At 50.8% G+C, this 286,891-nt stretch overlaps 3 protein-coding genes across 3 annotated transcripts in view; 1 reads left to right on the top strand and 2 right to left on the bottom strand.

The window, feature by feature from the left end:
- The window catches only part of LOC130482585 (cytochrome P450 26B1), a 22,780-nt gene extending 7,345 nt beyond the window's left edge, over positions 1–15,435 (bottom strand). The window contains exons 1-4 of the mRNA XM_056855367.1: positions 15,232–15,435; positions 10,646–10,870; positions 619–894; positions 208–363 (exon numbers count right to left, since the gene is read on the bottom strand). Coding sequence (XP_056711345.1) covers positions 208–363; positions 619–894; positions 10,646–10,870; positions 15,232–15,435 — 861 coding nt within the window. The remainder of the gene's footprint in view (positions 1–207; positions 364–618; positions 895–10,645; positions 10,871–15,231) is intronic.
- A 35,872-nt stretch (positions 15,436–51,307) lies between these two features.
- EXOC6B (exocyst complex component 6B) lies at positions 51,308–261,686 on the bottom strand. The gene is made up of 23 exons (XM_056855368.1): positions 261,585–261,686; positions 235,706–235,871; positions 234,478–234,525; positions 233,607–233,697; positions 233,405–233,450; positions 227,346–227,550; positions 165,757–165,925; positions 164,881–164,885; positions 162,945–163,013; positions 151,866–151,949; positions 151,714–151,760; positions 151,107–151,227; positions 150,090–150,161; positions 149,238–149,335; positions 146,918–147,023; positions 146,509–146,618; positions 142,293–142,404; positions 140,635–140,769; positions 139,726–139,905; positions 121,088–121,229; positions 113,420–113,493; positions 60,028–60,140; positions 51,308–51,444 (listed from the first exon to the last, which is right to left on the bottom strand). Exons 1-23 carry the CDS (start codon positions 261,680–261,682, stop codon positions 51,318–51,320), a joined length of 2,418 nt encoding a protein of 805 aa, XP_056711346.1. The 5' UTR covers positions 261,683–261,686; the 3' UTR covers positions 51,308–51,317.
- Positions 261,687–265,106: 3,420 nt separating this feature from the next.
- SPR (sepiapterin reductase) lies at positions 265,107–267,986 on the top strand. The gene is made up of 3 exons (XM_056855737.1): positions 265,107–265,422; positions 267,429–267,719; positions 267,796–267,986. Exons 1-3 carry the CDS (start codon positions 265,107–265,109, stop codon positions 267,984–267,986), a joined length of 798 nt encoding a protein of 265 aa, XP_056711715.1.
- The last annotated feature ends 18,905 nt before the right edge of the window (positions 267,987–286,891 follow it).

The raw sequence follows: 286,891 nt of genomic DNA, 5'->3' as shown, positions 1-286,891 counted from the left end.
AAGGCTCAGCAGGCAGAGAAGGCCCAAAGGGGAGTGAAGAGCTGCCGCTCAGCCGAAAGGGCTGCCCACAACTGCAGGGGAGGCTGCCTGAAAAGTCCCGCCACTGAATTCATCCCACGACAGTTCTTGCCCTGTAGGCACTAATGACTGAGTCTCGTTTCCCCTCCCCACCCTGCACCAGGGACTCTCGGCCTCCCGTCCCCGCACCTTCAGCTCTTGCATGGTCAGCTCCTTCCCGTGCTCCTTGCCGCTTTCAATCAGCAGGTCCAGGGCATCCGAGTAGTCCTTGCCCTGTGTGTTCTGCAGCTTTTCCCGGATGGCTCTCTCCAGACCCTTCTGCAACGCTTCCCGGGCACGAATCCCCTGCAGGAGACAAATGGAGGAGAGATGCTGCTCAGCCAAAACCTGGGAGAGATGCTGCCCAGCCAAGACCAGGGCACTTTCCCAGTCACCTGTTCCTATGGCTGAAGAACAGGTGGCAGCAGAAGCCTTCCCCCCCCCCCGCCCCCCGCTCATGGAGACTGCTGGCAGGGGAAGGGCCAACCACCCCAGAGCCCTGAAGCCAGAGTGACCTTCTCCGGCTCCACCCAGGGGCCCCTCGACCAAGCCAGCTCTTACCTTCCGGTAGCCACTGAAAGGCAGGTCCAAAGGCAAGGAGAAGACGTTCTCCACAAACTGCTGGAAGACCTCAAAGAGGTGGCTGAGCTCTTCGTCCGGGATGCGGAAGCCCAGCAGGACTCGGATGGCCATGCGGAAGGTGAGCTTCTGCGCCTCGTAGTAGACGTTGATGGGCTCCGGGTTGCTGCTCCAGGCCCGCAATGTGTCTTGGATCACCAGCTGGATCTTCGGGAGGTAGCTCTGCAGGGCTTCGTGGCTGAATATTTTGGAGAGCACCTGGAAAGAAGAAGGTCGCCGGGATCAGGAGAGCTGCAAACAGAGATGTGGACAGAACCCAACCATCACTAGAGATGAGGCATGGAAGAGCCTCGGGGGCCAGGGACGCTCTCAACGGAGGCAGAGGGAGCAGCGGGGCAGGGGCAGCAAGAGCATCTGGGGCTTCTGAGAAGCAGGTCTGCAGTCCAATCAGACACCCAGGTTCCCTCACAACAACACAGAGCAGGAAGCCGTGCCCTTCTCAGGAAGCTGCCTTCGGCTGACTCAGACCCCCCTGGGTCCATCCAAGTCAGTATTGACTCCTCAGGCTGGCAGCGGCTCTCCAGGGATCTCAGGCAGAAAAGGGTCTTTCACATCACCCACTACCTCATCCAGATGCCGGGGATTGAACCTGGGACCTTCTGCATGCCGAGGGGATGCACTGCCACTGAGCCACCACATAGCAGTGTGGTCAACGGAATTCATGAAGCCAGAAGTGAGCATAGACACACACACACACACACACACACACTACCGCTCGCAGCCTCCACATTTAAGGTAGCCAGAGACTGGAGATCAGGGCCAGCACCAAGGGCAGGAAGCGCCATGGGACTCACGGACCAGCTATGAAAACACTCCAGCTAAAGATCAAGCCAGGCAGCACACCAAGGAACTACTCGGAAGGGGGGTTATTCACAGGCCGATGCGCCCCCCTGCCCCAGCACCTCCAGCCCCAGCCGTCTCAGGGGTGCATGCAACAGTGTGCAGCTTCCATGGAGCACCAAGCGTGCAGCAGCCCCCATGCGAGCCCCAGCAGGCAGGGCCAACGTCAACAGACCCTGGGGTGGGGCAGCTGCCAAAGCCCAGGTCTTCCGGTGGGGCCCACTGCTGCCAGCGCCCACCCACTCACCTCCCCTGCTGCCCACCTGCTTGTGGCGAGACCTCCTGCCAGCCATGCAGGGCCCAGTGCAGTCAGGGAAAGGCGGCCCCACACTGGCAGGGCCTGGAAAAGGAGCACGTGGCGGGGGGATGACAGAGGGCTAAGGCAGTGGAGGAGGGGAACCCAGGCAGGTGGGCAGGAATCGGGGCCCACGATGGCACGCAGAGGAGGGGAGGGGGACCCAGACACTCTCTGCCCATGGAAACCTGGAAGCGGCCCTGCCAGGGGATCCTGGGACCTCCAGCTCACATTGCCCCAGCAAACATCTCAAACGGTGGTTTCTGGCCAACGGAGCCTGGCAAAGGGCATCATCAGTGGCAGGCCTCAGCAATGCCACATCCAAGCGGCAGGAAAGCACTGGCGAGATCTGCTCTGCAGCTCATGTTGCAAGTCTGTGCCCCACAGTGCCCCTTCCAGCAGGATTGAGTCAAAGGAGACAGTCTGCTTACTTTTTATTAGTGGACATGGGCGCTGCCATGCTCCAGGCCTGGCGGCCCTCACAGCAGAGGGCACATGCCAAGGTAAAGGTCAGACACAAGTCTAATCACATCTGGCTCATGTCGGGGAAGCGGGAGGGGTGGAGAGGCTTGAATTTGGGAGGGCAAAGGGAGACCCAGGCTCCATTTCCAGCCTGGGAAGCATCTCTGCCACAGCACCCCTTCCAGGCAGCAAATGTGGGAATCCCCCCCCACTTGCCCCACCATCAGTACCAGTGCAGGAAGAGAACCGTTTCCTAGACACAGAATAGACCGAAAGTCTGGGGGAGCCTTAAGAACGAACATTTATTTCAATATGAGTTCCCGTGAGTCGTGGCTCGCTTGAATACATGCAGCTGCTTTCTACTGAATCAGCCCACCGGTCCATGAATAGGTAAAGTTGTACTACGGAAAATAATACTTACTCTAAAGTGGAAAGATAAGCAGGAGGACCTAAAGGCCACTCTCTAAAAACGAAAATATAAGCTGGGCATCTCCAGGCCCTGCCTGGAGGCTGGCAACCCTCCTGAACAGCCGAGGCCTGGCCACAGCCGAAGCACCCCCGGGGATCTGGGCAGCCCCTCCGCCCCCAAACCAGAGCCACACCGAGGCACTTTTCAGAGAGAAGGAAGGAGCAGGAGAGGCGCGAGGCCAGGGCCTGGGCCAGAGCATCCATTTCACACATCCAAAGGCCATTTCCTGCGTTCTATTTTAAGGCCGTGCAAGAGGCCTTTGCTCCGTTCCAGCAGACTTGTGTGCCGGCCGTGCGTGTGTGTGTGTGTGTGTGTGTGCAAGAGAGAGAGAGCAGCGTAGGGGTTTTTCCAAGCTGTCGCTATAAAATCTGACAACAGCCCCGCCTTGCCAAGCCTGGCTGCCTTTTCCCGCCGGAGCTCCTAATGAGGGGCACGGCCTCTTTCCACACACGCCCAACCCACCCAGAACCACCTGGGGAGGAGCAGGAGGGGGAGGCACGGAGAGCTGCGCGCCAGGCGAGTGCGCTCGGGAGCCAGGAAGGAGGCAGTTCCCTGGCAGGCGGGAGGGTCAGGTCCGGTGCCAACGACAGCCGCTGCCACCGGTGATTTTTGGCACCCAGGCTCCAGCGTGGCAGGGCTGCTGCTCAGAGGAATTTTGCTGCCTCTGTAAGGCGGGGGGAAAAGAGGCAAGACGCCGGAAACTCTGCAAACACCTCGCCTTCCGAGGGTGGATTCGGAGACGCATGTGGCACCGGTGGTGATCCAGCCTGCATATTTTGGGTTCCTGTTCTTTGAATGACAACCAAAGCACAGAAGATTCTGTGCCATTCTTCAGCGGGGGCCTCCGTAACCATGCACAAGGCCAAGCACCAGCCTCCCCCCCCCAGGACAGCAAGAGTGGCTCTGGAGGGGAAAGGGCAGATCTCAAAACACATGGCAGGCCAGCCAGCAACCACAGTATCGTGATCAGTCCCTGCCACACCAGACCCCACCAGAAGTGTACGTGTGAAATCTGGAATGTTGTTGCCACAAACTAAGTCACTTTACACTCACATGAAACCTCCTTTGCCGTGCTTGCACCCACTCACCCAGGCGGAAGGGGCCCAAACAAGTTGCGCAAGCATGCGCCAAACCCAAACCAAGTAAGCCTTACTGGCAAAATGTAAAACTTACATCCTGAATAAATTTCAGCCCTTGCCCTGATGGCAATCAGGCCACTGAGAGTCTGTTTGATTTGGAAAGGGGGGTGGCATGCCAGCTCGGCAGGTCCCAAATTCAATCCCTGACGTCTTCATAAAAGGCTGCATGCGCAGGGGAAAGACGGCACTGAGCTAAATGGACCCCTGGCTCAGCCTGGGCCAAGACAGCTTCACGGGTTCTGCTTGCAAATGCCTTGCCAGGCTCACCTGCTGTGTCTATCATGCCCTCAAGGGCATGATGCTACTCCCAGGGTAGAAAACAAGCCAGGCACTGATGAGCTTCCAGTTGTGTGGAAACTTTGAGATGTGTGGCCGAATTCTGTGCTGCTATCTATAAGGCCCGAAAGGATGTAATGTACAAATAGGTACAATTTGATAGATAAACGTTTTAGAAGCTAGTTTGCTTACCTTTTTAGAGATGGGATTTTATTGATATATTTTATTCTGTGGACTTTTCGATTGTCTGATATTGTTTTATTACGAATTTATGTTGCTGTTGATTAGATGTTCTACTTTTGGTCAAATGACCGTAAAATAAAGATTGATTGATGAGCTTCCAGAATTACAACTGACCTCCGGAGAGCAGTTTCCCTGGAGAAAATGGCATCTGTAGAGGGGGGAACCGATAGCACTTTACCAATCTGAAGTCCCTCCCCCTGCCAAGCTCCCCCTCCCAAACCTCCAGGAATTTCCCAACCAGGAGTTGGCAACCGTATGCAAGAGACTGACAGGTCCAGCAGAGCCTCCGGCCAGCCCTTCTTCAAGCCACCAGACTGAGGCAGCACGGGCAACTGAGCCCAGCCGCCGGTCCCTTTCCTGCTCCCACGCCTGCCTCCACCATCGGTGGTCTCCCTTTCATCCACCTGCTGGAAGCCCGGCTTCTTTTCGGCTTCTCTCGAGCCCCCTGTGCCCTCTAGCGGGCATTCCCTGAATAGCTCTCCCCAGAATCCACAGAGGTGGGCACGGAAGAGCCCAGGCAGGGCAGACTGGCCCTTTCACCCCACTGGGGACCTCTTTGGTGGGCTGCTGCCCCCGAGGGCCACTGGGGGCCAAGAAACCATTCCCTGAAATGCAGGTGGGGGCACTGCTGCATGACTTCCTCTGCTTTATCAGGGAAAGAGAGGTGAGCTCAGCTGAAATTTGCTTTGGATTAACCGAGCTCCGTGGCACCATTTGTGATCCAATAGCAACCCAGGATGTGTGGAAGGTTACAGCTGGGCTGTGAGTCTCTGTCTCAACAAAACAAAATGTGCTTTACTCATCCCATGTGTGTGGGGGGGTAAGGGGGTCCAATGGACTCCCGTCATAAAAACTAAGAAAAATCTGGGGATTTGTTTCAGCGTGCCACCAACAAGAAGTCTGAAAAACCTCTGGCAGGGGCGAAGGCACCAAGCAGCAAGAGAGAGGAGCAAAAGGAATCCTCGACATGACACAAAGCGCTGGACATGACACACGTCTCCGCAGCACTGGAACACTGCAAGGTACCCTGGGAGGCCACTGCTTGAGGCAACCTCCAAGGATGGTAGTTGCACTCATGCAACTAGGTCATAACAACTGGCTCAGCAAAGACTCATCATTAAAAAAATGAGAGAAGCGTGTGCATTTCAAGTCCCATTGAATACATTCAGACAGTTTTGGGATTCATTAAGGAAGGACCTGGTCTGGCTAGCCTGATCTCATAAAATCTTGGAAGCTGAAGAGGGTGGGCCCTGGTTAGTACTTGCCTGGGAGACCACCGAGGAAGCCCAAGGCTGCTACACAGACGTAGACAATGGCAAACCCCCTCCGAACATCTCTTGCCTTGAAATCCCTACGGGGGTTGCCACTTGAGGGCCCCGTCCACCACCAGCAAAGAAGAATAATGTTGAAAATGGGCTCATCCTATCCTAATGTCGTGGGTAAAATCTGATTCGTACCAGACAATCATTTGGTAGTGGCTAAACTTTGTGGTTGGACTTTGGATCCTGGTATTCTCGAGGGGGCCTGATCAGTCTCAAGTATGTGTTCTCAGAAGCAAGTCCTACTAAGCATAAAGGATCTGAGTTTAGGATAAAAGAAGAAGAAAAAGAGTTGGCTTTTATATGCCGACTTTCTGTACCACTTAAGGGAGACGCAAACTGGCTTACAATCACCTTCCCTTTTCGTCCCCACAACAGACACCCTATGAGGTAGGTAGGGCTGAGAGAGCTCTAAGAGAGCTGTGACTAGCCCAAGGTCTCCCAGCTGGCTTCATGTGGAGGAGAGGGGAAACCAACCCAGTTCACCAGATTAGCGTCCGCCGCTCATAGGGGGGAGTGGGGAATCAAACCCGGTTCTCTAGATCAGAGCTCACCGCTCCAAACCACCGCTCTTAACCACTATACCACGCTGGCAGTCCAAAGCCATGTTGAATGTATGGAACTGCGGGGCTGAGGCAGACAAGTGGCTGAAAGGATGACTTGTGATCCAGGATGTCCCTGTTTCGAATCCTGCCTCTGGCACAAGCTCATGAGGTGACCACAGGCAAGCTATTCTCTCGCCGGTTCAGCCCCCCTGACTGCAACGTGGTTGGAATACTGGCCTAACCCACAGGGCCATTGTAAGGGTTGCTATGATGAGTGTCAAGTGTACCACCAGGCATTACAGAGATGATAAATAAGATGTGTTATTATGCTCTGAAGGAAGAAGCAGCAGGCGGCTCTTTGGGGCACCAGAGCAGCAATATACGGGGCCGTTCTTTCAAAACAAAGGAAACCTGGCCAGCCCCAAGCTGACCCCAAGCACACACCACAAAGAGGTGTGTGGGTGGGGGGGGAGCCCACTAAGAACAGAGACTGAATGATCTTGACTGTAAACGTCCAACTCAGCCACTGCCTGGAATGAAAACAGGATATTTCAAGCTTTACGGTTTTCCTTAGGCAGAAAATTCTTGCCCTGGGTGTCTCGGCAGCAGGATGTACCGAGCACTCCAGGTATGCGCAATGCTGAGCCGCGGTCCCTGGGAACCTCAGAGCCTCGTTTCTGTTTGGAAGAAGGGCAGACGGCATCATGGCCGTTGGGCCTCGGAGGGAGAATCTCCCACCCAGACTGGCACCGCGCAAATCCCCTCTCAGAGTTGCCAGACACAATCTTCTTGAAACTATTCCACCTAGCAGCACAGGAGACTTTGTTAAATGGGGACGCCGGCATGCCAGCCCAGCGGCATGATCAGCGACCCTCCAATGAGGACTGAACTCGCAGCAGCCTCTGATCTGTTTACACGCTCCGGAGGTGAATCCAGGGCGACAGTGAGGTGGCAGAGAACCGGCAGCTGTGGCAAGGTCACAGACTCTTCCCTCGCCTCTCGTACACCCTGGGACCAGTGAATAGCAACCAGGTGGTTATTGCTAGTGGGACGCTTTGCAGGGCACCTTTGTGGCAGCCTGGATTTCCTGGCACATGTCCCCGAGAGCCCAGAGCCCTCAACTCCAAAGAAGCCCTCAATGGGCAAGAAACAAACAAATGCACCAACAATCGCATGCTGCAGCACATAAGCAATTTGAGAATACACCAACACGTTAAATCTCCATGCCGAAGATTTGCCAAGCCCTACAAGGACGAGAGAGAGGTTGGTTTTCAAATGTGCCAGAAAGAAGAAAGAGTAAGTCTGCCCGAAAAGCCACGGCGCAAGGAGCTTAAACTGGAGAACTGAGTTTAGGTTCAAAGGCAGCCAGGAAAATCTGGGCTCTACGAGCGCCGTATCTGCTAACACGCCAGCCAGCTCCCAGCCATGGTGCTGCAGTGCAGTGGCCCCTCCAGAGCCGCCGGCGCTGACTATTACTCGAGACATGATACCCAGCTTGATGGTTCAGTGGTCTTGCCAATCTTATGCACCAATGGTTTTGGTTCCTGCAGCAGAGCTCAGAAGCCGGAGCCGGTCTCAGAACCGCCAGCTCCAGAACTGGAGGAGCCAACCCAGCAAGGGCTTCAGGGTCAGGCACTTGGCCCAGTAGCCAGGAAGGGAAGAGAACAAAAAGTCCTCTGGATGTTCCTTTGTACCAGGGAGGCTGACTGACAAAACTGGGACCAGGGCTGAGAAAGGCTGAGCCCCAGAACTGAATGAGGCCATCGGGGGAGACCCTCCCAAGAGCAGAAGTGCTTAATGAGGAAGGTTCGGCTGAGAAACCCTCCCAACAACAGACTGGGAGCAAAGGTGGTGGGAGCCAGTCACAAGTCAAGAGCTCCCAGCATTTGGGCCACAGCCACACCAGGCAGACGGTTGACAGGGAGGACCGGGGCTCTTGGCTCAGGCTGACTGACCTGACACCGCTGGGAAAGGCTCACCTGTCCTGACGCTGGCAGTGCGAGAGGAGGGAGAGTTAAATTGACAGGAGGCATAGTTAAATTGTGGAACTCCCTGCCCCAGGATGTGGTGGTGGCTGCCAGCTTGGAGGGCTTTAAGAGGGGAGTGGACATGTTCATGGAGGAAAAGGGTATCCGTGGCTAATAGTCAAAATGGATGCTAGTCATGATGCATGCCTATTCTCTCTAGTATCAGAGGAGCATGCCTATTATATCAGGTGCTGTGGAACACAGGCAGGATGGTGCTGCTGCAGTCAAAGTCTTGTTTGGGGGCTTCCTGGAGGCCCCTGGTTGGCCACTGTGTGAACAGACTGCTGGACTTGATGGGCCTGGGTCTGATCCAGCAGGGCCTTTCCTATGTTCTTATGAGAGCTCTCAGTACACCCAGCGAGGTTTCGAAGGCTGTGAGGATTCAAAGGAAAATGGGCCAACCAACCCTGCATTCCTCAGGTCTACAGGTGGGAAACTGACCACATTTCCGACGTGAGCGGAGCTGGAGCTCCTCTAGGCTGTGGCTCCTCTCAAGAGGCACCCTCACCTGGAGATGGGCAAGGGCCAGGCCATGCTCAGAGGCACATGCAGCACCTTCCACAGCTGCTCACAGCTGGAAAACATTCAAGCGGTGCACTCCCTCTCCACCCCAGAGGAAAATGGAAAAAGACGCCAAGGTCCCTAAAGCCACCGGCCACACGAAACTGGAGCATCGCTGAAGCCGAAGGCTTTCCTTGAGAGAGCCAGCGTGGTGTAGTGGTTAAGAGTGGTGGTTGGTACTGGTGGACTCTAATCTGGTGAACTGGATTGGTTTCCCCACTCCTACAAATGAAGGCAGATGGTGTCCTTGGGCTAGTCACAGCTCTCTTAGAGCTCTCTCAGCCCCACCTACCTCCCAGGGTGTCTGTTGTGGGGAGGGGAAGGGAAGGCGATTGTAAGCTGGCTTGTTTCTTCCTTAAGCGGCAGAGAAAGTCGGCATATAAAAACCAACCCTTCTTATCGACACAGTGCCTGATTGCTCCCCCCACCCACCCCGGCCTGGGACCTTCACCAGAGAATCGTTTTGTTGTTTTTGCTAATCCTGCCCGGCACAGCAACTGCAAGACATGGGCCCGATTCCAGCCAGAGACCAAATGGTCAGCTCTCTGGCTCTGGAGAACGGCTCCAGGCCAAGCTTCACTGACGGCACAGCTCAAAGAACCACAAAGCTAACCTGTGTTGCCCCGGGGCTGTCCACGCCACTGGCCTTCAGCACGCGCGGGAGGTGGGGGGAATCCACAATCAAATCTACAGCAAGTCACCAGCGTGTCCCCTTTGGGCACAGGGAAAGAAGCAGCAAGGACCAGACGGAGAAGGCGAGGCTCCCAAGCCAGGAAAGCTGAGGCCAGGCAACAAGAGAGCTCTTTTCCTGCAGAAAGGAGCCACCTACTCTCGAGTGGAGCTGTGCCCCAGTGGAGCTGGGCCTGCATTGACGCCTGTCCTTCATGGCCAGGAGGGCATCTTTAAAAGTGACTTGGGTTTCTGAAATGTGTGTGTGTGTGTAAAGTGTTGCAAAGCGCAGCTGACATATGGTGACCCCTTTCAAGGCAAGAGGCATACAGAGGAGGTTTGTCTTTTCTTGCCTCTGCAAAGCAACCCTGGGCTTCCTTGGTGGTCTCCCATCCAAATACTGACCAGGGCCGACCCTGCTGAGCTCCTGAGAGCTGAGGAGATTGGGCTAGCTGGAGCTTTCCAGGTCAGAGCTTTCTAAAACTATATGAGCTTTCTAAAACAGAGCTTTCTAAAACTTTCTAAAACTTCTCCACCGAGAAGACAGCGCTCAGCAAAGAAAGCGGGCAGTGCTATTCTGAAGAATGGCTTCGGAGGGGGTAACTCTGTTTCGGGGGGCCCTGAGGACCTCCACCAGAAGGCCCCACCCTCTCTCGCAGGGCAGGGATAAGGGGATGCCTTTGATTCAAGCAGCTCAGCAGAAGCCCTCCAGTTTCCTTGAAACAGCCCTGAGAATCCGGGTCCCCCCCACCCAACGGAGGGGCCCCCATTCCTCACGAATTCGGGCAGCCTTCAGGATCCGGCTTTCCGTGGCCCTGCCCTTCCCTGCGGGCGACCCAGCGGCACCCTGCCCACCCAAGCGACCTGCCCCGGACCAGGGCTGGACGCTGGGCGGCGGGGTGGGGGCTGGGGGGTTAGTCTCTGGGGCAGAATCGGAACCGGTGGCCAGAGGCGAGTCTGCCAGCCCAGCGCTGCCCCCCACTGCACACGCTCAGAGGCACCCCCGCTCTCTGCGCGTGCTTGGCAACAGCGCAGGCTGAAGCCCCGCCGCCCCGGAGCAGCAGGCGCCACGTGGAGGGAGCCCCGCGGGCGCCGGGCGCTTACCTTCCTCTTGTGGCGGTGGATGTCCCCGATGGAGTTGGCGACGGTGTTGGGTCCGAGGAGCATGCGGGTGCTGCGCGGCCACTCGGTGCTGACCAGGCTGTGCTCGCCCATCAGGATCTTGCGCACGTTCTCGGCGCCGGTCACGCGCACCAGCGGCCGGCCCAGCAGGTGCGTCTTGAAGACCGGCCCGTACTTCTCCCGCCGCGACGACTGGAAGTAGGAGCCCTGCAACACGCCGGCGGACAGCGGCTCAGCCCGGGAGCCCTGGCGCGCGCGACCCCCACCCGCCCACGCCCCCCACCCCGGCTCGTGCGCGCGCGGCTGCTCTCCCCGCAGGAAGCCTCTGAGCGCGGACAGAGGGTCTTTCTCGTTCCTCTCGCTAGCATTCTCCTTGCTGTTCGCCCACGTTGCTTCGCCACCCCCCTTGGGGCTCAAAGCGACTTTCAGAAGGTGCTTCTCCCCTCCTCCTTTTCCCAGCCCTGTTGCTGTGTTTGGGATGGGCCACCCAGCAAGCCAGAAGGGGGGATTCGAGCCCAGATCGCCCAGGGGCCCCAGGCCACCTGTTGATCTGCTACACCAAACGGGCTCTCTCGCACCTGGGCATCTGGGGCTGGGGAGGGTTGGGGGGCCCTCGGTGTTCCCTCATTCGGGAGGTTTAAAAGCATCCAAGAGACACCCCCCCCCCAGTTTGATGTGGTCAACATTTCAGTGCACACTGATGCATGAGAAACAGTGGGGGAGCTCGACTCTGAACATGGCAAAAAAGGATCTGATGAGAGGGATGCTTCAGGAGCGCCCAGGAGTGAGTGGCCCTGTGCATTTGGGACAATGCACCTCACTCCCAAACACACACACACAAAGACTTATCCGCCCGACTGACTTTTCTCGCCCCCTTCCAGGATTGGCATCTATTTGCCTCCCGTCCTGCCAACTCTTCCAGGAAAGACTCCTCCAGCCCAGTGCAATTTTGTCCATTTAGAAAGGAGCTATCGAATGCCCAGGCTTCCTGCATATGTCCAGCCTTCACCTTCCCTGCTGTGAAACTCTCTAATTCACCTCCTCAGTTGTCAGTGCCTGACCTACCCACTCATTGCACACAGTGGGGGGGGGGGGCAATTCCAGATCAGGCCCTGATCCGAGGCTGGAGCTAGGGGTGTACAGGGAGGAGCACGGGGTTCTCCTCCACACCCGGAGGGCAGGAGCACCCAGCAGTTTGCCTTGGAGAAATCCCCTCTCGCTAGAGATGCTTGGGAAATGGAGGCGCCTGGGGCTGGACCCTTGACAGGAGGGGGGATAAAGTCTCCATTGGAGGAATTCTACCCCCTCCCTTGCTGCCCAGGGGAATGGAGTATGGAAGACCCAAGGCCAGCCATCTTAGAGCACAGCCCCCTCTCCAGCCCCTCACCCCAACAAGAGCCCCCATCTGCTAATACTTCCAGAGAAAATGAAGGGATACATACTGTACATAACACCTAATGTAGAGGAAGGGTATGTCTTGGCCCCAGAGGGCCATGGCCAGTACAATCCCTTGTCTGGGCGTAAATGGGCATAAGAATGTCTGAGGAGGGGTCTCCCACACTGTGAAGAGGAAGAGGCTGGGCTGCTCAAGCCCTGGGAGGCTCGCTCCAGATGTGGAGCCATGGCAGTGATGATAAAGGACCCCCGTGCATACTCAGAGTTGTCCTTTTGTTCCACAGTTGGTGATGGGGGAAAGCGCCATCAAGGCACAGCTGAATTATGGTGACCTTATAAAATTGTCAGGGCAAGAGATGTTCAGAGTTGATTCTTCTGCCTCTGCTGAGTAGCCCTGGACTTCCTCAGCAGTCTCCCATTCAAATACTGACCAGGGCTGATCCTGCTGAACTTCGGAGATCTGCTGAGATTGGGCTCGCCTGAGCCATCCAGGTCAAGGCAAGAGGCGTTCAGAGGGGTTTCGCCATTGCCTGCCTCTGCACAGCAACCCTGGCTGGACTTCCCTGGTGGTCTCCCATCCAAGTACTAACCGGGCCGACCCTGCTTAGCTTCTGACATCTGATGAGATGGGGCCAGCCTGGGGCCATCTAGGTCAGAGTTTCTTTTTACAGGGTTTTCAAAGCAAGGGACCAACAGGGACCTCTGAATAGCAACCCTGGACTTCCTCGGTGGTCTCCCATCCAAATAATAACCAGGGCCGACCCTGCTTAGCTTCCAGCATCCGATGAGATAGGGCCACATCTAGGTCAGTGCTCCACAGCTCAGCCTGCCTCCAGAAGAGGTTGGGGCCAAGTCACCTGGAGCCCTTCAAAAAGCCCCACAAGAGATTGTCAGGCCCCATTCAGCACACAGAAGGCAGGGTGTGGGACTCAATCCCAGACTGGCCGACTTCCTGCTTATGCCAGGGAGGGTCGCTGGAACATTGGGAGGGGCTTGTCAGGGTTTCCTCACTCCTGAAATGCTGAGGGACTCCAATCCATGGGTGCTCTTGGCCGGAGCACTTGGATTGGAGGACTGGAAGGGAGACCCAGGAAGCAGCATGTCTCTTCAGGGCACGGGGTACAATGTAAGAACATAAGAAAGGCCCTGCTGGATCAGACCAAGGCCCATCAAGTCAATGTATGGCCGAGGAGCTTCAAATCCCCCCCACGTGACCCCCAACCATCAAATATTGCCATCTCTGTGACTTGCTGCAGGCCCCCAGCTCAGCTTTCCCCCCCCCCAATTTAGGCTGGATTGTTTCCCATCAGGGCAGATGAACTCCCTACACATCCAGGAGAGAGAAACTGACCTGTCCTGGGTTTTTCCGGCTGTTCTCCAGCTTCCCCCCCCCCCCCAATAAGAGAAGCTGCTCCCCCCTGCCGGTCCCCTTGGCTTCCCCCTCCCCAAAAAAGAACTTGCCTTCTCGCAAAGTATGTGCATTTTTGCAAAAGGGGAAAGCAAGAGAATGACCGATTCAATAATCTTTGGGCAGAGTCTGGGATTTCTAATGACTTTCCCACATGCTGGTCAGAGCCATCCATGAGAAGGGGGGAAGCCGAGAAGGGGAGCCGCCAAGAGAGCCCTGCGGTGCGGGGCAGCCGCCTCTTTCCTTGCCCCTTTAAGTGTCGGCTTTGGGAAGGAGGCTGAGCTCCCAACTTTCCCCTTAACCATTGCAAGCCTCAAAGTTGAGGGTGGGTGGGTTTGGAGGTCGGGTTTTTTTAAAACAAAAGCACAGTTGTGAAGTTCAGATGTTCAGGTGACCCTGGTTCTTGATCTGCGTAAATATAATTAAAGTACTTTTTGTGGCATTAATAAAGGGTTATTTGTACAACATTTCCATGGCTGCACAAAGGACACCTTTATGTGGCAAAGAGTTTTCAAGCAGAGTCCAACTTATACAAAAAAAATTGTATTTTTAGCTCTGGACTCTGTTTGGATGGAGCCTTGTGGAAAAGGGAGAACCCTTTCTCGGTCCCCCTGTAAAAATCTGATAAATTTCTTTTAAAAATAAAGCCCTATTGAGTGAGGGCTATTAACCCTTTGGCTGCTGGCAGGGAGCCCCCCTCCCAAAGCCTGGAATCTCTTCTGGGTATCCCACTGTGAGTTCTGGTTATTGCAAAAAGTGAGGGAGCAGAGATGGACACCCCCCACCCCACCCCACCCCGCTTTGTTTCTACTCTGAAATGTCAACTGCGGGCGGGTGGGGGGTCTGGGGGACCTGCAGACGCGTCCTCCGGATGCGAACCCCTGCCTGCCCGTTCACACGGGCATCCCACTGGCACCGAGCGCGCGGCTGCAGCCGGCTGGGCCGCCAGTCAGCCAATCAAACGCGCCGTCGGCTGCTGACAGACGCGCCGAAAGGAGACATTAGTGCGGGGGGGGGGGGGAGAGGGAGTCCCCTTCCCATTCTGGAGCAGTTCAAACATGCGCACGTGCGGGGGGGGGGCGAGAGCAGGGCGGGAGAAAGTTGCCTTTTTCTGCCTCCACGTGCGGCATTTCCCCCCCCCCCTATTTCCCCACCGGAGCCGGCTCCGGAGGGCGGGCGAGTAAGCCGGGGGTGGGGGTGGGGGTGGGGGTGGGGGGCAGGCGCTGGCTCCGCTCGGGCTCGGACTTGGTGGCGGTTCCTCTCTGGCAGGGAAACCCCCGCCGGTCGGGAAGGAATTCCTCGAAGTTGTTCTGCACTTGGGAAGGTTAATCCCGGGTTAATCCCCCGACATGGCGGGGGGGGAGCGCTTGCCCGGCGGAGGGCGCGCACACTGGCGGGGATTCCTGCCTGGGGGGGGGGGTCGGCTTAAAAAAAAACCCTCCGGGCACTGGGCTGGTTGCGGGGAGCGAACTCGGGAGTGGACCGGCCGGAACTTTTCGAGCCCTTTGGGGCAGTTGGCCCTGCCTCGTGCCCGGGTTGGCTGGCTGCCCCCGTGGGCCTTACTTCCGAGTAGACGCACCTCCGAGCTTGACTTGGGTCTCCCCCCGCCCCGCTAGACTTTCCCCAGGTCTCCGCCCCAGGCGCGCGCGCCCCCCGTGCCTGCTCCGGCGAGCCGCGCTCCGACGGCCGGACGGGACCCGCGGGGCGCTGTCCAGCCGGCGCCCAGGCTGCCGCCCCCCCCCTCGGGCCCGGCGGGGCGCCTTACCTGCAGGAGCCAGTGGCAGGTCTCTCCGACGAGCGGGAAGCCCATGGAGCCCTTGGGGATGGGCAGCTTGCAGGCCTTGTCGCGGGTGGCGGCCCAGCGCAGCTGCCACAGCTGCTGCGAGACGGCCAGCAGCAGCGTCACCGACACCAGGCAGGCGACCACGGTGGCCAGCGCAGACACCACGTCGAAGGGCGGGAACAGCATCTTGCCGCCAGCTGCCGTCGGGGAGAGAAGCGCGGCGAGGCGAGGCGAGGCTCAGCGGCCGAGCCCGCCCCCCGCCCCCCGCCCCCCGCCCCGCAGGGCGCCCCGGCCGCCGGGGCCAAGAGCCGCGCGCCCCGCCTGGCCTCGCCTTCGCCCCCCGACGACCCCGAGCCCAAGCGGCCCAGCCTCGCCGGCCGGCCGGCCGGGCTCCGCGCTGCCCGCCTGCCCGCCGGACGGGTGCGCCGGCGCCGGCGGAGAGGGAGCGGGAGCGGCGAGAGGAGCGCCCCGACGGCCAACTGGGGCCCCCCGGAGCGGCGGCCGGCGGGCGGGCGGGCGGGCGGGCTGGCGGGGAGGAGGAGCCGCGGTGCGCCGCGCCGCTTTGCGGGCGAAGACAGCCCCGGCGCGCTTTATATAGAGGCGGCGCGGCCCGCGGGCGGCCATCGGGCGGGCGGGCGAGCGGGGGGGCAGCCCCTCCCCGTCTCCCCTCCCTCCCCTCCCCGTCTCCCCTCCTCCTGCCCCCTCCCTCGGCGGGGCGGGGGCCGGGCGTCGGAGCGTGCCAGCCCTGGCCCAGGGCCCGCGCCGGCCCGCGAACATCCCCCGCCGGCTCCGCGGCCGCCCGGCAGGGAGGCGGCGGCCACCTCACCTGGGCGCTTCTCGAAATGGGGGGGGGGGGCTTCTCGCCTGCAGACGGCTGCAGACTTTTGCAAGCCCGACGGGAAAAAAGAGACACCCTCCCCCCACCCCACCCCCCAAAAAGTTACAGCAGCTCACCGTCCCGGCTAGGAAAGGGGCGCAAGACGCAGAGGGAGGCAGGAGGGGGGAGATGGTCTTCCCTATTTTCCCAGTCCGGAGGTGCAACGGGGGGGGGGGCTCATGCCGCCCCGGCCCCTCCCCACTGCTCAGGCCCCGGAGCCAGAGCCCCTCAGCCGCCGGACAGCAGCAGCCCTTAGGAAGGGAGCAGCGAGTATTTCCCCACTGCTCCTTCCCCATGGCAGAGATGGCTTAGGGACTTTGCCCTGAGGGGCCGTCTCTCTCAGCCCATCTGCACTGGGGTTGTTTTTTTTTTGGGGGGGGGGGTTTCCAAGGAACCGACCAGATGCATTTATTTGTTTGGATTTATTTATTCATATGCCCATAGTTGGGACCCAAAGCAGCCTTACACAGCTGTTCTCCCCTCCTCCATTTTCTCAGGACAACCCTGTGAAGCAGGCCCTTCTGAGAGTGTGTGACTGGCCCAAGGTCACCCAGCCAGCTTCCAGGGCAGGAGTGGGGATTCGAACCCGGGTTTCCCAGTTCCTAGTTCCACACTTTAACCACTCCCCCACACTGGCTCCCTTGAAAATGTACAGTTGTGGAGTCTGCAGCAGTGCTGGATTTCCCGTTCAGAATCCTCCTCTGGGAATCAAACCTGTTCAGATATCCCCAGTTTGACAATTTGACTCTCTCCACTACCCCACACTGGTGGTAAGCTTTGGGAAGGCCCTGCCCAGGGGCTGCTTTGGGGGGTCTCTCTGCTGCTGGGGAGTGCCCCTCATCTCTCTCAGCCCTGCGCAGAAACGGCCAGAGGCATTGGGGGTACCCGCTGGAAAGAGGCGCCCAAAGAGCTGCCCACATTCAACTCCAGCAATGGCTCGGAGCAGGAGTCCAGCAGCGGCACCTGAGAGCCACACACAGGAGCTTTGGGGAGTCCGAGCAAAAGCAGGGCTGGAATTAATGCTGCAGCCCTGTCGAACACTGCTTGAAGGGAAGTCCCTTTGTGGCCCCAGAAAACCGCCTCGGCTCTCTTCCTCGCAGACAGAAAAGCAAACGCTCTTGCAGCTTTTGGGGAGGAAGGAACGACTCAGGACCCCTCAAGAGCAGACGGAGCCACGCAAGAGGGGCCTGGGGCCCATTAAGCGGCTGGGGGGGGGGCAGCCTAGGCATTTCCATACTCCCAATGGCTGCTGACCTCAAGTTCTGGTGCAGTACACCGAGCTTGCTACCCAGGTTGCTTGTGCCCCCGGAGAGCGGCTCAGTTGCCATCACTGGGACAGAAACACAGTCCAAAGGGGGGGGGGGAATCACCTTGTTCATGTAGATGGGCTGCCAAGGAATGTGTGTGGCTGTGGGAAACCTCCCCACCCCCACCCGAATGGGCTGGGGCAGGAGAGGTCCCAAGAACACCAGGAGAGCCCCGCTGGGTCAGGCCAGGAAGGGCGCCTCTAGGCCCCCGTCCTGTCTCACACGGCAGGTGGCCAACCACTCCCTCTGAATGGTGTAGAGACCGAGGCCTTCTCTGAAGTGGCCTCCCGGCACTGGTGGTATTCACAGGCTGACTGCCTCTGAATGTGGAGGTTCCCTTGGGTCACTATGGCTACTGATAGATCTTTCCTCCACGAAGCTGTCTAATCTCCTATTAAAGCTGTCTATGCCTGCGGTCATCACCGCATCCTCTGGCAGTGAATTCCACATCTTAATCACTCGCTGCGTAAGGAAGTATTTCCGTTTGCCCAACCTGAATACACTGCCCATCAGCTTCATTGGATGGCCTTGTGTTCTAGTATTTTGGGAGAGGGAGAAAAAGTCCTCTCTGTCCACTTTCTTCACCCCATGCATAATTTCATGAACCTCTATCACATTCCCCCTTAGGTAGGTAAAGGTAGTCCCCTGTGCAAGCACCGGGTCATTCCTGACCCATGAGGTGACATCACATCTCGACGTTTACTAGGCGGACTGTGTTTATGGGGTGGTTTGCCAGTACCTGCCCCAGTCATCCCTTAGTTGGCTCTTTCCTAAACTGAAAAATCCCAGACTCTTGAAAAGACTGGCTTGTATGTGAAACAAGCAAGGCAAAGCGCTTCCCTTCCCTGGGCAACTTTGCATGGCCATGCCCTGCGTTTGCACACTGATGTGCAACTGACACTCCTGCAGCAGCGTTGCATAGATCGTGGTTCAGTTTAAACAAGGCCCTGAGCCCGGGGAAAGTTGCACAGGGAAGATCTTTTGCCTTGCCAGCCTCAGACTGAAAGCGAGCATAAGCTGGACTGCTAACTGCCAAGCATGCCAAGGAGATGCTTGTGGCAACCCACTCTCAATGCGCCAAGTCCACTTGGTAGTGCAGCCAGGGGCATGCTTAAATCTTGCTGAAATTGGACATTGATGCTTGCATCATGCTGAAAATGGGAATTAAAGCTTAAAATGCTATTTAGAACTGTGTTTGCTTAAATCAGGTCTTAATTGCGCTGTTATTAACATTTGCATTGTCAAGGGAGATTTAAACATCCCTGGATTTATGCAAATAGGCCCTGATCCAGAAAAGTGCCTCCCTGCGTGGGAAGGTTGATGTAGCGGGCTTTTCAGTTCCTCCGATTCCTCCCCCCTTCAGAATGACAAAGTTAAGTTTGGTTTTGTCCATATGGGCCAATCCAGAGAGAGGGACATTGGTTTGCATATGCATGCTTGAACCCAAGAGCTCTGCATGTGAGACCCTTTTCCCATTTTTATTCACAGCTTTTGATTCATTCTTCTGCCTGGCAGTTTTAAATTATTGATTTTAATGTATTTTATTATTATTTACATTGTAAGTGGCCTTAAGTTTCTATAAGGTAGACAGGAAGCTGATAATTTTTTTTTAAATGAAGGAAGGAAGGGCCTGTGGGCCCCTGCTGAATTGGGGGGAGCGATTTTAAGGGCTTGCAGATTGTCGGGTTTTGCCTTGGATGCAGGAAGGGCCCCTTGGGGAGGAAAGCAAGCACACACACACCCGCTTACTCTCTCATCTGTTTTCAACCCTTGTCTCAGGCCTTCCCTGAAATGCTAATGGCCTCCACCGCATATCTGGGACATTATTTTATCTGAATTGCTCCCAGTTCTCCCTCTGTAGCCAAAGAGACAGCCCCCTCCCCCTTCTCCAGGCCAATCAGGAGCAACACGCAGGCTGGTCCAAACGGTATTTGCTCCAGATTGCCAGGAAGCAGAAGAGCTGCTTATACTGGGCATGATCCAGTGGGAAGTGGCCCTGTGCGAGCCCCCATGGAGTGGAAGTATGCGGGAGCCCCTTCACTGCAGCATAAACCTGCATGAACAGCTGCCTTCATATTGAATCAGACCCTTGGTCCATCAGTTTCAGTATTGCCTGCTCAGACTGGCAGCAGCTGTCCAGGGTCTCAGGTGGAGGTCTTTTACGCATCTCCTACCTGGAGATGCCAGGGATTGAACCAGGGATCTTCTGCATGCCAAGCACAGGCTCTTCCACTGAGCCACGGCCCCTGACACCTTCAGGACTAAGTGACCTGCTGCGGCAAAGGTGAGTTTGTGCAGCCTGAAGGGGCGTCAGAGCTTGCCTCGCCGCCACCGTGCAGAGGGACTGGAGATTTTCTGGGCTGAGTCTGTCCCTTCCCCCTCTGACAGTGTTTCAAAGATAGCTAACGGGTTTCCTTTTATTCTTCAGAACAGACTCCAGAAGGGAGAAGACTGCTTTTTTGAAGGGGGACAAGAAGACCCCAGTCGCAGCGCAGTCCTCCTGGGGTTGAGCCGTGGATGCTGGAGCAGGGAGCCGGCCAGGGAGGGAGGCTCACTCTTTGCCCTGCAACTCCACCTCGTGGACAGCCTGGGCTGTGCCGCCGCCTGCCAGAAACCCCGCCGCTGAACTCGGACGCTCTGGGGGCTGGTCCCAGTTTCGGGACTGGCTTTGGGTGCAGCGGCCAAGCAGCGAGGCCTTCTTTTCCCAGTCACCCTCCCTCATCGTTACGAGCCAGCGTAGTGTAGTGGTTAGTGTCAGACTAGGATCAGGTTCGAATCCCCATTCTGCCTGCCATGGAAGCTTGCTGGGTGACCTTGGGCCAGTCATAAGAACATAAGAAAGGCCCTGCTGGATCAGACCCAGGCCCATCAAGTCCAGCAGTCTGTTTGCACAGTGGCCAACCAGGGGCCTCCAGGAAGCCACAAACAAGACGAGTGCAGCAGCACCATCCTGCCTGTGTTCCACCTCATAGAATAGGCCTGCTCCTCTGATCATGGAGAGAACAGTGACTAGTATCCATTTTTTACTAGTAGCAATGGATAGCCCTCTCCTCCATGAACTTGTCCACTCCCCTCTTAAAGTCTTCCAAATTGGCAGCCATCACCACATCCTGGGGCAGGGAGTTCCACAATTTAACTATGCTCTCTGCCTAGCCTACACCACAGGGTTGTTGTGAGGATAAAATGGAGGACAGAATTCTGTAAGCCACCATGGGTCCTCTTTAGGGGGAAAGGTGGGATATAATTTTTTAAAAATTATTTGCCAGCACATCTCTTTCTTGCTGCTGGATTGGGAGGGGGGATCTTCCCTTGGACCAACACCCGCAATGAGCCCTCCCCTCGGTTCCCCTTCACACCATGTGAACAAATGTGCCTGGCTTTGCAGAAACGAGCCAGCATGCATAGTGGGCAGAGCAAAGGGGCTGGAATCTGAACCGTCCCTGGTTCAAATCTCCCCTCTCACTAGTTGCCTTTAGGAGAGAGACTCTCAGCCTCAGCCCACCCCAATATGGGAGGGATGGCATAGGCCTACCTTAAAGGGCTGTTTTGAGTACTACAAAATAATATATGGGTTGCTTTGAACACTGAAAGAACTACAGAAATAATAATAACAATAGTAATAACAATACAAACAAACTTCATTGTAACCATGGGAAGAACAGGGGAAGGAGGAAACAAAGGGGGGTTTAAACAGAAATCCAGGGGCTGTTGGTGAAAACGGAAGGTTGGTTTTCTGCCTTTCCTCGGCAGAGATAAGGGGGAAATGAAAGGCAAGTTTAAGGTGGAGAAGCCAACTCAGTGCTGAGGAGAAGCCACAGCCAGCAGCAGCAGCCGCCGGGCTTGTACTGGCAGCCATGGCATCTCTCATTTCCATCACGGTCACTGTGAGGCTGGGGTTCCTCTGCTTCGCTCTGCCTGGGCTCAATGGGTGCCATTTATTTATTTATTTATTTATTTATTTATTTATTTATTTATTTATTTATTTATTTATTTATTACAAACCCTTCCTAGCCACCTTTCTACCATGTGGAACTCAAGGCAGCTCACCACATAAGTCAAACAGCAATGATACAATACACATAAAAGACCACAGTTTAAAATCGCCAGTCAGGACCGCCAAGAAATTTGACTCAATTGGTCAAAGGCAGTCCTAGATAAAACTGTCTTCAGCTGCCTCCTGAAGATTGGGAGGGGGCCAGACACTCCTCCCTGGGGAGGTTGCTCCATAATTGTGAGGCTGCCACCGAAAAGGCCCTCTCTCGTGTGCCCTCCCAATGAGCTGTTTTGATTGGTGGTGCGGTCAGGAGAGCCCTAGTCTGCTGCATTGGCGCTTGTGTCTCTTGTGGCCAGGAATCCCAGCCTGGGCAACTGGGATAGAAATATAATAATAAATAAACTGGTGTTAGCATAGTGAACACGATCATGTTAGCCACTATGGAGCCAATCACACTTGGCTCCATAAAACTGCTGAAGGCGGCAAAGTCAAGCAGAGGCGTTGCTTCCTGGGGCACCACTTTGATTTGTGAAGGTTGCTCCAAAAGGGGGCATTTTTTGAATGCCCTGAAAATGTTTGAAAATCAACCGCACTGTTTTGGCATAGCTGCACTCCAACTGCATCGGAGCCATAACTGACCAAGAGCACACACACCAGCTGCTCTTTTTTAAAATTATTGGAGTTGTAAGAGGGCAGCTCGTGGTTGTTTCGCAGCCCACGAATACTGTGTGAGAACACGTACATGCTCTCTGTTTACTTTCCATGGTGGAAATGCCGTCAAGTCACCGCCGACTTATGGCAACCCACAGGGTTTTCAAGGCAAGAGATGAACGGAGGTGTTTTGCTATTGCCTGCCTCTGTGGAGCGGCCTTGGACTTTCCTGGTGGTCTCCCATCCAAGTACTGACCAGGGCCGACCCGGCTTAGCTGCAGAGATGGCCGTCCAGGTCAGGGCAGGTTTTCTGCTCTGGGGGTTTCATGAAAGACTTTGCTGCCCATGGAAGTGACCTGACTCGGCTGTCATCACCGTTTGGAAATGTTTGGCATTCCGCTCTATGGATACATCTTAATATGCAACTGGCATAACAACGTTCAGGTCCAGCCTGCTCGGAAGCTCTGTTGTACTTGGCCAGAAACAGTCAACGGGAAAAGCAGCAGCATGCCAGGGTTGGCCAGGGGCTACCTTTTCTTAACAGCTTCTGCAAAGCCAGTGAGTTTTTCCTATTTTTTCCACAGGACTGTCTGCTGTCAGAGCTGCTTTGGGAAACTTGCGCACCGTCCAGTGGGTGGGAAGCTCTGCTGAAGAAATCCCACCACACAGAAGCCCTAGGCTTGCCGTTTAAGTTGCAAGGGAGAAGAACTCTCACCCAAACCCTCCGTTTTCTCTGTGATTTGGTCTGCGTTTCCCATCATTCCATGGCCCCGTGAGCCTGCCGTTGGTTTCTTCCCCGGCCTGTTACATAAATGACTCTGCCTGGTGAGGAATCCCTCATTGCATTGGAAGAATCAGGCTCCCTTCCATCAAAGTTTATGCCGGACTAAGATTGTATTTGTCTTTAAAGTGCCACCGAACTCCTGTTTGGATTAGAAGAAGGTAACCCTTTTTGCCTTGGTTGTTTCTGTAAGCACCCTGGGGCATTCTTCCAACAGAAAGCAGGATATACATTCTCAAAAGAAATATGGGCAATAACTTTGAAGCATGATATACATGCTTATTATTGTATGGGAATCCCACTAATAGACCAAATGGATTGCAACATGGGACCAAAGAAGCATTTACTGGGATTTGGGTTTTTAAAAATGCGTGCCCTCATAAACCACCATCTTCCTGACCCAGGGAACTGTGAGGTGAGCATGAGGTGGGAATTCCACACCCTGCAGTATTCATGAGGAAAGTTCAAGCCCTGTCTTGTAGGAACCTCAGTGAGGAAATCCTGGGGGGCGGGGGGTCATGCCTGCTGCAGAAGACTTTTCACTCCTTTCTAGATCTACCTTCATGAGCCTGTTTTTCCACATCAGCTACCTTATTGAATGATGTGATTATCTTTTATGTTTCAAGGCATAGTCTAGCCATGCTAACAAGTCCCGTCCATTTCTGTAGGCAACTCTCAGACACATGTCCCTGTCTGCATTCATTTGCTAGGGCTGCAAAGTGTTTGACTCTGGCTGGATTATGCCCCAGAGTTTGTCATGTTATCACATTGGAAATCTGCTCTCAGCTCCTCTGACTGATTCACAAAATTACATTTGCCCGCCCGCCCCCCACCCCCACCCCCCCAGTCGCTGAGCTCTAATTCTTGCCCTAGTGGGAGAGCAACACAGACCTCCGTTTACTGCTGAGGTTTTGGAGGCAGCAAGAAGGCAGCTTCCGACTGCGGGTCTCCTTACCCGGCATCTTGTGCCACCTGCCCATTTGAAACCGTGGTCCATATTCCACCTGTATCAGGGTGGCATACAACAAATGGCTATTTGCGTGTTAGAGCTCAAGGAATGAGTCAATTACTACTAATACGAATGTCATGTTATTTCAAAGCCATTCATGTTTTCTCTCCCAATAGCACCAGATTTTTGATCCAGTATTATAGCATCCCAGTGGAAATTGAACAGCCAACAGGTCTTTAGAAATTAATTGTTTAGAAGACAATTTAATGTCTATGCTTAAACTCTTACCTAGGCTCAATTGATCAATTCAGTTTCAGAAGTCTGAATCATCCTTGCTAACTTAAGGCTCTTATAATCAAATGTGCAGAGCTTCTGGAAACATTTAATTATTGGTATAGGGGGTTTTTTAATGCCTTATTTTTTTACAAAAACAAATAAGCAAATGATTTGGAAATATTCAGAGGAAGAAAGGAACGGCTGGTGATTCCAGCAAGAAGCCAGTGCTGCTAAGTGGAATGAAAAATCGCTCCCAACTTACCAAATCCGGAAAAGCCCTTCCAGAGAGTCCAAGGCGCAACCTCACCCTGGGGAGTGTTCGGTCGCCTCTTCGGCACTCTCACTGGGAAGAACTTTTATAGACTCAGCAGTGGCCTGATTCCGCCCACTAGGCAACCCCAAGGAAGATTCATAAGTGTTTAAAAGTTAGGGGAATGGATGATATGCTGAACCTTCCCCACACAACCAGACTACACAGACCACCGGCTGCTGTCGCCAACAAATTTACACATTGCAGATCAGAAACGGGCTATTTCCCCCCTCCCCAGCTAGTTTTTTTTTTTTTTTGAATGTTCAATTGAGCAAATATCAAATATCTCACCCCTTTCCCCCTTTCTCTTTCCCCGGTCTGTAACAGGTTCTGAAAAGAATCGGAAACCCGTGTGTTTCTGCAAGGAGTTTATCAAATTACATTTCGTGACAAAGAGATAGAGTGCATTTTCTTGATGGCTCAACAATTGGAGATCCATCAAGGAAATGAAAAGAATGACAGAAAACCAGGGGCTTTTGTCAAATGCGGAGGACACCCCCTCGGAAAAGCTCTTTAGGCACACTCGGCATATCCCTTGCTTGTGCAGAGGCTGGTTTTGATACATGCCCCCCTCCCTCCCCTTTTTGAAGTTTGGGAGGCCTGGAGTGGGGCTGGAGGGCTGGGACAGTTGGGGGGTGTACGTGGGCATTTTTTTTTTAATTTAAAAAGGAACACAGAACACCTGACCATCTCCCGCGGAACAAGATGGCAGTGTCTAAAGAGGCTCTTTAGAAATGTGAGGCATCCCGGATAACGACCCCGATGCTCCCAAGATTGTCTGGGAACAGGTGATTTTCTTCCCCTTTCCTTGCCTCTCCTTTGTTTCCTATGGATACCAAAGAGAGAAAGGAGCCAGATCGTTCTGATATTCGCTTTGTGGCCGCATTGTGATTTTGCTTGAGAAAATTGCTTCTTGGGCAGCATCCAGACTTTATTAGAGGCGATGCCGGTCGAGCCGGATCGCCTCTGGCCTCTGGCTTTTAAAATCATTTTTAAAGGCTTATTTGAAACTTCAGGGGTGCTTTGAAGAGGCTGGCGAGGACAGCGGCTTTTTCCTGGGGGTATTCCCACTGACGCATTTACCCAGATTGCTCCCCTCGTGCTCTGGCCCATGTTGCAGGGGAGCACAGCTTCCACCCAGCCAGCCCCCCCCCAAACTAGCCACAGGCAGATTCGTTGTCTCCAAGGAAATCACAGATGGACAAAACGACAGCCAAGCCTGGTTGGGTGAGTGGGACAGCCTGAACTGGGTCAGTCGAGTGGCACACCCAGGCCAACAGGTGATCCCAAGGGCTTCAAAACAGGCCCATGCACAGAGCACGTGTGTGTGATGCATTTTGTGTGTTTGCTGACTTCATTCATACGCCCACCTTTCTCCCCAACAGGGACAGAAAGCGGCTTACATCCTTCTCCTCTCCTCCATTTTATGCTCACAACCCTGTGAGGTAGGTTAGGCTAAAAGGCTGGTACACCCCCCCCCCAAAGAGTGCTACGCTCTGCTGATCAAAATCTGTTGGTGGTCCTCAGCCCTAAGAGCATACAGCTGTCCTGGACGAGAGCCAGGGCTTTCTCGGCCCTGGCTCTGGCCTGGTGGAAGACTCTGCGTGGTAACGTCTGGGCCCTGCGGGACCTGAAAGAGTGCCACAAGGCCTGTAAGACAGAGCTCTTCCACCAGGCCTGCAACTGAGGACAGCCGCAGGTGAGATCAGTGCTGGCCTTAAGAATATAAAAAAGGCCCTGCTGGATCAGACCAAGGCCCATCAAATCCAGCAGTCTGTTCACACAGTGGCCAACCAGGGGCCTCTAGCAAGCCCACTAGCAAGACGACAGCAGCAGCACCATCCTGCCTGTGTTCCACCGCACCCAAAACAATAGGCCTGCTCCTCTGATACTAGAGAGAATAGGTATGCAGCATGACTAGTATCCATTCTAACTAACAGCCATGAATACCCCTCTCCTCCATGAATATGTCCACTCCCCTCTTAAAGCTCTCCAAGCTGGCAGCCATCACCACATCCTGGGGCAGGAAGTTCCACAGTTTAACTATGCGTTGTGTGAAAAAACCTTCCTTTTATCTGTTTTGAATCTCTCACCCTCCAGCTTTAGCAGATGACCCCGTGTTCTAGTATTATGGGAGAGGGAGAAAAACATCTCCCTGTCTACTCTCTCCAAACCATGCATAATTTTATAGACCTCTATCATGTCTCCCCTCAACCGCCTTCTATCCAAGCTAAACAGCCCTAAGTGTCCTAACTGCTCCCCATAGGACAGTTGCTCTAGTCCCATAATCCCTCCCCCTCTAGTCCTACTCCCTCCCCCCTTTATTTACAACTATTGTGTTACTAATTTTAGAAATGATATTTTATTGGTTTTAATGTATTTTATCGTTATAATGTTGTTTTAATGTTGTTACCCACCCTGAACCTGGCCTGGGCCGGGGAGGGCGGGTTATAAATTTAACAAACAAACAAATAAATAAATAAAGTGACTGGCCCATGTAGGCACAAAGAGAGCCATGTTCTGGACATTTGCGCAGGAGCAATATGGGGGTTGGACACTGCTTTTCCAGGCAATGCTGTTTCCTTTCTGTGCCCAAAATTGCACCCCCACATGTGGAACACGCTTGTGGGAATGACCCCCCATTCACACACACACACACACACACACACACACACACACACACACACACTGTTTTATGGCTGAAGGCCAGCCTGGTGGAAAGCAGCTGGCAGCTTCCAATCTGTAGTCCTTCTGTCATCAGTCTGTGGCACCCTGAGTTTTGCACTCCGACAACACACCGGAGAAGCGATGCCATACCGGCAGGGAAGAGGGCTATGAATGCAACGGGGCCAAACACAGTGTAATATTCGCAACGTGCACTTCGAGCACTTCCCAAAAAAAACTTGGCCTGGTGCATCAAGGAGGGTTTGCTCAGGAGCCGTGTCGGACTGTGCAGCAGCTAAAATAGGGTGGGAATTGCAGGACTTTTCTTGGCCAACAGGAACATTCGGTGGGGAAAGTGCTGGAGAAGAGCAACTTGGTTTCCTTTCTGGGATAATAGAGGAAGAAGCCACAGGGGTCTTGCCTGCCCCAAACCCTAGCGGAGATCTATCGGCATATTGTTAATCACTGCACTGGTTTTCCCAGCTTTGGAGGACATGGCTTTTCAGTGCCCCCCCCCCCAAAGTGTAGGCTTCCACAGCTTGCTTGCTTCTCTCTCTCTCTCTCTCTCTCTCTTTTTCTGTCTTTCTGGGAGGAATCAATCGTTTTTATGCCTTAAAGTAACCCATATGAAAAGAAATCTGTGGTTAAATCAGGGCAAATGTTTCCCCATGTTCCTGCAAAAATGAAAGTTAGGTGATATGGATTTGGCATTGAAGCAGGACGGGTTTGCTCTGTTGTATACCTTCATTTGGCTATTTAGATCACTTCATCTACCGTTTGTATTTTAGTATAAGTAAGTTTTCCTAGGAAATACACGGGTGTGTTTTTTTTAGAACAAACCTGCCGTTTTCAACCGTACTTTTGAAGTCTCTGTAGATGTTTAATGAAGGCCCACCCCTTTCTTATAAGAAATGCCTGCCTGTTTTGAGCGCTCTCCTATTTCAGCATTTGCGCGAGGGTCTGTCGCCGTCGGGGGCCTTCCTTCCCCCCCCCCAAGGCTTCTTGCCTGGTTGCAAGCATGCTGCCCCCCCCCCACACACACACACACACACTTCTGCTGCACCTTTGCTGGCCCTCGAGACCCCCCCTGGGACCCAGCGGGCCGCGGAGAGGTGGGGCGCGTTTGCCCGGCCGGCGGCGAAAGCCGGGGGGGGGGGGTTGCGGAGACGGCTTTTGGGGGGGGGGGGGGTCGCGGCCAGCGCTCCCGAAGGCTCCTGCTGGCGAAGCCGGCTTGGTGGGGAGGAGACCTTTGCATTTGCAGCCGGCGGGGGCGGCGAAGGGTTGGTGGCCCGTGCGCTGGCTGAGGCGCTCCGTGGGCCACCGGGGGGGGGGCGGGGGGGGGGCTCGCGGGGCAGGGCCCGGGGGCGGAAGGCCGAGAGGTCTCTCCCCCCCCCCAGCCCCCTTTGTTAAGCCTTTGGACAACTGAGCTCGGCTGTCCGGTGGTCTCTATTGGCTGGAGGACGTTTTGCAAAAAGTGGGGCGGGGGGAGCGCCTGCCTCTCTTCTGTATACTGGGGCCGGGGGGGGGCAGAGCCCCCCCCCGGCCCCAGTATACAGAAGAGAGGCAGGCGCTCCCCCCGCCCCACTTTTTGCAAAACGTCCCACAAATGGAGAGCCGCCGGGGCCGCGGTCCTGCGGTTGGCTCCGCCTGCGACCCCGGCCGGAGGCTTGCCGCTGTCCAGCAGCCCTGGGCTTCGCTGCCCGTTTGCCCCGGGCCGCTGCAGCGCAGCGCGGAGGGAGGCCGGCAGGCAGGCAGGCGGCGCGGGGCTTGGGCGCCTCCCTCCGACGGCCGGAGCAGGACGGCCCGCCCGGCCCGGCTCCGTCCCGGGAGGGGCCACCCCCAGGGAGGTCGAGGCCGGCCACGGGCGGCCCCCCGACTCCGGCTTCTCCCCGGGCTGGCCTCAAGCCGCTGCCGCCGCCGCCCCCCTCTCGCCCCGCACAGAGCGCCTATAGGGCGTTGCAACGGCCCACCCAATGGACATACGGATACGACGCAGTAAGACATACAAGAGCGCAACTAGACTCCGGCCATACACCTTTCAGCCAGGCCAGGCCCAAAAGCGTATGGCCAGAGTCGAATTGTGCTCTTTTATGTCTTACTGAGTCATATCAAAAAGGGCCAGAGTCCAGTAGCACCTTAAAGACTAACAAAAATATTTTCTGGTAGGGTACGAGCTTTCGTGAGCCACAGCTCACTTCTTCAGATACGTCATATCAGTATGTCCATTGGGTGGGCCGTTGCAACGCCCTATAGGTGTTCTGTGGGGGATTAGATTTTATCCTGAAATAAAGGTATACATATTTTGACCTTGCATAATTTTTAGAGCGTATGACCTTGGGCCTTGGTTTTTTACTTTTATATTTTCTTGACCTTTTGGGTACTTAATTCTGGTGTTCAGGGTTCTGGTTTCCCCCCCCCCCTTTGTTGCTGGGGGGAAAACTTAGTTTGTTTCCCCCTTTGTTGCTGGGGGAAAAACTCATCACTTCTTGGAAGCCAAGCAGGGTCAGCCCCGTCAGTGTTTGGGTGAGAGACTTGGATTTTTACTTTTATATTTTCTTGACCTTTTGGGTACTTAATTCTGGTGTTCAGGGTTCAGATTCCCCCCCCCCTTTGTTGCTGGGCGAAAAACTCATCACTTCTTGGAAGCCAAGCAGGGTCAGCCCCATCAGTGTTTGGGTGAGAGACCACCAAGTTGCAGGGGCAGGCAATGGCAGACCCCTCTGAACGGCTGCTGCAACTGGATGGCAAAAATAAACTCGTGCATCAATAAAGCAGATACTTCTTGGTTCAGAAAGGGCCCCCGCCAGCCCCTGGGCCCGTGTGAACTGAGGCCCCTGGGGGCTGAATGAACGCTCTGAAGTCATCCAAGGGAGGTGGGGGGGAGAGAATGGGGGGGGCAGAGGGCCTTTTGATCCCCGCTGATTAGCTGCAATCAACTCCGGTGTGTCTGAGATGAAGAGGAGAGGAAATCAAGAGTTAGTCCTGTACAAATGGGAGGAAGCAGAGAACCAGATGTGTGCAAGACCTACACAGGGAAGAAAGAAACACAACCTGGAAAGGGAATCTTCATCTCCTACAGTGTAGGTTTGTTTCAAGGATATATGTGGGGTGGGATCCTCAGCCAGTTTTCACAGTTTTTACCAAGGAGATTTCTTTTAGTACCTACTGGGCAGATTTTTTGTTAGCTTCTCTCTATTAAAATGCACATCAAGCATTCCCATTAGCACTTATGTTATTGCATGACCGTACCACTGTGCAGCTCATGAAGCTGCTTCCATACTGACTCAGACCCTTGGTCCATCAAGGTCAGTATTGTCTACTCAGACTGGCAGAGGCCCTCCAGGGTCTCAGGCAGAGGTCTTTCACATCACCTACTTGCCTATGCTGGAATATCTATTGTGGGGATATTCCGGTATTTAGCAGAGTGCCTTAAGCTTAGCAGCAGCAGAAGCTACACGTGCGTGCGTGTGTGTGTGAAAATAAAAGGAGCATCAGTCGTTTGCTCTAATCAAACTAAAGTACATTTATTGTTGAAATACACATTGGATAGGAAAGGACAAACAAGGGTCCCCCATCCTGATCTGCCTTGCTAATTCTCTAGGTATAAAAGGGTATCTGAATTCCACTCCATCTTTGGGGTGGGAAGGCCTGGACGCGCGGAATGCCCGGCTCTAATCTTGCTTGGATGATGGGCAAAGGGAAAGAGAGGGGGGGGGGAGTTTCCCTGACAATACATCCTCTAAACATCAAAGGGGCAGGAAATGAGGGCAAGGTGTAACTAGAGATGACCTCCCCCTGTCCTGTCTATCTATCTGACTCTGTGGTCAGTTCCCCCTCTCAATGTGCAGGCAAGTGACACCATCCTAGAAGGGCAGATTTTCCAACAGCCTACTCCTTTCAACGAGATGCTGGGGATTGAACCGGGGACCTTCTGCATACCATGCAGAGGCTCTTCCACTGAGCCACGGCCCTCCCCAGGTCCCCCATAACCCATGTGTCCCACTCCCACCTAGAGAACATGTAGGGTTAACCCAGTTCCACAAGATAAGGATGATTTCCACAACAGTCTTCATTTTTTAAATTAATTTAATTTTATCCTCTTCATTTATACCCCACCTTTCTCCCCATCATGCTCTTCTCCATTTTATCCTCACAACAACCCTGTGAGGTAAGCTACTTTCATCAAAAGGAGTTAGATTAAATGCAGAAATAAACTCCAACCAGGGAACTAAAGGCGGTTTTCAAAGAGGGGAGGGAGGAGAAACGACTTGACACACAGGTATTTCTAAGTTCTTTCTAATTACTACATCCCCTGACATTTTTAAATTGCCTGTTGCATTTTTTTCAAGTTATCCAAACACTGCTTCTACCTGGAGGTTTTTCTCTGGATTGGCATTCAAACCAGAGTGGGTTGGGGGGGATTATCCACATGACACTCCCCAATTTGTGGTGATCTTTCCCAAACCTGGTTTTGTATGGTCTTATTGGAAAGATCACATCCAGTGCAACTTTGGATGCTTCATAGACAGGAAGGCATGCATTTTCACAAGCCTTGCCCAAGTTAGAGCTGTTTTCCTTTACACCCATTCCCTAACTACTGAAGGGCTTTTTAGGTGCCTTAAATAAAATGCAATGTTCCTATTAAAGACTGGGGAAATGAAGCATAAATTGTGAAAAGATTAATCTATGAAAATTGGTCAAAATTTATTTATTTATGTGGGCAATTTATATGCCATCTCCAGAGTTGTCCTTGAGGTGGCTTAAAGTAAAAATGATTCCATAAAATTATAGCTAGAGATAAGTCCAGTAGAACCTTAGAGATAGGGTTGCCCATATCAATATACCCAAACTGAAAATAAATCTGAAATTAGCCATTTCAGCAATATTCGAGTTGACCGAATACCAAAACCTGGGAACCTGCCCAAAGTCGAATAGGCGATTCCTAAAAAAGCCAAATAGATATTCGGCTTTTTTGGGTTTCGACTATTTGCCTTTGCTCAGATGCACGGCTCTGTGCTTTCTCCCCTTTTCTATCTTTGACTGGTTTTGCTAGGGCCCCATTGTTGGGGCCCTTTTGAGGTAGGGGTCTATGCCCTGTTGTTGGCCCTCCAGAGGAACTGGTTGACCACTGTGTGAGACAAGATGTGTGGACTAGATGGACCCTCACCGATGGGATCCAGCAGGGCTCTTCGTATGTTCGCATGGATGCAACAGTGGTAGAGAAGCCACCACCATCACCACAGAGTAAACATGATCCTGGGTTCTCAGCCGTGTTTGGTCACATTCACTTTGGATTTTCCTACGCTTGCATCCGAACGTCTGCCCAAGGCCCTCAGTAATCCAGCAGGCATCACAGGCTCCCTAGGCAGGAAAGAAGAGGGCTCTCTGGAGCAATTTTGCCCACAGCTGGGGTCATCTCTGTCTTCTGTCAATCACCCAGAGCTGCAACAGGAGCACCAACCCCACTGACCAGAAGACCGCCAAGAGAAGGCAGGATCCATCCCCATCCCACCACCGTGCTGCACGCATGGCCCTTCATCCCGATCTGCTTTGCATGAGCAAGTGCGAACACTGCCCCCCCCCCATACACACACACTTTTCCCAGCCCAAATTTGACATGGGAGATGCACAGAAGCAGCCTGCAGCTCCTTAATGAAGACAGATGGGCCGCCTGTCACTCCCCAGCACAGCCCCTCTCCCACTTTATGGATGAGGCTGGGGGCAAAAGGCCAGGAAGCGAATGCAAAGCGAGGCGGATGCTTCCAGGAGTCGGGGTGCAAAAACGGACCGCCAGCCTGGCTTCCCCCATCCATCATTCCCACCAGGCTTTAGTGAATGCAGAATCCTGTGAAGTCTCTGCGTAATGGAGAAGAGACTGTTGGAGCACGGTCCGCTTTCTAAAGAGGTTCCCGTCTGCCTCATTCCAAGCTGTGTATCAAAAAACCATCCAGTTGCCAACTCTGGCTCAGGAAATCACTTGGGGTGGTGCCTGGGGAGGGCAGAGTGGGGGAAGGGAGCCCAGCGGGGGTGTGAAGCCATAGAGCCCCACACACCAGAGCAGCCCTTTTCTCCAGGGGAACTGATCTCTATAGTCTGGAGATTAGTTGTCATGCCAGGAGATCTGCAGGCCCCACCTGGAGGTTGGCAACTTAACCACACCAGAAGAAGACGAAGAACAGTTGGTTTTCATATGCCGACTTTCTCTACCACTTTGTTTATTTATTTATTTATTCCATTTATTACCCCGCTCTCCCCGGCCAAAGCCGGGCTCAGAGAGGCTTACAAAATATAAAGCACAATAGTCTCGCTACATCAACTGAGTCATCTTCTTGCAGCTTTAGATCACCTTTTTAAAAACAGAAAAGGCTTTGCTGCAAGGACTGAGCCAGTGTGGTGTAGTCACTGGATTGTTGGCCTAGGATCTGGGAGTCCTGGGTTCCAAACTCCACCACCACCATGTAACTCGCTGGGTGATCTTTGGTCAGTAACATTCTCTGGACTTAAATAAGATTACAGGCTTGTTGCAAAGATAAAAGAAGAAGAGTTGGTTTTTTAAGGAAGAATCAATCGCCTTCCCTTCCCCTCCCCTCCCCACAACAGACACTGTGTGAGGTAGGTGGGACTGAGAGAGCTTGAAGAGAGCTGTGACTAGCACAAGGTCACCCAGCTGGCTTCATGTGGAGGAGTGGGGAAACCAACCTGGTTCACCAGATTAACCTCCACCGCTCATGTGGAGGAGTGGGGAATCAAACCCGGTTCTCCAGATCAGAGTCCACAGATTAGAGTACAGACACACACACACCCAGGACAGCTGCAGTTCACAAGAAAACCCCAACTATTCCAGAGAGCAGCCAGCTAATACCTGACAACAGCCATGGAGTGTGTGTGTGTGTGGGGTGGCACTAATAACATCCATCCACGTTGAGGCCACAACTTGACGAGTCCTGGGCTCTCCTCCACACCCACCCAGCACCCTGGCTGACTGGAGGCTTGGGGGTTAATGTATAGGGAGGGTGGAGTTTGGGGAGAAGAGTATGGTTGCCAACTTTGGGTTGGAAAATTCCTGGAGATTTTGGGGCAGAACCTGGGGAGAGCAGAAATTTGGAAGGGGAGGGATGTCAGTGGTATATAATGCTGTAGAGTCCAGACTCCAAAGCAGCCATTTTCTCCAGGGGAACTAATCACCAGGCCTTACCTGGAGGTTGGCAACTCTAGAGATGGAGCTCATTGGGGATGTGATGCCATAGAGCTGATCTCTGTAGGCTGGAGATCCGTTGTCATTATGGGAGTACTCCACCTGGAGGTTGGTATCCCTGGGCCAAGGCTCCCAGAATGGTGAGCTTTATGCCTCGCCAGCCACTCCAGAGCGGGCATCTTTGGCTCTTTTTTCGGCCACATCTTGATACAACATGTGCCTTCAACGTGCAAGAAGAAACATGCTCCAAAACTGCCAGGGGAACAGGGTGTGGGTGGGATTGCATGGGGGAGGTCTTTTCACCAGCGCTGTGAAAGGAAGGGGGAGTGGTGGAACTAAGGCAGAAACAGACCTCTGAGTGGAGCCTTTCCCAGGGAAACTGTCCCTTTGGGACTCAGCGTGGCTATTCATTTCCCAGTGATTACCCCGCCCTACTTGAGCTAATAGGGAGTTTCCGACACCCAGGAGTTCATTCCTTTGCCATTTATCTTCCATTGTTTGCTGACACGCCTCCTGCAAGAGCCAGTGAATGTAGTCCTCTCAAGGCCCATTTGACCACAAGGGGACCTTTGGAGCAGGGCTCTGGACATGCCCCAAAGTTCCCACTTCCCCCACAAGCTGTGAGATTTGGACATAAAATAGCCAGAATCTTCTGCTTTTCACTTTTAACCAGGGGAGACCAGTCCTCGATGTTGGACACTGGAGAGAGAGGAGCAAGGCTGAATGTGGAGAAACCCAACATTTCATAATGGCCAAAGAAGGCATGCGAGGAAGTCATGCGGCAGTCCAATGGGTTGCCCTGCAACAAGCCTGGTGGTGGTGGTGGTGGGGGAGTGCCGTCGAATCTTAGCTGACTTATGGCGACCCTGTGGGGTTTTCAAGGCAAGAGACATTCAGTTGGGTTTTGCCATTGCCTGCCTCTGCACAGCAACCCTGGACTTCCTTAGTGGAGAGAGGCGGTGTGAAATGGAAATGGTACATTGCTGACTCCCAGCAATCTCCTGCCCAAACGATATAGCTATTTGAATATCTCTGAATATATCTCACAGCCTAGGGACAGTGTCCTGACTAGGATGGTCCAGGCTAGCCTAGTCGTGTCAGATCTCAGAAGCTAAGCAGGGTAAGCCCTGGCTAGTGCTTGGATGGGAGACCACCAAGAAAGTCTAAGAGTTGCTGTGTGTGTGTGTAAAGTGCCGTCAAGCTGCAGCCGACTTATGGCGACCCCTTTTTTGGGGTTTTCATGGCAAGAGACTAACAGAGGTGGTTTGCCAGTGCCTTCCTCTGCACAGCAACCCTGGTATTCCTTGGTGGTCTCCCATCCAAATACTAACCAGGGCTGACCCTGCTTAGCTTCTGAGATCTGACGAGATCAGTCTAGCCTGGGACATCCAGGTCAGGGCAAGAGTTGCTACACCGAGGTAAATAAACCCCATCTGAATGTCCCTTGCCTTCAGAACCCTATACGGGGTTGCCATATATCAGCTGCGACTTGACAGCACTGTCCACCAGTGCTGCTTCAGAACATGGAAGATCCATTTCGTCATCATGTCTAATAGCCACTGATGGACCTCTCTTCCATGAATCTGACTAGTCCAGCTACAGCAAGTGGCCATCGCTGCATCCAGTGAGTTCTGCAAATTACTCTTGGAAGAAATACTTCCTTTTGCCCACCCTGAGTTTACTGCCCATCAACTTCATTGGCTGTCCCCAGCTTCTAATAATATCTTGCCACCTTGCGGCATACAATTACAGACAGGTACTCATTAGTTGTGGAGGGTGCATAGCTCAGTGGTATAATAGCCAATATTATAATGTATTGAGCTATGGGGTGGCCTTGCTTGGAAGTCTGAGTCCAGTGCTGTTTGCTAGACCTCAAAAAAGTCAAGCACCTTTGTGGCAGATCTAAGACACTATGGCAGTGTTCAAAAGTGCCTTCTCAGGTGCTAGAAGGAAAAAACTGAACCGAGTCCTGAAGACAGAGCAGAGCTGCCTCGCTCAGAGCACTGCCAGACAGAAGGCAACCTTTCGCTCACCGGCAGCACACCCACAACAGGAGGCAGCAAGGAGGCAGCGGCGACCAGCCCCAGCTCTCTGGAGGCTGCGCTGGCTGGGAAGAGCCCTGGCGGAGACAGGAGAGGCTGGAGGTAGCAGAGGCTTCGGAGCAGCAGGCAAGGAAACTGGGCAACTTGGCAGGGACTGAGGGTGGGTGGGCAGGAACAGGCCAGGAAAGTGCAACCCAGGCCAGGGAGGAAGGAAGGACTGTGCATGTAGGGTGGGGCAGAGAGAGAGAGAGAGAGAGAGCTAGGGTGAGCCAGTTCTGGGAAGGAAGAGGAACTGGGTGCTGGTGGGAACCCCCTCTCCTTTCCATTCTGAGGCCTGTGGTGGAGCTCACTCAGAGGGCGGTTGGACCACCAAGGAGAGTGAGGAGCCCCACAAGGACCTTTCCCTTCACTGCCCAAGACTCATGAATTCCCAGCCCATCCACTTCTCTCAATGATGTTCGATGCCAAACCAGAGGGCACTGGCCGGCCTGCTCTCAAAAGGTCAGGCTGGGTGAGGTCCCCTTTCCTGGGCAATGGGGAGCCTCCCAGCTGGGGCAGAGCAAGCGGCCCTGAGACTGCCTAGGCGAGCTCCCTTGGGCTGCTGCTCTGGAGGGCCGCAGGTGGCCAGAAGGCTGAGTTAAGTAAGCCTTGTGGTGCTGATGCAGCGGCAGGATCCACTGGGCTTGGAACACAGCTGCCATGATGAAGCCCTGCCCCGGGGGAGGCATCACCCATTAACATCCCATAAGGCTGGATGTGAGCTGCAGGGCTTTTGTGACGCTGCACACACTGCAGGGCCCCTGGCTCAGCTTGCCCTAGGGATGTTTTAGTACCCCCCTTGGGCATGTGCAGGTGGGCTCACAATCAAGTAGGCATTCTGGGCCGATCGGAACCATCGTAATGTGGCAGCATCCTGGGGGTGCTCGCTTCAACCATGGGCAACTGGGCTAGGACCAAGAGCAGGATGCTTCTTCATGGTCTCCTGTGTATGGCCAACATTGGAGGGGAGGCTGAGAGCCCAAACTGGGACACACACACACACACACACACACCCCAAGAACGTAGCTTGTGTGTGGAAGAGCAGCTTGACAAGTGCGGCACCAGCAGCCTAACCGAAACAAACGAGCTCGGCCTGCCCTACCAGGGGGGTCATTAACACCTCTCTTTGTCAGGGTGACACTGAGCGATGGCCTCGCACTGTTCCACTCCCGGCGAGATGCAATAACTCGTCCCATCCGCACAGAGATGGATGGGATGGTCGGAGGGGACAGAACGGCGACAATTTGTCATCCCCGTCATGGCTTAACCTCTGGCGAGGAAATGTGATCAGAGCCCAGCGGGCCTCTCCCTAGGCTGGAACAGCAACTCCCGGTACGGCAGCCGTCCGACCGGGAGCGCAGGGGTGATTTACAGCCGCTTGGTCCTAATTGTGTTCTGCCCAGCAGAAAAATGGATGGACGGATCCTTCTGATGGATGGCTCTCGAGAAGCGTCATTCAGTTAGTGTGGTTTAATAAGTGTAGCTCCTTAGGAAGAGATGGGCAGATGGAGCGCTTGTCAAAAGGAGAGAATCTGTCTAGACCCTCAGAGGAAAGAGCGCCACAGGGTTGTTACAGGATGTGATGGGAAGCAGAAGGGCGAGGGAAAGAAGGTGGACTTTGACAGCGGGCCTGCTGAGCGCTGGGGACAGAAAGTCCTGCACCTGTCCCAAAACAGCCAGTCGGTTTCACAAGCTCTGAACAAGGAACGAGGTTCTTTTAATGGTCATTGCTAACAGCCACTGATGGGCCATGGATTTCTGACTCAGGCTGGGTCTTGTGATAAGTTAGGGGTCAATCATAGGAAGGGCACACCAAAGTCAACATAAAGGCAATAGTTTATTGCCCAACAAACATGGTATTCTCATTGTTTCCCTGAGGACTCTCTCCTTTTGGCTGCCTGCAGCTATTCTGCCCTGGCTTGGGTGGCCCGGGCCAGCCCCATCTCCTCAAATCTCAGAAGCAAAGCAGGGTCAGGCTTTGGGTTGGCCTTGGATGGGAGGCCACCAAGGAAGTCCAGGGTCCCTCCACAGAGGCAGGCAATGGTAAACCCCCTCTGAATGTCTCTTGCATTGAAACCCCCATGGGGTCGCCATAAATTGGATGCCACTTGTCTGCACTTTTCACCATCATAAGAACATAAGAACATCATGCTCTTCCTCTCTGGCCAGGAGGGATCCTCCATGTGCTCCCACCCTCTATACTCCTTATAAGGAGGTGTAGGGGGTGTTGGAATGTGCGTAGTTGCATATTCCTAATATTTAGCAGAGTGCCTTAAGCTTAGCAGCAGCAGAAGCTACACATGCGTGTGTGAAAATAAAAGGAGCAGTCGTTTGCTCTAATCAAACTAAATACATTTATTGTGGAAATACACTTTGGATAGGAAAGGACATACAGGGTCCCCTATCCTAATCTATCTAGCTAATTCCTTAGATATAAAAGAAGTTGCCTGCCTTCCACTCCATCTCTGGAGTGGCAAGGCCTGAGCTCATGAAGAGCCCGGCTCCTAGGGCTTGCTTCGATGAGGGTGAGGGGGAAGAGAGTAGGAAGAGGATATTGTCCCTGACAATATAGCTCTAAACATCAAAGGGCAGGAAACGAAGGGAGAGGTGCAACTGCTAACAACCTCCCATTTATCTATCTGACTATCTGGTCAGTTCCCCCCACCCACCCCTTTTGAGTGTGGAGGCAAGTGTCACCATTAGGGAGAGCCCAATTTCCAACAGGGGGAAACTGCTGGCTGTGAGCCGTCTAGGAAGCTCAAAGCACCTGCTTCTTTAAAGAAAGCCTGTCCTGGCACCCTGGGCCTGTTTACCTCACCTGCAGGCCCCTCTTGCGCTTGTTATGTCAACCACAGCTGGTGCAGAGGTAGGGGTGCTTGGTGGGAGCCGGGCAGCTCCTAGCCTGTTGCTTCCAGCTTGTGGCCATATCAATTGATGAAGGCTGGGGGGGGGGGGGATCCTTGTGTTGCTGTGATTGAGCAAGTGATGCAGGTGGAACATCTGCTGGGCACATGGAAGGGGGAGAGCTAATCTTTTTCTTTCTTTCTTTCTTTCTTTCTTTCTTTCTTTCTTTCTTTCTTTCTTTCTTTCTTTCTTTCTTTCTTTCTTTCTAATTTAACTTCTTTAAAAAAAAGAGAGAAAAAAGAAGAGGGGGGAAGCCCCTTCAAATCCAGCAACTAAATAAGAGTTTTCAAGGGAAAAGAGAACAGAGGTGTTTCACCATTGCCTGACTCTGCGTAGTGACCCTGGACTTCCTTGGTGGTCTCCTATCCAAGTACTAACCAGGGCCAATCCTGCTTAGCTTCCAAGATGATGATGATGAAGAAGAGTTGGTTTTTATATGCCGACTTTCTCTACCACTTGAGACTCAAACCCCTTTGAAAAAACAGCCCCCCGATCTTACTGTTCCCCCCCCGCCCCGCCCCAGTATGTTGTTCTTGCAAAACAGTGACCTGGACACCTGAGTCCGGTTTAAAAGACCCTTCCTTTTTCCTTTTATTTCAGGCTCTTTTGACCAAAGGTCTTAAGCAGAAATACATAAATTAAAACAATTTAAATACGATAGTATACAAATTTAAAATAGACAACAGGAGTAATTTAGGATTCTTAAAATACTTAATCAAGATCGCTTGACCAAAATTTTAAATTATTCTACAGACACAGCAGAGACTGCAATAGTACTCATGTCGCTCTACAGATACAACAGCAACTACAATGGTAAACATAACGCGGTAACAATGATTTTAATCTTGTCGTCCCTTTAGAGAGATTACTGTTACCAAATATTTCACAACAGATTTAGTTATCCCTGGATCAACATCACTCATCAGATATGAGGCCACCCAGGATTCAGCAGGGAGATGGCATCTTGATAAAATAGGTGCGATCCAGGTGGCCCTGGGTATAGCCCACAGATCACAGAGTAGCAAAAGGTGGTCTATTGACTCAATTGCTCCTGATGCACAGGAGCAAAGCCTATCTGAGAATGGGATTTTATTAAATCAGCCGCTCAGTTCAGCTGTTGGAAGGACGTTCAGTCTGGCGAGCATAAATGCTTGTCTGTGGCTGGGAGTTGTGAGAAGTTTTAGATACGATGGGAGGGTGGTAGGTGGAGATTCCTAGGGCAGCAGTGGAGCACACTCGCCTTGCCCTCCTCCGTGGACTCACACGATCAAGGTCTGCCACCCTTGTGCTGAGTAGCTTCATCACTTCCTGGGTACCCATGTTATTGGTTTGTGAAAGGCCCAGGGCTTCAATCCTGCTATCCACACATCTCATCCATTCACTCCTAAAGTGAGCTCCCCAGTTTCATCCGCAACCCAAGCCAGAAGTCCCTACGGTTGTGGGGGGGGGGGGAGAAGTGCATCTTGAAGTTTCGAAAGTGTTGGATTCAAAACTGAAAAAGGGAAAGTTGTTCTATTTGGTCCGTTGGAAACATCTGAGCCCTGCTCAGGATGAATGGGTGGCGGCCCCCCATGTGGCAGCTCCCCGATTGGTACAAGAGTTCCATACCGCTTATCCCCACAAACCACGGCCCGACGAGACGGGGGTAGGGGGGCCTTAAGGGGGGCAGAATGTGAGGAACTGCTCTGGTTCTTGTCCTGGTCTGCCCATACAAGCGGCAGGTCAGACCCTTGTTGGGACTTTGGTTCAGGCTTGGCTAGAATATTCCCCTGCGTAGGCCTCTGCTGGAATGCATCGCTCTCACTCCTCTCGAGGTGCCCTCCTCCCTTCCCTGACCTTGGCTTGCAGAGTTGTATTAACGAGCTTCTGGATGTCTTTGATGTCTGCCCAGTAGTCTGGCTTGGTAATGTTATCGGCCCATTCCCAAAACATGTACTGACACCTGCGTGGTAGAACTGTTTATAATCTCACTCTTTTGTAAATGCAAGCACTTGCAACTTGGACCGTGTAAGGGCCTAGATATTCCTGATGCCTTTCAATAAACTTACCTGCTTCTGATGGTCGTCTGAGCGAGTGATTTTATGGAAGTTGCCCAGGGAGGCTGGAAAGCCTTACATTGATGTAGGAACCCACCCTGAATATTTGGCACTGCAAATAAGACCTTCATTCTTAATTTGAAAGCGGCAGCCCAAGCCCTGGACTCAAATGAGCGTTGCGCAAGCTCCACCCTAAGGGCAGTTCTTGCCACGCAGTTGGGTACCCCAGCCAGCTTCCGTAAGAATTGTATGGGTGTACTACCCAAGTTTTCAGTGACTCCGGTTATCCACACACCTGCCCCAAACAAAACCTGGGGGATTATTTTGGCATTAAAGGCCTCCAAGGCTGCAGGTATATATTGCCCACCTTTAGAGTGGAAAAACCTTAAGAGTGCATTTGCACTTATCTTAGCCACTTCAGTTACTAGGCGGGCATGGGGTTTCCATTTTAGGTTATAGCGGAACGTAAGCCCTAGATATTTAAAACTTTGCCCTTGCTCAATTTTCCCTCCCTTGAGTTTCCAGGCTTTCTGCCCTGTTTTGGATCCAGAAAAAACCCACTTTAGATTTATTGTAATTTATTGATAGACCTTTCCAGAAGCAATAGTCAATAAACATGTTTAGAGCTCTGCAGAGTCCAATTTCGGTTCTTGATAGTAAGACAGTGTCATCTGCATAGAGCAGTACCGAGATTTCACGGACGGCCAATATAGGTGCATGGAAAGATGGTTTTTGTAAATAAGGGATCATATCATTCAAATAAAGATTGAAGAGTAGTAAAAGACACTCCTCTGCTCCTTGTGCTTCCAGGGGCGGGCGCTCCTCCTCTGCGTCTCAGCCACGTCATGCCTTCTTGCTGTGAGGATACTCTGGTGCAGTTGCAACGGGACCGGCATGCCCACCCATTCTCACCCCCTGGGGAAGGGCAACCAGACCCGCCTCCTCCCCCCTTAAAGAGCAAGGCCTCCTTCCTGAAGGCGGGACCCATGCAGCAGCTGGGTCTCCTGAAGGAGGGGGCTGAGGCTCAGAAACCTCTGCCTCCTCCCTCCCACGCTTTTGGCCAGGCTGCCATCAGCTGTGAGGAGCTCGAAAGCTTCCATACAGCCCCACCTGCCTCACAAGGTGCCTGTGGTGGGGAGGGGAAGGCGATGGGAAGCCGGTTTGAGACTCCTTAAAAGGTAGAGAAAGCTGGCACATAAAAACCAACTCTTCTTTTTATGTGCCCTTCGGTGGGCCCTAATGAAAGGTACTGTGTAGGCTGTGCTCAAAGACAGACATGCTCTGCTCTGAGTTGGGTGGAGTGTGCGCACAGACACACACCTTATTTTATCTGGACAGATTTTACTGCTCACGTGTAGGTCTTTAGAATGAACCTGTCTGGGGCCTGGGACTGCACACACACACCCAGTTTTAAGTGCATTCTGCTGAAAGTCCATCAACAGCAGTCCCTGATCTAGTAATGCCACAACTGGAAAGACAACCCGCTTCTACCCTCCTGTCTTTTGTCTTTTAAAATGACTTTTCTTGGTGTGGCCCAGACCTGTCTGAGGCCTCGGGTGATTGCCGGTGGGCACTCTGCCTACAAAGACTCATGAGAAGCAATTCCCAAAAGGAGAGAAACAGTGGGGGCCTTCTGGTCTTCCATTTGACTACCTTTCCCCAACTGGTAAGCTTCATGCATGTGGCCAGCCGCAACAAGCCCCTGAAACACCAAGACCACAGCAGCCTCAGTCCAAATCCGCAGGCTGTCCAATCAATAGAAGGCCCTTTGAAACAGAATCATATGAACATAAGAACGGCCATGGTGAGTCAGACCCAGGCCCATCAAGTCCAGCAGTCTGTTCACACAGTGGCCAACCAGGTGCCTCCAGGAAGCCCACAAGCAAGACGACTGCAGCAGCAGCATCCTGCCTGTGTTCCACGGCGTCTAATATAATAGGCCTGCTCCTCTGATCCAGGAGAGAATAGGGATGCATCATGACCAGTATCCATTTTGACTAGCAGCCATGAATAGCCCTCCCCTCCATGAACATGTCCACTCCCCTCTTAAAGCCTTCCAAGTTGGCAGCCGTCACCACATCCTGGGGCAGGGAGTTCCACAATTTAACTAGGTGTTGTGTGAAGAAATACTTCATCAGTTTTGAATCTCTGTTTTTAATCCTTTTGCATGCTCTCAGAAATGCAGGGGGTGAGGGGGGCCGCTGCCTCCTCTGCTGGCAGCCCTTTCCAGAGCATCTGAATACCCATGCATGGACAGTCCACACAACGGACGGAAGTGAGCAGCAGGGCCCCACAGGGACCGGCACTGGGGCCGGTGCTATTTCATTTGCCCACAAATGATCTGGGGCTGGGGGTGAGTAGCGTAGGGGCCAAGTCTGCAGATAATACAAAATTATTCCAGATGGTGAAAACCAAGGATGACAGTGAAGACCTCCAGGAAGACCTCCATAAACTGGGCGAATGGGCAACGATGTGGCAAATGAAGTTCAATTTTGGTTAGTGTCAGGTGATTCACAGTAGAACAAAAAATCCCAACATTCATTCATTATTTAAGAAAAGAATCAGGGCTTCAATTAAGAAAGTGATAAGGGTTGCAACTGCGCTAGAGGAAGGAGAGAAGTGATGTATATTCTTTTCCCCCTTTCCCATATTTTTCTTTTCTGTACCCTGGAACATTTAATAATTTTTTTTTAAAATCCCAACATCAAGTATAGGCCAACGGAGCCTGAACTTGCTGAGACGGAGAGGGAAAGAGACCTTGGGGTCATTGTGGATAGCTCAATGAAAGAGTCAAGCCAGTTATGTTGCAGCAAAGAAAAAGGAAAACTCTCTGCTGTGGATTATTAGGGAAAGGACTGCAAATAAAACAGACAATTTAATAGATCTATGGTGTGACCTCCTTTGGAATACTGTGTGCCGTTCTGGTCACTATATCTCAGAAAGAACATTACAGAACTGGAAAAGTACAGAAGAGGGCAACCAAGATGATGGGGGGGGGGGTTTGGGGCACATTTCCTATGAGGCAGCACTCGAGAGTCTGGAACTTTTCAGTTTAGAAAAGAGAAGATTAACTTGGGACATAACAGAGGTTTATTCATAATGCCCGGGGTAGAGAGAGTAGACAGAGATACCTTTCTCTCTCTCTCTCTCTCTCTCTCTCTCTCTCTCAACATACGAGAACTCAAGGGCATCAACTGAAGCTGATGGGCAGTAGATTCAGGATGGACAAAAGGAAATACTCCTTTACACAGAGATTAAAATGTGGAATTCACTGTGGGTATGTGGTGATGGCCATGGGAATAGACAGATTTAAAAAGGGATCAGGTAGATTGATGGAGGAGAGGTCTATCAGTGGCTACTGGCCATGGTGACTAAAGGGAACCTCCACTTTCAGAGGCAGTCAACCTCTGAATCCCAGAGCCAGGAGGCAACATCAGGGGAAGGCCTCAGCCTCTGTGCCCTGCCGTTGGACTGCCAAAGGAATTGATTGGCCATTGCGTGAGACAGGATGCTGGACTAGACGGACCCTCACTGGTCTGATCCAGCAGGGCTGTTCTGGTGTTCTTATCTTTACCCAACATAAGTGGAAGACGGCGGTTTTATGATCAGCCCCAACCTACCTACCCGTAGGGTCCAGAATCATCCCTAAGCTCACAGCAGTCTGCCAAATGTAGCACTTCCCCCCCCATCCAAGGTGGGCAGCACATTTGCCCCCAAACTATCACACTCTCCCAGCAGCACCACCTCTGCCTCGTCTGGATTCCACGTCAGCTTGCTCTCCCGTACCCACTGGGCCATGGCATCCAGGCAGTGAGCCTGGGCAGAAATAGCTGCTTCTGAGGCCTGGTGCCTGTTTGATTATGGATAGTTTTTCCATTGGTTTTATTTTAAATATTTTTTTAACCTAGGGCGCCATTTCAAGAAGGTCTTTGGAGGGGAGGAGCACATGTTGTCAAGATAAATGGAAAACAAGATATACAGCTGAAGTTTCAATTCAGCTGTGCACTGCTTCTCCAAAATCTCTTTCCGCTTTTCAGACCCCACCAGCATGTCCAAAATGCATAACTTTGTACTTACCCAGAATCTCATTTGCCATGCTTTTGCCCGTTGGTCCACGTCTTCCACAACAAAGGCCCATGCAAATAACTTACGTGGTTTTGCTGCAATTTCCCTATCCTCCATTAGCAATCCTTTCATGCCTTTGGCATCCCGAAAGCCCCACCCCCTCACTGGCCAGTTTCCTGCCACTGATATATTTAAAGAGAGCCACCCCGACCATTCTGTGGACTTATTTTGCCCAAATTTGTGCTAGTTCTTGTCCTTCCATTTGCTAAGGCACTTAAATAAAAACACACATTGAAACAGATCGGTGATATGGTTTTAATAAAAGTTACAGATGGATAATAAATGTACAGTTCAACTCAACATGCTAATATCTACTGCAGTTTCCTCTGTAAACCTCATGCAGCCCCATTACCTCGCCGCTAGAAACAGCTTTGCTAGGACCAAAGAAATAAAAAAGTGCTCCCTTTCATATTAACACTTCCTAAGAATTTCCCTTTGTTGTGCAATGATGTGTGTGCAAAAGAAGCTCCTTTCACCATACTAATTTATAAAATACACTAAAAAAACCAAGCCCAGAAAATAAATCAATAAACACAATCAATAAACATATTAGGTTTGTGTTGGACGTGGTTGTGATGCCAGCAGAAAACGGAGGATCTAAACCCTTTTGGGCTGTTCGCTCCTGCCAGGCTCCTGCCATGGTCCTCTTACATTCAGAAGTCCTGGGTTTGAGTCTAACCAGCATTCACCTCTTGGGTACGCAGCGGTTTCTCTCATGATGTGTTCAACACAGGCTAACTCTTCCGAGTAGTTTTAGTGTGGGAAGTAGTCTGGCAAATGCTCCCAACAAGCGGAAGGGCTCAACTCCAGCAGGGCCTCTTTCGACCCTCTTTTCAAAGCATTTATGGCAACTAAGGTTGCAACCACATGGATGCAGCTTTCAGAAGACCGCTTCGAAGTCCCACGACTTCCAGTGTGGCAAGAACTGGATGTCGCAAGGCAGATCTCTACAGCGCAAGTTACAGACTGGTCCATGGGTGAAGTGCTAAACAGGAGCGACGGACGGACGTCCACCCCTGGGCCCCCGCAAAAGGAACAGGAGCAGAGGAGGACGCGAGTGTTTGCCAGCTTCTGACTGGCTGCCATCCCGTCTCCCTGCGCTGCAGCACCAAAGCCCCTGCTCCCAGACCTACCTGCAAGCCTTCTTTCAACTAGCCAGAGAGGCTCTCCTTTGAAAGGCATGGACAGAAATCATTTCTAAGCGACAGGAATAGGAATAAATTCATGAAAAAATAGTTTTGCTTAAAAAAAAACCCCATAAAAATAAAACATACACAAGACAACAGATAGTTTCCCTCATGAAAACAGACAGTGGGGGCAGATCTAACTCAAGTGCAAAATAGCGAAGAACTTTTGCTTTCTGATCTCCTGCAAAAGGGCTACATGAAGGATGCTGCCAGGAGAAACCCCCCACCCCCCCATGCAGACGAGCTCAGAGCCTTTGGCCCTGAAGAGCAGCCCCCCCCCCCATGCCCAAGAAGTCCCTCTCCAAGGGAGGTTCACAGAGGATTTTGCCAGCATTCCCCAGGGCTGCCTCTTTGAAACCTCACAGCAAGGGAACACGAGGGCTTTATCCTAGTCAGGGCAGCGAGGCCCAGAGGGGAAGGGGCAACAGAGTTCTGCCACCCAAGTGGCTGCAAGGAAGCACAGAAAGTTTATTGGGGGGGTGGTCCTTCTCATCACAACAATACCCCCTCCCTCTGTCTGCATCAAACTATTCACAGCAGAGGATGTAAGTCCTTCAGGAGAGCCGAAAGGCATTTAGATGGGTGGGGGAAGATCGTCCATTGTGTGTGTGTGTGTGTGTGCGTGGCACAACTTTTATTTCTTCAGAAAAGCACTCTGTTGAAATGATTAATTTCCTTTTGAAGGGATAGGACTGCACGGTTTGGAACAAAATGTTAATTAGGAACAGAGCACCAAAATTCCATTTTTCACCCCCATTGTGTGACTTGTGGTTTGGAGCCCCGACTCTGCTGAAGCCGGGCACTGTCAGAATGAACCTCCCACATGCCAAAGACGGGGGCTCGCTGGCTCCAGAGTATTTGCATGTGCCAGCCAGTCCACTCACAGGATCAGGGCCAAGACGGTTACATTTTAGATGTTCCCAGGAGAAACTGGTCCTACCCGTGTTTGGCAATTCTCCTGTGCTCCTCTTTAAATCTAGTATCTTAGACTCTCGAAGGAGGGCCCATTTGGAGGTCACGGAACATTTCTGGCTGGCTGAAGCCTTTTAGTCAAGAATGGCCTGGCTTTTCTTGATAAGACGACTCAACAGAACACCGTTTGCTACAAAACCACCGGCTGCATGCTGAACCAGCTGCCTGGAGAACGGAGAAGGTTCTGTGGTGCAGGCTCAGTGGTTCTTTGGCTTTCCCTTCTCAGCCTAATAACTGTGTCCAGCTGAGCTGATGTGACAACACCCCAGCGGTAGCAAGTGCTATTCTCTTTGCTTCAATGTGGAGACACAGAAACCATCAGCAGAAAATACAGCCAAATTGCCAGCTGACACATGAAACTAAAAATGGGACTGGCCAGGCCACGAGCCACCTCAGACGAAGCTCTGCCTTGCCCGTCATCAGCAGAGGTGGAAACAGCCCTCTGTGTCCTGGCCAGGTCTCATCCACTGTCCTTGGTTGCTTCCAGGTGGGGTGCCCAGCAGAAGCCAACCCCAGTGGCCATTGACAGGTAAATGTTGCAAGAGAGGTGGCCCAGAATTCCTTGCAATGTCACAAGGGATGCCATTTTGACTTGAGAAACAGGCCCTCTTGCCTGGTGGCTCTGTGTACGTTCTTTCCATGCATGAAGAAAAAGAGGTTCAACATTCAAAAGGAATTTGAACCAGAGGTGGTTGTTGAGCCCCACGTTAGCTTCTGCGACTTGGTTGTTGAAGCCACCCAACGGCCGGAGGGAGACCGCAGGGAAGCATCTCCATTAGGAATGTGAGACTGGCTCCTTCCATCCTCGGCAGCCTTTGGGAGGTTCTCATCACAAGACGAGCTTTGATATCTAAGTTGGGACATCAAGTATACGCCACACTGCAGAAACAGGGCCTGGCTCACCCCACTGGCAGTGACCCACCACGTATATACCTAAATTAACTAAGATGCAAAGGCAAACAAATGGCAACCAGGTGAATGGCAACCTTCACTAGGCAGTCCTCCATCATGAATTTTTGGCAGCTACTGCCTGCACCCTCTAGGTTCACCACCACCGACATCACAACACACGTTGGTCACTTCGCTAACAAACACAAATACGACCATGCCCAGGTAAACAGTGGACTGGGTTTGGCAGACCTCTGTAGGTCATGGATGCTGCACCCTCACTGGTATCCTCTAAGGTACTGATGAAGTTGCCCCAGGCAAGGATTCGGGTCACCAGGTTTCCAAGAACATTCACCCCAATCCAGCCGGCCTTGCAGAAAGATTTCCCTTGCACTGAGACCCCCCCTGGTGATCCTCTAAGGTACTGATGAAGTTGCCCCAGGCAAGGATTCGGGTCACCAGGTTTCCAAGAACATTCACCCCAATCCAGCCGGCCTTGCAGAAAGATTTCCCTTGAACTGAGACCCCCCCAACATCACCCCCCTGGTGATGTTGGGCATGGACGGAGTGGCCAACAAGACCACTTGACCAAGACCACAGCCTGCCCAAGTGCCCCTGGAGTGAGCAGCAGCTGCGTGGGGATGCTGCAGAACTCTTGTGCGACAATGGGAGGTGTCCCGTCCTATCAACTACCAACAACGGAGCCCTTCAGAGGGGCTGGGATAACCGCCAGCAAAAGACCCATCAGCTACCTTCCTCGCCTGGCCATTTCCCATGGTCCTGTTGAGCACATCCTTGACTTAGCCCAGGACCAACTGGAATTGCTGCCCTGCTCTTTCTTTAGCTAAGGAAAGCAGAAACATGGAGCCCAGCAGAGGAGGAAGGGGGCACAGGAACGGAGGAGGTTGAGATCTTGCCGGCAGCAAGCCATGCCCCATTTTCAAGCCCTGGTCCCCACACTTGACCTATAAAGACAACTTTCTTGGCACAACGATGCCCTCCTGGGCAGCAGCCATAGATCCCTTTATGCCCTGGACCCTTGCCCTGGCTATGGCACGCATGGAAGTCCAACTGCACCCCTCAGCTAGCTGGCCCTTTCCCAAGCTATCTGAAATCTCTCGGGGAGCACATGGGGTAGTTCCTTGCAATCTTCAAACACACTGGCTTTCCCCTCGGGCGTGATCTACCTTGAAGTCTTACGGTACAGGCCTCAGGGAGATGTGTGGGAGCAGAGCAAGAGAACAGCTACCTCTCAGTGGAATCTGCTCCTACATGATCTACCCCAGCCAAGCAGCAGAATCAACTGGGATCTCTCCTGAGAGAAGAGAAGCAAACTTTAGCTGGAGTGAGGAGACCATGAGCCCAGAAAACCAAAACAGGCCTCTTTTTCTGGCTCTGCTCTTTCCCCTCTTTAAAAGCTTTTTTAGTGAATTGAAAAGTAAGGTCCTGGCACCGTGCTCCCCACAGATATTAAACAAAGGCCTCTGTATCCCTGAGAACATCTAGGAAAGGAAGGTTCTCCCATAAACGAACAGCTTACAAATATGGCCACAAACACTGGCAAATCCTAGTTACAAAAATGCACTGCTGAGAAAAAAATTGCTGAGGCCACACAGAGCTGCCCGTCAGAAGAAGTCAAGAACACAAGAGAAGCACATTCAGGAGACGCCACCAGTCCAGATGGACACACAAGCTGTAGTCCCAGAGCCCTTTGGCAGAAATGGCCCCACGGCTCCGGTGGAAGGCTGAGAAAAACAAGCCGGCTCTCCAACAAACCCAAATGCACCGACCTTGGTGTGAAAGCAAGGCGCAAACCAGGGGATTTGGCCCATGGGACTGCAGAATCGTGAAAGGCTTGTCTCGGTGGCCTCCGGCACCAAAGGCCTCTCATGTCATGACTGGAGTAGAGGGGAGTTGGAGTGACCGGGGACCTTCTTCCATCTCCCAAAACCCCACACGCCTTCTGCTTACTGATTGCTCCAGGAGGCCAAAGGCTTTCCAGGCCGGTCAAGGGGGAGAGGGGGTGCCCTTACCAAGGGGCTTTGGGCAGAACCCCCTGCTGTTCCAGAATCACACTGTGGAGATCTCAGCCTCCCTTTTTTTTTTTTTTGCTGTCGATCCAAAACAGTTGAGGTACAAAAACCTCAGCGTGCCAGGGCCAAGACTGAAGGGGGCCTGTCCTCTTCCTGGCCAGCTCAGGGCCTCATTTTTACAGGGAGGAGCTTCTGTTGGCTGCTCTTGTGGGGATGGAAAGCTGTCTCCCAAAGGCTCCAGTGTGCAGAGCTCTATAAGGCCTCCAACAAGGTGTAGGAGGGAGGCCCCGAGAAGGCCCACGTTCACACTGAGAAGCCCAAGTATGGAGAGCTTCAGAGACACAGCCACACCGTCACCCCCCCCATAACTACACACCTCACATCCCAATCCACATGACAGGCAGTTAACAGGCTTCTTTACAGCAGTGCCCCTGGGAGCTCGGAGTGCCAACACCAGCCTGGAAGCCCCCCGCACATTTTCAAAATGGCACTTTGGCGAGACCAAACCCACAGGCTTGCTGGCCTTCGCCTGACAAGCCGTTCTTTAACTGCTTGGGTGGGATCCGGGCTTCTTCACAAGCAGGCTCCAAGCCCCCGTCCAAGAGAGGCCATTATTGCAGATACAACAGATGCCTCCAAAGCAGCCCCCTCCCCAGCATCACCACCCCCTTCCATTAAGCAGCAGCGGGCCAGTGCAAGAAGTCTGCGGCAACACAGAAGGCTCGGGAAGGGGGAGTCCCCACCCCCTCATCCCTTCCGGGTGTCCAGAGGCTGCTGCTGAACACAGACCCCTCCTGAGCACGCTTACAGACCCCCTGCCCGGGTGCCCCCGCCCCCCTCAGGAGTGGTGGCCGCTGACGAGGCTGCGCAGCTGCTTGGCCACCCCCTCCAGCAGCTTCTGCTTGTCCCGCTCATTCTTCCGGAACTGGGCGAAGACGTTGTTCTTGCGGCTGCTGTCCTTCATCCTATGACAAGGGCGAGAAGACCCTGGTTAGCTCTCCGATCCCGTAAGAATCTGCTGCCGCGGGGTTCGGAGGTCTCCAAGTGGGAAGGCATCAGGGCGAAGAGAAGGGAAAGGATGCCTTACCAGGCACCACTTCCTTGAGTGACAAACCAATCTCCTCTCGTGCAGAGGATACCCCTGTGGGAATGGGCAGGGGGGGCAGACTTTTGGTACTGGAAGTTTCAACCATTACGAGTGTATTTATTTCTTTGACAAAATCTATACGCCACCCTTCTGCCTTTATAAGGGCCACAAGGCAGCCAATATATACAATAAAACCATTAAAACCACCATAAAACACATCATTTAACACCAAAGTTAAAATACATATGGAAACCTAAAAACAACAATCAAAACACTGGGCAGGAAGGAGGAATAGAGAGAAAAACAGTGCTGCGCTTACCTGTATGTTGTTCGTTGAGTGGTTTTCTGTGCAGTCCCACACGGGACTGCGCAGGCACAGGCCAGCCACGGGAGATTAAAAAGCTTCTAGAAGAGTTCTGCTCCCTCGGAGCACTCCCCTCCCCCCTGTCCGCGACCAAGCCTTAACGGCTTTTCCATTCACCGCCGCAAGCAGAAAACACACAGCGGTGACAGCCCACAGCTGGGACAGAGGGAGGGACGTGTGCCTGCACAGAAGACCACTCAACGAGCAATAGTTACAGGTAAGTGCAACACTGTTTTTCGTTTTCGTGACTTCTGTGCAGTCCCACATGGGAGAATAGCAAGCTTACAACGTAGGTGGTGGGGATGTGCTGTCAACGAAATAATGATTTCAACACTGCTTTCCCCACAGATGCTTCTGATCGAGAATCAGCATCGATGGTGTAGTGTCTGATGAAGGTCATCGGAGTGGACCATGTTGCTGCTTTGCAGATCTCCTGTATATTGTGGATATAGAAGAATGCTGCTGAAGCAGCCATTGCTCAAGTGGAGTGAGCGTGCAGTTACAACGGGCACTCCACCCCTGCTGCTTCATAAGCCAGCTTGATAGCTGAGACCACCCACCTGGACATAGTCTGAGTAGAGACTGATTTACCCTTGTTGGGGCCTTTAAAACAAATAGAGATTATTTTCCAACCTCAATGGTTTAGTTCTTTCTAAATAAAAAAGTAATGCTCTACGCACATCCAACGTGTGCAATTGTTTATCTGCGATTGACTGAGGATTCTGGAAGAAAACAGGTAAAGAGATGTCCTGCGAGAGATTAAATTTAGAAACCACCTTCAGCAGGCAAGTTATGCTTGGCCTTAGAACTACCCTGTTAGGAAAGGACTTCGTGAACGGTGGATCATACCTCAGGGCCCTGAGGTCACCAACCCTTTGAGCGGACGTGATCGCCACCAGGAAAGCTGTTTTATACGACAGTGATGCAAGATCACAAGTGGCCATGGGTTCGAAAGGGCCTGACATTAACAGTGACAGGACCAGGGACAAGCTCCACTGTTGGAGTGGTTTTTTAACAGGAGGAAATAGATTATTCAAACCCTTTAGGAACTTTTTACATAATTTGCTAGAAAAAAAGGGATGATGTACCAAATCCATTATGGTATGCAGAAATGGCTGCCAAATGAGTTTTAACCGAGGAATTCGACAGGTTATTATCCTTCAAAAATAGGAGGTATTCAAAAACCATTGGGAGTGGACAGCTCTGGAGTGGTAGTCCCTTTTCTGAGGCCCACGTAACAAATCTGTTCCATTTTAAATTATACGAACGTCTGGTGGACAGTTTTCTAGAGGCCAAAACTACTCCCGCCACCCTATCTGACCATTCTGTTAATGAGCTATTCTCCAAGCTGTTAGGTGGAGGGTTTGCAGATTGTGGTGTAGCACCTGCTCCCTATGCAGAAGGTAGGCTGACCTCGGGAACCTGATGTGATTGCCCTGGGCTAGTGACTATAGTACTGGGAACCATGTCCTTTGGCCAAAAGGGCGTGATGAGAATGATGTTTGCCCTGTCTGCCATGACCTTCTCTATCATCCTTAGGATGAGGGGGATTGGGGAAAAAGAGTACACCAGTTGCCCTTTCCTCTGGCATCTTAATGATGTGGCAAACAGATCTATCACAGGCCATCCCCACAAGTGGAAGATAAGTTGTAGGAAAATTAGGTGGATGGACCACTCGTGGTCTATAGATAAATCTCTGCTTAGAGCATATGCCTTGCAGTTGGAGATGCCCGCCACATGAATTGCTGTGATGTTTACATGGTGACTTATAGCCCATTCCCACATACGGGATGCTTCTTGGCACAACGCTAGGGAGTTTGTGCCCCCTTGTTAGTTGATGTAGAACTTTGCGGTTATGTTGTCTGTGGCGATGAGGACCGATTTGTGCTGAAGAATGTCTGAAAAAGAAATAAGTGCATTTCTAATCGCTTCCATTTCCAATATATTAATACGTTTGGATGCTTGACTATGGGTCCATCTACCCTTAGCTACTAGTCCTCTGCAGTGTGCACCCCAACCCCCTAGTGAGGCATCTGTATATACTTGCACATGGTGCATGTGAACTCCAAAACTGATCCCTTTTAGTAGGTTATCTTCCTGCCCCCACCAGGAAAGTGATCTAATGACCGATCTGGGTATGGACACTTTCTTCCATTGCGAGTCTACATTGATGAGGAACGACCTAATGAACAAGTTTTGCAGCGGTCGCATACGCAGTCTGGCCTATGGCACTACTGCTGTAGTCGAGGCCATCAGGCCCAGCAACTTTTGAATCGTTACCGCCTTCTGAAAGCGCTATGCGCTGAATAGGTGTACCATCTTTTGCAGGGCCCTGACTCTGGTTAAAGGGAGGAAAGCAGCCCCTCTGTTAGCATCCAGGACTGCACCTATGAAGTCTGTAACCTTCATAGGGGTCAATCTAGACTTTTCATAGTTGATGATTAGACCTAGTTCCTGTAGGGTTCCCGTCACCATCTCTACTGACTGATAGAGGTGATGCTCAGAGTGACCCACTATAAGCCAGTCATTGAGATATGGAAAAATGGTGCATCCCTTGGTCGCCAAGAATCCTATGACACTACCTTAGTGAACACTCTGGGGGCTGTAGCTAGACCAAAAGGGAGTACATTGAATTCATATAGCCCTCCGTTACACATGAACCTCAGAAATGTCCTACATTCTCTATGGATTGACATTCTCTATGGCATATGAAAATATGCGTCCTTTAGATCCAGCACTGCAAACCACATTTGCTGATACAGTAAGGGTAGGATCTCCCCTATCAACAGCATTCGGAATTTTCTGATTCTGACACACTTGTTCAGGGCCCTGAGGTCCAGTATTGGCCTCTTGCCACCCCCCTTCTTGTCTATCAAGAAGTATCTAGAATAAAATCCCAATTGAGAATCAGAGGGCTGGACAGCCTGAATTGCTCCCTTCTGGAGTAAGTTGTCTATTTCTGCTAAGAGTTCCCTAGGTTCTCGACCTCTGCCCGTCGGGGGTAGAGAACATGCCAGCATTGATGTAAATTCAATAAAATAGCCATGGAGTATAACATTCAACACCCATGAGTCAGATGAAATGTATAACCACTTACTGAAGAACTGGCACAGTCTCTCAAAAAACACAGGTACATCATATTGAACAACAAGTAATGCTGCTCCTTTCTTTGGAGCCTGATCATTGGGGAAGTAGCCCCCCTTTTCCCCTTTATTCTTGACAGTATATTTCCTCCCTTGACCATTGTTGGAGTATGGGCTTGTCTGGGATTGCTGGTACCCCCAAGGACTGGCCTTCTGGAACCTGTTTGGAAATACCCCTGGGGTTGTCTGTAATATGGCCTGGTCTTATAAGAAGGTCCTGATTGTTGGATCACTCCTAGAGACTTAGCTGTTGCCTTTTGCTTGCGTAAGTTGTGCAATATCTCATCTGTTCGAAAAACAGAGCTTTCATGTCAAAAGGCAGGTACTCCACCCTTGCCTTAACATCTGGTGTTAGGGAGGATGACCTTAGCCACAAATGTCTCCTAAAGACAATGCTAAAGGCTATGGCCCTGCCTGAGCAGTCTGCCATATGCCTTGCAGTCGCAATTTGGTGCCTGCCTAGTTTTTGACCCTCTGATTTGATAGATTTTAGAAGTGATCTCTTATCCTCCGGTAGAGATTCTAAAACCTCTGACGCCCTCTCCCATAGGGTCATTTGATACCGGCCCATCAGAGTGCTAAAATTCGCCATACGCACCCCTAGCGCTGCAGAGGAGTAAAACTTCCGGCCCAGGCCATCCAATTTACGACCTTCCTTATCTAACGGATAAGCCCCTAATCTAACGGGGCTGAATGTACCTGACTTGTATTTTGCAGACAGGACCTCTGTAACTATAGAGTTTGCCTGTGGGTGTTTCTACAGGAACTCACAGTTGTCCTCTGCAACCTTATAAAGATTCTCAATCTTTTTTATTGAGGCTAAGACTGAGGCAGGTTTTGCCATCCCACCACGGCCACCTCTTGGATCCCCTGTACCAGTGGGAGTTTTGGTGGCCCTGTATCCGTGCTATACAGTACACCCATAATAGGGTCTTCAGGTCTAGGGTCAGACTGCACAGCTGAAATCCCTAGTGACTTAGCCATATGAAGTATCAACTCCACAAACATCGTCGGGCATTACGAAGGGCTCCTACCCTGTTCACTTGGGGATGCGGCTCAATTAGCCTCCGACGATTTCCGTGGAGAGGGTGACCTCTTTCGAGGAGATGTAGGACTCCTCCTAGAAGGGGATCGACGTCTAGGTGACAGGGCCTTCCTCGGCTCCATGCCCACAGCCCCTGTCTGTTCCCCTCCTTTTGTTGGGGAGGTCTGACGGGGTGAAGATCGACCCCGATTAGACATCGACTGTTCCGACTTCGAGCATCTCGCTTCCGACGTCTTTCATGTTCCGGTGCTGGGCGACTTATCTTTTTTCTTTAAGTCAGGGGAGGAGGACAAGTGCTTCTTCTTAGACTTATGTTTTTCTTGAGGGTGGTTCAGAAGCAGCTCTAGTTTCCTTCAGGGGTTCCCGAAGAGCTCTTTTGGCTTGAGAGCTCGATGAAGCCGGGGAACCCACTGATTTTGCCCTGTCTCCTATTCGTTCCAGGTATAGAGGTTTTTCATATAACGTCACTTTAAGCTTTCTGGCTCTATCTTGTCTCAATTTCTGGGTGAAAAGCGCACATTCTCTGCATGAGGAGACTATATGCCCCTCCCCCAAGCAGATGAGGCAATCCATATGACCGTCTACTGTGGCCCTTTTTGTGCTGCATGAGCAGCATTTTTTAAACAATGCCATCTTTATTTACTAAAACCTTAGCAGGTTCAAGGAAAAAAAAAACTTTAAAACGAACCAACCGTCACCGATAGGAAAAAATACCGACGCAGTTAACAAAGCTCTGTGTTCCCCCCGCGGCAGCAGAAAGAGAACTGAGGGAAGAGTACTCCCCTGCCCCCCTGTCACGTGATCCCTGGGCGGGAAAAGCCATTAAGGCTTGTTCACGGACAGGGGGGAGGGGAGTGCTCCAAGGGAGCAAAACTCTTCTAGAAGCTTTCTAATCTCCCATGGCTGGCCTGTGCCTGCGCAGTCCCATGTGGGACTGCACAGAAGTCACGAAAATGAACAGGGTCTGTGACAAGCGTTTGGACTGCGTGGCGACTTGCCTACCTGGTCAAAGAGTTGAGAATATCATGTGCTGCCGAGACAGGCTGGTAGCTAGGGAAGTAATCAGGGGCCATAATGCATGCTGGCACCCATGACATTGGGAAATGTGGCCATGTGGTTGTGGAGGGGCATTCAGGTCACCAGGCAGGAGGTTAAAATCCAGGGCCCCAAAGGTAGCCGTCTCAGGATTTCTACCTGTTCCACGTGCAGCACCAGCCAGGCAGGCAGAAGTGTGCGTGGAGTAGCAAGTGGTTCTGGGAAAAACCTAGATAACTACTCCAGACTTTAAGACTACTTTGTGACTGTGAGCTGTTGATGTTTTATTTATGGCTATAATTTTCATTTGTAAGGAAGCGTTAAACAGAGGAAGAAGTTTTGCAGTTTTAAATATTAATTGTGATCCTGCAAACACAACACACATATAGTCACAAAGATTTTTAGTAATTTGATGTATATTTTTCAGTCTGGTGATTGTTTCGGCCACTGAAGAAGGCAGTATGGCCGAAACATGTATGGTCCGAGTTTGTATGATTCTATGTCTAATTGTGTTATATGAGTATATTTATTTGGTAGGCTTTTACAGGGCCGTAAATGAGTTATACGTGTGATTAGATTTTAACCTGTAATAAATTTATATAGATATGGTGTACTGACTTAACCTTTTAATTGTTCAACTTTTAATTGTATAACTTTTGGCCTTGTATGTTTCTTTCTTCTTTCTTGACCTTTTGGGTACTTAATTCTGGGGGGAAAGGTTCATATTTGTTAGGCTCTGGGGAACTTTATAGGATGAGCCCACTCTGTACAACAGAGATGGGATTCACCTAATCTCAACACTGGTGGCACTGGTATTAATCAAAAAGGTGTCAGGGCAGCTTTAAAACAAATTCCTGAGGGAAAGCTGACAGGAACTGGGGAGCCTCTGGGCCAAGACGGCTAAAAGATGATGTAGGAAACACTCCAAGTACTACTGGCGGAAGCAGGCTAGAATGCCTTACACTGAATCAGACCACGGGTCCATCCAAGTCAGTGCTGTATATCGTGCTACAGATAACAGTGCAGGCAGGAGGAAGTCAGTAGCTAAGCCCCTCCACCAAATATCCATCAAGCTGACCCACACTTTGTGCTCCATCTATAAGCAGAAAGAGCAGCCAGGAGCAGAAGAACTCCATTTGGCAGCGGATAACAGACCAGCGATAATAAAAATTACTGGGGGAAACCGCCTCCTAGAGCCCTTGGCCTTTTGATCACTGATTTCTCCAGTTCAATTGCACCGTCAAAGGATTCATTGCAAAGGAAATCAAAGATGCCCAGGATGAGCCACATACTTACTCTCGTGATATCCTGCATTGAGGGAGTGAATAGGGAGGAAAAAAAATAAACCATGACAACTGGTTAAGCAGTGGCGCCTGTTGCTGCGGGGCCTTCCTGGCAAATCTGCCCCAATGCATTCTGGTTCTGGTGGTGTATGTTGGGGGAGGTTTTGCACAATGTGCCCCGAGAAGCTGCCACTGGGCCCTGGACCTCTCCTCTCCCCAAAGTAGGGAGCTGGTGGTGGGGCGTGTGCTGGCTGCTCAAGAGCCAACCGCCATCACCAACGTGCAGGACGTATCCCTTCCTGATCATTTTTGTCTCTTGCGAATGCAGCTGGCAGTGCTGCTTTTTCAAGGAGGGAAGTGTGTGTGTGTGTGGGGGGGTTCTCTTTAACCCTTTCCTCCCCTGCCACCCCAAGTAGCTTTCAATTCCATTGGGGGATCATCCACTCAACAACTGCGAAGTAGTTTAGGCTGAGAGAAAGTGACTGGCTCAAGGTCACCCCACGTGTTTCCATGGTGGAGTGGGGATTTGAACCTGGGTCTTCCAGAACCTGCTGTGCCTTGCCATCTCACACCTATCTACTGAGAAGTTGAGAAGCAAATTGTATTATGGATGCAGTTTCATGCATCCAGACATCCTTCCTGTCATGATCAAGCAAAGGAGAAAAGAATCCCCTGCCCCAAAATCCAGGGGCTGGAGAGGAGGGCTACTTCCTGAAGTTAGATTTAAATCCCGTAGCATCTTAGAGACCAACAAGATTTTGGGGGTATGAGCTTTTGAGAGTCAAAGCTCCCTTCGTCAGATAACTTTGACTCTCGAGAGCTCATACCCCTGACAATCTGGTTGGTGTCTCGGGTGCTCCTGGACTCCGACCCAGCTGTTCTACTGCAGACCAGCATGGCTGCCCTATGGAAGAATCTTCCTGAACTTAATGAGCCAAACCATAGGAAAAGGCAAACATCCGCTACCTGTGCGTTTGACAAGAAGAAATATGAACAACAAAATCTGGTGATTGTAGACCACAACGAAACCACAAACGAGGAATTTTGCCATTTTGCCTGGTCAAGAAGCAGCATCTCCAAGCAATGTATGGAGCATGGGTGCAAGTGGGCAATGGAAGGATGTGTGGGCATGGGTCAGGCAGGCAGCACATGTCATCATTATGGAGGCGATGCAGATTACCCAGGCCACGTTCAATCAAGTCAACATGATCCGATAGCCACTGGCAATGATCCCATACACAGAATCCCCCATAAGAGTGTCCAGCTGCACATATGTGCCATGCTCGCGCATGAACTGACACTGTTTTAGCAGCCTTTGCCGGTCAACTCACACGAGGCTCCGCTCGCAGGAGCAAACTACTCACAAGCAGCGTGGCAGGAGGGGGGAGCAGAACAGGTCAGGCGGCACGAAGAAGCCATGCCCATGGCAAGCGGCTCCCCTGCACACGACACCAGGCGAGCAGGCAGCTACTCCGCTCCCCCCACCAAAGCACAGACAGTGGAATGAACGCATGGCAGGGAATGCTTGTGCTTGTTAAAGCAAGCACAGGAGCCAGGAAGCCATCGGAGGAATGTCTCAGTCAGCACTCACTTCTCCAGCAAGACCAGCGCCGTCGCTGGGTTCACACGAAGGTATTTGCAGGTTGGCTGTCCGTAATCGGCCAAATACGTGGACCAGTCCCACTGGAGAAACAAATCTAAGAGCTGCAAAAAAGGAAAGAAAAGAACAAAGTAGATGATGATGTCTAAACACAAAGTGGATGGAAGGGTGCAATTTGCAGTGGAGTCCAGAGTCTGCAGGGGATGGAATGCGGCCATCGATCTGGGTTCAAGACCCACCTCAGCCATGGACTTTCTGGCTGGCCTCAGAGGCGCTATTAGCACTGCTCCGTCTTGTCTGCAAAATAGGAAGCACAGTGGCCTCCCCTACAGGTCTGTTAGGAGGGTGAACACCAAGACTACTGTTCCCTTGGGCAGGAAAAGGGTCTTGCTTTAAGGAAAAGTGTCTCCTCTCTTGGGAATTATTATTTTTATTTATTTACTTATTTATCTTGTTTATAGCCTGCTTTTCTCGCTGGGACTTAAGGCAGATTACACAGTGTTAGGTCAATGGATGCGACATCCAATAAGAAGTATAATAGGATTAGGACAGCAGAAGTCGACACAGCTGAGACAAAGCATAAGTATTAACAGGGCAAATTCAGCAGTGCAGAAATTACACAGTAGGATCATGCATACGGCAACAGATAATACATACCATACACAGTCACTTTCCATTTCTTAAAACATCTTTCTGAATCCTTCCATTATATTATAGCCCTATTATCAAGTTCTGCAGATGTGCAGGGGCTTTCCTGACCTCCTCAGACAGGTCATTCGTTCCACAAGGTGATGAACACACCAGAGAAGGCACGTGTATGGGCAGTGGGCGATCTTGCCCATTTACAGGGCGGAGGCACCTGCGTAAGGCCTTGCGCAGATGAGCAAAGCTGTCATGGCACAGTATAAGGACAGAAGCGTTCCTGCAAACAGGAGGCCCCAAGGCCACGGAGGAGGTGAAAACATGCGCTTTATTTGGAGGTTTGTGTGGTAGAACACTCCCCACCCTGAGTTTTAAAAATTTTCTCTCTCTTGGCAGAAGTCAGGCAGAAAGGGGGAAGTCACCTGCTCCCAAGCCTTGAAAATTCCCAACCATCAGGAGCTCTGGAAATGGTATTGGCCACCTGGCTGGAGACAATGAAAATGGTCCCTTCACACCTTTAACTGGGTCTCTGACAACCTATAATGGACACAGAGCCTTAGGGGTGCAAAGGGCTAGAATGCATTTTTCTAGAGATATAGAATCATAGAATAATGGAAGGGAACACCAGGGTCATCTAGTCCAACCCCCTGCCCAGAAGATGGCCAAAATGCCCTCCCTCTCATGATCTGCCTATGGTTATAGAATCAGCATTGCTGACAGATGGCCAACCAGCCTCTGCTTAAAAACCTCCAGAGAAGGAGAGCTTACCACCTCCTGAGGAAGCCTGTTCCACTGAGGAACTGCTCTAACTTAGAAAATTCTTCCTAATGTCTAGATAGAAACTCTTTTGATTTAATTTCAACCCGTTGCTTCTGGTCCGACCTTCTGGGGCAACAGGAAACAACTCGGCACCATCCTCTCTATGACAGCCTTTCAAGTACTTGAAGATGGTTATCATATCCCCTCTCAGTCTTCTCCTCTTCAGGCTAAACATACCCAGCTCCTTCAACCTTTCCTCATAGGACTTGGTCTCCAGACCCCTCACCATCCTTGTTGCCCTCCTCTGGACACGTTCCAGCTTGTCTACATCTTTCTTAAATTGCGATGCCCAAAACTGAACACAGTACTCTAGGTGAGGACTAACCAGAGAAGAGTAAAGTGATACCATCACTTCACGTGATCTGGACACTATATCAGGAGAAGATTCTTCAAACCATGAGGGGGTGGGAAAACAGAGGAGGTAAAATCCCTTGGCCTGGAGGGAGAGAATCATTCTGCAGGCCCACCTTGGCTGATTACCTCTGGAGGGAGCGGCTTTCAACCCTGAACTCCACCTTTTTTTTTGAAACTGCATTAATTTGTTTCTTCAGCACTAATGTTTGGTCCAGTATAACCCCAAAGCTCAACTGAGATGGGTATGGTCAGTTGAACCCCACTGAAAGTGGGCAGCATAATGTCCTTCAAGATTTTTGCCTTCCCAGCCAGCATTACCTCTGTCTTGTCAGGACTTAGTTTCAGTCTGTTCACCCTTTGCCATTTAACCACAGCAGACAGGATATTTACCGCATCACCAGGAGATTTGGATAAGGAGATATAAAGTTGGGTACCATCAGAATACTGATGACAGCCAACCCCAAAACAATGAATGATTTGTCCTAAGGGCTTTACATAGAGCTTGCATAGCATAGAGTACAGGACTGTACTCTGTAGAACCCCACAGGACAAGTCCCACACTGATGATGACAGGTCTCCAATGACCCTTGGAGTCCAGTATGAGAGGAATGATCTGAACCAGTCCAGCACACATCCTGATGCCTACTTCTGTCTCCAAATGCCTCAATCAGATGGCCTGGTCCTCTGTATCAAAGGCTGTCCAGCTGGAGTAACAAAGAGGGACGGCCTTTGGCGACATTCAGACGGAAGTCACCAACTAAAGCCACCAGGGCCGTCTCTGTCCCATAGTCCGGCCTGAAGCCAGACTGAAAAGGGTCTCAGAGCAGATGAGTTATCCAAGAAGACCTGGAGTTGGTCCATTACTACTCTCTCAATCACTTTACCCAGAAAGGGCAGATTAGAGACTAATGATGGGCAGGTCATTGAACGGAATCTACCAGGGGTGTGTGTGATCCATCCATCCTTAAGCATGCTGCAGTTTTTCAGTTTCTTAAAGAAGCACGTCTGCCAGAGAGACAAAGGGTCTTTAGCAGACATGAACTTCCATTCATTTAGAACTTCTGTTCATTTAGTCTTGCAATGCAGACAGGCTGGCCTGGACCCTGCTCCACAGGGCTGGAAGAAAGACATGCTGACTTGCTCCAACTTGCACAGCAAGTCACTGGTGAAGCCAGTAAGAGGAAAAGATGATGCAGAAAGCAGAGGCAAGACTGGGGGCAGAAGTGGCAAGCCCGACTCATCGTTTGGCCCTTGAGAAAGAAGACAGCTTCAAGTCATCCTCTGCCCAGATGTTGATGCTCTCAAGGAGATCTATGGCAATCTGCAGTCTTCAAAATGCATCACCCAAAGCGGCATTCCGTGTCCCAGAGAATTTATTCGCTTGTCTACATATGAGCCTAGAAGGGCCACAACCTGTGAACCTAAAGAAGATGCAGCTGAACAGCTGCCAGAGTTGTAGGGGTATATTTTGAGAAAGGGGTGAACCCTTCGTGGTGTCAAGAGAGTTTTCCAAGGTGGAGTGTGTGGTAGGAGACTGGTAGGGGGAAGGGAAGCAGCGTGTGCAAGGGAGAAAGGGGGGGCTGGAGCTGATCACCACTTTGGGCCGTGGGGCAAAGGCTTCCCGGCACCCACCCACTTAGGGGGACTCCAACCAGAAGTCCCATTTGGGATGCCTGGCCACCGAGAACCTGGGGTCTGGTTGTGAAGCCCCCACCCCACCCCGCCCGCCCAAGACTCCGGCAGAGCAGGTGGAAGAGGCAGGCTAATTTGTTGCTCTGCCATTTAGGTGTCCCCCATTCTATCTGAGCAGCTCCGCCACCTTACAGCCCCAGGACGGAGCAGAGCCCAGCCTCCTCTCAGCAAGAGCCAGGGGGAGAGAGGGTGATGGATGTTCTGTGTGTTTTACAACCGTTTAGCCCGATCAATCTTGTGGACACGAGGCCTGGCCGGGGAGGCCTGGGCAGGCCGCCTCTGGCTTCCTCCCTCACAGCAGCAGCGCAAGGCGCTCGATCTGCACAGAGACACCGCGGCGTGCTGGAGCACTGGAGGGAGGGAAGCTCTTTCCCGAAGAGCCTGGCAACGCAAGGCGATTTATCTGTCACATAAATGTGGCTTTATTGGTTTTACTGTTTAAACTTTTCACCTCTGCAACTAAATTGGAGGAGGGGGGAGGCCTTTCAGAAGGACATCTCTCATGCACCAGCTCCGAATCCAGCCGCTGCCTTCTGGGGCAGATTCCAAAACAAAAATATGCAAATACCATTAATTCTTCAAGATGAAGAGTCGACTGTGCAGGCCCATAAATCAAAGCTGACAGCACGCGCAAGGGGGGGGGACAGCAGCTCATGAATTCGGCTGGGGGGGACGGTAAACGCTGCGGTGCCCTGAGACGTGCTGCGTGACCCACGCGTGGAAACCTGGTGCATGTCAGGGGAGCCAGGTGGGGACTGGGGAGCCATCTCCCCCACCCCATTGCTGGGGCTAGATCCCTGATGGGGAAGGCAGAGGAAGTCCTAGAGAGTTCTACCCATCGGAGTCTCTAGAGCGTCCTTTAGAGCCTACCCCAACCTAGAAGGAAGAAAGTCCTGCAAGCCCACCCCTCCTCCCTGCAGTGCCCGAGCCGGGCCTTCCCTCACACTCTTTCACCAACCCAACCCCCACCGGGGCCAGCACACCGGCTCTCTGTACAGGACCACAGCAATAAATACGTTATAGGGCATGGGCACAATGTTGTCCACCGACACTTTTCCTGGTGCCCGCCAAGTGTTTTTAGAAATTAGGCAAAGCCAGCTGGGGCTTTTCTTTAGCAAGGCTTCTGACTGGCCATGCACATTTAAAAGAAATATTGCTCTGGCAGCAGCTGCCACCACAGCACAAGGATCTTCACGTGTAACCAAAAGTAAGCTTGCAGCAGCCATTTCATGACTGGTTCTGCCTCACGCCCTGCCAGAATCCCAAAGTGAGAGATCCCTACAATAGGGGGAGTGAGGACACGCGTGGCCCCAATCCAAAGCAGCTTCTCCACACAGCTCCAGGTTCCAGGGCCTGGCCTCCCATCTGTCCCTCCAGGAAGGGCAAAGCAGACAACCCTGGCAACCAGACTTGTCCCCAAAGCCCTGCTCTTGGGCAGGGGTGGCTCACGGAGGCCAGAACACACCTAAAAATCCCTTTAAGCAGAATTCAATTAAACAACATCAAGCTTCACTTTCCATCAGGCTCACATTTTTTCCCCAAGGTCTGTGCCCATTTTGCCAAATCTGCCCTTAACAGCAGGGCTACCCGGTGCTGGCGCAGTTAGACGTTCTGGAAGCAGAGCTGTTGGCTTCAGTCTCCTGCAGAGGGGGAAACGTGGGGAATTCGGGGTGGTGTCTCGGTAACGCTGGCTTTATATACCGCTATCAAAGAGCAGAAGAGGCGGCAAAGAGACACCCCACCAAATGCACGCCTATATAGTATTAATATTAAATATGTCCCTGTAATCTTTTTAATTACCTCTGAGGATCTCGGCTTGTCTCTCCCTACCACTGTGGACTCTGAGATGGCCCTTGTGAATCCAGGGCGAGGGGAAGGGTTTGCCAGCCAGACACAGACCACTGTGCAAGCTTCAGGATCACTTCTTCTGAGGCTGGACGTTCCAAGATAAATGCTTGCCTGCACTGAGAATTTATTCCAAGTTGAACTATAGCGTTGCAGAGTGGTTCGAACCTCCCCCACGCTACGTTTTCTACTTGCAAGGAGTTTTGCCTGATGGGCGGCATGCCCCATTCTGCCACCTCATCCAGCTGCATATGCTAACCCAGCCTCATATACAGAGCTCTTGTTTCTTCACATGCTTGTCATAACCACCACAGACAAGTCATGTTGTCTTTTAAAAATGATACTGTTAGTTTAGGGCCTGTACTGATGGTGAAATTATCCCAGTTGCTAAAGAGCTCCTCCTATCTTTCCCTTCCCAGGACTAGGGTTGCCAGGTCCCTCTTCGCCACAGGTGGGAGGTTTCTGGGGCAGAGTCTGAGGAGGGTGGGGTTTGGGGAGGGGAGGGACTTCAATGCCATAGAGTCCAATTGCCAAAGCGGCCAATTCCTCCAGGTGAGCTGATCTCTATCGACTGGAGATCAGTTGTAATAGCAGGAGAGCTCCAGCTAGTACCTGGAGGTTGGCAACCCTAGGAAGGACATTCAACTGGTAAGGTGCCACCACAGCAAAAGCCCTGTTTATGGTCACCACCCACTGCACCTCTGTGGGGGCAGGGGCGGGGGGGATGACAACACACAGAGCAGGGCTTGGGAGGAGGGTCTTAAATGTCCATCACCCTTTTCTAATCTTTGGTATACTTTTCTTTATGCTCCTACGAAGTTAAATGATTTCCATGCATCTTGAGAGTATCCTCCCATTCAGCTTCCTTTTGACTAATCCCCTCATTTTTATAAATTTCCTCTTCTAAAGTCAGTGCTGGTGTGTTCTTTGCAAACCCAAAGGGGTGCCGGTGAAAGGTATCCTAGACAGTTACATTTAAAGTTGACAGACTGCGGCCAAGGACATCTGTTTCTGTCCTCAAACAATCCACAAAAGATTCCAAAGTGAAATTTGGACCGATTCAAGTAGGAGAGAAGGCATTTTAAAAGCACAAAATCCTCAGACCCCACCACGCCCATCTCTCTCCGGCCTGCATTATTTTTGGATGCAATTCTGTGCCTGTTTTCAGACTTCTGTCTTTATTAAATTAGGTTTCCAGTGGACAGAGGCCAGAAATCTTCACATCTGCACTTGCTGCAGATCAGCCGGTTTGTTTTTTCCATCCATAAATGTTCATAATTTATTCCCGGGAATCTCTGTTTCCATTAACTCTGAAGTTTTATTGCGCAAAGACTACCTGAAGGCTACTTCTGCCTGCTCTCATTTCTGGGCCTTGGAGGGTCACTGAAGACGGTGTTAGACTCAGCATCTTCTGCCTTCCAGGAGTAGCCAGCCAGACACCCCTCTTCTCAAACTCTGCTGAGTGATGTTTGCCAGGTGAGCCCCACAAAGTGGATGCCGGGAGCCGTTAACACCCCCCCTACAAAGGCTGCATGCCAATCATGGAGGAGAGGGGCTGTGGCTCAGGGGCGGAGCGCTTTCTTTGCCTGCAGAGGACTCGGTGCTGGGCTCGATGCCTGAGGGGTTCAGGCTCCGTCAAAGGCAGATCCACAAGAGACCCCCATGCTCACCAACACCTTCTTGGAAACCTTAATATGGCCGGTGACGTAACCCCCTCCCCCGGTCCAGTCCCCAGCTGGAAGCAGAACGCTGGAGCTGGGCTTCCAGAGGTCAGAACTGCTGGCCCCAGACACAACCGGGAGAGGGCCAAAGAGAAGAACAGTACAAACTACCTTAAGACCCAGGAGTGGGGAAATAACCCGAAGAGAGGATTTTCTCTCTCCCTCTCATACTTCACATTTTTGTCTCCAGACTTCAGGAGCCAAGGCGTTCTTTGAATCTGTCGCCGGCCTCTGCAGCTCAGCACCTGCAGCTGATAGCCAGCAGTCGAATTCCAGGTGGGATGGAGGGCTGGGGGCCGGGGCTCAGCTGTTTAGCCCTCTCGTCCTGGCAGCGGCCCGGCCAGTTCCGCCACGGTCTGCAGTGGCCGAGCGCCTCCCTGCAAGAAAGCCAAAGCGCATCGCCCTGCCGCCCTCCAGAGGGCCCTCGCCCCAAAGAACACCCATAGGGATCAGATTCAGGGGCAGGAAGAGGAGGAAGAAGAGTTGGCTTTTATATGCCGACTTTCTCTACCTTTTAAGGAGAATCAAAGCGGCTTACAATTGCCTTCTTTTCCCCTCCCCACAACAGATACCTTGTGGGGCTGAGAGAGTTTGGAGAGAACTGTGACTGGCCCAAGGCCACCCAGCTGGCTTTGTGTGGAGGAGTGGGGAATCAAACCCGGTCCCCCAGATTAGAGTCCGCTACTCATGCGGAGGAGTGGGGAATCGAACCCGGTTCTCCAGATCAGAGTCCACCGCTCTTAACCACTATGCCATGCATGTCATCTGGCCTCTCATGCAGAATGCCATTCTCCATTGTCCTTGATTGCTGACAGGGGCTGTATTGGCACTTCCACAAAGAGCAGAAAGAGCTGGAATAGGCTTCTGCACACACACGCACCCCCCCAAGACTCCCTGTAGGATTCCCTGTGCTACCTACCCACTGTATCACTCAGCCTCACAGCTCTTCCGGGTTACGCACAACTTGTACGTGGATCACACTCTTGCGCCTGAAATTCCCTAACTTCCTCTGCCTGGAGAGAAGGAGGGTCGAGGCAGGTGGCCGAGTAATCTCCTCTCTCCTGGCTGTAGCTGGGGATGTTTTAACTATTATTGTAACCCCCCTTGAACCAAGAGCAAAGGTGGGATATAAATGTTTTAATTAACAAAAATAAATGCAATGGTATGACAGCCACACCAGGGGGAGGCTGATGTCTCTTTTCCCCTCTTCCTCCCTTAAGCCTCCTTGAGGCTGGTGAACTGGCGGGCCAGTCAGACTTGGGCTCCTGGCAGCACCCTGCAACCGCTCTTGCTAAATTGCAGCTGCAATGGTCGGACACTGAGGGTGCCACAAAACCCCTGCTCCTCCATTGCCTCTCTGCAGAAGGCACCTCGGGTGACCTGTGGCAGCAAGTTGCATCTCTGCTTTCTGTTCCCCACCCTCAGAGCCCAAAGGCCTGGTGCTTCAGGGGCTCACGGTATTCTCACCTCCCCTACTCTCCAGGTACAGACTGTCCCTCATGGCCCGGCCCTGGCAGTAGCTCTGCCCTTCGGCAAAACCATCACATACATTTATGCACTGTCTCATGATCCGAAAGGCAGAGGGAGGGGCATCTTCAAGGAAACCATCGGCCACATTCTCAGAGCAGGGAAGAGCACAGCGGCAGCGTCTTTGAGCGCCCCTGCCAAGTGCCCGCACGGGCTGCCGCTCTTCCCACCCTCGCCTGCCCACTGTGGCATGTGCTTTGCAAGTGGCAGGTTCTTTCTGTTTACCCACAGAGGGCGGGGTGGAGGAGGAAGAGATGACCTCTTGCTCACCCCGTCTGCATGGAGCCGCCACCTCCCCATGAACTTGCAGAGAATCATGGAAGAGCTTCACCTTACCTTGAACTCGCTCCCTGCTCTCCAGCGCATCGTCACGTAGCCCCGTGCTGAATGGCTATCAGCTCTGCAAACATGAGTGCGCGGGTGGGGTGCGGGGGATTGCTCAGTCTCAGAAATGTTTGTAAAGCACAATTGGATGGCGTGTGCTGGGGAAGCCCGGGAGACAAGCTCTTGTTTAGCCTTGTGCAATATAACCAACTGGCACAGGCATGGCCACACGGCACAGCGAGGTGTTGCTGTGAGAACCACCAGAAGGGATGGGCAGCACACTCTGCACACACGCTGGGGGAAAGTGTTCAGACACCTCCCTCTGGCAATGAGGGCCACTTCCTGGCTGTGCAGACAAGGCCAATGTTGCCTCTAGGTTCAAGCCAGGCGCAATGGCAACCTGTTAAGCCCAACGTGGTGCAATGGTTAAGAGCGGTAGTTTGGAGCATTGGACTCTGATCTGGAGAATTGGGTTTGATTCCCCGCTCCTCCACATGAGCGGCAGAGGCCAATCTGGTGAACTGGATTGGTTTCCCCACTCCTACACACGAAGCCAGCTGGGTGGCCTTAGGCTAGTCACAGCTCTCTCAGCCCGACCTACCTCACAGAGTGTCTGTTGTGGGGAGGGGAAGGGAAGGAGATTGCAAGCCGGTTTGACTCTGCCTTAAGTGGTAGAGAAAGTTGTCATATAAAAAACAACTCTTCTTCTTCAACTGTCTATCAAGCAGAGTGTGGGAATGCTCCTGGCTCTCCAAAACATTATTTTCCAGGCAATATCACTTGGAACCTTGGAGCTAAGGAGAACAGCACCCAGGGCAGGGGATGGCGGGAAATGGGCAGAGAGAAAGAGCACCTTGACAGAAGCCATAGGAATGGAGAGTATAGAAGGACTATGTTTTAGAGGGCAGCCATGTTGGTCTCCAGTAAAAGAATGAGGTTTGAGCCCAGTAGCATCATAGAGACAAACAAGATTTTTGGGGCAGAAGTATTTACGAGTCAGAGTTCTCCTCGTCAAAAGTATTGTGTGCTTGACAGATAAATTGAGTGGGAGTGGGGAGGAGAGCCTAAGATGAAAGCAAATGTGGGGTCAATATTCCATGGGGGGGGCAACAGCAAAAACTGGATGGGCCAGGTTAGGAGCCTGGAACCCCGACAGTGACAGGCCTGCCTCCCTTCTGAGCCTCCTCCCAATTTAGGGGACTTCCATTACCATGTCAGAAAACTGCCGGGTCTAAATGTTCTGCTGTTGAATGCCAGGATGGGGAGGAATCAGACCTGGATGAACACAGTGATCTGGCGTGCAGAGCCCTGGCCAGATGAGGAGGGTGTGTGTGTGTGTGTATCCAAATGGTGCCTGCCAGCACAACAGCAGGCAAGATCTGGCAGATGGGGAGGTGCCGTACATTGCTACAGCCTACTCCATACTGGCTTCCTCATCAGCTAATCTAGGAATCTCCACGTTTTGAGCCTCATATGAGCCTCATGCTGGACAGGATGTGTTTTTGTAGCATCTGATCCTTTCCTCTGCCCAACAGGCTTCCTGTGTGTGTTGATCATGTTAGTCTTGGCAGCTGGTTGGCTTCTGTGTGAACAGGCTGCTTGACTTTGGTCTGATCCAGCAGCACTCTTCTTGTGTTCTTATTGAGGTCCCCTCATTTATAGTGGGGACTTCAACATCCATGCCAAAGCTTTGCTGTCTGGTTCAACTCGAGATGGCCTGACAACCAGGGGCATGCCTCAGGCAATAATGAGCCCTACATGTGTGATGCCGAGACCTGGACAGCCCAGGATAGCCCCATCTCAGAAGCTAAGCAGGGTCGGCTCTGGTTAGTACTTGGATGGGAGACCATCAAGAAAATCCAGCCAGGGTTGCTTTGCAGAGGCAGGCGATGGCAAACCACCTCTGAACATCTCCTGCCTTGAAAACCTTGATGGTTCTTCCTACCACCACCACCATATGTGTAAAGGGTTATGACCTTGACCTGGTATTTTATGCTGGGGAGCAGCATCGTATTTTATGTTGGAAACAGAACTTTGTTGTGACGGACAGACTGCCTCTTGAGGAGGCTTAAACTAGAGGGTACAGAATCATGACAGGACAGGGGCCCCCAATTAGGATGGTCATAGAATCATAGAGTTGGAAGAGTCATCTAGTCCCACCCCCCGCACAATGCAGGAAATTCACAACTACCTCCCCCACACACCCCCAGTGACCCCTACTCCTTGCCCAGAAGATGGCCAAGATGCCCTCCCTCTCATCATCTGCCCAAGGTCACAGAATCAGCATTGCTGACAGGTGGCCATCTAGCCTCTGCTTAAAAACCTCCAGGGAAGGAGCACTCATCACCTCCCGAGGAAGCCTGTTTCACTGAGGAAACGCTCTGTTAGAAAATTCTTCTTAATGCCACAAAGGAAATATGGATCCAAATGGTTTCCTGATAGCCCTGGTATATTTTTCTCCTGACATAGTGGCAGTTCTGTTGAAGCTTTGGCTGGCCTCTGGGATGAGAAGGCATCCTTGGCAGCAGACAGGATTGCTTGGAAGCTCCCTTTCCTGTGTGAGAGAGCCTCCCTGGCTCCTGAGTTTTCAGTGTGGCTCAGGGCAATAAAACAGCTAGGATGGAGGCTACAGAGGCAACGGACGGTTACTCTTTGTTGAAGGCAACGGAGAACAGGCTGGAGCTCACTTCAAGAGGACATAAGAAACGTAAGAAGAGCCCTGCTGTATCTGACCAGTGACCCATCTAGTCCAGTTTCCTGTTTCACGCAGTAGCCAACCATCCAGTGCCTGTGGAGGGTCAACAAACAGGGCCTGGAGGCCAACCCCTGATGCTGCCACTCAACACTGGAATTCAGAGGTATTTGGGGGCTTCCTTTGGTCACCATGGTAGCCATTCATGGAGGGCTCCTCCAGGACTCCCTCTAACCTCATTGTAAAGCCGTCTATACTCCCAGCCGTCATATCATCCACTGGCAGCGAATTCTGCAACCTAATTACTCTTTGATTAAAGAAGTACTTCCTTTTGTCTCTCCTGAAGCTACTGCCCATGAACTTCATTGGGTGCCCCCAAATTCCAGTATTATGGAAGAGGAAGAAAAAGTTCCCTCTATCCACTTTCTCTACCACATGCATCATTTTATAAACCTCTCTCTTGTCCTCTCTTAGCCATCTTAGATCCTACTCTGAACAGAGATGGTGGCAAAGAAAATTCACTTTTCTGACATCCTTGCATTGCATCCCCTCAAGACAATGGTCTTTATAGTTAGGGACTTACAATGCCAGGGTCCTCCCCAAAAAGAACAGAGCCTTGGCAACTCACTAGACTTAGTTTGCAAAGCACTTTGTCCATCAAATCAATCATTCCTGCTCCAAGTGGGACCCCATTTTAATTGCAGAAGTGATGAGTGTTCACACAGCTCCAGCTAGTCAATACCACATGGCCAAGACTCACTCTGCGCAGCCCAAGGTAGTGGGCAGAACCCTCCGACACCCAGGCTCATTCAACCCTTGCCTATCATGGCTAGTTAGATCTGGCAGGGGAGGCCCGGTCCATCTGAAGGCAGAGACGATCATCGTTTCCCTCGGGAAAAAGCCCATGCCGTCAGAGTAAAGGCTTTGCTAGACAACTGTTACACAAGATAATAGCCTGGGTTCTAGAGCTCTTGAGAGGGTGGAAAAAGCCAGAAGTGGCTGAAAAGGTGGATTTGCCTGCAGTAGTTCCCAAACTTGGACTCATCCTGCAGGCTCAGAAACCAAAGATAAAGTTGTCATTGTTGGAGTGACTGAGGAACCATTCTGTTAGAAAATTCTTCCTAATGTCTAGACGGAAACTCTTTTGATTTAATTTCAACTCGTTGGTTCTGGTCCGACCTCCTAGGGCAACAGAAAACAACTCGGCACCATCCTCCACATGACAGCCCTTCAAGGACTTGAAGATGGTTATCATATCCCCTCTCAGTCTTCTCCTTTTCAGGCTAAACACATCTAATACTAGCCCAAGTTAATCTGGGAATTAGGGTTGCCATCTTCCAGGTACTAGCTGGCAATCTCCTGCTATTACAACTGATCTCCAGCTGTCAGAGATCAGTTCCCCTGGAGAAAATGGCCGCTTTGGCAACTGGACTCTATGGCATTGAAGTCCCTCGCCTCCCCAAACCCCACCCTCCTCAGGCTCCACTCCAAAAATCTCCCACCAGTGACAAAGAGGGACTTGGCAACCCTATCTGGAACCCAGATCACCTTCAGGAAAGGTGGGACACAGCCTTCCCCTGGGGCCTCTCTCCTGCTCCCCCCCCCTGCCCGCTCCCTACATGATTCAGGAGGCTGGGATGCAGATGAGCCCCAGGTGGGCTCTGGATGGGCTGCCGGCTGCCCAGCATGCCTTTGCTCAACCAGAGTGGAGGGAGGCACTGGCACCGGGCCATGCCATTCTCACCTGCCAGGGGCAAGGCCCATGGCAGAACCAGCCTGCTGCACTGCCCACATTCTGCACTAAGGGCCGGCACCAGGCAGAAGCTCAATGGGGTGAAGCCTCACAGTCAGAATTGCCAACTCTGGGTTGGGAAATGCCTGGAGATTTGGGGGTTGAGGCTGGGGAGGGCAGGGTTTGCAGAGGGGAGGAACCTCAGCAGGGTATAATGCCTTGAAGTCTACCCTCCAAAGCAGCCATTTTCTCCAGGGGAACCAATCTCTGACATCTGGAGATCAGCTGTAAATCTGGGAGATCTCCAGACCCCATCTGGAGGTTGGCAACCGTGCTCACCGTTCCAACTATGGAACCAAGTGAAGCCTCTGAGTGCACTCAGCACAAAGAGAACCCCATCAGCCCCCAAATCTCGCAAACCACCCTAGACGGCAAAGCTCCCGGAACAGCACTCCAGGTGAGTTTGGGCTGGAGCCACGTGAGCATCTGCAAGGCACATAAGCCAGATGCTGCATCCGCCAGGGCTTGTTGCAGCAACAGCTGGTGCAAGGAGATAGCAGGATTTATGGCTGTTTGCTGCAGATTAAGGACGAAGCTGAAGCAAGAGCCTTGGCCCGCCGAGATGTCACTCTGACCCCTGGATGGCCCCGCTGCACTGTTTTTGTATTCTTGGAAACTGCTTCCCAGGCCATGAATCAGGGCGATCTGACCAAGAGGCCAAGCGTTTGTTCCAGCCATGGCTCCGGATGGGACGGCTTCGTGAGCAACTGCAGGTGACCAACAATTAGACCACCTTTATGCATTTGTCTGGCACAAATAGAGTTACAGCTCGAAGCGGCAATCACAAAGGAAGAAGGCGAATCCACAGGCACAAATGGAGGGCACTTTTAGGAATCCAGGCTGTGGTTCAAAACAGATGCTTTATCCCCACGTAGTGCTGTGAGTGCTGGATGTGGTGTAGTGGTTAGAGCACCGGACCAGGATGTGGGACAACTGGGTCCAAATCCCTTGCTTGACCATGGAAGCCCCTGCCAGGTGATCTGGGGCCCGTCACAATCTCCCAGACTGACCTGTCCTCACAAGGTTGTTGTTGTGAGGATTAAGTGGAGGTAGGGAGAATGATGTGAGAAGGCGCTTTGAGCCCAACCAGAGAGAAAAGCGGGACACAAATCCAAATTAGCAAAATTAGCAACTGGCATGTTGCGCTACCTCGCTGCAGAATGGCATCCAAAATTCAGACATGCAATAGAAGAACGCTTGGGTGATGCATCACACTACAGGAAGCTTATGCAGGAAGTTTAAAATTCCAATTTACACCAGGTCCTTGCAAGGCAGACCACAGCTGCTCCTGGAGGAGTCCATAGCTGGGGGCTGACAGTTGCGGAGCCCCTCACAAAGATGATTTGCCGAGAAAACCTTCTGCTCTCACAATGAGACTGAGCCGTCTCCAGCCACATGAGCCTGCGCTCCTAGTGAGAGATTCAAAACAGATAAAAGGAAGTATTTTTTCACACAACGCATAGTTAAATTGTGGAACTCCCTGCCCCAAAATGTGGCTGCCAACTTGGAAGGCTTTAAGAAGGGAGTGGACATGTTCATGGAGGAAAGGGCTATTCATGGCTACTAGTTAAAATGGATACTGGTCATGATGCAGACCTATTCTCTCCAGGATCAGAGGAGCATGCCTATTATCTTGGGTGCTGTGGAACACAGGCAGGATGGTGCTGTTGCAGTCATCTTGTTTGGGGGCTTCCTAGAGGCACCTGGCTGGCCACTGTGTGAGCAGACTGCTGGACTTGATGGGCCTTGGTCTGATCCAGCAGGGCTTTTCTTATGTTCTTATCAATTTTGGATCATGCACCTCTTCCTCTCTCTTTCCCATCAGTTGGGCTGTGCTTGTGGAAGACACAGAAGATGTTTCCCCCTTCCTGCTCTTCCCTGCCCTGCCCTGTGCAAGGCTTATTCCCGTGAGGAAGGGCCGGGAATGATCTGTACAGAGATTGGAAGGGGCGACAGGCAATGAGCAGAATGTGAGGAAATCCACATTCCATGCACACGTGGTTGAGAACCAGCCACTAACATGTAGGAAGGATTTTCAAGCAAAAGAGCGTTCAGGTGCTGGGCAAGTGTGCCCATGGGATATCTCTTGGCATCAAAGGCCAACACCAAGATGGAAAATAAAAAATATAAATTTTTTAAAAAGGCCAACTCCAAGGTGAAGTACAATTGGCCTTTGGCACCTGGGATGACAGGCAGAACGCTGAGGCTCTTCCGTTCCAAAGAGCTGGCCTGCTCCATTGTGTGGTGGGGGTGTCAGAGGGTGGAATGGGTCCGTGGGGGTTGTGTGGCAGCAGCAGAAGCTCCAGCAGCCAGGATGATCGGGCATCCACAGAGGGCTGGGTTCCCTGCCCCCCATTCACTTCTGCCCCACCCCTCTGGGGCTGAGAGGGAGATAACACATCCCCCTCTCCTCATGACAGACATTCGTGGTGTTGAATGTACTGCTGGATGCCAAGACATGAACCTCAGGGGAATCCATCCATCTAACAGTGAGAGCGGCTCCTCAGTGGAACAGGCTTCCTCGGGAGGTGGTAAGCTCTCCTTCCCTGGAGGTTTTAAAGAAGAGGTTAGATGGCCATCAGTCAGCAATGCTGATTCTGTGACCTTAGGCAGATGATGAGAGGGAGGGCATCTTGGCCATCTTCTGGGCATGGAGTAGGGGTCACTGGGTGTGTGTAAGGGGGAGGTAGTTGTGAATTTCCTGCATTGTGCAGGGGGTTGGACTAGATGACCCTGGTAGTCCCTTCCAACTCTATGATTCTATGCTTCAGAGAACCCACGATGCTACGCTGCTGAGCTCAGGCTGTTCCCTGGAGCTGAGCAAAGGTGTTCCAAGAAGGGTGCACACAGGGCCGCATCACGCCACTGACTCACAGCATTTAAAACTTTGTTTGCTATTGTCTGGAACACAGAGTGGGCTGCCCTCCCCCATCTTAGCACCCAAAGTTCTAAATGGGGGGATGAGTTTCTCTTTCTTTTGGTGTAACCCCCCCCCCCCGGAGGTCATGAACTCCTTAAAACAACAAGAGCTGAGGTCATTGTTAGTGGGAAGGAAGACAACATATTAAGCACTGGCCAGGATGGCGGAGGAGAGGCCGGCTCTTAAAAGCTAATGAAATACCTCATTAATCACCGGGATGCAGGAACTTGGAAGGGCGGAACAACAAAGTGCACCGATCCAGCTTGTGCCTGGCCAGCCCCTCGTCTCCACCCCACCGCCTGGGAGCTCAGCACCAAGGGCAGCATCCTGTGCTTGGACAAGGCAGTGCTTGGTCTGGGGAGGGCCTCTGCTTGCAATCCCAGAGGGGGCTGTCCTGGGCCTTGAGGCCAAAGATGCTTCGACTCCACTCTTGAGGTTTTTACTGATCTAGAGCTCTGATTGAAAATTCAGAGTGATATTGGGGTGGCACCTCTTTTGTACACAGCTGGATGAAAGGGCAAATTGGCTCCCCCCCCCCCATTAAATAACTGGCACAAATATCAGAGCTGGGAGCACAAAGCCAGCTTTAAGAGAAGACTAACGGCCTGACTGCATATGGGGCTTTTTCGTTGGTTCTGGCCGCGCACACTGCTTGTTTATCCCAATTTCCACACATATTGCACACATATCCCAATTTTCCACACATATTCCAGACATATTTCCACACCATTCTCCCCCACCCTCGGTTCTTTTGAGACCACTTTTACCCTGATGCTTTCCTGGGAGCTGGTTCTGCACCACCTTTTTCCTTGTGCATAACGTTTTTTTGTCCCAATCACTCCCACCCATCTCTAGCCCACATTTTGATGATTGGACTGTCATGGTTCAGCCATTCCCTGTCTTGCTTCCCCGCCCCCCAAATGAGCGGTTTTGTTTTCTTTTTAAGAAAAATTTACTAAAACATTGATATATTGCTAGAGCACTGATATATTGCTAGAGCATTATAGGCTTAGTGGGTTCTCTAAATACCCAGCTTTCTTTCTTTCTTTTTTTAAAGCAAGTCTCTAGACCCTTTCCTTGCAACGACATAAGGAAAAAGGTGAACTTTGCAAGGGAAAAGATCAAAGACTTTTTAAAAAATTGAGCTGAGAATACAGAGAACTTGCTAAGCCTATTGCTACAACATTCTAGCAATATACTGATATTTTAGTGCCATCCTTTAAAACCGAGGGGTGTGCTGTGACGCCACCAATGACCCTTCCTTGGAAATCCTCATTATTGAAGGCATGTGCCCAAGAGAATAAACTGTCCACAACTGTGACAATGCAGAGGGAGGGCAGACGTGTGGAAGAACCATGCCCAAACTGATGCCAATGTTTGTAAATCGACTGCCAAGAAAATCAGGAGTAAGTCAAGCATGTGGGGAAAGCCCTAAGATCTTTTTTTTTTTTTAACAGGCAGTTCAAAGTTTTCATTCTTACTTGGAAGCCCTCCAGGAGCTGGGCCCCCTGATACTAAAAGGACTCTCTTCCCCTGTACGACTTGTGATCAGATCTGCCACAGTCTGATCGGGGGCATTTCTGGTGGTGGCACCGTCTCTCTGGAACAGCCTTCCCAAAGAGGTCAGAGAGGCTCCTACCTTGCCAAACTTTAAGAAAGGTTGCAGGAGGTCCTGGGGGGGGGGGGGCAGATTTAGTCAGGTGGCCATGTGACTAGTACTTAGTAGGGCTGCCATCCTCCAGGTGGGGCCTGGGGACCTCTTTGCATTACAACTCATCTGCAGATGAGAGAGATCAGTTCCCCTGGAGGAAATGGCTGCTCTGGAGGGTGGACTTTTAGAAAACCCACCCCACAAATTGGTAAGATCAACAGCTGCCCATACCTGAGCATTCTCTGCTATGGCTCCTACCTGGTGGAACCTGGTATCATTCTACAGAGTGTGTAAAACAGAGTTGTTAGGCAGGGCACTTTTATAAAAGGAAGCAGGGTCACCGCTTATTGCACTGTTTATGGTATGCGTTATCTTGTTTTTATTGCCCTGTTTTCCAATTTTGTAACCTACTCAACCTGCTCTTGTTGCATCGTTTACTATATGTCTTAAGCTGTTTTATTTCATTGTTGTTAAATTTTGTAACTTGCCTTGAGTTTCAGCGAAAAGGTGGACTATAAATGAAGCAAGGAAGAAAAACTGTAAGAACATTTTGCAAAACTTTCCTGACCGAAGCTGCCTAGGCAGAGGCTGCTCCATCTAGCTCAGGGGTCCCCAACAGCTGACACCTTTCCTGCTGCCTGCCAAATATTTTTAGAAGTAGGCGGGGCCAGGCGGGGCGTCAGATCGGCTGTGCAGGTTTTTTAAAAGTTGATTCGGCAGTAGCTGCCACCACAGTGAAAGGATCTTCACGGCATGGCTGAAAGTAAGCTGTGTGCATGTAAGAAAATATTTTAAAACAGTAAGTTCATTTTAAAAGGCGTCCTGCCAGAGCGAGCTTCTGCCTGAAATGTTGAAGACTTATTTTTAGTTATGCATGACCTCACTCGCTGACATTTTGAGACTGGCTCCACTTCCTGCAGTGGCCATCTTGTGGTTGGGTCCACCACCTTGGGTCAGAATTCCAAAGGTGCCCACAGGCTCAGAGAGGTTGGGGACAGTAGTGACGGGTGAAAGCCTGGACTGATTTCCACATGATGGCCCTAAGTAGGGCTGTGCAAAAAAAAGAAAAAAAAAGAAAAAAAAGTTGGTAAATTTCAGGTTCGGGTTTATTGGGCCCAATTTTTGGGGGGAGAAACCTAAAATAAGTTGAATACCCATACTAGTAAATATGGGCATTCAGCTTATTTTTGGGTTTCCTGAAAAAATTCAGCCCTGGGAGGGGTCATTTTTGGAGGTAGAGCCCCCAAATTCACAGTGTACCTTGAAGGGACTCTCCTTGCATGACCTCCAAAGTTTGGTGAAGATTGGGTAAGGGGGTCCAATTTTATGGGGTTTGGAAGGGGTCACCCCCTCCTCCATAGACAATCATTGCAAAGTTTGCAATGATTGTCAGAACAGAACAGAAACATTTATTGCGGCATTACGCCAATAAAAATTTAGAACATAACAATGTTACCGCGGGTACATTGATATTATTTAAAATTTGTGTCATGTTAATTTAAAAGGATATATATAGTTAAAATGTTTTACAGCATAGACAAAAAATAAACATTTTGCCACCCATTCAGAAAAAAATTTTAACTTCGTTTTTCATTTTTTCTTTGAACTTTATTTTACTACACTTTGACCAAGTTTATAAATTGCTGCGCAGAATTTGGCAACCTCAATGATTTGTTGGGGAATTTCATCCGAGAGGAGCTTCCTAATCTGAAGTTTTTCAGAATAGTCCAAGATTTTCTCAAACAAGGACTGGTTAACTTAGAGCGGGCAACCTTGTAGAATGAGCATCTGAAAAACATGTGTTCCAGTGTTTCTATTTCCCCAGAATTGCATGGACAGAGTCCCTCTGCTCTTGGGATCTTGTTATACCTCCCCTGTAATACCGCGGAGGGTAGAGCTGAACACCTAGCTAAAGTGAAAGCCCTTCTGTGGGTGTGGATTTCGAGGATGGAAAGGTAGGCAGCTGGGGCTGGGATGTATCTGGTCGTAGGGGCAGACATAAATGCGGGTACCCTCATCAAGTCAGACTGCCGTTCAATATCATTAACTCTCTGGATTATAATTTTCTTTGCTTGATCTCTATCCACCTTCAGCAAAGCCTGGGGGGAGAGATCCAAACTCTCCAACTTACTTTTCACAGCCTTCTGCCATTTGGATTCAAAGTTGTCAATTAAAGTCAGGGGAAGAAGACCATGGGGGGTGAGTTTTGTTTTTAGCCATAGAAGGAAGGATGATATGCTCACTCTTGCTTCTACTCTTAACATACCTGTTTCTAGACGTGCCAAGGGGTTTGATACACATCTGGGGACTTGGAGGGCCAGTCTAAGAAACTTAGACTGGACTCGTTCCAGTGGTGCAAAGCAGGAAGAGGGAGGTCCAAGATGTGTTCCGTAAAGCATTTGTGCCAATGTTTTGGCCTGATATAGTTAGCTGCTGGGATGAAGTGCGCCCCCTTTGTGCAGAGGAATTTGGTTATACTATAGGCTGATATAACTCCCAGGCTGGCCACATATTTACTATGGGCGAGCTTAGAGCCTGAGGCCTGTAGGACTACACCCAAATACTTAAAGCTGTTCACCTGCTTCAGTCTATGTCCTTTTAGGTTCCAGGCTCTGAGTTTTGGGCATTTGCCAAAGGCCATTATCTTTGTTTTCTGAAAATTGATGGTTAATTTTTCATTATCGCAATATAAGGCAAATCTAGCAAGAGCTCTTTTAAGTCCTATAGGGGTTCTGGATAATATAACGGTGTCATCAGCATACAGTAGGACTGAAATATGCCGATGTGCCAGTTTTGGGGGATGCAGATCAGCTCTGTTTAGGCAATTGAGGATGCTGTTAATGTAATAGATAAATAATGCAGGGGCTAAGAGGCAACCCTGCCTGACTCCCTTATACGTGTTGACTGGGTCTGTGAGGTGTCCTTCTCTACTGCATCTTACTCTTAGAGTCGTCTGATTATGTAAGGCACATATGAGGAAGAGAAGCCTCCTTCTGATGGAGGAAGATTCCAATTTAGCCCATAGAAGGGGTGCAATGGTTGTCTATGGGGGGGGGCAGCCCCTTCTGAATCCCATAAAATCAGACCCCCCGACCCAATCTTCACCAAACTTTGGGGTTTGTGCAAGGACAGTCCATTCAAGCTACGCTGTGAATTTGGGGGATCTACCTCCAAAAAGGACCCCCCCAAAAAATTTCCCGGAATTGCCTATTCGGCTTCAGCTTTCTCTCCAGGTTTGTGCATTCGGTAAACTTGAACTGGAAATTTACCGAAATGGCTAATTTGGGTTTATTTTCGATTTGGGTTTATCGATACGCACACACCTAGCACAGAATCAATGGGCAGAACAGCGCCTACCTCAGAGAATGTGCTGCAACTCCCTCCAACAGTTCCAAACCTCTCGACTAATATATCTCTACTACATATCCCCTAATCCATCTGCCTAGAGTAGAAATCAAAGGAGGAATTCCTGAATAGTACAAACGACCATTCCCCTGGACAGAGGGAGGGCCCTTCGACAATCCAGGCCATGCCACCCCCATTCTCAGGCATGAGCCAGATTAGCCCATCATTGGGGCCATCAAAGTCCACTGACCCTGCCTGCAGCGATGGGAAGGGCTTTCCTTAACAGCTGAAGACAGCATCACCCTGAACCACTAGAGAACTCTACTTCCAGTCTCCCTCAGCCCAGTGTGATGAGAGACCAAGAGAAGGTGGCCGCCACACCGCATGATAGCTAGCCCGCAGCTTTGTTAGGATGGAACTCACATGAAGCCGACACGGGAGATGTTCCCTACAGCCGATCCCAGTTACAAAGCTAGCTGCTACATTCTGAACCAAGCAGAGCATCCAGACATTCTCCCAAGGCAGTCCCACACACAGCACTTGACAGTGCCCCATCCTGGACGTTATCAAGGCCTGCCTCGCGGTAGCCAGATCTGCTTCCTCCAAGGAAGGATGCAGCTGGCAAGCTAAAGAGATGCAGGCACAGAGGAAAGTGACCCCAACAGATCAGTGGGAGCAGAAGTCACCCCCCCAGCATTAGTAAGAGCTCAGCCCCAGCATGGAATCTGCTTTCCCGACTGCTGGGAGTGACCAGCACGAAGGTCTTCTGCACATCCTCGCAGGCCCCAGGAAGGAAGATCTTGCTCGAGGAGTAGGAAAAGCACTCTACTGGTAAGAGGGTTCAGCAATGAAACCCCTTGCCTAGGAAGGTGGTAGGCCTCCTGTGGCTAGAAGTCTCCAAGCAGAGTCTGGAGAACAGTCTCTTCAGGAAGCTCCAGGCTGGGATTTCCAGCACTGAGCAGGGAGTTGGACTATGTGAACTTTATTTATTAATTAAAACATTTATAGCCCACCTTTCTTCTTGGTTCAAGGCAGCTTACAATAACACCAAAAACCTACAAGGTCCCTTCCAAATCGAGCCTTCTTTTGACCTTGGCCACTCCTGCCTGTTTTGGGGCAGCTCCACTCATGGCTCCCCCCACCCTTTGTTGGCCACCCCTCCTTTGTGTTTGGGCAACCTGGTTTCTGCATTCGCCAGGCCTCTGCATTCTCCATCCATCTGCCCTGATGAATTATGATCCACCATTTGGAGACTTGGATCCCTTCCAGCTCTCCCATTTGGAACTGATGCGCTGCTCATCTAGGATTCCTGGCTGGGAAGCTCAGCATTCTCGTGGGCCACCCAATCCTTCCTTTCCCTCCGTGGCCTTTCTCCTGCAAAGGATCCGTTCACACCCAGAGGAGGGAGAGAGTCTGGCCTGGAACGGCTATGAAAATCCCCTTGACATGCGAACGAGTAACTACGCTGCTGCTGGAGGGTTGCAGTCGCTTGCTGAACAAACCTGACCGTGAGGTGCTTTCTTTCGACATTTCTGCAGCAGGGAACAGAAAACACATGGGAATCGTGTTCTCTCCATCTCTGCCAAATACCATGCTAATTCTGAAAAGACTTTTTTCATTAGATGATCTATACACAAGGGCTGCAGATTACAAAAGCAGAAAATTAAATTGTGAACTGTACAGCGATGCCTCGAAGAGAGGAGGAGAGCGCGTACGCATGGAGGCGAATAATGAGAGGCGACAACCCCACCTCTTGCCCTCTCTGCGCCTGAGCTGCGTGTGGAAGGAGAGCCAGAGAAGGCAACAAGGGTTGCACAATCCAGAAATGGCCAAGGATGGGTTAGATCTTTATCACTTTTAAACTGTCACTCGGCCCTAACTAAAATTCCCAGAGTCCGCTTCATCTTAGAGGAAGGAAGGGCTTTAAAAGGAATTCAAGGGGTTGATTTTTTGCCCCCTTCCCCCAACCACCTAGTTGCATGTTCCAGAAAGTATCCCTGCCCAGCTACATGCAAAGGGGCTCATCCAGGTTAAGCGCAGAGCTGGGGCTTCCATTCCAATATTTCTCAAGGGGGGAAAAGTGACAGTTAGTGCAGAAGCACACTATTCCCTACAATCTGACTGAGAAACCTGATGGTTGACAGATGGATCCCAAGACGGAGTCCACAATCTGTGAGCTGTCCACCTTCCTTCCACCCCATAGCCATCCTCTCATTCAGATATTTTAGACCCCCACGGTGCTGGCCTTCTCTCCCACCCTGTGGCCTCCACCCAGCATTCATCCTCCTTGAACTTCATGTCAAGGTTCTCGATGGCCAGATGGGTACCTCTGTGCAAGACCCTCATACAAATTTAAGGTGCACTGGCAAGTCAGCTGGAGGACTATTAGACCATAAGAAAGGCCTGCTGGATCAGACCAAGGCCCATCAAGTCCAGCAGTCTGTTCACACAGTGGCCAATCAGGTGCCTCTAGGAAGCCCAAAAACAAGATGGCTGCAGCAGCATTCACCCTGCCTGTGTTCCACAGCACTATTATTTTGCTTGAGGGAAGTTGCTGTGTGCTACAAACAGAATCTCCTTCCTGGAGGCAGAGACGGCTTTAAAAGGCAATTAGACAGGTTCGTGGAGGATTGGTCTATCAGTGGCTACTAGCCACAGTGGCTAAAGAAAACCTCCATGTTCAGAGGCAGTCACTCTCTGAATCCCAGTGCCAGGAGGCAACCTCAAGGGAAGGCCTCGGCCTCTGTGCCCTGTTGTTGGACCTCCAGAGGGACTAGTTGGCCTCTGTGTGAGACGGGATGCTTGACTGGGTGGACCCTCACTGGTCTGATCCAGCAGGGCTATTTCTGATGTTCTTATGAGACGGGCTGATCTTTTACTGAAAACAGCTTTTCTGGGGGCTTCTTGAACAGCTATCAAAGAAGCACCCACAATCCCCAGGTGCACCACCTGATCCCAAGCCAAGCTGCAGATCCCTGGGCACAGCTGTATACAGATGTATACAGCTGTGCATGATCCCTCCTTGGCAATCCTGCAAGAGATGCTGAGGTTCACCGTTTGTGCTCCCCGGAGAGGCAGAATGTCTTGGGACAGCGCAGCCTAGCAGCCCTGATGTGGGGGCAGAAGGATCAGCCCAGATGCCTCCACGGATCCTGTCCACCATCACTTTTCACTCTGCCCCTGAAAGATACGGTCACGGTCACCTTTGGGTCCTGGGCCTGCCTGAGGGTCACTGCTTCTCCCCACCTGGAGCCTGCCTTTCACACCAAGGCCAAAGGAAGCCTGTGTGACTTCCAGAGAGGAGGGGAGCCAAGGGAACTTCAGACTACGCGGAGATGCAAGCGATGAAGCCGGCCTCTCCTCTGCAGAGACTTTCCACGCGGCAGCTCAGTAAGCAGAGAGCGGTACGATTCCATCATTTCCTTGATTTTATCAGCGCTGGATATTCAAACTCGGTTTGGCAATTTTTCCCGGCCCCCAAGACAATTCCTGTGCTGGCTCTGACCTCGTGCTAGGGCAGGCTCTTCCAAGGTGCTGACCTCAAGACCGGCTGCTTGGGAGCTGGAAGGGGTGGAGGATGGTAAGGAAAGCTGCCACCCGTTTTTCTGCCACGGCAATCCTGTAACTCTGTTCACTGCAATTCATTAATTGCTCTCCTAACGTCCTTAGAATATTATGTAACGAGGGACTGGAGGGGAGTTATGCAGAGGCCGTTCCAGAGAGCCTGCAACTTCACTCTCTCCCTGCAGCAGCAGAGCAGAACGCACACCCAGGGCTGCAGGGCCAGGGCCCAGGCAGACAGTTCCCAGGGCCCCCCTCCCCTCCCAGGGGTCTGCTGATGCTGGCCCTGCCACTGGAATGAACCTGCTGCTGGGCCACAGCGTGAGAGCCAGCCCACGCAGAGGGCAGCCAGCAAAACAAGGCGGTGGGCCTGGCTAGCCGTGGGCTGACCGGACATCTGAGGCCTGAAGCAGGCAGCTCCGAGAAGCATTGCAAGCGTCCATCTGAGAGCCAGCGTGATGTCAGACTTGGATCGGGGAGACCCTCACTTGAACCCCCGCTCTGCCAGGGAAGCTCGCTGGGTGACCTTGGGCCAGTCACATGCTCTCAGCATAGCCTACCTCATAGGGTTGTTTCCGTGAGGATAAAAGGGAGAAGGGGAGAATGGTGATGTGAGCAATTTTGGGCCCCTGACAGGAAAAAAAGCATGGTTTAAATATATAAACAAGTAAAGTATTTGCCCTCCTCCAGGCATGCTGCCCTGTGAGACTGGAGGGAGGGGCAGACAAAGGTACCCCCACGGAATCTGCTGCAGAAACAATCCGGGTTGCCTCCTCCGCCAGCCAGTCTCCCTTCTCTTTGTTCCATGATGATCACCCCTTTCCTTAAAAGCCCTAAGGGAGAGGTGGATCCATCCATGTCATAAACATTTTTTACCTCCCCCAACTTGCTGTGGTGCAAATACTCAGAAGAAGCATTTTTAAAATAAAGATATAAACCCAGAAGAGCACGTTTTTAATAAAAATCCAGCTTGGTTTCCTTGCAGCCTCAAAGTAATGGCATAAAATTAGTATGAGTTTGCATCTGTAGGCTGGGGATACAGGACCCTGATGGTTTACTACATTTCCACCTTGAACTCCCCTTCCAAGGAGTCCTGAACCAGCAGGCCTGGTTCTCTCTCCTCCATTCTATCCCCCAAACACCCTACAAAGTCAGTGAGACTGAGAAGGACCTACTGGCCAAAGAAGGGTGGGGCTGGACAGCAAGGGTCTCTCAGACCCCAGCTTGGTACTCCAGGCTTTGCCACCACGCAGGCTCACCCACAGGAAGTCCACAGTCATTGCCCCATAAAAGGCAACATTCTCGATGCGGAAATGGGCTGCCCCCTCCAATATTTTACCATTAAGAGCTTCGTTGGCCCTTTCCCATATCAAAAGCCGATTATTCTATCTCCCACTCATCCTGTGAGCCAAGTTGCTCATTACAAGGGCTAAGAGGCGGCCAACAATTATTTATTTACTTAAAGTCTATCTCTCTTCCCAGACTATTTCCTCTTCCCCTCCTCGTGGCAACCTACATCTCCTTTCCCTGATTCTTTCTTTCCTTTCCACCCACCAACAAACCTACCTACCTTTTATCTCCCCCCATCTTCAGCTACATTTATTATTTATTTACGTCATTTATATCCCACACTTTCTCCCCAATGGGGACCCAAAGCAGTTTACAGCATCTTTCTCCTGTCCACTATTTTATCCTCACCACAACCCTGTGAGGTAGGTCAGGCTGAGAGTGTGTGACTGGCCCAAGGCCACCCACAGAACTTCCATGGCAGGAGTGGGGATTCAAACCTGGGTCTCCCAGAGATCCTATCTCACTACACTGGCTCTCAGTCAATGTTCCTTAGAATCATAGAATCATAGAGTTGGAAGGGACCACCAGAGTCATCTAGTCCAACCCCCTGACCAATGCAGGAAATTAACAACTACCTCCCCCCACATCCCCAGTGACCCCAACCCTCCCCCCACCATGCAGGATCCCACAATCAAAGCACTTCCGACAGATGGCCATTCAGCCTCTGCTTAAAGACCTCCAAAGACGGGGACTCCACCACCCTCCGAGGCAGCGCATTCCACCGTTGAACAGCCCTCACCGTCAGAAAGTTCTTCCTAATGTTTAGGTGGAATCACTTTTCTCTTAGTTTAAATCCATTACTCTGTGTCCTAGTCTCTGGAGCAACAGAGAACAAGCTAGTTCCCTCATCAACATGACATCCCTTCAAATATTTAAACATGGCTATCATGTCTCCCCTCAACCTTCTCTTCTCCAAACTAAACAAACCCAACTCCCTAAGTCTCTCCTCATAGGGCATGGATTCCAGACCTCTGACCATTCTGGTCGCCCTCCTCTGGACACGCTCCAACTTGTCAACATCCTTCTTAAATTGTGGAATCCAAAACTGGACAAGGTATTCCAAGTGAGGTCTGACCAATGCAGAATACAGTGGTAGTATTACTTCCCTTGATCTAGACGCAATACTTTGATTGATGCAGCCCAGAATTTCTTTGGCCTTCTTAGCCGCCATATCACACTGTTGACTCATGTTCAGTTTGTGGTCCACTAAGACTCCCAGATCTCTTTCACATATACTGTTGTCAAGCCAACTATCTCCCATCCTGTACCTGTGCCTTATGTTGTTTCTGCCTAGGTTAAGTACCATACACTTCTCCCTATTGAAATCCATTTTATTACTTATGCCCAGCTCTCCAGTCTATCAAGGTCATTCTGAACTCTGACCCTATCCTCCTGGGTATTAACTACCCCTCCTAACTTGGTGTCATCTGCAAATTTGATTAGCATGCTCTCTATCCCATCATCCAAGTCATTTCATAGAATGATAGAATCATAGAATCATAGAGTTGGAAGGGACCACCAGGGTCATCTAGTCCAACCCCCTGCACAATGCAGAACATTCACAGCTACCTCCCCCCACCCCACAGACCCAGTGACCAGAAGATGGCCAAGATGCCTTCCCTCTCATCATCTGTCTAAGGTCACAGAATCAGCATTGCTGACAAAAGGCCATCTAACCTCTTCTTAAAAACTTCCAGGGAAGGAGAGCTTACCACCTCCCGAGGAAGCCTGTTCCACTGAGGAACTGCTCTAACTGTTAGAAAATTCTTCCTAATGTCTAGACGGAAACCGTTTCAATTTAATTTCAACCTGTTGGTTCTGGTCCAACCTCCTGGGGCAACAGAAAACAACTCGGCACCATCCTCTCTATGACAGCCTTTCAACTTCTTGAAGATGGTTATCATATCCCCTCTCAGTCTTCTCCTCTTCAGGCTAAACATACCCAGCTCCTTCAACCTTTCCTCATAGGACTTAGTCTCCAGACCCCTCACCATCCTCGTTGCCTTCCTCTGGACACGTTCCAGCTTGTCTACATCTTTCTTAAATTGCGGTGCCCAAAACTGAACACAGTACTCTAGGTGAGGTCTAGCCAGAGCAGAGTAAAGCAATACCATCACTTCGCGTGATCTGGACACTATACTTCTGTTGATGCAGCCCAAGACCGCATTTGCCTTTTTAGCTATCGCATCACACTGCTGACACACATTCAGTGTTTGGTCTACTAAGACCCCAAGATCCTTTTCGCACACACTACTGCTCAGACAAGTCTCCCCCATCCTATAATTACGCATTTGATTTTTCCTACCTAAATGCAGAACTTTACATTTGTCTTTGTTGAAGTGCATTTTATTAGTTTTAGCCCAATTCTCCAGCCTGTCAAGATCATCCTGTATCTTGGCTCTGTCTTCTACCGAATTTGCTACCCCTCTCAATTTAGTATCATCTGCAAATTTAATAAGCATCCCCTCTATACCTTCACCCAAATCATTTATAAATATGTTGAACAACACAGGGCCCAGCACAGATCCCTGAGGAACTCCACTAGTCACTTCTCTCCAAGTGGATGAGGAACCATTAACTAGTACTCTTTGGGTGTGATCTGTCAACCAGTTACAGATCTACCTAACAGTAATAGGATCTAAACCACATTTTCCCAATTTGTCAACTAGAATACTATGTGGAACCTTATTAAAAGCCTTACTGAAATAAACTATGTCTACAGCATTTCCCTGATCCAGCAAGGTAGTAACTTTCTCAAAAAAGGAGATAAGATCAGTCTGGCATGACTTATTCTTGAGAAACCCATGCTGCTCTTAGTGATCAGATCCATCCTTTCTAAATGCTAAAGGACTGATTGTTTGATGATTTGTTCAAAAACTTTTCCCGGTATAGAAGTCAAGCTGATGGGTCGGTAGTTACCCGGATCTTCCTTTTTCCCCTTCTTGAAGATGGGGACAACATTTGCCCGTCTCCAATCTTCTGGCACCTCACCTGTTTGCCAAGACTTTTCTAAAACAATAGACAGAGGCTCAGAAATTACATCTGCAAGTTCTTTGAGTATCCTTGGATGCAATTCATCTGGCCCAGAGGATTTTGTTTCATTTAAAGAAACTAGGTGTTTGTGCACTACCCCAATACCAATCTAGGCTGCAAATCCCTTCCCTCATCACATGTTCTGTTTAAGCCATGTTGAGCACCGCTTCCCTTGCAAGAAAAGACTGAGGACAAGTAGGAATTGAAGAGTTCTGTCCTCTCTTCATCTCCTGTTACAATGTCACTTTCCAATCCCCACAATGGACTTATCTTGTTCTTATTCTTTATAAAAATATTAAATAGTACCGGTCCCAGGAAAGACCCCTGTGGCACCCCACTGGTCACTCCTCTCCAGGATGAAGTTGTGCCATTAATGAGAACCCTTTGGGTTCGGTTGGTCAACCAATTACCAATCCACCTAACAGTAGCAGTGTCCAGCCCACATTTTACTACCTGTGTTTCAAGAAGATCATGGGGGACTTTATCAAAGGCTTTACTGAAATCAAGGTACACTACATCTACAGCATTCCCTTCATCTTCCATACTTGTCACTCTATCAAAAAAAAAGATATGAGATTAGTTTGGCATGACCTATTTTTGAGAAACCCATGTTGACTGTCAGTGATCACAGCATTTCTTTCTAAGTGCTTACAGACCGTCTGTTTAATTATCTGCTCTAGTATTTTACCTGGTATTGATGTATAATTGTTTGGGATTTCTTTTTTCCCCTTTTTAAAGAATTTGTGCAGCATACTGGGCTCAGTTTCTGGAGCAAACTTCAAATCCAGAGTCCACCACAAAGTTCATTGGGGCCTTGGCCTAACGTGACATGTAAGGTCGTGAAGGCGAGGGAGAAGTACTGGGAGGATCAGGAAGGAAAACCACACTTCAGATAACCAGGATACTGAGCCTGGTATGGGGTTGCCAACCTCCAGGTGGAACCTGGACATCTCCCAAAATTACAGCTCATCTCCAGAGAGCACAGAGATCAGGTGCCCTGGAGAAAATGGCTGCCTTGGAAGGTGGACTCTATGGCATCACACACCCACCAAGGACCCTCTCTTCCCCAAACCCTGCCCTCCCCAAGCTCCACCCCCAAATCTCCAGGAATTTCCCATCCTGCAGCTGGCAACCCTAGTCTGGCCGGAGGTGCCACAAACTGCCCGCCAGCCAGAGGCAGGAACCCCCCAGGGCTGCCCTTTTCTTTGCTGCCTGGAGTTGTCAAGTCTGGAAGACAGGAGACATGAAGCTGCAAATTGCAGCTCTTTCTCAAAAGCCCACAAATTGCAAATTGCAGCTCTTTCTCAAAAGCTCAAAAGCCTGCAAATGGAGCAAGAAACAGCCTGCCCGGTCACCGCGTATAGAAAAGTTCAACACTCCTCCCCTCTGCCCGGTCACTTTGGGAGCATGAAGCATGGAAATCTAATCTGATTTTAACGGTCTCATATACCAAGCAAATTTCTCTGCGGTTCTAGGCTCAATCATTTTGGCCTTAAACATGTCTTGGCTTTTCTCCCTATCATATTTATTGATCCTGTCACTGTGATAGGGTGGCAGCAGCATGGATAACTCAAGCAATTAACCTAGAGGTGAACTCTGGAGTGTGGAACAACCTCCATGCAACGCCCCAAGCTGATTGGGTGGGAATGTTCTTGGCTACATGCGACCCAGCGGCACTGTGGTGTAAACAGCCGGCAGAATTCAGCAGGGAGACGTAAGGGCTTCCTGTTGTTGCAACAGGGGAATACGCTCCACTTGGAGACGGACCGCTGCCAACACCAACTGTGGTCATTCTGTTTCCCTAACACTTTTTCATTAATTAAGAAGATAAGAACACAAGAAAGGCCCTGCTTTATCAGACCCTGGCCCATCAAGTCCAACAGTCTGTTCACACAGTGGCCAACCAGGTGCCTCTAGGAAGCCCACAAACAATACAAAAGCAGCAGCATTATTCCTGCCTGTGTTCCATGGCACCTAATATAATAGGCCTGCTCCTTTGATCCTGGAGAGGATAGGGATGCATCATGACTAGTATCCATTTTGGCTAGTAGCCATGGATAGCCCTCTCCTCCATGAAAATTTCCACTCCCCTCTTAAAGCCTTCCAAGTTGGCAGCCATCACCACATCTTGGGGCAGGGAGTTCCACAATTGTGCGTCACACACCATTTATTCACTTAGATTTATCACCTGGTTTTCTCTCCAGTGAGGACCCCAAATGGCTTAGAACGGGGGTTCCCAGCCTTTTTGAGCCTGCAGGCACCTTTGGTATTCAGACACAGGTCAGTGGGCACAATCACAGAATGGCTGTTGCAGGAGATGGAACCAACCAGAAAGTCATGGGCTAATACTGATACAAGTGATTTTGTGAATACTATATAGTAAATTTAATACAAACACAAAATTAATATAAATATAAACAACTTGTATGTAGCCCTGTTCTAGCCTCCATGTATCTGTGCTGAACATGCCAAATGAACATAAAAATACAAAAATACAACAGTTTAACAATATACCCAAACAATATCACAGCTCAGACCAAACACGTTTCGGCTGTGAAGCCTTCTTCAGTGGTCTGAATAATACAATTCTATGCCATTTTGAAAGGGCATGAATGTATAAGAAAATTGCAGTCCTTAGACTGAGAAAGCTGACATGTGTAAATTGTAGAGTCTAAAAATTGTTTATGTATATTTCATCCAGAGTTGCCTTTATAATGTTAGGCTCCTATAGAAGTATACCTTTCACAGTACTCAGTCAAGATATATTGAATTGTTTTTTTAAGTGCCGTCAAATCACTTCCAACTTATGGCGACCCTATTAATCAATGTCCTCCCAAATATCCTATCATTAATGGCCCTGTTCAGGTCTTGCAAACGGAGAGTTGTGGATGAAGTCAATCCTTCTATGTACTATGAGGAAAGGTTGAAGGAGCTGGGTATGTTTAGCCTGCGGAGGAGAAGACTGAGAGGGGATATGATAACCATCTTCAAGTACTTGAAGGGCTGTCATACAAAGGAGGGTGCCGAGTTGTTTTCTGTTGCCCCAGGTCGGACCAGAACCAATGGGCTGAAATTAAATCAAAAGAGTTTCCGTCTAGACATTAGGAAGAATTTTCTAACAGTTAGTGCGGTTCCTCAGTGGAACAGGCTTCCTTGGGAGGTGGTGAGCTCTCCTTCTCTAGAGGTTTTTAAGTAGAGGCTAGATGGCCATCTGTCAGCAATGCTGATCCTGTGACCTTGGGCAGATCATGAGGGGGAGGGCATCTTGGCCATCTTGTATGGAGTAGGGGTCACTGCGGGTGTGGGGGGGAGGTAGTTGTGAATTTTCTGCATAGTGCAGGGGGTTGGACTAGATGACCCTGGTGGTCCCTTCCAACTCTATGATTCTATGATCTCAGAAAAGAGGCCCAAGCACCAAAATGGTTAGGTGATCAGGGTGTCAGACTGGGACTCAGGAGACCCGGGTTCACATCTTCCCTCAGTTATAAACCTGCCTGTGTGACCTTGGGCAAGTCACTTTCAGTGTGGGCCACCTTGCATGCTTGGGCATAAAAAGGAAAAAGAGAGAGTTAACACCCCCCCACACACACCCCAATAAAAATGGAATCGCCGACCAGGCAGGGGGGTGGGTGGGGGGGAGAATGGCTTTGCAAGTTTAATCAGAAGGGGCCACGCCCCAAATGGCTTGATGTGGACCGATTATGCTCCAGGAAAAATGGAGTGCTGAGAGTCAAATACTGCAGAAAGGGCATCAGAGAGATTAGAGAATCACAGAGGAGGAGATTGGTGGAGTGGGCTGGGATGGCCAAATTGCTGCCGCCCCCCTCCCTGCACAATTTCTCCTTGCAGCAGTAGTAACAGCAACAATTCTGGTAGGAGTTGCCCCTCCCCTCTGAGATTGGGCTGGCCAAATGTCCAGCTAATTAAATAAGCCTCAGTTACAAATCATTTATACAGAACTGCTGAAACTGGCCCAGAGCTAGAAGCCACATCTGCAAAAGCTATAATCCTGCTATTTTATACAAATTTTTCAGGGTGACGCCAAGTCTGGTCAAGAAAGCGGCCACACCGACACGGCTCATGTTCAAAGACAGGAGCCCACTCGCCTTGAGCAAGTCCAAGTCACAGCCCAATTAAAGCGGCTGGTTTTAACCACTCGCTGCCTGGGTTCACAATAAAAAATGGTTGTCTCTCCCCCTGAATGAACATGTATGAAGCCGCCTTACATTGAATCAGACCCTGGGTCTATCAAGGTCAGTACTGTCTACTCAGAATGGCAGCGGCTCTCCAAGGTCTCAGACAGAGATCTTCCCCATCACCTACAGCCTGGTCCTTTGAACTGGAGATGCTGGGGATTGAAGCAGGGACCTTCTGCATGCCAAGCAGATGAATCCTTCCGGTGCCTCAGACGACCTTCATGGAAGGTCTGCATCATGACCTGTACTACTTCCCACTGCCCTGCCTCTGCTTCCTGCCTGGAAACATGCAGTACTGGGTGGCCTGGTTCTTCGTTATCAAGGAAAGCAGAGAAAAGCAATATCGGAATCCCTCAGCAGCGGCAGGCAAACGCTGCCCCGTCCTAAACAGGGGGAGTTGACTGTTGCTCTTGTCAAAAGCCAGGGCGAGCCCCTGCCCCGGGAGCACCCTTCCAGGGCTTCTGGAAAGAGTCATAATCAGACAGTCCTTACTTATTGAGAAAATGTAGAGGCTGCCTCCCCAAGAGGACCTGCCCTTTTACATACTTTTAAATGTGTGGTGGCATCCAGAAAACAAACAAGCAACAAATAAGCAGCTCCCATTGCATGCCTGCTCCTGATGTGTGTGTGTTTTTTAATTCAGTTTTTGGAAATTCCATTTTTCAAAATCCCCTGTGTGGCTTAGAGCCAACATAAATTAAGGACTGCCTACTCCCATTTGAAAGTTTCGGTCCCTTCCGGCCATCTTCGAAGGCCCTGCTTCACATGCCCCATCCATCTGAGGTCAGACAGGTGGCCAGCTGAGAAAGGGCCTTCTCAGTCATGGCACCAGAATTTTGGAACTCCCTCCCCAGGGAGATTCATCTGTCTCCCTTGGACATTGTCTTCTGCCTGCAGGTGAAGCCTTTTTTGTTTGGTTTGGTGTTCCGTTACTAACATTTATCAGCCCTCCTCCCTGTTTGTGTTTTTATGTGTCTATATTATTTTAAAAAATTGTTTTAAGTATTTGTTATATATTTGTATTTTAAGTGCTTCTTAACGTTTGGAATGATTTAAAGATTGGGGATCCTGAATGGGGTGGCAAGGCGGGATAGAGAAGTTTTAAATCAAGCAATCAGTAGACCAGCAAGACGTTTCATTGGCAGCTGCCTTTTTGGAGACCCAGGCCTAGAGGAGGCCGTTCCGAGCCACCAGGCAGAGCAACCCCCCCCCCCAACGAGAAGAGAGGCAGACCCCTGAGCTTGTTCGCCTCTGGTAGGCACCAGAGGAGGAGAGTTCCATGTCGAGAGCCGTACCCATCCGCTGGCTGCACACTGTCTGCCTCTTGGAAGTGCCAAGTGACACGGTAGGTAGGCAAGACAATGGCGGGGGGGGGGGGCAGGGCCGGGCTTCACGCTGAGCTTTTCTCTGACTTGGTCGGCTGCCAAGGTCGGCAAGGGGTCAAGCAAACTTTGTGGTTTTGCCTCTCCCCCCCCCCCCACATATGCACACAATGATAGGGCTCTCCATCCAAACCTCCATGGTTTTATCAGGGGACTTTTCCCTCCCTGTTTTATCAGCCCCAGAGTTCAAGGAGAGCAGGAAAGGAGGGTCAGGTGCAGGTCAGGGCGTGGCCCGGCCCCGCTGCCTTATCAGCAGCCGAAGAAAGCGAATCCACCTGGTTTGTTTCTGGCTGTTAAGTACGGTGGGGTCAGCCAGCGTACCAGGAGGTCAGGCAGAGTTCACTCTTCCTCGGCCTCGGTTATCGGCAGCCTTCAGTTCATCAGCTTTTCCACCTTGCAAGGAACGATTTCCCCCCCAATCTTAGCAGACAAGCCTGGCGCATAATTTGCTTGCTCACAATGCGCCCCCAGTGCTCCTGGGATGACAGCCCCTGTTAGCAAAGCTCCACTTCCTCCCATTTGCCTCGCTGACATCCCCCCCCCCCCCCAGGGCAAGGCGGTGCAGCTCTGGAGAAAAGGGCGTTCTCCTGCTGAAGCGGCACCAGTTGTTTAATCTGCCTGGGGTGGAGCTCAGGGCTACTTGAGTGTATGGGGCTGACAGGACTGAGAGCAGGGCCCATCTCCAAGAAATCTGGGCCCCCGCCCTTCCTCGGCTGGGGACTTCCAGGCTCTCGGGCAGATGGATCACCATCTCTCGGCTGAAGCTCCTCCAACTGAAAAACGGGAACCGGAGACTTACTTCACAGAGGTATTGTGAAGAAAACACAGGTTAAATATCATGAAGTCAGTGCAAGTACTTCCAAATTTACGAACATAATCAGTTTCAGAGGGTAGCCCTGTTGGTCTGCAGTAGAACAGCTAGATTTGAGTTTAGTAGCAACTAAACCAACAAGATTTTCGGGGCAACATAATTAGTTGCTAAATAATGTGTGCTGAAGTCTAGAACTCCGAGAGAATACAAGTGGGACCCCTACTCTCTCCACCAACACTCAGGGAATTAAAAGATGCTTCTGGCTTGATAGCATTTTTGGTGGAAGCTGTTAAGGTCTGACCTCCAATTACTATTACACAGAAGACCGTAATAGTTTTAGAGAGCTCGATACTCAGTTTTTGGGATTTGCCTGGCAGTTCTCCTGGGAAAGCACTGAACACCCTTGCAAGAGAACTGTCTCCTACTTTTCATTTTGAGGACTGCAACATGTACCGGTAGGGTTTCACAGATTTTTTCCTTGGGGGACGGGAGTTGTTTTCATCTTCTGCACAAATATATGTTGCATAGCATCTTTGCACTGGATCACTGGAGGCCAAAAGTTGGCTTTTGTAATAAGCCTCAGACCTTTGGTGTCCTTTTGCGTCTGTGTCAACCGAGAGAACCCTGGTTCAGCAACTTTGTAAAGTTTCCTTTACTGTGTGATCCCAGCCAATCAGGGGTCACATGATGATGCTGGCGATCACACAATGATGCTCCCTCCCTTGCCAGCTCTGCAAGGCACTGACCCCAACGTGTGCTCCACTGCGAGCAACAACAGGGGTCTGACATGGAAACCATCTATTCGGCAGCATTTCCAGTCGAATAATCAATTACATGTGATTGGAGTGGGGCAAAGGAGCATTGGCTCAGCTGCTGTGGCGACAGGCCCTTTGCAAACACCCTTTTTTTGCCTTTCTGATAGGGGTGTGGGAAAGCATCTAAAAGGAATGTGCTTTTCACAAGACGCCTCCCTCCCCATTTCAAGGTCTACATTAGGGTGTCAAACATACGGCCCGTGGACTGGATCTGGCCCCTTCAGAGCTCTTACCCGGCCCGCGAACCAGCCACCCCTCCACTCTCGATCTGGGCTGGTAAGCCTGCTACGGACTCGCCAGCTGAGACCACCACCACCACCCCAAGTCCCAATCTGGGGTGGCGAGGTATGGCCCGGTCCCACCAAATGACATTTATGTCATATCTGGCCCTCGTAACAAATGAGTCCGACACCCCTGGTCTACATCTTATCCTGCACTTGTTGGGATTTCTCCAGCGAGGTCTATGGAGAATTTAATGTCACCCAGCTAACAGTGAGGAGTGCGTGCAGCACGCTGCAACTCTCACCGAGAAATTCCAAGATCCAAATAGATAAAATACTACTCTTCTCAGTGCTTCGCGCTTAGCTGAGCCACTGGCGTTGGGAATCAAGTCAGTGCCTGCTTGCGGGGAGGGGGAGTCGTTTTCTCCTCTGCTTTTAACAAATTGCCGTTGCTTGTCCCGCTGGTGGCACGAGCCAGAGGCCGTTTGCATTTGCTGATTAGCACAGCTCAATTAAATTCCTCTTCTCGCTGGCTGAGAGCTAATCTGCTCCGGACAGGCAGGAAGCTCCCTTCCCTGTGTGAAAACCAGTCCCGGATTTTAACTGCGATTTCCACCTGTTTGGGGTCCTGCTACGCTCGGGCAAGGTGAGTTCAGCCAGAGTGCCAAGGGACCAGGCGGAGTTCAGGCTAACACCTCTGCCATCAGCAGGTTAATTATAATTTCATTCTCAAACATACACACACTGCTTGCTTCAACTCCCCGTGACCTTACCTACTTAATTTTTTTTACATCTGTGGAGTAAATTTCTGTCAGCAAAACTGAAAGGCCAAGCAGAGTTCAAGGTAACAATTCACTTTTTTTTTTTCAAATAGGTTGCCCAGAACTAAATCCCAGCCTGAAATAGCAAACCTCCCATAAAACACACAGTAGCTTGTGAGGAGCACTGCCGTTTTCCTAGAACTGCAAAAAACAACTGAGCGCAGCACCTGCCAAGCCGCTCTCTCCAGAAAGACGCAGCGAAGGAAGCCAGCGGAGATCACCCTGGCTACCGCCGATGCCTTTCTCACTAGGGAACCCCGACACACCGCAAGTCCCGGCAGCCTCACTCAATCCCAGGGTGTGCCCAGACAGCAGCTTCTGGCAACCTCAGGCTTCCTGAGCTAACTGCTCCTAACAGAAAGTACATTCAAGCTCTTCCTTGACCAGCTGGCTCTGAAAGGTTGTGATGGGGGGGGGGGCTGCTGCTCACCCCCATGGCATTTATGTTACGGGGTCCTTCGGGCTCCCTCTGATCCTCCGACCTTTTTAGATATCTACATCAGTGGTTCCCAAACATTTTGAGTCATAGAGCACTTTTCAGGAAAGAAATTCGTCACGGAGCTCTAATTTTCACCTAGCACCTATATACTAAACCGAATTACAGTAATATTTTTCTTTCCAATCTCTTCATAGAGCACTAGATGTGCGCACAGCACCAAATGCTCCATGGAGCACACAAAGGAATCAACTTTCTTCCTGTCAGATTTCTTCACTGTCCAACTTTCACACGCATACATAGTAATAGGGAATACTACGGTGTGAGTTATGTTGATCTTGGTCACCAGCGACACGTCCTTACACTGAAGAGTCTTTTCCAGCTCCTCCATGGCTGCCCTTCCCATGGGATAGGCTCCCACTTTCTCAGCAAGGGTATTTATTTCCTTTGAAGAAGATGTTTTGATAGCAGAATATTGTGTGTGTGTGTGTGGGGGGGGGGATGACCAAGCCACAGAACCTATCAACAGCAGCTGTGCTGACTTTTGAACATTCCATGACTGGCCCACCCCCAGAAAAACGAGGCCATCTGTGCCCATTCCAGGACAATGAACTTCTCTCGCTGGCTGGGGCAAGGTGTGGAGGACACTCACGTGGGTCAGCCACCAGGCATCCAACCATAGACATATATATATAAACGGCAGAGCAAAGAGGTGTGCACTACTGGCCTGGTGGAGCCAGCATGGTGTAGTGGTTAAGAGCGGTGGTTTGGAGCGGTGGACTCTGATCTGGAGAACCGGGGGTTTGATTTCCCACTCCTCCACATGAGTGGAGGAGGTTAACCTGGTGAATCTGGATTTGTTTCCCCACTCCTCCGCATGAAGCCAGCTGGGCTGGTCACAGCTCCCTCAGCCCCACAGGGTGTCTGTTGTGGGGAGGAGGAAGGGAAGGTGATTGTAAGCTGGTTTGATTCTTCCTTAAGTGGGAGAGAAAGTTGGCATGTAAAAACCAACTCTTCTTCTTCTTCTCCCAAGTAACATCAGGCCCCTGAGGGACCTAACTGAGTTCCACAGGGCCTGCTAAACGGAGCTGTTCCGCCAGGCCTACAACTGAGGGCAGCCGCAAGTTCCTCTCCATTATCACCGTTGCTGGCCTCCCCATCCTCCCCCCAACCTGGTTTGGGGAGGAGGTCCAACGCCTGGCCAGGTTTCTCAAGTGCCGGTGATTGTATCCTATGTTAGTGCCATCTTGCTTCATTGTATTTGTATTGTATTGCATTGTATTGGTTTGGAGTTTATAATTCTAAAGTATGTTTTAGAGTATGTTTTAACTGATGTTTTCTGAATTTTAGTGTTGTGACCCGCTCTGAGCCCAGCTTGCTGGGAATGAGAGCGGGCTATAAACGCAATAAGCAAACAAACAAACAAACAAATAAATACAAGCATGCAAATGACACACAAACTGGCAGCAGGTCTGTTTGACAGCGACAATCAGAACCGACTCCTGCCCTGTTTTAACAAGATGACCAACAATGTCTCCCGCTCCCCTGAAGCAATGGGAATGTCTTTCAAGGAAAAACAAAGGCCAGCTGCTGCTTTAGGAGTGACTGGCATGGGGGGACAGGGCTTCGGGTGTCACTCTCAGGCTTCAGAGCAGCTGGGGAAATTGCCGGCCAGATATGATGCTGCAGCCACATTTCAGCAGATCCGCGCTGGCTGTGTTCCCAAGTGCGCACACAGAGAGAGGTGCTGAGTTGTGATGCTCTAGGAGGGCTTAGTGGTGGCAATTTCACTAGACAGCAATCTGAAGAAGTGAGCTGTGGCTCGCGAAAGCTCCATTCCCTGCCAGAAATTTTGTTAGTCTTTAAGGCACTACTGGACTCCGGCTCTTTTCTACTGCTATTAGACAGCAAGGCACACCCCTCACAAGGCAAGACAACTTTTCTTCTTCCATCTCATAATTGCCGGCTTTCACATTAGTCAGCAAACAGAAACTGATCATTCTTGAATCTAAGAGTGATCACTGGAATCACGCAAAACATTGCAAGTTTTCTGCAGGGCTGAGATAGGGTTTTTTTATGCAAGCAGAGATTAATTTCTATTTTGCTTCTTTAAAGTTCTTTTTTGAACCCAGATTGGAGGCTATTTCCCAAGTCAAATGTTATCCTCTGAAGAACACACACAGTGGACTACTTATGGAAAACAGGGCCAGAATGTAGAAGGATGTCAGAAAGAAATCTACAAGCAAGCCACTTCATTCCTGTCCATTACCACAACTGCACAAACAACGCAAGCATCTGTTTGGAGCAACAACAACGCAGTACGCAGTCACACATGAGCCAGTCGTTACACACCAATATCCCATGTCAGCCTGCAAGAGATCCAGCAACACACATCTCAATCCACAAGGAAGCTCAGAAGAAGCCAAGGGAAGGCAGAGATGCTCTCCAAGTAATGCCTACCATCCCTCACACCCGTGTCAGAATACAAGATGCTGTGGTCAGTGTCCGGGGTCTCTCCTGCTGATGTGAAAATCTTGGTGCAAAATATGCACAAGCCTGTATTGGGGCAGGCGGCAGGGTATTCTCCACAAGGCATGCTTGGGGCAGAAAATACAGGCTTGTATTTCTGCACCAAGATGTAAACTTACAGACCCCAAATTCCAGAACAAGGAATGGCAAAGTCAGTAGCCAGAACAACTGCATGCAAATTAAGAACATTTGCGTACATTTTGTACAATGCGTTCTGCTTTCGAGATCTGACTTCTGTGGTTCAGAGGGGAAATGAAAAGCAGGAACACCGCAGAGCAGAGTGTCAAGTGGTGCATCAGGGCAGAGATGTTCGCTTCTAAACCCCACCTCCTTTGCCACAAAGCCAACAGTCCTCCCATTCCCTAACCACAGAGGCTAGGATAAGGCAGATGCTGAAAATTAAGGAACCCACCCCCCAATCATTGGCTTGTGCTAGAGTGCCCCTCCCATCAGGCTTCCTGCTATCTACCAGCCAATCCGCTTGGGAGTGAGTCCAGAGGCAGTGGAGAAAGAGTACAAACGTCAGCAATGGCCAGAAGTTAAAACCTGGCAGGACACAACCCCCCCCCCCCCACACACACACACACACAAACACACTAGCAGCTCCAGCCAGGCATCAGAGAGCAAGGAAGGGCAAAATTTCTGAAGGGAGATTCGCATCCCCCGAAGTTTTGTTTCCATTTGATGAGGAGTGCCGCAAGCAGCCCCACACCAAACATTGGGGGCTGGGGGGGGGGGAGGCGCTCAGCCCAGAGATGCAGCTTGGTTGCAGGGGGGGCTGCCAAACCTTTGCCAAAGGGCAGAATGTTCCTCTGCTGCGGATCCAGTTGGGCAAATACTTTGCACGCGTCTCTCAAAGCCACCCAACCAAGAGCCCCTGCAGCTTAAACTCAAAACGTGCCCTTGGAATGAAGAGGCAGAAGGGCAGTTTTCAGACCTGGAACTCGAGCCCATTTGGCTGCTAAGACTGGCTGGAGGCCTTTAAATTCTGCGACAAAATGCGGACCTCCCCACCCACCCCCGAAAGAGCCTGAGCCAGTCCCTGCTCCCACAGCACCCTCTACTGACTCCCCAGGGCCAGAACGCCTGAGTGCTGCCCGGGGAGGTGTGTGTGTATGTGTGTGTGTGGGGGGGGGGAACACACTCTGCCCGGGCCAGTTCTGGGAAGGGAGGGCAGCCCCGCCACACCCGGGAAATAGAGGCTCAGGCAAGCCACCCCTCCCTCATTCCCCTGCTGCCTGCACCCCTATAGACTACTGGCCGCTGCCTCTGATGTGCAAAGCCTTCGCTCTACTAAAGACGGCTGCAGCTGTACTGGGGAACGAAGGCCAGCCCTAGGGCTCCCAACCCCAGGCTGAGACATTCAAGGAGGTTTGGGGGTGGAGCCTAGGGAAGCCAGGGTTTGGGGAGATCAGCTGTAATTCTGGGAAACTGACAAGATCCACCGGGAGGTTGGCAACCTGAGCTAGCACTATTACTGCCATTATACACCATTGCAATTTGTTTCTTAGATGTGCCCAAATCTCTTAGCATTCACCCTTCATTAAGCCGCTTCTCCGAAACAATGACCATATTTAGGCAGATCATGAGTGGGAGGGCAGGTAGGGATGAGCTGGCTCAGCTCTCATGGCCCTTTCTTACATGCCCAGGGTAATGCCCATCGCCACTTGGGGGCCAGGAAGGAATTTTCCTCCAGGCCAGATTGGTCCAGGGATCCTGGAGGTTTTTGCTTTCCTCTGGGCATAGGGCAGAGGTCACGAGGGGGAGAAGGTAGTTGTGACTAGATGACCCTTGTGGTCCCTTTCAGCGCTATGTTTCTATGTTAACAGAACTTTTTTTGGGGGGGTGGGGAAGAGAGTTTGGCATGGCCCACCATCTGCCATTCCCTCCTCAAAGAAGAAGAAGAAGAGTTGGTTTTTATATGCCAACTTTCTCTACCACTTAAGGAAGAATCAAACCGGCTTATAATCACCTTCCCTTCCCCCCCCAACAGACACCCTGTGCGGTAGGTGGGGCTGAGAGAGCTGTGACTAGCCCAAGGTCATCCAGCTGGCTTCCTGTGGCTGAGTTGGGAAACCAACCCGGTTCACCAGATTAGCCTCCGCCGCTCATGTGGAGGAGTGGGGAATCAAACCCGGTTCTCCGGATAAGAGTCCATTGCTCCAAACCACCGCTCTCAACCACTATACCACGCTGGACCTGGGCAAAACTAGCTGCTGCGGTGCCTTAGAGGAAGCAGGCGGGGCCCGTGGAGAAGTCCAGCAAGAGGAGTCCGCCCCAGCTGTCTGCTCTGCTCAGGCACACGATACTGCCTTGTGAACAGCCTCTCTTCCCCTGGCCCACCCCCAACACCGGTCGTGGCGATCGTCGGTTCTGTTTTCTGCACGGAGACCCACTTCCCCAGGGCCGGCGTCAGTACACCCTGAGGTGGGGCAGCTGCCAGGGCCCAGGGCTCCTGGTGGGGCCCGCTGCTGTCTGCATGTCCTTTCCTTCCCCATCTGTCTGCTTGACGTGCTCTGCCACCCAGGCTCATAAACGCCTAGCATCACTGGGGAATCGCGTGTGGTGCACAGAGGCCACACTGCTGGTGGTCACTGTGGCAGCAGCATTCCCAGCTGCACACACCAGCCAGAACAGTTGGGGAAAGGGTGTGCAGGTAGTGGAGGCAACTGAGCACGGGCACTGGGAGGGCTTATGAACAGGAGAAGGCGGGGATGAGAAGATGGGGTGGTGGTAATGGGCAGATAGGGGCTTCCGGGCATTGCCTGCTCAGGGCCCCTCAAACCCTGGAACTGGCCCTGCGTGACTCCCCCCAGGAACAGGGGAGAAGAGCTGAGGGGGACGCCTTGTCAGTCCGCACAAGAGAGCCACAGCAGCAAACTCAGAGGCTTCACAGAGGCCCAGCAAGAAGAGCAACGGAACAAGGTCCTTGTTCCAAAGGAGCTCAGGGAAGCACTTGCACTGCGACTGACCTCCGAGCAATCCCCCAATCTAAACACGAGAACAGACAAATGGTTTCCACTGCAGGCTGCTAGCACAAAACCTTCTTTCATTGAAGGCCCCCATTCCTTGTAAGCTAACCTCAGACTTTTCCTCTGGAATACTGAAGTCTAAGGAGAGAATTGGCCATTTCTATGTCTGCTGGAGTGGCGGGTTTAAATTGCCGCTTTGCACTGGGCACCCGGGCAATCTGGGGTGCCCGTTTGCTTTGGGGATTAGAATAAAACAGATCCAGTATCGTATCTTTAAAAGTTTCTGGAAAAGGGGAGAATTTTGCTCTTAAGCCTCCGGTGAACCGTTATACTTTCTGGAAGCAGAGCAGCCTGGCCACCCCTGAACTGGCCGTTCCTTCTGCTGCTTTCTACTTTTAACGAGACCCTGCGTAATCCAGACTGCTGCACCAATTTCCAAGACAAACCTGGCCAGACTTCCTGCTGGGATTCTTCTCTTCTGTCAACAAGGCAACCTGGATGCTCTTCCACGAAATGTCCAGAAGGCCGCTGAAGAGGCTCCAGATTCTTACGCAGTGCCAGATGGATCCTCTTGTTGTATGGAACTCCGAGTCGCCCAACAGATTCCAGAGGGATGACTTGTGTGATATCTACGGTCTGCCAGTGGAGCGTCCATTAAGACGAATATTCTGCTCCTCCTTGGACAAGGGGATGATTTGCTTTGGGCCTCACCAGCACTCGCCCCCTCCGTTTTGACTACCTTGTCAAACCCAGAGGACCCAGAGGAAACCCAGAGAAAATTGCTGAACTTCTAACAAAGGTATGTAACATGTCCCTTCGATCAGCCTCTGTACCAGAGGACTGGAGAGTGGCCAATGTAACACCCATTTATAAAAAAAGATTCCAGGGGGGACCCAGGAAATTACAGGCTAGTTAGCTTAATGTCTGTTCCGGGTAAATTAGTGGAAAACATTATTAAAGATAGAATTGTCAAGCATATAGAAGGACAAGGTCTGCTGGGCAAAACCCAACATGGCTTCTGTAAGGGTAGGTCCTGTCTCACTAACCTATTAGAGTTTTTTGAAAGTGTCAATAAGCATGTGGAAAGGAATGAGCCTGTGGACATTGTATTTGGATTTCCAAAAGGCTTTTGACAAAGTCCCCCACCAAAGACTGCTAAGCAAACTTCATACTCACAGGATAAGAGGACAACTCCTCTTATGGATTGAGAGCTGGCTGAAAAATAGGAAGCAGAAAGTAGGAATCAATGGTCAGTTCTCCCAGTGGCAGGATGTGAGCAGTGGGATCCCTCAGGGATCTGTGTTGGGACCGGTGCTTTTCAACCAGTTCTTCAGTGACCTGGAGTTGGGGGTGAACAGCGAGGTGGCCAAGTTTGCAGATGACACCAAATTATTTAGGGTGGTTAAAACAAAATCGGACTGTGAAGAGCTTCAGAAGGATCTCTACATACTGGAAGAATGGGCATTAAAATGGCAAATGAGATTCAATGTAAGTGTAAAGTGATGCATATTGGGACAAAAAATCCCAACTTCACATATACACTGATAGGATCTGTGCTGGCAGCGACAGACCAAGAAAGGGATCTTGGGGTGGTAGTGGATAGCTCAATGAAAATGTCAACCCAGTGTGTGGCTGCTGTAAAAAAGGCAAATTCCATGCTGGCCATAATTAGACGAGGAATAGAAAATAAAACTGCTGATATCATACTGCTCTTGTACAAATCTATGGTGAGACCACACTTGGAATACTGTGTACAGTTCTGGTCACCACACCTAAAAAAGGATATTGCAGAGCTTGAGAAGGTGCAGAAAAGAGCAACCAAAATGATTAGGGGACTAGAGCAACTGTCCTATGGGGAGCGGTAGGACGCTTAGGGCTGTTTAGCTTGGAAAGAAGGCGGCTAAGGGGAGACATGATAGAGGTCTATAAAATTATGCATGGTTTGGAGAGAGTGGACAGGGAGACGTTTTTCTCCCTCTCCCATAATACTAGAACACAGGGTCATCTGCTAAAGCTGGAGGGTGAGAGATTCAAAACAGATAAAAGGAAGTATTTTTTCACACAACGCATAGTTAAATTGTGGAACTCCCTGCCCCAGGATGTGGTGATGGCTGCCAGCTTGGAGGGCTTTAAGAGGGGAGTGGACATATTCATGGAGGAAAGGGGTATTCATGGCTATTAGTTAGAATGGATACTAGTCACGCTGCGTACCTATTCTCTCTAGTATCAGAGAAGCATGCTTATTATTTTGGGTGCAGTGGAACATGGGCAGGATGGTGCTGCTGCAGTCGTCTTGTTTGTGGCTTCCTAGAGGCACCTGGTTGGCCACTGTGTGAACAGACTGCTGGACTTGATGGGCCAGGGTCTGATCCAGCAGGGCCTTTCTAAGCGTCTGAGTCCCCGCCTCTTGAAACACTGCTTTGTAATTGGCTGTAGTGCTTACTGTGAGAAAACGTCCGTCCCCCACCCCCAGCTCCCCTGTCCCACACTTTGGCTTATGCATGGAAAGGAGGACGATTTGACCCGGGCTGATCTCAGGAGAGATCGAAGAATCAGAGAGATCTCAGGAGAGATCTCAGGAGAGATCGAAGCAACGGGAAGACCCGGGATTTGTGAGGGCTGGCAGCAGGGTCATCTCTGAGGGACGGAAAACTCATGCATAACTCCAAGGAACAACTGAGTCAGTCCGGGGGCGAACGTGAGTCCAAGTACCCATGCATAAAGGACCAGACAGGACCTGTTCAAAGATAGACTCTCATTACCCCAGAGTACAGATCAGTGTCCCCATCTTGGTGCCCATGGTGCCCGCCAAGTGCTTTTAGAAATCTGCCCAGCAGGCCTTCTGATTGGCTGTGCAGATTAAAAGGCATCCTTTTAAACAGAGTTTCTTCCTGAAATGCTGAAGACTTACTATGAGGGCTATGGATAATTTTGCTCCCTGGCATTTTGTAGTTGGCTTGGCCTCCTGCAACATCCATTTTGTGATTGTGCCCAGCACCCTGTGTCAGAAGTCCAAAGGTGCCCAAGGGCTCAGAAAGACTGAGGAGCCCTGGTGTAGACCTTTTAAATAAAGCCACTGGCACCCATGAGGCAAAGGGGCTAGCAATCTAACTCAGGGTAGATGACAGGATCATCATCAACACAAACACAAATAATTGAGGTAGGAATAAAGTCAGGATTCCACTGGCAAAAGTTACTATTTGAGCAGCAGCATGAAGAGGGACAACTGATCCACTGCAGAAAGATGAGCCAAGAGCCAGCCCCTCCCAAGAACCCCGGCACGGACCGCTGCAGAACCACTGGGGACTGTCCAGCATTCCTTGACATGCTGATGCATCCTTCTGAGAGAGAGGAAAAGGAGTTCTGCCCATCTGGCTGATTGGACCAGACATAACTGCTCTCCTTCAAAGGCTGTCTTAAGGCAGCAGTAAGACTAGCTTAAGCCCTCCGAGGCGGGGGAAAGTCACAGCTAAGACTCTCAATCCATCCTGAACTCCAGCTGCAACAACATCACAGGCAAGAGCTGTAACCAACACAAGAGGATGGACTTTGGGGAGAAACTGTGACTCACTCCTCCTTTTAGGAGTCAGACACAGACTTCTGTGATGCATTATGCCAGCATGGGGCAGTGGGAGGAATCTGAGCGCCAACTGGAGTCCGGCCAAAGGCCTCTTTGCCAGGTTGAGCTGAGCTGTTCCTAGAGAAGTCTTCCATGGATGATACCGGAGCTAGTAGGGGAGACTGGATACCCATCCTGTTGGGCACATGGACACATGGCGCTGCCTTCTGCAGAATCAGACCCCCCCCCTTGGTCCATCAAGGTCAGTACTGTCTACTCTGACTGGCAGCGGCTCTCCAGGGTCTCAGGCTGAGGTCTTTCACATCACCTACTTGCCTAGTCCCTTTAACTGGAGATACCAAGAATTGAACCTGGGACCTTCTGCATGCCAAGCAGATCCTCTACCATTTAGCCACAACCCCTCCCCTAGGCTCAATATTGTCTACTCAGACTGGCAGTGGCTCTCCAGGGTCTCAGGTGGAAGTCTTTCACATCGCCTATTGTGTGTGTAAAGTGCCGTCAAGTTGCAGCCAACCTACGGCAGCCCAAGCAGAGGGTTTTCAGGGCAACTGAGAAGCAGGGGTGGTTTGCCATTGCCTCCCTGTGCAGAATCTTCCTTGGTGGTCTCCCGTCCAAGCACTGATCCTGCTTCGCTTCTGAGATCTGAAGATCGGGCTACACCATGCCACCTTCTCTCCCACATCGCCTATTACACGATCCTTATTTAACTGGAGATGGGGGATAACGGCATAAGGGAGCCATTTCAGCCTTCTGATATCCTGAGACCCTGCTTTGTCAAGAGGACAACTCCTACGGAACACTGGAAAAGCGTAGAGTGCATTTGGCTCAGAGAGGCGAGGAGGAGGAGGAGGAGAAGAAGAGTTGGTTTTTATATGTCGACTTTCCCTATCACTTAAGGGAGAAGCAAACAGGTTTATAATCACCTTCCCCTTCCCACAACAGACACCCTGTGAGGTAGGTGGGGCTGAGAGAGCTCTAGAAGCTGTGACTAGCCCAAGGTCACCCAGCTGGCTTTATGTGTAAGACTGTCCTCCAGTACTACAGGGTGCCAGATCTTCCATTATGAGCTGCTTATTCCCAACCCAGTGTCAGGCCTTTACAAAAACCAATCAGTATATCAAATTCTAAAGCCGACAGAAAAATCTGTCCTCCCCCGCCCCAATCCTTACACATCAAAATCCACCCCAAGTCTGTGATCTGTCGAAGATATTCCTGCCTAAGATGTTTTCACACAGAAGTTCACTACCAGCACATGGGTATGAGAAGAGGGAGGCCTTGAAGAACGAGGGAACTGTTACCGACCAGGAAAAGATAAACATATCAAAAGGAGACTTTTGATTCTGAGACTGGCTCTCAACCAACAACGACAAAAGACCCACAATTATTTTTCAAACTCAGAAGGAGAAAGACACGCACCACCTTTCCCTATCTGGCAAGCAGCTCTAGGAAAAAGCCCAAACCGAGGAAGACATAATCCATGTTCTACCAAGTGGGCACGGGTTCAAGCAAGGACAGAGGCAAGAAGGAGGAAGGAAGCACAGTTCTCCAGATCCACATTTGGAGGAGGGGAAAGAACATTTAGTTATTTATTTAAAATAAGTCTATGCCGCCTTTCCAACCAATCAAGGGCCTCCAGGCTGGTGACATCAAGAGATTTCAATCATTAAAAGCATTTAAAAATACAAATGTATATAAAATATTTACAGCAATTAAAACAGAATATAAGCACCAGCCCCACCCAGTGGCGCAAAGGACCAGACGAAGTCAGGAAGGTACAACAGTACCATTCTGTAGAAGGCGCTAACAAAAATGTTCAGGGCAGCATCTTTACCAAGGGGTGCTATTGTAGTTTTCAAATGTTTGTTGAAAGTTTTAAATGTTTGTTTTTGTAGGGGGGTTTTTTTTGGAATTTTTGTAATCAGCTTTGAATCTGCATCGGTCTGTAGCAGCAACATAAGTGTCAGGGTCTTCACTGAACGCAAGATACGACATGAATGCAGGCCAAGTTCTGGCCACAAGTCAAGTCCTTGGTTCCCAGGGCTTGGAAGCTCCTGTGTATACTTCGTTAGTGCCTGTTATCACAGCTGTGGCGCGTTGTGTCTTCATTCATGGGAAATACCTATCTCACTGTTGCCTAGCAATGTTTACCTTACTCTCTTGTCCTAATGTTTTTAAGCAGGTAGCCTGTACTTGCTTTCCATTGCTATCCTTGCCTGCCTGCGTGCAGTTAGTTCTTTTAATTTGCTTTTTAGTTCCTAATAAAGTTTTACTGCTTCAGATCTACCGGTCTGGATGAGTATGCTTGAGGGATGCTAGAGGTAAACGCCTGAGACTGACAATAAGCCAGGAGTCCAGCGGCACCTAAAAGACGAGCAAATGCTGGGATAAAATTTTATTGGATGCCACCAGATTCTTGTTTTATTCTGTGAGAAAGGCGGACTATAAGGGAAGTAAATAAATAAACCAATAGTGTGGTGTGTGTGTCGGGGGGGGGGGCGGTACCTTCACACTCTACTCTGTGGGCTTCCGGGAAGCATCTGTTTGGTGACTGTGGGAAACAGGTTGCCCGAAGAAATGGAGGACTGGCCTAATCTGCCGAGTTCGCTTTCTGTCCTTAAGACTGAGTTCAGGCTCAACTCACCACTTGGTAAATCCTATATCTGTCTGGTGGAAAGAGCAACTACCCTAAGTTCTGTGATAGCCATTAATGAAAAATGATCTTTTCCTGCCCTGAGGTGCCTATTCACACTAAGGCACAGATGCTGCATTCAGAAAATTCCCCCAACCAGAGAACAGGGAGATGCAACATTTCTGGAAAATCTGAAGCTACGGGGGGGGGGGGGAGATTAGGGGGGGTTGCTATATAAAACAGTACTATCAGATATTCATGAATGAGGGAACTAGCTTGTTCTCTGTTGCTCCAGAGACTAGGACACGGAGTAATGGATTTAAACTATTAGAAAAACTAACAGATTCCACCTAAACATTAGGAAGAACTTTCTGACAGTGAGGGCTGTTCGACGGTGGAATGTGCTGCCTTGGAGGGTGGTGGAGTCCCTGTCTTTGGAGGTCTTTAAGGAGGCTAGATGGCCATCTGTCGGGAGTGCTTTGATTGTGGAATCCTGCATGAAGGGGGGAGGGTTGGGGTCACTGGGGATGTGGGGGGAGGTAGTTGTTAATTTCCTGCATTGTGCAGAGGGCTGGACTAGATGACCCTGGTGGTCCCTTCCAACTCTATAATTCTATGATTCTAAATAAAGTATGCCTGCTTTAGTTTTTTTAATGCAAACAGCAAATATGAAATTTACCCTATGTCAGCCACTGAGGTTCCCTCTCTTTTTTAGTTGACTGGGGGAAAGGGAGAACCAAGAGAAGTGAGGTGTTGGAAAATGTGGTGTTGGAGGAGAGTTTTACAGATGCCGTGGACCACCAAAAAGACAAATCAGAGAGTTCTAGATCAAATCCAGCCTGAATTCTTCCTAGAAGCTAAAATGACTATCGTACTTTGGTCACATCAGGAGAAGACAAGAAGGAGAAGATATACCCTACTTTTTCTCTACCTTAAGGAGTCTCAAAGCGGATGACAATCGCATTCCCTTCCCCTTCCCCTGCACCTTGTGAGGTAGGTGCAGCTGAGAGAGTTCTGAGAGAACTGTGATTAGCCCATGGTCACCCAGAAAGCTTTATGTGGAGGAGTGGGGAAACCAACCCGGTTCTCCAAATTAGTCTGCCGCTCTTAACCACTACACCAAGCAAGATTCACTGGAAAAGACAATAATGGTAGAAAAAGTTGAAGGCAGCAGGAAAAGAGGAAGACCCAACAAGAGATGGATTGACTCTATAAGGCAAGCCACGGCCCTTGGTTTGCAAGACCTCAGTAAGGCTGTTAACGATAGGACATTTTGGAGGTCATTAATTCACAGGGTTGCCATAGATCAGAAGCAAGTTGACAACACATAACACGCACACACAAGAGAAACCACAAATATACCTCTGGTTGTCGAAACGGCATATAGGCCTTGACATGATCAAGCAAACACTCAGAAAACCAACAGCCCAACAATATCATTAACAGATGACTGTATTAAGGGCTACCAGTCAACATGAAATATGTTGATGAACTTCGTAACCCCCAAACCTTCTTAAACAGCAAATCCCCCTAAAGGCAAATGCTGAAGAATCTTCAACCAATGGTAGTGATCCTGAAAGAGGATGTGATTTAAAAAATAACAGGCTTGATTCTTCCTAAATTCAGGATGTAAAAAGCTGGGAGCCAGGCAAGAGGGCCGTTTGTGACAGAGGAGGAGTATTTGGCTTCAGCCGGCAAGCTGGATGGCCTCTAGTTTCGCCCTCTGGACATCCTAGCACATCCCAGCCTATGGGGGAGTAGCCGATACTGGCCAGCCACAGAGAGGCTGTGGAACCTCTGAGAAGGGAGAGGAGAGCCAAGTGGAGGGAAAGCCTGTTATGGCCTCAGAGAGGGCTTGGGGAAGCAGCCGGGAGGCAGGGAAAACTACCTGCAGAACAGTTAGATGGGCAGGCTTTGCCTGGTGAAGGAAAATAATTCAGATTATCTATAGGCTAGTTACACAGAGCTCAGGGGCCAACAGAGAGGCAGGAACAGAGCAGGGATCCTGTGTTAACTGAGGGAAATGGTGAGGGACTTGTGAGGGGATTGGAGGAAATATCGCAAGAGACAAGCTAACCCTGTTTCTGTAGGCCAGGGTTCTTGGGTTCCAAATAAAATCCCTCTTTCTTGCTCTCTGACAGAAACACCTTGTCAGTTAAGTAAAGCTGTGGGTGTGTGAAACTGTAACTGTTTTAAAACAAAGTTCTCCTGTCCCTTGGTATAAAAACCAATAACTTGTTCCTTGCCATCCACCAAACCACTAAGCACTGAGGTTTTCCGAAGAAGAGACAATAACCTTAATTTTTGTGTTGTGAAAGGAAGACGTTGGTGTGAATCACTCCAGGAGAAAAGGAAGGGAAGTAGTAGAAATTACCTCAGATGCCTATTCTACCTCCCCAGGCTTCCTCAGTAAAAGCAGCCCATAATCCAGCACAAGTATTTGTTAACATTGCCTTACTGCCCACACACAACCCACACCATCACTTAAATCCTGGCTTTAGCCGGAGAGGGTGGGCTAGAAATATAATACAATAAATAAAATAATAAATGAATAATAATCATCTGGGCCACTGCTACCGGAAAGCGTGATGGGGTGGGTGTGTTGCTGAGCAATTACCTGGCCCGTTACAGGTACACCTTGGAGTGCAGAGCGTGATGTGATAGACTGACTGTCCGGATTAGGACTGGGGGTGACTGGAAGCTGCTCCAACACCAAATAGGATAGGGGGCCCAGGAAAGCGTAGCTGACCCCTCCCCCACCCCCAAGGGAGTTATGCAGGTTCAGAAACACCCCTTGAAGGTCCGGAGAGTGCTGATTAGGATGGCGGCCCACCCGACAGCCCTGCATCCTCATGGCAGCTGAGGCAAAGCAGGGAGTCTGTGGCGGAGAAAGACCGTTGGAAGGGAAAAGGGCAACGGTCCTTGCATCACTTCATTCAGAGTTTCTCTCCAACCCTATCCATCTTCATCAACACTTGATGACAGAAATGAGACCACCCCACCCAGAGTGGTTATCGTCAGTCCCATTCCCAAGTTCTCCCCGTAACAAACAGCCTCCTCCCTCTCCCCCAGGAGAGCGCACCAAGCCCCAGGGACACCCGACTCCCCACACCACAACCAACTATGCCATCCTGATGTGGTTTCATCAGTGGGCGGAGCCTTTTGCAATTATCTGCATGAATGGAAGTTTTATCAACTGGGGACTGGAAGCGGTCTGGGAGAGAGAACGCTCGCCCTCACCAGACATGACTACACAAGCACTAGACACATGCAACTTCCTTACGCAGTGTGGAATGTAAATCCCTTCAGTGGGCATTATACACAAACAAAAAGTCATGCCGGCATGCACAGTCTTCTCTGCCTCCGTGCTCCTTCTATTAGCAACACCTGCTCAGCAGTTGCGTGGATCATGCCGGGGTTTCGGGAGGGGCCAACCAGGAGTCCACCTATTAGAGGCCTGGGGTCATCTCTAACACTCTGACCTGAGGCCAGCACCCATCCTTAGACTTCCGGCAGCCAAAGAGGCCCAGGCAGCTACACACAAAGGTGGGCGCAAAGGAAAGGAACTGGGTGGAGCAGCGGGGGGTTTTGGTGAAGAGGAAGAGAGGTCTCTGGCCTGGCTTGCCAAACCAGCCCCGCCTCCTCTCCCCGTTCCTCAAGACCTGATGGTCTTCAGTCACACATCTTAAAAGGAAAACAAAAAACAAGGACACAAAGACGTACTTGTCTCAAGTCGATGAAGGCCAACTGCAGCGTGTCCCCTTGGAACCCGGGCACTGGGCCGGATCTGGCAAACTCTGTGGGAAAGAAGAGAGGATAAAAAGCGCTTTTAACTCACCGTGGACGGGGAGATTGGCAGACAGATGACAGCAGAGACAACAGGGGCCGAGGGAGAGGAGGGCCGTGCTTCTAAGGAGTCAGGTCCCCCGCCCGTCAAGCTTTTTGTTCGGCCTTCAAAATTTGTGTCATCAAAACACCATTAATCCCACCATCCTGACAGCAGGGAAACTCGACTAATTCGACCTGAAATTTATTCCCATGAGCCTCGCTGGGCTCCGGAGTATTTGTTTTGTGAATGGACAAACAATCTACAAAGAAAAAAGGCATTTGGGGGAATGGAGGGAGAGTGGGGGTGGGGGTGGGGACGGAAAAACTCTACACAATCACATCTTCAGCTGTAAAACCCTTTTCAGTTCTGAAAGCCATTGATATTTCGGGGGCCTGAAGGCACCGGCTACTTTCATGCCTGCCGCTGTGTTCCTTGCACACTTGTCAAAAGAAAAAGAAGACACACCCTCCAGAACCATTGACTACACTGGGGCAGAAGGTCTCCTCCGACACTGCACGAGGACCAGAAAACAGAGAACCACCAGCACCACCACCACTTGGTGGAATATCTGTTTACTTGGAGGCGCCACCTGACTGGCAGTTAGTGGCAGCAAGTGTCAAGAGCCAGCTTCTCCACCCCAATAGTCTCTTGGGCGTCATGATCCACCATGTCCTGTCAAAGCTTTCGCAGCTAACACTTTAAAAACACAATACGGAAGGGAAGCCTAGGCCAGTTTGAGCTAGAGACTCTGACTGCTTTTTTCCAGATTGATAAATGCCACAACAGTGCAGAAGAACACCTTGCCTACGCAGCAGCACCCTTACTTGGCCAGTTTATGAATACCAGAAGTCCTTTCAAAGAAAAGATGAGGGTTCCTGCTTAGGAGACGAATAAGAGGAGAACATCATGAGAGTTTTTCTAATTGCATCTCTACGTGTAACTAACTGGTGGAATTGACGGTGATTTTGAAGAGCATATCACAAAGTCAAAGTTGTGGAGAAGCTCACAGGGCTGGCCCAAGTCTCCTTAGGTGGCCACACAAGCCGAGAGGTGCGTCCCATTGGACACAGCCAGGGATCCTCGAGGAGCGCCTCTGAGGCTGCAGGTGGCTTTTCTGGTGCCTCCAGAGCCAGTGTGGTATAGAGTGTTGAACTAGGACTTTGCAGGCCCTGCAACTTTGAAACCGAACTCACACATGAAGCTGCCTTATACTGAACCAGACCCTTGGTCCATCAAAGTCAGTCTTGTCTACTCAGAGCAGCAACGGCTCTCCCGGGTCTCAGGCAGGGGTCTTTCACATCACCTACTTGCCTGGTCCCTTTAACTGGAGATGCTGGGGACTGAACCTGGGACCTTCTGCATGCCAAGCACAGGCTCTACCACTGAGCCACGGCCCCTCCCCTTGGCTCCCCTCGGCTCACTGGGGGACCTGGATGCAGCCACTCACTCAGCCTCAACGGTCTTGTTTTGAGGATAAAATGGGAGGGGGCCTGGGGGAGGTAAGAAACCAAATACATCCAGATTCCTGCCCCAAGCAGCTGCCTGAGGCCCTGGATCAGCCCAAGTACGGAAGTGGAGAGTGATAACAGGTGAGTTCCTCAGAAGCCAGGATCTTGTGATCCCTCCAGTATCTGGCACTGGTCAGTTCTTGGCGACGAGATTTTCGGCTGCCTGCCCAAAAGAGGCAACTCCTCTGCCAGACGCCAATTCAGTCTCACAAGGGGAGCCAGTTTGTACAGATGACCCACGTTGAGATATTTATTCTTGCTTAGCTTTAAGTGAAAGCCCAAACCTCAGAGAGGCATGAACAATGTGTGCTTGCGAGCTGGGATGCACACAGAGAGGGAGATTCATTCGTGTGCGTGTGTAAAGTGCCGTAAAGTCGCAGCTAACTTATGCCGACCCCAGCAAGGGGCTTTCAAGGCAAGTGAGAAGCAGAGGTGGCTTGCCACTGCCTGCCTCTGCAGGCTCTTCTTTGGTGGTCTCCCTTCCAAGTACTGACCATGCTTAGCTTCTGAGATCTGACAAGATTGGGCAGTGCCATGCCGCCTTCCCTCCCAGCCTTCCCTCCATGCTGCCTTCCCTTCTTACCTCTCTACAAAAAGTCAGCTCCAGCCTATGGCTACAAACCCACACACAACACAGGTTCCAGCCTTGGCATGACCAACTGACAGCAGGCCTATGCTACCCCCCCACCCCCGCTCACAGAAGAGATCTGGTCATTCGTTACTAGGGCAACCATAACATCTTATGGTGGGCTCTGCCTTAGATTTGTTTGAGCTTTGTAGCAGTGAGTCTTTTAAAGAGGTTCTTATTCGTGGAGCAAGATTCGTTCAAGAATCAACAGCCTAGACTAATTTAATTAATTCATCTCTTCCTCATCGTGAAGAGGACTTCTGCCGACAATGGTGTCCCACTGAAGAATGTACTGGATATACACACACTTTGGAAGAGCTGGATTTGAGTCCAGTAGCACCTTAGAGACCAACATGAATTTCGGGGCATTGTCAGATACCTGGCGAAGGGACCTTTGATTCTTGAAAGCCGATACCCCGAAAATCTTGTTGGTCTCTGAGGTGCTCCTGGACTCGGATCCAGTTCTTCCACTTGTGACCAACATAACTGCCCTCTGAAACACAATTTAGAACTTAGGCCCGACAATGTGCTGCACAGGCTCCATTCCCAGGTTCCACAGCCTCTTGTTCTCCACACCAACTCCTGCCCCTTCAAGTGTGGAGAACGTTGCCTTTGGTGCACCCTTGAACCACGGAGGGCAGAGGCTAGGGCACGCCTCCACCCTGCTACTGCCCTTGGCTCTGCCACTGAGGCAAGCGGTTGGTCGCTGCTAGGTCGGCACTCAATCCCCAGTCTGCTGGTTTCTCCAGCTTTGCCGATGCCCCCACTGCCCTCTTTTCCTCCATGTGAAGCTGCCACATTGAGTCAGGCATTTGGTCTACCATATAAGATTGTTTCTGTTACCTGAGATCCTTGAACTGGAGATCCCAGGAACTGAGCCCAGGACTTACTAAACTCAGAGCTACGTGATCCTGCTCCTCATTCCATCTTGCTCCTGCACCAGGGCTGCCTCTTGGACCACAAATCTTGGCTTCCTCTATGGCTGCTGATTCTGGCTAATCCCTCACCTGGCCTTCACCCATCTCTCTTGGACAAGATCTCTCAACTATCTGCCACCCCAGACAATCTCTTCTCCTAACGCGGCACCTGGATCCTGCAGCTGAGGTGGAAATCAAAGATACTCAGCACATGGCGCATCATGTTACCCCTTCAGATAGTGCATGCTAATGGGGCCGCTTTCGTGGAACATTACGGGTGCATCCCTCAGCAGGCAGAGGCCATATTCTGAGCACCAACTTACAATTTGCTGCAGTTTACTGGCCGGGCAAAGCCTGCTGTCGAATTCCGGCCCCCACCCAGCCACGGAGGGCACAGCCAGTTCTTCTGCTCAGCGCTTCAGCCGGGTGTCAGGGCGATTAGCACAGAACAGCCCAACGTGGCGCTGCCCGGGAAACCGCCCGGCCCGGCTGCTTTGCCCGCAACTGATGCGAGATGGAACAAGCCACCTACGGCACGGCCCCCTTGAGCAGAAAATCGCTAGAGAATGGAGCTGGTTTCGGTACAAAGCCCTCGGGCAGGCGAAAGGGCTGGAGGACTTGTGTTCAGGCCAAAGAAGTAATATGTCTTTGCAAGGCCTACAGGCTGGGGCCACCCAGCCAGGGCGGGTTACGGCAGGACTCTAACCTCTTTTCCAAAACCGTTCCCTAAACGCAGGGCTAAGGAGCCAAGAAAAAAACAAAGAGTCCAAGGAGGGGGAGGGGGGAGAAAGACCCACATGGGTTGATGGGGGCTCTCTTCGCAGGGGCTGCAAAACAGCAGCAAGAACCATGCAGAGAGAGAGACAGACAGAGCCCCACACAAGCGCCCCTGCCCCTGTGCCTAAGCCCCTTTGCACGAGAGCACAAGTTGGACCTCTCCGCAAATGTTCCCAGTCACCCTCAGCCGCTACCCGCCAGAGCAGCCCGGCCTTTCCTGTCGCCCCACGAGCCTGAGAGCTGGGCTCTTCTAGAAGGGGGAGCAGCTGGCAACTTGCCAGGCCAGCTGCTCAGCCTCTCGGTTTGGGTAGGGACATCTCCCTGGACGCACGGGGGCAGGAGCAACTAGTCCCAGCAGGAGGGCTCGCACATCGCTCACTACCAGATTCCTTTTAACTGGGGGTGCCGGGGATTGAACCGGGGCCCTTCCGGTTGCCGAGCACTGAGCCACAGGAGTCCTCACACATGAGCAAACATGAGGCTTCCTTATAATGAACCAGACTATTGGTCCATCAAGGTCAGTTTTGTCTACTCCGATTGGCAACGGTTGTCCAGGGCCTCAGGTTGAAGTCTTTCACATCACTTATCACCTGCTCCTTTTAACTGGAGATGCCAGGGACTGAACCCAAGACCTTCTGCATGGCAAGCACAGCCCCTCCCACTGAACCGTAGCCCCTCCCCAAATCCATCTAGGAGTCCAAGTGTTCCTGGCAGAAGCAGCAGCACGATCACCTCATCTGACCCTCAAAAGCAACAGGCGGACTCTGCACTCTTCTCCCCACATTCCTGCTACGGCTCTGCAAGCCGCTCACCTGAAAGTACTTTACACAACAGCTGCAGGTAATCACTGGGAGGGGAAACAAAGGGGTATTAAGCAAATCTGTAGGGAGGAGGAAAAGGCTGGTAGTAAAAGAAAGGGGCCATTTATGGGGATGCCGAGAGCTGCTCTCTGGGACCAGCACGAAGAGCCCAGGGTCCATTAGCGTGATGGTTACGTTCAGACAGAAATTACCACTCAAATCCAGAGGCATCAAGGAACAGACACAGCCCCAGACAAGCCACACCTGGGTGAACTGAGCACATCCAGTCTGGTGCTAATGTTCCCCCACAAAGTGCTGTGATGCCTTGAGCCCAGATGTGCATCAGCCTCCTTGAAGGATGCACCCAGGACAGGCAGGCGGGCATCTCTGTGAGCCTGGCTGGTGCTGAAACCTGGTTCAGACAAGCAGGGGAGCACAGGGGGACAGAAACAGCAGAGCCCTGAGACAGAAGGGAGAACACGAACTTAGAAACATCGAGAACATAGAAACATAGAGCTGGAAGGGACCTCAAGAGTCATCTAGTCCAGCCCCCTGAACAACACAGGAAATTCAGAACTCCTTCCTTCTAGGCAACAGAATAGAACAGGGGAAACGTGGGTCCAGCTGCCCCATTCACTTCAATGGAGCGTTCACAGGAGAATTTCTGGGGGGATCTGTGCACCCTAAGGATTTATAATGGCACTGAACACCTTCATTCCACGTAAACACCCTTGGGGAAGTTACTAAGGATCATGCAACAGGAATAATTCCCCTAATATATAATTCCACTCTTAAAAAAGAGCCGTGCAAAAAGGAGTCTGGTAGCAGCTGGGCAGCTCCAGCAAGACTGGGCCCAGTACTGGACACAAGAGACCAGTGCTTGGATAAATGTGTGCTTTATAATTACCAAGTGTACACTGTACAAAGATTGTACCTGGGTCATCTGTAACTTGTGAAAGAGCTACCATAGCAGGCCCGTCCTCCCTGCCATGTCTTTTTTTCTAAGACCTGCAGCAAAATTGTAAGCCTCTCTTTGGAAAGGGGACGTATTATTCATGCTGTCAGCAAAATCACCAGACAAACAAGATGGGGGGGAGAGCAAAGACCTCTTCCTGCCCTCCCCGTTCTCAGGGAGTCTGACTGTGACGGGTGGGAAGGCGAGACCACCGGCGGCAGTAGCAGCCCTCTCCATTTCCTCAGCTCAAGCAGGACTTCAGGAGCTTCCCCTGCAGCTCAGGCTCACGGCACCTGCCACAAGGCGCCCAAGCCCACCACCCCCTTGATACAGCGGAGAACAGCTCCAGTCTGACTGGAATTTCAATTACTACTGATTGAGAAAAGGCTGCCCCAGGCTCAGTGTCCTGTATCGTGCCCAAACGCAATTCTCATCCATGCAGGGCTGCAAACTCCGGGCTGCAAAATTCGAGGGTGGAGTCTGGGGAGGGCGAGGTTTGGGGAAGGACCTCAGTGGGGCAGAATGCCATAGAGTCCACCCTCCAGATCAGCTGTTTTCTCCAGGGGAACGGATCTCGGTTGCCTGGAGATCAGTTGTAGTTTTGGGAGATCTCCACGCCCCACCTGGAGGATGGCAACTCTACATCCATATGCTCCACTCAGGAGTGTCTGAAGCACACCCACCAACATGCACCCTCTTTGGGGAATATTCTCCAGCACTCCCAATTTATTTTACATCCTGCCTTTCACCCCATTGGGGAACCAAAGCAGCTTACATCATTCTCCTGCCCTCCTTTTATCCCCACAACTACCCTGTGAGGTAGGTTAGCCTGAGATTGTGTGACCGGCCCAAGGTCACCCAGCAAACCTCCATGGCCGAAGTGGGGATTCGAACCTGAATTGCCCAGATCCTAGTCCAAGACTTTAGCCACTACACCATGCTAGGGTTGCCAACCTCCAGGAGCTAGCTGGAGATCTCCTGCTATTACAACGGATCTCCAGCCGACAAAGATCCGTTCCCCTGGAGAAAATGGTCGCTATGGCAATTGGACCCTATGGCATTGAAGCTCCTCCCCTCCTCAAACCCTGCCTTCCTCAGGCTCCACCCTAAAAATCTCCCGCTGGTGGCGAAGAGGGACCTGGCAACCCTACACCATGCTGGCACGACTTCAAACGGCAGGAAGGTCTGGCAGGAATTGAGGAGGCCTATTCAGGGTGCTCTCGTCCCTTTTCCCCAGGACCACAAAATGACTGTGGTGGGAGCCGGCCGTTCTAGTCGGCTGATTAACTAATTAAACCAGCCTCGAGATGCAATGGCTGTCTTGGGTTGCAGGCCACTGAGGGCCTGCAGAAAACCCCACCTGGCCACACCAAGCAGAAAGGACGCTCTTGCTGAGCTTCATGAGCTTTGACTGCAGCCGAGGGCCAGAGCACTGGGGCTGCAGGCAGGCCTGCCTAGGTCAGCGGGGTCTCTCTGCTGCGTCCAGGACAGCTGGCAGAGGACTGGTCAAGGAAGGCCTCGTGGGACAGGATCAGAGGGGAGCCAAGCTGGTCTGCAGAGGAACAGCTGGATTCCAGCCCAGTCATGCGTTAGAGCTTCTGGACTCGAATCTAGCTGTTCCCTCTCTGGACAATGAGAGTCAAGAACCAGGGAGGGCCTGGAAAGAGGCAGCCCACCACAGCCTGAAGCACGTCTGCAGCTGGATCAGGGCCATAAAAACCACCACCCCTCTCCCCAGGGTTGCCAACCTCCAGGTACCAGCTGGAGATCTCCTGCTATTACAACAGATATCCAGCCGATAAGAGATCAGTTCCCCATGAGAAAATGGCCGCTTTGGCAATTGGACTCTATGGCATTGAAGTCTTTCCCCAGCCCCCGCCCTCCTTAGGCTCCAACCCTAAAACCTCCCGCCGGTGGCGAAGAGGGACCTGCCAACCCTACTCCCCCCACAAAGGCAAAGAGAAGCAGCATCCTTACGCTCGCACTCTTCGACGTCCAGGTTGAACTGCCGCAAGGCCCCCAGGGAGAGCTGCCGCACCTCCGCTTCCAAGAGCAGCTGCATCAGGGAGGTGGACAAGTGCTTGCAGGCGGACATGCAGGCCGTCTGGGCCACCTTGCCCTGCAGGGAGAAAGGGGAGCCGTCAATAGAGTGGTCACGAGAGCCAGAGAGACAGAAGGAGGAGGGGCATCTGAGTCCTTTATTTACTCAGGACGTTTTTACACCGCCTTTCCACACGATCAGGGTCCCCAAGGCGACGAACATAAACACATTAAAACATTTAAACAATCAAAAGCATTAAAGATTACAAAATAATTCATGAACATAAATGCATACACAAGCGCAAAGAACAAAATAATCATGGGGGGATCTATGTCCCCCCCACCCACCCAATGCCTTCTAGCAACTGTCCTCCGCCCTTGCCAGGTACTTTTCTCTCATTCCACTTCTTGTCTCAACTCAGGGTTGCCAGCTCCGGGTTGGGAAATACCTGGACATTTTGGGGATGGAGCCTGAGGAGGTTGGGGTTTGGGGAGGGGAGGGACTTCCATGGGGTATAATGCCCTGGAGCCTGCATTCCAAAGCAGCCATTCTCTCTGGGTGAACTGATCTCTGTCACCTGGACATTAGTCATAATCCCAGGAGATCGCCAGCCTCCATCTGGAGGTTGGCAACGCTATCTCAACTGCTTGTGTAGACACGCTATTGCTGCATCAAGAGAACAAGCAATTCCCCCTCCCCCCCCCCCCCCCAGAAGAGACACGTTCAGAGCAGACGCGAAGGAGAGCAGGTCACGGGGCTACTTTCCTCTCGCACCTGTCATTCTTTGACATGCCCTTCAGGCACGGATAGTGACTGTCCTTACGACTGCACACTGCCACAGCCGGCCTTGACGCAAACCACACAGCACCTGGACAGAGGGCTCTGGCTAGGAGAAAGCAGCCAAGTCGGAAACCAAGGCTCACACCGGGATCCTACATGGGGCTTTAGTGCTTGTCTATGTTTCACAACTGGATAATCCAGTTAGTCTCTTGGGTCCCCTGGCGCTTTCTCACCTCCTCACCACAATGCTTGGGCCTGTGATCGAGGAGCAGAGCTGAGCCATCCTCTCCCTCTCTCAGACCAAGGCGGTTTCCACACAAGGACAGAGGCTCGTGTGGTTCCACCATTCCCCGTGTGGCTGCTGATACCACACAGTGGCCAGGGGGCTTCCGCAGGGCAGGTTCCCCCACAGTCTCCCTGCTCCGGTCCCCGGGCAGCTGCCATCCACCCTCCCGCAGGCAATTCAGGGCTTTTTCAATCTTTCTAAAAAAAACCCAATGAACACATCAGCTCACAAATACCAACATGAATGTTCCCCCCATGGCAACTGCAGCAGCATTTGGCAAAGAAATGAACAGGGAGCGCGGGCCCTGCCCTCTCTGGGCATGCGTGCTGCCTCCTCACTGCTGGAGTGAGCAGAGATCACGCTCTAGATGGTTCTAGATGGTTCCAAAGGTGGGCTCTGAAAACACAGCTGAGATCCCACCCGTGGGAAGCACAGAGACCAAGAGGCAGAATTTTATGTTAACTGCTTTAACAACATAAAACACATCATTTATAATTTAGTCAGCATACAAAATCATACTATTTGGCATATTTATGGAATTTAAATGTATAAACGCCTTGGTGTTCTAGAAGCAAAATTATTAGTACACCCAAAGCCAGAGAAAGAGAGCTATGAGCTGATGGGGCTGTGGCTCAGTGGCAGAGCCACTGCTTGGCATGCAGAAGTCCAGTCCCTGGCATCTCCAGTTCAAGGAACTAGGCGATGCAAAAGGTGATGCAAAAGACCTCAGCCTGAGGCCCTGGAGAGCCGCTGCCGGTCTCAGTAGACAATACTGGCTTTGATGGACCAAGGGTCTGATTCAGTAGAAGGCAGCTTCATGTGTTACCCTACGCTATCTTAGCAACGTTTATTTTAGCTGTTGTCATCTGAAAAGTGGGGGGGGGGGAGTTTAAAATATAAAATACAAATTTTGCAGCCAACAACAGTGTGTTCAGACAGAAACAGTCATTCAGCACAACAGGGCGAGCAGCACATCTGTTTTGTTGAGGTAACGCAGTAACAATAAACTCTTTCATAACATATTATTCCACACAATGCAGCATAATCACATGTAAACAATTATCATATCTTTGAAAATCTAATGTGTACAGTGTAGACAGGAATGACAATTCTCAAACGTTGAAGACTGTTTTACATACTACAAATTCTAAGTGACTAAAAGGCATTTGACTCATTTCAAAAGACACAACATATCATGGGAATTATTTCCCTTTGTGCTCCCCAAAATTCCCTTATTCTTCTGTTGGAAAAATGTCTGGGTGTGAGCACTTGCCCCCGTGGTAATCCCATAAACAACATCCACAGACGAGTAGTCCAAAAGAGAGTTGATTTATTAGAAAACCTACAGGTATACAGAGCTAACAGGTAAGTTGGCACGAATGGGAACTAAAGGCACGGCCTAAGGCCTATATGGAAGAGCATTGGTCATATCAGATAGAGATGGCAGCCATGGCAACCACCCTCCCTACGAGGGTTCCCACAGAGAAAGGAATTTGACAGTTAACAGGCCTGGCTTTGGGACGCACCTGGTGGAACCAAAACACACACCGTCTGGCTGTCTCAGCAGAGAGCAGGCCTGACACTGGGGACGAAATCCCTCCCCTCTCCCACCTCCTGGAACTGTCCTGGCCTTTCTTATCTCTGAGTTAGGGGAGGCATTTCTTCCACAAGCCATGCGGATGAGCAACCACAATTCTAACCAGCCACCAGGAATCGAAAGCCAGGGCAGCGATTAGAGCCCCTTGGACAAGAGTGGTCTTGCAGGAGGCGCTGGAGAGCCAGAAGAATGCCACTCTTTGCATGTGCCAAACTTGGCTCCTGAGACACAATCAGGCAGAAGCCTCTTCTGATCTTGCTCCTGTCCAAGGCCACAGACTCCTCTGGAATTGCTCTCTTTGAAGTTTATCTTTAATGCTAATGAAACTTTAAAAGCGAACAATAACACTTTAAATACCATTATTACTTAACAACGTTTTGGACAACACTGCCTCTTTCCCTCTGCCAGGTAAAATGAGCTCTTTATGTTTAAATACCCATAACACTACCTCATCTCAGAAAGCTGCAGAAGAAAAGCAGAAAACAATTCTTCCTTGTGCAGAAGAGAGTAATCCCAAAAGTGCCTGACAATTCTGATTGACGCCTAAAAAAAAATAAAAAAAAAATAAAAGCCCTAACCCCAATCTCTGCTGGGGAGCAGGACTGGGCAAGCTTTGAGATCCAGACTGGGAAACAAATGACTGGTGCAGGAGAGGAGCTGAGCTTCAGTGACCTCCCCAAGACAGGCCTCTCTGAGCGGGTGTGCCCAGGGTCTCCCAAGAGAAGGCCCGATCTTGGGACACTTCTGTGGGCTCCGGGAGTTGGGTGGACCCCTGGTGCTGAAGCAAATCTCAGCCAAGCCTGCCTCCAACTCACCCACGGGCTCCACTTTGCCAGCTGAGCACTCTGCAGGCCGCGGCCGTTTCACCTTTTCTGCACTCGAGAAGCAATTCAAAGAGCAAATTGGAAAAGGAAAAGGAAATGTGCTTTATGTCCAGCAGAGGCAGCAGACCAGCCAGAGGGAGCCTGGCACAGCGGTGCCAAGGTGCAGACAGATCCAAGCAACCGGATGCCAGAGGGCGGGTCCCCTCGGATGGACGGAGGGGATCTCTTGGTCTCCGTGAGAGAAGGGCAGGAGCCCTGCGCTTTGGCCCAGCTCAGGGCTCTTCAGAATTCTTACCAATGAATCGGAGGAAGGGCTGGAGGGAATATTAGGTGAATATAATAATATATATATTATATTAAGTGCTGTGGAACACAGGCAGGACAATGCTGCTGCAGTGGTCTTGTTTGTGGGCTTCCTAGAGGCACCATCTGGTTGGCCACTGTGTGAACAGACTCCAGGACTTGATGGGCCATGGTCTGATCCAGCGTGGCCTCTCTTAAGTTCTTATGATCACACTGGCAGATGACACAAAACTGGGAGGGAGAGCTAACACATTAGAAGATAAAAAGAAATTTCAAAATGACCCAGAGAGGTTGGAAAGCCAGAATGAAACTACAAACATTAATTTTAGCAGAGACAAATGAAAAGGTCTGCATTTATCCAAAAGAATAAAATGCAGAGTATAGGATGGGGGTGACATGGTTGGCCCTGAGGAGCCCTCCTCGGAAGATGAGGATGCCATGATGGTTGAGCCCACAGCGATTCAAACCTAGCCTGAGGTTCCTGGACCCTCTGGCTCTCAGGGGACATTGGACACACAGCCAGCCATGGCTGCTGGGCCAGAAGACCAGATGGCCAGGCTCAGAGACCAGGAGCCACTAGGAGGAAGCCACTGAGAACCGGGTTTGATTCCCCACTCCTCCACATGAGCAGCAGACTCTAATCTGGTGAATTGGCTTTGATTCCCCATTCCTACACATGAAGCCAGCTGGGTGACCTTGGGCTAGTCACACCTCTGATAGAACTCTCTCCGCCCCACCTACCTCACAGGGTGTCTGTTGTGGGAAGGGGATTGTGAGCCAGTTTGATTCTGCCTGAAGTGGGAGATAAAGCTGGCATCAGTGGGTTATAGATCAAATCAAAAACAAATCAGTGGGTTATAGATCAAATCAAGCCTGAACTGACCCTAGAAGCTAAAATGACTAAACTGCGGCTATCGTATTTTGGTCACGCCATGAGACGACAAGAGTCACTGGAAAAGACAGTCATGCTAGGAAAAGTTGAGGGCAGCAGGAAAAGAGGAAGACCCAACAAGAGATGGATTGACTCAACAAAGGAAGCCACAGCCTTCAATTTGCAAGATCTGAGCAAGGCTGTCAAAGATAGGACATTTTGGAGGACTTTCATTCATAGGGTCGGAAGCGACTTGACGGCACTTAACACACACACAAAGCTGGAATATAAAAACCAACTCTTCTTCTAAGTTTCATTTTCCTGTTTTTTGAAAATACCAGGATTTTCAACTTTCCATAATTTACTGTCAGTCCCTCCTCATTGCCCACTTCAGTTCTTTACAGTAACAGAGTGTTGCCTGCATACAAAACCATTGGTATACTGCAGCTGGCTAGCATAGGTGGATGGCACTGTGGATCCTGGAGGCAAGCGATCATATTCACAAAACGATTAAACAGTAAAGGAGCCAAAAGACAGCCTTGCTTAACTACCTTAGAGAGGAATGGTATCTGATAATCTGCCATCTAAACTGTAGCACACTTGGGCTGTGGGAATCTCATATAACTTAGCAATTAGCCACAAAAGGTTTTTATCAATTGTAGATCTAGCCAGTTTAGCCCAGAGTTGGTCCCTTGGAATTGAGTCAAATGTGGCTCTTAAATCCATAAATGCTGCATTAAGGGCAGGTGTGGGGGTGGGGGGGCTGGGCTGCTGGGTAACCAAACTCTCTCAGTCTCGATCCATGCCCAGCAAAGCAGCCATCCAACAACCCCAGATACTCTGGCCATTCAGACAGTGGGCTCTGTTTGTGCAAGCTCTGTAGGACCCTCGGCCACCCGCCCAAAGCAATGAATCCTGGGGGCTGTATCTGCAACCAGCCTTTCTACTACCTGCATAAAAGACATGATTCCTCTTGAGGAAAGTTTCCCTTTTTCAACCAACACTCATATTTATTCATCACGGAGAGAATAAGGGATTCATTTGCCGGAACAGCCTTCTGATATCTGTCACAGCCAGAGCAATAACTTCCAACATGTTAACAACAACAGCGAACAGAAAACCGGGGTGTGCAGGCAGCGACAAACGGAGCCATCAAACAGACAAATACCCCCAGCCCGCTAGGACACCCGTGCCCCAGCAGCCCTTCAAAGAGCAAGGAGCACGGAGGCCTTCCTCAAAGAGGACAAAGAAGAATGCCGCCTGCACATCCCCCCACAAAGGGGCCACGGAACGGAGGAGCGGAGCAGCTGCACGGGTGTCAGAGAGAGAGAGACAGAGAGAGAGGTGGTGTGTCGAGTGTGTGGGTCCCAAGGCCACGAAGGGCTTTCTCCAGCACTTTGAATTGCACTTATTGCAGTCTCTGATGCACTTTCAAGGGCAGCCCTACACAGGGGTTTTACAGTAGCCAAATCTTGAAGTTAGTGAACTATGGCTTTGGGTGCTTTCACACACATTGGATAACGCCCTTTCACAATCATTTGCAACTGGATTTTCCTGTGTGAAACAGGAAAGTCCACTTGCAAAGTCTCGCTACAGAGCACTGAAAGTCCATTACGTGTGAAAGCAGCCTTGGTATGACTGGGTCACCTGAGTCAAGAAGTGCAAACGAATTCAGTGAACTCTTGGCGACCACATGCACTCGTTCTTCAAACAAAAGGGTGAGATTCATAAGAAAATAAGAAAGAACATGCTGGAGCAGACCAAGGCCCATCAAGTCCAGGAGTCATTTCACACAGTGGCCAACCAGGTGCCTCTAGGAAGCCCACAGACAAGACCACTGCAGCACCATTGTCCTGCCTGTGTTCCAAAGCACCCAATATAATAGGCATGCTCCTCTGATAACAGGAGAGAATAGGCATGGATCATGACTAGTATTCATTCTTACTAGTAGCCATGAATAGCCCTCTCCTTCATTAATATGTCCACTCTCCTCTTAAAGCCTTCCAGGTTGGCAGCCATCACCACATCCTGGGGCAGGGAGTTCCACAATTTGACTATGTGTTGCATGAAGAAAGACTTCCTTTTATCTGTTTTGAATCTCTCACCCTCCAGCTTCAGCGGAAAACCCCGCGTTCTAGTATTATGAGAGAGGGAGAAAAACGTCTCCCTGTCCACTCTCTCCATATCATGCATAATTTTATAGACCTCTATCATGTCTCCCCTTAACTTCCTTCTTTCCAAGCTAAACAGCCCTAAGCGTTTTAACCACTCCTCATAGGGCAGTTGCTCTAAGTCCCTTGATCATTTTGGTTGCTCTTTTCTGCACCTTCTCAAGCTCTGCAATATCCTTTTTTAGGTGTGGTGACCAGAGCTGTACAAAAGGACTCTGAATCATTCAACTAACATTAAGAGGAATTCCCTTAAGTCTGCTTTACCCAACTTCTCCCGAAATCTACTTCTTTTCCTCTATTTAGGAATTCCGAGTCTCTTTTGAATCGATTCTGTTCGGATCAAAAGAAGAATCTGAGGCAAGAAGGGGCAGGAAGGGAAGTTCTACAATCAGAATTTCATTCTGCAGCTGCTCAGAGGCAGGCAATGTCTTTCCAAATCTTCCTACTCACCGGCTGGACCACCCTGAGGTGTGTAACATCAAACACCCCCTACAAGTATTGAAGTCAAAAAAGGGTGCATAAAGGTGTAACAGAAATCTACAAAGAGAAATCAAGGAGAAATTCTTCTTTTGAAAAAAAGAGTCTGTGATGTCCAGGGGAGAGATGGGTGTGGAGAAACCCATCTCTCCCCTGGACATCAGACTCTTCTGCATATCACACCTAATCCAATCAAGCCTGCTATTCACATTTACATACTGTTCCTCTACTTAAAGACCGATGGATTCACATTCTAGCTGTATCTGAAGAAGTGAGCTGTGGCTCACGAAAGCTCATACCCTACCAGAAAATATTTTTGTTAGTCTTTAAGGTGCTACTGGACTCTTGCCCTTTTTGACTACTGCAAACAGACTAACACGGCTACCCACTGTGAATTATCTACCACTTAAGGAAGAATCAAACCAGCTTCCAATCTCCTTCCCTCCCCCTCCCCACAACAGACACCTTGAGAGGTAGGTGGGGATGAGAGCTCTTAAAAGAACTGTGACTAGCCCAAGGTCACCCAGCTGGCTTTGTGTGTAGGGGTGGGGAAACCAACCCAGTTCACCAAATTAGTGTCCGCCACACACGTGGAGGAGTTGGGATTCAAACCCAGTTCTCCAGATCAGAGTCCATTGCTCTAAACCACCGCTCTTAACCACTACACCATGCTGAGACGCTGTGCATTAATCAGTTGCCGGGAGAAGCAGGATAGGTGCAAATGCAGGGGCAGGGACGGAGAGGAGGTGGAGGGCGGAGAGGCCTCAAGTCGTTTACTGAGCAAGGAGGGACTAACCCTGACCTGCCACTACCATCCATGCCACCAACGCCGTTCTGCAGGCCAGGCACTGCACAGCCCACAAATCGTGCAGGGATTCCCTTGCATTTCAGAAACCATCTGATTTCATTTGCGTTTTAGCCCTGGGTTGCAGATCAAGCCCTCTGGGTCCCAGAGGAGGAACAATCAACACGAGGAAGGCCTGCGCTCCAAATGCCAGCAGTTTTCATGGTGGCAAGAAAATACACTCAAATCAAGGAAATGTGTTACCAATTAGAGGATTAGGAGCAGAGCTGAATGGCTGCCTTTTTAATTAAGGAACCACCTTGTCAAAGGCCTCATTAGGAGCTACTGAAATCCAGCCGCCCTCAAAACAAACATCCATGAATCTCCGCCTGCTGTCAGGGTCACGCGGTTGCTACCTACCTCACTGCAGAAGGAAAGAATTTGCCAGAAAACCACAGCGGGATGCTATGCGCAGCTTAATTAATGAATTAAATACATTGTTTTTATTTGCTTTACACCGCAAAAAAGAATATTGTACATCATAAATATAAATCATAAGCAAAGATACAAGTTCAAATCCGCTCTCCCAAACAATCTGCCTTTCCAGTAATAAATACCAGGACTATGATCATTCCATTTCCAGATATTGGACTAACGACAACCAACCTGCATCCAATAAGTTAGTTTCAGAGGGCAGAAATGTTGGTTCACAGTAGACCAGCTAGATTTAAATCCAGGAGCACCTTAGAGACCAACAAGATTTTCGGGGTATGAGCTTTCGAGAGACACCTGGTGAATAGAGCATTAACTTTCTAAAGTGTATACCCCAAAATTTTGTTTGTCTCTAAGATGTTACTGGATTCAAATCTAGCCAACCTTCATCCATATATTTGATGTTTCTTGACAGTTGCAATTCTGTCAGCTTAATGATTCTGCTGTATCCCAGACCTTCAATAACCACACTCATTTACTGGGAACAATCGACTTTAACTGTGTCTTGCAAAAACTACCTTGCTACAGTCAACAAATTTAGCAACATCTCTGTAAGAGGGCTGCCAAGGTGTAATGGTTAGGGCATTGGACTACTAAGATCTAGGATAACCAGGGTTCAATCCCCCACTCTGCCAGGGAAACCTGCCCCCCGGTGACCTTGAGTCCCTCACAATTTCTCAGCCTAATCTACCCTCACAAGGTTGTTATTGTGACAATTAAACAGTGGGGAGAGGGGAACCATGTGAAAAGACATTTTGGGTCACCAATCAGATAGAAAAGCAGAATATAGGTTTTTAAAGTATAAAATAAGATGTAGGGTATTTGAACGGTGTGTGTGTGCGTGCATGCTGTCAAATCACAGCCGACTTATGGTGACCCCGTAAGGTTTTCAAGGCAAGTGATATTCAGAGGTGGTTTGCTATTGCCTGCCTCCACGGGGGCTGAGAGAGTTCTGAGAGAACTGTGACTGTCTCTATACTGTTCAATTAAAAAAAAAAAAACCTTTCCAGCTTCATCAGGAGCTCAATGCTCCAAACTTCAAATATCACTGCCTGAATAATTTTCCAATACTTTTTTACCTATACCAACCCCACCAGATATGATGAAAAATTGCATTTTTTGCTCAACAGAACCAACATCCACTGTGCACCTTACTGCTAATTTTGGGATGCTTGTGTGGAGATTATTTACCACTGATTACTCATTTTGAAAGGATACTCTTAATTATATACTCACAGAGAATAATGCACCTTTTGTGTGTCCATTATTCTCTGTGAGTATATATAAATATAAGACATTAAGTCCCACTTTTCTGCACTTAACACATAACACAATACTTTCTGCTATTTTTTTACTATGATCATTACATTTAAGTCTAAGAGGAAACAATATACTTTAGAAAAATGTCCAACAATACTTGTTTGAACGTAATAAGACCTCTCCTTACTCTATTGGCTCTCAACTGCCAGGGTGCAAAACTTTTAATTTGCAGGTAATTAATAACCTCTGTGGCGGAATGACCCCGCTGACCCGCAAGAGCCTCCACCACGTCAAAGTACCAAGTCTCCACCCAGCAACGCTCTGCTCTCCTGGGCTGCCCGGCCCTATTTAACCATTGTGGCTGAGCAAGGGAACAAAGAAAAGGTGAAAATACACAATCCTCTTTCCCTACGCGTGGCACTTGTCCGAAATTCTTTACTATTTTGAGTGCTGGTAGCTGTTCTCCATATCACATAGACCACCACCATCCAAACACGCTGTTTAAATTGGTACCAGAGGCAAGGAGGTAGTCAGTTGGTAGATCACTAATGCCCCGGGAGTGTGCAAGTGAGGTAAGTCGTCCTCGTGGTAACCAGTTGCTGGATAGTGGGAGACGCAGGTACTAAGGAGAGCCTCAGAATGACCCTGGGGGAAGGTGAGCTGGCAGCCTCAGCGCCCTCAGCAGGCAACTCCTAAAAGAGTCAGTTAGTGGCAGCAGTCCCAAAACAGACTCCGAGATGCCTCAGAAAAGGCAGCTTCTTCACTGGAAGGAGCCCTTGGCGGTGGAAGTGTTTTCTGATGCACGGTCAGCCAACGCAGTTTTTGGAAAAGGAAATAGTTGTGTTTAGCATACCCCTTCCCCCCAAAAAAATGGTTACTGGCCCTCCTCCCTGGTTCTGGTGTTGTTTATGTGTTTTTATTGAATTATTTCATAATTTTAAACGTTCTTTTTAATTGTTCAAGTGTGTCAATGTTTTTACATTTGCTGCCTTGGCAACCCAGAAGGGTTGGAAACGCGGCATAAAAATATTTCAAATGAAATAAGTAACTTCTCCACATCACTGCACACTGAAACATCCAAATTCCAGGTAGGTCAGGAATTAAGTGGGAGAAGAATTAATGGGGAGGGGAAAAAGAACACCTGTGTGAAGAAATGTCCCCTCAGCTAGAATTCACCCCAGTATTTCAGACACTCAGACTACACTCAGTTGACGAACCGAAACCCGGCTGCACACTCAGAGATGGCCAAAGGGAAGGGGCCCGGGGGGGGGGGTAGTTGGGCCAGCGAGCCCAAGCACAACTTGTGTGCTTACATACCTGAAGGTAGGAGTGTCAAAGATACGGCCCGTGGGCTGGATCCGGCCCCTGGAGCGCTGTTATCTGGCCGGCAAGATGTTTGGGGTCTGCCTCCCAGGGAAGGGAGCGTGGCTTGCAGCCCAGTACTTAGATCTGCAGGGGATGCCCATCAGCACTTACATGGGCAACCCCTGCAGCCCCCAGTCTCGGAGGCCACAGGGGACGCCGATCTAGCTCAGGCGGCAGGAAGATACCTACGCTTATAAAACCTGCAGTGAGCAACCAGACCTCTTGTGGGGTGGAGGCATTACCCATTCATTCTCACAAGGAGGCAATGCTCTTCCCGAGACCACAGCTGCTCTGAGAGGCGAACATACCATCTGGCAAATTCTTTTCTTCCTCTTTCTAGATGGCTTTACATGCAAACGGAATCAATTACCCAGTTAAAATGCATGCTATTTAATCGACAAAGATTTCTTGAACAGAAGTGCAGTCCTAGTGAACACCCCTGGGCCACAGGACAGCCTGATTGCACGAGGAGTCCTTTCCTGGCCTGGGACAGAGAGGCTGAGGGTGGACCACCATTGCTGCCGCTTGCTCCTGGTGGCAACAGGTGAGGGAACACAAGAATCTGCCAACGACCACAGCCGACCCTCAGGCAACCCAGCTGCGCACGGGCAGCAGCTCTCCTGGACCTGGCAGGAAGAGAGAAGTCCCTCCCCAAGCCAAGATCCTCTGAACAAGGATCGGGCTGAGGATCTTCTGCATCCATAGCACATGAACACATAAGCCTCCCTTCTCCTGAGTCACACTCTCCATCTAATTTTATTTCTTTTTTACCTTTATTTATTTTTAATTTTTAGCATTTTGCCCAGTGGGGTCCCAAAGCAGCTTATATTGCTCCCCTCTCCTCCATTTTATCCTTACAACAATTCTTTGAGGTAGGTTAGGCTTCCCATTGGTTTCATTTGAAATATAAAGATTTTATTAATTAAAGGTTTTCTTCCACCCCGGCCACTGTCTGGAACAACTACCACCTCTGAACCATTCGGCAGAACACCCCCACAGCCGCTACATCCGCCGGGGGGAGGTGGTCAAAGGAGGCCGAGAGCAACGTGGGCCATGTGGAAGAGCGCGTTAAACGTGGCCGGACTGCTAGACTTAATTACCAGCCTGCCGTTGGGGAAGAGAAAATTCCAGAGCTGGGAGGAGGGGGACCCCCGCCTCCTGCCATCCAGGTGTCCATCAGGGACTGTCTCACCTCCCGAAAAAGAGACCCTTTGTGTTTGGGGTTCGACTGTCTGGTCCACCTCGGCTTCTGCTCGTCCTGTAGCCAAGAGCCGCAGGTCAAACACATGCTTTCCTAAAATGAAGCATGTCCGTCTGCTTTAAATTGGCTGCTTTTTTTTTGTTGCTGATGAATGCCTTGCCCCCACCCCCACCCCTGGTGGCTGCCGAGTCTGGGAGGAGTCTGCAGACGAATGGGCCAGTTTTCACCTACTCTTTGCAACCTGGTCAGAATGTTCTTTGGTCAAAGGACACCGAATCTCAGAACGGAGCAGATCAAACTCACCACTTCCTCAGTGTGCAATTTGGGGTCGAGATCCAGACAGAGGCAATCCATTGGGGCTTTCAGAATCCACCGTTTAGCTACAACGTTTAAAATATTCCCTTCAGTCACAAGGCCTTGCCTTTATTTAAAAGAAAGCATGCCCAGCATATCTTCCTGGCAGAAGGGTATAAGGAAACCAGCCAACGTGCCTATCCAAAGGCGGTCTAGGGAAATCACAGAGCCTGGCAAACAAGCATTTGCAAAAGGAAAAAAGGGACGGACCCCACTGAGAAACTCAGGTGAACGACACACAGACCCTTTCCTATTTCTGTTCTGGATGCAACCTGCTCATTCACTGAGAGACCCCAAAACAACTACGGAATCACTGACTGGCCAGATCAAGAACATGTTGCTTAGAGTCCTTTTTTTTGGGGGGGGGGGGAGCCACAAATGCATCCAATATAAACAAACGTGTGCTGTCCTCTCCGTTGTCTGGAGGACTTGCAGAGAAGCACAAAGACGCGGTCCCAAAGGGCAGGCAAAGCTGGAGGCAGAATATTTCCCTTCAGAAATGTTCATGGCCTCTACCCAGACGTTGCTCCTTAGCCGAAGAACTGAACCTCTTGCTCCCTGAACCAGTGGGAGGCGGGAGAAAGAAAGATGGAGGCTGAAGATGCAAGCCACGGGCCACCCAAGAAGACTCCAGGCCCGGATGGCATCTCTTTATGCAGGCCTTGGGTGGCTTTTTCCTTCCTCCGGGACTTGCTTTCGAAGCAACATTCTTTCCGTTGGGCAGACGTCCCATGAAATCCAAAGCAGCTGCCATCTTGGTCAGAGGAGGCCGCCTCAACACAGACCTAACAAGCACGCACACACGGAGCAGACGCTCCGAGGCCCAAAGCCTTATGATGTCTTCACCGCGGCTTTCCCACATGCTGTGCTTAACCAGCCCGAAGGCCACTTCAGGCGTGACCAAGCTCCCACCCACGGAACCCGTCTGTGTAGGAAAAACCACGTCCCCCAGCAGGCACTGGCAGGCTGACAACTGCAGCGGGGAGTCAGCCTGCGAGGGCTGCAGGCAGCCTTTCCCTGCAAACAGACCTGTCAACAGCCAAACGGCACGTCAATTAATCGGCTGCCTGATTTCCACTCATGAGAGCCAGTGTGGTGCAGTGGCTAAGAGTGGTGGTTTGGAGCGGTGGAGTCTGATCTGGAGAACCGGGCTTGATTCCCCACTCCTCCACGTGAGCAGGGGAGGTTAATCTGGTGAACTGGGTAGGTTTCCCCGCTCCTCCACATGAAGCCAGCTGGGTGACCTTGAGCTAGTCACACACTCTCAGCCCCACCTACCTCACAGGGTGTCTGCTGTGGGGAGGGGAAGGGAAGGTGATTGTAAGCCGGTTTGATTCTTCCTGGAGCTTCTCCTGCTCTTTGTGTGGAGATCCAGCCACAGGCCATTAGCTGCACAGCCACGGACTGCACCAGATGCCACACAAGAACATTTTTTAAAAGCCAGCCACACCCAGCTCTGCAGCCTGCCGCTCGCCCGCAGGCATGGCGGATGCATCAGGGGCTGTGAGATGGGGGCCTCGCATTGCCCCTTAGAGCGCTCAGTGCGAAGAGGCCCTTCTGGCGGCTGACAGCTACACTGCTGACTCCTCCAGGCAGGGTCCGTGGACCACTCTCGGGGCAGGGGCCTGACTACAGCTCACAACTCAGGCACTGCAGAAGGACAGGCAGACCACGGCCTCTCTGAGGAAGGCACTTGTGCAGAACTGCTGCCCCCTACAATCCCTGCCCCCCCACCGCCCTTTGGCACCCAGCCTTGGCTTGGGGGCTTCAGATGCAAAACCATCTCCCATAGCAGGGATGTGATTCCGATACGGTGAACTTCTGGTTCGAACAAAAAATTAATCCTTCGACAATGAAAAGGGGTTAGTGCCCCGCTGGCTCCGTTAGTACAAACTAACTACAGAAAGCCAGATTAGATGATGAAGAAAAAACGGATGGCGGTTAAAAGTCCACGCTGGGTGAAAGTGAAGCCCCTTCTTGACGAGTTCTTGTGGGAGACGCCCTCCTGCATTCGGGCCCCTTTCTAGCCCCAGGGCTGCCCTCCGAGTGAAGGGCACACCTCAGGCCACCCTCAGGGCTGCCTATGCTGTGCACAAGTCAGTGACCCCCTAGCAGCGCAGGCCATGCAGGGCACGCTGCTCGTGGCCAGCACCCAAGGGCCGCAGAAGAAGCCCCAGGCGGCTTCCAAAACGGTCTTCACAACCTCAGCAAGGCCGGCTGCTCCAGCACGGGCTGGGAGACCTCAGGCCCCTGGCGCCTGCCGCTGACTCAAAAGAGGGGAAGCAGCTGGCTACTCCCAGGGAACACTGCTGGGATGGGAGTTAAAGGCAGAAGATGGCCAGCAGGGCCAGGGCTCCCACGCCCCCGTCCACTCTCGTGCGCAGGGGCTCCCAAGGAGGAGGGAAGGATGAAGCGCAGGTGGCAGGACTGTGCCCCTCGCAGTTGGGAGGTCGCCAGGATGCACCACAGTTCTCCTTTAGCCCGGAAAGTGCCGCTGCTTCTGCTGCCCACCGCCAGCCAAGTGAAAAGGGTACCCGTTAGAGACCCATGGGCAGAGCCCGATCAGTTTGCTCTCCTTCCCTGGGAACTATCGTGGCCACCGGCTTGGGCAATGGCCCTGGGGACCCGAGGGAAGGGAGCCCTAGTGGTCCCCAAGCCAGAAGGGGTCAGGGACCGACCCCATGAACTCAGCGGGGCTTAAGCAGCTCTTTGGGAGGCCATAAGGGAGAAAGAGCTCTCTCTGAACACCAGGTCTCTGCAGGACTTGCTTAGCACAGCCAGCAAGGACTGGACAGAGAGTTAAGCTGGCCACTGCAGGAAGGACGTTTGGGGCCTAAGTGATGGGGGCTGGGAACCTCCTTCCTTTGGCGGCAGCTGCAGCCACGGTCTGTCTCAGGAGTGGAGGTGGAGCAAGGCCCGAAGCCTGCCTCTTCCGCTGGACCCTTGGCTCACCTAGGTTTTTTTTTCCTTGACGGGGTTGGAGGAGATTGTGAGCAGCCCCACTAGAGAGGACAGAAGGGGACCCCAGAACAGGCCTGAACATAAGCGCCCTTGCCTGGCTGAAGGGGGAAACGACCGGGCTAAGAAGGGTGACCAGCTGGCCCCTGTAACAGCTTTGGGGTTGCCCTCCAGAGAGAGCGACAAAGAGCCCGCTTGGCCAGCCAGACCAGGCAGCACTGAGGGGGCTCCTGGAACACAGGCAGGAGCTGCCCGCCCACTGGCTCCCAGCCCGGCTGCCCCTCCGCCTCCTCTGCCCCCAAGAGCCCTCTAACGTGCAAGCAGTGAGCAGAGCGCATGGGACAGGAGAAGCACACCCGCCATACTCACCGGCATAGTCGAATAGGCTTCGACAGCCCCCTACAGAGGGAATCGCAAGACAGGAGGCATCAGAAGACCGACTTAGCAAGCGACCCGACTGGCATGCCCGGAAGCCCAGAAGCACTTGAAGTAGTGGCCCACACCGGCCTTGGAACGGGCTGGCCTGAGTGCCTGGCGCACCTCTGGGCAGCCCGTGTGGTTTGTCCACGGAGGGGTCTCAGCCACGGGGACTGTTCTGACCTGCTCTTGCCTGTCTCCAGAGGGGTGAAAGGAGGCTGGCCAGAGGCATGCTCCCCCAGGACAGGGCTGCTGCTGTGATTCATGCCAAAAGGTTACACAATTAAAGACTTATCATCTGGATGGGGATGGAACCAAGGTTCCCCTTTCTAGAGCACTTTGGAGCATCCAAAGCAGACATCAACTCAGCAATCCTTACAACTGCCCTGCGAGATAGGCCAGTATTACCATCCCCCTATTGTAGACAGGGAGCAGGGATCCAACTGAGATATAGCAGCTTGCCCTGGGGCTCCTGGGGCCTGGTGGGGGAGGCAAGGCTGCCTCCTTTGGCTGCTCCCTTACACCAGCTCCTGGGGCCAACTGGCTTGACACAAACTGGGTGGCACTCCTCCCTGCACACTGAGAGTAACACCGGGCCATGCTAACACTGGACGCTGCTGTAGGCCCTGGGTCCAACTCCCCTGTCACTGTATTGGCCAGAACCTTCTGCCCAAGATCTTCTCACAGGTGACTGAACCGAGACCTTCAGCATGAGAAGTCACAGACCTTCCACTGGCTGCAGATGCCAAAGTTGTGCTTTTCGGAGGCAAGAAAAGGTCATGGGCATCACGTGTAAGATGCAGCCCCAGACCCCGGCAAAGAACGCCGAGCTCTCGCAGGGTACCACATGCCATCTGTGCTTGCCATACGGCCAAAGTCATCGGAAGAGGGGGAAAGGGCCCTCCCCCCACACTCCCTCTGCAAAGAGCTCAGGCTGAACTGCTGGAGTCGATTATGACTCGGAGGGCTGCTGAAAGACTCCTTCCCCTTCCCAGATCAGCCTAACCTCTTGACCCCCTCCATTACCTTGCAAAAAAGGTTATCAAGATACAAGCTTCCAAGGATTAAAGGAAACTCCAAGTCAAAACAGAAAAACACCTCTTTCCCCAACAAATAAAAAACTTCCTTGCTTTGTTAAGCTGACAGTCCCACCAGAGGTGTTGACATAACCTCCTGTCTCCACAAGGCTTAAAGTCAACAAATCCCTGTGCTTGGTGCAGATCTGTCAATGCGATTTACATTAACTTGTCTGACATGAAATTAAAACAACAATCAACCACAAAGGGGGCTTTTCCTCTCTCGCTCGCTCTGCTCCATGATAGTCATCTCCTTGGACTGGAGTTCCACTCTCCAACGAGCTGGAGACCCACGTTTTAATCATCTCGTTTTACATACCACGGGGGAGTTTGCCCCCACGAGTGACCCGGCAGTACCGCAGAGCTTGCCTGGTGCAGATAGGGCTGGGTTCCCAGGTGGTCCTCCGCAGGGCCAGCAACAGCTGCGTGGCCGCTGGGCGGGCCGTCCACACAGGTCGCCACAGACATGCTGTGCAACCACTTCACACACGGGCGTCTGGTTTCTCGGCTCTGAACCCTTCACCTTGGGGGGGGTATGGCAGCAACAGGGTGACACATTCTGACTCTGGGCCACAAGAGAAGCACAGTGCAGAGGGAGGAGGGGCCGTGGCTCAGCAGCAGAGCTTCTGCTTGGCAAGCAAAAGGTCCGGGGTTCAACCCTCAGCAGCATCTCCAGCTGAAAGGATCAGGTGGTGTGATATGAAAGGCCTCTGTCTCAGGCCCTGGAGAGCCACATGAACACTTGAAGCTGCCTTCTCCTGAATCAGAACCTTGGTCCATCTAAGTCAGTATTGTCTACTCGGACCGGCAGCGACTCTCCAGCAGGGTCTTTCACGTCACCTACTTGCCTAGTCCCTTTAACTGGAGATGCCGGGGATTGAACCTGGGAACTTCTGCATGCCAAGCAGATGCCCTGCCACTGAGCTATGGACCTTCCTCTACTCAGACAATACTGGCCCCTCCCCCCTCCGCACAGTGCTGCCAATCTCAGTAGACAGTGCTGACTTGGATGGACCAGTGAAGGGAGCTTCATTCAAGAACCTTGTAGTGCTGAAATACTGGAGGGTGGCCCCACCCGATAACCACACCAAATGGCCTGCAAAAGGGAGACTTGGCTTTCAGACACCACCACCACCCCGCCCCAAGAAATTCTTGACCAGTCTGGAGTGGGGGGAAACAGCCTCTCCCTGCTTCCTCCCCCCCTTTCCCTGATCGATCAGCTTCTGCCCCCTTGCTCTGTGTTCACAACACAGCAGAGGCTGACCATTCTCTTCTCTTCCCTGGCTGTGCTTGGAGTGGTCCAAGGGCAGAAGACAAACGCACACACACACCCTGCTGCTGCCCCCAGGGGCACTTACAGGCAGGTGTGTGAAGACAGTGAAGGTGCTCCGCAGGAAGGCAATGAGGTCCACCAGGTAGTCGCTAGCCTCGGCACCGGGCTCAGCGGCCATCCAGTCATAGTCCGCGAGCTGCAAGAACTGGTCTATCTTCTGGTTCAAGTTGGTGTAGATCTCTTCCTCCGCAGCGTGGCGCGCGTCCTGGGCAACCCAACAGAACAACAGCCCTCAGAAAGGGGATTCCACCTCCCCACCCTTCCCCCTTTCCCACTTGAGTAAGACGGAGCGCAGGCACCAGCATCTAATTGCGTCATCCTTTGGAAAGAAGAAGTCATTTCCATGCACAGGGATAGGGAGGCAAGGTCCCTTGGCCAGAAAGACCTTCAGGCAAGGACCTTTAAAAATAAATAAAAAGATTCTGCCCTCAGGAAGAAAGACTTGCAGAAAGGCGAGGGCCTTTCCCGAGAGACAGCCTGCTTGCAGATCTCCACCGAGGGAGCCGGACTTTGTGATCATTAAGGAAAAGGGACTTTTGTATGGGAGGATCTGCTGGACTGAATATACGGCCTCGGACACGTCAAAGGGCCTCTCTTTGACTTGACGAAATTGTGTTTATGGCTACAGAAGCCACTTGGGGTTTCCCGCAAAACAGGAAAAGCAAGGAACAGAAAGTGCCACTCAAGGTTTTGGAAAGAAAGACCCTACATGTGTTCACATCCCCAGATAGAGGTCTCTGGGGTATGACCACACCCTCCTCTCCTTTCCTCTCTTCTCTGCAGCCTCCATTCCTAATGAATGATGTTGCCCCCTAGACGGCACAAGGGGACCTCAAATTCAGCACAGCAAAGGCTGGGCTCCCAAGATTCACCCCAACTTTTCTGTCATTTTCCCTTCCTTGGACTTCTCCAGACTGTTTTGCAGCAGCCTCACCTTGAAGGTTGTGGTTCCGTATAACTTAGTTGTGTGGACGGTTTCTGGGAGGACATTGGTGATGTTGGTTATGAATTCCTCCAGGAACTGGCAGGATTTCTCCAAGTGCGTTGTGTTGATTATAATCTGGACCAGCTATCAACCAAAGAAAATATATTTTACACTTGAGGTTCATTACAGTAAATCAACAGCAGACCAGACAAAGCCACAGCCGACAACATAGAGCCCCCCCCCCCCGCCGCTGTCACAAAGATGCTGCCTCCGGCAAGGTACAATATCTTTCAACAAAGAATTGGGGGGGGGGGTGTCTCAGTTTCATAACAGGTGACACCTCTAAGGCAGCCACAACTCTTGGGGAAAGGAATTTCCCCAGCACGGCTGCCGGAGGAACCACTCACGAACGTGCTCTTCGATTCAGCTTGTTCCAGTGCACAGCAGACCCCAGGAAAAGGCAAGGGGGCTCCACGAAGACAGCACGCCTGAAGCCCCCTGCCAATCAGTCGCCAGTGATGGGACCCTGAGTGACACCTCCCTCCTCCCCCTGGATCAGATAAGGGTCTGGAGGGAAAACCTGCAGGCACTTTGAGAGCCAATTAAGAGCCAATTTGGTTGTCTCAGAACTTGAGCCTTTGCTGCTGAAATACCCGCCCCTCCCCAAAACGTGTTTAAAAGAAAATGTTTCAGCATGGCAAAGAGATGGCCACTGGCCATACTTTTTTTTAAGTGGGGGAGAAAAACTGATGCCCCTCCCCCTTCCCTCCCCTGCTGGGAAAGAGATATTTCTTGCAGCACGAAGAAGATTTCATTATTCATCCCATTATTCGCTCATGAAGCAAGTTGACCAGTAGAAGAATGGGGCAAAGGGGCAGGTCCCAGAGAAGCCCACCGCTCCAAACCACTGCTCTTAACCACTACACCATGCTGGTAAAAAGTGTTATTTTCAAATTAAAGCACGCCAAAGCTATTTCAAGGAAAAGAGTCACGGGAACATATGCCAGGTCAAGTCCCCAAAACTGGAAGCCAGCCCTTGTGCGCACGCACGCGCAGGGACACACCGCTCCCCACCTAACCGATGACCAATATGCCTGTTGAGGGAGAGGGGACATCCGGCTTCAGCTCCTGACCAACCATATTCCACAAGGAGAAATCCTGCTAGGAGCGCAGAGTCCTCTCAGCCCAGACCCTGTCGCCAGCCAGCCAAGCCCTTCTCGGCCAACAGGTGCCTTATGGGCAGCCGACTGAAGACAGGACAGAAGAACACCTGTGGCAGCTGCCTCGGGGCTTCAGTTGTCAAAGATGGGGAGGATTTTTTTAAAACCCATTTATGCAGCATGGGTATGGCTGCACAAGGAAAGGCCTTAAAGGGAGACTGATACGGATGCATAAAATTGGGAAATTAAAGGGGGGGGGGAGTTGAATGGAGCCATGGAGAATGGAGGGGTACTTGCAGGAGACAGGGGCTTCTTCTCAGGCTAAGAACCCCTCATGTTTTCCAAGAAGACCCAGAAGTATGGGCAGAGAAATGACAAGTCCTCTTTGCTGTCTTCTTTCTCCCTCCCTGATCCAGCAGAATGTCCAAAGCTGCTTTGTGAGGAAGGAGAGCAGACAGCAGCTGCCCTGGCGATGCCCGCCCTTCCCGACTCCAGGGGAACACTTGCCTCCGTCAGGCCAACATTCCTCCTCTTAATGATGTTCTGCAAACAATTGCTCAGTGTTCGAGTCAGCAGCAAATTCGTAGATTTACGGATCATATCATCAACCTCTGTAGAGCTAAAAATAACAGATGTAAAAAAAGGGAAGTAGCTATTAATATACAAACAAAAGTCCTGCTTTGAAACCAGGCCATCAGAGCTCCTGAAGGGAACCATCTGAAGATAACACCGTTCTCATCAAGTCAAGATGGGCAAGCTCCGTGGCAGGGAGTGCGCTTGGCATGCAGAAGGAGCAACCCCTGGCATTTCCAGTTAATAGGATCAAAAGAGACAGGTGTTAGGTAAGACCCTTCACTGCTGAGCGCCCTGGAGAGCTCCGGCCACTCAGAGAAGACAATATTGGGCTGGATGGATCCACAGTCTGACCAGGTAGAAGGCAACACATGGACACACCTGAAGCTGCCTTCTACTCAACCAGACCATCAAGGTCAGTAGTAGAAGAAGAAGAGTTGGTTTTTATATGCCGACTTTCTCTACCACTTAAGGGAGACTCAAACCGGCTTACAATCCCCTTTCCTTCCCCTCCCCACAACAGACACACTGTGAGGTAGGTGGGGCTGAGAGAGCTCTAAGAGAGCAGTGACTAGCCCAAGGTCACCCAGCTGACTTTGTGTGTAGGAGTGGGGAAACAAATCCAGTTTACCAGATGAGCCTCCCCCGCTCATGTGGGGGAGTGGGGAATCAAACCCAGTTCTCCAGATCAGACTCCACCGCTCCAACCACCACTCTTAACCACTACACCACGTTGCGTATTGTCTACTCAGACTGGCAGCTGCTCGCCAGGATCTTGGGCAGAGGCCTTTTACATCACCTGCTACCTGGTGAGAGAGCCAGCATGGTGTAGAGGGAAACGCAGGTTCAAATCCCCGCTCGTGCCATGGAAGTTTGCTGGGTGAACTTAGGCCAGTCACACATTCGCAGCCCTGACTTTGGCTAGTATTTGGATGGGAGATCTCCAAGGAATACCAGAGATGCTATCCAGAGGCTGGCAATGGCAAACCACCTCTGAATGTCTCTTGCCTTGGAAACCCTACCAAGGGTCGCCATGAGTCAGCTGCGACTTGATGGCAAAAACAACAACTGCCTCATTCTCTTAATTGGAGATGCCACTGGGGATTGAACCTGGGACCTTCTGCATGCCAAGCAGATGCTCTGCCACTGAGCCACAGGGAGTGCACTTGGTATGCCGAAGGATCAACCCTTGGCGTTTCCAGTTAATAGGATCAGTCTGTTGTATTTGCAGAGGTGGTGTGAGCTTTTTAATTTTCTTATTAAAGTTCTTGTCATTTTTAACGCTGTCAGTCTGATCTCCGTGACCCACATTAAGCCCCTGTTCAATCCACGCATACCAGAGGCAGAAAGGGGAGGGGGCAGCGATTAACCCCGCTCTCCTACAGTGCTTGATGTAGTGTGCTGGTCCCCTCAGTAGTGAAGGTGAAAGGAGAGGAGGACGCCAACATGGTGCTAAGACTTCAAGTGGCAAAGCACCCTGAGCTCAAACCCTCAGGTGGAACAACAGACCCCTAAAAACCGGCTCCATGATGGCACAGAGAGAGAGAGAGAGAAATAGGGAGTGGAGGAAGTGCAGCCTGGTTGGGTTAGAGACCCAGGAGAGCTGAAGAGCTTTCTCACTCCAGCAGAAACAAGTGTTTTCCAGCCCTGTTTCCCCACAGCCATGTTTGCACATATTATGAGATCAGCTCTGGTTAGCCCCTGTGACGGGCAGTTCTGGAGCCCATGACATAGTATAAGAAAGTCCAGTGGTTAAAAGGTCCGCCCCATGCAAGTCCACATGGAGCTGATGGAGAAAGACCTCTCCGATGCTGTGGCTTACCACCCTTCCCTGGGGGCCTGCCAAACACGTCTGCAAGCTGCCAGATTTTGCACCTTGAGGAAGCTCCCTGCCCCAGAAAGCCCTTCCCTGGCCCTCCCTCCATCCTGCTGGGTGCCGTTTTCCCACTGTGAGGCAGCCTTTTGCACAAAGGAAAAGGCTTTCACTCTCATTGATCTCTCACCAGCCTCCTCAAGTCAGCCTGGAGAGGAGGGGAGCAGGCCAGTGGCAGGCAGTGGCAGGCAGCTGACAGAGAGAGAATTCCACACTGGAATGGTTCAGAAGCAGGAATACCTTGAGGGCTCCTGGTAATTCAGTCCATGTGACCTTTTGCTCTGCAGCCTGTTTTACCCGACAAATGATGAGATTCCAAAGCTGAAGATGACGGGGCAAACAGCAGGCAGCATTTCTGCCCTCCCCGCCTGTCTGCCATGAGAGGCAGGCACGCCCCATGCTTCCACCTGACAAGGTGAGGCACCCCTCCCTTCCTCCGCCCTCTGGTTAGGGCTGTCTGTTGCTGGGAATATTTGGGGGCCTCCAGATTCACCCCCAGAAGGGGAAGGGCCACCACTGTCGACAGCCGAGCCATTTTAGGATGAGCAGCAGGAGCTCAGGCACAGGCAGTCCCAGGCCTGACACCCTGGACTGGAACCTTCCATGTGTCAAATTGGGGCTCTGCCAGGCAGTAGCAAACATCTGCTTTAGGCCACCAAAAACTGGGGGCAGAAAGAACAGACATCTAAGTTTTCCACTGAAGAGCCTATATCAGTTGGAAGGAATGATGCTGGAGAAATGACTGCTGAAAAGAGAACTTCTCTGCCAATTTAAGTCTTCCCTACAATGGGCCACAACGTGTTCAAGGGCCCGTGCCCTGTCCCAACTTGGGTGTAAATCAAATCAAATCAATAAATTCACCAGAGGCAAGAACCGCCAGGCTCCAAGAGGGGCACGCCAGGCCTAGCCTTGGCACATACCCCAAACCACTATTCTGCACGGGGGCACCACAGCAAGGAAAGCATCCCCTCAGGGTAGGAAGTCTGAACTGCCCAGGCTGTGAGAGAAAAGCATTTACCAGGCTGGATGGCCTCCTGGGGGAGGGGTGCTTCTTCCACACCTCGAGGAGGCATTTGCTTGGAATGCTAATTAAGCAGAAACACGTTCCGCACTCTTTGCCGCAGGGCCTGGTCTCCCGAGCTCAGGGGGCCGCCTGTGACAGTGACAGTGACGGCTGACGGCCCCGGACCCTGCCCCAGCAGCCGTGACCTCCGCAACAGCTGTGATTGACAGCCTGGCCCCAGTCACTCCAGGGTGCGCTGTACATGACAAGGGGGAGGAAGACAGGCAGAAAAAGAAGCCACGGCAGGCTTAGCATGAAAACTTCCTAATAAAAACTCATTCAAGTTGTCAAGTTGAAGGGAAGAGTCAACAGTGGCTTGCACAGAGGAATGGTCCTCGGAGGAGGCAGCAGGGGCCAGCCCCCTCACGCCACCAACGCCCAGGTGGAGAGATGCTCTGGCAAAGCCCCAGAGTTGGCATTCAAGGGAATGCCCTTTGCGGGTGCTGCTGGAGAAAACTCAGGAAGGACCAGGCAGCGACACACGGCCCAGAGCAAGCTGCACGGAGAACCACGTGGTTTGCATTTCCGCTGGAATTGCAGAGATGATGGAAACAGAAAAGAAGGGGTAATCAGAAGCAGTCCTGAAAACTCCGCAACCAGGACCAAAGCCACTGGCATCTTCCCTGAAACAGAAAGATGAGACCCAAAAATCTCCAGTTAAAATGCAGTGGCCTGAATAAACCATACCTCCCTCCCCCTCTCTTCCTCCCTTCGATGAACAAAGCCTTCTGAAGGACTGACAGTGGCCCATACCTGAATATTCTCTGTTGTGGCTCCCACCTGGTGGAATGGCCTTCCTAAGGAGGTCAGGAAGGCTCCCATGTAAGTATCCAGGAGTTCCCTCCTGAGGGCCCTCCCCAAATCCCGCCCTCTCCAATCTCTACCCCCAAGTCTCCAGAAATTTCCCAATCTGGAGCTGGCAACCTTATTAGGGAATGGTCCCTCCCATCCACCTTCATAAATGGCTAAAGAATGTGGATGTTTTTTTAAAAAAACCTCTTATCGCTTGGTTGTCCTCTGTGGCAGCGGTTGCATCCAATAGTGCATGCTGTCGCAGTCTGCAGACAAGGAGGGGTGGTGCCCCTATGTCTGGCCTGTCAGTCCAAGGGAGGACTTGTGTTGACACAAAGAGCTTTCGGGACTGGCCCAAGAAAGAGACTGTGGTTTTGTCAGGTATGGATACAGGAGAAGTCACCAGTCCCCCGTTAGCGTACCTGAGATGAAGGTCTTCAGAGAACTTTAGGCAAGCGTAGATGAATTCTTTAATCTGGACGTAAACTCTAGGCACAAACTCAGAAAAGGGGAACTTCTTTGGGAACGGTTGCTGCAAAAAGCAGAGGAGGGTGGTCAGAGGTTTACAGCCGAACAATATTTCTCTCCAGTCTACCAAAGCTGGAGGATTTAGCAACCGTCATTGAAGCATCTTTCATTGGGCCAGGACTGAATAGCTCAGAAGTCAGTCACTCGATGGAAGGAATCTCACGGGTCACGGAGGTTGCCCTCCTCCCTGAGGCAGAAGACCCTGAACAGATGCCTGTCCATCCAGCCTCTTCCTGAAAAGTTCCAAGATGAGTGTAAAGCTGCTCAGAAGCCCCCATTTCCTCCTTCCCTCCACCCGCTTACCTTCTCAAGCGCTGCATCATGGAATGGAAATTGCCCCACCATCTTCTGATACAGCTCTTCAGAGACCACTGGGATGGGACTGTAATTATCTGAATCAAGTATATTTCTGTGAATGACAATAAAACAGAGTGTGTGGTGGCACATGATGCGGCTCTCATGCCTCTTGTGCAAAGAAACAGTGACCCTCCCCACCACACACACCGGAAGTTCTCACAAGAGTACCTGCTTGCAACTGGACACCAGCCCCCCAGAGAGTGCCTTTCCCTGGGAAAAAAGCTTCATTCACCCATATGTGTGGGCAAGAAGAAACCTGGGACACCCTTTTTCTGTTGCTGGGACAAACACAATCACACACCCTGTAGATATCTCAGAGAAGCCCCAGAAACCTGCAGGATGCCATCCCAGGCTATCACTCCAAGAGGAGGAGGAGAAGGAGGAGAAGAGTTGATTTTTATATGCCGACTTTCTCTACCACTTAAGGGAGACTCAAACCGGTTAACAATCTCCTTCCCTTCCCCTCCCCTCCCCACAACAGACACCCTGTGAGGTAGGTGGGGCTGAGAGAGCTCTAAGATTGCTGTGACTAGCCCAAGGTTACCCAGCTGGCTTCATGTGGAAGAGTGGAGAATCAAATTCAGTTCACCAGATTGGCCTCTGCTGCTCATGTGAAGGAGTGGGGAATCAAACCCAGTTCTCCAGACCAGACTCCACCGCTCCAAACCACCGCTCTTAACCACTACACTGTTGTTCTTTGAGTGGTCCTCTTTGCATTCACACTAAGGAGGTGTGTGCCCACTGTGAACAGGAACTGGGCAATCTCTAGAGCTAGGTTTTGGTGCAAAGCCCTCCCCTCGAGAATGAATGCAGCCTCACACTGTGCATGCCTAGCTACAGAACAATGGCACCGTTCCGCTGACTTCCTTCCAAACATAAGAGAGTGCTGTAGCAAGTTTTATTTATTTCTTTATTTAAAACATTTTAAAAGGCACTTGTTGCGGGGCTTGTTACGCAAATGCCCAGACAACCACTTGAAGACCAACAGTGACAGGGAAGCAGCCTGTTTTGACTGCTTGGTTGTTTCTGCGCATCACACTGCAGAGTACAGTTTCTCAGGCTGGCCTACTCAGAGACAGGAGCATCTCTTGATGCTGCCAGTTCAAATGAAGCACCTGCCCTGGCACGTGCACGGAGTGGGGCGGGGCCAGAGGAGGCTTCGTGACCTGTGCAGGTCAGCCGTGTTTGTCCTTGGTACGACCTTGTTCTCTGCCCACAGGCCTTGGCCTGGTGTTTGCAAGTTTTTGGGTAATTAGAGGACACTGTTGTACCACATACCGTGTGGGCAGGTGGACGCCTGAGAGGAGGAGTTCTATGTGCTATAAGCACAGAGATTTCCTACACAAAACGGCCAGTGTGAATTGTTTTTCACAGACTGGTGCTTGGCTTTTCACTTGCGTTGCCATTGGAGGGCAGAGTTTGCCAGGCCTATAAATTCCCGCAAACCTCCCCAGGCCCGCCAGACCACCCTGGTTGGTGCAGATCTGCGCTGGTGCACCCCAGGCCAAAGGAGTCCTTCTGCGGCTCTTTTGGGCCTCCAGCGAGCTGAAGGGATGTCCTTCGAAGCTTTTTTTGTCTTGATTACTGTTTATATTATACATAAAACCATCAAGCTGCACATAACATCTTATTAATCTTTACTAATAAACACCATGTTTATCACAAAACAATTTGGTTCTTGGGCATGCTTGGAAACCGTTAGCACATAGCTTGGGTGGACCAAGGCAGCACATTGAAACCTCAGCGTTGGAGGGAGGAGGACAGCTGTGCCCAAGCAGTTGCTCTCTGCACAGTTCTGAAAGTGAGATCCTTCTGGTGAAAGCAGAAAATGCAGCCACAGCTCTGGCTGAAGGAGCTCTAGGCGTCTGCGGAAGAGGCATATTGCCCCATTCACAAAACCGTCTGAGGGTTTCCACTGCCCTGTGGCACAATCTCTGTGAGAACACACAGGCTTTCCTTTCTGAGAACCAGAGAAGAGCATAATTAGACTGGTGTACTGTCTGAAGGTCATCATTCTGTCTAGACCAGAGGAGGGAGTTCTCCTAAAGTCCACAAAACCTAGAGTTATCTCAGCATCTGATGTCAGAGGCGGGAAGAAGGTTGGGAGCACCATGTCTTAGCTCAGAGGCATCGCGTGACCCAGCCTGCTAAGCGCTGCAACTTGGGCCACATTTGAGGCACTAGGAGGTGTCAGACTAAGCAACACCTGCGATCTGGCTCTTGGAAGCAGCTCAACATCATAGAAAGAAACCACCAGAAGCCTCACCTGAAGACTCCTGCCCACTTCTTCAGCAGAGTCTCGCTGTACTGGTCCTGGATTTCCAGCAGCAAGTCGAAGAGCTGGTGGACAGGAAAGCCGTAGCCCTGGGCAAAGACAGGCGTCGTCAGGAGAGAAGCTCTCTGTGAGCCTTTCAGTGTGGGGCAAACCCGGCACAGCCGAAGGGGAACTGCAGCCAATCCCACACCTTGTTTGTGCTGCGTTCACATGGGAGGTTGGTTAGGGGCACGGGTGAAGCGGCTCCTTGGCTTCTGACCCAAAAGGGTCAGTGGGCTTTTTTGGCCCTGGGGCAGCTTCATCCCCAGAGAGGAGATCCTGCCGGCAATCCCTAGCGGGTGACAGCACAAGGAGAATCCCAGCACAGTCAGTACGGGAGCAAGTCAAAGGGGAGCATCTGCCCGCTACACTTCTACCCCGTCCTTCCGCTTAGGAACTCAGGGCTGCATATTGGATTCCCCCTGCCCCATTTTATTCCCACAACAACTCTGTGAAGTAGGGTTACACTAAGGGAGACTGTGTGTGGCCCAAGAGAACCCAGCAAGCTTCAGGGCAGAGAGGATTTCAACCCGCGACTCCTGGAGCCTCGCTCAACACTCTTGCCACGTCACATCACATTGACTCAAGCAGGAGACAGAAAGCTCCGGTCTGACTTGGTGTCGATCAAGCAGTGGGCCTTGCTGGGTCCGTTGGCAGGAAGAAAGCGGGTGCGGGGCACTACCAACAGCTACCGGTTGTGTGGGAGGGGGACAATGGCGAGGAGGAGAGGAGACCCAGGCTGGGGGGGCTGTGGCGAGGGGCATTCAGAGGGCGCACCAGGGGCCAAAGGGGTCTTGGGCCCACCTGCAGCGTATCAGCAAAAAGAACAATGAGGTTCTTCAGGTCCAGGACCAGGTCGGGGTCAGAGCAGTAGGACTGAAAGAGAAAAAGAGCCGCTCGTTTGCTCGTTCCGGTTTTTCCCCTGCCCTCAATGAAGCAGGGAGAGAATGAGCACTAAACCGCTTTTTCCATCCTGCACCATCCTAAAGGCGAAGGCAATATGGAACTCATTGCTTAACCCGGAGTGCCCAACATGGTGCCCAGCAAGCTGATGCTAGAAAGTGGGTAGGGCCAGGTCGGGCACTCACCCCACAGGGCTTCTGATTGGCCACCAGAGATCTGATTGGCTGGGCAGATTACAATGTTGTGCCCCCCCCCCCCGGTGTTGGTTTAATTCTCTCTCACTCCTCTTTCCCTGTGTATTTCTAAAATTACCACCCTTTCCCCCTGCGCTGGGGCTTCCTCTCTGTGTGTGTTTCCGCTTCCTGAAGCACCCCTTCTGAGGTTGGCCCCGCTTCCCATTTTGTGGCTGCACCCACCACCCTGTGTCCAAATTCCAAAGGTGCCCACAGGCTTGAAAAGGCTGGGGACCCCTGCTTAACCAGAAGAATGTCACATAAGAATCAGCTAAAAGAGATGCACTGGGAACCAGATCTGGAACTACACTATCATCTCTGCACCCGCCAGAGAAAAACACTTCCCAAGAAATTCCCCGGCCCCCACTAAGACGAATCGCTGTTGAGGATAGGAGACATGGTTTGGATTGGTCACTGGGCAGCCCTTCACACACCAGTGCACTCTGTGGCTGCTTGCAGCCAGTGGAAGCTCCCCGGGATGATCCCATGAGTGGCAGGTCTGGGGAACTAGGCTGAGGCCCGGGCCATGAGGCTGAGCGGGGCGAAGACCGCCAAGGGGCATTCCTCTTTTCTGGCCAGCAGTCCAGCTGTGCGCAGTGCTCAAGCGCTGCTCTCAGAGTCAGCTGTTCGAGATCCAGGGCCTCCTTTGGGTACCCGAAGAAAGGTCCTCCCGAGCGCTACTCACTGAATGAGTCCGCAGGGCAGCGATGGTTTTTGAGAGCGCCAGATCCCACAGCTCCTCAAGGTAGGCTCTGTCCACCAAGCCCGGCGTGGTGTGCAGGACGTGGTCCTCGATGACAAAGAAGCTGCAGAAGAGACAACAAGGATGGTGGTACGGAACCCAGGCTATCTGGTCAGGGGACCACACGAATGGGGAGGGCTTGGCACATCTCAGCCAACAGTGAAGACTCCTCTCCCCTCCCCTGCCAAAGCATGCCTGGAGCAGCCAACAGCCTTCTAGCAGAGCTCGGGGTTGGGAAATACCTGGATATTCTGGGAGTGGAGCCTGGGGAGGGTGGGGTTTAGGGGGGGACCTCAGCAGAGTACAATGCCGTAGAGTCCACCCTTCAGAGCAGCCGTTTTCTCCTGGAGAACACTGATCTTGGTCGTCTGGACAGCAATGGTAATAGTGGGAGGTCTTAAGGTGCCTCCTGGAGGGTGGCAACTCTGGAAGCAAGCCCTCCCCCCCTTCTGCAATTCCTCTTGATCTTATTGAGAGGAAAAGGAGCCTCCTCTGCCCCATCCACGGCCAAGGAGAGCAGGCAAGCAGATACAAACCAAAGGCTACTTACCCCACAATCTGATTAAAATACTTCCGGTAGCCATCCCGCGTTTCATGCTGGAAAAGAGAAGGGAGGAACAGAGGAGGCTTACCAAGCTGAAAAGAGACCCACCAAGATGGACCTGCCAATGGAGCCCCAGCGCCCACCCCCGAAATCCCTACCATGTTGGAGGGGGGCTGCAGCACCAGTCGGGCCTGCTTCCGCCTTTGCTTCCGGTAGTAGCTCTCAAAGGTTTCCCGGGCCCCCTGTAAAGAGGAGACACGGCCCAGCTCTTGTCACAAGCGGTTCAGCCCAAAGACCTCCCCCCACACACACACTCAAAGGGTCTTCTGGGTTCCAGACATTAGAGTCCCTCAGCATGCCATGAATTTTCACACCAGGGGAGGATCAGGAGAAAGACTTGGGAGTTTCTTTGTTGCTTTAAGCTCCTCCATAAATGGCATCTCCCCAGACGCCCTGGCGGCAAGGGACTCTGGGAGTTGCCCTACTCCACCCACCTGGCATTGGGAAGAGAGGATGCCCATTGTCCACCATGTGAGCAGCACATGCTCAGGAGGGTGTTACAGGCTTTGACATATTAGAACATATGAACTGTGGTATTAGTGTTGTACATATGCAGAATTCTTCAATGTAAAACCATATTTTTCATGAAAAATCATTTGAGGCTTGTCTTTCATTTAAAATTGGACAAGCCTAGCCATGCCTGGCCAAGAGACTCTTTTTGAGGACGTATTTAAATGATCTTTTGGATCTTTACGCTTTTGGATAATTACGCTTTTGGATATTTATGCTGTCGTATTTAACCAGCCGTATTTATCCGATAAAGAGCCCCGTGGCGCAGAGTGGTAAGCTGCAGTACTGCAGTCAAAAGCTCTGCTCACAACCTGAGTTCAATCCCAATGGAAGTTGGTTTCAGGTAGCCGGCTCAAGGTTGACTCAGCCTTCCATCCTTCTGAGGTCGGTGAAATGAGTACCCAGCTTGCTGGGGGTAAAGGGAAGATGACTGGGGAATGCACTGGCAAACCACCCCGTAAACAAAGTTTGCCTGGAAAACGTCGGGATGTGACGTCACCCCATGGGTCAGGAATGACCTGGTGCTTGCACAGGGGACATTTACCTTATATTTATCCGATCTGTTAACTAACAATGACTGTATAGAGCTGCAGCTGTCTAAAACATTACCTAATGGTGTTGTATAATGTTATATTGGGTTTTAAGGTTTAAATATGAAGGAGTTTTAGTAGAATGTTGAAAATATATTCATTTTTATTGTGTTCTTTAGGAGCTGTAGATGTTGGTAAAATTAATCATTATCGAGATATAATCTTGGCTCTGTCTTCTACCGTATTTGCTACCTCTCCCAATTTAGTATCATCTGCAAATTTAATAAGCGTCCCCTCTATTCCTTCATCCAAATCATTTATAAAGATGTTGAACAACACAGGGCCCAGCACAGATCCCTGAGGAACTCCACTAGTCACTTCTCTCCAAGTGGATGAGGATCCATTAACTAGCACTCTTTGGGTATGATCTGTCAACCAGTTGCAGAGCCACCTAACAATAATAGGATCTAACCCACATTTTCCCAATTTGTCAACTAGAATACTATGTGGAACCTTATCAAAAGTCTTACTGAAATCTAGATAAACTATGTCTACAGCATTCCCCTGATCCAGCAAGGTAGTAACTTTCTCAAAAAAGGAGATAAGATTAGTCTGACATGACATATTCTTGAGAAACCCATGCTGGCTCTTAGTGATCAGATCCATTCTTGCTAAATGCTCAAGGATTGACTGATGATTTGTTTGAAAACTCTTCCTGGTATAGAAGTCAAGCTGATGGGTCGGTAGTTACCCGGATCCTCCTTTTCCCCCTTCTTAAAGATGGGGAAAACATTTGCCCGCCTCCAATCTTCTGGCGCCTCACCTGTTTGCCAAGACTTTTCAAAAATAATGGACAGAGGTTCAGAAATTACATCTGCAAGTTCGTTGAGTACCCTTGGGTGCAATTTATCTGGCCCCGAGGATTTTGTTTCATTTAAAAAAAACAGGTGTTTGTGGACTACCCCAATGCCAATTCTAGGCTGCAAATCCTTTCCCTCATCACATGTTCTGTTTATGCCATGTTGAGCACCACTTCCCTCACAAGAAAAGACTGAGGAAAAGTAGGAATTGAGGAGTTCTGCCCTCTCTTCATCTCCTGTTACAATTTCACTTTCCGGTCCACGCAATGGGCTTATCTTGTCCTGGTTCTTACCCTGTACATAGGAAAAAAACCCTTTTTTGTTGCGTTTAGCATCTCTTGCTAGCCTAAGTTCATACTGAGCTTTAACTTTCCAAACACTCTCCCTACAAGCACTAGTTATTTGTTTATATTCCTCTTTGGTTATAAGGCCCTCCTTCTACTTCCTAAATAAGTCTTATTTCTCAACTCTTTAAAAAGCTGTTTATGGAGCCACCCTGGCCTCTTTAGGCTCCTCCCATTTTTCCTTCTCATAGGAATGGTTTGGGATTGCGCCTTCAGTATTTCATTTTTAAGAAACTCCCACCCTTCTTGAACTCCCTTCTCCTTAAATATTTCTAACCATGGGATTCTACCTAGCATAAGTTTAAATTTGTTAAAATTTGCTCTTTTAAAGTCCAACCTATGTGTCTGGCTACGTACAGGTTTTCCTTTCCCCACGATTGTAAATTCCAAGAGTACGTGGTCACTGCTACCCAGGGTGTCTACTACTTTAACCTCATCGACCAGTTCTTCCCTGTTGGTGAGAATCAGGTCTAAGATAGCAGATCCCCTTGTTTCCCTGTCCACCTTCTGGAATAGGAAGTTGTCAGCAAGACAAGTCAGGAATTTATTGGATCTTGCATTTTTAGCAGCGTTGGACTTCCAACAGATAACCGGGTAATTAAAATCTCCCAAGACCACCATGTCGCGTCTCTTTGAGAACTTTGTGATCTGGTCTAGGAGCATCCCATCCAAGTCCTCTGCCTGGTTTGGTGGTCGATAGCAGACCCCCACCAGAATATCGATTATTTCTTATTCCTTTTATGTTTACCCATAGAGTCTCGACTGCACTACCATGCTCAGATTCATGTACTTCTTCACAAGTGTACACATCTTTGACATACAGTGCTACTCCTCCTCCCTTCCTTATCTGTCTATCCCTTTTAAACAAGTTGTACCCCTCAATCTTAATATTCCAATCATGAGAGACATCCCACCAAGTTTCAGAAATGCCTATTAGGTCAAAATTCCCTTCCTGTATTAGGGCTTCGAGTTCTTCCTGCTTGTTTCCCATACTCTGCGCATTAGTGTACAGACATTGGAATCTGTGGTTTATGTGCCCCGTGGTTTTCGTTTCTGTACTTACCTGTGAGTTTATGTTTCCTTGCATACATGCCACTCCCTGCAAATATTTATTGTTCTCGTCTTCAGGTATTATCAGCATACAAGGCTTTAAATTGTTGTCTCGCTCCCCCATAGGATTTAGTTTAAAGCCCTCCTGATCAGGTTTGCAAGGCTCTCACCAAACACACTTTTTCCTACCCTCGTGAGGTGTAAACCATCCCGACAGAAGAGCTTCTTCTCTTCTTCTCGAAAGCGTAAGCCATGGTCCAGAAATCCAAACCTTTCTTGATGACACCACCTGTGCAGCCAGTCATTAATTTGTAATATTCGTCTTTCCCTTCCTAAGCCATGACCTTCAACAGGCAGAACTGATGAAAACACAACCTGTGCCCCCAGGTCCTTCACCTTCTCACCCAGAGCCATGTAGAGCCATGTTCTGGAAGGAAGGAACAGGTTTGTGGCTTGGTGAGGCTGCTCTACTCAGGCCTCCTGTGGGATAAACGGGGGGCAGCAGTGTCCAGGGTGACTTTCACCAGCTTCAGCTGGTGAGCCAGCTGTGGTCTTTCCTGGTCAGAAAGAGATCTCCCCACTGTGGAAGATGCCCTGGTAATATTGCCATAGACCGCTGCAATGCACTGTGTGTGGGGCTGCCTTTGAAGGGTGTTCAGAAACTATAGTGGTTCAGAATGCTGCAACCAGAATGCTGACTGGAGTGGGTTGGAGGAACGACGTCACTCCAGTCTTGTTCCCAATTATCTTCCAGGTCCAATTCAAGGGGCCAGCATTCATCTCTAAAGCCTGATATGTTTTGGGACCGCCATACCTGAAGGGGAAGCTATTCCAGCATGAATCTAGCTGACCATAATGATCGTGTTCAGGGGCCCTTCTTGCGGTACCCTTGCTGCCCGAGACTCAGTTTGTGGCAACCTGGGAAAAGACCTTCTCAGTCATGGCAATAAAATTACGGAACTCCCTCCCTAGGGAGACCTGCCCGTCCCCTTCTATCATTGTCTTCGGCCAGAAGGGGAAGACCTATCTGTTTTGTTTAGCATTCCCTCCCTGACCTTCCTTCCTGCGTGAGTTTTGTTTAATTGTTGCTTTTATTTGCTTTTAATAAATGAGAGGGAGGGCATCTTGGCCATCTTCAGGGCATGTAGGGGGTCACTGGGGGTGTGGGGGGGAGGTAGTTGTGAATTTCCTGCATTGTGCAGGGGTTGGGACTAGATGACCCTGGAGGTCCCTTCCAACTCTATGATTCTATGGGGAATGTGGGCTACACTACTGGGTATAGCATACATGACCCATTTGTCGTAGGTATTATCTTGCTCTCGCTACACTTATCTACCTCTGTAATTCCACCTTTTGGCAGGGCTGGCATCTCATGCCTAGGGTCGATGTTTGCCTTCAGGTTTCTGACCTTCGAGTCATGTCACTATGCTAATTAGATGCCTTATTCTACTGACTGCGCTGACTTACACCTTAAGTCTTAAGAAAGGCAGACTATAAAGAACATGAACAATTAAATAAATATTATGCATTTTAAAAGCTTGTTTTGTGTTGGGTTGCGCACTGCCTCAGGGGATCCTTAGCTGGGGGTGAGTGGGGGGGAAGGCAGCCTAGAAATGTTTTCATAAAAATAAATAAATAAAGCAGGATATTTAATGGCCAGTTCCAGAAGAACACACCACCGTCCTCTGCAGACGACCCACACATGCCACCTTACCCTGGCCTTTTTGGAAAAGGGTAAGATCAAAATGTGACCGATGGAAAGGGACAGGACCCTGGAGTGAAACCTCAACCACGCCCAGCTGTGTACGGTGAGTTGTGCCCCAGAATGCCCTCAACATCCCTGCAGGGACCTCACTGTGACACAGCATGACAAATCGGCACTTCAAGCTCTCCTCCCAAGTGCAGAAGCCCCCTCCCCCTGGAAGATCAAGCCATGGAGGGGCAACTGCAGAAGGCAGGCTCCGCTTGCACACAGTCCAAAGTGGTTCTCCACAGGTCACGGACACCCATCCCTTCTAAGGGCTTTTCCTGTGTCCTTATCAATGCGGCTCACCAAGCGTCTGCCCAGGCCATTCTCTGCGATCCCACCCTTGTTTATGGCTCTTTAACTCCACCAGGCACCGCTGGGTCAGCCAAGTCAAGAGACGGAGACATGGGGGGGGGCACACCAGAGGGGAATGAGGAGGCACTGGGGGGGGGTGTCTGAGAACAGAGAGGAAGCTCCACTTCCAGCTGGGGTCAGCCAGGGAGTGCAAAGCTGCACGCGTCCGCCAAAAGAGAGGCAGAGCACCCCTCAGCCCTTCGGGGAGCAGCGGGAGGTGCTGAGGAGGGACCTCTGCATTCCTCAGCGGTTCAGTTTCTCTCCCCACTTTGATCCCCCCGCCCAGCAGCAGCCTCTCAGGGTCACAGCATGTGTCCCATATCTTCTGGAACTGCCCCACAACCTGACCAGCTTTGGCAAGGGAGGGGGCATCAGTGCCCCCGCACGCTGGCTGACTCACTTGACCACCTTCAGTCACTTCCGTCAGTTTCCAACACACCATTTCCCCCTCCCCTGCCGAGGCTTCAAGAGGACAGAGAGCAGGAAACTGGAGCAAGGACTGAACTGCCAGCAGATCTTGACCCTGCCTGAACCTGGCCAGGGTGAGCATCAGTCCTGCCACATGAGAGAAGACCGGGCAAGACGGACAGAGTGGGCCAGGCGTTCTGGCCACGGATCTTCTCCGCTTCCCATTCAGCCCCCACGACTGCCCATGCAAAGGCCCAGTCTTTGCTGTGTGCACGGAAAGCGTCTAGGAGCCAAACTGCCCGAGATGGCACGATGAAGAACCTGGGCCTTCTGCAAGAACACAACCCTCCTCTGCCATCCTTTGCAATCCTCCTACATGAAGCAGACATAGCACCGCTGGTCAAGAGGACACACTCTGGCCTCTCCAGCCCAGAGCCACCTTCCTGGACAACAGACAGCACCAGGACATGGTGCCCTGCGCATCACTCTCAGCTCCAGCAGCCACCGGTCAAAGGACAAGAGGGAGAGGCAGTCACACTGCCCAGCCTCCAGCAGAAGGCCACCCAGAGCAAGAATTCCAGGCTGCAACTACACCTTACAAATGAGCTACGGACAGTCCAGTGACTCACGAGACAGAGCAGAGAATGCCCAGTGGGGGAGGCTGTTAGGGATGGATAGCCAGAAACCATGGGAATGCAGTAGGGCCAAGTGTACAAAAAAACTAAAAGGAAATAACTGGGCAGGGAGAGACGGTGGTGGGCACTGGGAAGAGAAACGTTATGGGTCCAGACAGGCAGCCCTTCAACAGAAACGTTTGCCCCACCACCTGCCAGGGAGGCCCTGCTGTCTGCAGCACACACACCCCCTCACACCTCCAGGAACACATGCAGGAGTTTCATGCCCATCAGCACCACATTGAGCTGCGGGGCTTTGTGTAGCACCGTATTCCACCACACGTTATTGGGGGGTGGGGGTGGGATCAGGCAACCTCCTCCACGCACATGCAGCACACATGGAACACATTCAAGGTTCAGGTTGCGCCAGGAGAGGAAGAGCGGCACTCCACCCTCTCGCGGCAACGCCTCGGCCTTCCATTTGGCTTGCCAGGCTGGCCTCAAGCTGTAGGCGAGGTCAGTCTCGACTGCCTGGGCCATACTGCCCATCCTGGCATGAGAAGATGGCCAGCGTGGCTAAATGCCTCTCACCCCAGAAAAGCAGAGGGTGAGGACAAAGCCAGCCCAAGGAGCCACTCATTGCTGAGAGGCACACCTGGGAAGACTAAAGTGATATAACAAAAGCCCTTCCTTTGGGACAGGAAGGGTCAGTGAGGGGAGGGAGAAAGAGAGAGGTTATTTAAACCCAAGGCAGGAGGGAGAAAAGGACTCGCTCCATTCTGAACATCTTCCCACAGGGAACTCCTACCCCAGAGCCCCTCCCTGAAGGGGGCTTTGCCATCTGCCTCGGAACAACCAGCAGGTAGCTCCAAAGAAAGATTCCTGGGGGATGCATGGTTTCTAACTGCTGGATCTTCAAGTTTCAAAGAGCCTGCCCTTAATTTAACCACTTGATCAGAACCTAAGAAAAGCTCTTCTGGATCAGACCCAGGCCCATCAAGTCCAGCAGTCTGTTCACACAGTGGCCAACCAGGTGCCTCTAGGAAGCCCACAAACAAGACTTTGACTGCAGCAGCAGTCTCCTGCCTGTGTTCCACAGCATCTGATATATTCGTGCATGCTCCTCTGATCCTGGAGAGAACAGGTATGCATCATGACTAGTATCCACTTTAACTAGAGAATTTGTTGACTGAATTTATAGCCCGCCTTTTCCATTGAGACTCCAGGCAGGGAGTACTACACAGCATAAGCTGATAACAGTCTATACAAAGAGACATCTCATGAGAACAGTGCAGGTCCACACGGTTAATACGAGGGGACAGCCAATGAGCCATGTACAGTCTTTACTCAAATGCAAGGCCACTCCCCCACCCCCGATATGCCATCAAAAAAGAGGGGTCATCTTACATTCACAAACAAGTTAGAGTCAAATGCAATAATAATATTTTTTAAATGTGTCTTTTGTGTAAAAAATAAAGGGGCTGTCTTACATTCAGGGTCATCTTCCTTTTGAAAGTGACTAGGATTACTGAAATCTGAATTAGCATGGCATATTAGGTGTGATACTGAGTGTGGATTATAATGAAGAAAATTGGTAATAACTCAGTAGAAATAACTCAAGAATAGGGTAATACTGATAACACAAACTGATAATATGTCCTAGTCACAATGGTACAATCCACAGTCTGTTTCCCTCCATAAAGCACCTTCCTGGACTATTCTGTTATAGATCACAATGGGTAGCCCTGTTAGTCTGTCACTAGCAGTAGAAAAGAGCAAGAGTCCAGCAGCATCTTAAAGACTTAACACAATTTCCGGCAGGGTCTGAGCTTTCACGACTCAGAGCTCCCTTCTTCAGTTACAGCTAGAATGTGAGTCCATCTGTCCGTAAGTAGAGAAGAGTGAATTATTTTGTTATAGTACAGCCCCATCACCTTTACAGAAACGCCCTCCTGACCAATTCTGTTGTGCACAGTTTGCAGAATGACAGTGGTGCGGGAGCCCTTATTACCTCCTCAGGCAGCCTGTGCCAGAAGGTGAGGGCCATAACAGAGAAGGCACGGGTACTTCATTGATCTTAACAGGGCAGCACTTGCAGAACAGGGAAAGACGATGCACTTGCAACATTTTTTCCTTTCATCCTTGCACGGTATTGGTGACTCTAGACTCTGTTTATGTGTGCTTTATATCTTTTTATTAAATTTCTTGATATCTTGAATTTGAGAAGTCTGATCTCTGTACCCACACCATGCCTAAATTAATTCAGGTTCACCAAGGAGAAGGAAAGGAAGGAGGTGGCAGCAGATCCCTCATCCTTGAAATGCACAAGTTTTAGTGGGAGATGCAGCAAAGGGGTGGTGCACTGGAAGCGCCCTGGTTTTCTAATCTGTCATCAGGAGGCTTTCTAGAGATTAGCTGGTGGTGGCAGTTACCAAAGGAACAGTGCTTTACTCAGGAGTAGGGGAAGTGATAGAGATGCCAGGCAGAGACGTGGCACTTCCACAGAACTTCCAACCTTGCACATCTGAGCCTTCAAAGGCAGGAAGAAATTGAGCTGTTGAACAAACAGTCGGTACTCTCCAAAGCATCCCTGTCTTGTGGTTTTGTTGACATGGTTGACATTAAGATTTTCTAGTTTGTTGCACGTTGTTTATGTTCTGATTTTATTGTCAGGTGCTTTGGGAGAATTTTGTGCCCAAAACAGGATATAAAAAGTTTACTCAAGGTCCCGCACACCCCCTGCCGCCTTGGGCCAAGCAAGCAAACAGTCCTTTCTGCACTCACCAGAACGTGACCCTGGTTTGCTTTCTTCCCTCCCTTGCCTGCCCTTCCTGCCAAAGTTCAGCACTTCCTGGAAAGTATCCAGGCCTCTTTGATATCCTACATTGCCTCTGCTGCAGAAGGAAGGGCTTACAGGTGCCTGGCCCCGTCTCCAAGACCATGACCAAAGGCTGACCTTGAGTTACAATAAGGGAACTCCTGCTCCGCTGATAAGGACTGGCAGAGAGAAGCAGGATTTTTCACATCATCCTTTGGGAACTTGTAAGCTGCGGCCATAAAAGTGGGGTGACAGGAAGGTCGGGTTCACTAAAAATAATAAATATTGCAATATTTATTCAAAGGGGTCCTTTTCAACTGCAGGCCAAGCACTTAGATAACGCCATTGTAAAAGACAAATATTAGCATTTTTTAGAGCTATTATATTATGATCCTTCCGGCTGAAGCCAATGTGAACATTTTCTCTGGTGCCTGCCTGACCGCTGAGACCCTGTGCTCTGAGAAGAGCCTAGAAAGCCAGTCTGGGAATTAGCCTTGTGTGATGGGGAAAGGAGAAGTTTTCCCCTGAGGGGTCTGCCTCAGGTCAGGAGCAGAGGTTCCATAGCTCAACGTGGCTCATTCAGAGAGTGTTTCTTGTCCGACCTCTCACTAAAAGCTGCATCATGCAGGTTACTTTCCTCTTTATTAAGAGACACACCAGGAAGCATTCAAAGGAAGCCAGGCAGACTCTGGCAAACAGGTAGCCACACAGCTAACTGCCCAGGCACACAAGCAGAGAGAATAATAATGTACATCTTGATGCCGCTCCTACTCTAACAGATATTACTACTTCCCCTACCTATGCCCAAGTAAACCCAGGTGCATAAAAGGATCTTCTCAGGCCCCTGTAAACAGAAATTAGTTCTGCTCTCAAGACCTCTCTCTCCCCTACTGCTGGCAGAAGACCGTGGGATTCCATCCCCAAGACCAGCAGAGAATGCTCTGCCTCCTTCCTTCATAATTGCCCTTGAGATCTTTCTTCCCCACTCCCATCTCTTGGCTACATCCTTCTTTTCAGCCACCCAGCCAGCCATGCCTTGCTATGGAATGCATCCTTCTGGTGCTAAAATCCCTTTCCATACTTTCTGGTCCCTTTCTGGTAAGCCCACACCTGTCTCTGCTCGCCATGTTGGTTTCTCTTTATATTATCCACAAGGGAAGAATGTGTCCTCTTTGGCTCTAGGTTACTGTAAGTATAACTGAACCCTAGAATCTGCAAAGTCAATGGTTTCTGGATTTCCCACAAGTAAATTGCTTCTGTATTGATTATATGAGAAATCCGTTGTAGTGCCTAGAATGACACCCCAAAAATCTCTAGTCCCTATCCTTGAGGATAAGCCTTTTTACTTATATCTCTTGAACTTGAGACTTTTTAAAAAATGAAAGCTAGGAATGCAGAGAATCTGCTAAACCTATAATTACAATAGTATATCAATATATTAATATTTTAGTGCTTTTAAAAAAATGCACCCATGATATTGATATATCAATATAAACATGTGCAAAAAAATAAAAATAGGTGTGCTGTGATGCCACTGATGACAACAGTGCCCTCTGCCCCCAAAATCCTGATCATTTAAGGCACATGTGTGGAAGGGAAAGTATTTCACAACTGTGAAAATGCAGGCAGGGCAGACGTGCAAAAGAACCATGCCCAAACCAATTTTAATGCTTGTGGATGGACTGCCAAGAAAATCAGTAAGTAAGTTGAGCGTGCGGAAAAGCCCCAAATCTGCTCAAGCCAGAGCTAAATGTAACCCTCTGACCCAAATGCAAGAACTTTTCACCTCTCCATGCCTCCCCACAACCTCCTGCATCCCAGAGAATCACAGCCAAGCGTGAGAGAAGCTGTTCTCGACCATGTGCCCAAGATCCCAGGGCAGCCAGCCATGTTCTCCCAAGACCCTCACTGTGCAGATGAGAAGAAAAGAAAACACACTTACCAGTACTGAGTAGATGTGTAGGCAACGGTAGACAGGCGAGAAATCCACCAGCTCCTGGGCTCCTGGCACCTAGGGCGGCATCAAGAGAAGAGGTCAGCAGAGGAAGCGGGGGATGCTATGGCCGCAAAGCAGGTAGGGAGTGGAGGCCAAGGATAAAAGCAGCCATCTATGTTTGGAATCAGAGGAAGGAATCTGTGGGAGGGGGAACAGGGGTGGTTCCCAGATCCCTGGGCTTCTTGTACTCCACTAACCAAGGACGGTAGCCCTGCAAACTCTAATGAGGATGGCAGGTGTGTTTTCAGCAGCCCCTCAGTGCCACTTGATTCAAGTTCCAATTCCCCCCTAGAACATTGGGGGGGGAGAGGAATTGGAAGCTGGCACAAGGTCAGGGGTTGTGAGCGCAGCATCACAGACCCTGCAACCCATTCACTTCTGCAGAGGCAGACAAGGACAACGGGGGGGGGGGGAGGACTTTCCAATGTTAACTCTGCTTCTGAAGAACCTTCTCCATCCAACCGGCCAAGAAAACCTTTTTCTCTGCACAGAGATCACAACGGCCAGGAGTGGCTCCAACCCCCCCCCCCACTTCATAAAAAGCAGCTGCCAGCAGAGCAGCCACCCTCCACCTCCCTCCCAGTTAGGGTTGCCAGCTCCAGGGTGGGAAATACCTGGAGATTTTTGGGGTGGAGCCTGAGGAAGGCAGGGTTTGAGGGGGGAGGAACTTTAGAGAGCCAGTGTGGTGTAATGGTTAAGAGTGATGGTTTGGAGCGGTGATCTGGAGAACCAACCGGGCTTGATTCCTCACTCCTCCACATGAGCGGTGGAGGCTAATCTGGTGAACTGGATTTGTTTCCCCACTCCTCCACATGAAGCCAGCTGGGCGACCTTGGGCTAGTCACATCTCTCTTAGAGCTTTCTCAGCCCCACCTACCTCACAGGGTGTCTGTTGTGGGGCAGGGAAGGGAAGGTGATTGTAAGCTGGTTTGAGTCTCCCTTAAGTGGTAGAGAAAGTCAGCATGCAAAAGCCAACTCTTCTTCTTCTTTGGCAGATCTGTAACAGGTTGACAGATCGCACCCAAAGAGTGACGTGGGAGTAAGTGGATTAGCAGTTATCCAGGACACACCACCAGAACTCCTTGGCTTTATAGAAAACAGTGTTGTTTAATTTACAGTGCACAGATACAAAAGGACAAACCGTCACGTACACTTCTCTCCACCAAACTTCCCAACACAGAGTTATAATCATACAGACTTATATACATTCCAGCACCAGAAACCAATTAGGCCACCTGTAGACCTGGACACAGTATTGCATCAGCTTTACTGCCTTAATCTGGTTTGCTGCAGTTCACTCTGGGACCTCAAGGCACTTGCAGCCTCTTGCATCAGCTAGATGTCCCAGATCTGACAGTTACCTGTCAGCTGTCTCTGTCAAATCTATTATGGCCAACTTGTAACTCTGACAAAGAGTGCTTGTAAATGGTTCCTCATTCACTTGGAGAGAAGTGACTCTCAAGGGTCTGTCCTGGGTCCTATGTTGTTCAACATCTTTATACATGTTTTGGATGAAGGGATAGAGGGGATGCTTATTAAATTTGCATTTGATAGAAGACAGAGCCAGAATACAAGATGATCTTGACAGGCTGTAGAATTGGCTAAAACTAATAAAATACACTTCAACAAAGATAAATGTAAAGTTCTGCATTTAGGTAGGAGAAATAAAATGCATAATCATAGGATGGAGGAGACTTGTCTGAGCAGTAGTATGTGCGAAAAGGATTTTGGGGTTTTAGTAGACCAAACACTGAACATGAGTCAACAGTGTGATGTGGTAGCTAAAAAGGCAAATGAGATCTTGGGCTGTATCAACAGAAGTATAGTATAGTGTCCAGATCAAGCAAAGTGATAGTATCACTTTACTCTCCTCTGGTTAGACCTCACCTAGAGTATTGTGTTCAATTTTTTTAAGGTGGTTTTTATGAAGAGGCTAGATGGCCATCTGTCAGCAATGCTGATTCTATGACCTTAGACAGATCATGAGAGGGAGGGCACTTTGGCCATCTTCTGGGCATGGAGTAGGGGTCACTGTGGGTGTCTGGGGGGAGGTAGTTGTGAATTTCCTGCATTGTGTAGGGGGTTGGACAAAGACCCTGGTGGTTCCTTCCAACTCTATGATTCTATGATTCTTAAATGCCATAGAGTCCAATTGCCAAAGCAGCCATTTTCTCCTGGGGAATTGATCTCTATCGGCTGGAGATCAGTGGAAAGAGCAGGAGATCTCCAGCTAGTACCTGGAGGTTGGCAACCCTACTCCCCTGAAGGGCTTCTCTAGAGCCAGGCAAGATGCTGGCTGAGCAGAGCCAGCAAAGGCTAGATGGGCGGAACTTCTGCTGCACAGCAAATGGGGACAGAGCACAGAACAGGTCTTCAGAGCAAAGTGATGCCAGGACACCCAGTGCCACCCGCTGCAGGGTCCAGGGAATCCATGTATGTCCAAAACCTGACCCATCGCTTTCCAGTTCTGTGCAGGATTGAGGAGCAGGAAGCCAAACTCTGCCCTTCACGGACAGTATCTGCTGCTGCCACCCGCTGGCCAACCAGGGAAACTGCAGGTGCTTGGTGCCCGCTGGGGGGAGGGGGGCAGGCCCAAGCGGCAGCGGTCCACAGCACACCCCAAGGACCCCCGCCCTGTTCCGTGGGAACGACTGCTCACCCTTTGCCCTACCTACCCACCCCTCGCCTTGTGGTCACTTCCACTGAGGGGGGCATCTCGGCCCAGCCCCCCGCCCCCCCACCCCCGCCCGGCAGGCACTTGCCTCCTCCTCCTCTTCCACGTCCAGGATCCCGGAATCCCGCTCAGACATGGGGCTGCTGCTTTGGCCCTCCAGGTCTGAGCTCGCACCAGCGTCTCTCTTGAGCCTCCCGCCGCCTGTCTTGGAGGGCTGAGACACGAAGTGGTCCAAGTTCCTTTGCTGCTGGGCCTGGAACAGAAGCAGACAGGAGGTGAAGTCCCCAAGTGCCCACTGAGGGCTGGACTTGCCCCTCCGAGGCGATGCCAGGACAGAGAGGCTCCCTCACAAACCCCTGTCCTGAGCCCAGAGTGCCACCAAACACATCGCTTGATGGCCCAGCAGCTCTGAGGCCGGCCCAGCAGCCATGTGGAGCCTGCTGCCAGAAGCCCCACCATGCCTGGACTTTTGGGCCCATTCCTCTTTTCATCCCATGTCAGCAGACGCCGTCCACATCTGGACCCCATCCCCCCCCCCCCGCAGCATCCTGGGAAATCTGAGTTGTGTGAGGCTGACTGACAGGGGTCTCTGAAATGTACTCGGACCAAACTTTAAGCTTGGGTCCAGCTCCAGGCTCGACTCGATGGAAAACCCCCTGCAGGAAGCCCCCTCCTTGTTCTACCCAATTAGTTCATAATCCTAACATCTTAATCCATAGGAAACAGAACACAAGAGGGCTGCTGGGGTGGGGGGGCAGCCATAATTCCTCCGGTGCAGGAAAAGAACTGTGCCAAAGAGCCGCCCCCCTCAACTGACAGCCTGAACAGGGGCAGGGGTTTTTCTCGTTTGATAGCACAGTATCCATGACAGACAGGAAAATCCTCTCGCCCCAAAGCTGAAAGTGTGCGCTGACGGAGTTGATATCTGACGGCAAGAGGCTTAGGAGAGAGACATGCTTCGTCCGCCAAAGCCCGGCTCAGAGAGCGCCTCGGGGGATCCCCATTCCTCCCATAAAGAGCAGGCAGGCGTGCGTAACACGCTGGTGGATACTCGGATAACCAGAGCAACGCTACAGGATCCTGTGCACTGGGGATGGGGTGGGGAGGAGAAATGTACGGTCAGCTGAGGATGGCAGCGGGGCTTCAGCCCCACGGGTGGCTCTCACTCACCCGCAACAACCACGTGGAGGTCTCCCAGGCACTGCGGCAAGGAGAGCAAGATGGAAACCAGAACCAAACCAGAGCAAAAACCCTTCACCTAACACTGCAGACGTCTACCCAGGAGCGAGCCGCAGCTGAACAAGAGAAGGGGGCTGGGGAAGAGGCGGCCACATGGCCCACTGCATTGTGGAAACAAGCTGCACGTTTGCCGGGGGGGGCTTTGTGATGCTGCAGCACTGCCAAAGGTGGGGGGAAAGGCAGCCAGTGGGCAGGAGCTCTTTCCTCTCTTTCAGTGACTTATACTGTGACCTCTGGAACCGATCACAGAATCATAGAGTTGGAAGGGCCCACCAGGGTCATCTAGTCCAACCCCTTGTACAATGCAGGAAATCCCAAACTATCTCCCCACACACACACACCCAGTGACCCATACTCCATGCCCAGAAGATGCCCAAGGTGTTTCACCTTCCTCTCCACCTCCTGGGCGCTTCATCTGAAGCGCAAGACACCTCTTCCCTCCCTGGTCCCACCCTGCGTGGCCTGAGAGTGCACGCACACACAAAAAGGCAGTGTGGCCGCCCCCCTCCCAACCACTCATTTTCCTTGCACAGCCTAACATGGATAAGCAGAGCTACTGCATCGCTTGTGTGGACCCCAAAAGTGCACCCCAATCTCAGAAACCCCCTTAAGTGGGTCAGGGCAGAAAAGGAAGTGGTAAAGCTGCCGTACGCTGAGTCTGTCAAGGGCAGGACCCTCCGGACCGGCAGCAGCTCAGCAGGGCCTCAGGTCCAGGTCTTCCGTGTCACCTATACTAACTGGAGATGCCGCCAGGGATTGAAGCGGATGGGACCAAGGCCAAGAAAGGCTGCCTACGGGCCAGCCAATACCTTGGAGTGAACCTGGTAACTGACGGGCAGCCAATGGAGCACATGTGGCAGAGGCATGCTCTCGCTAGCTCCCAAGAATAACCAAGCTGTGGCATTCTGCACCAACTGGAGTTTCCAAGTAGTCTTTAAAGGCAGATCCCTGGGCAGAGGATTACAGTATTCTAGCCTTGAAGTAACCATAGCGTGGATCCACATGGCCAGGTCAGCCTAGTCAAGGCACAGAGCACCTTCCGGGCTAAAAGAAGCTGGTAGAATGACATTTTTTTTTTTTTTTTTGCAGCTGCATTAACTTTCTTCTCCAGGAGTAGTGCTGGGTCTAGTATAACTCTTAGGCTCTTGATTCAAGTCAACAAAGGTGGGCTGAACCCCACGGGAAGTGGAAGGCACACCGTCCTTCAAGACCTCAGCCTCCCCAAGGAGCATCGCTACCACCTGAAGACAAGCCTGCTTCACCTCCCTACAACTGAAACATATTCTGAATGTAGTAGAAAAGGGCAAGAGTCCAGTAGCACCTTAAAGACTAACAAAAATATTTTCTGGTAGGGTATGAGCTTTCGTGAGCACTGTGGCTCACAAAAGCTCATACCCTACCAGAAAATATTTTTGTTAGTCTTTAAGGTGCTACTGGACTCTTGCCCTTTTCTACTACTGCAGACAGACTAACACGGCTACCCACTGTGAATTATATTCTGAATGAGCAGAAATTAGCCCTTGGTTACACTGAAGCACGCTTCGTTCCACAGCTGGGATGCAAAGTAATGAAGTTCATTCCAAGTGCAAAATACCTATTAGGGCTGCAAGCCCATGAGACACACCACCATCCTCTACAGCTCAGTAGCAGCATTTGGCCCCGGCTGAGTCCCCAAATGCCGCGGCCTCCCTTGCAGGCCGAGTTCCTGAGAAAGCGTCTTGGGCAGGGACTCCATGGAGGGCCCCGTCTCATGGCACACAGCTGACCTCTAGTGGCGCAGCAGCATAAACAACAGCCTGAGAAAACTGAGGACATTTATCAGGTTCTTCTCCTCCCCCTTCCAACACCCTATTTATTCCCTGCTCAAAATGTCTTGAAGGATCCCCCAGTGTCCTGCTCTGGCACGTCTTTCCATCCTCGATTCCTCCGGCGCTACCAGGCCTCCAACAAATGCACTCATCCTTCCAAACCGTAGGGTTCCCAGGTCCTTCTTCACCACCGGCAGGAGGTTTTGGGGAGCGGAACCTGCGGAGGGCGGGGGTTGGGGAGGGGAGGGACTTCAATGCCACAGAGTCCAATGGCCAAAGCGGCCATTTTCTCCAGGTGAGCTGATCTCTATCGGCTGGAGATCAGTTGTAATAGCAGGAGATCGCCTGCTACCACCTGGAGGTTGGAGCAACCCAAAACAGCACTATAACAATATAATGCAAATAAGTGAATTTTATAAAGTGCTAAAGTGAATAAATATATACAACATGTACAAATAGGAGTACAACCAGATACAAAATTTTACAAAAAGCAATCCAATATATATGACTGTCCAAAGGATATCACAGGTTCTAATTCAACAGGTAAGTCAAAGTATATGACCAATTGGGATTTGCTCCAATAACTGAAACCTAAAAACAATTTGGAAGATTTAAAGACTTTTACATCAAATGATATCCCAATTGGTCATATACTTTGACTTATCTGTTGAATTAGAACCTGTGATATCCTTTGGACAGTCATATTTATTTGATTGCTTTTTGTAAAATTTTGTATCTGGTTGTGCTCCTATTTGTACATGTTGTATACATTTATTCACTTTAGCACTTTATAAAATTCACTTATTTGCATTATATTGTTATAGTGCTGTTTTGGGTTGCTCCAATTATCCTTACAGCACTGAGCCTTCATTTCTTGCGGTTTACCACCTGGAGGTTGGCAACCCTACCACACCACCTTCCTCCTGGCTCCCTGGCTACCCCTCTTCCCCTTTCAACACCAGCTCAAAACCCATTTCTCAGCCCTTGCTGCAGGGAAGCACAGTCCCCCCCCCCTTCCTCGACTGCGTTCCCCCCCCCTCTGCCCTCCCTTCCTCGACTGCGTTCTCCACTGGCAGGATTCACACTGGGAGCTCCCTCGGACTGGGGCAAGCAGAAGGCAGCCAGCGGCCAGAACCCCCTTGAAACCCCTTCAACAAACAGTCTGCGGGATCAACACTCCCAGCAACCTTCTCAGCCCCATTTCGATCTCATCCTGTGTGGACTGCAGCCGCGCAGAGTTCTGAGGAACCTGAGAATGTATCTAACTGAAGCTCTCTCCAAGTTGCCCCTGGGGGCAAGCTGGAAGGCACTCTGCATCCTAAAGCAGTGCTTGACCAATCCCAGGCAACTGGCAGCCAGGGCACCTAGAAAGCTCACTGGGGCACCAGGCATTTGCTGTAGGATCTCTCTTGGACCCAGCCAGTTTTCCCACTGGTGAAAACGGGAAGGAGTTCCCTTTGACCACCAAAAAGCTTACGTTTGGGATCACGGGACCTGTCTGGACAAAAGCCATGTAGGAGGGGGACTGCAATAAGCTAGGGAAGAAGCTGAGACTGAGCAGAACAGTTGGCAGGATGCAACCCCAAGATGACTTATCATTTCGCATCAGTCTGTTTTGTTGTACGACAAAAATAAATGTGCACAAAGACCTTGTGATTGCCCGTCTGGGTAAAATTACGACACCATTTGATGGTGGCAGACAAATTTGTCCCTCAATCGGTTGCTTTCTGTACTCAACCGAAAGAGCTTTTTAAAGCAATACGTTCCCTGTCCCGGGGAGGTTTCTGCTCTGACTGCTGCTGAGGCCAGACGGAGCCCCTCCCAGAGGACATGGGCAGCCCTGCCCCAGCTGGGCCCCACCACTGTGACAGTGGCCCCTGCATGCTCCCTTGGCCAGCTCCTTGGACAACTGTCCCCCAACCAATCATTTCCTTCCTTCCTTCCTTCCTTCCTTCCTTCCTTCCTTCCTTGCTTCCTCATCCACCTTTCTTGCAGATCCAGGCGGATTACAGAATTACAAAACAATGTAATAAAGATCATAAATATAATTCACACCATAGTAAAAAAGGTAAAGGTAAAGGTCCCCTGTGCGAAGCACCGGGTCATTCCTGACCCATGGGGTGACGTCACATCCCGACGTTTACTAGGCAGACTCTGTTTACGGGATGGTGTGCCAGTGCCTTCCCCAGTCACACCATAGCCAATACAATAAAACCAGATCACACTATTAGAGAACAATGAAATCAGAGCAGTGTAATACATCCAACAACCAACACAATATGAGGGGGAGGGGGAGAAAACGCCTAACGTTTCCCCAGGGGTTCAAACCACCACCCCATTCCCACAATAAAAATGCCCCCCAGAGTTCTGTTTCCCACCGTCCGCACAGCCTCCCAGACCTCCTCTACATGAGCTCCACGTGGATTCACACAAGCCCCCCGGACACTGCCCCACTTCAGACCAGGTCTCAAAAAACCTGGCCCCTTCCCATGCCTGCCCCAGTTTATTACACAGCTGGTTGACCCTGGCCCCCTAACCAAAGGTGTGCTGTTCAAATGAGGGTTGCATCTCTGGGCTGGGAAACCTGGGGAGGGGCCTCAGCAGAGTACGTATGATGCCACAACGTCCACCCTCCAGAGCACCATTTTTTCCAAGGGGGCTGGTCTCTGCTGTCTGGAGACCAGTTGTCATTCCGGGAGATCTCCGGGCCCCACTTCAAGGTTGGCAACCTTCGTTCAAAGGGCAGATTCCTCTCCAAGCATTTGAACACATGAACACATGAAGCTGCCTTCTACTGAATCAGACCCTTGGTCCGTCAAAGTCAATCTTGTCTATATCTCCCAAAATTTCTTAGCTTTTTCACAAGTCCACCAAATATGATGAAAAGATCCTACTTCTTTGTTGCATTTCCAACAGTTTGGTGACATTGAGGGAAATGATTTTGCTAACTCCGAAGAAATTAGCAAAATCATTTCCCTCAATGTCACCAAACTGTTGGAAATGCAACAAAGAAGTAGGATCTTTTCATCATATTTGGTGGACTTGTGAAAAAGCTAAGAAATTTTGGGAGATGATACACAATGAGATAAGGTAAAGGTATCTCTAAAACAGCTGAAATGATGCTATTAAGTATGATACCAGACACTATTTTTACTCATCGAACTTTCTTGATATATGCCACCACTGCTGCACGTGTGATATATGCAGCCAAATGGAAATCTGGCGAGATACCGACTAAAAATGACTGGATAAATAAGATGCTGGAATTGACAGAGATGGCGAAACTTACAGCTTTGATAAATCAGAATGATAATGTACAATTTGGGGGGGAATAAGAGGCGTGGAGAATTTACTGTGAAAATCAATTTTTAATGGGACCATTTAAAGGATATTCTTTGGTTTAATCCCTTTTATATATTTTGTATGATGGTTACATTAAGGTACTGAATTAACAAATTTTAATAATATAACCTAAGTATATAGTAATTAAATAATATGGGGATTAATTTTCTTAGCAAAAGTATATACATCTTATCTTTAGATGGAAAAGAGTGAGAGGGAAGTCCTTTTTAGTTTAAATTACTATTATTATTTTTTGTTTTTTACTACTTTTATTAATTTTTTAGTAAATAGATGTTGATGTACATGTTGATATATTAAATGAAGAAAAAAAAAAAAAAATCTTGCCTACTCAGACCGGCAGCGGCTCTTCAGGGTCTCAGGCAGAGAAAGGTCTTTCACATCACCTACCTGCCTAGTCCCTTTAACTGGAGATGTCGGGGATTGAACCTGGGACCTTCCGCATGCCAAGCAGATGCTCTATCACTGATCCATGGCCTCTCCCCATAAAGCCTCCATGGAGGGAGATTCCAGAGCATCTCCTCAGTAGCCAAGATGGCCTCTAAGAAGGAACACACACAACCCAGCTGCCAAGAGCCCCTCCAGTTCGCATCGAGTGGCCAAGAGGACCAGGTTCCCCTTCTGCAAGGATCAAATCTGAAAAATGCAGAGAGGCTGTGGTGGGTGGGAGAAGTCACTCAAGGAGCCCCCTTCACGTTGCTAAGGAAAGGCCGGGTGGGGTGAGCACGAGCAGAGAGGAAGCTCTCCACACTGTCTTTGACACTGCACATAAAGTAAGAAAAACGACCTGCCCGGCCGGCACATTTGGATGCTCAAAGCTCTGTTTCGCATCAAGGCATCTGCCAGGAGCCCAAAGGAGAGGCCCTCTTGGGAACCACATCAAAGAGCAAGCGGTGCTCAGCCCCACCCTCCAAAGTCGGAGCAACCTGGGGAGGGAGGGGGGAGCCCAGAAAGCCTCCACCTTTCAGTGTGGTTCATATCAAAGGCAGCGCGCTTTCTTTTCCCGTTGGTTAAAAGGCCCCGTCTTAAGCAGGGGCCATCAATCTGGCACCAGCCCCCCCTTTTACTGTCCTTTTCCAGCCGAGGGTCTGCTTCCCGTATCCTGAGCAATAACGCAGAAAGGTGGCCCAGCCACGTACTCGGTATCCCCTTGGCAAAGGGTTCCTTGCAGTCCAGGGTCAAAGCTGCACCCCGGCTGGCTAGGCTTTGGGAAATGCCCCAGCTGCATTTCTGCAGGGCGGCAGTGGTGGGCCATGGGCTTGGCAGTCCCGAGTGTCTCACGAGGTGTCTGCCACCCCAGAGAAGACTCTAGAAGCTGTTTTGCCCAAGCAGCTTCAAGGGCAGCACGGTGGGAAGAATAAGGACAATGTTTGCACATGCTGTTCCCAGCTGCGGAGCCTGGCGCAGGGCGAGACAGAGGATGAAGCCGCTGTGGGAGGCATTCAACAGGACTGAGAGGGCCAACTCTGAGCTGGTGAAACTCAGCCAACAAAGAGATGGCAGCAGCTGACGGTCCGTCCGCACCAACCAACCTAGAGTGGTTGTTGTGAATTTCCTGCATTGTGCAGGGGGGGTTGGACTAGATGACCCTGGTGGTCCCTTCCAACTCTGTGATTCCATGATTCTAACCTCCACAGGCCTGGAAAGTCCAACAAAGGAGGCCAGGCGAGCCTGAGAGCCGGCAAGAAGGGAGCCGATGCTGGAACTCTAGACCTGCTTGTCAGAGAGCCAAAGGCCAGGACAGGAAGCCCTCCCTGTGAATGGCAGACGGGGTCTCGCCTGGGAAGTGGTGGCTTCAACAGGCGGGCCAGGAAAGCCTTCTGGTGGACGGGCCCGGCAGCAGGCGCGGAGCACTCCTCCTCGGCCCCTCTCCTCACTTGCAAGCGCTGGTCCCGCCAACCAGGCGGACTCGGCGCTTGGGCAGCTAATTGCCTCTTCCTGATGAGCCCAGAGATAAGGCCCGGCCAAGGAGGAGGATTTATTGGGGTTGAAGGCCGGCCGGCGGCTCTCCTCAGTGGTTTTGATTAGTTACTGAGCGAGGAGTGCTCCCTGCCACAATTGTTTTATAGACCCTGCTAATGGAGTGAGACGCAGCACTTTAAAACGGCGTTCCTCAACATCCCTCGGAATGGAATACATATTCCTTAAAACAATATTGCAGCAAGCAGACTAGCTCGGGCGGAGAAAGGGGAACGTTAATAAAAAACGACAGCCCGGTTGGGCCCCTGCCAGAGACACATTTGAAAGTTATAAAAGCCCTCCGAGATCAGATAGGAGGAGGTATTAGGACGGCAAGGTGTGAACTCCACGCACCCACATGGCTCCTGGTTTCAGTTTCAGCTAAAAGGCCGCCTGCCGCACAGAAGAAGGCCGGCCATTAGGGGTTCTTAGCGGGTTAGCCAGAAGGGCCATCTGAGCAGGGGAGGGGGGCACCAACAGCATTTACGGGGGGGGGGGGCGCAGCAGCCCAAAGCATTTGGCCCCAAAGGCCCTGAATGCAGCATGCCCCAGTGGTCCCACTCTGGGGGGGTAGGCTGCTTCTGATCTAGCCCTTGGCAGCCGCGCTGTAGGGAATAGTGAGGGTCCGTCTGCTCATCCAAATGTCTGATAGTGACCCAGCAACCCAGTGTAGAGGTCTCTTGACTCCTCCTTTCCTGCCAACCTCCCTACAGCATCCTCCAAATGCCTCTTCAGCCAAGAGCCTTACTATTTACTTATTTAAAAACTTTATTATTATTCATTTAAAACATTTTTATGCTGCCTTTTTACCTGATCAGAGTCCCCAAGTTGATGAACGTGAAAACATGGAAACATTTGAACAATTAAAAGTAAAAAAGAGGGAAAAAACATAAAATTCTAAAATAATTCAATAAAAAACACCAACATACAGCATCAGAACCAGGGAGGAAGCTGATAACCCCCTCCCCCTCTTACAGGATCCCTGCCGTTCAGCCCCCCTCAAAAGCCCCGTTAAACGGGCACGCCTTGCAGCGCCTCCTAAAGATCTCCAAGGAAGGCTCTTTCCACAGAGCTGGGAGCCACGATGGAAAAGGCCCCGGGCTCTGGTCAGTGTCAGGCGGGCCACCCCAAGTGGTGGGGTAGCCAACAGATGGCTGCCTGATGACTGTAGCTGGGGCACAGCGACCTACGGAACGAGGTGGTCCTTCAACCACGTGGGGGTCCCAGGGCCCGAAGGGACAGAACCAGCACCTTGAATTGAACTCAGAAGCAGGCTGGCAGCCCATGTAGCTGTTTCAAAAAGGGCCACGTATGAGCTCCTTGCCTTCCACTCACATCCAAAAAATGAGCAGAGCCTCACTTTATAAAATTAGCCAAGGGGAGAAACCACACTGAACTCAGATGTCAAGGAATCCCCCTCAGTTGCTCAGCTGTGGGTCACTTTCAGTTTCTGCGCGCTTTCAAGAACCGCCCCATCGTATCAAGGTAGCGGCAGGCGGTTTCTCTCCCTTTCGTGGACCCTGAGCCACTCCCATGACCCCAGAACGGCAAGAAGCCCAAACGCCTTCTCCAAGCAGGGGGCAGGGGGCAGAGTCCCACTGCAGCCGGCTCTCCCTTCCTCTACTGCCTTCTAATGTGTGCGTGAGACCAGAGCAAACTCGTCTAAGTCCTTAATTCTAAACATATGGGCATTTTAGTTGATGTTCTTTTTCAAACTGCCTGGAGGCAGTTTGGAGATAGAGGAGGGCTAACAAACTGAAACTTAATCCTGACAAAACGGAGATGCTCCCGGCGGGGAGAAGGTCTGACCCGGGAATGGGGTTATCTCCTGTCCTTAGGGTTGCCAGCTCCGGATTGGGAAATTTTGGGGGTGGGCCTGAGGAGGGTGGGGTTTGAGGAAGGGGGGACTTCAATGGGGTATAATGCCATAGACTCCACCTTCCAAAGCGGCCATTTTCTCCCGCTGAACTGGTCTCTGTCACCTGGAGATCAGTTGTAATAGAGGGATCAGTTGTAATCTCCAGCCACCACCTGGAGGCTGGCAACCCTACGTGTTCTGGATGGGGATGCACGCCCCCTAAAGGAGCAGGTTCGTAGTATAGGGGTGCTGCTGGACCTGGGCCTCCAGCTGGATAAGCAGGTGGGAGCTGTGGCCAGCAGTCCCTTTCACAAGCTTTGCCCGGTGAGCCAGTGGCTGCTCTTCCTGGGTAGGAAAGATCTTGCCAATGTGGTGCATACCCTGGTCACATCTAGCTTTGATTATCACAGTGCACTCTATGTGGGGCTGCTCTTGAAGACCGTACAAAAGGTGCAGCTGGTACAGAATGCTGCAGCCAGATTTTAATCCATAAAAGAACCCAACCTCTTATTCCAAGACTGCAAAGTTTTACTCAGGAGTCTTTGGAGAGGTACCCAGTCAAAAGCCTTTTGAAAGTCCAAGTATATAATGTCTACCCAGTCGCCGTTATCTGCATGGTTGTTCACTTTCTCAAAGAACTCCAAGGTAGGACTTCCCCCTGCAGAAGCCATGCCAATTTCCCCTCAGCAGGCCTTGTTCTTCTATGTGCTCTAGAATTCTTTAATAACAGCTTCTGCTAATTCACCCAGAAGTGACATTATTAGGCCAACTAGCCTGCCATTCCCTTTTTAAAAACTGGTGTAACCCCAGGGCCAGGGCAGTGCCATGGGGCTAACAAGGATTACCTTTTAAACACCCCCTCGATCCTGCCACCCCCTCGTCTTTTTCCTCCTGAATTGCTACACGGTTTGCTTGCAATTTAAAGCAAAAGGAAAAACTAATTTAAAAACCCAAAGAGAGACATCTCAATCGTGACAAAGTTAGAAGGCTTTGCCGCCAGTTAAAAAGTAATGAACTGTTGTAAGAACATACATTTCTCCTCCCCCCAATCTGTGGCAAATTAGTCACTTCCTTTCTCATAGGAAAAACACGCCAATTACCCTCATCCCCCCTCTTCTGTGGATTGACAGACAAAGTGGAGCAGAATTCAAAGGTGGGCCTTCCAATAGAAAAGTGCCTGATTACCCCCCCCCCCAATAAATGAGAGCGGCTCAGTGGCTATTGAGGAAGCATTCTGCACGGCAGGGAAACACACACACCCCAGGCATGCAGAAGCGTATGACCCTCCCCTCAAGGGAGAACTGCATTTGTCCTGTATTGCTTCAACCTGGAGGGAGACACCTGGCTTGCTGCATCCTCTCCCCCCCAGGCAAAAGCAGGGCACAAATGGAGGCATCTGGAGCCAGAAGGGGAGCTTCCCACCCCTGCCTGCCTGAGCCCCAAGAGGCCTGCATGGCAGGGATTTGGCTGCCTCTTTGTAAGCGCCCCCCAGGAGGAAGAGAAGAGTTGGTTTTTATATGCCAACTTTCTCTACCACTCAAGGAAGAATCAAACCAGCTTACAATCACCTTCCCTTCCCCTCCCCACAACAGACACCCTGTGAGGGAGGTGGGGCTGAGAGAGCTCTAAGAGAGCTGTGACTAGCCCAAGGTCACCCAGCAGGCTTCATGTGGAAGAGTGGGGAAGCCAACCCAGTTCACCAGATTAGAGTCCACCGCTCTTAACCACTACACCACACTTGCTCTCAAAGAGCTGCCCTCTCCCCACATCTGCCTCTTTGAGCTCCCAAAGCAACCCTATAGGGCAAGGGTCAGAGAACAACACCAGAGCAGGGCCCCTCTCCCCCCCCCCAAGTGTTCAGGAGCATGCTCTGGAGAGGGCCTGACTGCGGGGCTCAGAAGGCGGAAGAGGCTGCCTCTTCATGGCTGGAATAACTGGGACCCACCTCATCAGGCCCCAAGGGGATAGGAAACTGGGGGGGGGGGGGGCAGCCACAGCCTATTTCACATTTGCTCATCAAGCCAGCCCTCAGAGCCCAGCCCTTCCAAGGGCAGATTTGGGAATATTTTTACCCCACTTATTCCCAAAAGGCTCAAGGCACCCAATAACAAGAGATCAAATGGTTACACAAAAGCAATTCGAAACGACTCCTATCTATCAGTTAGGAATGCAGTCTGCAAACCCTGCCCCATGCCCGCAAGAAAACAACCCTCTCCCTCTGAGGGCAAAGAAGTCACAACCAAGTTCCCTGGATGGCAAACAACTACGTGCCTCTCCCAGACGTTCCTGCATGGGCATTCAGATCACCGGGAGAGGCCATCCTGACTGCCCCACCAATCAAAGAAGCCTGTTTGGGGGGTACACAAGAGAAGGCCTTTCAGTGGCAGCCCCACAAGTATGGAACAACCCCCCACCCAGGGAGGTGTGCCAGGCTCCCTTGCCATCTCTAGGAGGCAGCTGAAGCCCATTTTATTTAGGACCACATTTGGTTAAGTTTACTAGCAGTCCTGAGCTGTGATTATACATTTTGGTTTTTATGTGTTTTATGCACTTTATTTTTTGTGTGTTTCATCTATGTTGTAAGCCACCTTGAGCTCCATAAGCAAGAAAGTTGGCTAATAAATGTTTTAAACAAACCAACCAATCGACCAACCACAGAAACTCCCATGCTACAGCACAGAGGAAACCGGACACACAGGCTCCAGAGAGAGAAAAGGCCAGGTGGGAGAAGCCAATGCCAAAGCAGGCTGGGGAAATCTCCAGCAATGGCTGAGTTCTGGGCTGGAGAGGGATCCTTCCAGGGCCCAGGTCACAAAGGGCTTCAAAAAGCAGCTGAGGTCCCGGTTCAGAGCTTTGTGAACTCCAAAGCCCTTTCTGAAACTGGCAATACTACCACGTCTCCTCCAAGACCCCAGAAAACCAGCCCTATAGCAAGTTTGCCCAATGGGGATAGTGACAGGGCAGCTTATGAATGAACACAAAACCATCTGCAACATTTTGTTATTCATTTTGCATATTTGTATGCCACTCAGAATCATAGAACCATAGAATTGGAAGGGACCACCAGGGTCATCTAGTCCAACCCCCTGCACAATGCAGGAAATTCACAACTACCTCCCCCACACAGCCCCAGTGACCCCTACTCCACGCCCAGAAGATGGCCGAGATGCCCTCCCTCTCATCATCTGCCTAAGGTCATAGAATCAGCATTGCTAACAGATGACCATCTAGCCTCTGCTTAAAAACCTCCCAGGAACGAGAGCTCACCACTTCCTGAGGAAACCTGTTCCACTGAGGAACCACGCTGTTAGAAAACCTCTCCAGGCATCTGCCAAAATGTATGCCACTGGACTTGCATGACTCACCTAGGCCTGGCTGCTTGCCACTCTTCAACAACAGCTGCCCTAGGAAAGCCAGCGTGGTGCAGCAGTTGGAGCTTCAGAGTATGGCCTGGGAGACCCAGGTTTGAATCTCCACCTTTCTGTGGAAGCTCACTGGGTGATTAGGGGCCACTCACACACGTTCAGCCTAACATACCTCACAGGGCTGTTGTGAAGAGAAAAAAAGGAGGAGAATACACATGAACACATGAAGCTGCCTTATACCGAATCAGACTCTTGGTCCATCAAAGTCAGTATTGTCTACTCAGACTGGCAGCGGCTCTCCAGGGTCTCAGGCAGGGGTCTTGCACATCACCTACCTGCCTGGTCCCTTTAACTGGAGATGCCGGGGATTGAACCTGGGACCTTCTGCATACCAAGCAGATGCTCTGCTTTGGTCCCCATTGTGGAGAAATGAAGAAAATAAAAAATATAGCTGAAGATGGGAGGTGGATAAAAGGTAGGTTGGCGAATAGCTGAGAAAGCGAGAATGAGGCAGGGAAAGGGGAGAGGATATGGTGGCTGCAAGGAAGGGGGAAAGAGGAAATAGTGTTGGGGGGGACAGAGGGGAAAGTGAGGTCCCCCCCCCCCACGCACATGCTTGAGGGTTCCCTACCATGCAAGTAGGCCTGGCCCACCGGCTGGCCCCACACAACTGGGACATGCTTTTCCTAGGTCGAGGCTGCTGAGGGGGAGAGGGAAACCTGAAGAGAAAGGGGCAGATAAAAGTAGGTTGGGTGTTGGGTGAGAAGGGAAGCAGGAAAAGGTTATGGGGGCTTTCAGGAAAGAGAAAGAGAAAATAGTGGGGGAGGGGTAAATGGGTGCCTCCCTTCCCCCTGCAAGTCCTTGTGGGTTCCCACTTGTTAAAAGCCTGATTCTGCCCACCTTCCTCTGGAAGCTGCTTCTGTGGTTCCTTTTGGGTCCCCGACATGGGCGCTCACCAGCACCTTTCCATGAACACATGAAGCTGCTTTATTCTGAATCAGACCTTGGGTCAGTCAAGATCAGTACTGACATCACCTACTTGCCTGGTCCTTTCAATTGGAGATGCTAGGGATTGAACCTGGGACCTTCTGCATGCCAAGCAGATGCTCTGCCACTGAGCCACAGCCCCTCCCCCGGAGGTCATCAAGTGTTTATGGAAAGTGGGTGGGACCAGGTGGGGCTCCTGCCCAGCATGGCTTCTGATTGGCCACTGGAGACCTGATGTTAAGATAACACTGCTTTGCCACCACAGTGTTGGTTTTATATTCTCACGCTCCTCGTTCCCAGTGTATTTCTTAAAGTTATTCCTCTTGTCCCCTGCATTGAGGCTTCCTGTGTGTTTGGGGGCTGGGGGGGGGGATTGCTCTGCCTGCCATGGGGGCCATTTTGTGGTTGTGCCCACCACCCTGTGTCAGAAGTTTGAAGATGCCCACAGGCTCTGACAGGTTGGGGGCCCCTCCTCTGGCCTGACCAGGCGCGCCACATTGCCCCAGCGACTCTCCCGCTTCCATATGCCCTTTCAATGCCACCCATCTCATGATGCACCAAAGTCAGCCCACACTTTTCACCCCTCTGCCACAGCCTGACCAATCCACCCCAGCACTTCCAAGTCCTCAGATAAGAAAGGTGCAGTAAGCCTCCTGCCTGGGGAATGCAAGGTGTCTAGACACTCCACATGCATTTTTACAGGATGCAAAACTAGTTTCATAACGCCAAAACAAACTTCTGCTCCTGAAACTGCAATCTGAAAATTAGCCTTGCTACTTCTGTCTCGTAAAACTTTTATCGCCATCTTACACGTGGCCCTCAGCTATAAAACACGACTGGAGGAGAAACACCGACCCCCACATCTACGTTTCATCAAGCACAGCTTTCAGCAGACTTTGCCTGGTTCCCATTATTCCTCCCCCCCTCCCACTGCCCCATTTTAAGTTTACTGGCTAATTTTATGGAAACAAAAAGAACCCCACATATTACAGATATAACAACAACGGCACACAGAGCTCTGAAAGTACAGCAGGCCCGGCCCCTTCCATCTGTCCAATTTTAATTTATAGGCCAGAAGCCTCCCTTGCACGGGTGGTTCTTGTCCCTCTGGACTCCTTCCTCGGGAATGTTGTGCACGGCCCCCAGGTGTGCATCTCAGATGCAGGTGCTGAACTAAAAAATGCCAAAGGTACTGCCAGTGGGGAAGATTTCCCTAGAGCCCACCTGCTGCCGACCGGCTGGAGTAGGGGCTGCCAAACTCTCAAGACGGGGCTGAAGCTTCCAAGCTCAGCCTTGAGTTTGTGGCAATGGCTGTGAAGAGGAAATGTTTACTTGCTCTCCTTAAGCATGTGCAGAGGGCACCTAGGAAATCCCCGCCTCCTGATCTCTGGGTCAATCTTCTGATTCCTCCAGAGGGAGGGACAGGCCACCTTCACAAGCAGAAAAGCCCCCAAACACACACACAAATACTCAACAGCGACAGCTGATGCTTGAAGCAGCTCACCTGAGCACTTTACCTGGTTCCAGTCATACGGTTAGAAAGGAGGACGGCCACGCGTGCCTTGACCAACACAAACACTCCAAGCAAAAAAGAGGGCTGGCAGCCCCTCTGGACATGCTGGAAAATGGTGGGGGAGCACCCCTTCCCTTCTGTTTCCTCTCCCTGGTTGCCAGAAGCCAGCCTTGAAATCTGGGATGGAAAAAAGCAGCTCCAACCCTTTTGGCAGGCTCCCTGGAGCAGGCCACACCTGGTGAGCTTGCCGCTGCCGCAAAACTCAGCACCCATCAGCTGTGGTCAAAGATTAAGCCAGGTGAATGTCCAAAGGCCCAGGTGTTACAGTTGCACGTATGTCCTCCATTGGAGATCTACCCCATGTGGCAGCTGAAGTATTACCGCTGGAGAAGCCGGCCAAAGCAGCTGCAAAAATAGCGTCCTATCAGCTTCACTTAGCCCAGAAGACGGCTTCCTACCCTGACTTGCCCCATTGGGCTACATGGATCTGTGCCATAGTTACCTTGAGACTAGACTACTGTAGTGCACTCTACATGGGTCTTCCGTTGAAGTAAACTCAGAGACTACAGTTGGGACAGAACGTGGCAGTCCAATTATTATCAGGGGGTGCAAGGCAGGGCACGCATGTCACACCCATCCTTTAGTCACTCCACTGGCTACTGACCAGTTACTGGGCTCAAGTCAAGGGTCTGGTTATCATCTACAAAGCCCTTCATGGCCTAGGAATCACATGCCTGTAGGACCACCTCTCCTACTATTCTCTGCCATGTCTGCTTCGGTTGTCTGAGCAAAGCATTCTGAAGGTTTCCCCACAAATGGGTAAGGCTAGACACTGCCCACTCATGCACATTCTCTGTGGTGACCCCAATATTGTGGAAGAGCCTGCCTGTGGAAGAAGACCCTCCCCCCATTTTTATCATTCTGCAGAAAGTGCAAAACAGAAAGGTTCAGGAGGGCATTCTTGAAATGAAATGAGAACCGTAGTGGCTCAGGGCGGTCCAGAAGAGCTTCTGCAAATGGGAGGGTGGGGCCGGTACTGCCTTGCCTTGCACCCTTGCAACCCCACAGCCTGCTTTCCTTGCGCTGTGCCAGCCTGGCCAGGTTGTTGTTTGTGCTGTCATTTAACGTTGTACTCCCAGCCTTATGGCATTGTTCACTGGAGGTACGATACTGTGTGTGACTACGTTTTTTCTCTTTCTGTACTCTGTAATCTGCCTGAAGTCTAAGGGAGAAAGGCAGGTTATAAATAAGCTAAATAAACAAATAAATACCGTATATACTCACGTATAAGCCGAGTTTTTCAGCTGAAAAAGCCGAACTCGGCTTATACGCGGGTCAATAAGGTAGAGGGGGGAGGGAGGGGGGGAGGGGGGAACTTACCACCGCCGCCTTTCCCCGGCCGGGAGCGGCCTGCAAAGGCCCCCTGCGGCCGCAGGGAGGCAGTGCTGCTGCCCCCGCCGCCTTTTCCTGACCGGGAGCGGCCTGGGGGGCCTCCTGCAGCTGCAGGAAGGCCGCCCCTGCCGGATCCACCGCTTCCAAAGGCCCCCTGTAGCTGCAGGAAGGCCGCCCCCGCCAGATCCGACTCTTCCCGCCACCAGGAGCCCAGAAGGTAAGCCTGTGGGGGGGGGGGGTTATAAGCCGACCCTCGGCTTATACGCGGGTGCCTAATTTTTCCCCATTTTGGGGGAGAAATTAGGCACCTCGGCTTATACGCGGGTCGGCTTATACACGGGTATATACAGTAAGCAGATGCTCTGCTGAGGGGTGGACACCCTGAATGGGGGACCCCTGCCAATGGCCCTCTATACCTCACCTTGTGTCAGCCATGGGGCTAAGATGGCTTTCAGTCCCTTCTTGTCCACAGACCTTCTGAAAGCTAGCTACAGGCAGCCTGGTCTGGGGTGAAACGCTGTCCTCTGTGAAAGAAGGAGCCTCTGTGGACAGACAAACCCAGTGGCTGGGAATGGGTACTTGGAGCAAGGATGGGCATTAGAGTATTCTTGGGTGACATGAGTGCTGTTTTCATCTCTTGCTCATCAACAAGGTCAAGAGATGCCAGCAGCGGGAGCAGGGAAAGAAGTGAATAGGCATTAAGAAGCCCTCTGGGCCGACAAGCTGTCAGGACGTTTGTTGCAACAGCCGCTGACTGTGACCAGTGGGAGTCTTTATCTGCTCAACTCCAGGGTGCATCCCCAGGAGACACGTTCACAAGTTCACAAGGTTGGAAGAGACCACAAGAGCCATCCAGTCCAACCCCCTGCAATGCAGGATCCCACAATCAAAGCACTCCCGACAGATGGCCATCCAGCCTCTGCTTAAAGACCTCCAAAGACGGGACTCCGAGGCAGCGCATTCCACCGTCGAACAGCCTTCACCATCAGAAAGTTCTTCCTAATGTTTAGGTGGAATCGCTTTTCTGTTAGTTTATATCCATTACTCCTTGTCCTAGTCTCTGAAGCAACTGAGAACAAGCTAGTTCCCTCATCAACATGACATCCCTTCAAATATTTAAACATGGCTATCATGTCACCCCTTAACCTTCTCTTCTCCAGACTAAACAATCCCAGCTCCTTAAGTCTCTCCTCATAGGACATGGATTCCAGACTTTTGACCATTCTGGTCGCCCTCCTCTGGTCATGCTCCAACTTGTCAACATCCTTCTTAAATTGTACAACCCAAAACTGGACACAGTATTCCAAGTGAGGTCTGACCAATGCAGAATAGTGTGGTACCATTACTTCCCTTGATCTAGACACAATACTCCTTTTGATGCAGCCCAGAATTGCATTGGCCTTCTTAGCCACCATATCACACTGTTGACTCATGTTCAGTTTGTGGTCCACTAAGACTCCCAGATCTCTTTCTGTACTGTTGTTTCTGCCTAGGTTAAGTACCATACACTTCTCCCTATTGAAATCCATTTTATTGCTTATGGTCCAGCTCTCCAGTCTATCAAGGTCATTCTGAACTCTGACCCTATCCTCTGGGGTATTAACTACCCCTCCCAACTTGGTGTCATCTGCAAATGTGATTAGCATATCCTCTATTCCATCATCCAAGTCATTTATAAAAATATTAAATCATACCGGTCCCAGGACAGACCCCTGTGGCACCCCACTGGTCACTCCTCTCCAGGATGATGTTGTGCCATTAATGAGCACCCTTTGGGTTCAGTTGGTCAACCAATTACCAATCCACCTAACAGTAGCAGTGTCCAGCCCACATTTTACTAGCTTTGTTTCAAGAAGATCAGGGGGGACTTTATCAAAGGCTTTACTGAAATCAAGGTACACTACATCTACAGCATTCCCTTCATTTACCATACCTGTCACTCTATCAAAAAAAGATATGAGATTAGTTTGGCATGACCTGTTTTTGAGAAACCCATGTTGACTGTCAGTGATTGCGGCATTTCTTTCTAAGTGCTTACACACCGTCTGTTTAATCATCTGCTCTAGTATCTTTCCTGGTATTGATGTCAGGCTGACTGGGCGATAATTGTTTGGGATTTCTTTTTTTCCCTTTTTAAAGATGGGGACCACATTTGCCCTCCTCCAGTCTACTGGAACTTCTCCTGTTCTCCAGGAATTCTCAAAGATTATTGCCATCTCCGACACCCAGGCACAGGTCCTGGATGACCCCCAGCTGTTTGCTGCTGGATACAGGGAAGAGGTCAGGCTGCTTTCAGGCCTTGGGAGCAGAGTGGGAGGAAGCTGAGTTCCCTCTTCGCGTTTGGTCCATCTTACCTCCATGAATGAGCAGAGCCTGGAGGCAGATCTGGAATTGTAAAAGGATTTTAAAAAAGGTGTCTCCGTCTCATCTTCATTCATTGCTAGAAACATGCCTTTTTTTCTTTTCTCCTGCCTCTATAGGAATGGTGCCCAAGAGAGCCCTAAAGAGATTCAAACTGGGAAGGAGGGGGAAGAATGGGCCAGGTATGGCCGTGGGTTCCCCTCCCGAACACAGAGCCAAGGATTCAATCAAGCAATGATGTTAGAGATGACAGCCAGTGTGGTGTAGCAGTTGGGAGTGTCACGATATGCCTGCGGAGCAGACACCTGGGTTCGAATCCCCACTCAGACATAAAGCTCACTGGGTATACCATGTTCTCAGCCCTGTGGACTGGCCCAGGCTAGCTCGGTCTCCTCAGATCTCAGAAGCTAAGCAGGGTCAGCCCTGGTTAGTTTTGGGATGGGAGAGCACGGAGGACGTCCAGAGTTGCTACACAGAGGCAGGCAAGGGCAAAAACCACCTCTATCAACCTCTTGCCTTGAAAACCCTACAGCGTCACCTTAAGTCAGCTGCGCCCTGATGGCCCTTTACACTACGTCTCCTATGCTATATGGTTTAGTAGCTACTGTTTTCTCATGAAGCAAGACTTTGCCAGTCTCACAAGCAAGGCCAGACAAGCTCCACACATCACCTGTGAAAGTTATTAGAGGCCGGTGTTTAATCAAGCAAAGGGGCTCCCTCAGCACCATGAAGATCGCCCAGAAGACCCACCAACCCATACAAGAGGCTGGCACAACTCTCACAGTCAGTCATGGCTCAAGGAGACCTTCCCATCACCTCAGAGGGTTCATTCAGCCCACGCTTAGAAGCGAAGCCAGATGCGGCCACGGATGTTCCCCTCAAGTTCCTCTGCACAGCATGGTGTTCCAAGGAAACATCCTTCCCCATGAGAGAATCTGGTCTGCACATGGGATCTGCAGGAAACAATGTGGCAGAAGGGGACACCGTGGGCTGTTGCGACACTAAGAGAGTATATCCAGTCCCAGAAATTGTCGGGTTGGGAGGATGTTCCCAGTGTCACCCTTGAGACAGGAATCCAGACAAAACACTGTCAACACACGCTCTTCTTTCTCCAAAGTGCTCCACTCAACCTTGTGACTGCTAAGGAGCTGTCCCTGAACAACTGGGGCATCTCCCTATCCATTTTTCTCTGCAGAGTACTTTTGGAAGGATTTCCATGGACAAAGACATGCCAGCAACGCTATGCGTTGCCCTTTCTCCTGAGTAGCCCCTGTGCTGCTAAGGTACCGTCTAAAGTGAGCAGTGACTCATCAGACCTAGAAGAGGACCTCCCATGTTGAAAAGGCCCCATTGGCCATTCAGAAAAGCTCTATGACCAGGAATCAAAACATCCTGCTCATCAAGACTTTCTGGAAAACCCAGATTGCAACACATGGTTCCTTGGGGGAAAGCGCTGTATTGGAACCCTTTGCCAAGCGACTGGCTGTCTCCAGGCCAAATCTGGACACTTCACAAAAGCCAACTGGTGGAACAAGAATTGCCAACTGTCCCTCACACCACTCAAAGATCAAAGGGGAGGCACCCGGCATTGGTCTCACCATCTGAATGCCCTTTAAAGCTGCAATCAGACAGATTGTTTGCTTTTTTGAAACAGAGAGCTGGAGGTCCTTTCTGTTTCTTTGGAGGCAGAGAAGGCAGGTGGCCACAAAAAGATCAGCACAGAAATACAAAGGGTAAAACCAGTTCTGTAACCTGACCAAGAGCGCAGGTGGGTGGCAAACAGTGCCGTTGAGAGATTACCTGCATGCCGTAGCAGTGGGGGTGGGAAAGCAAAGGGCAGCAGTGGGCACAGCGCAGACCACCTACCCCTGCTCCCAGGGCTGCAGCCCCTCAGTTCCCCTGCTCATTCCAGAAACCAAATTCCTCCGAGCGGAGCATCCTACGACAAGCTGTGCGTCACACTGCCCTCATGCATCCGAGATCAGCACGAGGCATGCATAGAAAGAGCGCACACAAGGAGAAGTGCGCACCCAGCCACACTAGTCTCACCCCTGCAGCCGAGAACGCAAACAAATCAGAAACAGAACTGCTCATGATAAATGGCAATGGAAAAGAATTCAGACACCCCAGCAAAGAGATTCTTGCACTTACATACACAGTAGGTTTTAATTATATTGTAATAAAGAACTAAATGCGTGTGCATTTTTCTGATTTACTAGATCAATTTTTTTTAATTTAAGCCAAGATGTGTATTTTGAGATTGTTCTCCTTCAAACAAGTAAAAAAATATAAAAACAGCACTGTGGTAAGCATTTGGAAAAATTTTCGTCACCAATTGTTTATTGGGGCTCCAACTGATTTTAATGAAAAATATGGTTACAATTTGAAAAAAAATACAGAGTACTTTTATGTTTCGTAGAGGGAAAAGTCTCTACTATGCAACCTTCGGGGCACTTAAAAAAAGAAGCCCAAACTGGTCACGGGTCTCTTGGGCCAAGAACCCGAACTGAAAGCCCCAAAGATGTGGTTTCAAAGTATGCTAAAAATCCACAAGTGAAATTGGATGTAGAAAAATATGTTCTCAACGTTTACTTCTGTTTATGATGAAACCAGATCCAGATGGCCTCTGACAATGTATTGTGTGAACTTGCAATTAACCAGCTACAGATGCAGCAGAAAGCTCATCCTGGCATTTCCCAAGATGATAATTCCTACCCAGCGTCAAAGGTCAGCTAGCGGGGATACTGGCATACACACACACACCCCTTCCGAAAAGAGCGAGTGACCCAAATCAGCTCTAGGCAGGAGACGTCAAGGGTCCATCTGGCTGAAAAAGGAGCCCCACAGTAGCAAAAGGCTCTTCACCCACCTTACCTTCTGCTCGGCCACTAGAGTAGCCGTCCACAAGCACCAACATCATCATCATCATCATCATCATCATTATTATTATTATTATTAGGTTATCTATAGTTCGCCTTTCTCGCTGACACTCAAGGCGGATCACACAGAGTAAGTGAAGCACAATAGACATGATGGGACACCCAATGAACAATACAGTAGGGTTCTGAAAACAAACAGAAATCTCCAATGGAGCTGAAACAAAGCATGAGTTTTTAAACATGTTACGGTGAGTGGTGTGGAAACTACCTAGTCTGGTGCAGACTTACAGTGATAGGCAGCAATATTTATTTTATTTTATGTTTATCCCTGCCATTCCCAACTAAAGTTTGGCCCAGGGCGTACAGTAGTGAAATCCACAGTCCCAACACAGCTTTCTTACCATTTCATTACAGTACAGTCCTATGGAACGTGTGCAAAAAGCCCTTTTGAATACTTCCATTTTTGCATAGTTTGCAGAAAACCTCATCAGGGAGGCCATTCCACACGGTGGGGGCCACAACGGAGAAGGCATGCGTACCTGCACAAGGTCCTCCTGGGATGAGCCCAGGGACCACAGAATGACCGTAGAAGAAGCATTTCATCAGGACAGATTTTAGTTGGAGAAGAACCAGTTAGCCAGTGCTGTGGTAGAATCTGCCCCCAAAACTTTACGAGAATAAACTCTCTGATTAACATCAGATAAGGCTCTGTTCTATCTTTCCCCATCATGTTTCTAACAGAAAGGGAAAACTCAACTAAAAGTATACCTAAAATGGCTTAGCTTTAAAATTGCTTTGCAAACAGGAACACCATGATTAGGCTGGCCCAGCTCTGCATACACGCTCTCCATACAGCCAAAAGAAAGCCCAAGGAGAGCGCTGTGAGGTTCCAGACCACACAACGGGCCAAGCAGAGCCAGAAACAAAGCCACAAAGTTCTTGCTGCCTCACTTGTGCCGGGATATTCAGCAAACTCCAAAATAAATTCATTCCACCCATAGTTGCTCTCAAAACTGTTCAAAGAATAACACCATTTAATTTTCAAGAAAAGCCGTGACTCTCTCCCCTCTGTGGCAAACAGTAGCCCTGAGACCAGCTTAAAACACCTCCAAATGCTTCTCCTATGGAGGCCACAACCTGAAAGACGCAACGACGGCTTTCTTGGGGCTGCTCCCCTGATCTAACGCTTCCTTGCTTGGGAGGCATTTCCCAGAAGCAAAACTCTTCTCACCCCCATAATTTCAATTGCTACATAGTCGCCCAGCTTGGTGATATAGTCAGAAGGGGACTGGGATGTTAGCGGACCCTGCAGTAGCAGCAAAAACCTTCACTTGCATTGGAGCCCCGTCACTCTGTTAAAAAAGATCCTCCAAATAAGAGTGTGCTGCTCTAAATCAAGTGTGGGTCCATATTTCTCTCTACCTGGGCACTAAAACTTAAGACAGCAGCTTCCGCTCGGGCAGGCAGTGAGAGACAACGGAGGACAGCTTTCCCTCTTCAGCCTGACCCTGAGTCCAGTTTGAGAAGCCAGTTCATCCTTATACAGTATGTGCCCAGCTGATATGTATACAGACTATACGAAAAAACAGGCCGCAAGTCCAAAGTTTCCATCCACTCTTTTACACAATTACTTGAATACAAAATGTTCCTCCTCAAACAGCTGATAAATGAATGTCAGCTGTTGTCTCCCCCCCTCCACCCTGTTATTGTCCATTAAAGAGATCCACCATGAGGAAAACAGTGTTGCTCACCTGTAACTGTTGTTCATCGAGTGGTCCTCTGTGCACGCTGCAAAGAGGCCACAAAGATGAACACTCCCAGCTCTGCACAGCCACCACTCAGTGTGACATCTGGAACAAGAACTTCCTCCCAAGCATGAGTAAAAAAATAAACCCCAACTCTGCCCAAGAGCTACTACCTCTACATGGCCCAGACTGCAGACACATCTACGACACAGGAACCTGCTCGGTCTGCTGCCCAGGTTAAAACTTCCAGGTATCAGCCTGGCTGGACACAGATGCCTGACCTGAGATTCACACTCGGTCGGAGACCTTGATAATTAATAATTTCAAATGTGTTTTATTGTGGTTTATGCTTGAACTACAATTTTCCATTTCTTCAAAAGAAGCTGTCTTTGAATTCCGGCAACCTTCAAAGTTTCACTAAAACCCTTTCCTTTCTCCAATATTCTCCCTTCTCTTACTCTGCCAGCCCCCATTCTACAGTTAGGAAATAACTTCCCCTGCCAACTTCACCCAGGAGAGACAAGCAGAATTACAGACAAATTACCATGAAACACTCAATGCCTTCCCAAATGCAAGTGTCTGCTACAGCAAGTTAAAGGTACCAGTTGTGGGGAAGGTGTGCAGGTTGTGTAAATGCACAGGTGACCACTCAAAGGATAACTGTTACAGATAAGTAAAGTAACCTGTTTTTACTTCTTGGTGATCTCTGGGTGTCACTGAGTATCACTGGAATAAGCTCTTGGGTGTTACTGATAAAAACCACCCATTTATTAAGGCCCCATGTCCTTGGAGGGGCACCAGAGTATACAAAAATTCAGGAGGGGCGGGGGGGGCATGGGTCCCCTCCCACATATCTAAGCGCCAGCATCAAAAGTGAAGGCCTGCCAGGCTTGAGGGCATCTGCTGCTTCCAGATGCCTTCTTACAGCCAGGAAATATTCTGGGTCTGATTACCAACCCACCAATGTCACAAGAGACCTCACAAGGGCCTTCCGCCCCAACTTCTCGGGTGTTCGGAATGGCCTGAAGACATTCTACAATGAAAATCTACGTTCTATTGTGTTTTTCAAATAGTTGAGATCATGTTAGCGTTTCTCCTGAAATGAAATATTCGCTGCTGGCATATGCAAAAACTGACGCACAGCACAGGCTGAGTTCTTTGCAAGCCAGGTCACAAATACCAGGCTCTCTCAATCTGGCCACTAGGCTACAAGGATGATAAGCAGCCTAGGGGAACAAGCAAGCTGAGAGCCAGTGAGGACTTTTGAGAAACAAGAGGGGCCATGACTCAGCAGTAGAGCATCTGCTTGGCATGCAGAAGGCCCCAGGTTCAATCCCTGGCATCTCCAGTTGAAAGGACCAGGCAGGAGGTGATGGGAAAGACCCTTTCCTGAGAACCTGGAGAGCCGCTGTGAGTCTGAGCAGACAAGACTGATCTTGATGAACTGAAGGTCTGATTCATTATAAGGCAGCTACTCGTGGGTTCATTTCTGTGGAGGGGCCGTGGCTCAGTGGTGGAGCATCTGCTTGGCATGCAGAAGGTCCTAGGTTCAATTCCTGGCCTCTCCAGTTAAAGGACCAGGCAGAAGGTGATGTGAAAGATCTGGGCCCAGGACCCCAGAGAGCTGCTGCTGGTCTGAGTAGACAATTCTGATCATGATGGACCGATAGTCTGATTCAGTGTAAGGCAGCTTCATGTCTTCATGCGTGTTCAAGTGACACTTTGTCTGTCTTGCCCACACACACATCCCACCTCTGTGCCTCAGAGGTCTTCTGGTCCTTGGAGGAGGCCTCCCTCCCTCCAGGGCCTTCCTAGTCTGCACAGCTTCATCTGGAGTGAATGCTGAAAACCTCAAAGTGAATGTTATTGCAGAAGCAGGCAGCAGCTTTTGATGTGGTATAAGTGATGTGGGCTCAGCTAATAGCGGAAGCATATTAAATCGTCTCGCCTTCCCAGGTCTTCAGAATCAGACAAAGGAGGAATCTTTCAACGCAGCCCTGGCACCGCAACGCAAAACAGGTACAAGTCCCCCAAAACGCACACATTGCCCTCGTTACGCACAAGCTAGTTGATTATAACAGCATGTGCTTCCTTGCTGTTGTGCTTAAAACTCACAAATGTGCAGCTGGAAACACAGGAGAGCGGCAGCCTGCTCTCTGCCAACTGCCGGTCATGTCATCAGCGGGAGGGCAGGAAGCAGTCAGACATACCTCCACCGGCCCTCGGAGTCTTCCCTCCCAAAAGAACACTTGACCTGAATTTTAATTGCCATTGGTCTTGGTTTTTGACACCTGCAAGCCATGTCTTGAGCTCCTGGGAGGAAGGGCGAGAAGAAAATGTACTAGACACTGGTGCAAATCTTGGATTAGAAAACATCCGGACAAAACAAACAGTCCTGACATCCTGCCCCAACCACTCGAGCAAAGACTTCACTTCCTTATCAGCAAAGATGGCCCTGAACCACGCAATTCCACTTTCCAGCAGCCGCTGAGGAAGTCTATTTTAACTTGAAAAGCCTGGAGAGGGGACAACTGGAAATAACTTTGCTTCTCCCCCCGCCCCAACTTTTACCTATAGACACTTTGGAAAGCACTGAAAGAAACTCCTATGAAATATTTGCTGTTTCGGAAGAAATGAAATTCTGTTAAAGTTTTACTCACTCAAAATGTGTTGGGTGAAAAAAAATTTAAGACAAATAATCCACAGATTATGGTATACTCTTGACATATACCAGGGCTTTTTTGTGGTGGAATTCATGGGTACTGAGTGCCGGCAACATTTGGAGGGGCTCTCCCAAGTCCTGAACGGGAAACTGGTGGTAAATCAGGGCAACCCTCACACGTGAGGACCACTACTTCGCCATTGTTAACACAAAAAAGGACCACACATACAACATTTTTTCATAGATATGTGTAAATGCTTTTGGCAACAATTAACATGCTGTAGTATGTTTATTGATAATAATAATTAGAGTACTGAACTCTTTAAAGCGGGGGCCCTTAACTTATGGTCCTTGGACGCCTGGGGGATACACGGATGGACCTTAACAGGGTGCAAAAAATAATAATTCTTTCTTCAGTTTCCTTTCTGTGTTTGAAAATTGTCTTTGTGGGGGGAAAACCCTCTTTTTTCTGTCAAATTATGGGATTAAGTTACTGTGCCCTTTTCTGGGCAGGGGGCCCATGGCCGTCATCAGGTTCAGAAAGGGGCCCAGCTGGATACGAGTCCAGGAGTGCCTTAGAGACCAACAAGGTGCTCCTGGACTCGAATCCAGCTATGCTACTACAGACCAGCACAGTGGCCCTCAAAGGGGTCCCTGACCCAAAAAAGGTTGAGAACCACAGCTTTAAAGGATTCGGTGCTTTCAGTGTTATAAAGTTTAACTGTATATACAAAGATGCCAGGGGTTCTACCTGTTATGACTGTATGAGACTGATTATGTCCAAATAATATTTTTTTTCCCTTCTACTACAAAAGTTGTTTTCTAATTTCATTTTTCTCCCACCTCTCAGGTGGCAAAAATGAATCTACCTGTGCTAAGGAAGCAGAGGGTGCATCAATTTTCAGCTCTCTCCAAAATATTGGATATTGTTTGGAGAAAACTTACTTTACTGCTTGAACAACACAAAAAACATCATTTATAACTTTATTTTTAAATTCCACATATGCAAAATAGTAAAATTTTACAGGCTAACATAAATGATCATAGAATCTTAGAATCATGGAGCTGGAAGGACCACCAGGGTAATTTAGTCCAACCCCCTGCACAATGCAGGAAATTAACAACTAACCCCCCACCCACATCCCAAGTGACCCCTACTCCACGCCCAGAAGATGGCCAAAAAAAAAAAAAAACCCTCCAGGAGCCAATCTGGCCTGGAGGAAAATTGCTTCCTGACCCTAAAGTTTGCTCTTGGTCCCTTTAAGGATGTATTTCCCTACATGCATATAAGCCTGGATGATGCAATGTACTCCACTTCAGCCCATCACCATCTATACTGCACATGTTAACTGGATCTATGGCTTCATTGTCTCATATTTTAAGTCTTTAAAGAGGGTTTGGGAGATTTTTCATTTCATCTTTATGTGCCTGTGTTTACTAATTGTTATGTATTTTATTTTACTCATTACAGACTTATGTGTCAAATGATAATTACTTCATTGGTTCTTGTAGGTTATCCGGGCTGTGTAACCGTGGTCTTGGTATTTTCTTTCCTGACGTTTCGCCAGCAGCTGTGGCCGGCATCTTCAGAGGAGTAACACTGAAGAACCAATGAACTCTGACCATGAAAGCCTTCGACACGATAGTTACTTCATTTCTGATGATAGCTACAGTAAGTCCCATACAACCTGCTGTAAATGTTACATGTAATTATTGTGTACTATAATTGTACTAGTTATACTTCTGTTTGTTGTTGAATTTCAAGGTTACAGTCTGAAGGATATCAAAACAGGATACTAGCCGGCAAACCTTTCACTGTTGTGGTTTTGTGTTATATTATCAACACTTTTGCTTTTTGCATTTGCTCATTATTTGTATACTGTAATACATGTTTTGTAATTTATCTGAACCTTTGTTGTTATTACTATTTTGTAAAACTTTGGAGTAGCTACAAGTTATTAGATAAACACCTTGTAACCTCTGGTGCGTTGCACTTTTTTTTTTCTGTCTTCCTAATACTTAGCCAGAAACTCTTTTGATTTAATTTCAACCAGTTGGTTCTGGTTGGTTCCAACCTTGGGGCAACAGAAAACAACTCAGCACCATCCTCTATATGACAGCCCTTCAAATACTTGAAGATGGTTATTATATCACCTCTCAGTTGTCTCCTCTCCAGGCTTTTCAAGTTAAAATAGTGAAGTAAGTCTATGCTTGATAGGAAAGTGCTGCACATATGTATCGATGCTAATGCTTGTCAGTGTTTAGCTATTTTTATGCTGTTGTATGTTTTTAACATCGGGAGAGGGTCTGCACAGGGACAGCTGGTCAAACTGGAGATGCAATTGTGAAAGACCCTTTAGAAACCTTTTACCACTAAGCTGCACCACAACGACTGATGTTAGCTAGAACATTCTCGGTCAAGATTGCCACCAGGTGGACACTCTGGGAACGGACACCAAGCCCAGAATGTGAAGATGAAGAATGCACACTACATTGCTCTCTAGAATAAGTGCAGAAGCATTTTTATTTTACTAGATTTATCTAGTTGGTGGCTTTTTGGAGTTGAGTAAGGCTGCAGAAAAGGATTGGGAAAACTTAGCTAGTGAAGGATTCTCCATACCCTCTCCTTCAACTGTGATGGACAATGTTTCCATTGCCCTGGAAGCAAAGGTCATGGTGGAAGGGGAAAGTGGAGGCCTTGGCACAGCTATGGGAAGGGGTGAACCTCGGCTACTGTGGTCGTCATGGAGCTATGAGGATGCATGATACTTTATCCAGAACAGTGTTCTGTGATGCACAAGGGAGTAGGGGAAGGGGTGGAAGCATGTATTGGAGGTGCTGTCCCCATTAAAGAAGCCCTTTCCCCACGAGGTCTGTCCAACACTTCCCTTCTGCAAGACCTGCAATATTGCTTGCTGTTACATGTGGCAAAAAGGACTATAACCGTTTGGCCGGGATAAGGGAAAAGTGGCCCAATTTTACCCATGTCCTTCATTAAAAAGGTTCACTAGATTTTGTAATTCCCAAGACTGCTTGATTTACCTCCTCCTTTTTGTTCTGGAGGTCTGTAAAAAATGGGAAATTTGTTTTGGTCACACCAGCCTTATTGCAGATTTTACTAAGATGGTGTCTTAGTAATTGTGAATTGGTGTCTCCTGACCCACAACTAGGCTGTGACCCAGCTTCAAATGCACTGTATCTGAGATTTTGTCACTAAAGGAGAATGAAGAGAAATGCGAGGTGCAGAGAGAGAGAGAAAGAAAAATCAAATGATTGCAGTGGGAAAAGCTTGATACATAAGGTTTAAAAAGTAAAATTTGTTCATATTATTGAGGGTTTTTGTTAGATGTGGATTCAGATCTGAAAACATTGAAAACTTCTGTAAATGTTGCAGAGTTTAGTTTCGAATATGTGATGGCAGGTGGACTATATCTAGTCCTAGCTGGAGTTCTGTTAACTTTAAATTCTGGTATCTAGGATTTCCTAAAATTGCAAGGCTTAAAAAAATTACCCTATTCACCCATATTACATTTCAATCTACTCTTGCATTATTTACCACTAAGTTTTTAATGCAATGTAATTTAAAGCAAGTCCTGCATTTAATATTGCAATGTTAATATTGCAAGTTTTGTGGGTAGTCAAGAGATTGCTAAGAGAGGAATAAATAAGATCATTATTAAGTATGATATCAAGTTTTATTCAGTGCACCTATAGTTTAATTAAGACTTAAAATTTTAATTAAAGTTTATTAAGTTAATAAACAGTGTACCTACCTATATAGTTTAAGTTTAAGAAATTTGGCTCTCAAAAGAAATCTCAATCGTTGTACTGTTGATATTTGGCTCTTTTGACTAATGAGTTTGCCGACCCCTGCCCCACCCCTTGTGGTTAATGGAACTGGAGAAAGGAAAATTGCAGCCAGTGTGGTATAGTGTTTAAGAGCAGCGGACTCTAATCTGGTGAACAGGGTTTGATTCCCCACTCCTCCACATGAAGCCAGCTGGGTGACCTTGGGCCAGTCACAGTTCTCTCCAAACTCTCTCAGCCCCACCTGCCTCACACGTTGCTTGTTGTGGGGAGAGGAAGGGATTAGGATTGCAAGTCGCTTTGAGATTCCTTACGGCAGAAAAAAGTGGGGTATAAAAACCTACTTATCTCTTGTTCTTCCTCCTCTTGAGGGCCTGGATGCTTTAGAATTACTTTTAAGGCACAGCAAATATTTCCAAATATTAAACAGTGTCCCCTTTAATTCTTGTGTGTGTGTGTGTGTGTGTTCAGTGCCGTCAAGTCGCTTCCGACTCATGGCGACCCTATGAATCAATGTCCTCCAAAATGTCCCATCATTGATTCTTACCCTTATTAAAATCCCATATTAAAATCAGAGGGAAAACAATGCAACCACTTTGCCCCCTTGTTTCACAACTAATGGAATGTTCTATACTTTCCACTCTATCTGAACCAGACACACTTCCTGCTAGGGAAAGGACACGATTTGCTTTGCAGGACACGAGCAGTGCCAACGGAAGGAGCGGCAGAGCCCTCTAGATGGCATTTGGATCTTGTATTCTGATCCTGCACCCCATGGATCAAGGAGAGCGGTTCACTGGCTGACAAGGTGCCCGTGAGAGAACATGCAACAACCTTACTCAAACGGTGCAACGGAACAGCTCCCTACTGGAGAAGGATTGCTCCTTCCGCGTGCCCTGGGCAGATGTTCAACCTGTGTGGCCGCACTGAATTCTGGCCAAGGGGAAAATAACTTCCAAAAGGGAACAAGGCCCAGCCTGAGCTGCTTCCCACCTTCCCCCACCCCCGAAGCTGGCCTGGAAAAGTTCAAGCTGTGCACCCTCCTCCTCGTGAGCCAGGTTCACCTTCAAGCCAGCCCTGGCAACAGCCGCTGCCAGTCAGTGTGGCTTCTACGGGGCAGGAAACAAGGGGCCCCTTGCTCTGGAAGCCCCAGCCAGGGTCAGGTGTCACCGGAAGGTGTGCCCTCGCCCCCCAGGGCACTTGGGCACTCCACCTTTTTGTCCTTCGGCCACCAAGGGGCCATGCAGGATTGGAGCAGGCAGCAAAGGCCAGAGCGGCCTGCAGGAGTTCCACCGGAGACTGTGACACACGCATGTCTTCATGCCGGCTCTCCTGCTGCCGTTTCCCCCTTGTGCCCCTGCCACTCCCAAGGTGCCCTGACATTCTGCCCTCCGAAGATGTGCCCTAGGAAATCCCTGCTGAAAGGCCAGTAGGCAAGCAACTCTCTTTACCCGCAAGTAACCTCCGAGGAAGGGTGGGTGGGGACAGGCAAACTCCTATAAAATAGTTTGCCTTTACATCTGGCTGCCACACAATGTCTAGGAAAATGTTATTGTTCTAATTGAGTTTGATTTACTCGTCAGGCTAATTGTTCCAGTATTAATTAAACGTGCCTCAATGCAGCTGGAGAGAAAGCTCACTTGCAGAGCACAGACCGCCCTCGGATCAACAGGGCCCGGGGTCACGACTCCCACCAGAGGCCTTTCACAAATACGCCATTTAACTTCTAAGTGTTTGCTACCACCTGTGTGGCTGCTGGCTCTCAGGAACGAGAAGCTTCCGGAAGGAGGAGGAGGAGGGGGGATACCCATGTGAATACCCATACTTTCTCATTATGGCTACCACAAAAAAAATACTAGGCACCAAAAGGAAATTTCTAGGCACCCTGGCAACCTTGAGCCTGGCATTTGGCAAGCCCTGGGCTAATGGCCAGCTGAAGGGCACAGTGTGGGGCTTACTGCGACTTGTGAAGAGAATCACTCCTTCAGGTGCCCACCCCAACCTTAGCCACACTGCAGCTTCTATGTGATTTCGGCACCCACAAAGTGTGAGGTGGTATACAAAACACACCTCCTTACCAGTCTAACAGGAGGAGAACAATGGAGAGTCTCAGACAAGTAACAGGTGGGTGAAGAGAAGCCTGTGTAGTTGTCAAGGGAATGGCACAGGGCAAACACTCCCTCCTGCCTCCCCCTGGCACCCCAGGATGCCCATCACACATTGGACAAGGATGGCTACGTATTACAAATGCCTTTTAACCCAAGCCGATGAATTGATCTCTAGCTAGCTAACGGCATTCTGCGTGGCCTTTCATCTCCATCTGGGGCTCCCAGGCAATACAGAACATCATAAAAACAAAGGACAATTTCTTTAAAAGATATATTTAAAATCTCAGCATACACTACAGTGGTCCAGAGGCCATGCTGCCTATCAATCCCGCCCCTTCCAAGTCCCACGAGGTCCTTTATCTTGGGATTCCAATGCAAACAGACTTCTGAAACTTCATTCTCATCCAACGGTTCACCCCGCAACGACCGCGTTCCTGGCAGGTTCGCTTGGGATTTGGAAAAAGAGCAAATTCTCAAGCTGCTTGGAAATAACCGTTTAGGCTTTCATGCTTTCATCTCCCCAAAAGGCGGAGACTTTGTGCAGGACCACAAGCTGTCAATTTCCCAGCAACCCCCAAATCCCGCTTAGCTCTCCAGTGTAAACAGTGTAGTAGCAAGCGGCCACATCAACGCACCCAGTCCTTGAAGGAATTATTCTGGTGTTCAGCTCACATGTGTTCCGCACATGCCGCTGAACCTCTGGCATTCTAATTGCAAACTTTCTAAGCCCTTCTTCTTCAAAAAGGCTACAAAATTCAGGCAATATGGGCAAAGAAAGGGGGCTCCCAAACCGCCACCCCTTTGGGCAGATGGCACCGCCTGGGCGGTGGGCTCAGGCACATGCCACTCATATGAACACATGAAGCTGCCTTCTACTGAATCAGATCCTCGGTTCATCAAAGTCAGTACTGTCTACTCTGACTGGCAGCGGCTCTCCAGGGTCTCAGGCAGAGGTCTTCCACATCGCCTACTGCCAGATCTTTTAACTGAAGATAACAGGGATTGAACCTGGGGCCTTCTGCATGCCAAGCAGATGCTCTACCACTGAGCCACAACCTCTGCTAAGGCACTCCTCAGGAATTCCCACCATGCATCTTGATACTTTGCCCACTCTATGCAGAACTCACCTTGGTAGCGCCTGCACACATTTTTTGCAAGCACGTGCTGGGCAGGAGGCACATGCAGCAGGCAAACGGTGTGTGACAAGCCAGCTCAGAGCGGAAAGAGAAGCTGCTGGGCTTGCCAAGTGAAGCATGTCTGAATGTGCACAAGCAAAAGGCGGCAAGTTTCAAACACAACACAGGATACCAGATGGAACCCTCAAGCCTGACCCCAGGCAGCCTGACCTCTCTGCTCAGCCACAGCAAAAACCGCACACTCAGAGCCCGAGTAGCCCCTCCTCTGCCTGCACCTCCCAGCCTGGCAAGGGAAATAGCAAGCAGTGGCACTAACAACTTTCCACCACAAAAACAGAGCAAAAGTCCGCTAAGGGACCCTCCACCCCCGCCCCCGTTTCTGGCTCCTGCAGAGGCAGGCCAGCCTACCAACCTGCCTGGCATGGCTCCCGGCACAGACACTTCTGTGCTGGAGCGTCTTTCTTTTCCTCCCCCCGATGCCCGAGGACTCAGCAAAGGTTCTAAATCCTGCAGTACAAAACAAATTACACAAAGAGATGTATCAGGTGCCGCATGGACCGGATTCTTTTTGAGGGAAGGAATCCCCTCCCCTTGACAGCATCCAGAACAGCACTGATAAATTCCACCCTTTGGGTGGGTTGAAGGGTAGACTTAGTATAGTTAACTACTAATCCTAACTCCTCCAAAGTCTGAAGGGCGAAGGAGATTTGTGAGGATAGCAGATCGGGGGAATCTCCAACAAATAACCAATCGTCTAAATAAGGATAGACGGTACAACTATGGATAGCCAAGTATTCCACCACCACCACCAAGCATTTTGAAAAAACTCGGGGGGCAGTAGAAAGCACATTGGGGAGCACATTGAATTAATAGCACTGTTGGCCACATACAAAACGAAGGTACTTCCTACATTCCTTGTGGATGGAGATGTGAAAGTACGCATCCTTTAGATCTACAATACAAAACCAGTTGTTAGAACGTAGGTGCAAGACATCAACAAGAGACACCATTCTGAACTTCTTTACCCAAAGAGACTTATTAAAACCCTTAGGTCCAGAATTGGTCTCTTACCACCATCCTTTTTATCTGCTAGGAAGTAGCTTGAGTAGTAACCGGACCCTTTGTCGGCTTTGTGGACCAACGATACGGCCCCTTTTTGCAGGAGACCGGAGACCTCATCGTGCAACAGCTGAGGAACAGCAAGGGAGGTCGCTGGTGGGGAACACATGGAGGCAATGATGTAAATTCTAAGAAATAGCCAACCTTTATTATTTTTAGCACCCATTTGTCAATAGAAATTGAACACCAAACATGGTAGAACTGGGATAACCAATCCTGAAACATAATAACCTCATTAGAAGTGGTGTGGGATAGGCATTCGATGGGAGTGCTCAAGGGAAGCCTCTGGAGATGCATGACGTCGAGAGCATGGTGAGTATCTGCGGCAAGAAGACAAAGCGCTCGATGTGGATCGATGACGTCGACAGCAGTCACAGTTGTAGCTGCCGTGCCGAGACTCCCTTGGACTACATCTATGGTGGTAGTAGTACTGGGAGTGAGCTTGCAGTTGCCGGCCATGGGTAGACCTGGACCTCCTTGATGTCGAAGGATGTGGGGACCTTGGTCGACCCCGAGGTGACTGCTCTCTTTGAGACACACTTAGACGTCGAGAAGAAGCATCTCGCCTGGGGGAGCGGCTTCGACGTGGTGAAGCATCCCTGCGCAGGGAGTTTGAATGACGCCCAGAGACTTCACCACACGGAGGTGTGGAATGACGTCGGGACAAGATGTCCCCAGCTGGGGAAACCAATCGACTCCGAGATGGGATGGTACGGTGGACTGACACCACACTGGAACCCTGTCGTGGTGCAGGCAAGGAGGGCTGGAAGCGTAGTCTGGGGAACAGTCCAAGGTCATTCACAGTTCACGCAAAGTCCAAGATCTCAATACCGGCAAGGGAAGTCCGAGGCATTAGTCAAAGCCAGTCCAAGAAGTCAGGATACCAGGAATCCAAAGAATAGCAGGGAAACAAGGCCGGTACACAAGGAGGTTGGTGACAAGTTGCTTGCACAACAGCCAAGCCTAACTGATGGCTTAGATCCCTTCCCCTGCTGCTGTAGCAGAGCCAGCTGATGCTGATTAGGCTGAGTTCACAGGTAGTGCTTCAGCCCTGCTCTTCCTCATCACTGCTACTGAGGAGGCTCCTCTGTAAAGCTTTCAGTCTAGCACTTTGCCATCTCCGCTGCATTGCCAGATTGACCTGTTTTCTTCTCTGCTCCAGTGGCCTTGGCGATGTTGGAAAATGTGCCCTTCTAGACAGTGTCACTTGCCTGCACATATAGAGGGGGGGACTGACCAGAGAGTCAGATAGATAGACAGGACACAGGAAGGTTATCTCTAGTTGTACCTCACCCTCATTTCCTGTCCCCTTTGATGTTTAGAGATATATTGTCAGGGAAACTTCCCCTCTCTCTCTCTTCCCCTTCGCCCTTCATCCAAGGAAGACCTAGAGCCGGGCGCTCTGCACGTCCAGGCCTTCCCATCCCAAGATGGAGTGGAAGGCAGATACCTTTTTTATACCTAGAGAATTAGCAAGGTAGATTAGGATAGGGGATCCTTGTTTGTCCTTTCCTATCCAATGTGTATTTCAACAATAAATATACTTTAGTTTGATTAGAGCAAACGACAAACAGGCGAGGCCTCTGGAGACACTGCATGTTGCAAGGTGTCAGGTCCAACTGGAGTCCTTGAGCTGGCAGGCTGCAGGCATGGTGAGTCATCTCCTGACTTTGGCTGATCCTCTATTCTGGTAGGCAGTAGGCCCTCTGGTTGTTCCTGTGGGACTTCTGCCTGAGGATGTCCCTCTGTTCTGGCTTATAATTCCCCTTCATCAGAGGAGGTCTCTGCAGGCTGACTCATGACAAACCCGAACTGAGTGGAATAGAGACCTGGCTAGCCACTGAAGGAGACTGAGAGACTTGACAATCAGCAGAAGTCTTAGATTGAACGTTAGGAGCGATCTGCTCCGAGGCAAGCATGGAGTCATGCTGAGGTGATGTGCGTTGAGGGGAAGGGGTTCGACGTCGAGGGGAGTCTCGACGTAGGGACGTCTCCCGAGTCTGAAGCGTCGACCCCATCCAGATGACTGAGAAACGACGGATTTAAGCCTTTTTGAGGAGCTACCCTCCTGGGCTTTCCCCAACTTTCTCTTAGAATTCCCAGTACCCACCGGGGGAAGGGAAGAGGCTTTTCCCTGTGAGGATGTCTAGGGAACAACCGGTGTAGATACTGGAGCCGAAACAACCGAAGCAGGCTTGGTTGAATCAGACGATCCAATCTGGGGCCGTAAGGACTGTTTCCAAAGGGCAGCTTTAAGCCTGGTAGCCCTCTCTGTTCAGGATCGCTTCGTCAAGCGGGAGCAAGAGGATGGGATGCGGCCTTCCCCGAGACAGAGGACACACTCGGTATGGCCATCCTCCTTTGCCATTTTAGTTTTACATTTGGCACATTTTTTAAAAGGGGCCCCAGGAGACTTAACTGTCTCTTTGGTTTTTTTGTTCTTATCATCTGTGGAAGCTGATTTCTTCATTCCTTTTATTTCGCCTCAGATTGCCTCTGAGGAAAAACTGAGCTGAAGCTAAATAGGTCCTCTCTCCGCGGCAGCAGAAAGAGAACTGAGGGGAAGAGCGCCCCCTCCCGCTTGGTCAGGGGACGGTTTGGGTGGGAAACGGCAGCACTGGCTGAGGGGGAGGGGAGCGCTCTTCAGAGAAGAGGCTTCTAGAAGCTAGGAAAAATCCTCCGTGGATGGCTCTGCGCTTGCACAGTCCCATGTGGGACTGCACTGAAGACACGGCGATGAACAAAACTTTCTCTTCCCTCAAATTAGAAACATTCACTTTTCAAAAGGAAAAAAATAACCACTGGGCTAATGGCAACAGAACGGTGTTTTTTCCCTTGAACTCCCTCAAGGGCGGCTGCTTAAACAATCCTTCCGCTTCAAGCAAGATGGAAGCTTTGCCCAGGCGCCCCGTCCAGCTTCTGCAACCCAGGAGCCCTTTCACTCGCCTGGGGCACAGAAGGTTGTCCTCCAAGAAGCGCTTCCAGCAGGATTCCCTTTAGGACCACCACCAAGAGGGCGAGAGCAGAGCGACTCTCTCTCTCTCCCACCCCCCGCTTGGATGACACTGCACCCCTCTCATTCACCTTCTCTGCCACTTGATTAGGGAAAAGAGGTGTTCCTTTGACAGACAAAAATCTGGTGAACTGCATTCATCTAGTCAGGCAATAATAGCCAGTCTCCCATGAGCACAACTGTAGTGAGACATCCAGGAGCAATTGGGGGGGGGGAGAGAGAATCTGTGCCCCTAGTCTGAGATCTTGAAGGACATGGACTTTCCTTGGAGTTCAGCTGACCATTGTTGACTCAATGAAGAGCCTGGAGCCAGCATTATTCCTGGAGAAGCAACTTCAGGCAGCTGTAAAAAACCTTGTTTTCTTCCAGCTATTTAGCCCTGAAGATGACCCCCTACCAAGACTGGGCTGATCTGGCTACCTGGATCTATGCCATGGTAACACAGAGACTTGACTACCGTAATGCATTTTGCAAAGATCTGCCCTTGAAGTCAAATGCTGCAGCTTGGCTTCTATTAGGAGCTAGGTGGAAAGAAGGATGTTCCATCACTGTGTAGCATCCAGCAGGCAGGCCATGTGTCCCCCTGGAAGTGTGCCAGGTGCCTCCAGAGAAGGCTTGTGTGAGCATCATAAGCGCAGAGTCAGAATGCCTAGCCCCACGAGCCAGGGAATGCACCAATCAAAGAATTATTGTGCAAAAAAAACCCAGTGCTGATTAGCACCTCTCACATCTCAGCCTCCTCATTGCCCCAACACATACATCACCTTGCTTACCTGCTTGCAACTGCTAACCCTGCTCTAGTCAATTATGCAGAGAATTTATACTTGGAAAAGATTCAACACCCCCTCCCCAACTCCTCTGCTCCACCCTTGTAATCTTCCCCTTAAGCAGAATTCACTGTTGGATTGCCCTCTCCACATTCCTGAGGAAGTGAGCTCTGACCCAGTGGAAGTTCATATTAAAATAAACGCTGTTAGCCTTTAAGGGGCCAGCGGACATTTGCTTTGCCTTTCCCTCTGTGCCATCACAGTCTCCAGGGCCAGCAGGAGGCACCCTCAAGAGCCCCCGTGAGTCCAAAGATGCCAACCCTGGCTGCTAGTCACAGCCAAACCAATCAATGTTTAAGCACCTTCCACAAGAGTGAAGCACATTTGGCAGCTGTCCACCAGAACAAGGCAAAACTCCATAATATGTTTAGATTCACATAAGTTATGTGTATACCTGCATATACAGAACAGAAATCTCTGGAGCTGCCCTGGGTCTGCCTAGAGGCCAGCACCAGCAACACTGAGAGGCAGCTGTTTCCCAAGGCAGCAGCCCAGGAAAGCAGTTTTATCCTCAGCCTTTTCCCAGCTGGCCACATGAGCAACTGAGCACAACTCTCCACCACACACCAGCCACATGCTTGCCAGTGATCTGTAGCATCCAACCCACCGTCAGTGCCACACTCGTGGAGTGTCCCTTTCGTCTCCGGGAGCACCAGGATGCCCATAAACAGAGGAGCCCTGCAGGGGAGGGGGAGGTTGGCCAAGACCGCCCTGCTTCCTCCAGCATAGCTCCAGGAGGGGGTGACTGTCACTGCTTACTGCATGCAGCCCCCCCCAGCCCCATTGGCCTTTTGTCCAGAGGAGTCCCGCAACCCCAGCCATCACCCTTCCTGGAGTCAAAACAGACCACTGGAAGAAGGGAAGGGAGAGAAGCCACATGGGTGTATCGCTGGCGGCTGGCAGGACGTGACCCAGGATTCCCACTTGCCTGGCGATCAAGCGAGCGCTTTATAAGGAGTACTTGGAAAGCCCCATACTTAGAATTCCACCAGACTTACTCATGAGCAGGGCTGCCTTTATAGCTGCACCCTCCACTTCCACAGAAAGCAAAGTGCTGGTGCCAACTGGATACCCATGCATCTGTGCATTTCCTTTCCCTGCTGGCTCCCTGGCAATCAGCTTTCCAAGGCAATCACAGGCTTTGGCATGATCAGAAGCAGCTTGAGGGTGCTGCCACTAAAACTCTAGTGGGTGGAAGAGAATTGGCTTCTGAAGACAGGCCGGTGGCTCTGGCCAGGAGCTTATAGCTGCCACTACAGGTATACTGGGAAACTTGAAGACAGCCCTTCCCCAAAACCATGATCAAAGGACTACGTGAAGTTCCAGATAGAGGAGCCTGAAAGAGGAGGCCACAACTGAGGAATTGTGCCAGAAAAGAGCATGCCCCCCCCAAAAAAGGAGAGGCATTTGGTCTTCACTTTGTGAAGGGCTTGAAAGGAACCCTGAATCGCCACCAAAATGGGTGGTAGGAAAAAACGCACCATTAATTTTTAACATGTAACAACCCATTCCAATCGTTTCCAAAGTCCCGTCTGGCATCTGAACTCTGAATGCACCTTTTAGCCAGACATTAAAAGAATCGCTCCCGCACTACAAAGCACTTCCTTTCATGAAATGCACTTTAAATGCCTCTCCAAGTGCTCCCCGCTGGATCGAACTGTCAGCAAGACATCTGAAGCACTGCCCCGCTGCATACCAGAGAACACTTTCAACCCACACTTCCCCTTCGGATTGGGCAGCGCTTGGCTCTTTTGTCTGGCAAGGCCATTTTTCAAGCAAGGGGCGGCAATCTGTTATCCCCCTGCACCGTACAGGGGAGAATGCTCTCACACACACCAGGCCGGACACAATAGGCTTTGTCTCCTTAAAGAAAAGAACACGGGCTTCCCCACCAATTGCTTCCAGCTGTTGGCACGGGAGCTCCACAAGGTCCCATGCCAACAGCGCACAGCTTATGGCTACCTGCACACAGCACGAGCAGACACCTGAAGGATTTGTTAAAGGTAATGGAGAGACAACCCCCCCCCCATTCTCTGGTGGCAGTCTCTGCTGCAGGGGACAGCCTGCACAGGGGAGCTGGGGACTCATTCCGGCCGGCCCCCTATCAACCCACATAAGACACCAGGAGAAAAAAGGAGCCAAGAGGAGCTGAGGGTTGCTATTCAATCACACTTTCCTCTCACTCCCCCACACCATGAGGAATCCCCTTCTGTTGAGCAAGGGCTCAGATCCTCAAGGGGGGAATCGCATTATGCCCCCACAGATTCAAGGGTCTTGGAGGTCACGCAAGCACGCTGCCTCTATGGACTGCTATCTGGAAGAAGTTCTGCCTGCAACACCCCAAACTCTTTCCAGTGCAAAAGGAGAGTCCGTTTTCCAAGGCAAAATTGCTGGTTAGTCCAGTAAAGGCACATAAGAGCATGAAGCTGCCTTTATTGCATCAAACCATCGGTCCATCAAAGCCAGTACTATCTTTCTACGATAAACTTGGATAGGGAGACAATTTGTAGCTAATATAGTAATGTAGTTCATGTTAAATATAGAGATTTTATTGAAGGGGTCAAATATTAAAATTGTATAAGTAAAGATGTTAAATAGCTGATAACAGATAGAATGCAGTATTATGTAGACTGATTATAAATTATTGTATTAAAAAAATTATAACCAAAGATAATGAAGGATATGGAGATTAATAATAGAGATTGATATGAATTGTTCAGGTTATGAATATTATTGACTAGAAACGCAATGTGTTGGTGCGCTAAGTAACAGATACTGTGGCTTGTCACAGAAACCTATGCTTATCACTTTCCCTCCCCCTCTTTTCCTTTATTTTATTTTGTATTCCTAAAAACCCAAAAAACCCTATTTTTTAAAAAAAGCCAGTACTATCTACGCAGACTGGCAGCTGCTCTCCAGGGTCTCCAGCTGAGGTCTTTTCACATCGCCCACTGCCTGGTCCTTTTAGCTGGAATTGAACCTGGGACCTTCTGCATGCCAAGAAGATGCTCTACCACTGAGCCACGGCCCCTCCTGGAAAGCTCCACCAGGAATTACTGCTAAAGGGATTTAGCTGCTCCAGCATCTTCCCTCATATAGATCTGTCAGTCACAGATTAACCAAGCAAGGGATGGAAGAGGCAGCAGATGGGCAAGGGAGGGCAAAAAAGATGACACCCCCCCCCAGCATGACTCAAAATAGGCTGGCCCAAACCCTTATAAAGCAAAGGAAGGGGGGTTATAGTGCAGGAGGGGCAGAAGGAAGACGGAAGCTGGGCTGACCTCTCACCCCTTACAAAGCTCTTCCCCAAGTGTGTTTTTTTTCCTCCTGCCAACTAAGGATAACCCTTGCAGGGAGACAAAACTCTGGGGAGAGGGGAGGGGAGGGAGGTGCTGCCCCTTTGATGCCACCCCAAGTCTGGCCTGGACACTCCACAATGGGCTCTTGAACCCGAGCTCCACGGCCCGTCCACCTCCAGGGCAGGAAGCTCCCCCACATCTGCCAACGTTTTAGTCAGGCTTTTCCTGTTAAGGGTAATGAGAAGCATCTAACAGTGCCCAACTGTGTTGTCCTACTTCAGGAGATTTATGGAATATGGAAACCATTAAAATACTCACTTTCCCTCTTTAAAGAAAGAACGTAGACCTATAAACAAGGCCCGGGGGGCACTTCAGCAGCCGAATCTACTCAGGGAATGTTTGGTTGTTGAAGTCAATCAGGAACGGCCGGGCCCAGGAAGCTGAGTGACAAGAACTTGGCTGGGGGGGTGGGGAAGAGAGAGACACGGACCCAGGTTGTAGTAGCTTTAAAAACACACACACACACCACCAGGCCACTTAATGTTGGTGAAGAGTCTTATTTGCTCGCAATACAGCTCAGCACCATAGAAGCTGCGTGGCCAAGATGTGAGGCGCCAGATGGCGTTTTGCGAGGGGGAGCCTCCTGCCAGAGTCAACTTTCTCCAGGGGACGAAGATGCAGAGAATGGCCACTGAATAGAAGGCTGGTACCTTGGAACAGAGACCAGACACAGCAATGCCAAGAAGTGCCCAGCAAAAGGATGAGGAAGTAAGCAAAGGACACGCTGGGTGAAGTTAGAAAACCACAGCCGATTCACACATGAACACATGAAGCTGCCTTCTACTGAATCAGACCCTTGGTCCATCAAAGTTAGTATTGCCTACTCAGACTGGCAGCGGCTCTCCAGGGTCTCAGGCTGAGGTCTTTCACATTACCTACTTGCCTGGTTCCTTTAACTGGACATGCCAGGGATTAAACCTGGGACCTTCTGCATATCAATCAGATGCTCTACCACTGAGCCACAGCCCCTCTCCAATTCAGGTGCACTCTGAATTAAAACATGGGTTATAGAAATCCACAAGGTAGACCAATCAACACTTCCGCTCTGATGCTCCACTGCAGCCTCCAGATTTAGAGACAGATTTGTTGATTTATCTTTAGAAAATTATATGCCACCTCTACAGAGAACTTGCTCAAGGTGGCTCACAAAGAAAAATGTGATAAAAATCTTAAAGCAGGTTTAAAACTATTAACCCAGCCATCAGAACCCCGGCAGAGCAAATAAATAACATTAAAAATTAGCAGCCTGAAAAAATCCTCAGATTAGCTGCAGACCATAAAAAACAATTCAGACCGACCAAATCTAAGCCTCCCCTCAAAGTCAGCTCTGCAGAATGCTGCACCTTGTTTATTCTCAGGAGCTCAGTGGAGCATGTCCAGGACGCTCATTCTGCAATCACTCCATCGGCTGCCCTTCACCTCCAGAGCGCTTCACTGGCCTGGGACCCTCGGATCTGCAGGGGCTCCTGTGCTCCGCCGTGATGGCTTCACTCATCTGAGCAAGCCCTGCTGTGGGTGCCACCCTACAAATGGGAAGATCAGCAAGTGCTCCCACAAGTGAAGTTAGAGAGGTTTCTCAATGGAACAGGCTTCCTTGGGAGGTGGCGAGCTCTCCTTCCCTGGAGGTTTTTAAGCAGAGGCTAGATGGCCATCTGTCAGCAATGCTGATCCTGTGACCTTAGGCAGATCATGAGAGGGAGGGCATCTTCTGGGCATGGAGTAGGGGTCACTTGGGGTGTGGGGGGGAGGTAGTTGTGAATTTCCTGAAATGGCGTGGGGTGTACTAGATGACCCTGGTGGTCCCTTCCAACTCTACAATTCTATGTTTCTAAGTCTCTGCTGCGTCCCCTGCCTTATGGAATGGCCTGCCTGATGCAGTCAGGAAGGTTACTACACTCCTGGTATTCCACAAAGTATGCAAAACGGAATTATTCTGGAGGGCTTAGGAAGATGATTTAATAAAGGGATGGGGACTGTGGGCTATATTGCTATGTATAGTAAGTACTATCTGATGCTGTATGTAGTATCCTGCTGTTTAATTTCTGCATTGTTTAACAAGTCAAGTTAATAATTCTTTGTTTCAACTTTCAGATTTTTGCTTGGTTGAAATTTCCTCAGTTCTCATCCTATTTCATTGCTTATTGGATGCCCCATCCATTGACTTACACTGGTCATTTATGCATGGGTACTTGGACTCATGTTCGTCCCCTGTCTGACTCAGTTGTTCCTTGGAGTTCTGCATGAGTTTTCCATCTGCTGCCAGTCCTCGCAATATCCGGGTCTTCCCATTCCTCTGTAAACCAGATTCTTCCCTCTCCCCTGAACTCAGCCCGGCTGAAATCTCCACACAGAAGGCAAAGTACTGGACACAGAAGCTTGGCATCTCTCACAGCCAGTCACAAAGGAGCGTGTATAGAGCTGGGGATTCATTTGCTTCCTCTGAGCTCTTTCTGAGCAGAAGAAAGGCTTTTTAAAACCGAGGATTGGGTTTCTCCCACCCCCCTCCTTTCAGTTTGCTCCGTTTTTTGTTTTTTGTTCTTAAAATGCTTTTTTATGCAGCAATTGAGGGATTTTCTCTCACAGTGAGCACTGCGAAATAAGCCAGTTACAAAGCAGCATTTAAAGGGGTGGGACTTGATTTGAGTTGGGAGACTCCGGGCACATAATTCCCAACAGGAAAGTGTGGGTCCAGCAAGCAACGAACCTCAAGTAAAACTCCCATGCATAAATGACCACTGGGTAATCTGCCTTGAGTCTCCGTGAGAAAGGTATATTAAGGTAAATAAACATTTTGGCCTGGTCCCTCCCCTCCAAAAAAAAGAGTAGGGAGGTGCCAAGTGAAACTTCTGGGAAGGGCATTCCACAAGCAAGGTGCCACCACTGAAAAAGCCCTGCCTCTGGTTGCCACTCACTTCACCTCTGAAGGCGGGGGCACAAGAGAGAACGTAAGAACATAAGAAAGGCCCTGCTGGATCAGACCCAGCCCCATCAAGTCCAGCAGTTTGTTCACACAGTGGCCAACCAGGTGCCTCTAGGAAGCCCACAAACAAGGTGACTGCATAAGCACCATCCTGCCTGTGTTCCACCGCACCCAAAATAATAGGCATGCTCCTCTGATACTAGAGAGAATAGGTATGCAGCATGACTAGTATCCATTCTAACTAACAGCCATGAATACCCCTCTCCTCCATGAATATGTCCACTCCCCTCTTAAAGCCCTCCAAGCTGGCAGCCATCACCACATCCTGGGGCAGGGAGTTCCACAATTTAACTATGTGTTGTGTGAAAAAATACTTCCATTTATCTGTTTTGAATCTGTCACCCTCCAGCTTTAGCAGATGACCCCGTGTTCTAGTATTATGGGAGAGGGAGAAAAACCTACAGGGCTTGTGAGAAAGATCTTTACTGGCACAAGGCTGCGTCCCAGGTTGTACCCTGGCCTTGAGCCATTTATGGCCTTAAAGGTCATAACCAGCACTTGTTAGCATCCCTGAGATATTTATTCAACTAGTCTAAACCAGCTCTGATAACCGCTGAACTGATTTCTCATGAATAGCTGTTTGTCTGCCATCATAAATCCCAGGAAATGAACACAGACTCCGTAACTGGCAATCAGCCTTCACAATTTCACTTTTGAGTGTCACTTCTATGTTCAGAGCAACCTCAGGAAATAGACAATTCAGCAGGATGGAAGAGCTTAGAGCCAGGATTTCTACATACTCACTTGATATGAGCTCCCAGCACTAAATGACGTATTAACTTCTCAGATCTGGATCCAGTGAGGGTGCACTTTGGTAAGAGAATTTGGATTCATGCTGAGATTCAATGTAGGTAGAGCAGAACTGTCATGGATTCTCACTTACTCATAATAGCTTTTACATATGCCAGTGTCATTTGTATATATTTGAGTCGCTTATATTTTATCTAAAAGCAGTACAATGAAATGTGAGAATATGGAGTTTTCATGTAGAATGCTGAGTGACTATTGGCTGGAAAATCAAGGTGGAATAAGGAAACAAACTTCTGATTTTCCTTTAAAGACAAGAAGCCTGGGCGCTGGAAGCAGCAGAGATCAGCAGCAGCTTCCCTTCCCACACCACTCAGTACTGTGATCTACTGACTGGTGTGTTGTTTTAATCCACTGGTTCCCAACCAGGGGTCCGTGGACCCCCAGGGGTCCACGAGAACTAAACCAGGGGTCCGCGAAACAAAGTTATAAACCCATAATAAATTAATATTTACGTGGGCGACATGGCGGTGGCTCACGGGCGCAGAGCACGGCGGCGTGCGGTGGTGACTCGCGGGAACGGCGCATGACAAGTAAGGAACATGCGGGGGCAGGGAGGCCGGGGGAGGGTGCAAGCGAGCCTCACACAACCACACACAATAGGAGAAACACTCGTCAAACCTTGTTTGATGATAGCTGTCGAAGAGGTTTTAGGGATGGAAGCCAAAAAGAAAATACAAGAAATACCTCTATCGAACAACACAGTAAAAGCTTGAATTGAAATTATGCCAAATGACATCGAGGGCAGCTTGTTTCAAAAATAAAAAATTTGCCATGTTTCGCTTTGCAGTGTGATGAATCGACAGACGTTTCTAATTGCAGTCAGTTGCTCGTATTTATCCGCTTTTTAGATGATGACAACACTATTAAAGAGGAATTATTGATTTCGCGGAAACTGGAAACGATGTCAAAAAGTTATCGACGTCATGAATATAATAGCGGAGTATTTTGAGAAAAATAGCATTGTGGGAAAAGCTCGCCGGCTTCTGTATGGATGGCGCTCCAGCCATGTTAGGATCACGCTCCGGTCTAGCAACATTAATAAAACAGAAGAATCCTTCAGCAATAACAACTCATTGTATCATACATCGTCAGGCGTTAGCTTCCAAGACTCTTCCTAAAAGCCTTGTTAATACCATGGAAATGGCCATAAAAGTGGTCAATGTTATTAAAAGCAGTGACTTAAATACACGCCTTTTTAAAAAACTGTGCACTGAAATGGACTCCGATCATGAGACTCTTCTTTTCCACACCAAAGTTTGTTGGCTATCGAAAGGCAATATGCTGGGAAGGTTATTTGAACTAAGGAAAGAGGTTGAGCTGTTTCTAGCCGAGAAGAAAATTAAAGATTTACTAGAGCAGTTTTCTGATTCAAAAAGTCAGATGCATTTGGCTTATCTTGTGGATATTTTCTCACAACTGAATAAACTAAACTTACAGTTGCAACATAAATTTAGCAGGTGTGGGAAACATTTTTATGTTTGAAGATAAACTGCGTGCCTTTATTTGCAAACTTCAATTATGGGTAAGCGAAAACAATTATTCTGCATTTGTGACATTAAAAGCACTGGTCGATGATAGTAAAGATGACATGATCACCGCAAATATACAAGACAACATCAGAAGTCATCTGCAAATGCTGGTCGATGAATTCCACCGTTACTTCCTGGAATATAACCAGACAGAATCAAAAGATACCCAAAAGCTGATTCGCAATCCTTTTGGTATTGCTGTTGAAGAGGTTGCAGAAGAAATCCAGGAAGAGCTCATTGAATTCCAAAATGATAGGCACTGTAAGGATGCGTTTGAATCAGTTTCTCTTGAAGAGTTCTGGTGTAAAAAAGCAATTTCATATTCTACAGTTCGGGGATTCGCCTTGCGATATCTTATGCTCTTCTCCACAACTTATTTATGCGAACAAGGGTTTTCTGCTTTGCTTATAATTAAGAACACAACAAGAAATTGATTGGAAGCAAGTGATGATATTTGTGTAGCTCTGAGCAACAGTATTAGCCCCAGAATTGCCCAGCTTGTAAAAAGGATGCAAGCTCAAAAATCACATTGATTTACAATTAAAAGTTCTCTATCATAAAAAATATATTCAAATATTATTCTAAGTTTAATGTTTAACTAACAGTTATGATTAAAGTTTATTTTCAAATTCTCGGAATTTTTATTTTGAACCTTGGGGTCCCTGCACCGAACAAAAAAGTCCTAGTGGTCCCTGGTCAAAAAAAGGTTGGGAACCACTGTTTTAATCCAACCAAAGAGACCTCTTAAGTTTCCCTGTGGTTGTTTTTTGCCAACAGAGTCAAGCACCACCTTGCCCAGCTGTGAGCTGCTCCTCCATGGGTCTGGAGCCCCTTCCAGACAAGCTGGCTCCACAGTCCCAGAACAGCTTCTCCATCAACCAAGTTTCAGAGGGTAGCCATGTCGGCCTGCAGAAGAACAGCTGGATTCCGGTCCAGTGGCACCTTAGCGACCAACAAGATTTTGGGGGAGTATGAGCTTTTGAGAGTCCAAGCTCCTTTTGTCAGATCTGACTTTGACTCTTGAAAGCTCATATCCCAAAAAATCTTGTTGGTCTTTAAGGTGCTACTAGGCTGGAATCTAGCCATCCAATGACCAACAGCACCTCACCTTGTCTGGATTGAGCTCTAGTTTAGCAGCTATCCCCCGGAACCACCTGGAGTCAGCCAGCCAAGAAGAGCAGAACCGCCAAAGCTTCGTGTCCCCCACTCCTGACCCAGCCAATCTGTCCTAAAGGGTATCATGGCCGATGGCCTCAAACACCACTGGGAGGTCCACAAGAATCAACAGCGATTGATCTCTGTCCTGGAGAAGCTCAGGACAACCAAGGCCATTCCCATCCTACACCCAAGGCTAAATCCGGATTGAAATGGGTCTAGAAGGCCTGCAGCCTCCACCACCTGAAAGTTCACAGCTGTCACCCACTTGAGCACCTTGCCAAAAAAGGAAAGTTGGGGGGGGGGGTTGTTGCGCACACAACGGGGCAGAAATCACACAAAAGAGCTATCCCAACTGCAGATGCAACAAAAGAATGGAGAGAGACAAAGAAAGAACTGAGGGAAGGGGTGCCCCCTCCCCCTCTGTCACACGATCATTTGGGCGGGAAACCGCCTTGCTCTGGGGCCTGGACGGAGGGGAAGGGGAGCGCTCCAGGCGCTCTGAAGCTTCCGGAAGCTTAGAAGTCTGACCTCTGTGGCCAGCCTGTGCAGTCCCATGTGGGACTGCACTGAAGACACCAAGATGAATGATGCCTCTTTTTAAAGTCAGCTTTACGGGACCAGAAATCCATGTGCAAAATAAAGCATGTGTCAAAATAAAGCTCAGCTGCCAGAGAGATGGCAGGGGCATGGCTGACCCTCAGCCCTCCAAGGGCACGGCAGACGCTCTGGCCCACCTAGATAGCCCAGGTCTCTCTTGGCCTCTGCCAGGAGCTTCCCAAAAATGCATCTTTGACATCCGAGGGATGGCTTCCACTATTAAGGGGTTAACACAACCTCTGAAAAAGTCTACCAAGCGGATTATTTGCTTGGAGGAAATGCCACCAACCCTGAAATAAGACGAAACAGAAAACAATTTTGTTTGTTAGCTTGGCTAGAAGTAAAAAAAGGTTATTAGAAACATACTCTGATTTGCTGCTAATAGAAACAGGACAGAAGAAAGACATAAAACTCCTTTCCCACTCATTAATACATAACATTTATAATATACAACAAATTCCTTTGATCCAGAGAAGTCAAACTCCCTTTTCCTACACATCTACTCATTAAAGTTTTCAGCACCCCATGGTTACACCCTCACATCAGCCAAAAAACTAGAGGACAACCCAACGCATCTCTGCACTTTTCATGCAGACATTTTTTCTAGATGGTTCCAAGATCAGCCAGAGCAGCAAAAGCCTGGTTTACCACACAGAGAGATCATTCGTCATCTAAAGATCTCCGAGAGCTTCAAAACACCAATTAATAATGGTTCAACAACATTCCCAGGAGGTGGGTGGTAATCCCATTCCAGAGGGAAAGGACAGGGTACATGGAACGGTGCAGCCATTGGTCCTCCAAACTCACGCAGCAAATACATGACAATGGTGGGAACAGAAATCTCAGGGCTCGGCCCAGAGTAAGGCCGCCAGCTCCATCTGGCGAGGGAAGTGTGACCCCATCGTTCAGACGCTAGCAGCCCTCAACCCTTTGAGGACAAATACCATAAAACATGTGTTGAATGGGGAGCGGCCTTGGCTCAGTCTGCTTGGCATGCAGAAGATCCCGGGTTCAATCCTCGGCATCTCCAGTTCAAAGGATCGGGCAGGAGGTAATGTGAGACCTCAGCCTGAGACCCTGGAGAGCAGCTGCCAGACAGAGGAGGAGGAAGAGGAGAGTTGTTTTTTATATGCCGACTTTCTCTACCACTTAAGACTCAAACAGGCTTGCAATCACCTTCCCCTCCCCACAAAAGACACCCTGTGAGGTAGGTGAGGCTGAGACAGTGTGACTAGCCCAAGGTCACCTAACTGGCTTCATGTGTAGGAGTGGGGAAACAAATACAGTTCACCAGATTAGCCTCCGCCACTCATGAGTGGGGAATCAAACCCGGTTCTCCAGATTAGAGTCCACTGCTCCAAACTACCTCTCTTAACCACTACACCACACTGGCTCAATATGGACATTGATGGCTCAATACAGACATTGATGGACCAAAATGCTGCCGCCATTTCTGTCCCCCTTCCACTTCTCGACGGGATTGGTTCCCCCGTTACTGTCATCCCAATCGCAGGACAAACAGTTGAGGGGATTCAGGGCTGCGCTTCCAGCCAGTGGCTCCCCCTAAACTTTGGGCACCTCTCCTTGCAGGTCCAATAACATCTGGGAAAGGGCGTGTGCAGCAAGGAGCGGCAGGCGGCACTTCGGCAGGCAGGAAAAGGGGGAGTTTCCCGGCAGGGGCTCCACAGAACTCCAGCAAGCTCTTGATGGGGCTGCCTTTGTCCGGAGACTTCGGCTGGTTCAAAACGTGGCAGGCAGAACATTACCTGGGGTTCAGTAAACTTGTTAATCCAACACTGCAGCAACTCCCTTGGGTTGTCGGTTGATTCCGAGCCCAGTTTTATTTTGACAGCCTTCAGTGCCCTGGGGGCCCCAAGTGCTTCAAGGACAGCCTCCGTCCAGATGCCTGAGCTCTGAGACTGTGCAAGGGATACCTGTTGTGCCCAGAGGTCCGTTTGGCAGGAGCTTGAGCTAGCAGCTGTCCCCCCTCAGGTGGACGATTTGCCTTCCTCGGGACCCTCATGGCAGAACATCCAGAACTGCCCCAGAAAGCAAAACTTGCTTTCTTCCAACCCAACCCAGCCTGCAAGATGGCCCCAAACCTTGACTCGGACAATCTGATGACCTGGATCCATGCCATGGTAACATCAAGACTAGACTGCTGTAATGCATTCTACTTAGGTCTCCCCACAAAGTCAATATGGAGACTCCAGTTAGTACAAAGCACCACAGCTAGGTTGTTATTGGGAGCTAGACAGAACAGGCATATCACTCCCATTCTGCAGGCGCTCCATTGGCTGCCTATCCATTTCCGGGCCCAATTCAAGGCACTATCCCATATGAAGCCCTTCCTGGCCTTGGTTCCACATATCTGCAGGACTGTCTCTTTCCCTCTGCTCCGTCATGACAGCTTTGCTCATCCCAGGAGGACCTTCTGCAGGCACCATCCTGCAAACGGGCAAAATTGATAACTGCCCATACTCATGCCTTCTCCGTTGTGGCCCCCGCCTTATGGAATGGCCACCCTGATGAGGTTCAGGAGGCTCCCACTCTCCTGGCTTTTTGCAAACTAAGCAAAATGGGATTATTCCAAAGGGCTTCTGCACAAGTTACACAGGATTGTACTGTAAGGAAATGGTCGGAAAGCTGCATAGAAAAAGGGACAGGGACTGAGGCCTGCACTACTCTATGGCTGCCGATCACTGTACGTCTGCTCCAGACTAGGTAGTCTCTAGAGTCTACACCATTTAAGGCATCATGTTTAAAAGCTACTGCTTGGTTTCAGCTCCGTTGGAGGTCTCTTTTTGTTTTCAGATCTCTGTAGTCCAAAACCCTCTTGCACTGTTTGTTGGATGTCCCATCTGTATGTGACTTCCACTACGTAATCCGCCTTGAGTCTCAGTAAGAAAGGCAGAGACTATAAATAACCCAATAAAATAAAACAAATTAAAATTTCTGTCCTGGTATGCCGTCAGATAAAAGGAATGTTTGTCTCTTGAGTTTTAAGTTGTCTTTTTCTTCGGCATTGTTGTTTTGAATAATACTGTGTTTTATATTTTTACATTTGTTGTGTGCCTTGGGTGTTTTTATGGAAAGGGAGCATAAAATATGCTAAAGAAATAAATATAAATGGTGAATGTTTGCTAGGCAGCAGCCCACCCAATGCCTGAACCTCGCCCAAGCTTTCACGCGGGCTCAACAGACCCTGCTTTTGCTCTGTGATGTCCTCTGCGCAGCAGCTAAGAGAGACCACAGCCAGCAAGGGCCACGGGACCAATCTGAGAATGCCGTCTGAGCCAAGGGCTTGCTCAGGCCCACGCGAGGACGGGTGCGTGCGCGCGCACCCACGCAGAGGCTGCCAACCTGTTCCCCATCCAGACCTCCCCAAGACGCCCTGCGAGTCAGACAGGTCTTGGCCCTTCTCCGCTGCAGCAAGACATTTCTCTTGCATGTCGCTTGGCAGATGTGGCTGCGAGGCTGTGCCAATTCACCCCCCGGCCCTCCCTTTTAATCAGTATCACATAAAGTTTAACACATGCTTTGAAATGTGCACCAGATTCAGCGCATAGCCTCAAGGGGGTCCTGTCGAATAACACGCCCCATCCCAGCCGCGGCTCCTCCAGCAAATTGTGCTCTCAACTTTGGCTGAACCATCCGGACTGTCAACGCCCGCCCGCTGCCAACCAGAGGAAAGGTTGCCGGGTCAGAGCCGAAAACAGGCTGGGAGGCTGGTGTGCTCAGGACAGGACAGGATGTTTGTTTATACTGCTGTCTGCTTACAGAGGGAAATGTGGGGGGGGGGGACCCTTCAGGGACAGCTCAACGATTAGCAGCAGAGTGAGGTGCCAGAGAAGGTGAAGCGGGCAAAGCGCATATCTGCATCTGCAGAGCTATGAGCCCAGGCAGGCTGGCATGGCATGGCACAACAGGCCACTACTGGAGGGTGGGCATTCTGATGGCTGGCTGGGGCACCCTGCCACTTGGGGTTTCCTTTGCCAGATGAGGCCAAGCATCCTGCTTCTTAGAAAGAAGATACAGTCCTCCTTAGATCAGCATTCTGTCACAAGGTTGCTATTTATTTCAATGACTGATTATTTCAATCCCTATCCCACCTCCAGGGTGCTTGTGGTGGCTTGGATTATGTGTGCTGCCCCCAACCCCCGCACCTGGAAGGCTTTAAAAGGGGAGTAGACACATTTACAGAGGACAAATGCATGGAGGACAGGGCTATGGCTGCTAGCCATGAGAGACATTTGCTCCCCACAGTACCAGAGGCAGTATGACTGAGGTCAGGATGGCTCCCATCCTCCTGGCTTTCCACAAGCAACCCAAAACTGAATTATTCAAGAGGGGGTTTTGCACAGGTAATGGGCCTGCACTGTAACAATATGGTTCAGAAGCAACCTCGGGGTGAAGGGTTAGGGACTGTAGATGATACCACTGTGTATAGTTCGTCTTATCTGTTGCTGTCAATAGGATCCTACAATGTAATTTGTGCTTTTGTTTAGCGCACCATGTTAATACTTATACTGTGCTTCACCTCTGGTTGGTTTTCCAGATCACTACAAGTCCAAGGCCTATTGTATTTTAGATGTCCCACTTTGTCAATTGTACTAGTTTATTGTAGGCAGTCCACCTTGAATCCCAGGGAAAAAAGCAGAGCGTAAATAAATAAATATCAGTTGCTGGGGAGCATGGGGGCGGGAAGGATGCTGTTCAGTCTTTCCACTTGTGGGCTTCCTAGAGGCAGGTGGCTGGCCAGTGACTGAACAGGATTCGGGGCTTGATGGGCCTTTGGTCTGATCCGGCAGGGCTCTTCTTATGCTCTTATGATCTGGAAGAAGGCCACGTCCCTTTCCTTGATGTGTCTCCAAGAAAAGGCAGGACAGCTTTCCCTCCCCTCCTCAAACCCAGGAGCTGGAGGCCTCCGCTGACAGCCCCAGAGCTGTTTCCCAGGGAAGGGGGACGCTCCTAGGATTGCAGTCCCTGAGCTATGGGGGAGCTCCACAGCAAGGGCAGGAGGCCGGGGCTGGAAAGGCCCCACCGGCAACATCACCACCCACAGATCGACAGGACAAACGGCCGCCTGGGGGGCAGGGCATTCTTTGGGAACAGACTCCTTGGCTTTGGGCACAGGAAGCCAAAGGGCTGAACACACACCCCCAAAATGAAGGGGGATGACTCCACAGCTCGCTGCAGTGGGGGGAACATGAGCCGGGGAATCTGAGGGTTTTTCAGTCTCTTTTCCGAGGTCATAAAAACAATACCGAGGAGTACCTGTTAATCCATTTCTATAAATTATAAGTGTTATAAACACAGACGTAAAGGCATAGAATTCCTTTTCAACTAACACATGAGGTTTTCCATGGAAAGCCAAGAAGTGTTCAAATAAAGAGAGTGTTTTTAAGATAATAAGCACATTTGTGCTCTGATCCTGTGATGTGGAACGAGAGAGAAGCGGTGGGGGAAACACAGAGGCATAAAAACTAACAGTGTCTGCCCAGAAATCAGAAACATGACGGCGTCTGCAAATCTATCTCCCACCGCCTCCACAGCACACACACACCCCGGCGTGAAGCTCCCTCCCTCCACATGCCCCCATCTGCAGAGCGTTCTCCAAAACAGCCATTCCACACGCCGTCCACAAAAGGTGACTGCGGTCCTCAGAGCCATCTCCACGGTCCACTTACACCAGCAGAGCTTACTCCATTAGGATCAGGCCTCAGGCAATGATCCTTCCACATTCCACTACCCAAAATTCTTTCGATCAGAGACACCAGCTATTTCATAGGATCTTTGGCCCAGAGGCATGCATTCTACATCTCCCACCCCCTCAAGCTTTTCACTCTTCCCACAGGCCATCTGGGAGCCAAGATTTCGTGGCACGGGAGGACCCCAAACATGCCCGGAGGTCATCTCTTGTTCAGACAAACACAATCCCACCAGGTACCTGCAGATCGACATTAAGAAAGCAAAGGCCACTTCAGATCCTTCCGCCAAATCAAGGGCTGAGGTTGGCCTCAGAATGTAGAACAGTGGTTCCGAAAGTGGGCAGTAGCACCCCCTGGGGGGATTACCAAGGGGGGCAATAAGAGGCAGGGGGGCACTAGATGTGAGCCCCTTCAACTGTGTTGTTCACTAAATTACAATAAACCAAGCTATGGCACCATGCTGGCAAATTTGGTGGAAACTATCAGAATATTTTTCCAGACTTTGAAGAGCTGGTACCCCTGGATCAAGTTCATCAGTTTTGTTGAATAAATTTAAACTAAACATTGTTAATTTGATTTTGAATAGATGTGCAATCATTGTTACTGCTTTGAAATTTTACTGTTATTATCTTCTTTAATGTGTCATGCAAACCCCTATTTTGAATAATGCTTTTTATAGGATAGGGTAGAGGGCGCTGGGGTTGAGTTTGTGGAACCAAGGGGGTGGTGGCCCAAAAGGTTTGGGAACCACTGATGTAGAGGGAATCTGCAGAGCTAGAGATGCAGCTGCAGCAAAACCACACGGAGACTCCACAGCAGTAAAATGGTCTTTTCAAAATTGTGGTTCACTGACAGCAGGTTACAACCTTCCAAATTCTCTCAAGATTAAAAGAATGCAGCTCTTACAAGGTTCAACCCTCACCCAGATTCAGCCTTTCCAAAACGCATCATTTGCGCACCTTTTCCTCTGGCATTTAAAGAGCTCCCAGTTTCAGTGCTTGGCAAGAGTGGCAAATAGCTTTGAAACGTAGCGGTGCCCAGGTTCTGCAAAGAGCAGACGCCTCGGAAGACAGCCTGAAAGGACATGAGCGCACCAGGACCAGAACAGAAGCCAGAGCCCGGGCGCACGAGTGGATCTGAAGCAGGACACAACCAGGAGAGCTCTTGACAGAGTTCAGCAAAATACTGCGGGAAGGAAGCACTGAGATTTTCAGAGGTGAACAAGTTTGGTTGACTGAGTCACACGAAACCCACAAACACCTTCATCTAATGACGAATGGCTCACATGAATCTGTAACACGAGCCTCTTGAAGAAAGGTGGTGATGGGCATATCTTGTTGAGTCAAATATGCCTACAAAACCACACCTCCTTCTGACCGGCACAGCACAGACAGAAGCTGCAGAGCAAGCTGAAAAATGGCCCTCTTGCAAGGGTATAAACGCACCAGTGTGGAACCGTGGTTTGACAAGGAATGGGAGGAGGGTTCATGACAACGATGAGAAGCATCTTTATTCTGCTCTTCTGCCAAGAAGTTCAAGGTAGCACACGTGTGGGGGACTCTGTTGAGCAAGCCCTTGTCTTCCTAGGCCATTCAGACAGCCTGGGCCTCTGTCTTTATGCAGGCTGAACCACCACCGCCCCCCACCATAAAGGCAGGCTCACCATTCTTCTACTGCCAACAGGCCCAAAGCAGCCAGGCAGAAAGGACACCCAACCTCCATTTTATTTTATTTAAAATATTTATTACCTGTCCATCTTCCTATGGAGCTCAAGGCAGCTGACATTATTAATAAAATAAATAAAATGTTACCTAAAATCATAACACTAATAATTTCAAATCACAATTTACGACTGCTTTAGTTAAATGCAGTCCTAAATAAAAAATCTCTTCAACTGCCTTCTAAAGAGCGAAAGTGATGGAGCCAGCACAGGGGCTCTTCCATAGTCATGGGGCTGCCACCAAAAAGGTCCTCCCTCATGTGACCACCAGATGAGCTTCTCTGATTGGTGGGTCAGTCAGGAGGGCTTCTCCCTGTGATCTTAATCCCCGGGCAGGAACATATGGGAGATGACGGTCCTTCATCAGCATGGTGTTGTGTTTAAAAGCAGTGGACTCTAATCTGGAGAACTGGGTTTGATTCCCCACTCCTCCACATGAAGCCTGCTGGGTGACCTTGGGCTAGTCACAGTTCTCTCCGAACTCTCTCCGCCCCACCTACCTCACAGAGTGTCTGTTGTGGGGAGAAGAAGGGAGTGGGATTGCAAGCCATTTTGAGACTCCTTAAGATAGAGAAGAGCAGGGTATGAAAACCATCTCTTCTTCTTCTTCCCTTCAGCAACTCCCCTTCATTCTGTTCTAAAAAGGACATTGTTGCACAGGATGGGATGGCGGGCTTAGAGCAAAGCTTCAGGCGCTCTTTTCCAGCGCAGCCTCAGGGCAGTGGGGCTGGGCCACTCCAGAGGCTGGCAAGCTCACCCGGCAAGCAGGGGGGGGGGGGGGACAGAAGGCCCAACTGCAGGCAGGTCTGCCGCGGCCAAAAGGCCGACAAACAGTAAGATGAGGGTGCTGTCTGCACGAACAGTTAAATCTAATTTTCTGTAAAGTATACATACCAAGAAAAAACCTCCAACCACTTCCATCTGTGTTGCAGGAGATTACACAAGGGCTGAAAATCTTCGGCTTGCAGATAATTAAAAACACTGTCCAAACGGCACTTTTAAACATTGTTCCGGGCCACTGGAAGGGCAGCCATCAGCATCTGGAACGTGAGCCTCTTTCGGCGAACATGTCATTCCATCCGCCACGTTCCCCAGCACAGAGCAAAAAGGGAGCGACTGCTCTGGGCACATAGCGAACCGGGGAGGAAGAGCCTGTTTGCGTTCAAAATGGAGCGCAAGCAGATTCCACAAGTGTTGCTCCACCGACTGCTGTGGCGGCAGCAACCACAGGTATTTCAACCCAACAAAGTGTCAGAGAACCCATTAGGCTCTCTCTAAACACGCAGCGGCCATGTGCACTTCCATGTCAGAGGTCAAGAAAGGGCCCAAAGGCCAAGCAGAAGTGTGGATAATCCTGGAGTAACAAGAAAAAGAGAAAGTTTTAACACCAGACAACTGTTGCACTGCAAGAATGGGGAGTGTCATAGAATCATAGAGTTGGAAGGGACCACCAGGATCATCTAGTCCACCACCACCCCGCACAATGCAGGAAATTCACAACTATCTCCCCCACACACACCCAGTGACCCCCATACTCCATGCCCAGAAGAGGGCTAAGGTGCCCTGCCTCTCATGATCTGCCTAAGGTCACAGAATCAGCATTGCTGACAGATGGCCATCTAGCCTCTGTTTAAAAGCCTCCAGGGAAAGAGAGCTCACCACCTCCTGAGGATGCCTGTTCCACTGAGGAACCACTCTAACTGGTAGAAAGTTCTTTCTAATGTCTAGATGGAAGCTCTTTTGATTTAATTTCAACCCGTTGGTTCTGGTCCAACCTTCTGGGGCAACAGAAAACAACTCAGCACCATCCTCTATATGACAGCCCTTCAAGTACTCAAAGATGGTTATCATATCCCATCTCCTCTCCAGGCTAAACATACCCAGCTCCTTCAACCTTTCCCCATAGGACTTGGTCTCCAAAAGACCCCTCACCATCTTTGTTGCCCTCCTGTGGACATGTTCCAGCTTGTCTGCATCCTTCTTAAATTGTGATGCCCCCAAACCTTCTTGCTTCTCTTTTCAGTTCAGAGCGCACTGATCTGGACTGCATGGATCGGCAGGGGAGGCAGAGTGACTGCCCCAAAGTGCACAGGCCATCAAGCCGGGGCAGAGCGTCTGTCACAGCCAGCCAGTCGGTCTTTACTGCCTCAGTGAATCAGCCATAGGAACCACAGTGATGCCATCAAAATAAAAACAAGAAAATTCCAGACATTTTCAGAGGAAAAATTAAATGATCATCTAAATATCTCAAAATAAGACCACCTGGCAATCCAAGTGGCTACGGACCCAGGGCGAAGGGTGATGGAGGGTGACGGCACCACCCAGGCAAGCATTGCTGCCCTCTGCTATGGAGGCTCTCCAGGAGAAGCTGCCAAAGGTCACAGGAGGGTTTTATGCCAGTGGTTCTGTCTCAGGGAGACAGGTGAGGGTGGGAGACCGTCTACCAAGAGATCCTCATGCTTCCCTTGGAAAGAGACAGGAAGAGAAGGCATCGTTCTTGCTTGAGCAGAAACAATGTGGGAGAGGAATGTGGGACAGGCCTCACTTCTGCCCCGGCACAGATGGAGTACCCAGGACAGCTTCAGCAGCAGAAGACATCATTCTAGCCGGCTGGTTTCAGCAAATGAAGATGGGCTTTAGGGTTCCTTCCCCACCATCACAGCCTTCTATTCCACATCCATTACACTGAATCCAATGCTCCAAATTTCCTTCTCGTAACTGCCAAATTTACAATCACTGCTCCACATAAACGAGGCATTAAACCACATGCTTCTTCATAGAATTGGGGTTAATATGACTAATATCCAAGGAAAATTACCACACCCACCCACCTCAAAAGTGCTAAAAGCCAAATCCACAGCGACTTTGCACGATAGGCAGATAAACAGGCAAAGGCAGAATCCAGGCTGCAGATTCTTCCAGCGACAGCCCCACACGGACTCTGAGGTCCACCTGAAGGTTCTTCCCATGCCTTCCCCACAAGAGTTCCTCTACAGATGGAAAAAATAATGGAAACTATGGATCCAGTCAGAGAGCTAAAGGGTCATCAAGAGCTACCAATCCAACAGACTTAAACATACACATCGTCATCACATCACCATCAGGAAGCCCACATTTGGTCCCACTAGTGTTTCTCATAGTGGCTGTGAACCAGGAAGCCCCACCTAAACACTCGTCTTTGCCACAAATGCTCTGGGTGGCCTGAGACAAGCTAGCACACAAGGGCGAGAAAGAAGGTTACATGATGCAGTGGACAAGAAGGACTGGGGTTTGGGGTGGACTCTTTGAGGAGAAAGGTGGAAAATGCATCCGAGGGGACAGATCTGCTAATCTTGTGACTTACTAGGATCCCTCATCGCCTCGGTCACCTAAGCCACAGAAGACAACTGCCCTGCTGGCAATGGGGCTTGATGGGTCCAGTCCAAACCTGCCGTCACATCACTGAATAAAGTCACTGGAAGAAACTGGCCAACAAGAAGGGCAGAACCCCGGCACCCTCTTCCTTCTCAGCTGCTGGTAAACATCCTGAGCCAGACATGGAGGCTTTGTGGAGAGACACATTCCCCGCCAGTCAGGCACCGAAAGACAAATGAAAGCTATTAGTACTTTCCATGAGCACAACAAAGGAAGACCTTTCCAGAAAGATGGTTTCTTTCAGGGCCAAACACTAAATATTTCCATAAATAACGAAAGCTTCTAACTGCTAGCATCAGGTAAACCCAGAATGTTTTAATGAGGCTAATTTAAATACCCAAAGGACCTTCCTAGATCTTTGGTACCTGGTAGAGTTTAAGGGCTCGATGGGATTGCAGACCTCTGCCTGCCTTTCACAGAGGAAGACAGTTTGGTAGGCTCACCTGTCAAGGGCAGCCCTGCAAGGTGCCTGTCTTGCAGATGCCAGAAGGAGGGGCCTGGCAGGGGAACGGTGGGGCTTTGAAGAGCCTCTTGCTTCTCACGCCAGATGAAAGTGGAGCCACTGCACAACGCTGATGCCCTCAGGCCCATCAAACTACTTCATCACATGAACACATGAAGCTGCCTTATGCTGAATCAGACCCTTGGTCCATCAAAGTCAGTGTTGTCTACTCTGACCGGCAGGAGCTCTCCAGGGTCTCCGGCAGAGGTCTTTCACATCACCTATTTGCCTAGTCCCTTTAACTCGAGATGCCAGGGATTGAACCTGGGACCTTCTGCACGCCGAGCAGATGCTCTCCCACTGAGGCACGGCCCCTCCCCTTTCTTTCAACTTAGTGTAGCCCAGAAGACGGCACCCTGCCTTGACTCGGCTGATCTGGCCACCCAGATCCATGTCTTGATAAGATTGAGACTAGTCTACTGGAATGCACTCTACATAGGTCCCTCCTCAAAGTCAACTCGGAAACTCCCGTTAGTGCAGAATGCTTCAGCTTAGTTACTATCAGGAGCATGCATATTGGACCCACTCTGCAGGCACCCCACTGGCAGGGGAGCACTCTCGGGCAGCAAATTATGGCAAACGGAAAGCATCCAGGTGCAGCCCTGAGCAACACAAGAGACGGACAGGATTCCCTCGCCATCATCCCACCAGGCTCCTGCCGCTGGGAAAGGTTCAGTACCAGCACCGGCAGCCCTCGAGCAACCACAGGTGCTCGCAACCGCACGGCACGAGGGCAACTCTGCTCAGCTCCTCACCTGTCTCATGGCCGTCTCGCCAATCTTGTCGGAGTGCTTGCGGATGCTCTCCAGAAAGTCTTTCAGGTCAGACATGGACACTTCCTTGATTTGCTCGCGCAGACTTGGGATGCTGTCCACCATGACCTTGCAGAAGCGATAATGGCTCACCTGCGGCAGGTAGGTATGCTCAAGGTGCTCCAGCGTCTTCAGGGCAGGATAGTGCCTGGAAAAGAAGAGAGAGCTGCTAAGGTCACAGGCCTCAGCCACAGCAGCCCTGCCTCTTGGATGCGGAGTCACTCCAGGCTCACAAGCAACGGCGTTCAGGATTCAGACCACCCGCCACATCACCCTCAGGTGAGAAGACAAACGGGGAAGGAATGAGAGCTTCTTCTGGGCATCTGGGCACCTGTTAGCACCCATCCCACTGCCCCAGTGAAGGAGAGCCCTGCCTGCTAAGAAGACACAGTGAAATGTGTATGAGCTGCACAGAATGAGGGAGGGCGGCTGCAGCATCTTGCCCCCCACCAGGCCACCACAGGAAAAGGCTGAAAGAGAGCACATGCATAAAATGAAAGAGAAGAGAATCAGGCCATGAGAACCTTAGTGAGAACAAGGAGAAGGCGCAAGATGCCGAAAGGGAAAGAATTCAAGGTGAAGGACAATGGTCTTGAAATGCAAGTGAAAGAGAGATGGACGTGACATTCTGTCCCAAAGGCAGGCCAGGGACATTGTCCAGAAGGAAGACCTCCTGGGTAAGCCTCATGTCTTTCAGGAGCAGCCCTTGGTGTATCCAGCCCAATATTTTCCATTTTCTAGTGGGAGCAGCAGCCTTGTAGATAACCACTTGCCTGAGGAGATGCGACTTTTCCATTTGCTCAAAGGGGCAACAGAGGCCTGGAACCAGAAGCAGCCATCAGTGGGCTGGAGAGGGTGTGAATTTAATTTATATGTCAGACTGCAACACTAACAGCTGGCCCTTTCCCAACAAACCTTTCCAGCCTGAGGAGTGACTATAAGACAAGTTGGGGGGAGAGGGAGGCATAAAAGCTTAGACTATAGCACAGGCCGAAGACCTCTGTTCAGCCCTTTGCCCCCATTGACACCCCCACCTGCTAAAGAATGTGTCTAGTCAGAAAGCGGGCCTGCTGGTTTAAGGCACACAAGCCCTCAACACCACCCGATCCAAACGCCTTTCTGCCAAATAATGTTTGCAGAATGCCTGAAGAGAAGCAGAGGTTGTTTAAACAGAAAACCACAGAGGTCATCCAAAGCGAAGGTCAGAACTCCAGCGGACTCCTGGAATCCAGGCTCAGGGTGCTCACGCAGAGCAATTCCCAACCAAATGCAGCTCCCTCTGCAGGGAAATCCAGATCTGCAAGACCAGCCAGACATCAGGCTTTTGGAAACGAACACGTGGGATCCTTTCTCAGGAGAGAATTTGCTTAAGGAGGTTGAACAGCAGGAGGCCTCAGTGCCGCCAGGGCAGCGGAGTCAGCCTCATCCTCCCTGCAGACAAAGAGCACAGGGCAGCGGGGTCCAGGGACTCATCCCTGCCCCACAGCCACCCTCCCCGAGTGCATCCAATGCGCCCAGCCCCAAGGTTGGGCCCAGCTCAGTTTCTCCCGCACAGTGATACTTGAACGCCACCGTGCCCTCTGTCACCCCACCCAAAAGCAGAGATGGAGCAGGCCTAGTCAGGAAATGCCCTGTGCAAAAAAGAGGAAACAGGGAGCTTTCTTACCCAGCATGGTCCTCAAGTGAAGGCATGCAAGGGAAGACCACTCCTACGCATGTACATTTAGACACAGGTCCACAGTTCATAACGCTCCAGAGGGGGAAGAGACAGATGCTTCACCAGAAAATAGCTTTATTGTCCTAACCAGTTTGGCAAAGTAAGGCAAATTTATAGCAGCAGGAGGCAGCAAGATGGAAGCTGCTCAGTGATAAATACAGTGGTAATTTACTCATGACAAATCTTCAAAAATCTTTGAGTCCGCTTGTAATAATTTCAGCCTCCAAATTCTGTGTCCTTTCCACAAGGCTAATTCTAGGGGGGGAAACAAACCAGGGAACAAAGACAGATGTGTGCTTGCCCGCAACAGCACCAGAAAAATGTGAAGGATGAACAGGGGTGGGATTTGAGGGCTGGAAGGAAGGATTCCCTGATCAGGAGGGGAGGCTATGGGGGCAGACAAGGGGCAGAGCTGACCGGCGGGACGTCATGGCTGAGGAAGCTACGAAGAAAGCATGGGAAGGAAGAACTGGAGGGTAAGTTTTAAGATGGAAGGCAGAACAGGAGAAATTCTGTAGCCGCGTGTCATTAGCTCAAGGTGGTTTGGGAGCAGAACCTGCTGCAATATTGTGGAGTCGGAAAGACCTTTTTATATGCCTTGTTTTACCTGGGCAGCCTCTGCACAGTGGTTGCAGTTATTAGAATCTGCGCTGCTACTGGGTGGTTTTGGACCCTTCTCGCCCGGTGGCCTAGAAGTCCAATAAAATAAATATATATGTATTTCTAGGGTCCATGTTGGGGGAAGGGGGAATGCTAGAATCCTTCCTGCCACTGGAGCATTTCTAAGATCTGTGCTACTCCTGGAGCATCTGTGTTTCTCCTAAATGTGACGGGGGCCTTGGTTTAATTACCCAAAGGCAGCACTGGAGCCACGTGTGGCTCTTTGACATGGCCACCCGCGGCCCTTCTGAGCAAAGTTCCCCACTACAGCACAGGGCCCACGTTTCTGGGAAATGGGCAAGGCCATAACCCACCAGGGACTGTGTTTGGCTGGCACTTCCCATCTTGAAGCAGCGGCCACTGGAGGGACCAGCAGACGTTTCAGCTGTGAAACTCCCTCACTTCTTTTTTGATATCACATCTTTCCTTGTGGCTCAAGGCGGCTTTCACAAGTTACAGTTAAAACATAGTAGTTTTGAAAACAGAATAAAAGCATAGATACCCAACTCATCCCAAAAGATGCCAATCATCTATATCCCATTAAAAGCCTTGGCAAATAAAATGTCTGTGCAGCAGAGAGCCAGGGTAGTGTAGTGGTTAAGAGTGGTGGACTCTAATCTGGAGAACGAGGTTGGATTCCCCACTCTTCCACATAAAGCCTGCTGGGTGACCTTGGGCCAGTCAAAGTTCTCTCCAAACTCTCTCACCCCCACCTACCTCACAAGGTGCCTGTTGAGGGGAAGGCAATTGTAAGCCGCTTTGAGACTCCTTACAGGTAGAGAAAAGCGTAGTATAAAAAACAACTCTTCTTCTTCTACTCCTGAAGGCCTCCGCCTCATTCCAAATACACAAGGGTTGCCTGAGGTTCAGTAGTGGCAAGGAAAGACACCTATGTGCTCAGAATATATACTTAAAATTAACAACTATATGCCATATGGTATTGTATGTGTACATCACTCCATCAAGGAAGCCATGGCCCTCTGTTCGCAAGACCCAAGCATGGCTGCTAAGGATAGGACCTTGTGGAGGACACTGATTCATAGGGTCGCCATAGGTCAGAAGCGACTTAACTGCACTCAACATACACACACATTGTATGTGTTTTTGATGGGATGGTACACAGGACACACAGTAGCTATGTGGTTCCTTCGGTTGATACCTGTGAATGTGGTTCTCCACCGGCCATGACGTAAGTACTACTGACCTAAGAGCCTGACTAATGTCACGCCTTATGGGTCAGGTGACTTAAAGGTCACCATGACTTAGAGGGTGCCTTGATTGGCCTTCCCTTGTGAGGGATATTTCTCAAGGGGCCTAGAAGGCCAGGCTATTTTCCTGCAAATACCGAGGGATACTTATGGGCTGGAGCCTGTGAAGAGCCTTGAAGTGCCACAGAAAAGCACCTTGATTACATGGAACAAGGGATTTCATTATTATTCATGGAAGGCTAAGAATTCAGAAATCTTTAGAGAGAAACATGTGATCAAAGATGGATTGATGAAGACATGGCTTAGAAATAAAAACAGATTAAGTCCAGCACCTCCACGGATAATGTCTCCCACAGATACATATCTAACCAAGGGAGAGAAGAAGGTAGATATGGTGAAATATCAAGATATGCTAAATGAGCAAGGCGAAATAAAAACATGGAATGAGATTAAGGAGAGTAGAAACATTAGTTGGTTGACCTACAATCAAATGATTATGAAAATGCGACAAGACTGCTTACAACAGGGCAAGTTAAGAAAGAATACTGAGTTTGAAGATTTAATTAGTAAAGATACGGATCATATTTTGGGAAAAATCTATAAACTTTTACTTAAATTTGAAACAGAACAAGAACAAATTAAGACATGCATGATAAAATGGATGGAAAACTTTAAAAAGGAGATAACTTTGCAGCAATGGGAAAGACTTTGGACAAAGTCAATCAAATTCACGGCAAATAATAATCTACGTGAAAATTGGTACAAACAATTTTTCAGATGGTATATCACACCAGTGGACATCAAAAAAATGAATGAATCTTATGATAGTCGGTGTTGGAAATGTAAAGAGAAAGATGGAACATACTTTTGTGTATGGACATGTATGGACATTTGTGGTGGACATGTAAAAAAGTTAAGAAATTCTGGATACAAATCCATCAAGAAATGCAAAAAGATTTAGGTATCAAATTCCCCCTGAACCCAGAAACTATGCTATTAGGAACTGAACCTGATAACTTGGATAGAAATCATGGACAGTTATTTGGCTATTTGACAACGGCGGCCAGATTAGTGCTAGCAGCATCTTGGAAACAGAAAGATATCCTGGACTTGGAAAAATGGCATCAAAAAACGGATGAATTTGCGGTGATGGCCAGACTGACCAGTTTGATAAAAGAGAAGATGACTGAAGACTTAAAAAAAAAATGGGAATGTTATTTCGAATATGTTAAACAGAAGAGATAGATTGTTAGAGATAAAGATTAGTCTGTAAAACCGATTATATAGGATAGAAGGAAATTATTTTTTAAAATGTAGATTATAAGAACAACGTATTGGATATCTGAAATGAAGAGATAGACTCCCCGAAGGAGTACAAACTGTGTGAATGTGTGTATATGTAATTTGTGTGTCTTTTTTATTGAAAATGTTAGTAAAATATCTTTAAAAAGAAAAGCACCTTGATTAAAGTGCTCCAGTGTTCTGATGGAAACCAGGCTACTCCCTCTTGTACGAGCCTGAGGTGCTATATATACCTTCATCGGGACTCTCTAGTTTGACATCAAAAGATGGGTTCCCCCGCCCCCAAGCCTCTGGCTGCACTAGGCTTAGAATCCTGGGGAGCAGAGTCACTGGCTTGGATCCAATGATGCCCAAGTGAAAACACAAACAGTGCCATTACACTAGTGCAAGATCTTGTGCACCACCTAGCACCTGTAGCTCTTCACAATGAATCTGAGTTTTCACCATTCTGAATAATTTGGTATCATTCACAAACTTGGCTCACTTCCCTCCACTGTGAGAACTGCCTGCTTATTCCTACTCTCTGCTTCCTGTAAATGAACCAATTTTTAATCCAAGCCTTGACCCCTACTCCGAACCAAATCCAGAGCAACTGAACCTCCAGCCAGCTCTGTGGCCATCTGCTCCAGAACACATCCACTGATAATGCCCAGAAGCCTCGTTTCTACGGCACAATGCAAGGACACATTTTCCCAGTCACCCTGAGAGAAGCTGGTACTACATTTCTTTGCTCTAGTCGCCTCCCTTATTTCCTTCTCCACCTCAAGACCAGCCTCAAGATTTTGATCAGAGAACCAACAGTGAACCCCCATGATCAAGTAGCCCTTATTCAGATGAACAAAAAGACTATACTCAAGTCTGATTTTTTTTTAAAAATCGCAGACTCTGTTGTCCAAGGAACTTGGGGAAGAAGAGAAAATGATGCATTACTGAAGTAAGAAATCCAGGGTCAATTCAGAGGTCCCTAACTGTATTTCTAGCAAGGTACTTGTTCAAGTCAACAGGGCTTGAACAGGAAATCTTGCAAGGGGACGGTGTCCTAGGAGGGTGGAGTTAGGACATTGGCTAAGGCTTCCAGGTCAGTCCTTTCCCATTTAACATGTCTGTGAGCTTACCTTTTAGATTTCATTTGCTCTCTCAGTTTGCTATCCATCTCCAGAACTAGGACAGAAGAGAGACAAAAATGCACCAGTCAGTAAGAGGCAACAGTCAGGACGCTCAAGCCACAGCAGCTCTGCCTCCCTGATTTGCCTGTTGCCCCAACTGAAGCCAGAGCAAGTGCCAGGACAGGAGTGCCCACTCTACCAAGTCTCTCACCGGGAAGACACTGCGTGAGCTTATCCACAGTCGCAGAAATATTCCGCTGCTGGAGGCGACACAGTTTCAGCTCTTCCATTGCTCCCACCAGCTGTAAGAGAAACCTGTTTTACCACCGCAGCACATTCCAAGAGGTCTTAGCCAGAGTAGTATTATTATTATTATTAAATTTGTACTCCACTCTATTCCCAGCCAGGGAACAGAGCTGGCCCCTTCAGGAGCTGAGCTCAAAAGGCAGGAGGCAGAAGGAAAAGTCAGGAGATTATTTGCCAAGACCATCTGCCCTGGGGACGGCTGGAATGGAAAAATGAGGAGCTCTGCGGACCTGCATTTTCCTGGTTCTCAGGTTGGAGAGACCAGATCATGTTCCTTCAGCTCAAGTTCCTTCCCATGTCCCTCTGACTAGAATCTGATGGGGCTCTCCCAAGGGAAATCCAGGCCAGGCCAAATGATAGCGCCATTGGCTTCACACAGCTGCTTTGAACCATCCACCGTCCTCACAAAGAAAACCTGTTTCCTGCTCAAGAACCACCAGGGGATAATTTCCCAATGTTCTTCCACAGCAGAGCTCTCTTGCGCTTGCATCTCCCATGCAGTCAAGTATATCATAACCTGCAGCCTAGAGGTTAAGATTTTGGCCATTGTTTGGACCATGGATATGCACAAATCTGACCAAGCAGTCACAGAACGTCTTCGAGAGAGGCAGTTTCACCATGGAAGAGATGGGCAGGCAAGGATGCTGTACATTCCCACCCCCCACAGACCTCCCCACTGGGGGAGACAGGGCTCCTCAGCACACAGCTCCAACTCACCTGGCCCCAAGACCAAGGACACGAGGGAGGCTCCTTCCTATAGGGAATGCGAGGCTTACCTTCTTGCTTTCCATCTGCAGTTTTCTGTTCGTATCCGTCACTTGGTTCTGCGGAGAGAAAACCAGGCTGCCTTTGAGTTAGCTCCCTGCAGACAGCCTCGGCATGGGGCTCGGGGACAGAGAGAACTGAACACGGCTGTACAGGCTGCCTTGCGAGCCCTCCCATGAAAGCTAATCCTGAACACCAGGAAAATTAAACACTGTCATTGTGGCCAGGTGCTCTCCAAAGATGGTTCTTGGGGGTTTCTTTTCTTAATTAAATATTGTATTAAAGCGAAATATCAACTACACAATAATTCAAACAAAAGAACCATAGAGTAATCTCATAACCGAAGATGGCCCAATGAGACCGGGCTCAAGAGCCAGGCTCAATTGTGAAGCAAACAAGCACCCCAGTGGGCTAAGTCATCTTCAGGTCACTTCCAATTAGCAGCCCTAATGAACAGCAGATGTGCAAGTGTTTCCATTCACATGTGCGCTTGTTGTGGGGCTCATTTGACAAGCGAGCCCTTTCAAACAGGTACTTCTTGACATGAAATGCCAGATGATGTGGTCGCATGAAAGGGCTTTGCCACATCAGCATCCAAATATCTGGACTAGCCCCAAGATCTGGGTGGCATGCTTTCTCTCCACCCACACCCATACTTATCTGCTCTTTTATGGTCAAGACGCTGCTAGCCAACAGCCTCTTTCCCGGCCACAGGTCCAGAGGCCTGGGGCTGACCCGCACAGCTCCGGCCTCTGTGGCCCTTACTCCTTTCGTCGGCCTTCCCCAGACTGTACAGTGCCAGTGGCGGCCACCATTTCATCCACCCAGCTTGAAGAAGCTGTCGGAGCTTTCTTTTAGACTCAGGAAAGCCTGAGCCTGGCAGAAGCTTTCACTATTCACCCTGGCAATCTTCCCCTTGGGCGGGCCCGCAAGCAGAAGGGGCTGGCTTTGGGCCTAACAAGCTCTCCCGGGAAGCCTCCCCTCAAAGTCTCCGCTGCTTCTCCCAGAAGTCGACCTGGAGCTTCAGCAGAGCCTGGGATAAGGAAAACACATGCCATTCATAAGTACTGGCTGGGGAGCCTCTCCTCTAGGACTACCCCACCAAGGGCCATAACTGAAAACACTCACTCCCTGAGCCAAGGCTGAACCCCCAAGGAGCGCTTGGAAAGAGGACTGTCCCATGAATAACGCCAGCAATGAAAGGACCCATCAAGTCTGCAGTGTTGGCTGACTGATTACCTTGAGCTTCTGCGCTTCAGCCCGGACTTTCAAGAACTCTGTGATGGCGTCCACAAAGCCCTGGTAGTGAAAGTTGCACATCTTCTCAATCTCCCGGTCATGATTCCGGATGCGTGCGTCAAGCTTCTCCATGAAGCGCCCATGCTCCTCGCCATCATAGACAGACCTGGAGAAGGCACAACATCACATCATCTAGTGGTGCTGTTGGAGAAAAACACACCGAACTCACCTCCTTTGGGGGCTCACCAAGCGGCTCTTTGGTCTCTACAGACCAACATCCATTGACGAAACAACGAATGACAGAAACAGGCCTTCCGTGTTATTTTATTAGGAGTGTAAACACCAAGCTAAGAAACACGGGGCACAGCAAGGCAGTGCCAGCCCCTAAATCCCCACTGCCTGCGTGGTGTAGTGGTTAAGAGCGGTGGTGTGGAGCAGTGGACTCTGATCTGGAGAACCAAGTTTGATTCCCCACTCCTACACACGAAGCCAGCTGGGTGACCTGGGGTTAGTCACAGTTCTCTTAGAGCTCTCTCAGCCCCACCTACCTCACTGGGTGTCTGTTGTGGGGAGGGGAAGGGAAGGAGATTGTTAGCCAATTTGATTCTTCCTTAAGTGGTGGAGAAGTCGGCATATAAAAACCAACTCTTCTTCTTCTTCTTCTTCTATAGGGAATACTTCGGGGGAGGGGGGAGACACTTGAAGGAGCTTTCTTCCCTGAAGTCAGGCAAGACCCTACACCATATCCCTCAGGCCAGGCCAAGTAAGTGGTCCTTCTTTGTCAAGAGACAGAGCTTCATGGCTTATTTTGTAAAGGTGACCAGGAGTCTGAAGCCAGTGGAGCCCATCAAATAAATCCTGGAGGTAGGAGTGTCAGGCTCTGTTGCAAGGAGCACAGAATGAGAAGGGGCAAGACAGAGGAAGCTGGTGAAAACTGGTGAAGCTGAAGGCAAATTAGACCAGAAAGAGATGGCAGGATGCGAAGAATGAAAAGCTGGGGTGTTTGGCACAGTAGACCCAGAGGCTAACTGCATAAGAGGAGCGTTCTGGTGGTAGGGCAAGACAGCCAGAGTGGCGTAGTGGTTAAAAGCAGTGGACTCTAATCTGGAGAACCCAGGAGCACCAGTCCCTGGCCCAGCACACGACTCTCAGAGCTGTCCTGCTTCAGACCGTGAGTTGCCAGCAGGGCAAGAAGCCGGAGAGGCCGGGAAGCAGGCAGAGCCTTGGGGAAAGGACAGCCCCGACACCCTGAGAAGGAGAAGAAAGACTTCGCCTCTGAAAGGAGCGTCTTTTTGAAATGAGGGTTGAGCCTGCCATCTAGTGGTACTCTGATGTAAACACAACAGTCAGGAGAAGGAGAAGAATGTGCCATCGAGTTCAGGGACCCCAACCGTGTGGCATTGAAGGGAAGAGGTGGTTCAGAGGTGGTTTGCCTCTGCATAGCAACCCTGGGCTTCTTTGGTGGTCACTCATCCAAGTACTGACTGTGGCCAACCTGGCTGAGTTCCTAAATTCTGATGAGCTCAAGCTAAGCTGGGCTAGAGTCAGACATGAATGGAAAACTATGGCTGACCCACAATCCAGCAGGAAATTCTCCTGTGCAAGTTCCATGGGAATGAATGGGAACTGCAAACTGCAATTCAACGGGGGTTGCACAGTGGGACCTTCGGACAAACGATGCCTGCCTGGCATGGCTAGCCAGCTACACTTTTTAGTTATTCTTTAGTTAGCTGATTTATAACCTGCCTTTTCTCCCTTAGGCTCCAGGCAGATTACAGAGTACAGAAAGAGAAAAAGGGTAGTCACACTGGAGGTATTGTACCTCCAGTGAACAATGCCGTAGGGCTAGGAGTACAATGTTAAATGACAGCACAAACAACAACCTGCCTGGGCCAGCACAGTGCAAGGAAAGCAGGATGCGGGGTGGCAAGGGTGAAAGGCGAGGCAGTACCCGTCCCACCCTCCCATTTGTAGGAGCCCTTCTGGACCGCCCTGTGCCACTACGGTTCTCATTCCATTCCACCTTTCTGTTTTGTACTTTCTGCAAAATGACAGAAGCCAGAGGGGGGCCTTCCTGACCTCTAGGCAGGCCGTTTCACATGGTGGGGGCACCACAGAGAAGGAGCATGAGTGGGTAGGTGCAATCAGTGCAGCTAACTCCATTTAGGAAGGGTCCCACTCCCCTGGCTTTCCACAAACCATGCAGAACGGACTTATGCAACACAATGGGTGCCGCGCAGACTGAGCCAGAGGTCTGAAAAGGAAAGTCGCTGGCTGAGCAGAGCTTCCTGGCTTCTCTCTGTTTCAACCAGGGCTGAGAAGTCCCCGTTGAGGCTTCCAGGCCTGCAACTCAACCGCTTCAGCTCACCTTCACCTGTCCACCAGCAGGCAAGAGCAGCCCTACGCCAGGACCCCCTCCCTCACCCATCGAAGCTGCACAAGCCTTTGGGGAGCAGAGCCGAGAGGCAAGGCAGCAGAACGGCCACAGGGCGGGCCGCAGGCACACCTCCCACTCAGTCAGGGGTGGGTTCGGGGCAGGCTCTTGCCACTAACCCACCTCACAAGGTTGGCACAGCCAGAAAATGGAGCTTCACTTAAGGTCCACCTGTGTTATTGGTCACAGCAAATTTTGATGAAGGGGGACAGCTCAGAACTCTGCTGGACCTGGAGGGCGAGTGGCCGATCCAAACCTGAACGGGCCCCCTTCCCTTGGCTACTGCTTGATAGGGGTAAAGAGGCCAGTGATCAGCCAGGAACTGAGACCAACTGAAGCGGGGGGTGGATGAGAAAGCAGGAATCCTACAGGCTGGAGCCACGGAACCACCTTCTGGGGACAGGGAAGCAACTGCTGTCTCTTTGGTTTCAATTAATAAGGAGAACAAAAGGCTGGACTTCGACGACAAGACAAAAATGCTGCAGTGGTTTTAACATTTCCTTCACATTAAGCAGCAGCATTTTGTTTATTGGGAAAGTTAAAAATAAAGGAGAACAAGAATGTCACTCCCCCTCTGTGTACACGCCTGCAAACGGTCACGGCATGCCCTGGAAGAGGTCAAGGAGTTCTCGGCTGCTGCAGATCTGCAGAAAAGCAGCGGAGCTCTGCGGAGACGGAAGGCTGCAAAGCTCATCAAAGCCCTTCCTCCACGCACTCAGAGAAGGCGGGGAGCCTCAACTTCAGCAGGATGCAGGGGGAGGGCTGAGTCCAGAGCCCCTGACTCAGGCCCACTGCTGCAGGTGTCAGGCTAAAGACCTCTCGTCGGATGGCTTCCAAGCACTCCTCGACAGCCTGGGGGTCCTGGCAGCACAAACAGTTCCAGAAGCTGGACCCTCTGCAGAGGCTTCTGTGGGGGTCTCAGACACATCCCAAACCTACAAGCTGCCAAGAACAGAACACCCGAGCAGGGGTACAAACACCTCAGCCATATTTCTGTTTATCCCCATGCAAATGAGCAGTGGACACCTTCAGTGTTTAAGAAACTCCCCTTATTGGGAACCAATTCTGATTCCTGAGTATCCCAAAGCAGTTTAGGGACAGTATGAACCAGTTCCTCAAACCAATTTCTCTAGCCTTCAGAGAAGGTAATGCAATTCCCAGAGTGTCGCTTATTGAGTCAGTCAGGAACACATGGACACATGAAGCTGCCTTCTACTGAATGAGACCCTTGGTTTATCGAAGTTGGTATTGTCTACTCAGACCGGCAGCGGCTCTCCAGGGTCTCAGGCAGAGAAAGGTCTTTCACATCACCTACTTGCCTAGTCCCTTTAACTGGAGATGCCAGGGATTGAACCCAGGACCTTCTGCATGCCAAGCAGATGCTCTGCCACTGAGCCACAGCCCTTCCCACATTTCATTCCAACTCCCAGTGGCCTGTGGGTGAGGTTTGTCCTGGAAGCCCAAGCGCCCCTCCAATGCACGCAAGCCAAACAACCGGCCAACCATAAGAGCTCCCACACTGGCACGGCTCCGCGGGACCCCAGTTCTGAGGCAGACCCACTCACAGAGCTGCTACCAGAGGTGTGGGATGGAAAACCTGCAGGTGCTTTTCCACAGAAATGTTGCCCTTGCTAAAGATTTTCTGTTTCACAACATGAGCAACAGTGAACGGGTGCCCATTTGCCAATACAATACTAGGAAAGCGAAGCAGTTTTAAAGGTGTAATTAATGCTTTTCAGATTATTATCCCGAGGAATTGTGTGGCAGAGAACCTTTTATGTTTCATGTATTTATAAACCAGGAAGTGGGGGAATAAAATATATGAATCCAAATAAAAAACTAAATTGCCTAATTGGCTGTGCAGGTTATACCAAACCCAAAGCCAAGATCCGTATTTATTTCTCTCCTCTCTCAAGGTAGATCGTACTCACCAAAGTGATGTGGGATTAAGTAATGAAAGTGAAGCCAGAGAGAGCAGCAGTGAAACTGAACTACACCAATGACCTCCAGGGAAGAGTGGTAAATTCTTCAGAAAAAGGTGAGAGGGGGCCGCCCTATCCTTTTCACACACAATCCTTGGGGTGTTCCAAAGGAAGGGGGCCAACAGTTTTCAGTGCCCCCCGATTTTTTGTTCTCAAATGTGAACAGTGTAAGGGCACCACATCCTGTATTATCTTTTAATTTTTACCAGTATTCAATAACTCCCACACAACGCTTTGCACTTGCCTGTCTATAACATCTCCACGCCCACCACCCCTCAGCGTATCACACCTAATCCAATCATGCCTGATATTGTCATTTACCTGCTGTTGACATTTTACCTGCTATGGCCATTGGGTGTCTGAATTCACTCTTCTCTGCTTAAGGACAGATGGACTCACATCCTAGCTGTATCTGAAAAAGGGAGCTGTGGCTCCCGAAAGCTCAGACCCTGCCGGAAATGTTGTCAGTCTTCAAGGTGCTACTGGACGCTTTGCTCTACTCTATAACATTTAAGTCACACAATTTACTCCCCCCCCAACCAAATATTTCTGTTCAAGTACTGAACCCAAAAGTATTGCCACAATATTAACAACAAGCATGTTAAATCAGTTCATGTGCTATTAAGGGCATCAAATATTTTTCCAGAAAGTTTCCAGAAAAAGTTTCCGGAAAGTATTTTAGCCTAAGCTGTTCCATTGCTGGCCCAAAGGACACCGTGTGCCCCCCAGCTGAAAAACAGACTGTCCTCCTTAACAGCCTAGATCGTATTTTAAATGCTTAAGTAGTTTATGGACATCCTTTATATACCACATTTCAAAGGTTTCAAGATGGATTCCAAGTTTCCAAAGAAGTCACCAGTACTTCAAAGATGCAGACCGCAGGACTGGCACAGACAGGCACCCGTGTGCCCTGCAACTGTCTCTATCGAGCTGCCATCTGTTCCCAGCAACCACAGACCGAATGAACACACACTTTGCAGAAAGGCCAAGTGGCAGGCCTGGATCTCACCGGAAACACTCTCTCTTTTGCCTTCTCTTCACTAAACGACAAACAAGAGCCAGAAAACAAAAGCAGGCTGCACGTTGACAGGTAAGTAGGGGCCAGCCCTCCACATTTTCTTCCCCTTGCCCATGGTGGGGAGCCAATGCCGCCCCCTACTCCCGAGTTTAACTGCATGGCAGTGGAGTGGGGGAGGGAGGAGCTGCGGACTCCCGGCACCACGGCCCCTCGCAGCGAAGGGAGACTGGTGCGTTGGAGGAGCTCCAGGAGGCCGGGTGAGCAAGGGGGCCTCAGTTTTTGGTTGGGGAGATTGCTTCCGAAGGCACAGTCTTCAATCTGCCCGCAGCCCTGCTGGTGCCTACCCTGCAAGGAACCACCATATCTCAGGGTTTTTTAGACCAAGAGGCCCAATGCAGTGGGCATGCTGGGTCCAGAGAGTGCTGGTCGAGGGGTGGTTCGAGTTAGGGCTGCATCGGGGAGGAACGGGTCCGCTCAGGACGCAGCTGCAGTGTTGCATCAGATCGTTCGGGGGGGGGGGGCACTGTGAAGTGCATAAAGGCCTCAGAAAAATTGCCTGACCCTGACTACTGTGTTGCTGTTGCCTGAGGGTCAAGCGGGTGGCGAGGCCCCTGAGAAATGAGCTGGCACCAGCTTTTTCAAAGGACAGCAGTTTTGTGGCTGCGAAAAGCAAGTCTGGTCAATTGGGGGGGGGTCTCATCCTACAGAGGCATGGAAAGGCCGAGTGGTTCCCAGCAACCCTTGGGCCCATTTGGGCCTGCTGACCAAAGGGAAGAACAAGAAAGAACCTCAGAGTGCAGACTGAATAGGGAACACTGAAGCTGGGGGGGGAGGGGGGTCTACTGATCCCGTGGCTGACAGATCATCCTTCTCCAAGGCCACTGGAGGGTGCAGGACCCCAAAAGGCAGTCTGGGTGGCAGGGCCCTTCCTGAGCCGGATGTGTTCAAGCTCAATATGCCCTCTGACATCCTGCCTTGCCACTGTTTCCTCCGGCTGTGCTGTCTGTAGCTGGAGCATGCTGATGCATACCTGGTATCGACCAGCATGCCGCCTTCTCCGCCATCGCGGTACCACCCAAACATACAGCGCTGACAGTAGGTGGAAGAGTCACATTCCTAGCATAGGCGGGAGAGGCAGAAAGGGGCACCACGCCAGGGCAGCTGAGAGGGGGCTGAGTTCAATATAGTCAAAGGGGTCTGGGGTGGTCTCTGCAAAGTCGTGGCCGCCCCATCTCCCCCAGCAGGATGCTCATCTGAGACCCTGGGGCCAGACGATCCAGGCCACTGTCCCTTTGTCCCAAGCCAGGAGGAGATGGAGTTCAGAATCTTCTTTCAGCCCAAGAAGGTCGGACCAGAATCAACGGGTTGAAATTAAATCAAAAGAGTTTCCGTCTAGACATTAGGAAGAATTTTCTAACAGTCAGAGCAGTTCCTCAGTGGAACAGGCTTCCTCGGGAGGTGGTAAGCTCTCCTTCCCTGGAGGTATTTAAGAAGAGGTTAGATGGCCATCTGTCAGCAATGCTGATTCTGTGACCTTAGGCAGATGATGAGAGGGAGGGCATCTTGGCCATCTTCTGGTCACTAGGGGTGTGGAGGGGGGAGGTAGTTGTGAATTTCCTGCATTGTGCATGGGGTTGGACTTGATGACCCTGGTGGTCCCTTCCAACTCTATGATTCTATGGGGAGGAGAGAGGGGAGGTGCCTCTGAGGTCAGGTGGTGGCTCCGGGGCATAATTTAATGCATACCCACATGGGCTGAGGCAGGTTTCTTTTACCCCGACTTCAAAATCGCCGAAATTTTACATCTCCAGTCAACCTTAACCTAAACATTCTAGGAAAATCCACAAAATGATGGTCCTACCTAAAATCACCCCAAGATGACCCTAAGCACGTCTGCTCTTTTTCCAGTCAACAAGACTTGGAGCCTGAACTGCTGGCGCACAGCGGAGAGGCTGGCTGCGGAGGGTTCGCTAAGAGCCAAGCTTTTGGGGGGGGAGCGAACTCTGTCCCCTCGGAGGGGAACTCAGAAGCCGCCGAGTGCCAAGCAGTTCAAGGCGCAACTTCTCCAGAAAGGGAATGAAGGAGAGTGACTCCAGTTCAAACTACTGGGGAGCAGTCTGGGTTGCGACATTCTTGGTAGGGCGCAGGCCTTTTTATCATGTGCGGCCAGGAGAGAAAAAGGCTGGAAAAAATTAATGTGCGGCCCATGAGAGCCCCAGGAAACGCAGGAGCCACCCAGAAATCAGGCACGCCAGCACCGCCACCGCCCCACCGACAGAACTGGCCACAAGCGACACTTTTCATTTCCCTCCTTTTTGTGAACACAATGGAAACAATTCCCCAAGAACAAAAGCAATGCGTCAGCAAGCTACTCCGCCTCCCCCTGGCCTTTTCAAGTCAGAGGGACACTTGATTCGCACCATGTGTAGGGCGATGGGAACGAGCCCCAGAGCCAGGCAAGATAAACGCCGGCCCCTCCAAGCTGGGCATTAAAAGAGGCAATGAATCATCTTTACAATCCCCTATAAATACGCTCGCACACACGCACACACCAAACTGGCCACCACAAAGGCAGCAAGCCCGCAGAGCACCACAAGCTGGGCGGTGAACCTCTCGAAAGTCTTCTCACCATCTGGGACGCTGATGGGAAAAGTGTTGTGCTATAACCAGAGACAGCCTCGACTAAAGCGGCCGAGCTGTCCTTCACCCATTTCCGCTTTCCCTTCACATGATGTTCCAGCACGCTCCAGCCTTGAGGAGGAACAGCGGGGGTGGAGGAAGGATGGATGGATGGATGGATGGCCCGCCATACATGCCACCCGCCCATCGGCAAACCCAGCCCGGCACCCAGGCAACAATCAACATGGAAGTGACCAGAAAATCACGCCACCAACTGGCCCGCCCAATCCACAACCCACAAGGTCCCACGTAAGGTCCATGCACAGAGGCTCTGTGATATCCCCAGGAAGAAGCAGGTCATTGTCTCTCTGGGGTTCGATCCTGGATGAAGGCTTTTCAGACGTCTACTAGGTTTCGGCATAACAGCTCATTCAGAGGTCATTCACACCTCCACCTACCTCACGTCTCCTTTCAGAGTTCACAGGACCAGTGGCCACGAGGTCTCCTAGGTTGGCTTGGTCTGATCTGACCTCACTGGTCACCCCCTCACAGGCTTCCTTCTCCCTCTCCATCCATCTCCAGAACACCTTTCTATGCTCCTCTCCTCATCTAGCTCCACCCTTCCAGGGGTGGCCCCAGGCTCTAGAAGCCACCTGCCTTCAGAGGCGGAAGCCCCGAGGAGCTATCAAAGGGGACTGCAGCATGGGAGCCCATATCCAGGGAGTAGCAGCTGGCTGATGCCATGGGCATCAGTGCGCCATGGGAGGCAGTGCGCCAGCTCCACCTTCTGGGCAGAGGTCAAGCCTTTTAATGGAGCCAGGAGGCACACACATGTGCACACACTCACACACTGCCAGAAGACGAGTGCTACAGAGAAGCAAGGTGGTGGTCCATGTGTACAGATTAACACAACCCATGCCAGGGTGCAACACAAACAGAGAACATGAGGAAATATCACACCAGGGTGCCTGTAGAGCACACCATTCCAAGTGACAAAGGGTTTCCAGCCCCCAGGAGGAGCCTAGAGCTATCCCAGAACTACAACTGATCTCCAGACTACAGAGATCAGTTCCCCTGGAGGAAATGGCAGCTTCAGAGTGCAAACTCTATGGTATATCATAGATTCTAGTGAAATCTCTCCCAAATTTCCCCTCCACAGGCATCTCTCCCAAATCTTCAGACATTTCCCAGGCTGGAGTTGACAACCCCAGACCAAAGGCAAACACGGGAAACCGCAGACTGAGTGCCTAAAGCAAACTCCTCAAGGTAGTATTTTTGGTAGGGTAAATGCTGTACTGCTTCCACTTGTCAAGCCTAGAAGAAGAAGGGTGGGGGACAAAGTCAGGGGGGTCATTCTTGACCCAGACAGGTCCTCACTGAAGAACAGCATGAGAGACAGCAGCGTGCTTTCCACCCCATGTCATATTCTATAATGCCCAATACATTCTTCACCATCCACCAAGTCATTCCTCACTGTCCACCATGTGTCTAACGCATTCATCTTTCCAGGGAGATCTACGCCTCACTGGGCTGAAGTTGGCAGATCTGGATGTTTTTCAAAAGGAGACAGACCCTCCCCGGCACCTTCTCAGCTTTGAAAGCAGCTCAGCTCTTACTGCAACCAACAGAACAGCACAAGGTCGGAGCTGGGCTAGGAAAGAGAGAAAGGGAGGAACAGGAGGAAGAGCTTGGGCATAATCCACTGGGAACATTTGCCAATCACGCCCCAAACAGTGGAGTAAAGCCTTGAGCTCAATGAGACATACACCAGGAGAACCCGGCCAGGAACCTGGATCCTGAAGGGGACCCACTCTTGCCCCTTTCATTGGTTATGATACCACCACGAGCTGGGCTCGCCCGAGCCACAAACGGCACGGCCATCTACAGCATTAACCAGAGCATAATTCATTACTCGAGACAACTTCAACCGCAAAAGCCGCCATGAGCAAGAAAAGCTTGCTAATGTGCCCTAATTATCTTCTTACTCAGATTTATACTCCCAGCAACAGACGAGGGTGGATGCAGTCCAGACGAAAACTGGCAGGCATCCATCTTCAACCGACAGTTCAATCCTCCCCTTCCCAAGGCCGCTTATGGCAGAGATTCAGCAGGAGTCGCACCTCTCCACACAGACCGATCGCTCTCTTCAAAATATTCAGAACCAACTGTTCAGCAATCTAATCTCTCCAAGGAAGTTTACGAAAGCATAAACATTAAACACAATAACAGTGTAAAATATTGCAAAAATCACCATAACCAACTAAACAAGAATCAGATACTGCAAAATGAATCCAAAACACTTGGGAGAAAAATCTGTGAAAAATATCTTCTCCCCCAAGGAGAAGTCCCCCCACCCAGCTGCTTTTGATTTTTAAGTCAGGGCCCCCTTCCATGAACACACTGAATCAGACCCTTGGTCCATCAAAGTCATGCATTTGTCTCCCGTGTGCAGCTTGGCGGGTGTCCTGTATGCACACAAGCTCCAGTGCACTGGAGACACTCAGGAAAAAGAGGTGTGCATCTCTACAATCATCCAAGAAAGGGGATGGATCTGGGCGTGTAATGGAAAAGGAAAAACATGGGAAATCTCAGGAAAGGCATTATTTTTCCACACACATATCCCCCTCCCCAGGACTTTTGTTTCAGTTCTTCCAATAGGAGAAAAAAAACTTGGGACAACTAAAAATAACTCCCAATAAATATTTTTCATTTTGAAATGTGATAAATGTTTTTTAAGACAAGGGTTTAATCACTCAAAATTGTAGTCTGAAGACTTTTGCGGAAAAAATCAGATAGAAATTTGGGTAGCCTGAAAAAAGCCCCTATGAAATCTATTTTTGTTCTTTTGGAATGACTGAACTAAGATAGCATAAAATATAGCAGTTTGCAGCTCTCTCATTCGCTTTAGTGCTGAGTATATTTGCAATTTTGTTTGCAGAAAACTAAAGCCTTTTTACTTTTAAATTCTATAAATATGCCAACACAGCTACTCTAAGAAACTGAAACGATGCTGTTAAAACTATGTGAGTATAGTCCCTGAAGGATTACTGATTTTAAATGTTCCTGCAGTTGTAAGGCTGGTGCTTGCTAAACACTGGAAGTCAAACACCTCCCTCACAAAAAGGGACCGGATGAATAAAGTAAGGGGTCTGTACAACTTAACTAGATTGCCTGAGCATGAAAGACTCAGAGGTTGTGCCCTGCAGGCAGGATGGTGCTGCTGCAGTCGTCTTGTTTGGGGGCTTCCTAGAGGCACCTGGTTGGCCACCGTGTGAACGGACTGCTGGATTTGATGGGCCTTGGTCTGATCCAGCAGGGCTTTTCTTATGTTCTTATGCTGTGCCCACCAAGGATGTAACCAACACGGAGCTAAATCAGGAGTGTCCCGGAGGAACGGCGCACACACACACACACACACTCCTCCTGTATTCATCAGTCTGGCTCCAAATGTAAGAAAGAAATTAAGCAGGAATCAGATTTCTCATTATCGTTGGCACGTAGCCAGAGGTACACCAAATAATAATGACGGGGCTACCTTAGCCTCAAACACCTGGATGGCAGCAGGTACATAATTGTCTTCTGAGGTCCGAAAGAATCTCAGGAGGGCTGCTGAGTGTACAGATGCTGTCTTCGTGGCAGCGATCACATGGCCTGTCCAGGACATGTTGCAAGAGAACGCCCAGATAGCAACATTTATTAGCCTGCTCAATTAAATGACCATCTGTATTCCATGAAAGATGGATCTTAGTCTTTTGGTAATTTATATCTAAGGACCCTTGAGCGCAATACAATGCAAACACATTTAGTAAATATCTTAAACCCACACGAGATCTTGAAATCAGCACAGCATCATCTGCATGGAACTGAGAGAACTGTGACTAGCCCAAGGACACCCAGCAGGCTTCATGTGGAGGAGCGGGGAATCAGACAAGGTTCTCCAAATTAGAGTCCACTGCTCCTAGTCACTACACCACGCTGGATCGCTACTTGATACCATCTTCGAGAATGGATGGTTTTGCCGGCATATGTGTGACATTTCTATAGGGCTGGCTTGTAAGACAGCACATACAGACATTTCCCGCTAGGTGGCAGCAAAAGCCCAGTTCTCTCCCAAAATCCAGGGCACAGAAGCAGCATCTGGAGATTGTGGAGGGATACGGACCCACAGCGTTCATTTGCAACCTCTTCCGCTTTTGGAATCAGCTTAGAAATAGACAAAAAATCCCTGCTAATTCAGTCTCAGGACTCTGGGCAGTTCTCCCACATTTATCTTTCAACCCAGAGCATACATATAAAACGAGGGCAACCATTCCAAGTTCTTGTTGCCGCATTTACACCAATAGCGAAGGAGTTTGCCTCATGCTCTAGGGACTGTGCAGGGGGACTAAATATTGAGCCTAGGTGTACAGTACCTTCATCAAAAGATGTCCTTGCCCCCCCCCCACCCCTCTGGACAGTGGCTTGGTGATTACAGCACACCAGAAACCCTGTTGCCCTCTCCTTGGAGACTGGCACGTTGAGCAGGAGATGCCAGGTCCAAGCAGGGGCATCTAGCCCTCTCCTGAGGGCAGACATGGGGTGGCAAGTCTTTTCTCATCAAGGCCTCTCAGACATGAGCAAGGGCAGGACATACAGCGGCATACACCAGACCCAGAGGAAGCAGCCTTTCTCCGGGCAAAGGAAGATGAAGGCAGCCACCACCCTGGAAATCCAGAAGCTGTGCAGAGGAACAGGCAGAGGCTTGGGAGGGGGGCATTATTCCCCTCACCCACATTTTGCACTTTCACCAACCTAGTCCTGGAATCTTGCCCCACCAAGCGTACTTATCAGATTCTCAATTTTTCACAGAAATCAGGCCTCTTTCTGGGGACATCGGCCTATGCTCAGCACCACCAACTGCCCACTGTGCACCACCAACTGCCCACAGTGGTGGATTGCTTGCACATCCCCTCCCACCCGGTTCCAGCAAGCACAGAGAGGAATGTTGTCCTTTGGAAGTGAGTTAAAACAGTTATGGCTAAGAGTTGGGAAGCTGGGACCAGAAGCAGCTCAGACCTTCTGTGGAGAATTTTAAGGCTCAGAGGAGAGGGCCTTTCAAGCGGCTGAAGACATCACTGCTACATGTTCAGAGGCCACTAATATGACAAAATTCGGGGGCCGGGGGGGGGGGGTCCATACATAGTTTGGGAAGCCTAGCACAGAGGAAGAGCACAGGAAACAGAGATCATGGCTGCTTACAGTGAAAGCAGTTCCCACAAGTGCCTTTAAACCTGTACTAGGTTACTGGGAGAATTGCAAGAAACTCCAAAAGACACGCGTCAGAGGCTCCCTAGCCAACTTACCCACTACATTCATCTTGGAACCCTCAACATTATCATCTGGTAGACAGACAGGCAGATACCCCTTGCATTAGACAAGACTGGGTACTCAGTCAGAACCTTTACGAGCCTTTCCTTTGAAACAAACTCAGAAAGGGGGGAACCCTCTGTTTCCTATACAGAAACACACAAAGGTGGTGGGGGAAGGAGAGATAACAGCCCACTAAGTCTATAAAAACACAGGATGTATAAGAATAGGGCCTTCTGATCTGGCCCAGACAGCCAACAGGAGTCCTACCTTCCCTCTGAATACAAACATTCTCCACTCCTGCCTCCACCTGCCTTCAAGGAAGGAACGGTTCTTTATGCAAATGTTTTGCACCAGGTAATTGAAATTCATCAATATGCTGGTGAAAAAAGGGAAACTGGATCTGAATGAAACGCAGGTGATGCTAGTTGGGAAGACTGAAGTCTTGAAGGACCTGGGGCCTCCCACTTTTGAAGGGGTCCAATTGTCACCTGACGACTCAGTTAAGAGCCATGGAGTTTTACTGGACCCACCGGAAGATAGAAGGCGGCTAAGGGGAGACATGATAGAGGTCTATAAAATTATGCATGGTTTGAAGTTTTTCTCCCTTAATACTAGAACACGGGGTCATCTGCTGAAGCTGGAGGGAAGAAGCAGCCCATGCGGGGCCAGATCCAAACCCACAGACAGGAACCAGCGCAGCAACCCCTGAGCCCTCCAGCGCTAAGCTGGCTGTGGAAAGCCAGCTGCCTGTCTGCTCAACCCCCCCCCCCCACATCACCAGAGCCTCAGCAACAGTGGCGGAGGCTAACACGCAGGACCTTACAGGACAGGTGGTGAAGTGCCCAACTGGCAGCTCGGTACTGACCCAGCACCGACAGCGGGGATGAGTGTTCGCAGGAGCAGGTCTGAGGGGGCTGGCAGGTGCATGGCATTACAGGCTGCTTGAGTGGCATCCTGTTTATAAGCAGCTGGAAAGGGCATAGCTGTGTGGAAGCAACATGTCTATTTACCCCTGACCTTGCTGTGAACTGGTTGCTCTATCTGGACCTCAGCTTGAACCCCTGGACTTGGTTTTTGGAGTACCGTTGGACTTGATCTGTGAGGTTTGAAACTATTTGGTGTGTGTATGCTGGGGGACCATGACAGGGTTGGACTAGATGGCCTGTATGGCCCTTCCAACTCTATGATGCTAAAATTCTAAGCAAATGCAGTGAAAAATATAAAAGACATTCTTCCAGCTCCATTTAGCCAGAAGGTGACCCCCTACCTTGACTAGGCTGATCTGGCGTGCTGTGACTTCCTTGAGAACTACTGTAAGGCACCCCACATGGGTCTGCCCTCAGGACTGGCACTATTTATGGTAAGTTGTGCCTTAGATAGAGTTTGTTTGCATTGTTTTCTAATTCTGTATTCCTATTGCATTGTTCAGGGGTTGCCTTAGGCTGCCTGGATGCACGGTTTTATATTTTGTAACTTGCCTTGAGTCTCAGCAAGAAAAGCAAGCTATAAGTAGATGGATGAATCAAATGAAACAGTCCGAGCTGTACCATGGTCAGGGAAAGTACACGAGTCTCAGTCAAATCCATTTCAGTGCAGAGCTGTGTCAGCTGATGGAGTGTGATCGATTCATTCAATGTGGCAGACCGAGCCTACTTCTGACAAGGACTTTTCCCTGCCCTGATACCACCCGGGGGGAATCAAAGCAGGCCAAGACTTGCCGCTGGCATTTCCAGCTTTTGCAGTCTGCGGGATGCCAAATGCCTCTCTGAGTGACATGCCCCTTGCCAGGCTCAAGCTTGGGCAGGTGTGCCTCCACCCCACCCCACCCAATACTAATCAAGGGAGGGGGAAAGACTTTCGTTTGTGTCCTTTGCTCGCCACCCACTCAAGTCCAAAACAGGCTTTCCCTGCTTCGCAAGACCACAGCCGTTCCCCTGCCCCATGAACATAGGCACACCCTTTCCCATGGGACAGCAATGGCCACAACTTGAAGATCTTGTGGTAGAGTAGGCCAAATGCACACAAGGGGACTGGAGGGGCACTGGAGGGGAAAGGGGGATAAGCAGGAGCCTGGCCCTTGTGCCACCTTAAACACTAACAAGGTTGTATTCCATCAGAAACTCTGCGTGGACTTCAACCGATGCAAGGACTGGATCCTCCCTATGCCAACAACATTTATAAAACAGGTATGAAAACAAAGCGCAGTATCAAGGCAATTCTGTAAAATTCAAATCTACCTCAGGAGATTAAACACCAGTTAACACGTCATGGAAACAGAGTCCTGGGCTCTGTTAAGACAGACCTAGTCATCATGAAATAAAACTACCACATCCCAGTTTAATGCAGGGGCAAGGGACAGCACGGAACCTCTGAGGAAACCCCAATCTACCCAGTTCCTGGGAAGAGGAGAAGGCAGCAAAGCCGGTCAGCCTAGTCCTGCACCTGAGCTTGCCTGCTACAGGGCCCAAAACGCCAAGCGGAAAATTTAATGTTGTGTTATTTGTTCCCTTAGGAAACTTAAGTTGGGTGGAAAGGCAGCTTAGAAATTGTTTTTAAAAATTAAAATTTATAACTTCCTTAGCACATAAAATGGTACTATTTGGCATACTGATGGAATTTAGAAGCATAATTGCCCTAGCTTTCCACCATCAAAACTGAGAGTATCCCTGCTGAGAAGGTCTCAGAGGGTTGTTGCGGGAGACCCAGTGTCACCAGAGTGGGGCTAATCTTGTAGGGCTCCACAAGGGGCAGTCCTGTCTTCCATGCTCTACGTAGAGCCCTTAGGAGAAATCATTTGTCAGTTTGTGTTGGCTTTCATCAATAGGCTGATGACTCCCAGGTCTATATTTCTGTAACCAAATTGCCTGGTGAGATGTGGTAGAAGTCTTCAGCCACTGCCTGACTGCTGTGGTTAAATGGTGAAAGGTGAACAGGTTGAAAATGAATCCTGACCAGACAGAGGTAAGGCTGGCTGGGAACACGAAGGGCTTTAAGGACATTTTGTTTCTCACTTCTGAAGGGGTCCAGCTGACACTCACAGCTTCAGTTAAGAGTTACGGGTTATCCTGGATCCAGCATTACTACTGGAGAAGCAAATTATCGTAGCTGCAATCGAGGCTTTCTTCTGTCTTCATTTAGCCTGGACGATGGCCCCCTACCATGACTCGGCTGATTTGGCCTCATGGATCCCTGCTATAGCTACCTCAAGGCTAGACTACTGTAATGCACTTTACCTTGGTCTGCCCTTGAACGGAACTTGGAAACTCCAGTAGGCACAGAATATCACAGCCCAGTTGCTGTCGGGAGCTACGAGGTGTGTGCATGTCTTCCCCTATGCTGCACATATTCTCTTGGGCATCTAGCACTTACCAGGTTAACCTCGGTACTGCTTGAAAAGCCCTTCATGGCCTTGGCTGTCTGCAGGACCGCCTCTCTTGCTATGAACCATGACAGCTTCTCTCATCTGAGCCAGGCCTTCTGAAGGCGCCACCCTGCAAATGGGGAAGATTGGCCACTGCTTGTATATGTCCATTCTGTAGTGGCTCCCACCTTGTGGGATGGCATGCCTGAGAAGGTCAGGAAAGACCACACACTTTTATCATTCCACACAACGTGCAAAACAGAAATCCTCAGGAGGGCATTTTTATAAAAGGATTAGAATTGTCCAGAAGGGAATCATTATAAAGGAGTAAGACTGCAGTCCTTTGCAATGGTCATTGCAGGTATGGCTTTGACTGCATTTTTCATACCATTCAAATTCCATTTTGTTTGTTTTGATCCTGTCTTTGACACTTCTGGATCAGGTTGGCCCTCGCGTGACCAGAATACCTGCCTTCTGGACTTTGAAACTTTGTGTGAACTTGATGGCAAAAGGGAGGGAGAGGTCCAGGCAAAAACCAGCACTTTGAATTGCACCCTGGCTGGGAGCTGGATGGAATGCCTTCACTCTGGTGAGACCCAGCTAACCAGCCACTTCCTTTCTCAAAGGCAGCCCACGTAACACATGCTGCAATCATCTAACCTGGATGTTCCCGGGGCAGATAACTGCAGTCAAATTGCCACCAGAGGGAACAACACCAAACCCTAGCAAACTAATAGAGCAATCCTACACAAAGTTGTCACCTTCTAAGTCCACTGAAGTCAGTGGGCTTAAAAGGGCACAACTCTGTTTAGAAAGCCAAGCAAGGCACCTGGTTTCCCCTGGCAGAAAATGGACCATCCAATTCCCCGCAGTCATAAGAAAGGCCCTGCTGGATCAGACCCAGGCCCATCAAGTCCAGCAGTCTGTTCACACAGTGGCCAACCAGGGGCCTCTAGGAAGCCACAAACAAGACGAGTGCAGCAGCACCATCCTGCCTGTGTTCCACCGCACCCTATATAATAGTCATCTCTGATACTAGAGAGAACTGGTATGCGTAATGACTAGTATCCGTTCTAACTAGTAGCCATGAATACCCCTTTCCTCCATGAATATGTCCACTCCCCTCTTAAAGCCCTCCAAGCTTGCAGCCATCACCACATCCTGGGGCAGGGAGTTTCACAATTTAACTATGCGTTGTGTGAAAAAATACTTCCTTTTATCTGTTTTGAATCTGTCACCCTCCAGCTTCAGCAGATGACCCCATGTTCTAGTATTAAGGGAGAGGGAGAAAAACTTCAAACCATGCATAATTTTATAGACCTCTATCATGTCTCCCCTTAGCTGCCTTCTTTCCAAGCTAAACAGCCCTAAGCGTCTTAACTGCTCCCCATAGGACAGTTGCTCTAGTCCCCAAATCCTTTTGGTTGCTCTTTTCTGCACCTTCTCAAGCTCTGTAATATCCTTTTTTAGGTATGGTGACCAGAACTGTACACAGTATTCCAAGTGTGGTCTCACCATAGGTTTGTACAAGGGCAGTATGATATCAGCAGTTTTATTCTCGATTCCTTGTCTAATTATGGCCAGCATGGAATTTGCCTTTTTTACAGCAGCCGCACACTGGGTTGACATCTTCACTGAGCTATCCACTACCACCCCAAGATCCCTTTCTTGGTCTGTCGCTGCCAGCACAGATCCCATCAGTGTATATGTGGTTGGGATTTTTTGCCCCAATATGCATCACTTTACACTTACTCACATTGAATCTAATTTGCCATTTTAATGCCCATTCTTCCAGTATGTAGAGATCCTTCTGGAGTTCTTCACAGTCCGATTTTGTTTTAACCACCCTAAATAATTTGGTGTAATCTGCAAACTTGGCTACTTCACTGTTTAACCCCAACTCCAGGTCATTGATGAACAGGTTGAAAAGCACCGGTCCCAACACAGATCCCTGAGGCACCCCACCGCTCACATCCCGCCATTGTGAGAACTGTCCATTCAAGTCAAGCTCTTTGACGGAAGAGTGGGATAAAAATACACTCGATATCTCAGCGCCAGCAGCTGCTTTGGCTGAAGACGTGTTTGCACGGGCACACGGGCCACTCATAAGAAATGCAAGCAACCTGCAAGCAACCCCACAGGCCAGTCTTGTTTGCACTGCAGGGAATGGCAGCTCCTCCCAGCCCCGACTCTCTCTGCCTCCAGCAAGCAGAGCTCCAGCTATGCTCCCCAGCTGCCTGTCTGGGTTGTATGAGTTAGAGACATGCCAGGAAGCCCGTTGTGGTCCCAGAGGTGTCAGTCTTCCCACAAAGTGAGTCACCCTCATTGAGCTGATGGCCTTTCTGATGACATCATCCCTTGAGGGGCCCTTTCCAACGCAGCCCCATTTCCCAGAGCTTCAAGTGCAATGCTGTACATATAAAACCATCCTTTCCAGAGCGGGAGACAGATTCAAAAAGGCCCGGTGCACAGTGCCCCCCAGCAGAGCAGAGCAACCTGCCCTGTCATCAGAGCTTCCAGCTGTGCCAAACCCAGCACGATTCGAAAGCTGCTTTCCCATTCCCTTCTGTAACTCGAAAACAGGTCCCCGCAGCTACCTGGGCAGATGGCTCTTGGACTAAGGAGCCAGGCCATGTCTGAGCTCATCCTCTCAAGTAGCCTGGCTCTAAAAAGTCACACTTCCTGCCCCTGTTCAGCCACAAGGTAGGACACCAGAGAACCTTCCACAAGACACTGAGAGGCAAACTGCTACCTGCAGCCCTGCAGCAAAGCCAGGATTTTTGCAAAGTTGTAATCACATTCCTACATCTAATACCACAAAGTGCTTTGCAAAGCTTGGCTCATTCATGCACACAAAGTTTTCCAGTCGATAACCACCATTCCCATGTTCAGATGAGAAGCTGAGGCTCCTCCCTCAATGAGACATAGCATAGGAATGCTGTTTGTCTTCTGCTGATCATAACTGTCTTAATTTTTTTATTTATAGCTTTTGCCCAATACACGGACACTGTATGTACACTTATATGCAGCGTGTATATATGCAGTCGCACTTATATGCGACTTTCCAGTTCTTCATCTTAACAGAGGAGTTACCAGTTAATGCAAAAAATCCCAGTTCTGTACAAAACCAGGGATTCTCCTAAGCCCTGGGACTTCCCATTTAATGCACAACAAGGATAGTGCTTCCCTCGGGGCCACATACTTCAACAGGAAAATAAATGAACTCTGGCACAGCCAGGATTCCCAAGTGGACCACACATAAGCATGAATCCCATAACGAGCTGACAATTTCCTCCCGACAGAAACAGGCAGGCATCAAATCCCAAAGGGAAGATTTTGTGTAAAGCCTTCTCATTTGTCTGAAACCCAGTAGCAATGCCTGTAATTTTTTCATGCCCCGTCCAAGACATACACAGCCCCTTCTACCCTTCAGAATCCAGGCTCAACTTTCCACCACACCACCATATGGAAAAGAAGAATTGTCTGCATATGAAGCAGCTCCACGCCACAGCAGACCAAGAGACTCTCTCGCCCAGGGCCATCTGCTTCCATGGCTCTCCAAAGCCTCCGTCTGAACAGCTGTGGGGCTACCCAAGACCATTTTAACCGGAGACGCCAGAGAGGGAAATTGGGACCTTCAGCGTACGAAGCAGGTGGCTCTGCAGTTGAGAGTCAGATGCTGCTCTGAGGTCCTCGGAGGATAAGGAAGGAGGAATAAACAACACACAGAAATACAGAGATTATGAACACTGTCAATAAATATAAACCTGACATTCACGTCCAAGCCTGTATAACAGTCCTCAGTTGTGCCACTGTTCAGGCCCACCATTTCACAAAGTTAGGGGCTCCTGGTGGGCCAAGTCAAGACATCAGGGGCAGGGACTAATTTGTGGGCAAGGTGTTGAAAGCGACATCTTTTCAAAAAGAAAGACTCCCAACGTATTATGGTCATTTATGTACCATACTCGGTATGCCACAATATCCCACGAGCAGATAACATTCAAGAAACCAACAGTCAAATGACACCTGTGCCCCTCCCCCCACAAACTTCCCAGCAGACAGCAGGTCCTTTCCTTTTACTTCAACCGTATACTCTCTATTTTCTTATCTCTCAGTATTCTTTGGGTTATCGACTGCCTGGGAGGCCTGCCGGGAGCCTGAAAGGTGGCCCTTGTTTCTTATCAATTCACACTCCTAGCTGGGCAGCTTCTGTGCCAGTTCCCAAGAGCAGGGCATGTGGATCCCCGCCACCAGCAGGGCAGCCCTTCCTTTTGTGCCAATGCCATGCACTGCCTTGTGATTTGCAGGCATGTAAAAGGAAGAAGGCAATTTTTTGTAGGCTTGCAATGCAGTCGTTGGCAAGGCAGCCAACTGGTCAACCAAGAAGGACAGCAATGGGACTGACAGGGCAACAGAGATGCAGAAGAGTCAGTGGTGGGGCTGAAGGGGAAATGGTGCTCCTCGCCTTCACCCAACAGCCAAAGCTGCCCTTTCACCCATTTCAGCCACTCCCTTCCTCAGGATTCCCAGGTTCCATGCAGAGGAACGCTGAAGTCCCTGAATTTACCCAGCTTTGAGAAAAAGAAGAAGAGTTGGTTTTTATAAGCCGACTTTCTCTGCCACTTAAGGAAGAATCAAACTGGCTTACAATCTCCTTCCCTTTCTCTCCCTACATTAGACACCCTATGAGGTATATGGGGCTGAGAGAGCTCTAAGAGAGCTGTGACTAGCCCAAGGTCACCCAGCTGGCTTCATGTGTAGCAGCGGGGAAAGAAATCCAGTTTACCAGATTAGCCTCCGCTGCTCATACTGAGGAGTGGGGAATCAAACCCGATTTTCCAGATCAGACTCTCCATGTGCACAAGCACATCATCCAGCAGAAAAGGGATGCCAAAGTGCGCCATCCTCCCGAACCCACCGCACTTCTTTGAGCATCACACCACAGACTTGCCTGCAGACCAGGACTGGCTTGAATTACAAAACGGAGCTCAGAGCAAGGAATCAGGCTGAAACAAAACAAAAAGTCTGAAGTGCCGTACATGAAAGCAAAAGGCTGGATGCAAAGATGCTGCCCCCCCACCCGACATGACAGCATTTGTAACAGTGGAACGACACATTCTGTGCCAGAAGGAGGGGCTGATTTTTGCCACTTCACTGCCCACTCTCTCTCTCTCTCACACACACACACACACACACACACACGTGTGCGAGGGTCCTCTACTCTCCAGCAGCAGAATTTCACAGGGTGGTGCAGAAAAAGTCCCACTCTGCAAGCTCTGCTCTGGGATGCAGCCCAAGTTGTTCCTATTTCCCGGGGGCCAGTTTTTGGCACCAAGATGAGCAGGTGAGTAGGACTCGCCCCACCTCCCCAAATACAGATGTCGCCAACTAAAATCATTTAGGACAACTAGCAGCAAGTAGTGAAATATAACACAAAGCATCAGATCACTCTTCCCAGGTGGCAGGTGTGGCGACCGCTACTGAAATTCCGAACAGTGCAGGTGTGAGGAGACGTAATGGCCGCATTCCCGGCTGTGCTTTTGTTAACTCCCCGGAACAGGAGAGAGGAGCTGGCAGCTGTCCTCTGCAGGGGAAGCGCCACTCCATCTGAAGGGGAGCATCACAAGAAGCACTGGGGAAATGCTCAAGAGAACAAAGGCCCCATTAACACAGCAAGAAGCATCAGCTCCCATCCCCACTGGCCTGGTAACTCGACCCACAACTGCAGCCTTGAAATCAGCATCACAAAATGACTCCCAAAGCGGCCTCCTAACAGGACACACGACTCCTGGCACCTGATCCAAAATCAAAGCTCTCTACCGTTATCAAAGAACAGGAACAAACACATTATATAAATACTTGGGGGGGAGGGAGGTGGCCGTCAGACTTGAGAGGCAAGCACTTCCCCACGCAACTCAAAATAATCACACAGCCACCCTCTGAAGGGAGGCAGGACCCTATAGCTCAGGCCTTCCAAATGCCACCGGCACAGAGGTGACAGAGAGCAAAGGCCCAAGAAAGCGGCTGCCACGTTCTCGCCAGAAGTCTGCACTGGCTCTCACTCACTCTTCCTGCAGTGGAAACGGTCAGAAACACCCAAGGGGGTGACCGGGAATCAGGAGAAATGCCACGGAAAGGGGCCTTGCACAGAGCTCAGACAAAATGTGTGGCCAGAGCCAAGCACACTTTGCAGCGGCTCCAAAGGGAAGCAGCGAAGGTGGGAAGCAGGTGAAGAGCACGGCCCCCTTCAGGACTTTGAGTCTGCCATCCTCCGGTGTTCATCAAGAAAGAAGTATCCCACTGAAGAGCACCTCAACCAATCCCAACATCTCCCATTTCCACTGTTCTGATGTGCCATTTCTTCGCCAGCACTACTGCCTGATTCACACCTGCCTGGGCAATTCCTCACTCAGGCCTTTATTTTCTCCTTCCACACACTCTCCTTGTTAGGCTACCATCTTTTGCACCTTCTCCTCAAAGCGAGCCCGGCCCACCCATCACTCCCACCTTCAGATTTCCTCTCCCGTTTTGTTTCTTTGCAACAGCCTTCGACCCTGATGAAATGGTGAGCCTCGGGGACTTTCGGTGTTCCCTGGGAGTCCCCTCTTGGCTTTCCATTTATTGTGTTCTGGTCACTGTGAAGAGACAAGGAAGCCATCCCAGCTGACTTCCCAAAGCAGCCTCAAGGCTCCCCAGGTCGTACTTAGTGATGCACTGTGCGAAGAAAGAGACCCCCCCGTGCAAAACCCATATTGCGCAAGTGACATCAGGGTGCACATTTTCGGTACCTGTGGCAGAAGAAAATTACCAAAATATCACCGTGAACAAAAAAAAAGAGTTGTACTGTTTTGGACCAGGATAACAGCAGCAAGGATCAGCTGCCTGGAACTTATTTAACTTCAGTTTTGAATGTTCCACCTTAGCTCCCAGAAAGGTTTGATTGTGTGGGGCCAGGAGGCTCTAAGAACTGCAGTCTCCCATATGAGCCTCCCTGTAGTCTGAGGTCATCTTCAGAAGCCTTGCTCCACAGACCCCACCATCTGAGGTGCACTGGCTGGCAATCTGACAGGGTCTTTTTCGTGGTGGTACCAAAGCTACAGAACAATCTCCCAGAAGTGAGTCATAAGACCCCCTCGAGGAGCAGTTGAAGACCATCTTGTCCCAATAAAAACTGGGGGGAGGTGTCACAGGAACTGGGAAGGGGGAGGCAAGGAGGGAGCTGCTTCCATTTGCCAGAACAGCAGTGGGATACAGCCCACTGTGAGAGCTTGGCCTGCAGTTGTAGTGTTTACAAAAGGGGCTAAATTCACGTGTTGATCTCTGTTTTAGTTGATGTTGTATTGCCGTCTTCAGAAGTTTAGTAACTGAGATGTTTCAGTAATTAATAAACAAGTTTCAGGCCACTGGGGAAAGTGCAGAAAAAGAGGACAGCAAATTTATGCACATCAACACAGAATCCTGCTGAAATCTATTCAATAGGCTTTACTTCCAGGAAAGTGTTCTTAGGAATGCACTGAAAGGGAACCAAGATAATAACGGGGTTAGAGCACCTTTGCTGTTAGAAACAGCTGGAGAGCCTGGGATTGTTCAGTCTAGAAAAATAGATCTTTCTCTGCCTGAGACCCTGGAGAGCTGCTGCCAGTCCGGGATGACAAGACCGACCTTGATGGACTAACCGTCTGATTCAGTATCAGGCAGCTTCACGTGTGTTCACTCGGTAGTTCATCGGCCGCAACGAAAGTGACAGTGTATTGTGTGTGGGAGGGGCCATGGCACAGTGGCCAAGCATTGGCTTGGCACGCAGAAGACCCCTGGTTCAATCCCCGGCAGCATCTCCAGCTGAAAGATCAGGTCGTGAGTGACAGAAAAGACCCTTCTCTGCCTGGGGCCCTGGGGAGCGGCTGCCAGTCAGAGGAGACACACATGAACACATGAAGCTGCCTTATCCTGAATCAGACCCTCAGTCTATCAAAGGCTGTTACCACACTAGGTATTCCCAGCGATGTATCAAGAGTTTGGAAATGTTATAAAAAAACATCGCTTTAAAAGGGTTTTTGGATGCCACGGTTAAAAAATGGTTGGAAGACGTCTTTACAACTAAAGGGGCCAAACAAAGGGTGAACAGTATTTTTTATAACAGTTTCAAACTCTTAATACATCGCTGGGAATACCTAGTGCGGTAACAGCCAAAGTCAGTCTTGTCTACTCAGACTGGCAGCGGCTCTCCAGGGTCTCAGGCAGAAAGAGGTCTTTCTCATCACCTACCTGCCTGGTCCCTTTAACTCACTGGTTCCCAACCGGGGGTCCGTGGACCCCCAGGGGCCCGCGAGAACTAAATTAAGGTCCGCGAAACAAAGTTATAAACCCATAATAAATTAATATTTTCAATTAAAAGTTCTCTATTATAAAAATATATATTCAAATATTATTCTAAGTTTAATGTTTAACTAACAGTTATGATTAAAGTTTATTTTCAAATTCTCGGGATTTTTATTTTGAACCTTGGGGTCCCTGCACCGAACAAAAAAGTCCTAGTGGCCCCTGGTCAAAAAAAGGTTGGGAACCACTGCTTTAACTGGAGGTGGCGGGGATTGAACCTGGGACCTTCTGCCTGCCAAGCAGCTGCCCTGCCACTGAGCTACGGCCCTTCCTCCACTCAGACAACGCTGACCTTGATGGACCGAGGGTCTGGTCCAGTACCAAGGCAGCTTCATCCGTGTCCATGTGCCACAATGCAAGTTTATAAGATGACGCATGGGGTGGAGAAAGGGGGCTTGTTGTGGTCAAAGGCCAGAATGGGGGGGGGGGTACCCAGCAAAGCTGGATGGCAGCCGACGCAGAGCGGACACGAGGAACTGAGCCGAGCCCGGTGCGCGGCTCGCAAAGGGAACTGGGTGGTCCCAGGATGGCGACAAGCCGCAATGGCCCAAGGGAACCTCCTTGTGCAGAGGCAGTCCACCTCTGGACCCCACTGCTAGGAGGCCGCCTCGGAGACAGGCCGCTCCCCCCCTCCCCCCCCGTGCTCTGGCCGCTGGCCCTCCTGCTCTCCCCCCCCCCCATTTCCCCGGCCTCCCCGGCCCGGCGCCGGCGTCGCCATGGCAACGGGCGGCCCTCACCGGAGGGTGGGCCCGATGCAGGCCGTGTCGGTGCTGTCGACCTCGCGCAGGATGCGCTCGTGCTCGGACGCCGTCTCCAGGCCCTCCGGCTCCGCCATCGCCCCGGCCGAGCCCGGCCACACACGAGCGCGCCGCGCCACGCCACGCCCCTCTCCCCCGCCACGCCACGCCACGCCACGCCCAACCCTCCCGCCGTAGCAATGGCAACGGCGCCGCTCGGCCCGCCGGGAAACGGAGTCCTCCGGCCTTGCTCCTCGACGGCCCCTCTAGGCCGCGCCACCTCTATGGCGGCTCCCCCTCCGGGCCAGGAGGAGGCCGGTTCCGGTCACGGCCGGAAGCGCTGAGGGAGGAAGGGGCGAGGCTCTGACGCTGAGGGAGGCGGGGGGCGTCGGCGCTTCACGCTGCAGAGGCCGCACGGGGAGGGGGTCGTGGGAGGGGGGGGGCTCGTGGGGCGGGGGCTCAGAGCTTTTCGTGTCTGTAACACCCTTTCCCTCAATCAAGGAAGCCACAGCCTTCAATTTGCAAGATCTGAGCAAGGCTGTCAAAGATAGGACATTTTGGAGGACTTTCATTCATAGGGTCGCCATGAGTCGGAAGCGACTTGATGGCACTTAACACACACACAACACCCTTGTGTGTGTGTGAAGTGGGGTTGCCAGCCTCCAGGTGGGTAGTTCGTCAAAAAGAGCAACCACTGTGGCTAATTTACAAAGACCATTGAGATCAGTTTGCACAAAATAAATTTCTTATTAGTGCTTTTGTTTCTGCACAAAATAATACTTTTCCAAACTTGGATATTATTCTCCCAGAACTGCAGCTGATGTCCAGGCGACAGAGATCCGTTTCCCCAGAAGAAGAAAGCGGCCGCTTTGGAAGGTGGGCGCTGTGGCGCTGTTTCCCCACGGAGGTCAAACCCAGCCCTCTGCAGGCTCTACCCGTAGAATCGCCAGGAATTGCCGAATCCCCAGCTGGCAACACTACCCGTGAGACCTCTCTCTGCACTGTTGCAGTCAAGCAGGGGTTCGCGGGGGAGAGGGAGACCCGAGATCGGCATCAAGAAAACAGTTTATTTATTTGCAGCTGGGCCCAGATGCCCTAACCGGCCAAAGTCTCTGAGTCTCAATTGTACTGAGGCAGAGACATTTATCCAAATTCAAGTTATGACGGCATATCAACATTCTGTACATATCTGATTGCATTACAGACAAAGAGGCGGCGTAGTACAGTTCAGTTCTATCCAGTTTCTCCTATCATTGTTTATCGTTCACTCTGACACTCCATGACTCTTAGCCCAGTGACCCAGTGCACAGAGCAGGCTTGTGGCTAGGCAGAAATGCCTTCCCTGGCAGTCTGGAAGCCAATTATTACCAGGAGATCTCTGGGGTACTGTCACAGCACTGTGTGGCAAAGGAATAGGCACAGTTGTGCCTTGTTGTAAAGGCAGGAGTGACATGGCTCCTTCAAGAACATAAGGGAAGTGCTTTGATTGTGGGATCCTGCATGGCAGGGGGTTGGACTGGATGGCCCTTGTGGTCTCTTCCAACCTTGTGAGCTTGTGAAAGCCCTGCTGGATCAGACCCAGGCCCATCAAGTCCAGCAGTGTGTTCACACAGTGGCCAACCAGGTGCTCCTGTTGATTTATCCTGATTTATTATGCTAATAAAAAGTACTCCAAGGCTTTTGTTACTGCGCTGATATGGGGGGGTGACATATGAAACACCTCCCTCGAGGGGCCCCCTTGATTCTGTGGCTGAATGGCCTGGCCACATGGCCAGTGTGTCCTCCGAAGGCCCAGGACAATTTTGCCACAAATAGAAGGCAGATTGTCAATAGCCTGGAATTGCAGCCCAAAAACTGGATTCCTGGAAGCAGATTCCAAGCGGGTGCTCTGCCCCAGGGCTTGCAGGCGGAAGCACAACAGGCTTGTCTGACCACAAGCATAAGTTGCACTTCTGCTTCCCAGCCAGCCTGGAAACGCAGCCCTCTTCCCTTGGAAAGTCACCTCCGGCAGATCTCTGGAGTGGAAGCAAATGCGTTTTCCGAATGAAGGAATGAGTAGCTAGCAGGGGCTGGCCACCTCCTTGGCTTTGTTGGGTCTCTCAACACCTGTAATGGCTGAGGAATCCCAGGTTTCCTTAAACTGCTGAACAATAAGAATCCCCGAAGGGCTGAAAAAGGACTTGAGATCCTAGAAGGGTCTATCCTGACCTGAATGGTGGGGCCCTTTGCCATCAGATCTCCCTAGGGATTTTGCATGACCCTGAGATGTGAAGAGATTTAAAAGATGTGAACAAGGGCATCAAGGCATCTCCTGATCTATGCCATCCATGGTTTTCTGGTTTGCGTCAAGAATCAGAGAAATAACAAATGAAGTGGGTGAGATGCACAGGAGGATATGGATCAGACTGGCAGATCATGGTTCTGAAACCACAGGTCTGGCAGTCTAAGCATCATCCTAATGTGTTGCTGTATGACCCAGCAGATGCCTGTGTGGTCCTAATGAAACACACAGGTAGGGGTTTCTTCTGTGCGCTCAGCATGTTGTTCCCGTCCTGGTTGGATCCCACACAAAAGCAGTCCAGAGGGAGAGGAATGCAGCTGCACAGTCATTCCGGGGTTTCTTTTCAGCCCGCCAGCCAGAACTCTGTAGGACAGGGGTTTAAGGCCTGTGAAATCATTTGGTCTGGCCCTTCGTGGGTCCTGGCAGATCTCTAGCTCATAAGGATCTAGGACTGGTGATCCGCCCCCTCCTGTGGACAGGAATCGCCTCTATTCAAGGCGGATGTTTGTTTTGCTGAGAAAAGGAACCTTCCCCCCCCCCCTTGCAGAAGAGTCCTTAGCTGTGGAGCTGCTAGGACCGCCCAAGACACTGTGTTAACCCTTTCCCACCCGGGCCGTGCGTGGCAGACACTCGGAGCCGTCTCCGGTCGTGCCTCTTGGCTAAATGTTTGACCAAATATAGCAGGCTAATTTTTAAAGTTGATAATTTTGTATGGCCCGCAAATGATATTATAAATATCCAAATGGGCCTTGGCGGAAAAAAGGTTCCCCACCCCTGGGATGCAGCTGCTCTCCCAGAGAAACAAATGGCTGGACCCTTAGCAGGCCAGAGGAGAGAGCGCTGGTGGGCCCTGGGCTGGGGCTGCCCCTCCTGGGGAAGGGCACCATGGCCCCGCCACTGGCCTTCGCTGGCGCTGGCCCCCCAGGCTCTGCCATGCCACGCCACCTGGGCGGGCTCCTCAGAGCGTGTGAACACCTGAAGCCGCCTGCTGCTGAACCAGACCCTCCCGGGTCCATCCGAGTCAGCGCTGGCTGCTCAGACGGGCAGCGGCGCTCCAGGGTCTCAGGCAGAAAGGGGTCTTTGGCAGCGCTGCCTGCCGGAGCCTTTGCACGGGGGATGCTGCGGGGGCTCGGCCCGGCCCCTCCTGCGGGCCAGCTCCGCCCCCGGCTCTGGGCGGGCCGCCCGCTCCCCCTTCCCCGGGACGACCACCCGGGCGCCGTGCCGCGCATTGCCGCGGGGCCATGGAGGCGGGGGGCGAGCTGGGGGTGTGCGTGGCGGTGGTGAGCGGGGCGTCGCGGGGTCTGGGGCGCAGCGTGGCGCGGGCGCTGGCCCCCCGCCTGGCCGCCGGCTCGGCCCTGCTGCTGGTGGCGCGCTCGGCGGCGGCGCTGGGCGAGCTGGAGGGCGAGCTGGCCGCCGCCTGCCCCGCGCTGCGCCTCCGCAGCCTGCCCGCCGACCTGGCCCGCGCCCGCGGCCGCCGCGCCCTGCTCCGCGCCGCCCGCAGCCTCCGCCCGCCCGCCGGACGGACCCTCCGACGCCTCCTGCTCGTCAACAACGCCGGTGAGCGCGGCGCCGGGGCTCCGCTGGGCCATGGGCAGGGCGGGGGCGGCAAGGACCCTTGGCTGCCGGACTCGCCGGGACCCCGGCCCTGGCCCAGGCCGAGGCCGCTTCAGGGGCGCCGGGCAGCTGCGCGCTCCGGGCGGCTGGGGCGCACCTGGCAAGGTTCCGCAGACGTGGAGCCCACCCCCGCGGAAGGGCGCGCAGGTGGCCAGGCGCAGCAGGAGTCCCGCGCGCTGCCAACACTGCGGGGGCGCGACTTCCAAGGGCCCTCCAAGACGGGCTCGCTTGATCCCAGCAGGCCTGTTCTCTTCCCCCCACCCACCCACCCACCCAGCGTCAGAGCATCTTTGGGTGCCTGTCAGAAGGAAACCCTTCGGCCGCCTGGAGCATAGGGATGTGCAGGGAGCTCGGGAAAGGGTTGGGGTCGGAGGCAACATGTCAAGAATGGCCGGTCAAGAGTTCCTACAAAGTGCAGGAACCGGCGCTCTCCCTCCTCCTGGGGGGAGGTCTTTTGCAGGGCCCCTTTTCCCTCCCAGCTGTTAGAAGTGCTAGCGAGCAAGGCCTTCCAACACTCAGGATAACAGGATAACAAGCTGGGTTAGATTTCTCGAGGAGTCCTAATTCAGCCCTTTCACATTGTATGTTCTCTTGGGAGTTTTGTTCCCCCTGTAGGGGAGTGACTTTCAGATCTGCAGGAAAATGTTCCCCTGCTAGTTTCTGAAAGTTGTGATTTGTTAGGTGGGGTTTGTGTTTGTTGTTTCTCTCCTGTGGGGACCGGCCTGTTTGCCCAATGCAGACAGCAGAAGGGCAGCGCTGACTGCAGCCGTGGCCTTTCTGGGCTGCGTCACATCATGGCCGCCTTGTTCTGCACGCTTCATGTTGCATTTGCTCCCCAGAAGGGGCTTGAGGAAGGCTGCCAATGGCTGCAGGGTCAACATTTCAACAACCTCTCATATGACTTTGCACATGTATTTCCTAATATTTGGCCTTGGCTAAAGACAGGGGCAGAGTAAAAGAGAATGTAAACACTGGATGGAGCCAATGGGGGGGGTGCAGTTCTTGTGGGCTAGAGATTGGTGGGGGCAGGGGAGGACTCCTCCCTCTGGGCAGAGGTTTTCTCTTGGACCTTCCCCGGCGGAGTGTGAGCTTGGCAGAGGCATGCTGCAGCAGCCGGGGGGGGGGGGGGGCAAGGCCTGCAACAGGCTTCGCCCCATTCTGCCCCATACACACAGCCCAGAAACCCCTCCAACAGTGTCCTCCAGCACGGCATCTGTGGCCACCATGGCACACACACACACACACCGTCGGTTTCCTCGCTTCGGTTTCCTTCCTCCCTAAAGCTTCTGTTCCCCAGAGCCAAGAAGAGCCCCTCCTGCCTGCCCCCTGAACACATGACCACATGAAGCTGCCTTATACTGAATCAGACCCCCCCCCTTGGTCCATCAAAGTCAGTATTGTCTACTCAGACCAGCAGCAGCTCTCCAGGGTCTCAGGCTGAGGTCTTTCACATCACCTACTTGCCTGGTTCCTTTTAACTGGAGATGCCGAGGATTGAACCGGGGACCTTCTGCATGCCAAGCAGATGCTCTGCCACTGAGCCACAACCCCTCCCCTGCCCCACTGCAACTCACAGTGCTTCAGAAGAGCCTGGGAAGGAGGCATCACCTTTGTACCTGGTGTCTGGATCCAAGGGCTGCTCATCCTCAGCGGGCACAGAATCCTCCTAAGTTGCCCTAACATGTCTGAGCTGATGTTTCTCTTGAGATGGTTCCTTGTCCCAAGTTCCCACAAGCCCTGTCTGTCGGAGCGTCAGCTCTGGCCCTACTGAAAGAGGATGAGGAGGGTCACCGTACCAATAGTTCTTCCTTCTGCAGCCCCTGGGTAATGCTTCTCCGAGATGAGGATCGGCAATGTTTGGCTTAGATGCACATCCTGTCTTGTCTGAGGTTGTTGCCCTGGGGCAGATCTGGCCCACTCACACCGCTTTCTTCTCCCTCCTCTTCTAGCGTCTCTCGGCGATATTTCCAAAGCGTTTGTAGACTTCACCAACCCGGCTGAAGTCAACAGCTACCTGAACCTCAACGTCACCTCTGCCCTGTGCCTGACGTCCTCCCTCCTGAAGGCCTTCCCTGCGGAGCCGGGCCTGTGCCGCATGGTGGTGAACATCTCCTCGCTCTGTGCCCTGAAGCCCTTCAAGACCTGGACCTTGTACTGTACCGGGAAGGCGGCCCGGGACATGATGTTCCAGGTTCTTGCAGCAGAAGAGCCGGACGTGAGAGTGCTGAACTACGCCCCAGGTGAGTCTTGGTGCGCTGGCCCTCTCCCCCCGCCCACTCCACCTTGCAGTCCGGTGACTGTCCTTTCTCCCCCCAGGCCCCCTGGACACTGACATGCAAGAACTGGCACGCACCAAGTCTGGAGACCAGGAGGTGCGAGAGCAGTTCGTCCTCATGAAGCAGAACGGCCAGCTGCTGGACTGTGACCTCTCCTCTCAAAAGCTGCTGACCCTTCTTCTGGAGAACACGTTTGAGTCAGGGGCGCACGTCGACTTCTATGACATCTGAGCCGCCTGGCTCTTGCCCTGCCCCCCACACCTTCTCCGCTCTGGCCCCTGCCCCCAAAGGGCCCTTTCCGTTGCTGCCCAAAAGTGTTGCCTTCTCTCTCTCGAGGCCGTGGTGAGAGCGTGTGATGCAGAGCCTGGCACCAGGATGACACAGAAGCACTTGTGAACGTTCCTTGTCTCTTTCCCCACATGGTATGAAAGCAAGGGGTCTGGTGTAACAGTGAGCTGGTACAAGGAGACCTTCGGGGCAGGGGGAAGGGTTTACATCCCTCACATAGGGGAAGCTCTTGGCTCTGCTCGTGGAGCAGCAAAGGTTGAGGGAATCCCACCCAGCCGTTGCTCAGAGGCTTCAATGGAGCAAATGCACCGCAGCGGGGCAAGGAGTGGTATGATTCCATAGTAACGCTGCCACCATCTTCAGGGCGAAGGCTGGGGGTCTGCCGTTGTTTTGGGGAGAGGCAGCCAGTGGTTGGGAGTCATCTGTGCTTCTGCTCTGAGCCCAAAAGCTGCTCTTGGCCTTGAGGCCTTCATCTCTGGCCGCACGTCTGACTCGAGAGTAGCTGGTGTGGGGGGGACACTCGCAGGCTTTCCTGTGGCCTGAAGAGGGGAAGGGTATCTGGTGGCAGCAGGAAAGAGCCGTGGGAATGCCTGAGGTACTACTGAGGGGCAGGATGGGGGTGGCGGCAGGGGAGTGGTTGAGGCCCCCTCAGTCAGGAGGCAGATGAGGGCAAAGCCGGTGTGCCCCAAGGGCCTCAGCCTGGAGTGGGAAGGCAGCCCTCTTTGGTCTGAGGCGGGTCTGCTGAGCCTTTGCCCATTCCGTGGGCCCATCGTCTCCCAGGGCCTCCGAGTCTTGGGAACGTGGCAGCCAGGACTGGGGCGGCAGCAGCAGCTCTCCCGAGGTCCAGGGGGTGGCCTGTGCAGAGGTAGGCCGGCCCGCAGCCTGTGCCTGTGAACCCGAGGGATGTAGAGTTGGGAGCTGAGGGGGCGGCAGAGGGTGCCGATGCTGCCCTGAAAGTGAATTGCGGGGAGGGGGAATCCACTGGGGCTTCTGCCTGAACTCTGCCAGAGGCGGCGGCTGCCTCGTTTTCTTGACGTCTTGACCTCATGGCCCACCCTTCCCCCTGAGCTCAATGTGGCCTGAAGGACCCCTGAAGCCTGATGATGCAAGGAAGTCGTCTTGCTCCCTTTCGGTCACTCTCTTTGTGACCCCCACACACACACACACAGCCTGTGAGTTGCTCGTTCTGAAATGGCTTCCTCACATATCCAGTTCGGTGAGCTGCAGCTGCCGACATCTCGGTCACCACAGCTTGGTCCTTGCAGAAAGAGTAGCTGTGGATGTCACCTTTCAGACTGCAGGCCAGGGGTTTTGCATTAAGGCCCTGCTCGAAAGAACTCCCTCCATATAAAAGGGGAGGAGGCAAGATTTTGGTCTGGGATTTGCTGAATGCAGCATTTTTCTGTTTCTGTTTTAATATTGCCACTGACTAATCAGGTGGGGTCTCAGCAGCAGTTAGAAATATGGCAGCCCAGAGACACCGATTGCCACCCTCAGTGAGAATGGGGCCTGTGGGGCGAGGCTGGAGGGAGACTGTTCACTTGGATCACCCCAAATTGTCGGCCTCTACTGACTGGCTTCACTGTGCACCCCTCGCTCATCACCCATGAAATGAATGCTTCTGAGTTGAATTGGGTTTCCCATAGAAATATGTGTTGTAAATCAGTGATCTGTTTGTTGTTCATATTGTAAGATTTGTTTCTGGACATGCTACCATCTTTTCCGACATTATCTTTTCAAGGATGTAACAGTGAGAACTTTGCTAGCGGAGTAAAGCTGTGTTCTGCAGAAAGGGTCAGGCCTGCTTTTGTTCCATCACGTACCGTCAACAGCCGGGGTCTGTGACAGGCCCCAGATGGGGAATGATACAAGAAGAGATGAATGCATAAGAGAAAAAGCACAGCCGTCTCTGAGCGCAATGAGATTACGGAGTGCCGTGCCGGGCAGAGCCTCACCATCTAATGCTCCAGTGAACAGGAGATGTTCCACCTAATGCCTAAGAGATGGCAGCAGGCGAGAGCATCCCTCAGGAGATCCCTGCGCTGTGGTAGCGGTTGTTGCTGGAGCAACTTTTAAAAATATCTGCACCGCCAAGCGGGTCTCCAGTGGCCAATCAGAAGCCCTGATGTGTGCGTCCTGCCTGGCCCCACCTACTTTCTTAGAACCCTTGGCAGCCCCCAGGAAAGGTGTCAACACAATAGAGGCCACTGTGACATAACCACCTTTCTCCCCAGAGGGGATGCATCTAGCTTACCAGCTGAAGTTGGCAGAAGGTGTGTCAGGCACTGAGGCTGCCTGGGCACCCGTAAGCAGCACGAGCTCTCACAACACCTCCAAAAGGCAAAGAAAAAGCTTCATCCACTTTCTCCACCCCGTGCATAATTTTATAAGCCTCTATCATGTTTATCCATCTTTTTTTTTAAACTGAGACATCCCAGACTCCAGTCTTTCCTCCTAGGAAAGGTGCTCCAACGCCACAACCGCTTGATCATCTTGGTTGCCCCCCTTCTGCACTGTCTCCAGCTCTGCAGTGTCCTTTTTGAGAAGCAGCAAACAGAACAGTACACGGTATTCCGAATACGGCTGCATCTTAGATCTATACAGGGGAATTATAATATTGGCTATTTTCCTAGTAATCCCCAACATAGAGTTTGCCTTTTTCGCTGCTGCTGCACACTGAGTCGACATTTTCATTGAGCTGTCTGCTCGTGTTGTGCACCATGTTACATTATTTTCTCCAGTATCAGAGGAACATGCCTGTTATATTAGGTGCCGTGGAACACAGGCAGGATGCTGCTGCTGCAGTCGTCTTGTTTGTGGGCTTCCTAGAGGCCCCTGGTTGGCCACTGTGTGAACAGACTGCTGGACTCGATGGGCCTGGGTCTGATCCAGCAGGGCCTTTCTTATGTTCTTAGGCTTCCCCATGTTGAACTTCATTTGTCATGTTGCCTGCTCATCCAATTTAGAGAAATCCTCCTGGAGATGTTCACAAGAAGAAGAAGAGTTGGTTTTACTTTACTTGAATAATTCTGCTCGAATGACCAGTAGAGCACAATGATCAAAATATTTAATATATTCCCCTTATCCTCTAAAAGAAGCCAAAATATTTAAAATTTAATATATTACCCTTACAGCACATTCCTCAAATGTGCTGGCGGCCATCCCTAAAGCCTTTAGAAGGCCAGCAACGGCGCAAGTCAGCGCAAGGGCCCACACTGCCAGCGCCTGGAAGGTGCACACCGGCATGAGTGGCCCCAGCGCCGGCGTGCAGGCCCGGCCGCCAGTCCCCAGCTTCCACCGCAGCAGCGCTGGGTCCAGCTGCCGCAGCAGCCTTCCGCTGGCCTCTGGCCGCTGGCAAAGGCTGTGGCGGCGAGCCGGGAGGCGTTCTGGCACCCCAGGAGGCGTTCCCAGAGCGTAATGGCGCCGGCCAGGGAGTGGGGCCGACATTAGTCGGCCTCCTGAGCCGTTTCAGCTCAGGAACAGTATTTTGTAAATGCCCCTTTTCGCTGGTGTATCTCCCATGCAACCCTATGAGGTTGCACTTTTTTTTGCGCCGGGTAGAGGTTTCGGCGGCAACGCTGCTGGGTTGCTTCCTAAGCCCAGCACAGGCATTCCTTTCAGGAAAGCATTGTTGTCCTTTAAAATAGGCAGCCAATATATATATACACATTTTGCAATCTTTACCATCTCTGATTTATTTAAAAAATCAGGAAAGGTGACTGCCTTCTTTCCGTTATCAAATGACTCAACCAGTCTCTATCAACTTCAAATAATGGACAATGAAAAAGCAAATGACTTACTGCACCTATACTGCCACACCCACAAGGGCAGATCCTATTGGAAAATGGAACTTTACTAAATCTGCCGTTCAACTCAGGTGATGGCAGAGCATTCAATCGGGCCATCCTATAGGCTCTCCTGTACTTGGGAAAGGTTAGCAAATTTAAGTACTTCGGCATACTTTGTGGGAGAGATACCCCCAAAGTGGGTGGAGCAAACTCTTTCTGCTCTATTGTGCACACCGTTGCGATCTAATAAAATCAACCTTTTAAAAATCCGAGTCACTTCTCTCCTTTCTCCATTCCGAGAGAATTCATTGCCAACTCAGCTTGTATTGCTACATTGGCAACACTTTTGGGTAAACCCGTGACCCGTCTTAAGAATTTATACAGAGGAGATTCAATAGAACCATTGATTCCACTAATCCAGACTAAGACCCCATACAGTAGCTGAGGGAGTAGCTTAGCCTCAAATATTTGTATAGCTGCTGGTATCAACTGCCCTTCTTGTCCAAAATAAAACTTCACAGTTGCTTGAATTACTTCACCCACTTTACTTTTGGCCATTTTTATGACGTAGTTCCATTTCAATCTGGCATTAAACAAAATGCCCAAATAAAGTTGTCCAACTGTTCAGTTTCTTGACCCTTCACTTTCCAAGACAAGTTCTGACTAAACACTACAATCATAGTCTTCTGGTCATTTATGATCAGATGCTCATTTTCACAATATTCCTTAACTAGAGATTAATGGGTGCAACCCGCTTACAGTCATATCATCTGCATACAACAGAATTGGGATCTTCTTATCAGCCAGTTTGGGATGATGTTGAGTACACATGAACACACATGAAGCTGCTGTATACTGAATCAGACCCTTGGTCCATCAAAGTCAGTATTGTCTACTCAGACTGGCAGCAGTCCATGGTCTCAGGCAGAGGTCTTTCATATCACCTACATGCCTAGTCTCTTTAACTGGAGATGCCAGGGATTGAACCTGGGACCGTCTGCATGCCAAGCAGATGCTTTACCTCTGAGCAACAGCCCCTGCCCCTAACTGTTTGTAGTCAAGCTGGTAAATCTCTTGTATATAAAATAAATAATAAAGGGGCAAGGGGACAACCTTGTCTTACCCCCTTACTTAATGGAATCTCTCCAGACAGTCTTCTCACTCCCATTCCCACGTCTAACTCTGGCTGTAGGCCATTCATACAGCTAAATTATCAGCCACTGTAGGCACCAGTCAATAGATGTTTGAGATAATTTTTGCCAAAGATGCGGATGGGATATTGTATCAAAAGCCCCTTGCAGATCAATAAAGGTGACGACTAAACTTCCATGACTCCCTGAAGCATATTTATATTGTAAATGGAAGAGTCCAACACTTTAACTACAACTCCATGCTGATGTGGCCTTGACAAAGAGTTGGTTTTTATACCCCGCTTTTCTCTAAGGTAGGAAGTATCAAAGAGGAAGGCACTGGCAAACCACCTCTGTTAGTCTCTTGCCATGAAAACCCCAAAAAGGGGTTGGCTGCGACTTGGAGGCACTTTACACACACACAAGAAGTATCAAAACGGCTTGCCATCACAATCCCTTCCCCTCCCCACAACAGACACCTTGTGAGATAGGTGGGGATGAGAGAGTTCTGAGAGAACTGTGACTGGCTCAAGGTCACCCAGCTGGTTTCATGTGGAGGAGTGGGGAATCGAACCCAATTCTCCAGATTGCAGTCCACTGCTGTTAACCGCTACACCACGCTGACATTTCAGTAGCCAATTAGTAAAAGTCGTATTTACACTAGGAAACTGAAATAAGGATGCTCTTTGGATAGGGGGGGTGGAGAGACGGGACAGTGCGGAGCGTCTGTGGGTGTCGCTCGCAGGGCACTGAACGAGCAGACCTGCAGAAGTCTGCTTCGTTGACAGGACCTGGGTTTTCCAGCTCCTTTGGGAGTTGAGAGAAACCCCTGGCAATGGGCACGACTTCGGTCTCCTTTCTCTCTCCCCCCCACCCCTGGCAGAAGGCGAACCGGGAGCAGAAGGGTCTCAGGTGCGCTCCCGGCCTAAACCCAAGGTTTCCCTTTCCACAGAAACAGCCGCTCCGTCCTTTCTCACATCCAGAACGAGAAACGCCGAACCTTTCCAAGGGCAAGAGTCCGGGAGCACCTTCAAGACTAGCAAAAATATTTTCTGGCAGGGTAGGAGCTTTCATGAGCCACAGCTCACTTCTTCAGGTACCAAGGGGAAATGTGAAACTTCCCAAGGGGTTCTGCAGCCTGTGGCTGACGCCGGCCGGCAGACGCCTTCCCTTAGGCCGGAGGCCGCCGCGGGATGGAGGCTGAGCCCCCGCCAGGCCTGAGGGGGGAGAAGGAAGGGGCATGGGCCCCCACTCCCCATGCAAAGGCTCTCCACTTCTCCCTGTTCACACCTCCTGGCTCGGAATTGTATGGGGTACCACTGCGGGAAAGCGCTTTATGTCATATCTCATGCAGCCAGCAGAGGGTGCTGAAAGACCAGCCTGAAGCTTGCAAGCCAACAGCCCTGTCGGGGCGGCTAGCGACCTCTGCTGGTCAAAGCCATAAAAGCAGGTCATGGGCCCGACTTCTCCGGGGGGGTAGGGGGGTCAAACACCGTCATTGGCCCTGGGGGCTTTTGTGGGGATGCCACAAGTTTCATATTTCCCCCTTCCTATTTCCGAGCATGTTGCTTGCAGGAGCGGCTTACCAGTCCTGGGGAAAGTTCCCTCCCTTAAAAAAAAACAAACGCCCTTCATGGCTTTGTGGCAGATACAGGCTCAACGTTAGGCTGGAGAACTTCCTTTCTCTTAGACCAGAAACAGAGAAAGAGGCCCTTGGAGAGGTTGTCATTTTCAGGTGGGTGGAACTGCTGGTGTGGAGCAGGAGAGAAAGATTCGCGTCCAGTAGCCCCTTAAAGACCAACGAGATTTCCAGGGGTCTTTAAGGGGCTACTGGACTTGAATCTTAGAAAGGTTGTAGAATCTCCTCCCCCCCTTCCCTCCCCCCCAGCCTTGGCAGAAGAAGGAAGCAAAGGGCAGGGTCTCCTGGGAGCGCTCTGGTTTTAGGCTCTCCTGTCTCCAGACTAAAAAGTCCACTGAGCTAAGGGAGGGGAGAAAGAGTCAGGCATTGGCATGAGGACGAGAGAGCCTGTTGGCATTTAGGAACTGCTGAGTGCGTGTCCAAGGCAAATGCTTCTCCCAGGAGCACAAGAGGGCACTCTTGCTTCATCAGGGTCATTTTTCTTGACCAGACGCAGACTGTGCTGCCCCCTGCAAGAGTGTCGCCTTCACCCAGGCAAGGAGCATGGCCACCCCTCGGCATGGCCATGGTGGGGCCACCTCCAAGGCTCCTGCCCTGACCCACCAGTGATTGCTTTAAAGAAATACAGCTGTGTGTATCCCGGGGGGGTTGATCTTCCTGAGATCCTGAAGCCAGAGGGTGCCAGGGTGGATGGGCCTGGCGAGAAATCCTTGATCGGCCCTGTTTGGTCACCTCTCCTCTTTAGCCTCATGTTCCTTTGTTTCTCTGACCACTGGCATTGCTTACCAAGTCTTGTACCCTTGCAGGGTTAGCGTACAACAGGGCCTTGTGGCTTCTGTTCTAGCACCACTCCCGTCTCTGCAAGAGCCAGGAACCGAGTGCAGAGTCAGCAAGGGAAGGGTTTTGTTGCTGGCCTGCACCCACAGGAGGTTTTTCTGGACATGCAGTTTATTAAGTTTTTCGAGGCAACATGTGGAGGATCCCTTCTCAGGGGCTGCCGCCGCCCCCCTCTTTTCACTCCTGCCTCAGCTGCCCAGAGCAAGGCTGGGACTCTCTCGGCTGGGCCCAGTCAACTTTCTTCACGTTCTGTTTGTGGCCACAGGGATCTGCTGAAGTGTCAGGGAAGCAGGACACGCCAGTTACAAGCTGGGTGGGGTGGGTCTCAGGAGCTGTGGAGAGGAAGGGAGGGAAAGATGGCTGAATGGCCTTCCTTCCACGGGACAAGCCAAAATCTTGGTGGCATACCTACAGTTTGAGAAGAAGGATCATTCACGAACCCTTTGTGGTTGTTGGAAAAACTGCCCTTCCTAACGGTGTCACTTGCTTACACATTAAGAGGGGGGGACCGACCACAGAGAGTCAGATAGATAGACAGGACTCGGGAGGTATCTGTAGTTACACCTCACCCTCATTTCCTGCCCCTTTGATGTTTAGAGGATGTATTGTCAGGGAAACTTCCCCCCTCTCTCTCTTCCCCTTTGCCCATCATCGAAGCAAGACCTAGGAGCCGGGCGCTCCGGGCGCATCCAGGCCTTCCCACCCCAAGATGGAGTGGAAGGCAGACCTAAAGAATTAGGAAGGTAGATCAGGATAGTGAACCCTTGTTTGTCCTTTCCTATCCAATGGGTATTTCCACAATAAATGTACTTTAGTTTGATTAGAGCAAACGACTGCTCCTTTTTATTTTCACACACGCACACATGTATGCTTCTGTTGCTGCTAAGCTTAAGGAACTCTGCTAAACACCGGAATATCCCCACGATAGATATTCCAACAGGTCTCAGGAGCTGTGGAGAGGAAGGGAGGGAAAGATGGCTGAATGGCCAAAATCTTGGTGGCATACTTACAGTTTGAGAAGAATGATCATTCACAAACCTTTTGTGGTCAGGAGCAAGGAAACTGTGATGTCAGCATGGGGGGGGGAGGTTCATGCACCAGGACACTTCCCAGGTGGGCTCACTTGGCCCCTCCTGCCGCCCCACAGAGGCTGTTGGCTCCAGGTGGGACATTTCTCCCCTCCTTTTCTTTCTGTTCTTGCAGGCTGGGGGTGGGGATGGGGAGTCCTGTCTGGGGTCAAGGTTTGGGGCATAAACAGGCCCCTCCTGGGGCTGAGCTTATCCTGGAGATGGGCCATTAAAAATCTCTCTCACACTGCCACTCACCCACACTTGGTCCACGGCAGGCAGGCAGGCAGGCAGGCGGAGGAATGCTGGCCGGCAGTCAGCTTGTTCTCAAATGAAAATTATGCTAAATAGTCTGACGCCGCCAATCAAATGAGACTCCTGTTTGGAGCAAGTTTGAGTCTGTCATGTCAACAAGCTGTTGGGGGTGGGTGGGGGCAGGCTGGCAGTTCCATGGCAAGAAACAACCCAGGTTGGCGAAACTGACCTTTCCTTACACCGGCTCTTTGGAACGCCAGCTGTCACACCTCAGAAAGGACAGAACAGTCTCACCGTTCACACTTTGATTTACAGCTGTGCTTCCTTTTGGAAACGGAAGCCGCATCAACCTGAGTTCTCAAAAACTGTTGTGGTTGCTGAGAGGTGAAAGAAATGCATTCAGCACACGCTCAGAGGAACCCTTTAAATTATGACTCCACATGTTCCTGGACTGACCCTTCTTTCCACCCATACGTTTGATTGCTTCTCAGCTACTCAGAAAACAGGCTTTTCCTTTTCATGGGCATTTTGGCTATGAGAAGAACTGTGCGCACAATTCTCTGTGCAGCCTTTGCTACAGCTGGGTGTGGGAAAGGTTGACCCACAAAATGCAGCCAAGATGCCTGTCTTTTCAGCAGAGGCCTGGCTGGGATGTAACCCCAAGGGAATTACACACTGGTTGTTGTTGTTGCTTATTTTTGCTTAATGTCAACCAGTTTGAACAAGTTAGGAAAAGCAGTGTCTCAATCTTTTTGATGACTCGATAGTCCTAGCTGGGTGTGTGAACCCTCCAGACTGGCACAAGGCCCACACCGCAAAGTGGGGAAGGGCTCCAGGGAGCTGGGGTGGGGGTGCCGTCTCTTTCTGGTCCTCCTGTCCTGTTGGAAGCTCAGAGGAGACAGCGGGCTTCTTTCCAGCTGTTAAAAGAGCAGAGGTATGCAGAAGGGCACCGGGTGGTCCTGCCGTGTCCAGGATGGGCTCACCTGCTCTTGGTATAATGATCCAGTCAGGGTCATTCCGCAGGCGCAAGCCAGGTGCCGGGATGGAGAGGTCCCAGGTTGGACAACAAGAGATGGCTTTTGGATCAGAGCTGTGCAGAAGCTAGAGGATGGGGCTGGAGAGGTTCGGAAATGCCTCTTCCAGGGCACGCCTGCATTCTGCTGGGGAGCTGCCTTGAAATGCACAACAAAACAGATGTGGAGTCGCAACATTTTTCAGAGCTGTGGATGATCTGAGAGGCGTATCCCAAGATCCTTTCTTTGGTTCCCACACTGCATGCAACAGCCTCTCTCTGGCTTTCTAGCGCAGGTCCTCTGGGCTGCGACATGTCCCAGGTTGGCTCTGTCCTGGGCGGCACTTCAAGGATGCCCTTGGGGAGGAAGCAGGGCACCACGTCCCACCCATTTCCCGGCAGGGACACAAACTTCCCTCCAGCCCCCTGCCTCTGGGTGCAACCTGACTTCCCTCCTGCCCCCTGACGCCTGGGTACCAGGAGCAAATATGCTGACAAGGCCCCAAATCCCAGCCACAGCTGAGCAAAGCCTTCCAAATTAAAAAGAGAGCTGGGAGGTGACTTTCTAAATCTGAGGCCTGACCCTGGACTGACCTCAGGTCATGGGGATGCAACTTCCTGCAAATTAAAAGGGTCTTAAGGAGAATCTGTTGGCAAGTCACCCCTCACCCCAGGGGGTGTCCTCTATCTGTCTTGGGGGGTTGGAGGATTTCTTGCTCCAGAATTCAGCTCCAGGACTTCTGTTGCCTCTGCCCCAGCAGGGAGTGCTAAAGGACGCAGCACAAACCATGTCAGGGTCACAACCGAGAGCTGGCTGGCCGGGCCTCTGGGCCCTCAAGCTCAGCGCCTTGTTTCGGGCAGCGGACCTCCCATTCACAGACGCATGAAGCTTCCTGGTGCTGAATCCAACCCTCGGTCTGTCAAGGTCAGAATGATCTAAGGCTGGCAGCAGCTCCCAAGTTCTTTGGCATCACCAGGACCTGATTGCCCTGACCTGGATGGCCCAGGCTAGCCCTATCTCATCAGATCTCAGAAGCTAAGCAGGGTTGGCCGTGGTTAGTGCGTGGATGGGAGAACACCAAGGAAGCCCAGGGTTGCTGTGCTGAGGCAGGCAATGGCCTGAATGTCTCTTGCCTTGACCTGGTTAGTACTTGGATGGGAGACCACCAGGAAAGTCCCGGGTTGCCACGCAGATGCAAGCAATGGCAAAAACCACCTCTGCTCATCTCTTGCCTTGAAAATCCCTCGAGAGCTTGCCATACGTTGGATGTGATTTGACAGCACTTGACACACACACGCACAGAGGGCCTGATCCTTTGAACTGGAAGTGCTGCCTGGGACCCTGGGCCCTTCTATGTGCCAAGCCAGGAAACAGCCCCTCCCCTCTGCTTGTTCCAGTGCCACACGCAACATCATGCTATGCTCTGCACACCGGTGAGCTCTGGCTACAGGATTGTGGATGATGTCGCTTGGCGAGACAACCTAGGTGGACAGGCTGTCCAGACTCCTGGGCCACTCCGGGAATGACGGATGCCCAGAGATTTGCAGCTGTCTGATTCTGATTAGGCCAAGAAAGATATTTGCTAAGAATAACTGGATGGGCAGAACCAGTTCCAGGTGCCTGAGGGAATTTGGGTGAACCAATGTTAATTTTCTTAATGATAGAATTGGAAGGGGACCACCAGGGCCATCTAGCCCAACTCCCTGCACAATGCAGGAAATTCACAACTACCTCCCCCCACATTCCCAGTGACCCCAACCCTCCTCCCGCCATGCAGGATCCCACAATCAAAGCACTCCCGACAGATGGCCATCTATCCTCTGCTTAAAGACCTCCAAATACGGGGACTCCACCACCCTCAGAGGCAGCGCATTCCACCATCGAACAGCCCTCACCGTCAGGAAGTTATCGTTTCCCCCCTCCTTCTTAAGACCCAATGGAGAACGGAATGGCTCACCAAAGGAAAAGGACCTCATGGTCTCTTCTCATTGGTGACACATGCTTGTTTAGCAGCCATTGGGGGCATCATCATCGCAATTGTCCCCAGAGTCAGGCGCATCACCTGAGTCATCACCCATGAGCACACCTGAGGCTGCCTCATGCTCAATCAGACCATCATCAGTCCAACAAGGTCAACCTTGTCTCCTCAGACTGGCCGTGGATCTCCGGGATCTCAGGCAGAGAAAGGTCTTTCACATCACCCTACTGCCTGACCCTTTAAATTGAAGATGTGGGGATTGATCAGGGGACCTTCTGCAAAAGTGCACTAAGACTCAATGAGCAGCACTGAGGTGCACTGCTCTTTTGTATTTTCTTTTTATTTGTATGTTTTGTTTTGTGTTATGTTATAAAAAAATAATAAAAATGTATTTTAAAAAAAGAAAAAAAGGGGGGGGAAGGCACACCAGAGAGAAGTCAATGCAGGCCCGGAGCCTCTCTGGGAATGAGCGAGGGAAGGGCCGGGGCTGGGTCAACCAGCCTGGGCATCCAAGGGTCAGCAGCCTGGCTTGGACTTTCTACTCTCCCTGGAGCTGATTAATGAGAACCTGCAGGACAAAACTCTGGAGTACATGACCAGTGCCTCCTCCCCTCCCCAAGTCAGAGGTCTGGAATCCATGCCCTATGAGGAGTGACTTAGGGAGTTGGGTTTGTTTAGTTTGGAGAAGAGAGGGTTGAGGGGAGACATGATAGCCATGTTTAAATATCTGAAGGGATGTCATGTTGATGAGGGAACTAGCTTGTTTTCTGTGGCTCCAGAGACTAGGACATGGAGTAATGGATATAAACTAACAGAAAAGCGATTCCACCTAAACATTAGGAAGAACTTCCTGACGGTGAGGGCTGTTCGATGGTGGCTCTGCCTCTGAGGATGGTGGACTCCCCGTCTTTGGAGGTCTTTAAGCAGAGGCTGGATGGCCATCTGTCGGGAGTACTTTGATTGTGGGATCCTGCATGGTGGGGGGAGGGTTGGGGTCACTGGGGGTGTGGGGGGGAGGTAGTTGTTAATTTCCTGCATGGTCCCTTCCAACTCTATGATTCTAAGTGGCAGGAAGAGCAGGAACCAGCAGGGGGCGTTTTGGAAAAGCCTTTGAAAAGAATTCGGCTCAACAGTTCTGGAGCTCCATCCGTGAGCGATGCGGCTTCCATGCCCACCGTACCCCAGAGAAATGGCAGCCCTCCATCTCCATCACTGCATATCAAGCCATGGGGAAAGGCAGGGCCCACAGAAGTGAATAAATAAAATAAAATTAAAATTAAATGCCAGGGCCCATAGGGCCTGATTGTGTGGGAGTTGGCAAGCTGGGAAGGGACGGCCCGTAGCTCTCCTCGCTGGGTGGCACCAACACTGCTGTCCTCCAGCAAAGAGGGGACTAACTTGCTTCTGGGGTGTGTGTCTCTCAATCCTTCATTGTGCCTGCCCCAGAAGCCGTCTTCTCCAGCTCTGCAGGGATTTTTGTGGCTCAGCTGGTCCTCTGGTCCTCACCTGGATTCCTGATCACTCTTTGCATGTGCCAACATGTCTGGGGACAGAAGAGCACATGTGGGGGGAGGTTGTGCCAATTTAGGGACAGCAGTGAAATGCCCTGGGGGGGGGGTCACAGGGCCAAACTGGCAAGCCATTGCCCTGAGGAAGGGTGGCAGCTGCCTTGTGCCCCTGGCCAGGCACCCTTTTGTGTGCCAGCACTGGGTCAACACCAGCTCTTTCCTGGTATGCCAATGAAGAGTTTGTCACTTGATACTCGGGGATGACACCCCCCTCATTGTTCTTCAGTGGAGGAGAACAGTTAAGCCCTGAATAGGCAAACCACCTGGGGTGGGGGGAGTCTGACACCCTGGGGAAACAGCTGCTGCTCACATGTGTCAGTGCGGGGGTCAACTGGGTTGCTGGGGTTGCTCTTGGGAAATCTGGGGCAGGGGCTCTCCGCTTACATCCAGCGTGCAGCTTGGCGCAAAACCCCCGCCTCTCTCTGACGCTCTCAGGCTCATTGCATGGAAACAGGACCACCACCACCCCAATGTCTTGCTCTTGAGGAAGCGGAGGGAGCTGGCCCCCACTTATGAGGGGCCCTGTCCCCCAGGGTAGATCTGAGCAAGGCCGCGAAGGACAGGGTGTTTTGGAGGATTTTGATTCATAGGGTGGCCTGAGTCAGAAGCAACTTGATGGCAGCGACTTGAGAGCCGGCGTGGTGTGGTGGTTGAGAGCGGTGGTTTGGAGCGGTGGGGGTTTGATTCCCCGCTCAAAGCCAGCTGGGTGGCCTTGGGCTAGACCCACACTCTCAGCCCCACCTCCTTCACAGGGTGTCTGTTGTGGGGAGAGGAAGGGAAAGTGATTGTAAGCCGGTTTGATTCTTCCTCAAGTGGTAGAGAAAGTCGGCATGTAAAAACCAACTCTCCTCCTCCTCTCCTCCTGCTCCTCACATCCTCCAGGAAGAATGCCGTTTCTGTGCAGGCATATCAGGAGTCCTGGGAAGCTGAAACCTGCCGGGTGCCCCCCCCTCCCTCCCTCCCTCAGTCCCCCTGTTTCCCTCTCCCTCTGACCCGGAGCCCTTCGGCTGCAGCCGTTCTTCTGTCTGCCTGGCAGCGAGGGCTCTCCCCTCCTGGCGTCCCCCCCCACCCCGTGGCGCCCCCCTCCCGTGGCCTGTTCCCTCGCTCTTCAGCCTCTGGTCTCCTGCCCCCCCCCCAATTCTTGCCCAGAAAGCGGACGGTGCTGGGATCCGTCTCCCCTGCCAAATTCGTAGCCCACCCACGGGAAGACCTCCTTCCTCTGCGATTCTGCAGGAATACCAAAACGAAAACAAAGCAACGCACAAATTAAAATGTGGCCTTCCTGCAGAATTCTTCTTCTTCCTTTACAAAAACCCAGCTTCTGGCCCCTCCGGCCACCCAGATATTCTTCAAGCCACATGAGCCAAACCTGCAGAAATGGCAGGAGGAGTTCCCTCCCTGCCCTGGTTGGGGCTCCGGGGCTTTTCCACGGGGGCGGGGGGGGGCTCCTCCCTCTGACTAAGAGGCCCAGAATCAATCACGCATAGGACAGAAATGGCACCCGGCTCGCATCGGTGATGGGGATCGCAGAATCCTGCTTTTCTTGGCTCGTCCCCCCTACAGAAAAAAAAAACCACAACCAAGAGTGGCATAAACGAACCCGCGCGGGGGGGGGGTTTTAATTCATTAGATTAATTCATGCCATCGTATTCCCTATTACTATGTATGGGTGTGAAAGCTGGACAGTGAAGAAAGCTGATAGGAAGAAAATAGATTCCTTTGAAATGTGGGGTTGGAGGAGAGTGTTACGGATACCCTGGACCGCCAAAAAAACAAATCAGTGGGTTCTAGATCAAATCAGGCCTGAACTGACCCTAGAAGCTAAAATGACTAAACTGAGGCTGTCACACTTTGGTCACGTCATAAGACGACAAGAGTCACCGGAAAAGACAGTCATGCTAGGAAAAGTTGAGGGCAGCAGGAAAAGAGGAAGACCCAACAAGAGATGGACGGACTCAATAAAGGAAGCCACAGCCCTCAATCTGCAAGATCTGAGCAAGGCTGTCAAGGATAGGACATTTTGGAGGACTTTCATTCATAGGGTCGCCATGAATCGGAGGCGACTTGACGGCACTGAACACACACACCGTTTCACTAGAACAAAAGCCTGAGGTTTTCTTTGGTTCCTACCCGCGCGCACACGTGTGATCCCAAGAACGGAGGGATCGATTCTGCGGTGCACCACAGCCTTGTGCCCTCTGCTAACGAAGAGGGATTTCATAACCCAGAAGTGCGAAGAGGGGTTCGGGTTGGGTGCTTCCAGGCCCCGCCTTTGCGTCCCCGCCCTCCGAGGCTTTGCCAGGCCCGGGCGGCGGCTGGGCGGCCTGTCTGCCGGGCGGCCGAAGAGGCGGCTGGACGCGCTGGGCGCGCCGGCCTTCTCCGCGGAGGGGCGGCCGCCGAAGAGCTCGGGGTCCGCGGGCCGACTTCTCAGCTGTGGTTCTGATCCGCGGGGCTGAGCTGGTTTTCAGGAAGGCGAAGCCCCCCCCCCTCGCCTCCCCCCCCCCCCGCTGCTGGGCATCCCGAATGGGGCCTGGCCTCACGGCAGATGTTTGCGGCGAGAGGGCCAATGGAAGACTGGAATGGGCTCGAAATGGAAGGACTGGGGCACCGGGGGGGTTGCCTGGGGGTGCCACTCAGGAGCCCCCCCTTTCCCCCCCCAAAAGCCACTGAAGCAGAAGAGCCCCCGCGAAGGCCCGGGCGGCGGGTCAGACGGCAGGCAGCCGAGGAAGAACGCCCGCTCCCGGGCAGCACTCACAAAGCTCGCCCCAGGACTCAAACCGTCGGTCCATCCAGGTCAGTATTGTCTGCTCGGACTGGCAGCGGCTCTCCGGGGTCTCAGGCAGTGAAAGGTCTCTCCCCTCCTCTGCTGCCTGGTCCTTTTTCACGGAGATGCCATGGCGCCTCCCCATAAGCGATGCATCTATCTCACCTCCTACCTGTCCCTTTTCAACAGGAGAGTCCGCCGGGGGTTGAACCCGGGACCTTTTGGGTGCCAAGCAGATGCTCTACCATTCAGCCACGGCCCCTCCCAAAGAGCCCCCCGTTCTTCCTCGGGTGCCGCGGGAAAACAAAGGTTACGAAAATAAAGGGTGGAAGCCCCCCCCCCCCGACCTGCGGAGGCCTCCTTGGGCAAAGGGCGCCTCCCCCGGCCTGTCCCGGTGCTCCTTCCTCCCCCCCCCCCCGGTTCCCGGAGCCGCGGCTCCTCGGGCGCCGGAGCGCGCCTGTGTTCCTCGCCAGACTCCGGGCTCCTCTTCTCGGCCCCTCCGCCATTCAGCCTCTTGCTAAAGGTATGTTTGAATCCCCAGCATGGTAGATTTTAATTAGTCTTTGTACAGATGGCCAATTAACATTCATTACTTTTGCCTTGAGCGATTAATTATGAGTTTGGAGAGAAAAGGAGAAGAGGCGAGGAGGGGCGGCCGGTGACTCCTTCCGAAGGGGGCTCTGGAGGGAGGAGGGCGGCGGGGAGCGCTCTGTGGGACCCGGACAGGCGAGGGGGTCCCGGTTTGGGGACGGGGCTCGGAGGGGGCGTGCTCGAAGGAGGGGCCGGCCGCCCTCCCTGCCCTGATTGGCGGAGGGCCGGCCCGGGCGCCACTCCCAGCTGCCCCTTCAACCGTCCCCCTTCAATGCGAATTGTCGCCTTGAGTCAGGAGCTGGAACCCCACCGTCCGCAATATCTGGGGGAGGGGGGATCCGGAACCCCTCCCGTGAAGGCTTGGAGGCAATGCCAAATGCACTCGCGTCTCCCCGGGTAGCGACCCTTTCTGAGCGTCTTGAGCAGACCCCCCCCCCCAGCCCTCCCCGCGGCCCAAGATCACACCAGCTCCCAATGGAAGCGGCTGCGCTCGGCAGAGACCGGGCAGGGGGCGTCTCCTGCCCAAGGGGAGAGCTGCGCGCCGCGCCCCTGGCCTGCCTGAGGGTGGCGCCTCCCTCTTGCCCCCCAAGGCCGTGTGAGTGGGGAGGGGTTCTGTCAGAAGAGGGGGCTTTGCGTTCCCCCCCAGGGGTTCTTGTGTCCCCCTCTTAGGAAAGGGCAGAAGACCCAAAGGCGCCGGTCGCGGCAGGCGGCTCTGCGGTCCTGCGGGCGCTCCCGCCCAAGAGGCTTTGCTGCTAGATAAGCCAGCAACTTCAGGGCGCGCCTGACTCCAGAGGAGACCCCTTTGGCCATGCGCTCCGAAGCCCCCCTCTCTCTTCCTGGCCGAGGGGCGGTGCTGGGGTCCCGGCTCCTTGTCTGGGGGGCCGGTTCGATCCTCCCCCCGCCCCCCGCGGCTCCTGCTGGAGGCCCCGCGCGCCTCCCACCTGCAAGGCAGGATGGCAGGATATGGCCCTCGGCGAGTCGCTGCCTTTCAAATGTGCACATTTCCTGAAAGCAATATGGAGAGTCTAAATATATGGTGCAAAAATCTGTTTACCCTCATCCGGGGCTGGGCGGCTGCCATCCATATGACGGCGGCGCCGATGGAGCGCTCCGCATACATTCGCCGGGAACAGCTCGAGAGGAAGAATTCACCGGCGCAGATTTCCCTGAATCCCCACCCCCACCACGCTGGTGAGGGGCATCCTGGGGTGGGGGTCACAGAGGGCCCTGACACTCCCCCCCCCACTTCCTGGCCTCAGTTTCCCAAAGGCCCTACTCTGCCCCAGCGCCTCTGAAGGTTCTTCTTGGCCGGGCTGGATCCAGGAGGGCTTCCCGGGCAGACACGTTCAGGGCTGTGGGAGGCTATTGGGGGGTAGGGGGTGTTGGGAGGCGTTGGGTGCTGGAGAGAGAGGAAGGGTCTCCCAGAATGCTCCGGGAGCACTAGGGCTGATGGTCTGTCTGTGCTGGCGGTGCCACACACACCCCTTTCATTCCAGGTCCGCCTTTATAGTCAGCGACGCACCCCACCCACCCTTCCCAAAAGAGACATGTAAACAGTTGCCTGCGGCTGTTTTCCTGCGAGTAGGTCCCTCTGGTTAACGCGGGAGTTGCTTCTCAGTAGACCTGCTTAGGTTTGGCCCCTAAATGTCTCTCTTTCGGGGTGGGGTGGGGGGCTCGGTTCTGTTCTTCGCTGGACCCAGCAGCTGCTTTAAGGGCTGAGCAGTTCCGCACCCCGGGGCGTTTTCTTCCACCGAATCCCGGCAGGAGACAGGACTGCTGGCGGCTCTCGAGTCCGCCAAGAGGTTTTGCTGCAGGCGTCTTACAAGGCCCGCGGGATTAGGAGCCGCCAGCAGAAAATGGACTGGGAGGAAGAAAAACCTGCTGAACTCCGGGGCTCGAAGCTGGTGGAAGGCAGGCGTCCTACCGGGCAAGGTCCTGGCAGGGAGGCGCCCCCCGGGTGGGTCATCGGGGCCCAGGCTCCAGCCTGGTTGAGCCCACCGGCTCTGGGACCCCCATGGCAGGTGTATCGGGGGCCAGCCTAGCTAGCGGTGGGGGTGTGTGCTTCTGGGCCACTGAATGAGCAGCTCTCTCCTGCAGGGGCAACGCCCTGGGTCCAGCACCCCACCTTGTCCGGAAGGCTGAGCGGGGCGGCCCGCGGCGCTCCTGGGCTGGCCCCGCAGGCAGCGGGCTGGCTCCCCGGGAAAAGCGGCCAGGAATC

This window comes from Euleptes europaea, chromosome 9, assembly GCF_029931775.1.
Source record: "Euleptes europaea isolate rEulEur1 chromosome 9, rEulEur1.hap1, whole genome shotgun sequence".
NCBI classification, from domain to species: Eukaryota; Metazoa; Chordata; class Lepidosauria; order Squamata; family Sphaerodactylidae; genus Euleptes; species Euleptes europaea.
Note: the sequence above shows the minus strand (reverse complement) of the source record. Positions and strands in the feature narration are given on the sequence as shown.

Coding starts and splice junctions, on each gene's coding strand:
- EXOC6B (XM_056855368.1), bottom strand. CDS start 261,682: ATGGCGGAGCCGGAGGGCCTGGAGACGGCGTCCGAGCACGAGCGCATC. Junction 149,336..150,089: donor TTTTTGCTGATACGCTGCAG/GTGGGCCCAAGA, acceptor GTCTTTGCCCAG/GGCTACGGCTTTCCTGTCCA. Junction 51,445..60,027: donor GCGCTGGTCTTGCTGGAGAA/GTGAGTGCTGAC, acceptor CCCTTGTCATAG/GATGAAGGACAGCAGCCGCA.
- SPR (XM_056855737.1), top strand. CDS start 265,107: ATGGAGGCGGGGGGCGAGCTGGGGGTGTGCGTGGCGGTGGTGAGCGGG. Junction 265,423..267,428: donor CCTGCTCGTCAACAACGCCG/GTGAGCGCGGCG, acceptor CTCCTCTTCTAG/CGTCTCTCGGCGATATTTCC. Junction 267,720..267,795: donor AGTGCTGAACTACGCCCCAG/GTGAGTCTTGGT, acceptor TTCTCCCCCCAG/GCCCCCTGGACACTGACATG.